At 44.7% G+C, this 254,014-nt stretch overlaps 1 protein-coding gene across 7 annotated transcripts; it reads right to left on the bottom strand.

Moving 5' to 3' along the window:
• Positions 1 to 41,371: 41,371 nt before the first annotated feature.
• On the bottom strand, positions 41,372 to 214,765 carry CCDC60 (coiled-coil domain containing 60). 7 transcript variants are annotated; one of them, XR_003515217.1, is made up of 16 exons: positions 214,212 to 214,764; positions 135,832 to 135,911; positions 95,416 to 95,586; positions 86,122 to 86,229; positions 78,344 to 78,451; positions 69,408 to 69,498; positions 64,610 to 64,844; positions 58,512 to 58,596; positions 55,359 to 55,430; positions 52,630 to 52,692; positions 51,483 to 51,605; positions 50,211 to 50,342; positions 48,065 to 48,254; positions 44,579 to 44,763; positions 42,349 to 42,424; positions 41,372 to 41,784 (listed from the first exon to the last, which is right to left on the bottom strand). XR_003515217.1 is itself a non-coding variant. In XM_027566740.1 (14 exons), the coding sequence occupies exons 1-14, from the start codon at positions 214,293 to 214,295 to the stop codon at positions 44,662 to 44,664; spliced, it is 1,644 nt and encodes a 547-aa protein (XP_027422541.1). In that variant the 5' UTR covers positions 214,296 to 214,764; the 3' UTR covers positions 44,376 to 44,661. The 7 variants fall into 7 exon arrangements, 5 of the variants coding, with proteins under 5 accessions (XP_027422541.1, XP_027422542.1, XP_027422544.1 ...); XR_003515216.1 differs by having other exon boundaries at positions 41,372 to 42,424; XM_027566740.1 differs by lacking the exons at positions 41,372 to 41,784; positions 42,349 to 42,424 and having other exon boundaries at positions 44,376 to 44,763.
• Between the last annotated feature and the right edge of the window lie 39,249 nt (positions 214,766 to 254,014).

Genomic DNA, 254,014 nt, shown 5'->3' with positions numbered 1-254,014 from the left:
ACCAGATGTAGTGGGGAAATAATCACATCTGAGTTGAATGACCTCAGAAAAATTCCCTCACCTTGCTGACGGCCAATGTTTTCGTCCAAAAGAAATAACAACAACTGTGGAATAATGAGAGTCCCTGCCTCATCACAGATATTGTTAAATACTATGAGACTGCATGTTAAGTCAGGAGATTCTAAGTGTTCAATAAATTTTACCTATTATTAGGATGATATTTTCCCCAAATATAGTTATTATAGGGCTTCTCAGGTGGCGCTAGTGGTAAAGAACCCACCTGCCAATGCAGGAGACACAGGTTCAATCCCTGGGTTGGGAAGACCCCCTGGAGGAGGAAATGGCAACCCACTCCAGTATTCTTGCCTGGAGAATCCCATGGACAGAGGAGCCTGGTGGGCTACAGTTCATGGGGTCTCAAAGAGTCGGACACAACTGAAGCTACTTAGCACAGACACGTATAGTATCTCAAACCCAGTATCTCTTGCTGTAAACAATTCATGAAAAATTCAGCTAGTATGAGTTGGCAGGACCACAAAGAAATGCAAATAATTTTAGTGTGCAAGTCTCAAAAGCAGTTGCTCACACCATCACATGGAGAAATGAGATGCGATGAGGAAGCGGTATGCATTCACCAACTCAGAACATAAACTGATTGATGGTCTGGGATGTTCTCACTCATTGCATAGCCCTCTCTGATTTGAATATCTACCTCCCTCACTGGATGGCAAACTCCCTGAGAGAGGGAACTGCCTTGCTCATCATTGTGTCAACACTTGGCACATATCTATATTTTGTAATAAACATGTGCTTAGCATAGCTTTCTGGGTGAACATATGAAGATGACACATCACTTATATGGGGAATCTTAAAAAAAATGATACAAATGAACTTATTTACAAAACAGAAATAGATTCACAGACATAGAAAACAAACTTATATGGTTCCCAAAGGGGATAGCAGGAGATCCCATTGTGGGGGAAGAGATAAATTAGGAGTTTGATATTAACATATACAAACTACTATATATAAAACAGATAATTGTAACAAAAGCCTACTGTATAAGCACAGGGAACTATATTCAGTATCATGTTAACTTATACTGGATACTGAAAAGGAGTATCTATATCTATCTGATGCACTTTGCTGTACACCCAAAACAACGCTGTAAGTTAACTATACTGCAATTAAAAAAAATGATTTAAAAAAAAAAGGGAAAATACCACAGTATCTTTCCCACCATGCCTTCTCCCCCATTTTGGATGGTTAATCAAGTAGGAATAAGCCAGAGAATTAGATTCACCTACTGAGTTCTCAACCAAACCTTTGCCTGGAATGCTTTTCCCTGAGACTGTCACATGGCTGCTCCTCCTTATTTCTTATCTGTCAACTGAAATGCCACCTCCTCAGATAGACAGAGAGTTTCTCTTTACATTCATCTAGTGTAGGTCCCCATAATTATTATATATTAGCTTTTTTGGGGGGGTGACATTTATCACCACTGTAATTTATTTGTGTACTTGTTTGCCGTCTACTCTTTCTTGAGACTATAAGCTCTGTAACCTGTGCAGGGCTGTATCTCCAGAACTTAGAATTGTCCTGGCACATACTAGGGATGCAAGAAATAGTTCTTGAATGAATGGATCAGAATTACCTATGAGTGTTGAAAAATGATTTCCAGACCTTGATCAAGATCTACTTGAATTAGAATTTCCCAGAGTGGTACCCCAGAAACCTATATTTAGAATGCATGGGAAATCTGTATTTTTAGAACATTCCCAAGTAATTTTGATGGAACTGAACATTTTCTCAAATCCCAATACCATCTCGAGCTCTCAGGATGTAGGCCTGGATATTTCTTTTTTAGGTCCCCTCTGGTGCCTCAAATTCAGCATATCAAAGATTAAAGTGTTCTCCCTAAGAACCTACTTCTCAAGGCTTGGTCCGTGGCTAATGGGTCCAGCCCATTTCTCTAACCTCCTCTCTAGTCAATCTTCTCCTCTATGCCCAGTTACATAAGACTCCCCCCCCACCTTCTCAAGGAGTACATCTAGCCTTTTTCTAACCCAAGGTCTTGGACTTGTTCCTTCTTCCAGGAATGCGTCCCTTCCTCCCTTTCATCTGTTGGCTCCTTTTCATTTTAAGGACCCATCAATTCATGTATTATCTTCTGAGAGAGTCCTTCCCTGACCATCATATCTAAATCATGTTCCCACATCTTAAATGTCCATCAACAGATGAATGGATAAAAAAGATGCAGTACATATATACAATGGAATATTACTCAGCCATGAAAATGAATGAGATTGGATCATTTATAGTGATGTGGATGGACCTAGAGTCTGTCATACAGAGTGAAGTAAGTCAGAAAAACAAATATTATATATTAATGCATATATGTGGAATATAGAAAATGGTACAGATGAACCTATTTACAAGGCAGGAACAGAGATGCAGGCACACAGAATGGACACGTGAACACAGGGAGGGTAGGCAGGAGGGTAGGACAGACTGGGAGAGCAGCACCGACACATATACACGACCATGTGCAGAACGGCTAGCTAGTGGGAAGCTGCTGTAGCAGTGAGCTCAGTTAGGTGCTCTGTGATGACCCAGAGGGGTGGAATGGGGGCAGGTAGGAGGGAGGCTCAAGAAGGAGGGGACATATGTATACACATAGCTGATCCACTTTGTTGAACAGCAGAAACTAACACAACATCGTAAAGCAATTATACTTCGTTAATAAAACAGCAACAATAACAAAAAAATAAAGCAGACTTCCATAGTCTTATTCACCATCCTAGTACCCTCTTTATTTCCTTCATCACAGTTATCACAACCAGAGACTGTCTAATTTGTCTGCTATTTATTGTCTGTTTCCCCCAGTAGAAGGCAAACTCACAAGAGCAGAGTTTTTCATTTGGTTCACCGTGGTGTCTCCTAGGCCTTGTTCCTGGCCTTAAGTAGGTGCTAAACAGATACTTACTCAACAAATTGTGCATGCAGTCACCCACATTAGGAACTTGAAGGCGTTAATTCTTTTCTTTCCTTCAGCCTCTACACGAACAATTCCTCATACCCTACTGACTCCATCTCAAACACAACTCTTCACCCCATCCTCTTTTCCCATCCCATGGCCAGTGTTCCAGTTACAGCTCTTATCAACAATGAAAAAGCTCCAGTGGGGGCTGTATGAGCTATATTTGTGATGTGAGGCTGGTGAATTTAGTGGGTGTGACTAAGCCCCTGCTGCAGTTCATGGGGTTGCAAAGAGTAGGACACGACTTAGTGACTGAATAATAAAACCCAAGGATCGGGCACCACATGGAATTTTGCTGCGTAAAGGTCATGAACTGCACCATCCACTCCAACCCACTTGTGTCATCCCGGAAAATACACACAAAAAGATAATTGGTTGATAATGGGTTGAATCGCCCATCTCCTCTGTCAGGAAAACAACTGCTCAACACTGGTCCAACACTCTGGAATTACCAAACATTTCCTACTGTGTGCGTTCAATGCATTCCCTAGATGCATCATCTCACTTAATCCCTGCTGCTGCTAAGTCCCTTCAGTCGTGTCCGACCCTGTGCCACCCCATAGATGGCAGCCCACCAGGCTCCCCATTTACAAAGTAGGTGGAGAGGTTTCTTTTTCTTAAAGCTGAGGAAACCTAAGATCAGATGGGTAAAGGGTCTTGTGGAAGGCATTATAGCTTAGTGGAGGTACCAGGATTTGAACCATGACTAGGATACTTGTTCAGCAAGCTTGTCCAGGTCAGAGAGGTAGTTGGACATCTCTAAAGTTTGCTAGAGTTATGATATACTGTTCAGGGAAGATGGATTAATAGCTTGTTGACTGGTCTAAATTGTAGCAGTGAAACTGCAATCACTTGAAATATTCACAATTAGATTGAAAAGAAAGTGCCCATACCAGAAAGTGTAATGTATATGGCCTTGATTCTTGAGGGATGCATTAGACCACTCGGTAGGGGTTTCTAGCTCATATTTCCTGAGCTTCACTAATTTTCTCTTGAGAGGTCAATTTATTGCTCTTGAACCTTACTGGCTGGCTGACTGCTTAATAATGTAGCAATACCTTCCCTCTTTTAAAAGGAGAGAAAAAAGTGACTTCCTAATGACCAGTCTAGAAGATGCAAAGAACTCACTCTAGCCTTCTGGACCCCAATATAGCAACTCACCCTTTTTGACTTCAGAAAAAAATTTTATTTTCCAAATGTAAAAATAATATATATTCTTTCTAGAAAAGTTGGGAAATGAATAGAAGCATAAATAAGAGAAATATCACCTGTATCCTACCATCCAATGTTAACCACCATGAAAATAAGGGATTATTTCCTTCTAATTCTCTTTCTACATGCATGTATGTTATATCACTCTTAACATTCTTTGCTGGTATTTTCATAGTCTGCATCATTTTCTATTAGATGGATTACTACTTAGGTAACCATTCCCTGATAATCAGGTATTTACGTTACTTTTAGTGGGTTTCTGTTACTAAAGAAAACATGGAAAATGCTGTCATGGACATCTTCTGTACCCAGTGACGAGCATTTGTGATCATTTCTTTATGACTCATGACCTTATAGGGTAGATGCCTGTCTTTGAAAGGCAAAGAAAACTCCGACTTGCTGGCTCAGAAATTACAGTATAAGATATGTACCAAAGGTAAAATTAAAGTTTAGCCCAAGGAAACAATCAGAGATTAAATGGACTACAGAAATGAGAGGATTCAAATGAGATGAAATGAGATGTATTCAAAGAACAACTTCTCAATGCTAGATAGATCCCTAGAACTACAATACTCAATGGGGCTGACACTGAATGTATGCTTTCTGATCTTAGTTATGTCTGCTGCTGCTGCTGCTGCTAAGTCGCTTCAGTCGTGTCCGACTCTGTGTGACCCCGTAGATGGCAGCCCACCAGGCTCCCCCGTCCCTGGGATTCTCCAGGCAAGAACACTGGAGTGGGTTGCCATTTCCTTCTCCAATGCATGAAAGTGAAAAGTGAAAGGGAAGTCGCTCAGTCGTGTCCGACTCTTAGCGACCCCATGGACTGCAGCCTACCAGGCTCCTCCATCCATGGAATTTTCCAGGCAAGAGTACTGGAGTGGGGTGCCATTGCCTTCTCCGTAGTTATGTCTAGGATTCCATAATATTATAGAAGGAGGGAAGAAAGGTGAAAGGAAGAGAGAGAGAGAGATAAAGGGAGGGAGGTGAGAGGGGGAGAAACAGGAGAAGGGGAGAGGGGGCGAAACAGGAGAGGGAGAGAGGAGGAGAGAGGGAGAGAGTAAGGGGGCAGGGAGAGAAAGAAAGAGAGAGACGTTGATTGAGAATCTGCTGATCTGTGAAAATGCAAGGGAAAGGTTCCAGATCTTAGGAATGGTAAGAAGTCCAGTGTGTTTGCTGCCAAATTTTGCATTAGTCTCAACTACCCGGCTTTAGCCATAAAGTAACTGCTGTGGTCTCAGGAGTTGGCTACAAAAGAACTCTGTCTTTTTGGCTAATATGATAAGAAAATCATTTACCTTTCAAATTTCCAACAGTTCTGATCCTCTTACAAGGGGGCAAAAAAGAGCAAAATGTGGGAGAGGGAGTATGAGGGGGAGAGAGATTATGGACTGTTAATTTGTAAAGCCACATGAGGATGGAGGGGGATAAAACACCAACTCTCTGACTTAAAATGCAATCCTTTTCCCATTCATCCTCCATTGTACCAGAGAAGAACTGTATCTATCCCATCATTTTCCTTGATGATTGGATGACATATATATACTAATAATATATAAGAATGCTCTGTTTTGGATTATACTCTGCAATTCATGGATGAACCTGCTATAAAAAATAATCAGAAACTTCAATTAAATAGTTTCTGAAAATAAGGCTCCCTGGTGGCTTAGATGGTAAAGCATCTGCCTGCAGCAGGAGACCTGGGTTTGATCCCTGGGTTGGGAAGATCCCCTGGAGAAGGGAATGGCTCTACCCACTCCAGTATTCTTGCCTGGAGAATCCCATGGACAGAGGAGCCTGGTGGGCTACAGTCTATGGGGTCACGAAGAGTTGGACACGACTGAGCGACAAAAACTTTCACTTTACTTTTTAATTAAACAGAGGTGGGAGACCAGAAGCGGTAGCTCTCATGCCCTGTGAAGATAATAGAGCCCAACAGGAAGAAGAAAGATCCCTCTTCTTTCCTGGCAAGGACTCAGCCAATGACAAGTCATGGACTTTTTGTTTACTAGAGCCTTCCCACTGCCTCTTACCCTCTATTTTATATTGAAGTATAGTTGATTACAATCAATGTTATTTTAGTTTCCGGTGTGCAACATAGAGATACAGAATGTTTACAGATAATACTCCATTTAGAGTTATTATAAATACTGGCTATATTCCTGTTTGGTACAATATATCCTTGTGGTGGTTTAGTCACTAAGTCGTGTCTGACTCTTGTGACCCCATGGACTGTATGTAGCCTGCCAAGCTCCTCTGTCCGTGGGATTCTCCAGGCAAGACTACTGGAGTGGGTTGCCATTTCCTTCTCCAGGGGATCTTCCTGACCCAGAAATCGAACCCAGGTCTCCTGCACTGCAGGCAGATTCTTTACCAACTGAGCTACGAGGGAAGCCCACAATATATCCTTGTAGCATATTTATTTTATGGATAGTGCTTTGTACCTCTTCATTCCCTACCTCCATTTTGCCGCTCTTCCCATTGGTAACCACTAGCTTCTCTATGGAGAAGGCAATGGCACCCCACTCCAGTACTCTTGCCTGGAAAATCCCAGGGATGGAGGAGCCTGGTAGGCTGCAGTCCATGGGGTCGCTAAGAGTCGGACACGACTGAGCAACTTCACTTTCACTTTTCACTTCCATGCACTGGAGAAGGAAATGGCAACCCACTCCAGTGTTCTTGCCTGGAGAATCCCAGGGATGGGGGAGTCTGGTGGGCTGCCGTCTATGGGGTCGTACAGAGTTGGACACGACTGAAGCGACTTAGCAGCAGCAGCTTTTCTGTATCTCTGAGGGGAGTGGGGTACTTTATACTTTCGATGGGGTGGCTGGAGAAGAGATGCTGGATGCATTCTGTTAAACCCTAGAGACCCTCCTCACATTCTCCCACCCTATTTTCTGACCTGGTAGATTATCTGGAGTGTTTTATATCCAGCCCGAGGACATATGGTTCACTGTTTATTTTGTTAATAAAGTTTTATTGAAACACAACCACACCCATTCATTTATTTACAGGCCATGACTTTTCTCATGCTACCATGTCAGAATTGAGTAGTTGTGACAGACTGTATGGCCCCTAAAGCTGAAAATATTACCATCTAGCTCCCTACAGGGAAAGTCTGCCAATTTCTATTTCCTTTCAATAGGTTTCCTTGTCCTCTGGTTTCTGATGGGTCTGGACAACAAGGAATCCTGGCAGGAGAAAAGAAGGAGGGAGGAGAGTGATTTTAGGATGCTCTCCTCCAGGGATCCCTACCTGCTTGAGCTTTGGTTGCCTTGAGCTGATGAATCATTGGATTTAAAGTCTCAAGTCCTCTGGGGGCAGCCCTCTCGATGGAACTCTCCTTCTGGATTTCAGGTAGCCCCTGACTTCTTCCCTTCAGACTTAAGAGAGGTACCAAGCCCTCTTTTGCTCCTGGGGTACTGTACTATGGTTCCCCACATCTTTGTAAACAGTCCTTCCTCTAATGTTCTAATGTGAATGTGTCAACTGAAGAGTGCTAGGGCCACAACAAGAGATGGCAAGAGTGAATGTCAACATTCTAGGAATCAGTGAACTAAAATGGACTGGAATGAGTGAATTTAACTCAGATGACCATTATATCTACTACTGCAGGCAGGAATCCCTCAGAAGAAATGGAGTAGCCATCAGGGTCAACAAGAGAGTCCGAAATGCAGTACTTGGAAGCAATCTTAAAAATGACAGAATGATCTCTGTTCGTTTCCAAGGCAAACCATTCAATACCACAGTAATCCAAGTTTATGCCCCAACCAGTACGCTGAAGAAGCTGAAGTTGAATGGTTCTAAAAAGACCTACAAGACCTTTTAGAACTAACACCCAAAAAAGATGTCCTTTTCATTATAGGGGATTGGAATGCAAAAGTAGGAAATCAAGAAACACCTGGAGTAACAGGCAAATTTGGCCTTGGAATATGGAATGAAGCAGGGCAAAGACTAATAGAGTTTTGCCAAGAAAATGCACTGATCATAGCAAACACCCTCTTCCAACAACACAAGAGAAGACTCTACACATGGACATCACCAGATGGTCAACACCGAAATCAGATTGATTATATTCTTTGCAGCCAAAGATGGAGAAGCTCTATACAGTCAACAAAAATAAGACCAGGAGCTGACTGTGGCTCAAATCATGAACTCCTTATTGCCAAATTCAGACTTAAATTGAAGAAAGTAGGGAAAACCACTAGACCATTCAGGTATGACCTAAATCAAATCCCTTACGATTATACAGTGGAAGTGAGAAATAGATTTAAGGGACTAGATCTGACAGACAGAGTGCCTGATGAACTATGGACTGAGGTTTGTGACATTATACAGGAGACAGGGATCAAGACCATCCCCATGGAAAAGAAATGCAAAAAAGCAAAATGGCTGTCTGGGGAGGCCTTACAAAGAGCTGTGGAAAGAAGAGAAGCGAAAAGCAAAGGAGAAAAGGAAAGATATAAGCATCTGAATGCTGAGTTCCAAAGAATAGCAAGAAGAGATAAGAAAGCCTTCCTCAGCGATCAATGCAAAGAAATAGAGGAAAACAACAGAATGGGAAAGACTAGAGATCTCTTTAGGAAAATGAGAGATACCAAGGGAACATTTCATGCAAAGATGGGCTTGATAAAGGACAGAAATGGTATGGACCTAACAGAAGCAGAAGATATTAAGACGAGGTGGCAAGAATACACAGAAGAACTGTACAAAAAAGATCTTCATGTTCCAGATAATCACGATGGTGTGATCACTGACCTAGAGCCAGACATCCTGGAATGTGAAGTCAAGTGGGCCTTAGAAAGCATCACTACAAACAAAGCTAGTGGAGGTGATGGAATTCCAGTTGAGCTCTTTCAAATCCTGAAAGATGATGCTGTGAAAGTCCTGCACTCAATATGCCAGCACATTTGGAAAACTCAGCAGTGGCCACAGGACTGGAAAAGGTCAGTTTTCGTTCCAATCCCAAAGAAAGGCAATGCCAAAGAATGCTCAAACTACCGCACAATTGTACTCATCTCACACGCTAGTAAAGTAATGCTCAAAATTCTCCAAGCCAGGCTTCAGCAATACGTGAACCGTGAACTTCCAGATGTTCAAGCTGGTTTTAGAAAAGGCAGAGGAACCAGAAATCAAATTGCCAACATCCGCTGGATCATGGAAAAAGCAAGAGAGTTCCAGAAAAACATCTATTGCTGCTTTATTGACTATGCCAAAGCCTTTGACTGTGTGGATCACAATAAACAGTGAGAAATTCTGAAAGAGATGGGAATACCAGACCACCTGACCTGCCTCTTGAGAAATCTGTATGCAGGTCAGGAAGCAACAGTTAGAAATGGACATAGAACAACAGACTGGTTCCAGATAGGAAAAGGAGTACGTCAAGGCTGTATATTGTCACCCTGCTTATTTAACTTCTATGCAGAGTACATCATGAGAAACACTAGACTGGAAGAAGCACAAGCTGGAATCAAGATTGCCGGGAGAAATATCAATAACCTCAGGTATGCAGATGACACCACCCTTATGGCAGAAAGTGAAGAGGAACTAAAAAGCCTCTTGATGAAAGTGAAAGAGGAGAGTGAAAAAGTTGGCTTAAAGCTCAACATTCAGAAAACGAAGATCATGGCATCCGGTCCCACCACTTCATGGGAAATAGATGGGGAAACAGTGGAAACAGTGTCAGACTTTATTTTTTGGGGCTCCAAAATCACTGCAGATGGTGACTGCAGCCATGAAATTAAAAGACGCTTACTCCTTGGAAGGAAAGTTACGAGCAACCTAGATCGCATATTCAAAAGCAGACACATTACTTTGCCAACAAAGGTTCATCTAGTCAAGGCTATGGTTTTTCCAGTGGTCATGTATGGATGTGAGAGTTGGACTGTGAAGAAGGCTGAGCACCGAAGAATTGATGCTTTTGAACTGTGGTGTTGGAGAAGACTCTTGAGAGTCCCTTGGACTGCAAGGAGATCCAACCAGTCCATTCTGAAGGAGATCGGTCCTGGGTGTTCTTTGGAAGGAATGATGCTGAAGCTGAAACTCCAGTGCTTTGGCCACCTCATGCGAAGAGTTGACTCATTGCAAAAGACTCTGATGCTGGGAGGGATTGGGTGCAAGAGGAGAAGGGGATGACAGAGGATGAGATGGCTGGATTGCATTACTGACTCGATGGACGTGAGTCTGAGTGAACTCCGGGAGTTGGTGATGGACAGGGAGGCCTGGCGTGCTGCGGTTCATGGGGTCACAAAGAGTCAGACACGACTGAGCGACTGAACTGAATTGAGGGCCACAACTGACTTAGAAGGTCTCCTTGGGGAGGTGACATTTGAAGGAAGAGCTGAAAGCTAAGGAGAAGACAGACATTTGAAGAGCTGAGGGAACAACAATCTAGGCAACGGGAATAGCACCTGCAAAGGCCCTGAGGTGGAAAAGAACTCTGGGCACTCAGTAAACTGAAAGAAGGCCAGTGAGGTTAGGAGAGGTAAGCAGGGCCAGACCATGGAGGACTTTTCCAGCACTGGTAAGGAGAATATATTTTATTCTAAGAACAACAGGAAGCTACTGAAGGCAGATTTTGATGTGAGCTGATTAATTTGTGTATGTGTGTGCTATCAGTTACATTAATGAGTTGCTAGATAAAGAGAGTGATTAAAATTGACTTTGGGAAATATAAATATAAAATCGACTTTGGGAAGAGGAAGATGCAGTTCATGAGCTGAGTTAGACAATTGACTTTGGGAAATACAAATATAAAATCGACTTTGGGAAAAGGAAGATGCGGTTCATGAGCTGAGTTAGACAACCAGGTTTTGAGACAGGCAGAAACTAGGGCAGATCTGGGGACCTCACCATTGGAGTTAGTTTTTTCTCATCTGGCTCCCAACAACTAGTCTGTGTCTATGTATCAAACTCCAAACTCTTGGGAGAGATGATATGGTTTACCTCAGGTCTAGGATTCCCAATTGGTGGCCAATATAGTGAAGTGAAGAAGTTATCTATTTCTTGATTCATTCACAAATATTGTGCCAAATGGATGTCTTGTACTGTCATCTGTGCTGGGTGTGCATAAAATGATGAGCTAAACAAAACTGTCTATGCCCTCATGGAAATTTTATTCTAAGGGGCAGAGAGTCCCCTCTCTTAAAAAAGTGAACAAGCTATTTCAAAATGCTCCTTGATGGCAGGGCCTTTATTTGGTCACAGTTATATGTCCAGCAAATAAACAGAGCCAACACAAAAAAGGTATTTTATATATGAGTGGACTGACAGAGAATAGCAAAGGACTTACTTAGTAGAATGTCAAGGAGGCCTCACTCAGAAGTTAACATTTAAATGGAGATCTGTAGCGTGAGAAGCAGCAGCCGTGCAAGGAGCAGAGTATGATCCCACTATACAGGAGGAATACCAGAAGCATAGGTCTGAAACGAGAAAGTGCTTGGGGACACATACATATACACCTTAGACAGAGGAGGAATTGAACTGGACACTCTATCTCCAAAGGGATGCAATTCAACAAGTATCTTGGGAAATGACTGTGACGACCTCTACTTCAGGGCTTCCAGTGGACTGACTGCAAAGTATTTCACTTGCCTTGTGAATGACCAAATCTCAGTAATCCTAAAAATGAGCTATTCCCAACTGATTTTAAGAGCTTCAAATTTGAAGATGGAAGCAACTTTTTTCTTCTCAGACTCATTCTGGTGGTTTCTGAAATACTTTGAAGCAAAAGCACCCAAACTTGGGGTCATACGAGTTCCAGCAACTCTTGTGGGCTGGATCCCTGCTACCCTGCAACTACAGTGGAGAGCATGCGTTTTCATCTTTTTCAGATGTTTTTGTTCTTTGGTTCTCTGAAGTACCTCTTACTTGCCTCTTGTCTTTTTGCCTCTGAGCTTCTGTACCACGATGCCAGACGCTGGTTGAAATGAAGCCAGTTACCCTAAAGCACCAACTTCCCCATCAGAGGGTATATATCTGCCCTCTGCCCTTCTAAAGAGCAAGGTCCAAAACAACCCGTCAAAAAATGGAAGACGATCTAAATGGACATTTCGCCAAAGAAGACATCCCGAGAGCCAAAAAACACATTAGTCAACATCACTAATTAACAGAGAAATGCAAATCAAAACTGCAGTGAAAGGAAGTTCCTTGGTGGTCCAGTGGTTGGACTCCTCCGGCCCAGGTTCAATCCCTGAACAAAAAGAACAAAAAGCACACTACAGTGAGGCACTACCTCACACCAACCAGCACAGCCATTATCAAAAAGTCTACAAACAATAAATGCTGGAGCGGGCATGGAGAAAAGGAAACCCTCCTACACTGTTGGTGGAAATGTAAATTGGTACAACCACTAGGAAACAGTATGGAGGTTCCTTAAAAAATGAAAAATAGAACTACTATATGATTCAGCAATCCCACTCCTGGGTACATATCCAGAGAAAACTGTAATTCCAAAAGATACATGCAATGTATCCAATGCTCATCACAGCACTATTTACAACAGCCAAGACATGGAAGCAACCTAGATGTCTGCCTGAAACAGACATCTGAGCTGTGGTACTTATATACAATGGAATATACTCAGCCATAAAAAGAATGAAATAATGCCATTTGCAGCAACATGGATGAATCTAGAGATTATCATACTAAGTAGAGTAAATCGGACAGAGAAAGACAATTATATATCACTTGTATGTGGAATCTAAAAAAACTGATACAAATGAACTTATTTACAGAACAGAAACAGACTCACAGACTTTGAAAACAAACTTATGGTTACCAGAGGAGAAATGTAGGAGGGGGATAAATTAGCAATACGGGATTAACACATACACACTATCATATATAAAATAGATAATCAGCAAGGACCTTCTGTGAAGCACAGGGAATTCTACTCAATATTCTGTAATAACCTATGGAGAAGAAGCTGAGAAAGAACAGATATATGTATATGTATAATTGAATTACTTAGTTGTACACCTGAAACAATGTTGCAAATTAATACTTTGCTCCAATATAAAAGTTAAATTTTAAAAATGTATTATAAAAGAAATAAGGGCTCAAATACCTCCTAATTGCTCTCTGCCAATACGTGTACGTTATCAACGCGTATAACATCCACATTTTGTTCTTTATCATAAAGAGAAATTAATTATTTGAGGCTTTGTCTGAAAGTTAAGTTGAAATCATCAGCTGATAGTTTCCAAAGTGTTATGTAAATACCAGTCACTGCAGAATCAAGTTGTGTGACTGGATTTGTAGAGGACTTAATCCCATATTACCATCTACCTGTTAACAATGTGATTTTTTTTTTTAAACAGAAGCCCTTAATTTTTATATTCTCAGAACTAAGAGTTTCCCACTTTTGGCAGGAAATTCTGGATTTTACTAAATAATTTCATCTCCATTTGGAAGTTACAAATATATTCTCTGACAATTTCTTATACTAGATTTCTGGCTCCACATCTGACATTTGGGTCCTCAAAGAATTTGGAGCTTATCTTTGTAAAAGTGTGAGTAGGGATCCTCCTTCATTTTGGTCCAAATAATGAGCTGCTGCTGCTGCTAAGTCGCTTCAGTCGTGTCCGACTCTGTGCGACCCCGTAGACGGCAGCCCACCAGGCTCCCCCGTCCCTGGGATTCTCCAGGCAAGAACACTGGAGTGGGTTGCCATTTTCTTCTCCAATGCATGAAAGTGAAAAGTGAAAGTGAAGTTGCTCAGTCATATCTGACTCTTAGTGACCCCATGGACTGCAGCCTACCAGGCTCCTCCGTCCATAGTATTTTACAGGCAAGAACACAGGAGTGGGGTGCCATTGCCCTCTCCAATGCATGAAAGTGAAAAGTGGAAGTGAAGTCGCTCAGTCGTGTCCGACTCTAGCGACCCCATGGACTGCAGCCCACCAGGCTCCTCCGTCCATGGGATTCTCCAGGCAAGAGTACCTAGTTTCCCCAAATCATTTATGATTGAGGGTTTGTTTGATAGCCAGTTTCTATACTAGCACTTCAGGTTTTTAATGCTATGAGTTTGTATGATGTGATAAAATATGGTAAACCCTCCTAATTTTTATTTGCGAAATTGTCTTGGAAAATTCATAATCACTTTTAATAAGCCTCCTGAAACACATACATATATATTATATGGACAGGAACAAAAAATGATAACATTTCCAAGTCTTCCCTAATTTATCTAGGATCTTTTTGGGTATCTTTGTAATATTTTATAATTTTTTTAATAAAGGTCTTCTATTTCTAGGCACAGTACATTTTTTGTTGCTATCTGAATAGGATATATTTTTTTCTACTGCATTTTCTCACTGGTAGCTCTTGGGATGTTGAAATTTTACTGCTATTTGTATGTTGTTATTTTACACAATAATCTTGCTAAACTTTCTTACTGGCTCTAATACTTTATCTATCTTGTATTTTCTCTATAGTTCATCACATTGCTTGTAGACTTTTCCTCTCTTTTTCTTAAACATCAATTATTCTTCTGCCAGGGCTGGTTTCAAGCCTCTAAGTCTAGCTAGACTTTAACAACATTGCTTTAATTTTTTTTAAAACAGGTTAATACCTTTAACATATAACAAGCTCATACAAATTCATCAGACCCCAATACATAAGAGCAGCAGACATGACAACCCACAAAAGAAATACAATTGCTTAACGTGAAAAGATGTTCTAGTTTGCCAGAAATTGTTTTCTTTTAATGGTGTCTACTTCCAGTTAAGACAAGCAGGAGTGGCTATAAATGAATGACAGTGACATAGCACTGCCTTTAAAAATATATCTTAAAAATAGAAAAATACGTTAAAGTAAAAATTTAAAGAAATTTAAAGTGCAAAGATGACAGAGACAGCAAACACAGTGAGGCAATCTTTGGATAACTTAAGCCGAGAAAAACTGCCTAAATTAGAATGCATCTATTCTGAAAAGAGTCTTAGGGATAAGAATCCCATTCTTTTGGTTCAATCTTTCCCCTCATTTATAAAATGTGTAAAATGAAACTGAGAGAGGGTAAATGACTTCCCTAAGGGCATGCAGTCCCCATGATCACAGCCCAAGTTCCATGACTCTCTTGTCAATATTTTTATCTTTTACTTCTATTGTTTATCATCTTGAAACACTTTTTACTCTCAATCCCACCCCACTATTTCCAATTTCCTATCCTAATTAAGAGTTTCTCAAGGGCAGCACTATTGACATTTTGAGTCAGATAATTCTTTAGTTGTGGGGACTGTCCTGTGCCATAGAGAATGTTGAGAAGCATTCCTGGCTTCTACCCACTAGAATCCAATAGCATCCTCACTTCCAATGGCAACAACCAGAAATATCTTCAGTGCTTCCTGGAGGCAAAAATTCCTCCAACTGGGTTATCACTGCTCTGAAGCAGTGCTTTTTTATTTCTATAAAATATTAGGTCCATCTGGTGCTTCTGGTTTGTAGATCACACACTGAATAACACTGCTCTGAACTAAACAGTCTAACCATTGTTTCCTTCCATTTTTGGAGAATTGTGCTTATCAGAGATGAAATGCAAATTGACACTCCATTCAGGACATTTGCTATGAATGAAATTAGATGTCCTATGTGGAAGATGCAGACTCTAGTATTAAAATTTCAGAAGCAAATTTTTCCTCAGGTGGGTAGAGACCACACATAACTTTACCTCCTACACTTGGCAAATTAGAAATCAACTGGAGAAACTAAGAGGAAATTATTATCAAAAATAATCATTTCACTATTTATCTTGGGAAAAAAAAATGTACTGTGCCTCACCTACATGTTCAGCAAGCATTGTTTGACAAAAGTTTGTAGAATGAGTACAAGTGAAGTGAATAATTCCTTAATGTGTTGTTGCAATTGCAAAGGCTGGGATGAGCTCAGACTCTTTCTAGGCAGTGGAATAACCATTTTTAATTGCTTAAGAGAGCTTCCTGGGAAAGCTGCACTTTAGCAAGGGTTTGGAGGCTGTGTATAAGCAGGAAGGGTTGTAATGCTGCCCTAAATGTCTTCAATTATACATAAAGGAGTGGGTTTTCTATCACAATCCAGCAAAAAAGCTTTTCTTGGGCTCTTGGGGAATTTTTGTGCATTAAGGATTAAAACTTCCCTGGATCTTTTGGGCCAATGAAGGTACAAACTGCTCTTGGTAAGGGAAAATTTTCTCTACGGTTCTTTTGAGTAAGAGTCAGAGTGGGTTTTAAAAATTCAGAACCACAGTCAGTAGAGCCCATATTTGACCTCATCTTTCTTCTTTCTGTCTCTATCAGATGCTTCCTCCCCTGTTCCTCTTTCCATTTTTCTCTTTCTGTGCCTTTGATCTTTCTGCAAAGTGCATATGAAGCACACAGAGTTTTGAATATAACAAGGCACACACACACACAAAACAGTTTTATGATTTGTACTCTTAGGTGCTCTGCTTGTGCTTTTTCTTTTTTTTTTTTTCCCTTACAAAAACCAGACAAAGCAGCACGGTTCCAGGAAATGGATGCAAAATTATCAGCTATAAGAATTTTCAACCATACAGTATTGGTTGACATCGGATGACTTTCTTCAGGTGACCAAAGTTTGGGAAGAGCAGAGTTCAGGCAAAGAAGAAAGAAGGTTCCCCAATACTAGGACTAGCAAAATAATGTGTGATGAATTCTCCACTTTCTGAAAGTAACCTGGCACAGACTGCTTACATCAGGAAAGTCAGGCTGGATAAACCTAACCTCTTCCTGGCTGCTCACCAGAATTACCTGAGGGAGATTTCCCAAAGAGGCAAATGATTTTTCAGCCTTGGGGTTCAAATCTTAGCACCTCTATTAAAAAAAAAAATCCTCCCTTGAGATGCAGATGAAGTCAACCTGGCTCTGGTCCCAAAAGGCATTTGGAACCAATAAATTGGCAGAACTGAAAGGTTCCTTAGAAGAGCCTGAGGACTCCCTGAGAGCCTCCCTGAATTTAGGTACCTTTTAGGCCAAGGGTCATGCACATCAGATGGTGGATAATGGTTGTAGCCAATAGAGTGTAGCCAAAAGTGGCATGGCACATGCCTGGATGAGTCAAATCCCTGTTTCCCACTTCCTTCTTGAGTGATCTTGGATGAGTCATCTAGTCTTTCTGAACCTGTTTTCTTGCCTGTAAAATGGTACCATCCCTAACAAGGTTGCTGTAGGGATTAAAGGAGGAAATGCATGTAAAGTGCCTAGCAGAGTACCTGACACATGATAAGTGTTAAGTACTGGAATTCAAAAAAGACAAAGTTATTTTTATTGAGAGGACTTGAGGTGGCACAAGATAACCTAAAACCATTGGGATGCTTCAAGTTAGAGGATGCAGCTTAAGAGTAGCCATGATCTAAGTCTAAACTCATGAAAGGGATAATGGAGAAGTTACTTGTTTACAAGAACAAATATCCTTTCACTCTTGTTCTTACCTCAGGGCTTTTGCATATTCTGTTCTCTTCAGCTGGATCGTATTTCTGATCCTCACATGGTTTTCGAGTACATTTTTTCAATTATTTTTGCTATTATTTACTTAGCATCTATCTTCCCCACTAATACATAAGCTTCATGGTAGCAGAAACCTTTCACTGCTGTACATGAGGTCTAGAACAGTGCCTAGCACATAGTAAACAGTCAGTACATACTCATCAGATGAAAGAATACTGAATGAATAAACCATGGTCAAAATAACAAATGAATAAAATATGAAGTGATAAATGGGTATAAAAGCCACGATTTTTTTTTATATAAAGGAACAAGGGTATCTAGAGACAAGCAATCTTAAGACTTGAAGGGACCAGTGAGATGATTAACTTCAAAGCATGCATATTTACAGGTGGTGAGTAGGAGCAGGTTTAGTATTTTACTATCCAAGTTCTTTACCATAGTTTTCTCAGTTACCAAAACTTGGGCATGTGGTCCCATGATTGCAAGGATATATGTGAAGACAACTGAATTGTGTATTTGAAATTAGGATACTGGCCATAATGGTTGTATTGACATGGAAATTATCCTTCAATAAAAAATAAATAAAGTAAAAAAAAAATAAATGGCTATGGGTCAGCTTATTCTACCATATATCTTGATAATGAAAGTCTTTATTAGGGTGGTTTTTCTGTGCATCTAAATGTCTTCTACAGCATTTGGGGAATACTGTAAGTCACTTCAGTTGTGTCCGACTCTGTGCGACCCCACAGATGGCAGCCCACTAGGCTCCCCCATCCCTGGGATTCTCAAGGCAAGAACACTGGAGTCGGTTGCTGTTTCCTTCTCCAATGCATGAAAGTGAAAAGTGAAAGTGAAGTTGCTCAGTCGTGTCCGACTCTTAGCGACCCCATGGACTGCAGCCTACCAGGTGCCTCCGTCCATGGGATTTTCCAGGCAAGAGTACTGGAGTGGGGTGCCATTGCCTTCTCCGATTTGGGGAATAGTAAGGGTTAATTTTCAAAAGGTGACTTACCTTGACCCCTGGAAGCCTCCTTGGCATTTAAAATTAGCCTCAATGTTTAGTGCTGCAAAGTTGAAGACATCAAGGCAGTAGCCCTAATGAGTAGATTGTATCAACAGTTAGCTTGGCTCTCTGGTGTCCCACTGGGGACGGCTGCACCCTCTACTTTGTCTCACTGGTTGAACAGGAGAGGTCCAGGACAGTCATAAATGCCCACATGCTCTCAGTTCAGACATCTCGGCTTGAAACCTTCTCTCACAGAAGAGACAGAGGCGTCTATCATTCACTCACTCATTCATTTACTTAGCAGAGTCTCAAATGGCTACTGTTATGGGCTGCTTTGTGCTCTGCCCCCAACAAATTCATATGTCGAAGTCCTAACCCCCAGGACTACAGAATGGGATGGTATTTAGAGACAGGGTCTTCAAAGAGATGATTAAGGTCATTAGGGTGGGCCCTAACCCAGAATGACTGGTGTCCTAATGAAAGAAGGAAATCTGGACACAGACACACAGAGAGAAGATCAGGTAGAAACACAAGGAGAAGATGGTCATCTACATGTCAATGAGAGAAACCTCAGAAGAAACCAACCCCACCAACAAAGGAATTTCAGCCTCCGGAATTATGAGAAGACAGATTCCTGTGTTTAAACCTCTCAGTCTATGGTACTTTATTACAGCAGCCTGAGTCAATACATTTACCCTATGCCAGGCACTGGGGACATGGAGGTAGTAATAGATAAAACCTAATCCAGACCAATGGAGAGCTCATCGGTTTGTGTTCCTGTGAGTTCAACTGGAGTCACTGAAACAGGAAGAGCCAACTGGCCCTTGCCTCTACCCACGTACCCAGAACTTCCAGATTATGGCAAGGGATCCTCCATTTCTGTGTGGTAGACTCTGGTGGTGTGTCACATAAGCTTGCAGGCAGGTCTGCCAGCTTCAGTCACTATGTCAAGTCTCCTGTGCTTGAACCCATCAGCTCTGGTACTCTGCTGTGCAGCCATCTGGGTGTACCCCATTGCTGCTGGTCCTATCCTGAAACCCTGATTTCCATGCCAAAGGTACAAGTTCCTAATCCTGCCCACAGCTTGAAGTGCTACCATGGTAACCTCTGATCAGTGAAGAAGTGGGGAGGATGCCTTCTATCTCCTGACTGTGAATCTAAATCTCATAGCATCCTTTGTGAAAATGGGATATGCAGTGAATGGGGTGAGAAGGGGTCAATATTCTTTCTCCATGTAAATATCTGATTAACATAGCACCGTTAATAATTTGTCATGAGTCAAATATCTAAATACATGTGGGTCTGTTCCACTGGTTGGCCTACTAATTTCTCCTTGCAGAAGTACCGGATTGTTGAAATTTCTTTAACTACATGAGTCTTGTCTGAAGAATCTACTTTGTGTTTCTTTTAGTGAATGTATTCCTCCAGCTTTTGCTAATATGTATATATTTAACTTTCATTGTTTCAACATAATTTATGTTGTTCAGTTCAGTCGCTCAGTCGTGTCCGACTCTTTGAGACCCCAAAATAATCTCAAAGTTATGGGAAAGTTGGAAGAACAGCAAAAACGTCTGTTCTCTCCTTTACTCAAGATTCTCAACATTTTAACATTTCACTCCATTACTTCATTATTCTCTTTTTCTTTCTATAATGTCTCTGTGTGTGTGCAAACTCATTATCATTAGTTTTTATGAATCACCTGAACATAAGCCACAGATGTGTTGCTTTATCCCCTCTAAACTCTCCTGTATTTCTCCAAACAAGAACAGTCTCCTATGTAATCACCATACAACCCTTCAAGTAAGGACATCAACCCTGGTGCAACACTGCCATCTCACCTACAGATCCTGTCCCAATAGGTGGTCCTGACTGCATCTAGAACAGGCACTGAATTTTGTTATCAAGTCTCCTTCAATCTGGAATAGTTCTTCAGCTGTCTCTTATATCCTTGACCATTTTCTGATTTAAAATTTTTTGCTGAGTTTGTCTTATGGACCGGAATATAATCTACCTTGGTCAATATTCCATGAGCACTAGGAAAAAAAATGTGTTTATTTTACTGTTGCTGGAATCTTTTATATATGTCAATTAAATACTGTTGCATGAGTGGTCCAGATTTTCTGTATCCTTGCTGATTTTCTTTTAGTAATTCTATTGCTGAGAAGAGGATGTTGAAGTCCTAACATCAACGGTGGTTTTTTTTTATTTCTCCTCTCATCTATCGTGAGGTTCTACTGTTTGATGTGCACATAATTAAAACTGTTAGGTCTTCCTGATGAATTCTTTTCTCATTATGTAATGTCTTTGTTTCTAGTAATTTTCTTTGCTCTGAGGCCTTTTTCTGATATTACAGTCATTTCTCCCTTTAAAAAATTAATGTTTGTATAGTATATATTTTTTATCCTTTTAATTTAACCTATGACACTGCACTTGAAGTGAGTTTCTTGAAGGCAGGATATAGTTGATCTTGCTTTGTTGGTTGCTTTGCCAAGCTGCCAGTTTCTGCCTTTTAATTGGTATATTCAGATCATTTAACATTTAAGACAATAAGTCTTCCATTGACTATGTGGTTTCTGTTTGCTTCCCTGTTGCTCATTTCTTGCTTTCCTATATGTTATTTGAATACTTTTAAAGATTCCACTTAGTGCTTTTAGAAGTATCTCTTCATACAGCTTTTGTAGTGACTGCTCCGGAAAACTCCATTTATCTATCTACACACATATAAGTTATATGTGTTTATAATAAATTTTAGTATATAAAGGATGTGTAACATTCAGTTTACAAATAATTAAAAACACAATATTCTTTATTGTAAACTCCAAATACCCAATTAATTCTCACAGAATCCTTTTGTTGATTTTCATCAAACTCTTGTACTCTTAGTCTATGATTTCACTGATGAAGGAGTGTAGCTTTGACAATAATGTTAGCTGACATTTTTGCTTAGGTTAATGAGAGAGGCAAAAACGAAAGGATCAAGACTTGTGCAAATTTCACTTTTTGTCAATGATATGAGCAACTTTTTGAATTGGAGAACAGTTTCAAATATGGGAAGAATATTTCCTCTTTTTGTTATTCATAATGTGATGACTACTTTTAATTTGTATTATTGCTTTTTTCCCAGCTCTGTTGAGATATTGTTGACATGCTATGTTGTATCAGTTTAAGGTGTACAATGTGAGGATTTAATATAAATATATATTGAGAAGTGGTTGTCACGATAAGGTTATTAACACATCCTTCATCTCATAGAATAGCATTTTTTTGTTGTTATGGTGAGAACATTTAAGATCTATTTTCTCAGCAACTTTCAGGTGTTCAACACTGCTAACTACTGTCACCATGCTGTACATTAGATCCCCAGAACTTATACCTGGAAGTCTGTATTCTTTGACCGATATCTCATTTCCCCCAGGCCCAGATCCTGCAATTATCAATATACTCTCTACTTCTGTGAATTCGGTTCTTTGAGATTCCAAATATAAGTGAGATTATACACAACTTGTCTTGCTTATTTCACATAGGATAATGTACTCTAGCTTCATTCATACTGTCAAAAAATTCAAGTGGCAGGACTGCCATTTTTATGGCTGAATTATATTCATACACACATTTATCTATACACACATACACACACATATATATGAAAAATGTGGGGGCTAGAGGCAGTCAAAGTTTGCATATAATTTTAGAGTAGGTCTTCCGTATCTGCAGTTCATCTGTGGATTCAACAAGCAGCAGATTGTGCTGTACTGTAGTATGTATTGAAAAAAAATCTGTCTGTAAATGAACCCATACAGTTCAAAACCATGCTGTTCAAGGGTCAATGGAATATACATATATATATATATATATATATATACACTCATTTGTAAAGCCTTGGAAAGTGCTCACATTTCCATGACAATATTTTAAGCCTATTTTTATATCCCACAAATCAAGTATTACTATTATGTTCATTTTTATAGATAATATTTGTTTATATTTACCTATTTACCAATGTCTTTGGTATTATACCTTCCTATATTTCAGATTTTCCTTATGGGATTACTTTTCTTCTTTATGAAATATATCTTTCAGGATCTTTATTAGTGGGATCTATTGGGAATAATGGCGTAGGAAATGGCAACTTACTCCAGTACTCTTGCCTGGAGAACTCCATGGAAAGAGCTCGGTGGGCTGTAGTCCATAGGGTCACAAAGGGCTGGACACGACTGAGCACTGGGAATAAACTATTCCAGTTTTCGATTTTTGGAAAATGTCTGTATGTAGTCCACATTCTTGGAAGACAGCTTTTTCAGAGAGCACAATACTAGTTTGACAGTTATTTCTGCTTTGTATTTTAAGGCTGTTATTTCACTCACAGCTGGCTTTCATTGTTACTGGTAAGATGCGTGCTGTCTGTTTACTTGCCTTTTCTTTACAAATGACCTTCTTTCCTTCTGGCTGCTTTTAAGGTTTTTGTTTTGCTATTTGTAATTGTACCATGATGCATAACATATAGTAAGTAAGACCTTTATCTGCTCTGGTTGGGATTTGCTGGGCTTCTTAATCTCCAGATCCACATTTTTTATTCATTTTGAAAAACCACAACCATCCTATCTTCAAATGTCATGTTTTCTATTCTATTCTTTACATAAATTTTGATTAGATATTTGTTCAGCCCTCTTATCTATCTTCTGTGTCACTTGATATTTATTTCGTAAATTTTATCTGTCTCCATGTGGCTTTCTGGGTAATTTCTTCAGAATTTTTTAGTTAGATCAATTTTCTACTTAGCTATGTTTAAATTGCCTTTTAGCCCATCCTCTGGGTTTTAAATTACCAGATTAAATAAAAAATTTCTAATAGTTCCATTTCCTTACTGTTCAGAATTTCCTGATTATATAAGCAGGTTAGTATTTTTTTGTCCACTTTTTCCCCCCTTACATTTTGTTAATAAATTTTATTTTTTTTTTAATTAACACACAGAAAAACTGGCTCTGGGGACTGTTCAGCTCTAGGAATTTTAACATATGCATAGATCTGTGTAATGACCATGACCACGAGTCTTATCACTCTGAAAAAATCCCTTGTGCTATCCATTTGTAGTCACATTCTTCCCCACTCTTTCCACTTACTCCCACACTCCCTGGAGTCCAAGATGAGCCTGAGAGGATTTCTTGGCTCATGTGACCGAAAACATCCCCAAACAGGTGCTATTTCTTTTGACAGTGTCATCCTAATGGGTGTGAGGTGGTAACTCATTGTGTGGTCAATGTTTTTATCATGTGTCTGGCACTTTGCCTGGAGAATGAAATGGCAACCCACTCCAGTATTCTTGCTTGGAGAATCCCATGGACTGGAGGCTGTCAGGCTCCTCTGTCCATGGGGTCGCAAGAGTTGGACACAACTTAGCAACTAAACCACCACCGGGCACTTTGCTAGTATAGCACAGGGAACAGGTTTGGGGCTTGTGGGTATAAAACACATACAAGTGACTAACTACAGTTGTGCAAATTGCTCCAAAGAAGTTGAAGGGCCAGGCTGGAGTGCCTGACTAATTCCTGGAAAAGGAACATCTCTTAAAGACATGGTAGCTACCTCCCATGCATTCTCTTTGGAAGTGGAACCTGTCATGCTGCTCCATTAACAGGCTTCTGGGGAGGTAGCCTTTTGGCTGCTCAGTTTTTAGAGGCCCACAGATTTTTTTTCTGAGCACACATCAGCTTTTGGGACTGGGTTTTGCCAAACATCTTCAAAGGCCCCCAGAGAGCTCTTAATCTGGCAAACAGTTTTCCAGCAATAAACAGGGCAGTGTTTCCTGCCTAGATACCTATTATACTTGTATCTCCCCACCCAGAAAGAGTCACTTTTAGCCAGATGTTCCCTGGTTGGGGCAAGATGCTCTGCTGACCCAAGGCCACCTGGTTTTCTGTGATTCCCACTTGTCAACTTGTGACCAAAACCTGGACGACCATTGAGGGGAAGGCAGTAGTAACTAGGGCCAGGAGACATGGAGGATGACTGCTGTGTTTAGGTGCCTTTTAAAGATATTCTTTAATAAAGTGCAAGGATTGAACTTTATGATCCCTTATTTGGCATTTGGTGAGTTTTGAGAGGAGGTGATTAGGTCAGCTGTTTCAACACTTTCTCTAAAAAGAGATAGATAAAATGGATGATGTTCATAGGCTGACATCACCCATAGCCACGCTCAATTCTTGGAAAAGTAGCTGCAATACCACTCTCTCCTTTACCACTCAGAAAGTCCACTGGAAAGTTTAATTACTGGGTTTGCCAAAAAGTTTGTTCTGGTTTTCCTGTAATAGCTTACAGGGGAAAAAAAAAAAACCCAAATGAACTTTTAGGCCAACCCAATATAAGTGTAATACTATTATAGTGAAACAGATTTAACATAGCACCTGATACTTAGCAAATTCTCAAAACTAATTCTCTCTAAAATAACTTAAAGTAATATTTTAAATTATTATTATTTATATTTAAGATTAACTGACAATTTACAATAGCCAAGGGCTTCCCTGGTGACTCATATGGTAAAGAGTCCAGCTGCAATGCAGAAGACCCAAGTTTGATCCCTGGGTCAGGAAGATCCCCCTGGAGAAGAAAATGGTTACCCACTCCAGTATTCTTGCCTGGTGAATCCCATGGACAGAGGAACCCTGGAATCCATGGGGTCACAAAGTGTCAGACATGAATGAGCAACTAACACACACAGGATAGTCACACTACATTCCAGAAGCCAAATCCAGTCTGGCACTTGCTTTTAGATAACCTGTGAGCTAAGAATAATTTCTGAAATTAGTTAAAAAAAAATTCTGTGATACATGAAAACTGTATGCAATTCAAATTTCGGTGTCCGTAAATAAAGCTTTACTGGGATTCAACAATGCCTAGTTTTGCTTATGCACTGGCTGTGGCTGCTTTCACACTACAGCGGCAGAGTACTTGTGACATACCATAGGACCCAAAACCTAAAATATGTACCATCTGGTCATTTATAGAAAAAGTTTGTTGACACTTTCTCAGATTCTTATCTCTATTGGAATCAACTTCATATTTGTATCCAGTTGTTGTATCTGCACTTTGCACCATTTAGCCAATAAAGGATGGAAAGTATCCAAGAAAAAGGCTCAAATACCACAAACTAGAGTGAGCTACCTAGGGTTCCTTCTCGCATCGGGTACATGACTACTGGAAAAATCACAGCTTTAACTATCTGGACCTTTGTTGGCAAAGTGATGTCTCTCCTTTTTAATACACTGTCTAGGTTTGTCATACTTTGCTTCCAAGGAGCAAGTGTCTTAATTTCATGGCTGCATTCACTGTCCGCAGTGATCTTGGAGCCCAAGAAAATAAAATCTGTCACTGTTTCCATTTTTTCCCTTTCTATTTGCCAGGAAATAATGGGACCGGATGCCCCTGCTTAATTCTCTAAACAATTAGATCAAATCTGTAAGAGGTGGCCTGCCTCTGGGCAGTGGTAGCTGCTACAACCCTTCAAAAGGAGGCTGAACAGTTAACCGATTGCTGTTTGACTTGACACCAGGTTCAGACTCTGGCAAGTTCTAAGGGAAGAGAACGGGTTTCCTACAGAAGGTCGATTTGAGCTCAGGTTATACTTTCAGACAACGCAGCGGTTACCATAAAAATCTAAATACGCTAAATCCTGCCCCCCACCACAGAAATGGGGCCCCTGGAGCATGATTATATAGAAACCACAGATATGATCTATTCCTGTCGCTGCGACACAGGCAAGGGAATGTCAAGGGGGAATGGTTCACAGACAGAAGTGGTTTTATGGGAAAAGGAAAAAGGCTGCTGGAATACACAGTGACCTCCTAAACCCAAGTCATGGAGGCATAAACCTATCTCCAGGGACTTCTGCCCCAGAAGCCAGGCTGAGAGCCTGAACCCAAGACTTAGGGCTCGGAACAGGGAAGATATTAAAAGTTTTCACACATTCCTGGTATGCATATACCATTCTACATGCGCACAGGGCTTTGGGGAAGAAAGAGATACACTTACTGCAGAGAATAAACAGGCAATTGTGGCTTCAGCATACGGAAACTCTTAGAAGCTACGCAGATTCCAAAAGAAGTGGCAATGATTCACCATCGGGGTCACCAAGAGCGGGTGCAGAGGTGATAAAGGGAAACAAGATGGTTGCAACTGCCAAAACAGCAGGCCTAGAACCGGTAACTTGGCAACTAACTCTCATACCTTAAAGTCCAGATCCATCCAATTATTCTCCAATCTATACAAAGGAAGAATGAGAAAAAGTCCTAGAATGCGGCTTCAACAGAGGTCTGGGAGGCCTTGGGTGGCTAGTTAATGAAAATGAGCAGTACTTCTTTCCCCCAACTGCAGCTTGTCAAGCCATCAGGGAGGCTCATCTTGGAACTCAGTAGGGAAGCAAAGCCCTTTAAAACTGGTTATTTGAGATCAGGGTAACTTCTGGAATGAAACATACAATCAGTCTGGAGAGCTGAGACCAGCTCCATCTGCACACAAACAACCCAACACCAGACCCCATATAAGGAGGCCCCCAGATAAGGCCCATTCAGACCAGAGAAACATGTTCTGGGAAAGACTGGCGGATTTCACTGTCATGCCCAGAATACCTGGCAATTTCAGGCACCTCTTGGTGCTGGCAGACACATTATCTGGGTGGGACAGGAAAGTGTATCCTGCTAGAAGTGAAACAGCAGCTCAAGTAGCTACAGGCACTACTAAAAGAAATAATCCCACCCCTGCCACCCTGGTCTGGGTTCCAGGATCCTTGGAAAGTGATAGTGGTCCAGCATTTGTGTCTCAAGTGACTAAGTGAATGAGTACCCTGGTCATAAAGTGGACCTTGCACTCAGCTTGGAGACTCCAATCTTTCGTGAAAGTTGAGGGAGCCAATCAGACCTGAAAATGAACCTCAGGTGGGCTGTGCCAGGAGACTCGGAAAAATTAGATGCAGCTGCTTCCAACTGCCCGGCTCGCAAGCAGCTAGCCCCAAACAGTCAGGTAAAGTTCAGTGTGTTAGAGCTCACAGATAGAAAACCCATTCCTCAAGCTTGAGACAAGGGACACCTGAGCCCCCCGAAATGGAACAACTCAAACGTGCCCTCCAGGCCAGACAAACTCCAAAAGCTCTCATGGAATGTGGTGACCAGGTGCTTACCTGTATTGGGACCTGGGTGTACCTAAAACCCTGGAAACCCAGCTCACCCCCAAGTGGACTGACCCCACTTTACATCCCACCCATTTGCACTGAAGTTGCAGGGGTCACTCTGGGGGTGCAACACATTCAAGGGAAAAGGCCCCGAAGCCCCAACCTCTAGCCAGGCAACCTGGGATCACAGCCCCCTCAACTACTTATGCAAACCTCTGACTTTAAGCTTCTTCTCCAAGAAAACAAAACACAACCAAAGCTTGACCAGGAAGAGTCCACCGCGGCAGCAAGCCTCCACACCACAGCAGGCTTGCCTGCAGGCTGAAGACCGAGAGAGCTTCACTTTTAGGAAAAACCTGCGACCATGTGCTGCTGCTAATCTCTGGGCCACGCACTCTCAATTGTCAGGCTTCCTTTGTCTCTCAGTAGACAAACTGAGGCCGCTCCGGGGATAAACAGTCAGGGCCGAGGCCTACTGACCACCCTACAGGCCTGAAGGCAGCTAGGGCAATTCTAGGGGCATTCAAGGGGAGCTCTGCACCTCCACAGAAGATGCCCTAAGCCCCGAGGGCCTCCTGACAGTGAGGAGCAGGACAACGAAAGACAAGCGGAGCCCTTTGTCACCCGCAAAGCCCGTGAACAATTCCAAGGAAATAAGTCTAACCTTTTTTCCTTAGGATTTGGTCTGGTTTCACTTCCTCCACGGAGGGAGCTGCAGGCGCCTGACAGACGCCTTACTCCAGGCACTTCAGGCCAGACCTCCTACTGCAAAATGGTGGGGCGACTTGCAGAGATGTTGCCCACAAGGCACTGCGGGGGGGGGGGGGAAGGGCGGGGGGAGCTGTGAACAGCGCATGTGCCTGACCTGTGAGAGCCCCGCCCCTTCTGTTGACCTGGGCCCTATAAAGTGGCTCCCAACCACAACCTGTCCTGAGTGCCTATCCTCTGGAGCTGGGGTTTACATGTCTCCATTCTGTGGACTAAAAAAGATGAACAACGTTAAAGTTGTGAGTTAAATCTATTTGGGGCAAAATGAGGATTGCAGCCAAGGAGACAGCACTTCAGATAGCTTTGAGAAACTGCTCCCAACAGTGGGAGAAGGTCAATATGTATGGTTTTGGCGAAAGGGGAGCTTGGTGCAATCAAGCACTTGTCTTACAAAAGGTTTTCTACTAATCACGAGGAGCTGATGTCACCATGAGATTGATTGCTTTTCTAGATATGAGGAGATGCAAGGATTGGGATCAATTCCTAAAAATATCTAACTATCTAAAGACATGTTCCACTAGTTTCCTGGAGCATTAAGTATCTCATTCTCCACCCTGAACTCCCTCAGGGTGTATTGCAGGTCAACAGCTGCAGCAGCACAGGATTCAACTCCTACAGAGTCAAATGGCAAATGAATTGGTAGTTGACAATTCTTTGATCAAACAATTAAAGCTTTCGTTTGTTTCTGAACCAAACTGGGCCTGCTTCTGTTGGCTGGAACAATACCGGGCAATCAATACCTGACTTGAAAAGGACAGAACGAGCCATCTACTTGCCTTCATTCTTCCTTTTCCGTGCCCACAGCCTGGGTTCCTTCCCCGACTCCAGCTCGCTCTGCTGTATAATAATGATCTCCATTGCCCTCAGGATTGGGGGCAAAGGAGGTGAGGGAATGAGGACAGGACAGACATGGGTACAGTTTGGTGACTTCCTCTTCCTGGAAATATTCTGAGTGCCTGCCTTAGTGATGGCAGGTTATTCTGAGCTCCTGAGTCTATGGGGGGGTGTAATGATGTTATTAATATCCTCTGTGCTAAGTGGGCACAGATGGACAAAGCAGGTACCTAGGAAGCTGGAGGAAGGCAAGGGAGGCACTGGTGGATTCACAGGCTGAGCAAAGCACTCTGATGTTGTGCTACTGGTGTCTGGAGTTAGCCTCTGACTGTGAGGTCCTTCTGGGGACCATGGCCATGATCAAAGAACCAGTGGAGTTGGCAGTGGGTGGTGGTGATGGGTATTGCTGGTGGCGAGAATGGTACCTTTTAATGTCTCACTTTGCCATTTTTTCTTATGGTGAAAGTCATAAAACCACTGCATATTTTAAAAAAAATAAGGAAAAAAAAGGTTGGATCTCATCATCAAGCAATTTCACTGAACAGTATCTATAGAGATTCACCTATGATTTTTTCTAGATTCTAGGAATAAAGGGAAAGAAAGAAGGACTCTTTCTTTCCTGGAATTTAAAAACAGATGAACAAGTGGATAAGGCATTTTCAGAAAGTATTAAGCGCAATGAAGAAAATTAAATAGAGCACAGAGAGTAACTTCTTGGGAGTTTAGAAGAATGACCATTAATCACATTTTCATGTGCGTGCTTTTTCAGGGTCTCTTTCCCCTCAGTATCTGCCCTCCTGAGCTATGCTTTTTCAGGGTCTCTTTCCCCTCAGTATCTGCCCTCCTGAGCTAACTATATATCATCTATCTGAGAATGGGATCATGATGTACATTCTGTATTGTAACCTTATTTTTTTTCACTTGATATATTGTGAATATCTTTTGGTTTCATTACTTATTCATTTGCATCTTTTTTTATGGATGTGGAGCAATTATTCAGACAGGCTGTACCACACTTACATGACCCTTATGACTGTACTCGGGTTGCTTCCAGTGTGCTGAAGGGATGATATCTCTGGGGTCTGTCCTTTACCTTCCATCATCACTGTTGCCTCCCTGGCTCAGGCTCACACTGACCCTCACTTGGACCATTGAAATAGCCTTCTAACTGGTGCTCTGTCTCCATTGTACACTCTTCTGAGCAGACTTTATATATCTGATAATGACACTTTTCTGCCTCCAAACTATCATTGGCTCCCTTTGTGTACACAATAAAGCCTCAACACCATAACTCTATCGCTCTTGGGTTGTGCACCAATAAAACCGGATGGCTTGAATAAAACACGTGAAAAGATGCATATGCATAACATTCTTAGGTATTAGGGAAATGCAAACCAAACCACAATGAGGTACTACTTCATACTTACTAGGATGGATATAAATACATATTCCAATATATGGGGTGATGTATTGAAACATTACAAGTATTGATAAGGATGCAGAGAAACTTGAACCCTTGTAACATTGTTGGTGGAAATATAAAGTCTTTGTGGGACACATTTTTGCCATTCCTCAGACAGCTAAATATAGAATTGCTGTGGTTCCTAGGAATTCCTCTTTTAGGTACATACCCAAAGGAACTTAAAACAGAGACTAGAACAGATACTTGTATGTTGGTGTTCACTGTAACACTATTCACACTAGATAAAAGGTGGAAACCCCTTCACGGATCACAGCCTTGTCATGGCAAACAGGCTTGTGTAACTCAATGAAGTTATGAGCCATGCCCTACAGGGCCACCCAGGATGAATGGGTCATAGTGGAGAGTTCTGACAAAACATGGACCACTGGAGGAAGGAATGGCAAACTACTCCAGTATTCTTGCTGTGAGAATCCAATGAATAGTATGAAAAGGCAAAAAGATATGACACTGGAAGATGAGCCCCCCAGGTTAGAAGGTATACAATATGCTAATAGGGAAGAGCAGAGGGCAATTACTAATAGCTCCAGAAAGAATAAAGTGGTTGGGTCAAAGCGGAAACGACACTCAGTTATGGATGTGTCTGGTGGTGAAAGTAAAGTCTGATGCTGTAAAAACAATATTACATAAGAACTTGGAATGTTAGGTCCATGAATCAAAGGAAAGTGGACATGGTCAAACAGGAGATGGAAATAGTGAACATCTTAGGAATCAATGAACTAAAATGGATAGGAATGGATGAATTTAATTCAGATGACCATTATATCAACTACTGTGGGCAATATTCCCTTAAAAGAAATGGAGTAGCCCTCAAAGTCAACAAAAGAATCTGAAATGCAGTACCTGGGTACAATCTCAAAAATGACAGAATGATCTCAGTTGGTTTCCAAGGCAAACCATTCAACAACAGAGTAATCCAGATCTATGCCCCAACCACTGATGTCAAAGAAGCTGAAATTGAATGGTTCTATGAAGACCTACAAGAACTAGAACTAGAAATAACACACACACGCACAAAAGATGTCCTTTTCATCATAGGGGATTGGAATGCAAAACTAGGAAATCAAGAGATACCTGGAGTAACAGGCAAGTTTGGCCTTGGAGTACAGAATGAAGTAGAGCAAAGGCTAACAGAATTTTGTCAAGAGAACATGCTAGTTATAGTAAACACAACTTTTCAACAACCCAAGAGACGACTCTACACATGGACATCACCAGATGGTCAATATCAAAATCAGATTGATTATATTCTTTGCAGCCAAAGATGGAGAAGCTCTATATAGTCAGCAAAAACAAGACCTGGAGGTGACTACGGCTCAGATCATCAGCTCCTTACTGCACAATTCAGGCTCAAATTGAAGAAAGTAGGGAAAAACACTAGGCCATTAAGGTATGACCTAAATCAAATCCCTTATGATTATACAATGGAAGTGATGAATAGATTCAAGAGGTTAGATCTGGTAAACAGAATGCTTTAAGAACTACGGATAGAAATTTGTTAACACTGCACGGGAAGCAGTGACCAAAATCATCCCCAAGAAAAGAAATGCAAGAATGCAAAGTGATTGTCTGAGGAGGCTTTACAAATAGCTGAGGAAAGAAGAGAAGCAAAAAGCAAGAAAGAAAGGGAAAGATATGCCCAACTGAATGCAGAGTTCCAGAGAATAGCAGAGAGATAAGAAGACCTTCTTAAGTGAACAATGCAAAGAAGTTGAGGAAAAAACAGAATGGGAAAGACAATGAGAAAGAATAGAGACCTCTTCAAGAAAACTGGACATATCAACGGAACATTTCATGCAAGGATGGGCAGGATAAAGGACAGCAATAGTAAGGACCTAAGAGAAGCAGAAGATATTAAGGAGAGGTAGCAAGAATACACAGAAGAACTATGCAAAAGAGTAGCCTTGGATAACCACAATGGTGTGGTCACTCACCTAGAGTCAGACATCCTGGAGTGTGAAGTCAAATGGGCCTTAGGAAGCATTACAACAAACAAAACTAGTAGAGATGATGGAATTCCAGTTGAGCTATTTCAAATCCTAAAAGTTGATGCTGTTAAAGTACTGCACTCAATATGCCAGCAAATTTGGAAAACTCAAAAGTGTCCTCAGAATGAAAAAGTCACTTTTCATTCCAAACCCAAAGAAGGACAATGCCAAAGAATGTTCAAACTACCACACAATTGTACTCATCTCACATGCTAGCAAAGTAATGCTCAAAATTCTCCAAGCGAGGCTTCAACCGTACGTGAGCTGAGAGCTTCCAGATGTACAAACTGGGTTTAGAAAAGGCGGAGGAATAAGATATCAAATTGCCAAAATTCATTGGATCATAGAAAAAACAGAATTCTAGAAAAACATCTGCTTCATTGACTACGCTAAAGTCTTTGACTGTGTGGATCACAACAAATGTGGAATTCTTAAAGAGATGGGAATACCAGACCACCTTGCCTGTCTCCTGAGAAACTTGTATTCTCAATCAAGTCAGGAAGTAACAGAACATTACACAGAACAAGGGACTGGTTCAAAATTGGGAAAGGAGTATGAGAAGGGTGTATATTGTCACCCTGCTTATTTAACTTATATGCACAGTACATCATGTGAGATGCTGGGCTGGATGAATTACAAGCTGGAATCAAGATTCCCAGGAGAAATATCAACAAGCTCAGATATGCAGATGACACCACTCTAATGGCAGAAAGTGAAGAGGAACTAAAGAGCCTCTTGATGAGGGTGAAAGAGGAGAGTGAAAAAACTGGCTTAAAATTTAACATTCAAAAAACAAAGATCATGGTATGTGGTCCCATCACTTCATGGCAAATAGATGGGAAAAAAGTGGAAGCACTGACAGATTTTATTTTCTTGGGCTCCAAACTCACTGGGGATGGTGACTGCAGCCATGAAATTAAAAGATGCTTGCTCCTTGGAAGGAAAGCTACGACAAACCTAGATAGCATATTAAAAAGCAGAGACATCACTTTGCCAACAAAGGTCTGTATAGTCAAAGCTATGGTTTTTCCAGTAGTCATGTATGGATGTGAGAGCTGGACCATAAAGAAGGCTGAACACCAAAGAACTGATGCCTTCAAGTTGTGGTGCTGGAGAATACTCTTGAGAGTCTCTTGAACTGCAAGGAGATCATACCAGTCAATTCTAAAGGAAATCAACCCTGAACATTCTTCAGAAGGACTGATACTGAAGCTGGAGCTCCAATACTTCGGCCACCTGATGAGCCAATTCACTGGAAAAGACCCTGATGCTCGGAAAGATTGACGGCAAAAGGAAAAGAGGGCAACAGAGGATGATATGGTTAGATAGTATCACCGACTCAATGGACATGAATTTGAGCAAACTCCAGGAGACAGTGAAGGACAGGGAAGCCTGGTGTACTGCAGTGCACGGATCACAAAGAGCTGGACATGACTTAGTAACTGAACAACAACAAAAAAGGTGGGGAAAAACCCAAGTGTCCCTAACAGATAAACAAAAAGTGATATATACACACAATGCAATATTATTCAGCCATACTTAAGAATATAGTTCAGGTTCATGCTACCACATGGATTAACCAAAAAAAAATTGAGTATATAAATCAGACACAAAAGGATAGATGTTATATCATTTCACTTATGTGAAATATATAAAATAAGCAATCCATAGAAACGGAAGGTAGACTAGAAGTGACCATGTTCCAGAGATTGGAGAGTTGTTGTTTAATGGGTACAGAGTTTTCGTTGGGAGGATGAGAAGGTTTTCATAGTGGTTATGGCTGCACAGCAGTGTGAATGCGATTAATGTGAATGAATTATGTGCCTAATAAGGGGAAGGTGGCCAATTTCATGCCATGTATACTTGGCCACACAGACAAGCACACAGCACTGGGTGGCTTGTCCACCCCCGCCTCCGTGCTTTTAGTCACAAAGTTGGTTCTTCTTGGTGCACATTTTGTTTTTCCTAACATTTCTGCCTGTTGAAATCCCATTTCATTTTCAAGTCCTACCTTAAATGCTACCTCCTTCCTTGATGACGTTCCTAACTTATTGCCCCTCCAATCAAATCAATGTGATGTTTAATTTGTTTGGGCTTTGGGAATTCTCTATACATTTCTTTTGGGCTGTTTTCTTAGGTCCCTGTTAGACTATAATATGGGGCTTCTACCGATTGCTTATTTTATATATTTCATATAAGTGAAATGATATAACATTTATCCTTTTGTGTCTGATCTATAATGTTTTTGTGGTTAATCCATGTGGTAGCATGAGCTAGAACTATATTTGTATGTATGGCTAAATAATATTCCATTGTATGTATATATCACATTTTGTTGATTTATCTATTAGCGACACTTGGATTTTTCCCATCTTTTCTGTTGGTCACAGGGACCCCCTGTTCATCTTTGCGTAATTCACTGAACAAATATGTATTGAGCCCATGCTGTGTACCAGCTTGGCACATAATGCCAATATATGGTAAAAGTTAAAATAATGTTAGACTGAGTTGAAATGTCGTAAGTAGGCTGAACCCCAAATCCTCAGAGGAATTTCATAGTGGTGTAACTTTAAGGAGGAGCCACTTTCCTCCATACTTAAAAGACTTGTGGCTTTCATTTCTGGAGGTAGTCAGCTATAGGCTTCCCTGGGGACTCAGATGGTAAAGAATCCACCTGCAATGTGGGAGACTTGGGTTTGATCCCTGGGTCAGGAAGATCCCCTGGAGAAGGGCATGGCAACCCACTCCAGTATTATTGCCTGGAGAATCCCATGGACCAGGGAGTCTGGCAGGCTATAGTCCATGGGGTCGCTAAGAGTCAGACATGACTGAGCACGCACACATGTGGAAAACCCATTATGCCTTGCTGTTACCTCCATCATTCATCAGTCAGCTGTGACAGGCTGTTTTTCCTTTCTTCCGGGAAAATATATTACCCATCTTTGGGGAAATTGTTTTCCTTTTCCCTTCCTCCAACTCCAACCCATGTACTTGAGTGAGCTGCCATGTTCTTACGTGATTTCACTCTCTTGGTCACTATTAATTGGTCCAAGGTGGACACTTAACCCAAGCTGGGCCAATTAGAGCTTTTCCCTGGAATTAAAAAAACCAGAACAGAGGAGGAGAGCCTGGGGGAGACCAGAAGCCATACTGCCATCTGTGTAAGAGGAAGGCTTGTAGCAGGACAGTGTATGGCTGGTGCACAGACAGAAAGGGCCCTGGTACCAGCTGCATTCAAAGATCCAGGCGTGTTTTTGTCCATCCTCTAGCTCGCTGTTTCAATCCTTCATTGTATTCCAACAAATTTCTAAATTAGTCTAAACTGGAATTCTGTCCCTTGGAACCTATTTGCTGCAAACTCTCTGAGCCTTGGTTTTCTCATTAAAAGGGATGATAATCCCTTTTTCATAGAATTGTTATGAATATTTTAAAAAGATATTGCATATAAAGTGTTCAAGACAGCACCTGGCATATAATAAGTGACCAATAATTGTTAACAATGATTATCATTTAAATCAGTACCCATGGTGCCTGTAGACAATGTGAGTGCTCCCTCTGAGCCTATTGAATCAGAAAAGAGTTTCGATTCTTCTTTCAGCTCTGTCCATGAGAGAAGGGTCATTCTTTGTGACTTAAGTGCCTTCGGTCCTCATTTGGCCCAGCCACGCCCCCTTCTCTGATGACAATCTGAGTTCTGAAGGGCTCTCACCATTTTCAGCCAGTTCTGGCGGAAGTGTCTCCCACCATGGGGGCCTGAGACAGATGGGTTTATCCCACACTCCAAACGGAGCCTCACCTCATTCCATTTCCATTTGGCTCCAGCTGGTAGACACCTACTGCACCGCTCCAAGGCTTAATTGCATTCTGCTTGTATGTTGCCAGACACTAAAACCTTGTTGTTGGAAGTTAAGTGTTTTGGGAAATGGGCTGTATTATTTTGCCAACCGAGGCTCTGGAAAGTTGGAACTGCTGAATGAGCCGCCAGACCTGACCTTGGTCTCCGACTGGTGCACCTGTACTCGCCACGGAGGACATGTTGAATCGCTTGCTGTGAGCTCTGTGAATCGACCTGGAAGATGCCCTGCTCCTGCAGGGACATTTAGTGGCACATAGTAGGCTCTCAATTGTTCTCATAATATAAATATATTGTGAATTACTCGGGCCGTTAAAAGTAAAACAATGGCAAGCAACTAAATCATGGTTGGTGCCAGACAGGGTTTTAAGCCCTCTATGTGTACTAACTCGGTGGTTCACAAACTCTGCTGCACACTAGAATCACCTGGGTAATTTCTAAAGGTCCTAATGCTCAGACCACACCCTGTACCAATGACATCAGAATTGGTGGGCAGCAAGAGTTTTAAGAACTCCCTGGGTGATTCGAATGTGAAGTCAAAGACAAGATTCAGTGAAGGTCCTCATATAATCCTCCCAGCCAGTCTATGACGTGGGTACTGTTACCCACACTGTACTATTGAGGCAACTGGCGCACAACAGACGGGTTAAGTGACTTTCCCAAGGTCACACAGCTGGTAAGTGTCAGAGTCAGGTTTGGGAGCAGGTTACCAGGTCCCAGAGCCCAGGCTTTTAATTCTAGAGTAAAGCACTGCAACTCCATCACTACGCTTCATCCTGCAACAGAAGCCTGAGTTTCTCCTTTCACACTCTCTCCCCACCCCACAGCTTGGGGATGCCTCATCCTCTCCCGGTTTCTCCTCATTGGTCTTCTCACCTTCAGTCTCATGGAGAAGGCAATGGCATCCCACTCCAGTACTCTTGCCTGGAAAATACCATGGGCAGAAGAGCCTGGTAGGCTGCAGTCCATGGGGTCGCTAAGAGTCAGACACGATTGAGCGACTTCACTTTCACTTTTCACTTTCATGCATTGGAGAAGGAAATGGCAACCCACTCCAGTGTTCTTGCCTGGAGAATCCCAGGGACGGGGGAGCCTGGTGGGCTGCCGTCTATGGGGTCGCACAGAGTCAGACACGACTGAAGTGACTTAGCAGCAACTTAGCAGCAGCATGGGTCACATTAAAAAGGTAAGACAAGTGAAATTAATACAACATTTTATTTAACCCAATATACCCCAGATATTATCATTCTGACATACAATCAATGTTAAAAAAATGTTAATGAGATATCCCACATTTTTCATACTAAGTGTTCAAAGTCCCGTGTATATTTTCAGTTATATCACAGCTCAGTTTGCACCTGTCACATATCATGTGCTCAGTAGCTACAAGCAAGTAATGGCTACCATATTGGACAAAGTGGCTAAGAGTGTAGACCTTAGAAATTCTCATCACAAGAAAAAAAAATAATTGTGTGAGTTGATGATGGATAATATCTAGCCTTGGCAATCCTTTCACAATTTGCATATATATGTCATTATGCTGTATACCTAAAACCAATACAATGTTATATGTTAACTGTAATTAAAAAAAACAATTAAAAATAGAAAAAAAAGAACTATCATAGTTTATTGGAAGACTGAGGGTGAGAAGACAATGATGCCATGATTAACCATTTTATATTGTGGAATTCTCTCCTCTCCTCTTGGGTTTCCTGGCTTAACTGATACCAGATGCATGGGACCATTCTCAGTATAGTGTGAGTGAAGGTTCCGGAGTCCAGCCACATCTAAATTACTAGTTTAGTTAAGATAACTGTAAATTCCAATATCATCTTTTCCCTAATGGATCCTTGTTGACAGGGCCACCCCTTCTACCTCCTCACCTCCCACTTTGGAGACCATGGAGCTGGGATGTCACCTATCCAGCACATTCTATCACATACAGGAAGGTTGGCTCTGATAATGACCCCCACCTTAGATGTATTTTATACTCTTTTAAAGCAAAATGGACATTTTCAAAGCTGCTGCAAAGCTGAGTGATAAAACATCTGTGTTCCTAGCCTTTCCTCTGTCTCTTGATTGATGCTGTGGCTTTAACTCCGATTTTTCTCTTTGCTTTACCTGCACAATGTATCTGAAGACAGTCTCTCCCACTACTGTGCCACTAGCCCTGTGAAAGGAAGGACCCTTCCTACGGGCTGTCTGGAATTTAGCCACACTTACACATGGATCCCTCTTCTCTAATTAGGAATCCTTTTGTTGCAAGTGAAGGAGACCAACCCAAATCTGGCTTATTAAGCAGGCTTTGTCCACATAACTAAACAGTTCAAAGGTCCGACTTGATCCAGGTACCCTCACGGTGTAACCGAGATTTGAGACCTCTCTTACTCCATTTCTCAACTTCATTTTCCTCTCCTGGTTGGCAGTGTCTGTGTGGTGGCTCTTGGAAGCTGTAGACTTATTTTATCCTTATTGTCATTAATTCCAGCAGAAAGCTCTTTGCTCTCACCAGTTCCAACACAAGATCAGAGGTTGACTTTTATTGGATTACCTTACATGTCCATCCCTCTGTTCTACTCTGGTCCATGCTCCAAATATGACCTGTGGTCTATTTTTATATGACCTGCAATCTCAGGTTTCTACATTTTTAAATGGCCATGTATATAAAAAGAATATGCAGCACATATTTGCTATATCTGCTCCTGTTCCTTTACAGAAAAAGCCTTTCCAGGGCACATGAGGTTTTAAATACTCTCAAGATAACCATGCAGGTGGCTCAGTCAGAGCTGTGGGACAGGGCACTGCTTGACATGGGCTTGGCATATAGTAGGTACTCAATTATGGTTCTGATGAAATGCTTATGGCAAAAATACTTCTCCCCAAGGTTCTTCTTTGAGCTTGGGAGCTGGGGGGTGATGTATTGCCTCCTTCTAGTCCCTAGTCTACTTTAGTTGTAAAAGATCTTCCTTTGAGTAAATACTCCTTGCCTAAGCTGCTAATTTCCCACAGTTTATTGTGATCCACACAGTCAAAGGCTTTGGCATAGTCAATAAAGCAGAAATAGATGTTTTTCTGGAACTCTCTTGCTTTTTCCATGATCCAGCGGATGTTGGCAATTTGATCTCTGGTTCCTCTGCCTTTTCTAAAACCAGCTTGAACATCAGGAAGTTCATGGTTCACATATTGCTGAAGCCTGGCTTGGAGAATTTTGAGCATTACTTTACTAGCGTGTGAGATGAGTGCAATTGTGCGGTAGTTTGAGCATTCTTTGGCATTGCCTTTCTTTGGGACTGGAATGAAAACTGACCTTTTCCAGTCTTGTGGCCACTGCTGAGTTTTCCAAATTTGCTGGCATATTGAGTGCAGGACTTTCACAGCATCATCTTTCAGGATTTGAAGGAGCTCAACTGGAATTCCATCACCTCCACTAGCTTTATTCATAGTGATGCTTTCTAAGGCCCACTTGACTTCACATTCCAGGATGTCTGGCTCTAGGTGAGTGATCACACCATTGTGATGATCTTGGTCGTGAAGATCTTTTTTGTACAGTTCTTCTGTGTATTCTTGCCACCTCTGCTTAATATCTTCTGCTTCTGTTAGGTCCATACCATTTCTGTCCTTTATCGAGCCCATCTTTGCATGAAATGTTCCCTTGTTATCTCTAATTTTCTTGAAGAGAAACCTATATGCAGGTCAGGAACCAACAGTTAGAACTGGACATGGAACAACAGACTGGTTCCAAATAGGAAAAGGAGTACGTCAAGGCTGTATATTGTCACCCTGCTTATTTAACTTATATGCAGAATACATCATGAGAAATGCTGGGCTGGAAGAAGCACAAGCTGGAATCAAGATTGCCGGGAGGAATATCAATAACCTCAGATATGCAGATGACACCACCCTTATGGCAGAAGGTGAAGAAGAACTAAAGAGCCTCTTGATGAAAGTGAAAGAGGAGAGTGAAAAAGTTGGCTTACAGCTCAACATTCAGAAAACGAAGATCATGGCATCTGGTCCCATCACTTCATGGGAAATAGATGGGGAAACAATGGAAACAGTGTCAGACTTTATTTTTTTGGGCTCCAAAATCACTGCAGATGGTGACTGCAGCCACGAAATTAAAAGACGCTTTCTCCTTGGAGGGAAAGTTATGACCAACCTAGATAGCATTTTGAAAAGCAGAGACATTACTTTGCCAACAAAAGTCCGTCTAGTCAAGGCTATGGTTTTTCCAGTGGTCATGTATGGATGTGAGAGTTGTACTGTGAAGAAAGCTGAGCACCAAAGAATTGATGCTTTTGAACTGTGGTGATGGAGAAGACTCTTGAGAGTCCCTTGGACTGCAAGGAGATCCAATCAGTCCATTCTAAAGGAGATCGGTCCTGGGTGTTCTTCAGAAGGAATGATGCTAAAGCTGAAACTCCAGTACTTTGGCCACCTCATGCGAAGAATTGACTCATTGGAAAAGACCCTGATGCTGGGAGGGACTGGGGGCAGGAGGAGAAGGGGACGACAGGATGAGATGGCTGGATGGCATCACCGACTTGATGGACGTGAGTTTAAGTGAACTCTGGGAGTTGGTGATGGACAGGGAGGCCTGGCGTTCTGCAATTCATGGGGTCGCAAAGAGTTGTGCATAACTGAGCGACTGAACTGAAGTGAAGCTGTTAATGCCTGCCCAGTTCCTTTTTGGCAGGTTTTAAATACTTTCCTGGAGAGCAAAATGGAAGGATAATACTAATACACAACACTAGATGGAGCTACAGCTCTGAGAAATAGGCTGGGGAAGTGATGAGTAGAAGGGTGGAGTGTGGTGGAGTAAGTCTCAACTGTGTCTCCCCTGCCTAAGATAGACAGACAGACACGTTCTAGACTTGGCTCTGCCACTTACCGGCTATGTGACTGTTGGCAAATGACCTCAAGTGCCAGCATCCTTACTTGTGAAATGGGGATTATAACAATGATCACATTGGTATGGTATGCTGTGACCGTCAAGTAGGATGCAAACTGTGGAACACAGAGTAAAAGTAAGTTAACGGGATGCTAGGAAGTTCCATCACTAGAGCTACTCCTGGGGGCATGGTTCCAAAAGCAAAGTAACTTTAGTGACCTTCTGGTCTCATATGATCAGGGCTGGGCGGCAGGGTCAGAGGGCAGCAGCAAAAGGGAGGGAATGCAGAGTTAGCGGAACATGGGCACAAAACACCTTTTGGAGACTCCGTTTCACCATCTGGAAGGCAGGGTAGCCCTGCCTTGCAGGATGATGATGAAGAAATGAGATAACACACAGCAAGCATTTTGCACAGTGTCTGGAAGGAAGCGGTCCCTCTGTCAGTGCTAGGTTGTGAATGGCTGCTTGAAGCTTTTTGCAAACCCAGTCCTCAAGACCCTCTCTCCACTCTCCTCTTCTGCCCTCTCCTCCCACTTCCTGCTTTAACTGTCATGACCCATAGGATGCTGAGGTCCTATGTCTGTCTCCACTGCCACCCACTCTCCTGAGTTTTAAATCCCCCCCACTTGACTGCCCCACAAGCACCTCCCGCTCAGTATGCACAAAATAGAACTCCTTACCTTCTCATTCTGAATGTTCTTTTCTTCCTTTCCTTCTGCTACATTAAAGGTACCAACTTCCACCCAGTGGTCTGAGCTGGAAAATCGGACATGATTCCCGATGTTTGTGTCTTCTGTCCACTTGTAATACACCAAACCGACTTCTGCTGATTCCACCTTTAAATATCCTTTTAATGGATCTCCCTGGCCCCAGTGTCATGTGCTCCCTATAATCACTGCTACGGCAGCCGTATCTTAGCACCCTGTTCCCTGCCTTGCACTCACACAGTGGTTATTTTTTTTTTTTTCCTGAATGGAAGTATGATTATTCCCCTGCTGAAAATCCTTCCCTGGCTCCCCATGGCCAGTAAGTTGGCCTAAACTTCTTAACATGGCCTGAAAGAAAGAAAACAGTCACTCAGCTGTGTCTGACTCTTTGAGACTCTGTGGCTTGTAGCCTGTTTCTGTTCTTGAGATTCTCCAGGCAAGAATACTGGAGTGGGTTGCCATTCCCTTTCCCAGGGGATCTTCCTGACCTGGGGATCGAACCTGGATCTCCTGTGCTGCAGGTAGATTCTTGATTGTCTGAGCCACCAGGGAAAATTAACATGGTCTGCTGCTGCTGCTAAGTCGCTTCAGTCGTGTCCAACTCTGTGCGACCTCAGAGACGGCAGCCCACCAGGCTCCCCCGTCCCTGGGATTCAAAACTCTGGTTTCTACCTCCCTCCCTGGCCTCTGTCTCCTCTCCTTCCCTGTGCTCACTACCAACCTGACCTTACAGTCCAGCCAGACATATGTTATTTCAGATGACATTGAGTTTCTTTTTGCCTCTTGGCCTTTGCCCTCCTTCTTTCTTCTCCACTCTCCCTCAACCCAATCCTGATTTAATACAGAAAAGTTTAGGGGCTTTCCTGGTGGCTCAGATGGTAAAGAATCTGCCTGCAATGCAGGAGACCCAGGTTCAGTCCCTGGGTCAGGAAGATCCCCTAGAGAAGGGAATGGCTACCTACTCCAGTACTTCTTGCCTGGAGAATCCTAAGGACAGAGGAGCCTGGCGGGCTACATTCTACAGGGCCACAAAGAGTTGGACACGACTGAGTGACTGAACACACAGAGTTTAGAATCTCCTAACTGAGCAGCCTCCTTATAGAGTGCATCTCACCTCTACACCCCAGTGGCTTGTCACGACATCACACTAAACAAAGAGTACCACCGTGGATATCATGTAGTCCCTCTGCCCTCTCCATCGCCCTTTGCTGACCTGTGTCTCTAGGTAAATTATCTGAGATCAGGGACTTTGTCTGCTTTGGTCATTGCTCTACCCTTAGAACCTAGAACTTGGTTGGTTGATGCATATTCAGTTCTTGATAAATATTCATTGACTAAAAAGAGTAAATAATGGAATAGGTGAGATGCTGCGTAGACAGAAAAATAGTTCAACTCTCTTCTTTCCACCCCTTCTGGATCATGGGGAGACGCTGGGGTCCAGCCTATATGAGCATTCCAATAATCAAGTCCAGTTGTTTAATTGTTCATTCAGTTTGGCTGTCAGTGAGACAGTTAAAATGACTACAGGTCCTGTAACTTAGTAAGATGTAGGGGGAAAGAAGACCGAGATGGGAAAAGAAGACGAAGATGAGAAAAGAGGTTAAATGGCAATAAACCCACACAATTTTGAGATGACTGGAAATTAAGCTTCCTTGTACAACCAAACCCAACACAAGATATTACAAGGACTCTTAAGGATGAGATTTTCTTGCACATCACTTGCCTTGTTGGGAAGTGCTCCATCCATTCACCCACCAACCCACGCACTCATCTCTATCTAGGACAGTATACATAAAGTTGAAAACTACACTCTAGCTCTAATGGTATGAAATGGGCATAACATCAGCACCTACTTAACTGTAGTTGTGAGATTATTAGGCAAGAACATCACCCAGCACTGGGCCTGGTGCATATTCATAAATGGTAACTGTATGTTACTATTAGGATTTCAATACCACGCCCAGATTCCACACCTCCAACTTTTCCCCAGCCGGACAGCAAACATTCAACTCAATTTTATTATCCAGAATTTGAGGAGAAGGCTAAGAGGGAAGGATCCTGGAGAGGGTGTAGGTAGTCAGGCTGGACCAATGAGCACCAGAGCCTGGGAGCCTGAGGCTGGTGTGTGCGGGAGAAGGGGGCTTCCACCTGGGAGCAGCTCCCCCTAGAATGTTTTCAGAATCTGGTCTCCAGATGATCCTACCAGATGATAATGAGTCTCCATGAGAGCAGGCACACGGTGTAGACAGCCCTCCTCCACTGGGGTCACTGGTCGACCCAGGCCCACTATGTCTGGGCACTCTGGGACCGGATGGGGATGTTGATCCGGCTCTGCAGCCAGCTGATGTAATCCTCTTGAGGCATATGGATGATGTGTTCTCGCACAAACTAAGGGGGCAGACATATGACAGCCTCAGATTTGGTCTGAAAGCTAGACTCCGTGCCCCCTCCCCTCCCCAAGAAGATCCCAGAAGATTTATGATTGAGGCTGGTGGGCCCAGGATACCTCCAACCCCTCAGGCATTCATAATCAAGAAAAGGGCCTCTTTCCAGTTTCCTAGTTCAGCAGGCTAATTTTAAGTCCCTTTTTGTCAGTACTGGCCCAAAGAAATCTAGGAAGAGCAGAAAAATCCAGCTGTCTGCATCTTTTTCTCTTTTCTACTGCAGAATATCTTTTAAAAAAGTCATTTGTCCATAAACATTTTTGGGTTCACAGACTCCCTTGAGAATTGAAGACAGCCACAGGCTTGCTTCCAGGAAAGGGTTAAGACACAAAGCACAGAGTTTCACATAAATTTTAGGTTAAAAGACTCCCCACATACAGGTTAACAGAAGTTCTGTGATGTTCTACTGGGAGAAGAGCATGCTAACTTTTATGAGCTAGGGCTAATAAAACTCAGCCCAGAGAAGGGAGCATCCACATCCATAGTCCCCTCCTTTCACCCACTCAGAAACGGCCTTTTCCATAAGCTGTCACTGAGTCGTGTCCCACTCTTTGCAACCCCATGGACTGCAGCAGGTCAGGCTTCCCTGTCCTTCACCATCTCCTGGAGTTTGCTCAAACTCATGTCCATTGAGTCGGTGATGCCATCCAACAATCTCGTCCTCTGTTGTCGCCTTCTCCTGCCTTCAATCTTTCTCTAAGTGGCAGGTGGAATGCACACCCCACAACTGGAAAGATGCCCTAGAGACTTAGTTTCAGGCTAGCCTGCCAGATTCTCCCATGAAAGAGCTTCACAAGATGTGGGAAGCGGACTCTGGACATTTGAGCTTGTCCACAGGGTATTTCTCCCTCCCCCAACTCCTGACCATGTGCCCACATACACAAGCCAGGTCAGCCTGTGGAAGGGCCAGACCATCATGGAAACACTGAGAGGCCCAAGAAAGCCACCATTCGAGTCACTTCTTTGTCTTGAGACACTGAAAACCCTATTAAAATGTACATTTGCCATCACATAAAATTAAGGAAGTGACTCCACAGACATCTGTTAATACCTTAGTTGGGGGGCCCTTCCTCCGCCCCCCATCTACTTACACTTTTTCCCTAAGGGAATAGGGCACCAGGAATTTCTAGGGGAGGCGGGGAAGGTAGGCTGCTACTGCAGACCCTTGTGAGGCTCCTCAGCACCCTTCAGATAAAGACCCAAATCCTTAACTTGACCTTCGGAGATCTGCACATGCTGACCTTTCTGGTCCCCTGGGAACCGTGCACCTTCCTGCTCTCTTCCTTCCAGAGACATTGACTGCCACTGAATCCCTCTAGCAGCTCAAGTTCTGTCCTCCGGGGCCTGGGCACCTGCTCATTCCCTTTCTCTTCAGCTTGCTGCCTTTTCAGATCTCAGCTTAAAAGTCATCGCCCTCAGGGGGCTCTCATTCAGAGAAGCCTCTTCTACATTTACATTAAGTCAGGGCTCCTCAAACTTTATTGTGTGTATCAGTCACCTGGCATCTCACTGAAACACAGACGCTGAGCTGGTCAGATACAGTTCAGAGCCTGGGATGCTGCGTTTCTAACACGCACCCATGTGAGGTCCACAGGCCACGATTTTAGTTGCAAGATTCAGGGTGCTGCTCACTATGACTGTCAGTTATTGCACTCACATGTCCATTCATTTATGTTTCTCCAAAGACTCCAAGTTTCCCGGGGGGCATCATCTACATACAATATAATGTCCCCTGGAACTGAACAATCAAGGTCACAGGACAATGCCTCTTCTATTGGATGATGAGTTCCATGAAGGCTTTTATGCCTTTTAAGAAACTTCAGCAGTGGCCACAGGACTGGAAAAGGTCAGTTTTCATTCCAATCCCAAAGAAAGGCAATGCCTACCGCACAACTGCACCCATCTCACATGCTAGTAAAGTAATGCTCAAAATTCTCCAAGCCAGGCTTCAGCAATACATGAACTGTGAACTTCCAGATGTTCAAGCTGGTTTTAGAAAAGGCAGAAGAACCAGAGATCAAATTGCCAACATCTGCTGGATCATCGAAAAAGCCAGAGAGTTCCAGAAAAACATCTATTTCCGCTTTACTGACTATGCCAAAGCCTTTGACTGTGTGGATTACGATAAACTGTGGAAAATTCTGAAAGAGATGGGAATACCAGACCACCTGACCTGCCTCTTGAGAAACCTATATGCAGGTCAGGAACCAACAGTTAGAACTGGACATGGAACAACAGACTGGTTCCAAATAGGAAAAGGAGTACGTCAAGGCTGTATATTGTCACCCTGCTTATTTAACTTATATGCAGAGTACATCATGAGAAATGCTGGGCTGGAAGAAGCACAAGCTGGAATCAAGATTGCCAGGAGAAATATCAATAACCTCAGGTATGCAGATGACACCACCCTTATGGAAGAAAGTGAAGAGGAACTCAAAAGCCTCTTGATGAAAGTGAAACAGGAGAGTGAAAAAGTTGGCTTACAGCTCAACATTCAGAAAACGAAGATCATGGCATCTGGTCCCATCACTTCATGGGAAATAGATGGGGAAACAGTGGAAACAGTGTCAGACTTTATTTTTGGGGGCTCCAAAATCACTGCAGGTGGTGACTGCAGCCACGAAATTAAAAGACGCTTACTCCTTGGAGGGAAAGTTATGACCAACCTAGATAGCATATTGAAAAGCAGAGACATTACTTTACCAACAAAGGTCCGTCTAGTCAAGGCTATGGTTTTTCCAGTGGTCATGTATGGATGTGAGAGTTGTACTGTGAAGAAAGCTGAGCACCGAAGAATTGATGCTTTTGAACTGTGTGTTGGAGAAGGCTCTTGAGAGTCCCTTGGACTGCAAGGAGATCCAACCATTCTAAAGGAGATCAGTCCTGGGTGTTCTTTGGAAGGACTGATGCTAAAGCTGAAACTCTAATACTTTGGCCACCTCATGCGAAGAGTTGACTCATTGGAAAAGACCCTGATGCTGGGAGGGATTGGGGGCAGGAGGAGAAGGGGACGACGGAGGATGAGATGGCTGGATGGCATCACCGACTCGATGGACATGAATTTGAGTAAACTCCGGGAGTTGGTGGTGGTAGGGAGGCCTGGCGTGCTGTGATTCATGGGGTCATGAAGAGTTGGACATGACTGAGCGACTGAACTGAACTGAAAAACTTCAACAGTGCCTGGATGTTGAGAGGCCAGAATGAGTGTGTCTGGGGTGTTATGAGGGAAAGGAAGTGCTCGTCACCTCAATGGCCACTGCAATGTCTGGGGAGCACAGTTCCCAGGCTCTCAGCTCCTGGAGCACCTTTAGGAGGACATGGGGTCGGATCCTCAGGTCCAGGTTTTCCCCAAACTTCTGCAGTTTTGCCAGGATCTTCCTTGCAGGGCGGAAATTCTTCAGATCCTCAGGGAGTTTGGACAGCAGGTCAAAGTACCTTCAATTCCAAGGGGAGAGGATCAGTTAGGAAACTGCTGGCAGATGGTCTGGGCACCCAAAGGACCTCATCTCCACTCTCTCTCTCCACCACTCCTGGGATGTCTCCAGGGTAGCAACAGTCTTCATCTGGGGAACTTTCCTCCCTACTCAATGTAAAGTGTCCACAGATCAGGCAAGTCTTTGTTTTTAGGGATAGTAAAAACCAGAGTCATGATTTGTACAGTGGCTCAGCAGTAAGAATCCACCTGTAATGCAGGAGACACAGATTCAGTCCCTGGGATGGGAAGATCCCCTGGAGAAGGGAATGCAACCCACTCCAGTATTCTTGCCTGGGAAATCCCATGGACAGAGGAGCCCAGTAGGTTACAGTCCATGGGGTCAAAAAGAGTCAGATATGTCTTAGAAACTAAACAACAACGGCAACGAAAATTAAGGGCATGTTTTAAAGACAGGCATTGATGATTCTTCTGCCAAGCGGACAATGTTTAAAGTTATAAGGAAGGAAAAATACTGGGGTTCTGAAGCTACTCTTCGAGAGTTAATTGAGCCAAGGAGGACATGGACACACTTGTGGGATACCTTCTAGGATGCAAGAGGTTCTCACACACCAGCTGCTGAGGACATGTGTCTGTGTATGTGTATTTTCCATGTTCCTGAAAATGAACAATCAGGGGCCATGATTTTGGTGTTTCAGTGGGTTTTAAGAACCTACTTTGGCCACTGGATGCAAAGAGCCTTCTCACTGGAAAAGACCCTGATGCTGGGAAAGATTGAGGGCAGGAGGAGAAGGGAGGGACAGAGGATGAGATGGTTGGATGGCATCATTGACTCAACGGACATGAGTTTGAGCAAACTCTGGGAGAAGGTGAAGGACAGGGAAGCCTGGCGTGCCTCAGTCCATGGGGTTGCAAAGGGTTGGACATGACTGACTGAACAAAAAAAATTAATATTATGACAGCATGTGAAGGTAGTTTGGGAATGTGTCCTTGAGACAGTGGGAAAAAGGTAGGTTCTAACCTAGGGGTTCAGGTGTGGGTGAAGGTAGGGGTGTTATCTCGTGGAAAATGGGTTTTTCCCCTGATTATAGAAAAAGTTGAATAAAAACTTGATCATCCATCATATATTGTGGCTGCTCATACTGCTTTATATTTGTGATGTATGTTTATATATTTATTCTGATCTCTTTGTAAGCTCCCATTCTGCATTATTAAAACTGTTGAAGGGATTCTTGGTACATTTTTAGGCTTTCCTATCTTACTCTAAGATCTTGATTTACTCACCCTGACAGGATGGAGGTGTGGGAAATCAGACTCCAATTTTATATTGCAGATAAGTGTAGAGACAGGTCAGACAGGGGTTTAAATCCTAAAGTTTCCTGATTTGTAAAGTGGGGAGTAATATGTACCCTTCAGGATTTTTGTGGGGAATAAAATAGATAATTCATGAAAAGTGCTTAGGAGGGGTGTCTACCATCCAGGAATCACTCAATTTGCAATATTTTGTGTTGTATTTATTATCACCCCTGTGCTGGGGGCACAGTGTTCTTGAGGTATGCCTGTCTGGCTTTGTATCATTAAGAGTTAAGTTATTTGGGGAATATAGTTCTCCCCCTACAGACCTCAGGATCTGTTGGTATTTTCAGATTGATTTGCCTCTTCTGCTTCTCTTATAAGGGCTGGCAAGTGAGTCTATATTTGCAAGCTGAAGCAAACAGAAGGTAAATATGGAGAGTGCAGCTAGGTAGATTATCTGTGGCTCAGGAACTGTGGGGTTTCTTGCCTGATTATACTCTGGATATAGCCTGTTTTGGGAGGGGGGCCCTCCTGGGGCCCCAGGACAGTTTTGGAGTGATGCCTCTCTGCCTTGAGGATAATGGGATTGAATGTAACTTTGTAACACCAGTACGCCTTTACCCTTCCCAGGGACTGCCTTATCTGGCTCTCAGGATCTTTACCAGTGGTCTGCAATTTCTTCTGCATCGGCTTTTACCGTGGAGACTTGGTGTCTCATTTTGGCTATATCCTTTTGGAAATTTGAGACAAGGTTGAAAGAGAGGAACTTCTGGATACCTCTTTCTTCTTGGCGCCTGCATCACAGATGGTATGAGAAAGAGGAAGATGAATCAGATACTTTTTTTCTTTTACCTTCCTAGCTGCCCTCAGAGATCTGAGTTAAACACCTTTTCCTTCTTGAGGTCCTTCTTAACCCTCTCAGCTACCCTGTAAGATACCAGCGGGCTTTGGGCATAAGAAGCCTCAGCTCTCTCCAAGGTCCTGAAATGCTCATTGTCTTACCAAACCCAGTCCACTTTTTAATCAGTCCTCATTCTCTCTCTACTTTTGATTGTCTTTCCCGTTTTCTCATCGATAAGATGGAGGAAAATAATTATTCCTAGATCCCAGGGGTGAGGAGTAAATGATAATGCGTGTATAGTGCTGAGCTTAGTGCTGACTCACAGCAGGTGTTTAACTCATGTTGGTTCCTCTCCTCCTCAGGCCCTTCATCATCTTGTGCATATATCTTCTCTCTCCAAAGAGACTATATTACAAATATAACCATGCCGTCAACCATATACACATTTCGATGGCTTTCCATTTACTCAGAATAAAGTCCTTTGAGTGACTTACCCCCTAAGGCTCTGGATTGTTCAGCCCCTATGACAACTTCCAGCCTTATCTCTACCTTTTCCACCCCTTTTCTCCCAGCATTTTAGGGTTTGGTTCATGAGCTGGGTCAGAAAGATCCCCTGCAGAAGGAAATGGCACTCCACTCCAGTATTCTTGCCTGGAGAATTCCACGGGCAGAGGAAGCAGAAGCTGGTGGGCTATAGTCCAAGGGGCCGCAGAGTCGAACATGACTAAGTGACTGAGCACAAGTGAACAAAGTCTCTGAGATAAATTTCAGCTTGTCAGGGTTCAGCCTTAATGCCACCTCCTTAGAGAGGTCTTGCTGGATTACCAGTCTGCATTAGGTCCTCATGGTTTCACTCCTTCTCCTAGAGCCCTTTTCCCTTACTGTGGAGCAGTGACTATAAATTGTACCTATAAATCTATCAGTTCAGCTGTTTTGTCTCTGCCCATATTTTCCAGGAGACTATAAGCTCCCCGAGGGCAGGGAACATGTCCTTCTCATTCCCTGTTATCGTCCCAACACCAAGCATCTGGTGGTTATATACTAAGTGCCAGATGAATGTCCTTTGAGTGAATGGATACACGTGTGCTCTTACTTCATGAGGATTTCCATCTTATCCTGTAGACAGAAGCCAGCCTCCTGGGCCACGCTGTAAAACTTGGCCCTCATGGTGTTACACACCCCACTCTTGTACTGGATGATGTCACGGTTGGCACGGCTGTGGACACAGATAAGATGGGCTTAGGGGACCAAGCCCAAGGGACAGATGCATCCCTGGGGGCCCAAGGTGCTTTGCAATAATACACAGCCAGGTTCTCCAGCCTCACCTGGGACCTCCCTCAGCATTCCCCTGGATGTAGGCAATAACAGACCTTCCCAACAATGTTGGACTGGTGACTCAGGCATTATTACATGAGCCCATGATGAGACATCTGGTCACTTTAGCTCAGCAAGTGCTAAGGACAGTGAGATGAAAATAGAACCTTGAGCTGGGAGGTGGGAGATTCAGGTTCAAACTGCCTACCACCACATTTTAGCTATGTGGCCTCTGGTGAGACGTTTCATCTGGCCAGGTTTCAGACTGTTTCCTTGTAGAATGGGACAGTACCCCTGCCTCACAGAACTAGTTTTGAGGAATAACCACTAATGAATATAGCACTTTTGAACTGTAGTGCTGGAGAAGACTCTTGAGAGTCCCTTGAACAGCAAGGGGATCAAACAAGTCAATCCTAAGGGAAATCAACCCTGAATATTCTTTGCAAGGACTGATGCTGAAGCTGAAGCTCAAACACTTTGGCCACCTGATGCGAAGAGCTGACTCATTTGAAAAGACCCTGATGCTGGGAAAGATTGAGGGCAGAGGGAGAAGGGGGGCAACAGAGGATGAAATGGTTGGATGGTATCATCGACTCAATGGACATGAGTTTGAGCAAACTCCGGGAGACAGTGAAGGACAGGGAGCCTGGCGTGCTGCAGTTCATGGGGTTGAAAAGAGTCAGACAGGACTGAGTGAACAACAACAAGAGCCAGCATGGAGGAAGGATCTGTTGCCACTGTCTGCATGGGTTGCTCCACATCTTGGCTATAAGCCCCTTGCCCTGGGAGTCCTTTGTCCTTCAGTTGTATCTATGGCTTCAGGGAGTTTGGTTGGCACTGGATTATTTCTACATCCCTGGGAAGATGGGGGCTGCAGTTGCCACAGTCCCTCTTGCCTGGCACCTTCTGTTGCCCACCTGGCATACCTTTTAAGCTTCTTCTGGAGCACCTGGGAGTGGCTGTCTCCACTTGTACTGCTGGATCTGTCACTGAGACACAGAAAAATGGTTTCATGTTGCCTGGAGTCTGATTTCCCCCCAAAGGGTGACTCAGGGTCCCCATGACATCTGCCAGCCTCAGGTGAGTGTGGTGGTTCTAATCAAGGCATTTGATAGAACTGCGTATTTTCCCCACACTTTGGTCTTTGCTCCCACTGGACACTCTGCTTGGAGAGTCTTCCTTGTTTCTTCCCCAGCTGCCCAAATCCTGCCCAATCTCATGGCCGAGAGCAAGTGCTGCTCTGACTCTCATAGTCCAGTGGCGGCCTACTGCCTCGGCATTTTGTGGGGATGACAAGTTTTCAGGAACCCAGCTTCTTCTTTATAAAATCAGTCTCTCCACCTGGAGGACAGGTTCACTGTGGACACTCCCATCCTCCTCTCTGTTTGAGCTTCTTCTGGGGTTGAGTGCAGATCTGGGGAGGGGCAAGTCCTCCTGGTCATGCTGTCTGGGGTGGTCCCAGCCCCAGGCTGCCTCTTCATCCAAGGATTCTCTTATCTGAACTGGACCCTGGTGCTGAACACCCATTTCACTCAATTTGGGAGACAGGCAGAGCTGGGTTCAGAGCCCAGCCCTGGCACTGTCTACTCCTGGGCTGTGGAGAAGCGCCTCTGCTCTGGAGCGTCAGTTTCCTCATCTGTGATCAGGCAACTCCTGGTGCCGTTTGACCCTTTCTAGGTTGGGAGGTGACTGAATTCCTTAAGTGGCTGCTCCCTCCTGTGACTGCCTGGCTGGGGTCCCTAGATGGGGTAAAGCTCTTTGCTCATCCCCGTCCCCCCATACCTTCTGCAAGGTCCTCCTCCAGTGACCTGGGCCTTCAGCACCCGTGTCCAGCATCTTCTCTCATACATCTGCCCCACTTTGTGTCTTCCCAACATTTGAGACACTGACTTGACTGCTTTATCTGTGTGATTCTAGAGAGTGAAACTATTTTCCTTATGCCTGTGATGTGTGGCAAATCCTCCCCTTCCTGCTCTGTGACATGTTGGACTTCTTCAGGGAGGCCAGTCATTTCTCAGACCCCTCCCCACAGGAAAGGGCCCGGCCTTTGCTGCTTTTCCCAGAGGCTCATGGGACTGGACCCAGAGGTCTCAGGTCTGGCAGGTGATGGAGCAAACCCTTATCCCATCTAGCTAGAGACCAGAGCCCTGGTAATAATACCCAGAAGGCACTGCATTTGGATTCCAACCAGCTGCCCCTACCTCTGCTGGTGAATTCTTTGGGGGAGCAAGTGGGCTTTGACCTTCCTCCTATAGATGGCTCTCTTCTAGAGCTGATAGTGTGACTCAGGGGGAGGCAGGAAGTGAAGGAAGTAGTGTTATTAGCTGTGATTAAAACAACAACAACAACAACAAAGGCCCCTTCTGCCTGTCTCAATCAATCCTTTCCTTGACCCTCCTTGAATTTTAGCCCTACTGGTCTTTGCTTAGCGCCTCTAAGCTTCCTCCTGCCGCAGACCCTTTGCACATCTGTTCCCTCTGTTTGGAATGCTATTCCTTCTATTCCCTCCACAGCACGGATCCTAGGTTCTATGGGAAGGCACAGGAATCACCTGGAGAAACTGCTCAGAATGAATGCAGATTTCAGATCCTACTGTTCCCAGCCACAGACTAGCTAATTCTTCTTTTTCCCTCAGGTCCTAGCTTAAATGTCAGACTCAGCCTTGGTTAGAGTCCTGGTGCTCAACATTCACCTAATCCTCCATAATTCTCCTTCAGAATGCTATTTATGGTCATGATTACACAACTATCTCTGTGGGATTATTTGATAAATGCATGACTCTCCCATTAGAACAGTAGCTCTTAACCACTGGCAGGATTCAAGGAGTCCAAGAATGCAGATGGAAAAAAAAAAAAAAAAAAACAACAGGTTGCATCTTTAGCCTTTCACAGAAATGGAAATCACAGGTTTTTATACATCACATTAAAATTATGGGAGATACTTTGAAAAATCATTTACACTTGACACTAATCCAAAATTATAGTAGTTATCAGAGCTGCTGCTATGTCTTATTGTATAAGGCATTGCTGATGAAGCTCACAGATGACTATATATCTCATATTTGGTTACAATATTGTAATCAATATTACTATAGATTTCTTTGTAAACTTCTATAGTTTATAGTCTGCATTTGGAAGCATTTTGCTGAAAGGAATCCATAAGCTTTCTTGGATGGTCAAAGAGTCTATTTCACAGAAGAAGTTATGATACCAGACCAGATAGTGGGCTCTACCCACAGGGCAGACTGCATCTGTCTTGTTTGCTGCTGAATCTCAAAAGAGCCGAGCATAGCTCCTGGGACATAGTGGGGACTGAGAAGTATTCTCTAGATGAACAAGTAAATTGGGGGCAGACCTGCCCTGCCCCATTACAAGTCACCTGAGTAAAGAGGGAAGGGGTAGTTCCAAGACACACCCTCCCCCCTTCATCTCTCCACTACCAGAGAAGACTAACTTTATGGCACACGATTGTTGGGAAGTAACGGCTGAATACTCACCACCAAGCCCTGGGAGTCAAGTAACTTATTTCCAGTGAAGAAGGAAGAAGATCCCTTCCTTGCCCCCCTTCCCACAGTCTGGTGAGGGTGTCTCTGCAATGCCCCCTGGAACTGTGTGTTGCCTCCTGACTTACCTGCTAGGGCCCCACGCCTTCCTACCTTGATTTGCGGGTGGTCTGCATGTCCTTATAGGCAGAATCGCTCTTGTTTTGTCTGAGCACTGACAAGATGCTGCAAAGCAAGATGAGTCACTTAATAAGGCTCTGAACATATGATGCTCTGAGGAAGTAAACATCCATGGGAGAACGGAGGGTGCTCATCTACAGCGGGGATCCTAGGTTCTATAGGAGGGCATATGAGTCACCTGGAGGAACGGCTCAGAATGCAAGTGTAAACTCCTGAGCCACATTCCTAGAGATCTGGAAACATTAGGTCTGGAGTGGGACCCCAAAGCTGCACACACACACACATGCATACAGTCTTCTGACTTGGGTTCGCAGAGAACATACTTTGAAAACCTTAGAATTTCCTGACACACCACGAAACAATGCCTGCTCAAAGTGCTTGTTAAAAAATATGGTTTCCTCTAGGGATTTTGGTTCAGCGTGTCTGGGATGAAGACCATAAATCTGTGGTTTTCACAAGTGCCCCAGCTGATTCTGATCTTTGGGATGTTTGGGAAAGACTGTTAGAGGATTTTTAGAAAAGGTCATCTTCCTAAACAATGTTATGATCTGAATGTTTATGGTACTACTATTGCCCCTCTACCCGCCCGCCATATTCATATGTTGAATCCTAACCTTTCAGAGGATGCTGTTAGGAGGTGGTGGCCTTTGGGAGGTGATTAGATCATGATGGGGGAGCCCTAATGATTGAAACTGATGCTCTTGTAAAACAGACCCTGGAGAACTAGCTTGTTCTTTCTACCACGTGAGGAGGCAGCCGTCTATGAAGAAGAGAGTCCTTGCTGGACACTGAATCTACTGGCATCTGGATCCAGGACCTTCCAGCCTCCAGAACTGTGCAAAATAAATGTTGTTCACAAGCTCCTCAGTTTACGGTATTTTTTGTTATATCAGTCTGAACACACGAAGACATGGGACCAAAGGGCAGTCTGGCCCTTGAGGCTCGGGGCTGGAAAGGCAGGCTTTCAGGGGTTTCTAATAAGCCCAGAACTCTATGTCTGTCTTGATGGGAGCAGATTTGGTGTCTAAAGTGAAACAGGAATCCACATTTTTAAAGTGAATCAGGCAAAAGAAAACCTGCAGCTTTCCCTAACTGTCTCTGTGCAGCTCTGCAGAGAAGCCTCCAATATTTGCTCTTTGTGACAGATTAAGGAGACTTTTCTCCTAGAGGAATGGAAGCAGATGGGAAATTTCAACAGGTTCTTGCACTGTAACCATGGTTATTTTATCATTAAAGTGAATGCAGGGGCCAGGTGAAGAGTTTTGTGAGAACCAGGTTCTCGTGTGGTTTAGTCTTTGAGTGCCTGAAGCGAGTCATCCTTCTCCATCTATGAGATGGGACAAAGGAATTGGGCACTGGTTAATCTATCTGTCTCAGCAAAGTGCTGCAAAGGTTCCCCAGGACACTGCACATGAAATCAAAGCAGCCACCACCTCCACTGTCACCAATCTTTACATGCTTACAATATGCCAGGCACAGGCTAATATGTTAAATGCATCACCTCACTAAATGCTTAATGTGACTTGGTGGCGTAGACATTATTTCCATAATAATGAAAACACTTTACCAGGAAATTATCATTTAATTCTCATTGCAGCCCTTTGGGATAGGTTATTAAGGAGCCTCATTTAACAGAATTGGAATCAGGCTCAGAGAGGTGAAGCAACTTGCTCAACAGCACACAGCCATTAACTCATGGAAATAGAGCTCAACCCTCCTCTGCTTGGTCCCACTGCCAATGCCTGGATGATACACAAGCTCATTCTACAGATGAGAAAACTAAGGTTTAGAGAAAGGCTGAGGGACTTGTTCAAAGGCACTACGTCTTGAGCCCACGTCAGTCTGATTCCAAAGCCAGTGTTCATGACGTGAGTGCTCACACAGGGAAGGAGCTTCTTGAGCTGATGCTTCATCACTGTCGTCTGTCTTTGATGCTGATAAGTCAGGCAAAGAGGCTGGGGCCGTAAGGGCCAACACTGTCGCCGCGTGCCTTCAGAGCCACCCTTCAGGGCCCCGAAGCAAGCTGAAGCAGCAGCAGCCGCCAATTCATCATGAACAAGCAGAGGCGGGTGAGACGCATGTGAGCGTGCTTGGTGAACTGTAATTATGGTAATAACAATAACCAATAAGTCATAGCCGGCATCCTAGTAGGCTGAAGGTGATGATGAACCTCTCTCGTGCCTCATTTATTCTCGGGAAGTAATTTGCTTACTCAGAGGGATCCACGCTTGGGAAGGGAGCTTCAGCTCTAGCCTGCATGGTCTCCAAGGCTTTTAGAGGGTCAGACATCCAGTGCCTGGGGCTTTCCACCGGAAGGAGGACACCTCGGGTTCAAGTCCTGACGCTCTGAGCCAATTACATTGGCTGTCTGTCAGCTCGAAACTTCAAAGGGATTCTTTTTGCTCCATGGTTAGAAATCAGAATCCTAGAGGTGGCTTCCAAGGTCTCAGCAGACGTATACCTCTCCTCACCCCATTCTGGCAGCATTTCGGTCCGTTCTGAGCATGTCTGCACATGCATGCCTGCAATATTCACTCCCCTTGCCCGCTCTCCCTGCTCCTCTAGTAACTTGGGCTAGCTAGCTCTTCTTCATGCTTCATCCAAAATCTCAGCTCAAAGTTTCCTCCTTGGAGGGAGCTTCTCTGATCCCCATCCCAGACGAGATCAGATGCTCCTATTACTTCCTCTTACAGGTCTGAGATTTCTTTCATAACACTTCCTGCAATAATAAGTACAGTTGGTCCATCCATATTCATAAATACTCACTAAAAGAATGAATGAATAACCTTTGGGTTCCTGGGAAGAAGGGCAGCGTAGTAGTTAAAGGAAAAGTTTTTGGAATAAGAAAGTTGAAGATTTGAGTTGTTGCCTTACCATTTGTTATCTGGGTGACTTGAAACAAGTTCCTTACCCTCTCTGAACCTCATTTCCTTATTTGTAAAATACAGACAACAGTACCTACCTTGTGGGGTTGTTGGAAGGACTCAGGGAGGTGATATATGTGAACAAAGTATACGGTTCAGCACTTGTCACAGAGAAAATGTTCAACCACGGGGCACTGCTGGCCTGAACGATATCACTCTGATGCTGACATCCTTTATTTGACCAGGGAGCAAGAGAATATACCTGGGTGCCTGTCTTTGCATCTCATTTTCCATGGTGATTGTTCTCCGGGCATCTTCCCGAACCATCTCTAGGAGCTTCTGCAGATCTGATGGGAACACAAGAAGTCACTGTCTGCAGGGTGCCTGTGAGACAGGACTGTGCAGGTCAGGACCCAGCTCCCAGCCTGATATCACCTTGGCTTTGGAGCACTGGCACCTGATAGCTCAGTTGGTAAAGAATCCACCTGCAATGCAGGAGACTCTGGTTTGATTCCTGGGTTGAGAAGATCCACTGGAGAAGGGATAGGCTACCCACTCCAGTATTCTTGGGCTTCCCTTGTGGCTCAGCTGGTAAAGAATCTGCCTGCAATGGGGGGACTTGGGTTCGATCCTTGGGTTGGGAAGATCCCCTGGAGAATGGAAAGGCTACCCACTCCAGTATTCTGGCCTGGAGAATTCCATGGACTTTATAGTCCATGGGGTCACAAACAGTTGGACACAAATGAGCAACTTTCACTTCACTTCACTTCGGAGCACTGGGGAGCTGGAGAAGGATAAGACCAGGGTCTAGACGTCTGACAGGCTGTAAACATGATTCCTCTGCCTCCTACCAGTGACCAGCCATCTCCTTTAGAATGCCATCTAGATTCCTCCCTGTGGCCTGTGAGGCCTTGTGGGTCTTAGCTGCTCTTTGTTCCTCCTGTCTCATGCCATTCTCCACAACCTCTGCCCCCTGGAACTCTATTGCAGCCTGAGAGCACTGCTTCTACTTCCAAGAAGAAATCAAGAAATCACCTTATGGGGGAAAACCTTCTCTTACTGTATAGGCCTGAGGTTCCAAAATGGTGACCCATAGGCTGATTGGATCAGATTGGACTGGGATGCCCAAACTTGTTAAAACTGGTGGTTTTCCCATAAAAACACCCAGGCCTCCAGCTTCCCTGTAAAGATTCCGAGGTGGGGCTCATCACTGTTGTGTGCTAATAGGGCCTTCAGACTTTCAGGGCTTTCTCCAGCTCACCATCGCTCTCCCTACTCGTCATCACACTGCTGCTGCTGCTGCTAAGTCGCTTCAGTTGTATCCAACTCTGTGTGACCCCAAAGACGGCAGCCCAACGGGCTCCCCGGTTCCTGGGATTCTCCAGGCAAGAACACTGGAGTGGGTTGCCATTTCCTTCTCCAATGCATGAAAGTGAAAAGTGAAAGTGAAGTCGCTCAGTCGTGTCCGACTCTTAGCGACCCCATGGACTACAGCCTACCAGGCTCCTCCATCCATGGGATTTTCCAGGCAAGAGTACTGGAGTGGGGTGCCATTGCCTTCTCCGTGTCATCACACTAGTTGACTTGTATTTCCGTACTTTGTATTGTTGCTTTTTATACAATGTAGAAATATTTCTCTGTGTCTGACTACTGTGTGTTGACTTGAGTTCTCTCAAAAGATAATGTTCAAGTCCTAATCCTCAGTACCTCAGAATATAAATTATTCATGTTTTTATTTGGAAATATGGTGGCTGCAGGTGTAGTAACGATGAGGATACACTGGAATGGCATGTGTGCATGCTAAGTCTCTTCAGTCATGTCCGATTCTTTGCAACCCCATGGGCTGTAGCTAGCCAGGTTCCTGTGTCCATGGGATTCTTCAGGCAAGAATACTGGAGTGGGTTGCCATGCTCTCCTCCAGGGGATCTTCCTGACCCAGAGATCAAACCTGTGTCTCTTACGTCTCCTGCATGGGCAGGAGGGTTCGTCACCACTAGAACCAAATGGGAAGCTCCACGTTGAAGTAGAGTGGGCCCTTAATCCAACAGATTGGTGTCTTTGTAATAAGTGAAGAAGATGGCCATGTGAGGATGGAGGCAGACTGGACTGTGGCTGCATCTACAAGCCAAACTGTCAAGGATGCCAACAACCGCTAAAAGCTAAAAAAGGCAGGGAAGGGTTCTTCCACACAGATTTCAGAAGAAACAAAGCCCTGCTGACACCTTGGAGTCTAACCTCCAGAATTGTGAAACAATAAACTAATGCTGTTTTCACCCAGGACGTGGTCTTTTGTTAAGGCGGCTCCAGGAATCTAGTACATGGACACTCTTAACAGCTGGAAAATAACATATATCTGGAGTAAGCTACATGCTTCAGGGTGAGTAGGAGAGTAGAAGCTCTAAGTGCTTTATACGGATACAGATGGGTAAGGTAAGTAGTTGGCACTGTGCTTGTCATCCAGGCATTGTCAATATTTGCAGAATAAATAAGTAAATGACTAAGGAGAGAAAAAACAGAAAGGGTTTGGAAAGCTCTGAGCTAGATCTGGAATATTGATGAAGGAACACAACGCCAATGGAGACACTTTCCTTCAGTCTGTGTCTGTAGTCGCCTCGGGGCTAAGTCTCAAAAGCCATACCTGGACGGGTGAAGCCAGCGCTTCCCAGGACCGTTCACGTCCAGCCTGGTTTGTGAGCGTTATCACTGGGTGCTGGGAAGAGGGTGTTCTCCTCAGCGACCTCCCCTCAGCCATCTGGGCTGTGATAATCATCAACATTTAGCCATTTTCTACTCCACCTTCCTCATTCTCAAGCAGTTCACCTTCCTAGTATCCTGTGGGCAGGGTTCCATTTGACCTGACTCTGACCTTCCTTTTTGTCTTGTCATGCCCACCTCCCCTCCTGCTATGCATCCCAGCATCCTTGTGGTGTGTCCAGAAGCCTGTTATTGAGGGAGCTCTGGCTTTCTTCCCTTCTCTGCTCCCCCATTTCTGCCCCTACTCGTAAGCAAATCAGTCTAGTGGGTGGATCCCAGAGAATGCCCAAAGCGACCCAGCACACTGGGCAGCTCTCCCAGAGAATCCCCTCTAAGGCTCCATATGCCACTTAAGGCACTGAAGTTTGTTTGTTTTTTTCCTGCTAGCCAGTAATGTCTCTGGGCAGGAATGGTGCCCACCAACATTGAGGTCCATCCATCCCATAGCTGAGGCTGGATGTGTATGAACTGGCACAAAGCCTTGGGGCTGTGAGGCCCGCATTTACCCACAGAGGCTAACTGAAAGGAGAGACTTGTTCACAAAAGGTACAGACGCCATGAGATAGTTTCCCTGAGGAAGACAGCCCTGTGATGGATGCCCACACTTGGAGGAACCTGCCTAGTTCTTAGTCCCCAGGGCTATGGATATACCATTACCCAATGCTCAGAGACGACAGCATCCTCTGGTTCTGGATGACAAGCCACACCCCTAAAGAAAAAATTCTAATTCCCTCCTCCATTGCCCATCCCCAGCCAGTCTAAGAACCTTACTTGAGAGCAACTATACCCTCTCTTTGGGGGAAAAGAGTGGGAGTCCTTTTGTTGTATGGGGTTGGTTCAAGGGGTTGGGGGGACAGTAGAAGCCACAGGACCCTTCTTTTTGAGTTAATAAAGTGAGTTTTTCCTCTAACAATTTCAAGACCAGCAGCTTCAAGACTGCCAAGAGAAACGGCCTGGGTTTTCGTTTCTCTGGAATCCCCTGATCACTGACTTGAGAGGAGACCAGTCCACACAGAGGCCACGGCCCGCTGTCCACAGTGATTTGTGTCTACAAAGACTTCATTATGCAGCCAGCCCTGGAAATTAAACCTTGGTCAGATGGTGTATCTCTCAGAATAGGATTCATGAATTCAGAATCAATTTGAGGAGGTTTTAGAAGGCAATGAAAGTCTGGGAAATTAATCTACTTTTGTGAAGGCTCTGACAAACACAGCAGAGTTTAAGGGATGAATAGAGGAGAAGGGTGAGGAGCTGGAGGGTGAAGAACTCTCTCTCTGGATGTTGGTCTCTGGTAGGAATGCATCTCCCAGCCATTTCTGTGCACCTGCCGTGCGCCAGGCTGAAAGTAAGACATTGTTCCATGCCTGAAGGGAGCTCACACTCCTTTCCCCTCTCTTCCTTAGTAACAGAAATATATGTATGCATATGTACTCTGTGTGTGTTGGGGGGAGGGGGCTGGGCATGGGAGGAAGCATTTATTACCCCAATTTCCCAACATCCTTTGCAACTAAAGGACTAAATGCTGTGACAAAGTCCTGTGGCTAAATTCTGGGCCATGAGATTTTAGGAGAAATGTTGTATGAAGCTTCTGAGAAGACTGCTTAAACTCGGTTGGAAGTGAGCACTTTTCTACTTCACCTACTTCCTTCTGCTTCCGTCCAAGGATGTGACTCTGATGACTGGCATTCCAGCAGCCATTCTGGACCATGAAGTGATCCATGGTGAAGAAGAAAGACAGGAGGAAGTAGGATCCTTCATGATCTTTTGGAACCACCCTATCTCTAATCTGGCCTTCCCTGGTGGCTCAGCTAGTAAAGAATCTGCCTGCAGTACAGGAGTGAAGGTGAAGTCGCTCAGTCGTATCCGACTCTTTGCGACCCCATAGACTGTAGCCTACCAGGCTCCTCTGTCCATGGGATTTTCCAGGCAAGAGTACTGGAGTGGATTGCCATTTCCTTCTCCCCTTCCCAACCCAGGGCTTGAACCTGGGTCTCCTGCATTGTAGACAGACGCTTTACCGTCTGAGCCACCAGGGAAGTCCTGGGTTTAATCCTTGGGCTGAGAAGATCCCCTGGAGAGGGAATGGCTACCCTCTCAGTATTCTGGCCTGGAGAATTCCATGGACTGTACAGTCCATGGGTTGCAGAGAGTTGCACACAACTGAGCAACTTTCACTACCTCTAACCTGCAAAAAAAAAAAAAGTTAATAAATTTTTATCTTTTTTAAACTAGTATTTTTCAGGTCTCCATACCTAGCCAAAAGAAGTTCCTACCTGAAATAAGGAGATGTCGTTGTATTAAATGAAAATTAAGTACCTAATGGGACTTCCCAGGTGGCTCCGTGGTAAAGAATCCACCTGCCAATGCAGAAGACACAGGAGTTGGGGCTTCAATCCCCGGGTTGGGAAGATGCCTTGAAGAAGAGAATGGCTACCCACTCCAGTATTCTTGCCTGGAGAATCCCGTGGGCAGAGGAGCCTGGTGGGCTACAGTCCATGGGGTTGTATAGAGTCAGACACCACTGAGCATGCATGCACTTAATGACTTATACAAGCAAGTAAAAATATGAAGAATTAAGAGGAAAGTCAGGGAAAACTTTGCAGTGAAGAGCATACGCCCCACTTAGGAAGGGCAGCTCCCGTTGAATATTTTCATACAGGTTGCTGGCCAACTGTTGCCACAAACAGTAACGTTTTTTAAAGCCAGGATTTCGATGTCCAAACTCTCAAGCTTAAAAAGTCACTCCTACTTTTTTTTTTTAAAAAAACAAAGACTTCTGTGCTAAATAACACATGGATGGCAGGAACTAGCCTATGTGCCCTAGCTTTCTATCTCTAAACTAAGACAAAAGATAGGAGTAAAGAGGGCAGGGTTCAAAAGAGTTTGGGGACGTGCCACTGGCTGCAGTAGGCAACTGGTTAGACTCGGAGGAGGGAGGCCACTGGGAAAGGGTCAGAGAAGGCTTAGAAAAGGGGTCACAGTGTAATACAACTTCCTTTATCAAATATCCAGAAAAGGCACATTTCCAGAGACAGGAAGTAAGTTTGTGGTGGGAAAGGAGGGCTGTCAATGGACATGAGCTTTCCTTTGGGGTTGATTGACATGTTCTACAATCAGATGGTGGTGATGGTTATACAACTCTATAAATTTACAAAGAATCATTGAACTGTATACTTAAAACAAGTGAATTTTATGGTATGCCAAGTTATATCTCAATAAAGCTGTTTAAAAAAGCAGGTACCGAATTTCAAAAATATAGTATGAAAACATAAAATACTGTATCAATATTTTTTTATAGGATTACATGTTAAAATGACAATATTTTATAAATTGGGCTAAGTAAAATACAGTATTAAAAGTTTTAAAAAGAGCAATTGATGACCATGGGCTGTCTCCCAAGTAGAAATGGTCCAGAGTAATCCAGGTTAGAGTTTATTTCTGATTTCCACTGCGGGAAAGCAAAGGGGTCCTTGGAAATTTACCAGGGCTAGAGGACCTGTGTGTCTTCTTTAACTGAGTGGGGTAAAGGTGAAGCATATGGGGCTCTTGCTGCCTGGCTTCAAGGCAGAGTCAGCGCAGACTGGTCAGATCAAAGGCAGGACTTACTGACGTGGAGAGGCTCTTCTTCAGGCTTGGTCGAAGACGATTCATTGTCCTCGATGTCCTTGCTGCCTGTCGCCTGGGTGATCACACTTGGAGGTTCATCTGAGCCCGGGTTCACGGAGACCATGCTGCTCTGGGGGGATGACCCTCCACTCGTCCGAGACAGACTGAGGGTGGAGCCTCGCCGGCTTGGTTTGCGGGTGGTGGGGCGTGCTACAGGGATTTTGAATTTCTTGGTCTGAAGAAAAGAAATAAGAAAGGGGGATTTTAGAAAGAATGAAGGAAGGAGGGGAGCGGGGAGGGAAGGAAGAAAAATAGCAAAACCTTGGCTCTGAATGTAAATTCTTTTTGACTCTTTCCAAATACCATGAGATATATTTTGGGTCTGGGGAAACCTGCCACACGCTGACGTCATTTATACGTGTGTATTACCAGAAGCAAGTTTGATGCCGCTTCCTCTATTCAGTGAGCGCCATGATTCCCAGTAGTCACCACAGGAAGCTGAACATGTAATCCATTGACGCTGCCATGAACCAGAATACGTTTCGACTTTCCTTGTGTAACCATCAGAGTTGATTTTTAAACTAGGGGAGGGTGGGTCTAATTTCTTTAAGCTGCATCTTGTTTTTCACCGCCCCAATTCTAGGTATCAACTTTGTGTTCACCAGATGACACCTGGGCCTCAGAATACAGATTTATATTCGCTGGGGTTTTCTGAAGAATACGAAATGGAGAAAGCTCTAGCCTTTACACTCAGGAGGTGGAGTTGGGGGAGGCAGATTTGACTGATGAGGAGAAGGGGAGGAGCCATGATGGAGGTGGGCGGGAAGACCGAGATGACAAGTCTTAGGAGGTAAAAGGCGGAAGGTAGAGACAGTCCAGTGAGAGGAATGTGAATTTTTGAAAGGAGTCAGTGTAGGCAGGTTACAGGTATGTGTGCGCGCGCGCACCCTCTTGCATGACTGGCTGTCACTTTAGAATGTACTTTGTGTGGTTATGTCCTCATTAATTCATGATTCAAGTCTTAGGTTTCCTAACCTGTCCCAATTTACTCAGCTACTCCGGGTAAGAGCTCAATGCAGGTCTGGGCTACAGTTTACACTCCATTAAAATAGAAACAATTTCATTTGAGAACATTTGAAATGAAAGCCCTTAGAGGGCAGTCTGAGATCTTTGGCTGAAACTCATAGTGTGAGATGCCCTAGGGAAGAAGATAAGGAGAGGCACACCTGAAGACACACAACCCTCTCCACCCTGTCTGATCAACAGGGTGGAGAGGGTGGCTTTCAGCAGGCCTCATCTCAGGGAGTCCACAGTGTGTTATCAGAAGTTATTTTTTGACTGGCTACTAAGAGAGTCAATTTCTAGGGAGGTTGATAAGAAGTCTGGGGTCCCCAAGGAGGAGACTGGGGTCGGGGACTCTCAAAGCAGAGATAGGGGTCTGGAATTCTCAAGGAGGAGGAAAGGACAAACATCTTTTTTTTTTTTCCTCTACATTCCTTAGTCTTAGTTACATAAAATGTTTTTTTCTTTAAGCCCAGAACTGATGATTACATAACAAACAGCTCAGTTTAAACTCTGTACTAAGGATTATATAACAACAATGTATCCTGCTTGAGGACAGTTTCTCCTTCCTGAAAACCTTCTGGCTAATCCTGTTATCTTAAAATGTAAACTATGGGAGTGGATCTAGTAAGATCTTTACAACCTTGAGACATTCTTTTGATTTATTGTAATAACTAATTAAAAAAAGTATATAACTCCCTTGCTCAGACTAGCAACGGGGGCACTCTCTGTTCCCCTTCTGATGTCTATGTCAGAAGCTTTCTCTGTCCCTTTTTATACTTTAATAAAACTCTGCTATACAAAATCTCTTGAGTGATCAAGCCCGGTCCCTGGTCCCGAAGCTAAATCTTCTTCTTCACTGTTCACAGTAAGCTATCACTACTTCAGGGGCCCTGAGTGTAGGTGGAACCTCCCTGCTCCGGAAGAGGGAAGGGATTTCTCCATTACACAAGGCAAAGAGAAGGTCAAGGAAGAGAGATGGGAGAAGGCTGTGGGTTTTAAGATGTGATGTCTCCCTGTGACCACCACCTCCGCCAACAAATCTTCAGTGAAATGCCACACAAGTGATGGAATGTTTCAGAATTTGATAGCCTGGGGACCTGGAGTTCGAACTGGCTTTAACCAGATCTCCAAGGGAGTATATGAAGTTAGAGAATGACTGAGATAAAGAAAAAACAAATGCCCAAAGCTGACATGCTCTCCCCTTTGATAAATTAGCAGCCTGATGCAGTGTCCCCTTTGTTACGGCACTGCAACTGGACGAGAGCTTGCCAGACCGTCAGAGGGCCCTTCTGCTCCCTGCCCCCACTAGGGAGACAGAATATCAGAGCTCTGGGATAATACCTGTGGAAGTCAGCTCTTCCTGTCTCACCTGGCACAACATGAATTCTTGATTCTGGAAACCAGACCTTTTTACATCAATGTCATTTTTGAAGACTGGACAGATTGTGTCACCAGGGCAGCCTGGAGTCTTGCAATGAGCATTGGACCCAGAGCCCAGGGACTTGCCTGGAGCAGGTTACTCCCCTACCTCCACTCCCTCATCTGTACAACAGAGAGGATGGGCTGGGATGATCACAGAAGAGCTTTCCACACACAGAGTTCTGTGCACATCTTCCTTGCATTAGGATTTCATTCTGTGCTCCTAAAGTTGCCATTAATTAAAATTCAATTAACAGCCACAGCCAGGAAATCCAAAGTGAAGGGCTGACACTTCTGATTAATTGAGAGTGGCAGAAGAATAAAATGTGTGTGGGGGGAGGTGTGATAGGCAGATTCGGCATCCTGCTTGCCCTTTATTGAACTGACTCTCCCTGAATTGACTTAAATCCCCAAATGCTTCTTCTCTGTGTCTGGTATTTCACTCAAGGAGTGGTGTTAATTGGCTGCTGTGTTTCCAACCAGGAGGGACTGCTTTTCGGCAAAACAAGGAAAAGGTTTCCTTATACTTTCTTAGAAGCAGGGGTTTCTAACTGGTGGCCCATGGGGAGACATGTTTAACTGGTCAGAATTCTACAAACTGGGGATATCCTCATATGAAGTACTGAGGTTACTGGTCTCTCTTGAAAATGATAAGCTCTGGATCCCATTTTCACATGGTGAAATGAGTAGAGCTAGGCAGAGGTTGTTTCCTTTAGCTGTGCAGGAGAATTCTTGTTTGCCATAGACCTCCCCACTCCCTACTATACTACCCAGCCTAATCTTTTCATTTATGCAATTTCCCCAGCTTTTGAGGATCACTGCCCTGGCACTGATGAGCTCTACACATAAAGAAGAATATTGATTGCTGTGGAAGTTGACTGGAGCCTCTCTTTCAAAGTCCCTATTCTGCAGGTGGAGAAACTGAGGTCGAGAGAGAGGAAAGGACTTCTTCAACGCCATGCAGGGAACTGGGTCACAGTGGCTAAACTAGGTCTCCTGACTCCTGATTCAGTGCTTCCCCACCCTCAGGACAGACCACACTGCAGCCTAGAGTGTGACCCACAACTTACTCAGGAGGGATTTCAACTCGGAGTTCAAGTACAGTGGTTCACTCACCCCTCCTCCAACTATAGTTGCCAATATTCCTGAAGGACATTTTTTTTTTTAAAGGTTCGTGGCTTCTACCGTCTTTTTCTGTGCATCTCTGGAGACAGATGCCCATGGTATCTCCATAGCAACTTTCAGTGATAAAAACAAAGGCTCTACTTCTCAGATCTAGGAGTGCTCGGATGAAAAAGCAAGAAAATGGTGAAACTTCCTGAGGGGCGATGATAATCACGATGCCAGAGAAAACATGCTTTTGAAGAGCTTGGTGTTTAATAAACAGGGTTTAATAAATAGACCCAGGATTAGTTAACTCTTGGCTCTGCATGGCTTCATGCAAATTACTTAACCTCTCTGAGCCCCAACTTTATGATCTCCTACCTGGAAATAAGAGTAGTGTCTTATGGAGTAATCAGAGGACAGGACGGGCTAATATACCCAAAGAGCTTCTTTAGCACAGAACCTGGCCCACTGTAATTCTGTTTACAGAGTGGCTTCTAAAAACTATATAACCACAATAATGCACAGCATTTTAACATTTTCAAAGTGAGACTGTGTATTGTTTCCTGGGGTACTTTGCTAATGTTGAGAAATGGGCAGAAACCAACATTATTTCCATTCTGTGGGTTGAGGCACAGGTTCAACAACAAAATCTCATTGTGTGTTCTCTCAACTGCCTTAAGCGCTTTACTCCTGCCATTATTATTATTAATGGGCTTGCTTGCTAAGTGGATGAGTTTGGGAGTTAGGAATACTCTTCAGTGAAAAGAACAGAACTCTGGATTTTCTCTTAATAATAGACCCACATTCTAGTTTGTAGAAAGCCCTGTCTGTTCAATCACTCATTTCTTGTTTTCTGAGTTAAAAGAGAGAGAGAAAGACAAATGACTGTTATTGATTAAAAATATAGAGCTAAAGAACAAGGTGACTCCATTTCCTCCTGGTGACATCTTATTAGGCAGCTCCTCCGCTACTCCTCCCCTCCTCTATGAAGTGGTATCTAGCCAAATGGCATTTCTTCTACAATCCCCAGATAACCATTTTAATTAAATTCACAAAAGCCATCCAACAGCATGAGGTTCTGATTTCCCTTCACTCAGAGAACTAACTAGAAAAAAAAAATCCCATCAGAGAAAAGACTGGCAAAAAATGCCTCCCCCACCAAGTTGGAGTTGGTAACCAGACGGGAGAGTGGTGAGCAGACAGTTACCTTCGGCGCTGTGACGAAGTGGTCCCATCTCTGTCCCATGGACTTGTCCTTATTGATTTTTTTTATCGTGCTTTTGCTTCCACCTGGGTCCCTGAGTGAGAAACAGCTTAATGAGTTTTCCGTTTCTAGAGCCTCAGTTTATTACAAGTACTTTTAAGAAAAGCAATAAATTGGTGATGGATGGTGGCACTTCTCTGCTGTGATTTTTCCCCTTCCTGTACTCAGGAACAATGGGAGGGGAGGTTCTCCACGGCCGGGGTCTTGTGAGTGGGAATCGAGGTTAGGAGAGACCACAGCCCGCTGGGTAGGGCCTGAGGGAGGTGCAGCGTATTTGTCCACATTCTGCATCTATCTGCATCTTGAACTCAGGTCCTCTGGCAGACTCCAGAGCAGGTCTGCGGTTCCTCTTGGGGGTGAATCAAAAAGCATGTTTGTTTCTGAATCTCTACCTACTCTACTGCCTAAGGGTCTCACATCAGGGACAATTCTGAGTGACACAGAGAGAATTTCTGGGTGTGCTTGCTGTGGGGAGGGATGCAGGGGGAAGCTTGTGGGATGAGTTGCACAATGAAAATCACAGGTTTGGAGTTTACTAAGTGAAAGTTCTATACAATCCTACATGCAAGACACTTCTGTGCATTCTCACTGAATCACCTCAACACCACCTTGTTATGCAGATATTTATCATCTCATTTTATAGATGAGAAAACAAACTTGGGGTCTTCAGTCACTTGCCCAGATGCGTATTTACAATGGATCTAATGACCATCCCTTGCGTGGGTCCCTCCATGGCCCTGTACCTAATTTTTGTATTTTAACTTTGTATTCTTTTTCTTAAAGTGCCCCTCTCCCCAACTGAATAAATTTCAGGTCCCACGAAACCTGGGTCTTCCTTCGTGGGTTGTAACTTTCTGAGTAGGAGACTGAAGCCCCAGTAGGTCTGGAAAGTGACCTACCTAGAACCCTTTATCTGAAACCCATGGGACCAGATGTGCTGCCAAATTCAGAATTTGGGCATTTTGCAACGGAAATACGCTGTATGTGTACTACACATTGGGGGCAGGAGGAGAAGGGGACGACAGAGGATGAGATAGCTAGATGGCATCACCGACTCGATGGACATGAGTTTGAGTAAACTCTGGGAGTTGGTGATGATAGGGAGGCCTGGCGTGCTGCGATTCATGGGGTCGCAAAGAGTCGGACACGACTGAGCGACTGAACTGAACTGAATACTACATATTAACATAATCTTGCCAGTGGCTTTGAGACACCATCTTTTAATTAAATATGTTAACATTTCTGCAGCAGTATATATGAATATTTACTTTAGGTGGGATAACGACTACAAATAGCTTCAAGTTTTGCCACCAGATCAGTTTGGTTCATGTCAGATTTTGCTGCCAAACTGAGTTATGGAAAAAACTGAGTTTTCAGAGCCTTTTGGATTTTGGACTTGTGGCTACAGGGTGGTGGAGCCCTGCTGACAAGCAAGCTGGAAGACTCAGTAACGACCTCTACCTTTGTAACAACTGATTGACTGATCTCTTGATCTCTCCGTTCATCCATCCATCTGTTTATCTCCTTTTTCCCTGCAGAAAGGATTTTTAGATGTCTGGGAGCCTTTAAATCGTTTGGCTGGCTGTCACTCAGCATAGAGGAGGGGCTAGAAGGAATGAGACAGCCAGGCCAGTTTGATTGTGGGGAGGCACCAACAGGAATCTAGACTCCTCAGGGGCTACTGGTCAGGGGAGAAGCTCAGATAGGAGGCAAAGGTGAACCTCACTTACTGACTGCTTTTTGTGGCGTGGGGGTCTGAGTAGCAGAATCAAAGGCTTTTACCAGCCCCAGTGGAGAGGGGGATGTGTGCTCTCTTTGTTGGCAGAGCCTTGCTGGGCATCTCCCAGCTCACAGCCTCGATGCCCGAGGAATGCTTACAGGGTCAAAGTCGGGCTGCGGAGGGTGGGGTGAGAATGTGCCTTCAAGCTTTTTGTAAGACTTTATGTTTGATTACACAATAAAAAGCCCTCTGAATAATAAACAGAGAAGCTCATTTATCGTTGATTCTGCCTGCCTCTCCCCCGAGTAATCAAATTAAGGAATATTCAAAATCCAGCCAGAGAAAGGAGCGATACTTCAGTCCTATAAACAATATTTAAACTAGCGGCGCTTTTGAAGTCTGATTTAAGGCTCACCAACTGGAAGCTTTAGCGTTTCTGCTTTGGAGCGTTTTCTTTCAAGACCACAGGGCTTTTCTCGCCTTTTCCCTTTGCTAACTCAGCCCCTGCTGTGCCTCCAGCCTTCTTCTTGAAGTTCAAAAGCAGCCCCTCTTTCCCCTTTAAAATTAAATCTGGTACAGGCCAAGCTTTCAAAATCTTAAATATTCAGACCCAATTGGGAAGATGGAGGTTTTTCGTTCACACAGACTTCCAAGACGACCTGAAATCTATTGCAACTTCAGGCAGCAGGTTAAATGAGCTAAAAATGCAGCAGGCTTCCCAGGGATCTTAAAAAGCCCTGAGCATCGCTCTTGCAAAGCCATTGATAAAGAAAGGGCCTGGTTAGACAGGATTGGTCTCTCTGATGTTTCATTTTCAGTAGCAAATAAACTAAACAGGAGGATCAATAGGGAGAGAAAAGGAAATAACCTGAGCATTGTTGTCCACAGTGGGCTGACTGCACACACCTTAAGCAAGGAGGGCAGGCAGGCTGGTGTTCCTTCCCAAGGCCTGGAGGCACAGAGCCCTTCACCTACTGGGGTCCCAGGTTTTCCTGGCTCTCTGAAGTTGGGTATAGCTCTGTGACTTGCTTTGTTTAAAAAAAACAAACAAAAAACCATGAGTGCAAGTGACCTGTAGCTTGTAGGGAGGATGCTTTAAGGGCCAGTGCTCAAGTCAGACTCCCTTTTCTGCTGTGCTGATGGGGAAGCTTCTGCTGAGATGGAATTCCTATCAGCCTGGGCCCCCAGGTGACTGAGGTTAGCAGAGTCCCATGTGGATTACATGTACAGGGTGAGCGAGATGTGAGCTTGGGCTGTACTAAGTGGCTGAAATTGGGGGGTTGATCGTCCCGGCAGCTTAATTTACCTGACCTAATTGATAGCTCTGATTTATTGTCTGTGTGATCTCAGGCCAGTCTCTCTGAGCATCAGAACCAGGAAAAGGGGTATACCCGGGTAGTTAACTGTGAGTTTAAGAATCTGGTGGACCAGCTGTCTGAGTCCTCTGCCTGCCCTGCTGCTTCTGAGATGTGCAATTTTTTTTTATAATATTGACCCTCTCTGAGCCTCAGTGTCCTCAATTGTCAAATGGAGAAATAGTAGCTGAGTCAGAGGATGATTAGAGTGAAGATGCAAAGCAATGGGCTTGTTAGGAGCTTGGCAGGATGCCTTGTATGGAGAACTGAATACAGCAGAACTATGAACTACATGGGCTTTTTTTGACACACATCTCAGTGTGGCATGGAGGAGGTGCTGGTGGTGGGTAGGAGGCACTCAGGCACATCCGTGGGGGAGAAGCCACTGTGATCTTCAGACCACAGTCTCTCCCTGCTAAAGCTTTCCGGGGGATTCTATCAGCTAGAAACCAAGGGAAGAGGTCGTTGAGCACTGTTGCATCTCTTCTAACTCTGGCTGCCACTTAAAGACATCTAACCACAGTGCAATCTGGGTAATTTTCTCAAATGCTTCACTCGCACTTTCTGAATCCGCATTTGCTTCTGAGGGTAGAGGGTCTGCTGGCAGGTTTGGGACATGTTCACGAGTCCACGACTGAGATGGAGGACGGAGGTACCTGCTGACTTTGTAGCAGGGAGAGGCCGGAGGTCAAAGCTCCCGTGTTTTCCCTGGCCAGGGTGCCTGCCCCAGCTCCGGAGTAATAGGCTCTCTGGCCACCCAGCCACATTCTCCCACTCTCGTAGAGATGTCTGCTTGAGTAAAGGAGTGGGAGGATCAGTGCAGGGGAAATCAGAGACTTCACTCAGACATCACCTTCTGTGTGAGTCCTCCCCTGACGACTCAACTTAAGTCACCCCACTCCCCTGTCACTATCACCTCACCCTGTCAATTTCTTCATGACGCCCACTGCTATCTCAAAGCATCTTGATTATTATGTGTTTATTATCTGCTGCTCCGTACCACCTCCCTTGGAATAGAAGCTCCAGAGGGCAGGGACAGTGTTGGTTTTTCCCACGGGTATATCCCCAGAAGTGCCTAAAAAAAGTAGGTTTGAGGAAAATGAGGCTTTCCGGGGTGGGGGTGGTGGGGATGCATGATAAGGGGAAAACAACTTAGTTTAATAATTACTATTATGTGTGTTGTTCAGAACAATGCTGCATTTTTTTTTAAGTGACAATCTGGCAAACATTCAAGATCTTGAGAGAATTGGTTAAGTATGTTGATAAACCCCAAAGTTATTAAAAGAAGATTTGACATGGAGAGATAATCCCCGTGTATTAAGGTAAACAACAAAAATTTAGTTGCAGAACAATAAATGTAGACTAGCTTTTTTTTTAAAAGGAAATTATATATTTACATGTCATATGATCTTAATAAGTTATGGTCCCTTTTTATATCCTGGCAAATAATACTTTGTAATGAGTTATCCTTTTTTATTTTTTTGATATCAGATTATTTCCTAAATTGAATATTTTGGGGCTTTAGCTAGAAACAGAGGAAATAATCATTTAGTGGTTAAGTGCAGATGCTTTGCATCTGGGCTTTGTTGTTGTTCTTTAGTCACTCAGTCATGTCCAACTCTTTGCGACCCCACAGACAGCAGCACACCAGGCTTCCCTGTCCTTCACCACCTCCTGGAGCTTGCTCAAACTTATGTCCATTGAGTTGGTGATGCCATCTAACCATCTTGTCCTCTGTTGTCCCCTTCTCCTCCTGCCTTCAATCTTTCCAAGCATCAGGGTCTTTCCTAATGAGTCAGCTCTTCACATCAGGTGGCCTAAGTATTGGAGCTTCAGCATCAGTCCTCCTAATGTATATTCAGGATTGATTTCCTTTAGGATGGACTGGTTGGATCTCTTTGCAGTCCAAGGGACTCTTAAGAGTCTTCTCCAACACCACAGTTCAAAAGCATCAGTTCTTTGGCACTCAGCTTTCTTTATTGTCCAACTCTCACATCCATACATGATGACTGGAAAAACTATAGCTTTGACTAGAGGGACCTTTGCAGTAGGCAAAGTAAAGTCTCTGCTTTTTAATATGCTGTCTAGGTTTGTTATAGCTTTTCTTCCAAGGAGCAAGTGTCTTTTAATTTCATGGCTGCACTCACCATCTGCAGTGATTTTGGAACTGAAGAAAACAAAGTCTGTCACGGTTTTCATTGTTTCCCCATCTATTTGCCATGAAGTGACGGGACCAGATACCATGATCTTAATTTTTTGAATGTTGAGTTTTAAGCCAGCTTTTTCACTCTCTTCTTTCACCTTTATCAAGAGACTCTTTATTTCCTCTTCACTTTCTGGGCTACCTGGGTTCAAATCCTGACTTTTACTAGCTGTGTAACTTATAGCAAGTTACTTAAATTCTCTTTGCTTCCGTTTCCTTATTTTTAAGTCAGAATGAGGCTCAAATGAGGTCACATCTCCTGACCAGTTCCTGACATAGAAAGCACTCACATGACAGGTAGTTTCCTTATAACACAGTGGCTAGATTTAGGTACCTGTGTCATATTTGAAATGTCTTATATGTAGAAAGGCATCTATCTTTTTCTAAAGGAGGCAGTGGGTTCTTTGGGCCTAGAAGCCCAGCCCTTGAGTGTCTGGACTCTCTTAATGAAAGTCAAAATTATTTGGAGTTTCCAATTAAGAGTGGGTCCAGGGCTTCCCTGGTGGTCCAGTGGTGAAGAATCCGCCTTGCAAGGCAAGGAACATGGGTTCGATCCCTGGTCTGGGAAGATCCCACATGCCATGGAGCAGCTAAGCCGATGAGCCACAACTACTGAGCCCATGCTCTAGAGCCCTTGAGCGGCAACTACTGTAGCCTGTGTACCTAGAGCCTATATTTTACAAGAGAAGCCACTGCAGTGAGAGGCCCATGCACTGCAATGAAGAGTAGCCTCTGCTCACCACAACTGGAGAAAGCCTGCATGCAGCAACGAAGAGCCACTAAAGCCAAAAATGAAATGAGTAAATAAATCTTAAAAAAAAAAAAAAAAAAGAGTGGATCCAGGAATTCCTTGGTGGTATACTGGTCAGGATTCCAGGTTTTCACTGCTATAGCTGCACAATGCAGTCAAAAAAGGAAAAAGAAAAAAAAAAAGAGTGGGTCCAGTGGTGTCTCCGGGACAGCTGAGGCAATAAGACATACTTGACTGCGCTGCCCACGTAGCTCCAGGGCAGAGCACCGATTACCTGACTCTGGAGGCTCAGGGCGATTGGAGCAGCTCCTTCCCTCTGCCTGAAAGGTAAATCGGTAACTTCTCGCTCCCCTCTTTGACCTGGGGTCTGCCCTGTTCTTTCCCACTGAGTGGGACTAAGAAGAGGTGTCACTAAGGCTTGAAGTGCTTGCTTACACCGGGTCTTGTCTGCTTCTCTGTAAAGGTCCACTCGTTTCTAGTCAGTCCTCGAAAGTGAGCCTCTAATAAGAATAAAACCAATATGAGTTCACAACCCTTTATTCAGTTCCAAAATCCAAAGGGTCTTGAAAACAAACAAAACAAAAACTCATAATTTACTTGGCAGCAAAACATGATCTGAACTGATGGAAGACTATTGATGACCTTTGTTTACCTCGAGTATCCATTTAGTGTAAACATTCATTTTTTTTCTGCAGAAATATGTTTGACAATAGGGTGCTGTCCTAGTTCCCTCTGGGAGTAAAATGCTCTATATGGTATATTGTCTCATATTTCCATTCTAAAATGCCAAAAAAGAAAACAAAAAAACAAAAAAACACAATTTTGAAATGCAGCTGGCCCCAAAGGTTTGAATAAAAATCTGTGGGCCTTCATGTATAAAACAAGTCTTACTTTCCCTAAACAGAAGCTTCCATCTCTCAGAGGAGGGTAATTAGCGCATTCATTATTGAAGGCTTTGTTTCTGCTCTGTTTGGACCTGATCATCTTGTCAATTGAAATAAACTCTTGCTAGAAGTAGAATTAATGAGGATACTAGAAAATGATAATGTGTTTCTATTGCCACATGATGAAATCGGGAAGATCTTTTTTTTTTTTCCTTTCTAAATAAAGTGGAGACTCAGACACAACTCAGAAGGACATCCTAAAATCTGTCATCTCTCCACTTTCCCGACCATCCACCCATCTACCCAAATATGGGATCTTCCTGCGATGAACAAAGATCATGTTTGCAGCACTCCTGCTGCCAGTTAGTAAAATTTTGCTGCCTGTAGAAAGCCCACTTTGAGGTACTGAATCACCCCACTTTCTATAAAATCAGGGGGGCAGGGACTAGACCTATAGCCATCATTACTTCTAATAGAAATGAAACCTCTGGGAACTACAGGTCCCAGAGGATGGATGTTTCCTTCTGGAAAATGCATGGTGGTGTCAGGACTCAGGGTTTATGTTTCAAGCACTTCAGTAACAGGAGATGCTTGCTGCTTGATAGTGGAAACTCAGAAAATCTCAGGCAGGAGAATTGAAGACTTGGTATTTTCCTCGTGGGGTCATTCCCTGGATTGCCCATCTTTGCAACCAGATTTGGGTTGAACTCATGTACCTTCTCCACCCCTCCCTCTCCATCTCTTTCTATGTTTTTCCATTTCCCCAGTGAACATAGCTCTCAGCCATTGGTAAAATTCTGCTCAGAGGTGTATTTCTTCCCTTGCCCTAAGTCTCAATGGTATTGACAGTCACATTCCTTACTGCTCTTTAAAATCAGGATTTTGATCTTGAATAGCTATCATTTAATGAGCACTCACTGTGTCCTCAGACATCATGCTGAATGTTCTACATACTTTATCTTGCTTAATCCTTACAAGAACTCTTCTGGTTCTGTTCTTGCAGACAACTTGACTCTCCTAAAGAAACAACACCTTACACGCCTGCTTGTTCCTTGCTCTGCCTTGTATGTGCCACGCAATTCCTGCGACAGTGGCCTCAAGGCTGCTGAGGAGCCCTGCTCTCTGGTGAAGCATCTAACACTTCTCATGGCTTAGATAACAGGTGCTGGAGCATCTGCCTGAGCAAAGCAGCTGCTCCTGGGACCTGAACACAGAATATTCCCTGGGTCCAAGTGGAGAAACAGTTTTCAATATATACTAAAAAAAAGAGAGAGAGAGAAGACAAAACCTTCAGAGAAAGGGGAAAAACATGGAGAATGGGAAGAGTAGATGGGAAGGGGACAGGAGGAAAATAGGAAGAGGATCAGATGCTGAACAGTGCGGGGAGACAGGATCCAGGAAGAGGGCCGGAGAGAACCTAGCTGTGCTGGGTTGGGCTGGGATGGCTGGCCAGCCAGTTTTTGTGGTGTGAATACTCTCGCCCTGGCTGACTGATTTTGAGCTTCCCACATGTCACTGCACGTGGAACTGGGGAGAGATGCTGGGAGGGTGTCCACATGAGGGTTCTCACTGCTGCAGTTTGGACCCAACAGGATAGAACTCCTAAAGCAACCTACTACTGCTGCTGCTGCTAAGTCGCTTCAGTCGTGTCCGACTCTGTGCAACCCCATAGACGGCAGCCCACCAGGCTCTGCCGTCCCTGGGATTTCCAGGCAAGAACAGTAGAGTGGGTTGCCATTTCCTTCTCCAATGCATGAAAGTGAAAAGTGAAAGTGAAGTTGCTCAGTCATGTCCAACTCTTCGCAACCCCATGGACTGCAGCCTACCAGGCTCCTCTGCCCATGGGATTTTCCAGGCAAGAGTACTGGAGTGGGGTACCACCCCCCAAAAAAAACAGGAGAAGGACGGGGGAACCCACAGGAGCTTCTGCCCTGCCAATCACCCAGGTAGAAGGGTTGAGACCTACTTGGGATTCCAGCAGGTGATCACAGGCTTCATGGTATAGTGGCTGTGGTCAATAGTCAGGGCCTCCAGGAGCCAGTGGAGGACGCAGAGCTGGCGGAAGATGGGCTCGCTGCAAAGACAGAGGGCAGGAGCCCAGGGGCATCCTGTTAGAGCAACATTCTTCACAACGGTGGCGACAGAGACAGGACTTGTGCTGGCTCCTGGCTGGAGAGCTGTCGCCAGGCTCTGGGTGTGTGGCACTATCTCCTGTGCACAGCAGTAAAGTTTTGCAATGGGCTCCTGAGTTATGTTTTGTGCCCATTTTTACAGGTGAGGGATCTGAGGCTCAGAGGTGGGGGGCTTGTGCAGGTCACTGGGCCAGGTGGCAGAACCATGATCAGACATGAGATGACCAGTTGCTGGGAGTCGGCATGCACAGCAGGGAGGGACAAAGGAGGGGCCCTAAAGGCAGAGGTCTTGACTCAGGCAAACAAGAGGACTGAAGGAAATGGACATCCAACTATTCATCCGATAAAAATACAATAAATATCCTAGCAGTGTCTGAAACGTCTGGCAACACAGGGAAACTAGTGTATTTATCGTACTTCTTCCCTTTCCCCTACTCCAATTAACAACTGGACTCACTGCTTTAAATTTATAAATCCTTTGCCCCCAGATGTAGCTGGATGTTGAGGAAAACCACACTGAATACATTATTTGGAAGTGTAACCAAGACACTGTTTAAGAATAGGTCTACCCCATATTTTGTGACTGGGGGCAATTTGTATCACGATGAGCTGGACACTGAGAAGGACACTTGACATACAGGGTTTGTTGTTGCTGTTCAGCTGCTCAGTCGTGTCCGACTCTGCGACCCCATGGACTGCAGCACGCCAGGCTTCCCCGTCCTTCACTATCTCCCAGAGTTTGCTCAAATTCATGACCATTGGGTCGGTGATGCTACCTAACCATCTAACATGGTATTTAATTCTCCCTAAACCCTGCTGGGTATAAATCATATACGAATATTAGAGAAGAGGAAACGGAGGCTTAGTGAGGGGCAGTCAGTGTGCTCTGGGTCACACAGCTTGCTGCTGACAGAGATGGGATGAATATCCTATTTAACGCCACCAACAGCCCTATAAAAGGGCGCCTCTACACCATCCTTTCTGAAGACAAGGGACTTGGAGAAGCAAAGTGAGCCACCCGAGGTCACACTAGGATTGGTGAGGGTTTGAACCTACATCTGTTTAATCCCAGAGACTGTTCTTTTGTGGACCTGAGCTTGGTTTAAGGTGCTGGTTTGGGCCCAGTGCAGTGGCCACCCTGAGCAAGGTTGGCACAGGGTTAATTCACTGCCTGCATTCTTCCTGGAAACGAGGGGGAATCCTAACTAGCCGCCCCTCCTTGCCTGGTTCCTCCTCTTACACTAATGCGCCAGATGCCTCCATTAGAACCTGTGTAAGTGCTCTTCTCTGAAACTGCTCCTGGCTTGATCGATGCTCCCCAGGGTTCCTGCCTCGTGCTCAGAGGGGCATGCAAGCATCCACCCTCCAGCTTCCAGGAAGGCCTGGCTCCCGAGGTGGAACCTCAGCCCTGGGGCTCAAGTGTGAGCTGGCCCAGGGGTATCCCAGAAAGTCACTCAGCTTGCAGGGGAGCTGCTTCCAGGCACCCCACTCACAGCCCCCATGTTCTGGGGTGGACGTGTCCACAGGTATTAGGAAAACTAGAGTCAGCAGCGCTCTCTCTCTCTCTTTTTCTGCTAAGCCCCTTCCTTCCTTTGTTTCCCTTCTGCTTTAAAGAAACTGCAAGTCCACAGTCCTCCTCCCCTTTCTCTTCCTCCCTATACCATCTTGATCCCCAGGGTAAGTGCATGTTGGCAGCTCTGGGTGCCAACAGTAGCAGTGGCTGTGCCATGTGCCTGACCCTGTGCAGACACCCCCTTTTTGTTGCAGCACAGGGGGATAAGGAGCAGGTGAGCCTCCGATTCATTTCTGCGAAGGACAGGAACAGGCACAAAGCTGGCCCTTTCCTTCCCTTGCTTAAAATCTTCAAACTCCCTAAACCATCTAAATGCATGATGTCCCCCTCCATTCACAAGCTGAAGTCCTAATCTCTAGCATCTTAGACTGTGACTGTACCTTTAAAGAGGTGATGAAGTTAAAATGAGGCTATTAAGGTGGGTCCTAATCCAATCTGACTGGTGTCCTTATGAGAAGAGGAGCTGTGACACACAAATACTAGAGCGCATGCTCACAGAGGAAAGACTATGTGAGGCCAAGGAGAAAGGACTCAGGAGAAACCAATATGTGGGCACCTTGGTCTTGAGCTTCCAGCCTCCAGAACTGTGAAAGAATACATTTCTGTTTGGGAATGTTTGGGCCACCTGGTCTGTGGTGTTTTGTTATGATGGCCCTGGCAAACCAACACCCCTTCACATGGGAGAGACTGTCCCCCTGCTCAGCCTCGAGTCTCCCTGCCCACACTGTGCTGCCATCTGCAGCCTGGTGCAGTTCTGCTCAGTAGCACAAGCTTGCCGTACTCTCTCTGCACTGTGTTGAAACCCTAGCTGTGCCATCTACTAGCTTTGTGGTCTTGGCCAAAGTACTTAATTTTCCTGAGTCTCAGTTTTCTCATCTGTATGATGGTGGTAATCATTCCAGTGAAGGTGAGGTGAGGCGTTCAGCACTGTTCTGTGCTCCTGATACACACTCCCTTTCCTCCTCCTCTGCCTCTCAGTGACTGGGTCTCAGCTCAGATGTCACCTCCAGCAGGAAGCCTTCCTTGATTTCTCTAGCCTCCTCTCTCTGAGGAGGTTCTGAAGCCTCCCTACCCTTCCAATGTGTCCCTTTGTCCGTACACATTGTGTCCCTGCTGCCTCATAACTGCCTGTTACTTGTCTCCCCAGCCCACAACCAGTGAGCTTCAGAGTACTGTCTACCACAGGCACAGAGTAGGCTCAATACTTTTCTGTTACTAAATGGGATACGGTGGGAATAAACTGGTTTGGATCTGACATTTTCTGGAGCTGAAAATCTGGGCACAATTCTTATGTGTACAACCACAGAGGTAGCAAAGGAGAGTGGCAACAACCGAAAAATGACAGTAATAGTAAACATGTCCCAAAGAGCACTTACTCTGTGCCAGACACTGTTTTAACTGCTCTACATCCACTAATTAAAGTCATTCTTGTAACAACACTTTGAGGAAGGTACTATCAGTATCCCCATTTTTCAGAAGAAGAAACTGAGGTCATGGAAATTACCCAAGGTCAAAAAGGCAGCAAATGGCAAAGCTGGAACCTGAGCCCCGATAGCTTAGTTACTGAATCTGTGTTCTAACCATCAACACAAATTTGATGTCTCTTGTTACAGGACAGAGCCCTCCCTCCCTTTTCAGCAGAACAGGATTTCACCCAAAGGGTCTGGACCTTTTTTTCCATTTATAAAAAGTGCCTTAAAAAATGCGTGCACAAATGTTTACAGCAGTTTTGTTCATAACTGCTCAAAATTGGAAGTAACCTTTAGAGACATATGGATAAATAAACTGTGGTACAACCAGACAATGGACTGTTATTCAGTGTTAAAAAGAAATGGGCTATTAAGCCATGAAAAGCCAAGGAGAAATCTCAAAAGCGTATCACTAAGTGAAAGAAGCCAATCTGAAAAGGCTACACACTGCATGCTTCCAACAACATGACGTTCTGGAGAGCACAAAACTACGGGCAAAGTAAGAGGTCAGTGGTTGCCAGGGGCTGGGGGTGGGAGAGGGAAGGACAGGCAGAGTAAACAGAGGATTTTTAGGGCAGCGAAAATACTCTGAATAATACATGAATGGATGGATACATGTCGTTATACATTTGTCTAAAGCCACAGAATATATACCACCAAGAGCAAACCCTAATGTAAACCAGGGGCTGTGGGTGATTGTGAGGCGTCACTGTCGGTTCATCAGTTCTATCAAACAGCCCACTCTGGCGGGAGATGGACACACTGGGGAGGCCGGGCAGAGGGAGCAGGTAAGTGGGAAATCTCTACTTTCCACTCAATTTTACTCTAAACTGGAAACTGCTCTAAAAAAAATCAGGTCTTACTGAAAAAATGTAGTGTCTCAAACCCAATGATCTCTCATCTCACATGCAGCAAAACAAAGAGACAGAAAGAAAGAGTCCCCAGAAACATGCTCGATAGAAACTGTTCCTTTTTTATAGTGATTGCCTGTCAGGTCAAAGCACAATATCTTGAATGTTATCAAATTTAAAAAGAAAGCATTTATTTTCTTAAACGTGGGGCATAATAGATGGAAACGCTAACCAGGGTGCACAAAGCCTGCTTCTAAAATCCTAGTGGTCAGAACTCTGGGAGAGCTCCCAGGGGTCCGTGTACCTGAATAAGCAGCCCACTCTATTGAAACGGCCACACCAACCAGAATACAGTGGGCATCTACGTCCCTGAGAAGAAAGCTATGTTTTGTCCTTTTACTAAGAGAAATCAGAAAATGCATATAAGGCACCCCATGCTGACTGTCAAGGGCAAACCAGGAGAGTGGCTGCAGGCACAGTTGCTTAGGAAGGGTTGTAAGGACAGTCCAGTCAGCTCTGAGAGGAAAGGACGGGCTCTCCTCTTTCCTGCAGACAGCATCTCATCTCTCTCTCCCTCTCTCTTTTTTTTTTTTTTTAAGATAAAGTATCCAGTCTTCCTTGGCATCATTGAACTGATCCCCATATAGTCATTTTAGAATTTTCAGCCGGTTCTGGGATCACTCCTATTGGGATTGAAATCCACCTCGGCTGCTGTGAAGACTTGGAATTTGAGAACTGACCCAGCAGGCTCTGCCCAATGCTTTGTGGTACAATGATGATAAAATTGCCTGGATTCTCCACCCCTCTCTGCATCCATGTACTTTACAGTGTGATCTGGTATCTCTCACATCAGGAGGTAGAATCTTCATTTTCCTCGATCCCTTGTATCTGGGTGTGCCTGATGTCTTGTTTGGCCAGTCGGACACAGTGGAAAGGTCCTTGGGTCCATTCTGAGCCTAAGCCTTAACAGGCTTTGAGTGCTCAGGCTCTCGTCCTTGGAGCCCTTCCTGAGAGCCATGGAACAAGTCCAGCTAGCATGCTGCATGATGACAGTGATGGTCCCTCCTGTCACCCTAGCCACCAATCAACCGACAGACCTGGGTGTGAGGCTGCCCTGGATGGGCCTGCTGCCAGTTTCCCACACACATGCAAGCCCAGCCTGGACCAGCGGAACTGATCCGGACAAGCAGACCCACTCAGCTGACCTGCAGACTTTGAACAATAAACAGTTGCTCTTTCAAGCTACTCTACTTTGAGATGCTCTGTCATACAGCAACATATTACTGTTATAGTCTTCAAATGCAGCCAGAGCCTTTTAATAGCCAAGGAAGAGAAGGCCTGCAGCCTTCAGTCTACTGCAGGAGTGTGTGCCTATGTTTGCAAATAAAACTTTATTGGAACACAGCCACATCATTCCTTCACTGTAACTTTCACGCTGCAACGACAAAGTACAGCCGACCCTCTGCATCTGTGGATACAGAGGGTTGACTATACTACTCCCATTTATATTCATAAAAGACATGAGCATCACAGATTTTGGTATCTGCAGAAGGTCCTGGAACCAATCCCCCACAGATACCTGTCTGCAGGTGCCAGAGAAATCATCTGGTCTGCAAAGCCTGAAATATTTACTGCCTGTCCCTTTTCCCTCTAGGAAAGAGGTTGCTGATCCCTGTTCTAGGCCATAACAAATAACAGCCACCACTGTGATCACCACCACTACCATCCTCATCGTCCCACAAACTTGACACAAAGGTCTGATTTTAAAGTCAGGAGAATTTTGTGAGAATGTTGTGAGAATTTTGGCAGGTTCTGCCTTCTCTCTGGGCTTCAGTTTCCCCATCTAACACTGAAGGAAGATGAGCAAAAAAGTCCAGTCACTTCTGCAACTGATGTAAACCTCTATTTGCTCAGATCAAAGGAAATGGATTTTGGGACCCAGGAATATGTGTTTTTCCAGGCATTTCCTTACCTTGCCATTCCCCTCACCCAAGTCCTGATCCCCAAATGATTCAGATCCAAGTAAAAGCCTAAGAACCATTGATTTACACCATTTGGGTTCAGAAGCCTTGTCCATGGAGAGACATATGGAAGTATAAGTGTTTCCAAGGGTCATTATGAGAAACTGCAAAACTTACTTTTGTAAAGAGATGTTTTAAGAACATCCAATTGAGGCAGCCAGTTGGAATGTCCCTAAATGAATAAGTCTGTGATGAAACCAGTCATAATATCCATCAGAGGGAGATAGGAGAAAAGTGGGGAGTGGGGCTCATGAAAAGTGGAAATACTAGTAAGGGAGAGGAATGTGTCCAAATACATGGTGTTGATGGTGATAACGATGGTGATGAAGAGGATGGTGATACGGTCAATGGTGCTGGTGATGATGATGGTGATGATGTTGTCAGCAGTGTTGGTAATGGTGGCATTATCCACCCACAAATACGTGCTCTTGTTAATGACTTGCCACATTGTCTAGGATTTCAGTCCATTACTTTACTCTATAAGTACATGACACCTGGTAGTCCAAATACATCATGAGCTCCTCAGAGGTAAAACCTTGGGATATACCCTCTGTGTAGTGTGTGGTGGTGAGAGATGGTGGTGAGAGATCAGGCTCTGAAGTTAGACACACTTGGCTTAACACCCCAGTGCAGTGACATGCTGAACTCTGTGACCTTGAGCAGGCTACTATACCTCTCTGAGCTTCTGTTCTCTCATCTGCAGAGACAGGCTAATAAGATACCTGTACAAAAGCGCTGCTGAGAGGCCTGAGTGGAACAGGGCCCACCAGAGCGGTCGGCAGAGTCATTTTTACTGTGCATGCCTTTGGGACCTAACAAGTATTTGACAAATGAGCAGAAAGAGAAGTCTAGAATCCACTGCCCCATGCCCATTGCCCTAAAGCTGTGGTTCTTACAGGAGGGGCTGGGGGTGCCTGTGTGTGATTGTGCCCCCAGGGGGATTTGGCAATGCCTGGGGACATTCTGGTTGTCAGAGCTGGGGAGGGGGTTGGCTACTAGCATCTGGTGGGTGGGGGCCATGGACGCTGCCCAGTATCCTACATCCTACAGCGCACAGGACAGTCTTTCTCAACAAAGAATTATTTGTCCTTGAATGTCAATAGTGCTGAGCTTGAGCAGTCTTGCCTTAAACTCTGTCCCTGAAATCTCCCAGTTGAAAAGGGCTAACTAGTGAGAAAGGAAAAGCTGGGCTGAGAATTCTCTGGAATAAATAGGAGGGAGTGCGATGTCAAGGTTTTGGAAAGCCTGAGTATTCCCTGGAGGGTTGCTGAGCCCCTGTTACACTATGCAATGATGAGTTTGTACTTGGGGTTGGCTCAGATGGCAGTGGGGACTTTTCTGGGAAATAACTACCTGAGTCTTGGGGAAAACGTGTCCCTAGAGGCTCAGGTGAGACATCCGCCAGGCGTGTGTTGCAGATAGATTTTATCAGGCTTTGCAAACTATTTGACATTAGAGCGTCTGGCTTGGTAAGGAAGGAATGACTCGGTCCCAGCTGGATTGCCATTTAGCTCTGAGACACCATGTCTGCTTTCTGTTATTTTTATACGCCACATAGTGTTGCTGGCCCCAGGCTCCCTGTCCCTTTCAAGAGGACAAAGGAATAGCTCCCAATGACCGTTAGCTGGTTGAGTCATTTGACCTTGGCTGCGAATGATAAAACAGTGAAGCAAACAAGCCCGAAGTGGGACTACTTACATGTGGGCCTCGGGCAGCGAGGGCGAAATGATGCAGCTGTGCATGGGGGTGAATGGTCGCAGGATGACTTCAGCCACTGCCTTCTTCGTCTTCTCATCCCCGTATGTGCTGAAGCAGAAGCAGAAGCAGAGCGAACGACAAGGAGCAGTTTTAATTGCCCACATCTTTCGCGAGGGGTTATTTGGCAAATATCACTAGGCACCGACTATGGACCAGCCAGTAATTTCAGCTGGAAAGGTGAAGGTCCCAGATGCAGCCAGTAATCAGAGCATGTAAGACCCCCTTCTCTCATGGAGCATCTATTCTTGTGAACGAGCAGAGAGAACACATAAGATTAGTCAGGCAGCTGTGTGGTACACTGATATACTAGATGAGGGGTTGGATATGTTTTCCTATCCCACTAGACAAACAGTTATGCTATTGTAGGGCATTCAGTCCACATGTTGACTACTTACTAGCATGAAAGCCATTGATGATGTAAACAGTAAGTTAATGGCAGGGTTTAAATAAAACTTTATTTACCAAACCAGCTTGAGGGCTCAGGGGCTGGAGTTTGCTGACCTGTTCCCCACCCCCTCACTCCCACTAGTAAGTGATACGTGCTATGGGGAGAATAAAAGAGCAGGGAGTTCAGTAGGGCTGGGAGAGCTAGGGGCTGCAATCTTAAACCGAATGATTGGGGCAGGCATGACTGAGAAGGTGACATTTGATAAGAATTTGCAGTGGAAGAGAGTGAGCCATTCATCCATCTGGGGGCAGAGCCTTCTGGACAGAGGCAGTGACAGGTGCAAATGTCTTGAGGCAGGAGTATGTTTTAGACACAGCAAGGAGGCACGTGTGGCTGGAGTGGAGTGAGCAACAGAAAGAGGAGAGAGGCAGGGATGCAGAGAAAACAGGGGCTTTGCAGACCAGTGTGAGGACCCTGACCTTTTCTGTGAATGACAGTAAAGGATTCTGAACTGAAACAAGACATGATGTGACCTCTTACAAAGGAGCCCTCTGGCTGCTGTTTTGAGAATGGCCGATGGCAGGGGAAGAGGGCCAGGAGACAGATGAGAAGTGCTGCGATACTTTCAGCTGGAGACAGCATGGTGGCTTGTGCCGGGGTCTGAGCAATGGGGATGGTGAGAAGTGGAAACGACAGGATGGACACAGGGAAGGAGCTGCCTGCAGTCAGTGGTTCTTGGTTGCGGTCCTCTCCTTAAAGGGACTTCTCCCAACCCTCCAGACTGCTGACTCACCAGCTGGATGAATCCGCCGTGAGATGCGGGGATCTCGAACTTCAGAAGTGGGCACAAGTATGCCCCCAAAGATCAGCCATGACCAGGCACACCTCTTTCAAAGCCCATTCCCTGCCCTACAGGGAACACAGGGGCTTCCTCTGAAGCCAAAACCATCACAGGAAAGGAGGGAACATGATGCTTACAGAGACGTGAATCAGCCCAGACACTTGTCTGAAAAAGACTGCTTCAAAAAGTGAAAAATATCAAGCTACATTTAATAACATAGGTAAGTTTTTTGTTTTTTCAGCACCATATGGAGCAAGTCATTTCAGTCAGAGAAAACAGTCTTTTTTTACCCTTAATTTTGGCATGCCTGAGTCATAGGGCAAATATTTTTTGCCCATGACCAAACCAAGCCCACAGACACACCTTAATAAGCCTACTGTGTACATAATGGAATCAGTTATCTATATTGTAAAACTGGGAGATGTCACACAAAGATGGAGACTGTAAAGTTCTTGCCACTCTGGGTAAGAGGTGGGTGGGGTCCAAGATCAAGACCATTGCCCATCTGCGCAGGAGGTGGGTGCCCCTTGGGTTGCTCGAGACTTAAGAGCCCCTGGCATCTCACTCCCAGCCTGCCCTGCATATTCAGGCTACTTGCGTGTTCGTTTAAAGCCTTGTAGTTTCTCAGCCTGAGCACTTAAACATTGACTGAATCATTGACAGGTTCCCTGATTCATTCATGTCTATCCACAGTGATCAACATCTCTGTGCTGGGGGCTGTGGGTGCAGTGATGCAGGAGACAGAAGCAGCCCTGCCCTCTGGAGCTTAGAGCCTCGTGGGGGAGATGGGCTTCACACAAACACGGTTGAGACAAGACTCAGTGGGAGCGTGAATGGTGCTCGGACAGCCCCAAACAGAATTTGGCTGGGATTGAGTCTGGGAATACTATCCGGAGGGAGCTGTATCAATTTAGAAATATATGCCCCAAGTCTCTTTCAGTGGGAGGGTGGCTTTATAATATACAGTCCCATTTCTCTGAAATCTTGCCTCTGTGAATGGCTGGGCCGATAGGACATGTCAGAAGCAGCATGATGCCCATTTCTGGGCCCGGGCTCCAGGAACTGGCAGCTTTTCTGTTCTATGTCTTGGGAGGCTCACTCTTAATTCCTAGCCACCAGCATGCTGGCGGGGTGCCGGGGGTTGAGGGGAGGCGGGAAGGCTGTGAAGAGCCTCCTGGTAGCAGAGAACCAAGGCTGCTGGGCTCAGTCCTGGCCAAGCTCAGAGTGACAGGAGCCCCAAGGTGCCACTCATATGGATGAGCCCTCTTGGAAACAGACACTCACTCTGAGCCACCCCAGCTGGTTCTGTAGATGATCCTTCGCCCTGAACCCCACTCAAATGGCAGATGTGTGAGTGAAATAGATGTTTGCTGTCTGGAGTTAATGGGTTTTGGAGTGGTTGCTCACAGCAACAGTAACTGGAACAAAAGTAAATATTGAGCTGAGATCTGCAGGTTGAATGGGAATTAAGTAGGCAGAGGGCGGGGCGAGAGGCCCTGTGGAAGAGGGAAGGTGGGGAAAAGTGTGGCTGGAGGGGAAGCCAAGGGCCAGGCTGTCCAGAGCCTCGCAACCCCAGCTCAGACTTTTCCAGTCCTCATCTTATAAAGAGTGGTGGCCGTTGAGGATTTTAAACTGGCAGCAGTTTACGTTTGGAAAGAAAACTCTGGCTTAGCATGGGGAAAGGAGACGGAGGGAGGCAGAAGAGGTGAAGTGGGGGCACCCACTAGGAATTTACCTTCCTCCTGGGACTTTGAGGACAATCCTGGGGTCATAGAGTTAACTAAAGAGTCGGACCAGAATAAGGGGACTTTCCCAGTATGCAGGGGGCAGGAGTTCAGTCCCTTAGCAGGGAACTAAGATCTCGCAAGCCGCAAGGCACACCAAAAAAATAAATAGGAACAGAATCTAGGTCCTCACATTTCCGTTTCCATAGGCTCTTAATTCAGCCCTAGAGATGAGGAAACCACAAGCCAATACATTGGTGCTTGCAGTCTTACTGGCTCCACGGAGTCCCCTAGTAGTTTGGAATATGTGGAAATTAACCTAGCTTTTACACTCCTTAATTTCTTGTTTTATGTTTCCTCTCAACTGCAATAATAAGACAAATTCTACTCGTTGTTTTTTTCACCTTTTTCAGCTGAATTTGCAGCTGTGAAATGAGGTCACTGAACACAGTGACAAAGACTGCGTGCAGGCAGGAATCTTTGGGGACACGCTTGATTTTCTTTCTTCCCTACACAGTTTGTCAGACTTAAAACTTTGGTCTGAAAGAACTTACCCTATGGTCTTAGATCTGGGTGGGGGGTGATGGGGAGAGGGGGGGATAATTCCTTTTAATCCCTTTTACTTTTATAATACACAGGATCAAATACTGTGTTAAAAAAGCAGTTCTAAATGAACACTTGTATTTTTGATAATTCTGTGATTGGAAGTATATTTACAGAACATAGCTCTTAGATGTGAGATACTTTCTAGCCTGCCTGGAAATTGAGATTTTTAGCCATAGATCTGAGGGTTGTAGGTAATTGAGGCCCAGAGAGATCAAATTCATTTCACTGTGTAATAACAGCTAGCAATTACTAGGCATGGCTCATATGCCAGGCTCTATGTTAAGCATTATTTTATTTAATCCTCACAACAAATTTGAGAGCTTGGTGAGGTTAATAAGGGTATAGAGAGAGGAGGCTCAGAGTGGCACAGTGACTTGCCCAAAGTTAAACAGCTGTTATGTGCAAAGTTGGGACTTGAACCTCAGTCCTGTGCTCTTACCCACTACTTCATGCTGGTATGGATCATCTCCCAGTGCTATTTTATAACACCTGCCTCCCCACCTGCATCTGATGGCTATGTGCAATAATAGCCTCCAGTTTTACTTTAATAACCAGTACTGCACAGCTTATAGAATCCACTGGGTAAGACACAACCAGACCAATGTCTATGAGAAGCATGATCTCATGCATATTTAAACTTATTAAACTTTAAATAAACCACGTCATGCACACTGAAACATGGATTGGAGAGGGAAGGATTGTGTTCTGCAACCATGGATTAATGACCATGTGCAAACGTTATAACTGAACTATTGAAATGGTCATAGAAGGGTCCTTAACAGAGGCCACCTTCCCCAGCGCCTGTCCGCGTGCCTGTTAATCTGAGAAAAAACCTCTCCCAAAAAAGAGCCACGAGTTCATGCCTTCTCTTTATTCTAGAGAAAGGCTGCCAGCTGGCTAGTGTCACTGGAAATACCAGGCTCAAAGAGTGTCACTGGGCTCTTAGGTGACACTATGGGCAAGATTTGCTCCGAGCTCTTGGGACCTTTACAGAAAGGGTGAGACTCCCTCAGTTCATTGAGTGGCTTTGTCTATCCTGTGTCCCTTCAAGGTCCTATGAGGACACTTCATTAGGGTCCACTGAGTGGCTGGATGGTGGTGGCTCAGGCCATGGATTTCTTGCTTTTCTTTTTTCACTCTGAAAATCACATTTCTGATTTTTGGCAAAAGATAAACACCATCACAGCTTCCTCCTCCAGCCCTGGCCTTTCTAAGCAGGCATGTTGGCTGCAGGATTTCTGGTGGACTGAAACAGCAGGGTATAACCACACTTCTTTTGTGTAAGCCAACAAACTCCCACTGAGTACTGAAGGTCCTGCTCAAAAGCCACATTTTGGGGAATTCTTTCCAGATTTCCTTTCTACCTCCAAAACTGAAGGGGCTGGACACTGTGAAATAATAGAAATATCTGTATGTATATCTATATATCAGTCTCTGCCCCCAGTTCCTGGCACAGAGCTCCTAAAACTCTTGGAATTTCCTAAGTGATACAAGAGCACCGGGAACAGCTCTTGTTCTAATATTTGGTGTTATACCCTGGATCGTGACACAGAGTTCCCAAATCTCTTGGGATTTCCTGGGTGACCAGGGTGTCTTTTTATTCAAATGTGGCAACTCGGAGTGGGCTCCTGGATAGCTTCAGGATAGGGACTGGTTACCAGAAAGACTGAGCCATTAGAAGCTGGGAATTCTCTGGGAAGGGGAGAGGGGCTAGACGTTGAATTAACGACAGTTCATGCCTATGTGATGAAGCCTCCATAAAAATCCCAGAAGTAAGGGGTTTGGAGAGCTTCTGGGTTGGTAACCACATCCAACCAACAGGAGGATGGCAAACCCTCCAACTCCATGGGGACAGAAGCTCCTGTGCTTGGGACCCTCCCAGATCTTACCCGATGTACTTTATCTGGGTGCTCATCTGTACTCTTTATTATATAATAAATGGGCCTGGCATGCTGCAGTTCATGGGGTTGCATAGAGTCGGACAAGACTGAGCGACTGAACTGAACTGAACTGAAATAGGAAAATGTAAGTCGGTGTATCCCTGAGTTCTGTGAGCCACTCTAGAAAATGATCAGACTCAAAGAGGAGGTCATGAGAACCCTGATTTATAGCTGGCTGGTCAGGTGATAACCTGGGGCTAGTGACTGGTATCTGATGTGGGGGGTCACCTTGTGGGAGTGAACCCTTAACCTGTGGGCTCTGATGTGGGAAGCATCAGAACTGAACAGGATGGTGGGATACCCCACTGGTGTCACAGACATTTGCTTGGTGTGGGGGAAAAGCCCACACATCTGTGTCAGAAGTGTGAGTGTGATCACGGCATGAGAGCCAAGGAGAAGCACATGGGAGGAGTGTTCTCCTCTCCCCCAGGCATACTTCAGGGAGCCTTGGGTGCACCCTGTGGTGCTGTGCTGCAGCATCATGTGTGGTGGGGGCTGTTCCTCCACCCTTTTCACATCTTTGTGCCATCAGAAGTCCTGCATACAGTAGGTCTTCAATACCTAAACGGTTGGCTGTACAATGAGACTGGGACAGGGTCGAGACTGTCCCCCTTTCTCACCCCTACACTTACTGGGGAGCCAAGATAAAGGTCTAAGACTACAATGCACTAAGGGGCCATGAATATTTTACTGAAGATCTTGTGGGGAAACCAAGAAATAGATTTACATTTCTCATGCATGCGTGCTTAAGTCATTTCAGTCGTGTCCAGCTCTTTGTGATCCTATGGGCTGTGGCCCACTGGGCTCCTCTATCTATGGGATTCTCCAGGCAAGAATATTGGAGTGAGTTGTCATGCTCTCCTCCAGGGTATCTTCCTGACCCAGGGATTGAACCCATATCTCCTCAATCTCCTGCATTGCAGGTGGATTCTTTACCACTGAGCCACCAGGGAAGGCCTTACATGTCATACTCTGAGGCAAAACCTTATAAAAACCCTCATTAGATATCTCTGTTCTCACCCAGTGATGGCTGCCCTTTCACTCTTCTCTCTTCCGAAGGGTCCCTTCTCCTCACACCCTTGGCCTGTCTGCTGAATGTCCCCATTCTATCTATCCGGGAAGCCTTTGTGCTCTTCCTCAGTATCTGTGTGTTCACCTGAATACCCTTTGCTCGCCAAAGGCAGCTTCTCCTTGGGATGCTCACTCCCTGGAAGGTATGGGGGCGGGGGCTGTAAGTCACAGATATTTTCTCTCCTCTTAAATAAATGCACAAATGGTGGGCTAGTTTATTTAGACCAACCCTTTGCTTATGAATAACCAAAACTGTGTGACAAAATATTCTTTTTAATACAGTGTCAAAGAGCTGACAGCAAAGTGGGAATCTCTTAGCCAAAACTGGAGTGAGACTGGAGACCACTAGAAAGGTGAGGCAGCCTGAGTGCTGCTTTGGTCCTAAGGATGTTTGTCAAGCTATGAAAGGTTAACTTTCCTTCTGACAGTTTCACAAGGCAAGGGGGATGGAAAACAAAAGTCTGTACAAATGAGGAATCAAAGAGGAGAGAGACCTTCCTTACAATAAGTGTGGTTCCCAAGGGCCACACTTTCAGGGGGAAGATGACTGGAACTATACCAGCCCCTCGTGGTCCACACTCAGGGTTCCCAACAGTCACAGGGAACCTCGAGCTTTAAGAGGATTGGCAACCACTAGTGTCCGGCCTGACCCCCACCCCGGCTCCAGGGCCTCCCAGACGAGAACTCCCTTTATTCCCCCTTCAGTTGAAATTTACATAACATAAAATGGACTGTTTCAAAGGTTGCAATTCAATGGCATTTGAGCCAGTGGTTGTACAACCATCACCTGAATCTAGTGCAAAAATACTTTCATCAGCCCCAAAGGAGACACTGCACCCAGTAAGCAGCCACTCTCTATCTGCCCCACTTCCTCAACCCTTGGTAACCACCAGTCTGCTTTCTGTTTGGGATGAACCTCAAAACTTTATGGTAAGTGAAAGAAGCCAGACACAGAAAGGTCCCGTACTGTGCGATTCCACTGACAGGACTATTGCTTTTAAGACGCACACATTCATATTTCTTTATGTTAATAAGAGGGCTCTCCAGTGGAGTGGTAAAGAATCCACGTGCCAATGCAGGAGACACAAGAGATGAGGGTTCGATCTTTGGGTCGGAAAGATTGTGAAGAACAGAATTTGGGAAGTGGTACAGAAGAAAGGGACTCTCTGCTGGGGATCCCATTTCCTTCTTAGGCACCAGCATGGCAACTTGGGTTCCTAAAGCCAACTCTGGCACAGTAACTCTCAACCTTGGCTCCACATGGGAATTCTTGAGCGAAGCTTTGAAAAAGGCTATGTCCACACCCCCAGAAAGTCTGATGGAATGGGTCTGAGAAGCACCCAGGTGACTGATGTGGAGCCAGGGCTGAGCCCATTGCTTTAACAGGACAGTGGGTACAGTGGCAGGCCATTTCTATCACATATATTGGGTTGATCAAAAGTTCATTCAGGTTTTTCCCATAACACCTTATGGAAAACTGGGGCCAACCCAACACTTCTTCTCTTCCTGCTGTAGCATTTCCTTCCCATCCCTGATTTATGCCTTGCTCGCTCTGCCCAAGCGAAGTATCCCTGGAGCTTGTTTCTGCAGAATGGCAAAATCCATGAATGTTGGTGTTACTCAGTTTGGGACTTAGGGGATGCTTTCCATAATTCAATAATGGGAATTATGAGAGCATCTCTAAGCCTCATTCCTAATCTCTAAAAGTGAAAAGAAAGTGAAGTTGCTCAGTTGTGTCTGACATTTTGAGATCCCATGGACTGTAACCTACCAGGCTCCTCTGTCCATGGGATTTCCCAGGCAAGAGTAATGGAGTAGGTTGCCATTTCCTAATCTCTAAAATGGGAGATCTATCTCATAGGAACATTTTGAAAATTTGACAGAAAGATGTGCACAAAGCACATGGTAGACAGACACCCATTATAAATTGTGATTATTAGCATGATTGTTATTGTTACATGATTGGGTATTTCATAATGTTCCAGTCTGTTGATGGTCCTCTCCAAACCAGAGCAGAGATGTTTACAAAAAGAGGGAGGCTACTGTATTCAACAAACCACAACAAACTTTTTTTTTTTTTGGTTCACTTGCTTTGGGTGGACACTAGGATCTCAGGTTTCAGGAGAAGGTCTAGAACAGGGATATTGATCTGTAATGAAACAAAGTAGCATACAAACACAGTATGGGAACTCAAGAGAGTCCAGAATGGATTTTGGAGGTGGTGGGGCTGAAATCTGGGAAGCTGCAGGAGAGGGTGGCATTTAAGCTGAGCTTGTAAGGATAAGGGATAAGTAGGACTTTAGTTGGGAGAGGATGTAGTAGGGAACAGCATTTAAGGCCCAGGGAACAGCACAAGAAAACACCTAGAGGTAGGGATAAACCTTGGAAGAAAAGGGAAAGAAGCACATCTGGGGACCTGCAAGATTTCTTGGTTAGCTCTTGGCTCTGGATACTAGAACGGACATGTGTAGTAGAAGATCACTGAATATCTGAAGGTGAGGCTGGCGAAGTAGGTTGAGTCAGATTGAAAGAAGTCATCAGACACCAGCCTAAGAAGGGGCTTCCCATGCGAGACAGCTGCCACCCCTCAACCCAACCAGCCAGTGTTCCTTCTCAATGGTCCTTTCCAAGTCCACGGGGCTGCAGCAACAGAGGTCTACTTACGGCAGAACCAAATCCCCATACTGGATATCTGACAGCCTTTTGGCTGGTTGGAATTTATTTCTTTCTTCCTCTTTTAGTTTCTCCAGTTGTTGCTGCCTCTTTTTCAAGGCACTCTCCTCCTTCAGGATGGTGAAGTATCCACGGCCAATCTTCACCCACTGAATTAAGGTGCTGAAGAAAAGAAAGAGGGAGGAAGATGGGCTGGCTATCAAGGCAATGTCTTACTATCTTGGGACTGACAGTTAACTGAAGGACACTCTCAGGCCCAGTAGCAGGAGACTTCCTGTCTTTAGAATTCCAAAGTCACAGAGTTACTTACCCTAAGCTTGAATTCTACCAAAGACCACCTCCTACCAAAGACCTTGAACAAATTATCTAACCTCTCCAGGTTTTGGTTCCACCACTCAACAAATACTTATTGAGTGCCTGCTATGTGCTAGGCACTCTGCTAGGTACTATGAAATGAGAATAACAATTCACCCCCTTGAGGACCGATTTAATTGGCAGTATTTTTATTTGTTTTGTTTGTCATGGTTTGTCTTAGATTCCTCGACATGTGGTATTTGAGTTCCATACACGTATGTCACTGGAAGGTCACTGGCAATCTTTTCCTAAGTGTAGACCCTGCTTCTCAACTCGTACACTTTTCTGAATTTCTACGCTACATGCCACATTCTTAATCTCTAAAATGGGGTTAATCATAGCATCTATCTCATAGGAACAATTTGAAATTTTCACAAAAATTTGGCAGGCGAGGATCAGGTGTCATCTGTCCAGCCACGTTCTTGTCACAGCAAAATAATCTCTCAGGTTCCTCATGCATAAAACTGCGCAAAACCAAATGACTGTGAAGCCAGATTATACATAACTGGCCCTGAATTGTCCATTTGGGCTTTTAAGTTTAGGGATGCAAGCAGTTGATGTGAGGTGGAATTCACATTTGAAACAAAAATGCTCCTCTGTTTCACTTTCAAGCTTCTGAACCCACTCATCAAAGAGCACCCTGAGATTGCCAGATAAGTTGATAGGAAAACCCTATCAACCCTTCAATTCCACAAAAGAGGATTTTCTTGATGTGGCACAAACAAAGCAAATGCAGAGCTAATCTGGGAGCTGGGGCTGGCATGACAGCAAACGCTGTTTCATGATTATGTTACTTCATGGAGCCTCTTTGCTCAGAATTTGGTTCAGAGGTCAAGACTGTCACCATACACCCAGCACAAAGGTATGAAATGACACAACTCACATTGTGAGGCTTTCTGGGCAGAGCAGGGGTGGCTTAGGGTTTTGTGGGAGTAGGGCTGGGGTGACGTGTCCTTTGTGTGGGGACTGAACGTCTCTCCAGCAACAAACAAGGAGCACCTTGGGTTTCTTATTATAATGCTTACCCTCGATGTGGGGCAGAGAGAAGGGGGGTTGGGCAGCTCAAAAGCATCAACGGTCACACAATGAAGTCAGAAGAATGGAAAAGATGGTGGAGAGTAAGATGAGGAGATCACCTGCCTCCCCACAAACTCATCAGAATATGGAACAACTCCTACAGAACCACTTCTAAATGACAGCTGAAGACCCCAGACCTCCAAAAAGGCAAGCCAATCTCCTTAGAACGAGAAAGCAAAGCAATATTGTAAAGCGATTATCCTTCAACTGGAAATAAATTTTAAAACAGTGAAGTCAGACCCATCATAGCACTAATTCACACCCAGTTTCAAATGTGTGTGTTTGCCTAAACAGTTGCATCATTATTAACTATTCAACAAAGATGTACTGAATACCCACTGTGCACCAGGAGCTACTCTAGATGCTGAGATTCAGCAGCAAACAAAACGGCTCACAGCATCCTGGTCCTCACAAAGCTCCTATTCCAGGGGGTGGAGACAGACACGAAACAAAGCAGTGAACTGCAGGTGACACGCTAAGTACTGGGAGGCCTGAAGCAGGGACAAGGGAGAGTGAGAGACAGGGCTGGTGGAAGGGTTAGTGCCATTTCCACCGCATGGTCAGTGAAGGCCTGGACGCTTCTGCAGGCCAAGGAATGCCAAAGATGGCCAGCAAGCCACCAGAAGCTAGGAGAGCGGCATGGAACAGAGTTTCTCTCTCAGGAGTCAGAAGACACCCACCCTGCTGATCCCTTGATCTTGCATTTCTAGCCTCCAGAACTGAGACGACACATTTCTGTTGTTTAAGCCACCAAGTTTATAGTCCTTTCTTACGGTAGCCCTAGCAAACGAAGTACAGTATGATCACATATTTAAACCTACACGTGGAACAGCCTAACTCTTTGTTTTCTTTGACTGCGAAGGTTTAACAAAATTCTTATAAATTTTATAAGTGACAGGCTGATGGTCCACACCACAGCAAACAAAAGGGGCTTGAGTATCATGTGCCAAGCCCTGAGCCGACACTGTTTTGCCTCAGAGTCTGTGCTAGGCGGTTACAACGTGTCAAGTTCTGTTCAAGCACTGGCATTACAGTGAAGGACGCATCTTCAAAGAATTCACAGACTCCACCTCTACATCTAAGTTACCTAATTTCTACTAAAGTAGAGATTAAGAGTTTGGCAAGAAATTTATTTGACTTGTTTATGCCCTTATTCCAAAAAGGATTAGGGGCAGACAATTTAAAAAGTGAGAAGGGCAGGAGACGTGATGAATAAGAAAACAAGATCAGGTAAGACAAGTATCAAATCTCATGACACACGAGCTAGCACACAGATTTGGCCCTGAGCATCCTAGAAGCCAATGCAAAGAGGGAAACACAATCCCTCATGTGATTCCCAATGACCATGAGACATTGAAAAGCTGTTTGGGTAATGGCTAGCCATTCCAGGTGGAAGAGGAAGAGATTTCTTTCAAGGATCTGAATAAGGAGGACACTGTGAAAAGCCAAGTCTGCAATACACCTCTGGATGTGGGTATTGAAGAATGCCTGTCTTACTGGTGAACTCCCAGAAGAGACTAGGGGAGTTGGTGGTGGCCAGTTTGATGAATCTAGCAAGTTTTCTGGTAGAATTGCAGCTTCTGTCAAGCAAGGCAGCCAGACTCCCAGCTGTTAGATCCTCTGGAAAGAACTGGTTGAGAGATGAATAGAGGTGGCCGGGGGTAGTGTGTGTGTGTGTGTGTGTGTGTGTGTGTGTGTGTCTGTGGTGATGGTGGGGGGGAAGTATCTGGGCCCTCAGGTCAGACCCACCAGCCTATTCTGGGAACTTCAGGACTGTGGGCTGTTCATTCCACGTGCTGTGAAGTGCACCCCTGCTGCTGTGGAAGCCCATTTAAAACTGCTTAATATTTTATCAAATTCTTGTTTAATTCCCTTGCATGTTCCCTCTATTTTCTTCATCATTATTGCTGATTACTAGGCTATTTGCGGGAAGGGAGGTATTTGCAGGGAAGAGCAGTTTCCGCCTTTAAGTCCGCTCACCCAGTGCCTCCTGCTCACTGCTTCCCACAATGTAAAACTCCCCCGGCTAACATTGCAAGAGGAGTGATGGGGAGGCAAATAATTAACTGCATCAGGCAGGCAGAGGAAGAAGCAGATTATAGAATGGAAAGTTTCCTCCATCCAAAGCCACTTCCTCTTCACTGATGCAGTGGAGAAGGTTTTTACATTTAAGGGACATACGTTCTCTGTACGGGAGTCTGTGTGAGCTGATGAATGAAAAACATGCAGTGTGACAATAGGAATAGTCTCCTGGGGCTCAGTTGAGTCAGACTGAAGGGGCGGGTTTCCCTCCAAACACCTTCTGACCTGAGAGCCAGTGGATGTGGTGCTGAGGCTTGGAGGGGCAGCCTCTGGATGGGGTGGGTCTCTGCTACCTGCTTAGGCAGATTTTAAAGTTCTCTGAACCACAGTCTCTCCACCTCCAAATGAGGAAAAAAGTCATTCCTGCCTCCAAGGGCTGCTGGGAGGGTTAAATGAGACAGCGGATGTAAAGAGCTTAGTGTAGTGTCTCGTACCTAGGACTCAATGATGGGGTACTATGATTACTACTGTCAGCTCATTGAGCAGTCCTGAGAGGGTGATGTGATCTGCTGTTAAGAAAATAGAAGGAAGAGTTAAGTGAACAATGAGGGTCATAGTGGCTGGAAAGTAGCAAGCAATGGTTGGGAACCCCCAGGGCTGATTCTGGGATTTCTCTCTCCACCTGCATATGCTGCAAACACCAGACTATTCAGTAGAGAGCTTTAAAGCTTCAAGTTTATGTATCTCTGGGCTGTTCTTACTGCACAGGGTTCACCTGTAGGCCCTCAGAAGAGAAACTGGTGGCGTACATGTTCCTTCTTTAGGCCATGTTTAATCCAATCCAAGTCACCACCTGCAGCAGATGAGGTCATTGTTCACCAGATACTCCCTCCGTACCCCCTTCCCCGCTTCCCTACATTCAAGGGTGGAATGTACACCCAGCATCCTGATTTTGAGCTTCACCATGTGACTTCTGTGGCCAATGGGATGTTACAGGTATGACTTGAACAGAAGCTTGAAATAAGCTTGCTCAGTTGGGTCCATGACAAGAACAAAACCCACTATTTCGTTGACCCCAGAAGAATAAAAAAGTTATGGAACAGATCTGAACCAGCTGATCTCAGCCTAAGTCAACCAAATTAGTTATCCCACAGATGAATAAGCAAGGAAGAAATACTTACTGAAAATCACTGAGTTTCAGGGTAGCTTGTTACACAGCATTGTGGTGAAAATAGCTGACAGATACATCATTTGTTATAAGACATGACGTCATTTTATGAACCAAAAGAAGGAAAAACCCATGAAAAGTCAATTAGGACATGACTGTATGTTGTATGTCCAGTACAGAGATGTTAAAATGTGAAAAATGTGCCTATTAGATATGACAAAATATGGCACTGAGAAAGTAATGTCTCAGACCTGAGAAGAGATGATGTGGCACAGAACTTAGGGCATAAGGTAATCAACAGCCCCCTCAGAGAAGTATCTATTGATAGCATATCTGATAAGCTGTGCAATTTTCTGGTATTTTCTATGAGATCAACAGTCCTTTCTGGTTGTTAGATTTACCCACACACCTGGCCCGTCAGCCTTGTAACATGACTGGTAATCTTTACCAAGCCATTCCACCCTTGAGTGATGCTATCTAGCTTCTTGCTACTCAAAGTATGGTCCCTGGACCAGCAGCATCAGCAACACCCAGGAGCTTGTTAGAAAGGTAGAATCTTGGGTGTCCCCTCAGACCTCTTGAATGAGGGTCTGCATTTTCACAAGACCCCTAGATGACTCATATACATATAGAAGTCTGAGGCACACTGGTTTAGCTGTCCTATTCCTTTTATTAAAAAAACAACAAAACTCTTGCAGAAAGAAATCTTCAAACTGGCTTTATTAGAAGCCTGATTCCCTTGGTACAAGTTTGAAATAAAACTTTGACCCACACTAGCAGTCGATTCATCTCAGCAAGTTCTTCGAGCATAGCTGTGGCAGCCATTTCTCACTCTCTGAGGGCACTCTGCTCTTCTGAGTCTCCCATTACCTGAATCAGCCTCCATCCCCAGAGCCTTGAAGAAACTGATGGTCATTTAAAACAGACAGCCTCTGTTCTTTTCACACGGGCCTGGCAGGAAGCTGTGGAGTACTGGAGTTAGGAGACAGGGAGAGAAACTCACGTTCAACCTTTCTATTATGGGGGGCATGGGATTAACCACTGCAAATTGCTTTGTTAAAAATTAACAGTCCAGATGTACTTAAAAAAAACAACAACAACACAACTTTTAATGGTATTATGGCTCTGCATCCAGCTGGTTTTCACTCACATTTTCTGTCTCTGCCTGCAAGAAATATGGGACTATAAAGCCAGGAGAGCTTCGACGGGGAAGGCGGAATGACATTAAGATGAACAAACACTCTTGGCAATCTGATTTCAGGAATGTCCTGCTCTCCCAGAAGGGAATTGCCTACGTGGGAAATTTTCACTTAACAAATTTTACTGTTTTCAAATAATAGCAAATAAATCAGTTTCTTCCCAGCTTGTGGAGTCTGAACGCTTAGAGAGCCCACTTTATCTGGCTGGCTCACGTCTTGCTTTGTCAGCCCACCCAGACAGATCGATTTCAGAGGAGGACAGGGCAAACATGATGGAATGGAGGTATCTGAAACACGGTCCTTAAATTCTTGAATTTTGAGGCAACCCCTGCAGACGAATTAATAACGCAGCCCCAGTTCAAATGTGGCCGAGCAAATATTTTGCATTTAAATTCCCGCATTAGAATGCCCTGTTTATACAATAACTTAATAAATCTAGCCTGGCTGCCAAATTGACAAGAAGGTGAGAATCATTCATTAAAATGCAAATGCAATTGAGATGAAATTTGGAATACATTTATTACAGTAATTGAACTTCAGTCAACTGTAGTCACAACACAGATTTTGAACTACCTTTCAGACAAAAGGACATGTTGTATTATCAACACCCACCCCCCTCAAGTTAATATCTTTGTCAGCATGCAAATTAGAGCCAATTCCTGAGCGCCTGTGATTTGCAATGGAGGATTTCACTCTTCTTTACAGGACAAGATTGCCAGAAAAAAGGTCAACTGCATACACAAAAGATTGCTCTGGTAGCATATTGTGTATACGGCAAATTGATTGCAAACATATTCTGAGTGCTTACTGCAACCACGCTCTTACTAAATCACATCTGAACATCTCTTTACCGGCCCTGGGTCATTTGCTAATTGCAATGCCTAACAATGGGAGATTTGCCAAGTTAGGATTTCATCTCTGAGATCAGAAGTTTCAGATGGATTTCTCTCCTTTCTGAATGACTCAGCCCAAAAAGGACAGCTGGTTCAAGGGTTCCTTTTAATCAGATGGCAGAAAGATGCTACTGAGGCTGTGATAAAGACACAGAATAACTGACTCACAATTAGAGAAGTGGCTTTATCTGCTTCAGGTTTTGTTCTCTCTGGCTCCTTTGTGAAATTTACGTGGCATTTCTGAAGTTGGGGCGAATAGCGCAAATGCACCTAGCAGATGTTTGAGCTGGAAGAAGACACAGCCTAGAGTTTTTCTTTGGACACAGATAAGTATGCTATTCAGGAGTCCTCACAGTGGCAAAATACAATTCATTTCACCTGTGAAATGGAGTGACTGCTTTTGTCTGCTTCACCCCCTTCATCATTAACTGATCGCAAAGTGATATCAAGTACTTTCTAAATGTCACTAGACTGACTTCCTGTTGCTACCACCCTAGCCAGAAACCATCATTCATTGCCTCTATTCCTCTGAGTAGCTTCCTATCTCATCTTTCTCCTCCTCAATCCATTGTCCACCTTGCTGTCACAGGGCTCTTCTGAAAGGCAGATTCATTCCCATCAGAGTGTTCCAAACCCTTCAATGGCTTCCCACTGCTCTCAGGATGAAGCCCAGACTCTTCCCCATGGCAATCAGGTCCTCTAAGATCTGGGTTTTATCTCTGACCACTCACCCAGTCATTCATTTGTATCTCTCCATCCCTCAGAATTCTATGATTTTGCCCCTTCCTGCAGCATGTCCTCCCTTTCTTCACTTGCTGATTCTAAGGTCTGGGAGAAACTGTCAGCTGTTGACCATTCAATACTGCTGCTTCCTCCCTGCTCCAAGTCCAGGCCAGGTCAAGTGCCTCCTCTGCGCCCCCACAGCTCCCCATGCCTATGTGCTCCCCACTGTTGCACTTGCCATGCTATATGTTCGATTACCTATTCCTTGTCTGCTTTTCCTATTAGACTACAGACTCCTTGAGGACAGTGCCTGACAAAGAGTAGGTGTCAGCGTTTGCTGGTTTTCTTTGCCTACCTCTTGTCCTTTCTCCCAAAGGCCCGAAGTGCCAATATCCATTTCCTGAGCTTCCTTGGAAACAGACCAAGTTATCCTGAACATCAAATACCTAGACAAAAAGTCATCAAAACAACAACAAACAAAACTACCTCTTCCAGCTCTCCTGGAGATAGGACAAGCCAATGACGTACAAGAGGAGATCACTGGGAGGAACTTCTAGGAAAACCTGACAAAGGAAGTAAACACAGCAGGGTGGCATTTGTCCTTTGGTCCCTTTTTCCTCTCTTCCTTCCTGCTGCCTGGAACTTAGCTACAATGGTTGCAGTGCCAGTAGCCATTGTGTGAGCATGAGGAAACCCTGCAGACAGAAGCAAACACTAAGGATAGGGGATTAAAAGACAGAAGGAATCTGGGTACTGGACGACCAGTACATCTTCCACAAAGTAAACCTCTCGGGACTTCCCTGGGGGTCCAGTGGCTAAGATTCTGCCCTCCCAATGCAAGGGGCCCAGGTTCTATTCCTGATCAGGGAATTAGCTCCCACATTAGCACGTGAACTAAGAGTTCACGTGCCACAAGTATAGGTGCCAGGACTGAAAGATCCTGCGTGCTGTAACAAAGACCGAAGATCCCTCACGCCACAATTAAGACCCGGCACAGACAAATAAATAAAACAAAATAAAACCAAACCAAAACAAAAAACCTCTTTTATGTGAGGGAGGTAAGATTTTGTCTTACTTAAGTCATGGTAATTTCAGGGCTCTGTTTGCTCTGCAGTTGAATACAGTCTGAAAATGACTATCTGTCTCTGTTTCTCTTTTTCTTTGACTAAACTGTCATGACTATCACATTTAAAATGCTGTCATCTTGGCTAAGTCACCGGCAATAGACTAGAGAGCAATATTAGGACGGATTAGTCTGGATCATGGGAAAGAGGCAAAGAAACTTAGAAGCATGAAACCGCCAAGAGAGGTAGGTCTGAGATTGTCTCCACGGAGTGTGTCTGAACAGCTGGGAAATATGCAACAGCATATTTCCTGGAAGGAAAGAGGGCTGGGGGCCACAGTGAGTGGCTGCAGTTGGAGAGAAGCAGGTACTGCCTGGGGCGCTGGGAGGCAGTGCACAAGGATGGCTTGAGGGGCACTGAGCTGAGCTCTCATGGGCAATTCTCTCCTTGCACCCACACAGCATCCCTAGGAAGGAAGTACTCTTGTCTCCATCTTGCTCATGAGGAAACCGTGGCTCAGAGAGGTTAAGTAGTAGTCTGACCAGAGATTAGTTACTGGTAGAGGTGGAATTTAAACCCAGGTAGCCTGATTTCAAAGTGTTGCAAGAGGAAAATGCACTGGTTTTTAGAAAAAGTCTCTCTGGATTTAATTGGTCATCGCTTCCTTTTCACTCAATGTCTGTGACTCTGGGTGAGTCAGTTTTTCCTCTGTCTGATTCACTCTGCTCACCTCTAACATGGGGATAAATGGATACCCTCTTAGGACATTGCTGAAATGAGAGGCACTTAGCATATTGCCTGGCACACAGAAGACCTTCAATGAATGTACATGTGTGCTAAGTCACTTCAATCGTGTCCAACTCTTTGCAACCCTTTGGACTGTAGCTGCCAGACTCCTCTGTCCGTGGGATTCTCCAGGCAAGAACACGGGAGTCGGCTTCCATGCCTTCCTCCAGGGGATCTTCCCCACTCAGGGATCAAACCTTCATCTCTTGTGGCTCCTGCATTGCAGGCAGATTCTTTACCGCTGTGCCACGGAGGAAGCCCCTCAATAAACGGTAACAACCATCATTTTCATCATCATCATTATCATTATCTCCATGAAGCTATAAATAACTGCTGTTATAACTCTTTTGCTTTTGCACACAGCCAGGTTGGCGGTTTGGCTCCAAGTTCCCATGGGCTTCTGGCAAGTGGCACTTGCTTCAAGTGTCAAGCTTAGGGGTTTCTCTTCTCCAAGAGTGGAAGTGAGAACAGTCTAATTAGACCGCAATTATTAATATTTTGAGATTTGGTCAACTGCATCATGCAGTAACTTATAAAGGTCTGTGAATCTCCCTTAGGTGGTAGTGGTAGGATCAATGCTCGGTTATCATGTTAAGTGATGAAATTTATTAAGTTAAAGGGCCAGAAAGTTAACCTCTGCTCTACTGAATAAGAAATGACATGCAAAGACCTAATTGCTTCAAGTATTTTTTTTTTTTTTCTGGGTTCTTTCTTTATGTAATCTCCGTCTCAGACTTTCACTAAAGAAAATGAAGAAAGCAGGAAAGGAGGACAAGGAGGTAAACAAGGAGGAGCAAGAGACGGAAAGAAGAATATAAGGAACCCACATCCAGCCTCGTGGATGCTTTAGAGGGAAATGATGCTGAAGGCAGTGGATTATAATCAGGCTGAAATGCTTCTCTAGTGGCTCAGATGGTAAAGAATCTGCCTACAATGCTGGAGACCTGGGTTCAATCCTTGGGTCAGGAAGATCCCCTGGAGAAGGGAATGGCAACATACTCCTGTATTCTTGCCTGGAGAATCCCATGGACAGAGGAGCCTGGTGGGTTACAGTCCATGGGGTCGCAAAGAGTTGGACAAGACTGAGTGACTAACACTTTTGACACTTTCAGGAAGCCAGGTTCTAATTCTGCTGACAACTGGCTGTGTGATTTAGGCAGAATAATTAACCACTCTGTCCAATTACTATAATTTAGGGATAACCATCACCACCATTGCCTCTATCACCACCACCATCACCACTAGAACATGAATAATTACCACATGCCAATAATTACGAAAAATGCTTTACAATTACTAATCTAGCTATTATCAACCCCACTTCACAGTTAGGAACTGAAGTACAGAGAGGTTCCCTGACTTATGCAAGGTCACCCAGGTGGGGTGCAGTGCAGTCTGTACTAGTATCCAGGCCTGAGCCTGTCTTCCTCATCTGTTTTTAAAGATAATAGTATTTTTATCTGACCTGTGAAAGATGAAAAGTGAGGAAGTAGATGTGAAAGCATTAAAAAAAAGTCAGAGTACAATTTGTACAACAAAGTACAGTTGTAAATTAGATACTCAAAACTGCCTTATAAAGAGGAGGATTGGTCCTCACCATCCCATCACATTATGGCTAATTGCCAAGGCCACAGTCAAAAAAATCAAGTCTTCTCATGGATACAGGGTACACACACAGGTGAGCTGGTGATGAGTAAATTAAGATGCAAAAAAAAAGCTGTATCTCTGTGAATCTTCCTCTTCTCAAACCTCTGCACCTTTCTCAGGAACTTAAAAAAGCACCTTAGACACCAGTCAAGGAACTGAAAAAGGCATGACATGTTTAGCTGGCGGTTTGGAGTCCAAAGTCTTGGCCATGTAACGACCACAGCATTTCTGCCTCTTAGCCCTGCACCCCTGATGTTCTGGTCCTCCACCAGGTGCCAGACTCAGGTTCCTCAATGCAAAGATGCATGTCCTGAGAAGAGAGCACCCCCTCCGCTGTCCTCACAGCTCCCCTCCATCTGGGCTGGCTCCACCCTGCTTGTTTCAGGGCTGGACCCCCTCCTTGGGGCTAAGTAACAAAAGGTTTCCACTCTGACTGCCATGCCCTCAAATCATTATCTTTTCCTGCCATTCCCTCTTCACTGGCCTCCTTACCTTGGACCACTTTCCCCCCCACCCCCACCACCACCCAATGCTTTCCAGTGTTGCACATTGTCTCTGGGCTTCCCAGTCCAGCATCCAGGGCTCTGCGTGAGCTGGATTTGTCTCACCCTCTGAGCCTCTTTCCCTGATAGCTCAGCTGGTAAATAATCCACCTACAATGCAGGAGATCCCGGTTTGATTGCTGCCTCGGGAAGATCCACTGGAGATGGGATAGGCTACCCACTCCTGTGTTCTTGGGCTTCCCTTGTGGCTCAGCTGGTAAAGAATCCACCCAAAATACAGGAGACCAGGCTTTGATTCCTGGGTTGGGAAGATCCCCTAGAAAAAGGAATGGCTATCCACTCTAGTATTCTGGCCTGGAGAATTCCGTGGACTGTATAGTTCACGGGGTCACCAATAGTCAGACATGACTAAGCGGCTTTCACTGAGCCCCTTCCTTGCCGCCTGATGCTCTAGCAACGTCATCATGCAACCTTTGTCCCTCTGCTTGCAATGCCCTTTCTTCTTCCTCACCTGGCTAACTTCTACTCAACCTTTAGAACTTACTCAGGTATAAACCCCACCCTGTGCCTAAGTTGCTTCCACTTTTCCCAGGCATCTCTGGTGGGTGCAGCCCTCAACAGCCTGTTGACTTGTTTCTGGTTGTATACACCCTCCTCCCACCCCCACCACCAGATGGAGTGCCCGTAAGGTAGGGACAATTTCCAAGTCTTTTCTATGTCCCTAGAACCAGCACATGGGGAGTCCTCAGAAAAATGCTTGTTGCCTAAATAGCTAAGAGCTTGAAATTGTTGCATCTCAAATCTGAATTAAACACATACCTCCTTTTGGGTAAAATGGCGCCACCCTATCAGATGTGGGGCGTTCGCATTTCTCTCTGGATGGAGCAGGTGTGCAGAGCTGTCTGTGCAGAAGCTGATTCATCCAAATAGGATAGAGATAAATGGATGCCTTTGAGTTTTTTTTTTTTTCCAACTGGGAACTATAATATAGCAAGTGGTGTTCTGGAAGAAGTGATCAAATGAAATATCCATCTGTGTGCCTCTCAGGAAAGTTACTTCTTTAACTTGCAAAGTGGTCCCTGACCTACCTTGTGCCCAATGACTACAAGAGGTGCTGAATCCCCCCCAAGGGAACACAGATCCAGCCCTTAATACCAGGTTACACAGTAGGCACGCATTGTGCCTTGGTCAATGGCACAAGTTATGGACTTTGAAAGCTTTTGTGAGCTCACAGTTCACACACATGCACGCATGCACACACACCCTAGTTCACCCACCATCCTCTCCCCAAATCCATTTCAGACCTTATAAACACCTTGAAATGCAAACACAGTGACAGCAACCTAATGGCCATTTTGTCCGAGGATGCTGAACAGGGCTGCCGTCCCTCTGACTCCTTTATGGTTAAAAGCTGCCTTGCCCCAGGGCTACTCTTCAGTGAATGTGAGTCAGTATTTGTATGAGAGATGTATGCAGCGCTTCTGGAAGAAGAATAAAAACCTGCCAAGGGTCGTCAAACTGTTCCACATGCATCCCAATTCAGGGCGATTTCTGGAAGGGAGCAGCAGCCCCCACGGGTCCGGTCTCCAGTCAGCTGCCATCAGGAGTCCTGAACCTCACAGGGAAGGGAAGACGGGCAAGCAGGCCCCGTGAAGGGCGCAGTGTGCTCTTCATGATGCCTCACTTCCCTGACCCCCATTTTGTCTATTTACCCCAACATATTTAGAAGCAGATTAGAGCTTGGAGGGGGTGTGGAAGAAGCTAACTATCCTTGAGTCCAGAAACTCTGGGGAGGACTTAGGCTGGGAAAATTATCCTCACGATAGCCATTACCTACAGAGCACTTTCTGAGTGTCAGGCAGGGCCCCAAGGCCTCACATGTTTTATCTCATTTAATCCCTACAAGAGCCCCTGCAAGGCAGGTACTATAGTTTCAAAGTTGGAGAAACTGAGGTTTACAGAACTGAAGCTGCCTGCCTAAAGTCACACACAATGAGAAGGTAACAAGCCAGGCTTTTCACTCTGGTCTGTCTGAATCCAGGAGCCACTGTCTTTTTTTTTTTGTATAGTTAATCTACAATTTTATATCAGTCTCAGGTGTCAACACAGTGACTCAAAAGTTTTATAGCTTATACCCCATTTAAAATTATTATATGGAGAAGGAAAGGGCAACCCACCCCAGTATTCTTGCCTGGGAAATCCCATGGACAGAGGAGCCTGGCAGGCTACGGACACGACTCAGTGAATAAACAGTAACAAAATCTAAAATATGTTGACAAGTTATGAAAATGGCTAAATATAGGTCTAGATTATTGGAATAACATCTAATGTTCTTTTCCAGTATATTATGATGGCTAAATCTCTACTTTGTTACCATCTCCATTAAGTTGCTGCTCACCAATGTCTGAATGTAGTGAAATCCCTGAACTCCCTGAGCGTAAGTTTTCTTCCTATAGAATAAATATAGTAGTAGTTTCTACCTTCAAGATTTCTGCAGAATGAAGATGTTACTGAGCTTCTTAGCAGTGATTCTTACATCATAAAGGTTTGTCCAAGTTACATATTCAACTCTTACGCACATGCATGCTAAGTTGCTTCGGTCATGTGTGACTCTTTGCGACCCTGTGGACTGTAGCCTTTCAGGCTCCTCTGTCCATGGGATTCTCCAGGCAAGAATACTGGACTGGGTTGCCATGCCCTCCTTCAGCGATCTTCCAGACCTAGGGATTGAACCTGTGTCTCTTCTGTCTCCCCCATCGGCAAGCAGGTTTTTTACCACTAGCACCAGCTGGGAAACTCATCCAATTTTTAGAAGGCTCTTAATAAAAGTAAAACTTTTAAGTAAATATCTCTCAGAGGGAACTGACGATAAGTGGACAATACTGAATTTCAGGTGAAATGGCAAATGCAACCAGTGCTTCAGGTTCTCATGCAGCCTCCCCCAAGGAAAAAATGTGAGTCATTGGAAACTAACGCATTCTAACTAACAGAAATCAGAGATTATGATTAGACGCATTCTCCATGTTTTGGGCAACAGAAATCAGAGATTATGATTAGAAGCCTGGAGAGTTTCTCTCTTCATCACCATTACATCTTGCTTTCCTTTTCTTGGTGAAGGTTAAGGTCCATGGTTTAGATGCTCAAGCACTTGGTTGTAGCCAACTCCTTAGTCTTCATCTTTACAGGTATCTCCAGGGCAGCGACAGCTTTTGGGTAGAAACATTTTCTCAGCAGTTTTGGTTGCCTATTTGCTTACTGTGGCCACAGAGTGACACTGTACTGTATTCACATAAGACGCAACTGCTGGAGGAAACTAGGCGAGCCTCCGAATGCCTCTACTGTCTTTATACCTTCCTGTGCCTCCATGATTAGTTAAAAGTGAAAAGTTACAGGGAAAAATGAAATTACAAAATATTGGCTATATATTTCCCTATGCTGTACAATATATCTTTGCAGCTTATTTATTTTATATATAGTAGTTTTCCTAACCACTGCCCTCTTGTGCCATCTGTCAGCACGCAGAAATTTATCCCACCTGAGGGAAAAAAGCATAGCATTTGGAGGTGGTTCAGCAGTCAGTTTTTGGTTCTGAGTTAAGTATTTTTTGTTGTTGTTGCTTTTTAAAGAATGCAAGCCCCACCCTGCAGCATCCATTATTACCTATTGTGCTTAATGACTAAATGGGACGGAAGAATTATTCTTCATGGACCAGCCAGTGTGGACAGAAAATATGCATCAGCAGGAAGGCAGGTTTTTTTTAGAGTGCACTGACTATCTCCAAAGAACCCCTGGCTTATAATTTAGAAACAGACAATGAAATAAGGCACAAGACCACTGGCCTGTGAGCTTCTGATCCATGTTCTTCTGTTTGATTGATGGTGGGGATTACTTGCTAAAGACCAAGAACCACTCAGGAATTCACAATGGCTTTTTCCACTGACTTCAGTACAAGAGGAAATTGCAGGGGTCTGAGGTGCGGGGGTGGGCCTCCCTGGTGGCTCAGATAGTAAAGAATCTCCCTGCAGTGCAGGAGCAGGAGACTCAGGTTCGATCCGTGGGTCAGGAAGATACCCTGGAGAAGGGAATGGCTACCTGCTCCAGTATTCTTGCCTGGAGAATTCCATGGTCAGAGGACCTTGGCAGGCTACAGACCATGGGGTTGCAAAGAGTTGGACATGACTGAGAGACTAACACACACACACACACACACACATGAGGTGCGGAGCAGTTGGTGGCAGGGAATGTGTGGTGAAATATTCTCTTCTGAATTCACAACTTGGGTCTTCCCTGTCACCATCAGAAGCAGCTTCTGATGGCTTCCTAGACAGGAGGTGTTTGGCCATCACAGCTTGTCCTTTTCATGGGACATTCAGAAGGATCCCAGGAGATGCAAAATTTCTGCTCAGGACCATGGCCAGCTCCCCCACCCAAATTCAGCCAGGGTCTGGTGAGCTGCACAGGTTTGAAAGCTGTTCTGTTGACTATCTGATTGAGTCCCAGGATTAAGCTCTCATCTTCCTCTCACGTTTGAGGTGACCTTACATCAGTCCCTAGCCCAGTGCCTGAGACAGAGCAGAAACTTAGCAAACAGTGTCTACAGTCACCCAACTTTCCAGCTCCTGTCCTGACTGCAATCCTGTGTACATTTTCTCTGCCAGGGAACCCTCCCTCAACTCTGCATCCTTTTTACCTGGTCATCTCTTATTCATTTTTCTAGATCAAACACTTCCAAAGGGTGTAAACTCAAAGAACCACAGAGGTATTGCAGGGAAAAGGCAAATGAGTCCAAACACACTTTTAAAGGCTCGTATCTAGTCTATAAATCACCGCAGGCACTCATACCAAGAATTTGGCCTGTGATCCCTTCACGAACACCACCCTGCTCCCAGTCCCCAGGCCCTGAGAGCTCTTTTAGCTCTTATTTTTATCTTTGTGTAACCACCCTAAAAGGCTGCTTAATTGTACAACCTCGGGCCATTATTAACATTGTAGCCTACAAACTGAGTTGGGGTGTTGGGGTGCCATTCACGGTGAAACACACATTGTGGATGGTAGTCCCTTGTAAGTGTGCAAAGGGGCAGCCCTGTTCTGAACACATACCGCTCCCTCCCCACCCCAGTCCTCGCGTGGGTAATAGACCTTCAGAGAAAGTTCACTGGATCTAAAGGTTGCTTTTCAGCCAATGTGTATTTGGGGCTGTTTCAGGGCAGGGATGGAGATTCAGATTCCTGCCTTAACTAGTCATTTGGATCTGGTTTTATTTAACGGATTACTAAGAGATTCAAACCAGTCAATCCTAAAGGAAATCAGTCCTGAATATTCACTGGAAGGACTGATGCTGAAGCTGAAGCTGCGATACTTTGGCCACCTGACACGAAGAGCCGGCTCATTGGAAAAGACCCTGATGCTGGGACGGATGAAGGGAAAGAGGAGAAGAGGGCAAGAGAGGATGAGATAGTTGGATGGCATCACTGACTCAATGGACATGAGTTTGAGAAAACTCTGGGAGACAGTGAAGGACAGGGAAGTTTATGGGGTCACAAAGAGTTGGACATGACCTAGCGACTGAACAACAACAGGTTACTCTATAAGCTCTTCTGATTTAAAGACTATCTTGCAAAGAGATATTTTAATTTCTTTAACTCTGCACCCACATTCTGCCAAGAAACTCTTGTCTGGTGTTAATCTGACTTAGAACGACTCCTAAAGCTAAACACACACATATGCTGAAGGGCCAGGCTGTGTGTTTTCTGTAAATGGTGCCTATGAGCCTGCCAGAGCAGCATCAAAACACATGCAATTTCCTGACCCCCCAAACTCATCTGCCTCAGATGTAACCTTTGCTGAAACATCATTCTCAGGCTGTTTGACTGCCCTGCTTTTTGTTTTTTCTGAAGCTCAGAGAAGAAAAGTGCTTCTGCAAGCATTCTTGCTGACTTTGTTCTCATTTTCATGGAAAATTTGGGGAAGATAAAGTCCAGGCAAGTAAGTTTATAAGGAAGCCTTCTAACCCCAGGGGGGATGGCAAGGTTTGGCTCTGGGGGGTTTGATTTCGGAAAAATGTCTCACTCCGTACCACCATCCGTTTCTCAGAATGACTTAAGTAACATACCTGGGTTCCTCAATAGAAAAAAACAACAACGCAAAACTGTGCTCTCTCTACAAGTTTTTTGACAAGAAAAAGCCCAGAAAAGCTCTATGGTTAGACACTAGGGCAGGGCAGCTTCCCTCGGACTGAGTGGGGAAAGGGCATCCTGGAACCCCTAAAGATAAACTCTCATAGGCAAGTAGCCTGATTGTCTGGAGAAGGCTTCTAATCAGACCCGATGGGATTTGAGAGCTATGATGGTGTGCATCAGTGAGATGTCAGGAAGAACGGCCAGTATGGTCTGTAAGATCATGGAGGACCTGTTCTCGATAGCGACACCTTGTGGCTGTGAGCAGCAATGGTTGTGGAAGACAGCATCAACTTTCACCCTCCACCTCGGGTTTGGAAGGTAAGCAAGAAAGTTATTTATTAGACAATTCAAGGTGCGGGTGGCCGGAGGCGGGGGGGTGGGTGGGGGGGTGGTGTGGGGTTCGGGTAGGGGGGTGAAGCTCCCAGAGGCAGACACTAGAAAAATTCATGTGATGGCTCATATGGCTAACTGGAAAAATAAAGGAAGTGTGACTTAAATTTGTAACCTGTTTAAGTTATAAAAGAGATGGTCCTTATGAAATATCTGCTCATATTCTAAATGCTTTCTTTGTACTAATTTTATCTTAAAAACAATGTCTGGAAAGTATCTAGCTCTTTGTCTCTCAAGGCACAGAACAAACTATGGCGCTCTAAGCTTCTTCATTGTATGCTCTCCAGCATCTGACTTTCCTTACAGTCAGAGAGGAAAGAGAAAATGCTGGGTCCCCACACAGATGATAAGAAAATATCTGCTGAAGAGTGGACAGAATCCCAGTGGCATGGTCAAGCAGTCAGCGTGATGTATAAACACCAGCCATCAGGAGTACTGACTGACTGTGTTAGTTATATGTTTAACACATGCAATCCAAGTGCCACATACATGCATCTTAACACATTTAACTATCACAACCAGGTTTTATTATTATTCTCATTTTACAGATGAGGGCAATGAGATTCGGAAAGATTAGGTAGCTTATCCATATTCAAACAGTTTGTTAGTGGTGGAGCCAGGATTCAAGCTGGGTCCAAAAGCCATGATATATTCTGCACTTCCCTGGTGGCTCAGACAGTAAAGAGTGCGCCTGAAATGCAGGCAACCCAGGTTCGATCCGTGGGTGGGGAAGATCCCCTGGAGAAGGAAATGGCAACCCACTCCAGTATTCTACTGCCTGTCAATACATTACATCAAAGGTGGGGTATGTGGCTGGGAAACTGGTTTCAAAAAATTCTTTTCTGAAATGCACTTTTGGAACAGAGCCCTGAGGAAATTAATACCTGTTGAAATATATTTACAAGCACTAATTTTGGAATAACAGGGTTTGAACTGCCTATTTTATTATAATTATTGCTTCATACTCCTGTGGGTCATGGTTTGGACAAATGAGTGTCACTTTTCTCACAGTGGGCTGCAAGATGCTCAGAGACAAGGTCGGTGAACTTGTGAGGTTTCTGACTTTTTAATATAATTTTATTTTACTTTCAAGTGAAATCATGACTACAAAATGTCAATTGATATTACAGAGAAGATCCAGACAAAGATGTGGTCAAAAGCTATAGGTAGTGTGTTCAGGACAAATCGAAGTTTTCCTTTGCACTGAAAAAGGTGAATGGATTACAGTCTTGGGCAACGGGCTCATGTGAGTGAAAACCATCAGAATGACCACTTATGAAGGGGCTTATTGAAGGGAGTGCTGAGTAGGGCAAGAATTTTATGTGAAGAACTCTGAGGAAGAGAAATGGTCTCACAGATGCATGTTGGGTTTGCCTAGTGCTCAGCTGGACAGTAAATTTAGTGGGCAGTTATTTCATGACTACTTTATGTTTTAATTTTCTTTTCCATAAACTGCTCATTTGCTTGCAATGACTATGCTAAGGTGAAAAGGGCAAAAATCAAGTCTGCTTTATCGTCAATCTCTCACACCCCATTTTCCTTTTTTCTGGATGTTTTGCTCTCAATTCTTATGAGAAAAGCGCAATTCTTCCAAGCATTTATGAACTAGCTACTTTCCAGCAACTAAAACCCAGTGTGAATCTAGAGGACTTTAGTTAGGGGTCAAGAATCTAAAAGCTGCATGTCCTAGGAATTCATCTTAAGGAACTCAAGTATATAGTGATGTAACTCTGAAGATGTCCATCTAAGCATTGTTTATATAAGAGGAAAATAAATCAAAGGAGAACCACCAACAAGTCCAATGACAGGAATGGTTAGCCACATTCTTAGAGTATAGATAAATTATTAGCTACATTCTTAGAGTGGAATATTATACAACCATCCAGATGGTTGTACTTGAGTGAATATCTGATAGGAAAGAGATTGTTATTTGTTTTAGATGTGGAATATTATACAACCATCCAGATGGTTGTACTTGAGTGAATATTTGATAGGAAAGAGATTGTTATTTTAGATGTGATAATACTACTGTGGCTACGGTTTTAAAGAGAGTCCTTCCCTAGATAGCTGTTTAAATTTTTATAGATAAAATTATAAATGCTTCAAAGTAACAGGGGAGGATGATGTGTAAATGAAATAAGACTGACTGCAAGTTGACAATCATTGATCTGAGTAATGCATGCACAGAAGTTCATTATAATATTTTTTGTTCAAATCTGTATGGTTCAAATACAGATATTTTAATATTTTCATACTAAAAAGTTTAAAAAATGAAATTGTGGATGTGCAATTATTGACATGGAGGATGTTCACAATCTATTGCTAAATAAAAAAATCAGTTTACCAAGTGGAATATGCTGAATGGTTCTATTATTCTTGGTAAAAAAAAAAAAATACACATGTACATATAAAAATATTGATAAAAGTTGACATACCAAAATACAAATAGAGATGATTTCTAGGTGATGTAATTGAGTGTGGTTCTGTGAGTCATTTATACTATTAATACTTCTCCATATTTTCCAGTTTTTCTAAATCATCTTGTTTGTGTATTTTTAAAAGTTTTTAAAATATAGGGCTCAGGAAACTGTTTAGCAGTATCAACCACAGCTGAGCCTGTGTAAGCTCTGGGAACCAAGTCCACCCTTAGGTACGTTCCCAGCAGAAACGCATACAGATGTTCAGCAAAAAACATGCATAAGAACGTCCGTAGCAGCTCTCTTCATAACAGCCCCAGAGTGGAAACAACCCAAATGCTCATCAGTGTCAGAACGGTACGCTGTGCTCCCTTCACACGATGGAAACTGCCCAGAAACTGCTGCTGCTGCTAAGTTGGTTCAGTCGTGTCCAACTCTGTGCGATCCCATAGACGGCAGTCCACCAGGCTCCCCTGTCCCTGGGATTCTCCAAGCAAGAACACTGGAGTGGGTTGCCATACAAACCCCGACTCTGTAAGGCAATGTGAATAAGTCTCAGAAATAATGTTGAGTGGAAAAAAATATGGTAATAGTGCCAACTGTACAATTTCACTTACACAGTGTTCAAGACAGGAGACACTAATGTAAGTCTAAGCAGTCAGGAGAGTGATTTTCTTTGGGGTAGGGCAGTGACTGCAAGGGGGATGAGAAGGTTTTCTTGTGGGGGTGGGGGGTGGGGGTGGGGACCGGTAATGCTCTTTTTCTTGATGTGGGTGTGGGTCCCATGGATGTGTTCATTTTGTGAAATTATATTGAGCTGAAGCCTTAATGATTTGTGTGCTTTCCTGTATTATGTTATATTTCAATAAAAAGTTCAAAAAAATTACAGGGCTTAATGGAGGCAGCATTTACGCTAAGTGGTGGATTAGAGCTTTATTGTACAGCCTGTGGTTACATCCATTAGAATAATGGCTTGTTGAACAATCCCAATAGGAAGAGATTTCAAATTAATATGGAAATCCAGCACTAACAGCTGCATTTGCACAGCCTCCACTTACAAACTATCTGTCCTGATGTCTCCCTCCTCTCCGCATCAGGTTTGCTCCTATGGTCCCTTAAACATGGACCTTTGAGCTTCAGTACCTGGGATCGGGTATGACAGGCTGGATCTTATGTTAGAGCTCTGCCTGTAGCCACGTGCCTGGGAGCAGGGAGAAATCCATGAGACCACGGTCATACTGACAACAGCTACAGTCACACAGGGAGCATGAAGGATGGAACACAGGCAGCCACCGTTTATCAAGCACTTACTATGTGTCAGGGACTGCTCTAAGTGCTTTACCTGTATTAACTCATTTAGTCCTCACAAGATCCCTGAGAGAGGAAGAAAGTACTTTTGCAATCTCTGCTCTGGGGAATAGAGACACTAGGAAGACTGCTGATCACTGCGTGGCTTGTAAGCCACAGAACTGGGATTTGAACCCAAGCAGTCTGGCTCAGAGCCTGCACGGCCTCACACGACAGCCCCTCTGTGCCTGCTACTCTGAGCTGGGTTCCCTCGTGGCTCAGCCTGGCCACCTGATCTTTTCAGGGGTGTATCTTAGTCACCTTCCATCTCCCCACCTTCCCTCAGCCTGATGCCTTAAAAGAAAAAAAAAGAAAAAAAAAGGAGGAATTCTGAAACATGCATTCAACAAAAATACTTCTAATCACCAAGTACATTTCAGACACTGTGCTGGACACTGACAATAAATTAGTGAGCAGAAAGAGATACGGCCCCTGTTGTCAGGGGAAATGGCCATTATTTCTAGTGGGAAATGGCCATTATTCAAATAACTAAACAAAACTGTGAAATTACACACATTAAGCAAAAGTGGGATGTGGAACAAAGTCCCCAGAGTGGATGTGAGTGCCAGCCCTGAGACTAACACACCCTGTGACCTAGGACAAGGCAGTTCTCTCTGGCCTGTGGGTTCCTCATCTGGCACAAGAAGGCCTTAGACTAGATGATCAATTCCCAAACTGACTTCCAGTGACCACCCCTTCTGTGTGATGTTAATTTAGGATGGTTGTGCCTGAGGATAAAACATTCCATTGTCAGTTTGGTTGTTTTTTCAGAACCTCTCTCTCCTTGTTATTCAAGCTTTTATTTCTGGACACATATGCTAGGAGTTACCGGGGTGTGCCACCCAGAATCCTCCTTCTAGATGGAGGCCCCCATTTCTCTAGGTGCTGGGGCTCATAGCTGAGTTCTTTCCCAGGAATTGCCCTCAAATAAGAGGAGCTGCTTCCATAAATGGTATACCCCTCCTTGGAGGAAACCTGCATTCAGTGACTGGTTCCTGTAAGAGTACAAAGGTCTGGTCCTCTTGCCTCAAAAGTTGGGATATCTCAGAACGACCCTCCCAAAAGTTGGGATATCTCAGAACGACCCTCCCAAAAGTTGGGATATCTCAGAACGACCCTCCCAGCTTCAGAGCTCCTTGTGGGCTGATCTGAAGCTGGTGCTGTGACTGCTTCTTGGCTCAGCTTCTTCTCTGCCCATCCTGCTGCCCTTACTTGCTTCAGGTGTTGCTCCCAAGAGCACCTCTCAATGGAGAACCTGCATGCAAATCTCCATCTCAGAGTCTGTCCCTGGGAAACCGACCTACAGAAGTTAGGTGCAGGAGTGGCCCTCAGAAGCAGACTCTAAAATGAGATTTTGGGTCAGTCTCCCAAGGCAAAAGAAATACAAGCAAAAACAAACAAATGGGATCCAATCAAACTTATAAGCTTCTGCACATCCAAGAAAACCATCAACAAAAGGACAATTTAAAAAATGGGAGAAAATACCTGCAGACAGTGCCACTGACAAGAGGTTTATCTCCAAAATATACCAACAGCTTATACAACTCAACATCTAAATGGCAAATAACCCAATCAAAGATGGGAAGAAGCCCCAAATAGACATGTCTCCAAAAGACGTCCAGATGGTTAACAGGCACACAAGAAAACACTCAACATCATTAATTATTAATATTCAGTTCAGTCGCTCAGTCATGTCCGACTCTGCGACCCCATGAATCGCAGCCTGCCAGGCCTCCCTGTCTATCACCAACTCCCAGAGTTCACTGAGACTCATGTCCATTGAGTTGGTGCTGCCATCCAGCCATCTCATCCTCTGTTGTCCCCTTCTCCTCCTGCCCCCAATCCCTCCCAGCATCAGAGTCTTTTCCAATGAGTCAACTCTTCGCATGAGGTGGCCAAAGTACTGGAGTTTCAGCTTTGGCATCATTTCTTCCGAAGAAATCCCAGGGCTGATCTCCTTCAGAATGGACTGGCTGGATCTCCTTGCAGTCCGAGGGACTCTCAAGAGTCTTCTCCAACACCACAGTTCAAAAATTATTAATATTAAAGAAATGCAAATCAAAACCAGAATGAGGTATTGCCTCACACTGGCCAGAATGGCCATCATCAAAAGTCTATAAATAATAAATGCTGGAGATGGTGTGTTGAAAAGGAAACTCTCCTCCACTGTGGTGGGAATGTAAATTGGTGCAGCCACTATGGAGAACAGTATTGTTTAGTTGCTAAGTTGTGTCCAACTCTTATGCGACTCCATGGACTGTGGCCCGCCAGGCTCCTCTACTGGAGTGGATTGCCATTTCCTTCTCCAGGGGATCTTCCTGACCCAGGGATCAAACCCAGGTCTCCTGCATTGCAGGCGAATTCTTTATCACTGAGCCACCTGGGAAGCCCAGAGAACTGAGAACTTTCAGATGTTCAAGCTGGATTTAGAAAAAGCAGAGGAACCGGAGATCAAATTGCCAACATCTGTTGGATCATCGAAAAAGCAAGAGAATTCCAGAAAAACATCTTCCTCTGCCTCATTGACTACACTAAAGCCTTTGACAGTGTGGATCACAACCAACTGTGGAAAATTCTTAAAGAGATGGGAATACCAGACCACCTTACCTGCCTCCTGAGAGACCTGTATGCAGGTCAAGAAGCAACAGTTAGAACTGGACATGGAACAATGGACTGATTCCAAATTGGGAAAGGATTATGTCAAGGCTGTATATTGTTACCATGCTTGGCCCCAGGTAGCCACTGAGACCCCTTCATGGATCACAGCCTTGTCATGGCAAAGGGGATTGCATCACCCAATGAAGCTATGACCCATGGCACACAGGGCCATCCAAGATGGATGGGTCATAGTGAAGAATTCTGACAAAATGTGGTCCACTGGAGAAGGAAATGGCAAACCACTCTAATATTCTTGCCTGGAGAACCCCATGGAGAGTATGAAAAGGCAAAAAGATAAAAGACACTGGAAGATGAGCCCCTCAGGTCAGAAGGTGTCCAATATGCTACTGGGTAAGAGCATCCGGTCCCATCACTTCATGGGAAATAGATGGGGAAACAGTGGAAACAGTATCAGACTTTATCTTTTTGGGCTCCAGAATCACTGCAGATGGTGACTGCAGCCATGGAATTAAAAGATGCTTACTCCTTGGAAGGAAAGTTATGACCAACCTAGATAGCATATTCAAAAGCAGAGACATTACTTTGCCAACAAAGGTCTGTCTAGTCAAGGCTATGGTTTTTCCTGTGGTCATGTATGGATGTGAGAGTTGGACTGTGAAGAAAGCTGAGTGCCAAAGAATTGATGCTTTTGAACTGTGGTGTTGGAGAAGACTCTTGAGAGTCCCTTGGACTGCAAGGAGATCCAACCAGACCATTCTGAAGGAGATCAGCCCTGGTATTTCTTTGGAAGGAATGATGCTAAAGCTGAAACTCCAGTACTTTGGCCACCTCATGCAAAGAGTTGACTCACTGGAAAAGACTCTGATACTGGGAGGGATTGGGGGCAGGAGGAGAAGGGGACGACAGAGGATGAGATGGCTGGATGGCATCACTGACTCGATGGACGTGAGTCTCAGTTGAACTCTGGGAGTTGGTGATGGACAGGGAGGCCTGGCGTGCTGCGATTCATGGGGTGGCAAAGTGTCAGACACGACTGAGTGACTGAACTGAACTGAAGAGCAGAGGGCAATTACAAATAGCTCCAGAAAGAATGAATTGGCTGGACCAAAGTGGAAACTGTATGGAAGGCTGAGCTCAGAAGAATGACGCTTTCAAATTGTCGTGCTGGAGAAGACTCTTGAGAGTCCCTTGGACTGCAAAGAGATCAAACCAGTCAATCTTAAAGGAAATCAACCTTGAGTATTCACTGGAAGGACAGATACTGAAGCTGAAGCTCCAGGCCACCTGATGCCAAGAGCCAACTAATTGGAAAAGACCCTGATGCTGGGAAAGATTGAGGGTAGGAGGAGAAGGGGTCAACAGCAGATGAGATGGTTGGATGGCATCACTGACTCAATGGACATGAATTTGAGCAAACTCTGGGATATAGTGGAGGACAGAGGAGCCTGATGTGCTAAAATCCACGGGGTCACAAAGCTTCGGACATGACTGAGTGGCTAAACAACAACAAAGCCACTGGGGCACTCGTGCATTCCCCTGACTGATTCTGGCCACTCATGAACAAGAGCAGCAGCCATGGTTTGAGAAGGGCACAATGAGCAGGGCAATTGCCCAGACCAGCCAAAGTGCTGGGCAAAGGTGAGGAGGCTCTAGATAAGGTGATGAGAGAGGTGATGAGTATCACTGGTGGCCCAAAGACCCAGTCGTAGTGGTGAAGGACATAGTGTCACCCACTAACCTTTGACTTCAAGTCTGGGGGAGCTAAATATAGTGTGAGATCTTTATTTTAGATCACAGACCATCTCTTTTTCTTTCTTTTGAACACAAAGCCACACATACACATTTAATCAACGGGATAAATTCACCTTTTAGGTCCTATTTACTTAAAAGTTTTATAGGGTAGCACAAGGCTGAGTTAAATCTTTTTTTTTTTTTGCCCCCAAGAGAGAAGCACATATTGAAGCCTACAATGGCGGGGAGCATGTGTTTGCATGGTCTAGGACCACTGAGGTCTAGAAAATGGGAGAAGCCTGAGGTCTTCTAGCTCATGACAGGTGGGAGGAACTGGGAGCCCCTGGGCCTCACCAAAATGTCCCTGAAAGAAGGCACTGATTCCACACTACAGATGAAACACTGAGGTTTGGAGAAGTAAAATGACCAGGCTGAAGCCACTCGGCTGATGAGGGGCAGGGCAGGATTTCTTTGTCTCCAAAGTGTTGCTGTTCTTGAATAACTCTGCTGCTGCTGCTGCTAAGTCACTTCAGTCGTGTCTGACTCTGTGCGACCCCATAGATGGCAGCCCACCAGGCTCCCCCGTCCCTGGGATAACTCTAGAGCATTTATAACCCTAGAATAACATCAGAGCAGATGCTCTAACGACAGCCAGCTCAAAGATGACGACTGCCTTTCCTCGAGCTGTTCCTACGTTCCTCACCTGTATCTGCCTCTACAAATCTCAACAACCGTGTGCAGCAGACGTCTTACCCCTGCATCCCATCCCACAGATAAGAAACCAGTTCCACAGAACTGAACTGATTCGTGCATGGCCACCCAGGTAATAACTGGTGGAATCAGGATTTGAATCCACAGCTGACTCCAAAGCCAGCGCACTTTCAACTGTACTGTCTGAACCACCCGGCTTCCCTGACCCTGACCCTCAAGCCTGGCTATCAGCCTGAGAACACTGCCTGTCATCTGGGAAAGGATTTCACAAAACAGAGATTTTTGTAACAAAGGTTCAAGGGTTCAAGATATTTTGATGCTTAAATTTGAAAACATGTAAGTTCTTTTTTAAGGCGGGATCCTCTGAGGCAGCCTTAGCCATAAGGAAAGAAATTAAACAAAGATATCCACCCTCAGTGGAGAGTGGTGCAAGAAAAGCAGAGAAGAAAACTTGCCCTGGAACTGTAGTTAACTAGAGATGTCAAAGACACACCAAGACGCCAGTGGAAATGGGCAGGGCCTCTGGGTCACATTCAAGATGATAAAAATGCAATTAACTTGAGCCTGGTTCCTCCAGCCCGCAGCAGTGACCTACCCTTTGGGTATGCGGCTGTGTTGATCAGTTCTGGGTGTGCGGCTATGTTGATCAGTTCTGGGCTAAGGACACAGGGCCAAGTACTTTCCTTTATGGAACATGCTGGGGACTCATTAATGCCCGCCCGCTGGCTGCAGGGTATGTGTGTGTGTGTGTGTGTATGATGTAATGTAGGGGGGACTGAGGTCTTCTCTGAATGATTCATAAGGTACAATTCAGAAGCCTTAACTTTGTCTGCATTCCAAGGTATCGACCAGCATATAAATCCATGATCTTGAACAATTCTAGGGCTTTGAGGCAAGTCTCAAGTCTGAGGAGAAGGCAGTGGGAAGAATCAGGCTTGAATTTCTAAGTGAAGATGTTCTGGGCTACAGGCTGTATATTTGGAGATCCTGGGTTTTGACTGATGGGATGCAAAAGCTATTGAGAACCGTCAGTGAATGTCAGAGGTCAACTACAATTTTTCAACATATTTAAATTCACGGATTAAATCAGCCTCATTTATGAAGGGATTTGAGTAAGGTTTGCTCTCCTGCTGGTCTCTTACTCTCCATCCCTCAATTTGGATTAATTGTCGTTACAGATACCAACGTTTCTTTCTGAGTCTTCTAATTTAGAGATGATGAATAAATTACAATCTGTGTAAGAACTCTAATCAACGGCGGTGGCTATCTGCAGTTCTGGTCTGAGAGGACTTTCGAGACCAAGTCTGGGCTCAGGTGGAAAGAGTACTGGGATCCATTAATGATGTCTATCTTGGGCACAAGGGAAAGAAGTGGTGGTGGGGGAGTATCTGTGCCGCCCATCTAGATTTAACTTTTAGTTAAATTATTAGTTTCATCTCTTTTTGTTTCAGAAAGAAAAAGTTTAGATACAAACCATAACTCAAAGTGAATGTCCCTTATTAAACACCATTAACTCATAAGGCAGCCCAGAAACAGGGTGGGATGATAAAAGCGTCACATTCCCTCTGGGTTTATCTGTCTTTATAGACTACAGGGTCCTTGGTTGCCAAGCTGTTCCACTCAAGAGGGGTTTATGTGAGAGTATACATGGGGTGATAATGGGTTTGAAAAATCTTGTGGGAATCCAAGATTGGGAACTCATAGACAGGCACTGGAGATTTTCTCCAGAAAGAGAGTTTCAGGGTCTTTGGAGCAGGATCTGAAAGTCTTCAGGTTGAGCCTGGACGTGACCCTCTTCTCCTCCGCTGCTGTCTTCTCCTCTCACTTCCTGCTCGGATCCTCCACTCTTCCACTCTTCGCAGCAAGTCTTTGCCCGCCACGGCCTGGCTCCCCATAGCTCTCCATGGCCTCTGTGGCCTCCCTTCCTTCTAACCTTGTAGCGTCTTCCCCGACTGTCACCTGCTTGACTCTTGATGTGGTTTCCACTTTACACTCCCAAGAGGGAGACTCTGATTTGTACAAATTAATTTGGGGAAACTAGCTCATGAGTCAAAGGCCAGCTCAGAATTGGCTACCTGACTGTGGTTGACTGAAAAAATGACCTGGAATCTCTGCCCTTGTGCAAGGAAACTTGACAGTTCTTCCCATCAAGAAGTAGAATCTATTCCTGCACCTTTAATCTGAGCTGGATATGTGACCTGCTTTGGCCACAAAGTGATGTTTTGCCTAGCTTAAAGCTTCAGAGGCCTCACACACTTTCATTCTCCATCAGAATCCTATTCTCACGCAGCTGACCCGCTTGAGAATGGGACACTGTGCTATTAGGGCCAAGGTCATCCTAGACCCACCTACGGTGGTTGTCCTCCAAGCCTAGGAGCGAGCCCAGCCAAGATCAGCAAAGTCATCTACACAACCCTCAGCTGATGATAGATGCTCAAGAGAGCCCAGCAGAGACCAGAGAATCTCCCAATTGAATTACAGACTCACAGTCATTAATAAATGTGATTATTTTAAAGTCATTGGTTTTTGAGGTGATTTGTTATGTGGTGATAGCTAACTGTCACAATGACTGCAAGGAAATCTCTGAGCTTCTCTGAGTCTTAGTTTTCTCATCTGAGAAATGGAGCAAAAGGAACTTTCCTGCTTGCCTCAGGGAAGATTTTTAAGACATGATGCAAACATAAACTTTAGCAAATATTTATTGAAGGACTTCTCTATGCTAAGAACTGAGCTAGACCCTCGGGATTTGCAGGACAGACTGATTATGTTGCAGGACAACATTAATAGCTTCTCTTCCCAATCACAGGCCATTCCCTAAAAAGGCAAAGTGAACACTCCAGTTTGAAGGCACTGGAAGAGAGAGACTGGCCCGATGGAAACAGCAATTGACTTGCCATCTCATCAACTGATTTATCCCACAGATTTGTAGATAAGCTGTCTCCTTCACTCACTTCCCCTAAATTAACATACGGGTCTTCCCCTTTATTTTTAACTGCTAAGTTCCAGGGATGGACAACAGAATTAATATCCCATCAGCAAACACTCAGGGACCATGACTGTGGACATGATATATTCTAGCTTAGGACACATCTTACATCCCAGTGAGGGAGGAAGAGATTGCACCTCCTTCATTTCCCACATCTGATCCAGTCCTGTGCCTCTAAAATAGAAAAAATAAAATCCCAGATCTACCCACTTCCCTCCAAGGCACTGCTATTTGCCTGATCCAAGCCATCGACATCTCTTACCATAGCCTTCCCACTGACCTCTACGCAGCTGATGAAGTGTTCTTTTTAAAAATCAGATGATATCCTTCTCTTGTTTAGAAGCCTCCAGAGCGTTCTCATTGGACTTAGACTAAAACCCAAGCTTTTCCCCATGGCCTGTGTGGCGGAAGGCCCTGTAGGCTCCAGCTTGTGCCTGTGTCCCTCACCTGCTCCAGTCACGCTGGTTTTCTTTCTGCTTCTCCAGTACTGTTGGTTTCTTCTGGCTTTGGCACCCATCCACCTATTGACCCATAAAATACTCCATTCAGGTGGCACCGTTCAGATGTCAGCCCATGGCCCCCTTTACAAAACTGTTTCCTCTGCCCCCTCTCACTAAAGCTGCACTGTTCCCCATCAGCACCGCTGCTGTATACAGGCAGACACCGGGGATACTGTGAATTGGGTTGCAGGCCATTGTAATAGAGTGAATACTGCAATAAAGCAAGTCACAGATTTTTTTTTTTTTTTTGGTTTCCCAGTGCATATAAAAGCTACGTTTATACTGTATTGGTAAAGAATCTGCCTGCTAATGCAGGAAACGTAAGAGATGTGGGTTGGGAAGATCCCCCGGAGGAGGAAATGGCTACCCACTCCAGTATTCTTGCCTGGAGAATCCCCATGGACAGAGGAGCCTCGCGGGCTACAGTCCCTAGGATCGCAGAGTTGGACACGACTGAAGCAACTTGGCATGTACACTGTACTGTAGTCTAAGCATGCAATAGCATTATATCTTAAAAAATGTACATAGCTTAATTAAAGAGTACTTCAGTGCTGGAGAAGACTATCATCTGAAACTTCAGTGAATTCTAATGTTTTTTCAACAGTCACATCATAGATCACTGATCACAGATCACCATCACACATATAGTAAGAATGGGAAAGTCTGAAATATTGGGAGTACTGCCAAAATGTGACACAGAGACACAGAGTGAGCAAATACTACTGGAAAAATGGTGCCTATAACAGACTTGTGGGGTTGCCACGAACTTTGAATTTGTAAAAAATGCAGTAGCTGTGAAGCGTGGTACAATGAGTTATGCCTGTACATCACCTTCTTTTACACTCTTCACAGGATATGGTCAATGTCCCCACCTCAGTCCTGTACATTTACTTGCTAACTTGTTTGTCTTTTTGCTCAACACACATCATTGTTTGTTATTCATTGAGGACAGGAATTTTGTCTATTTCACCGCCCTGTCTCCAGTATATACAATGATGCCTGGTGTATATCTGGTGATTCCTGTCACTCAATACATATTTGCTGAAGAAAATGAATGAAAACTAAGGAGGGACCAAGAGAAATGTTTAACTTCATACAAAAGAAAAAGCTTCTTCCTGTGCCCAAATCCCACCTCTCATTTCTCACTACCCTGCTTCGGCTGTCTCCCAAAATGCAGCTGGAAAGCAAAGCCTCAGACCTTGGAAACACCTGCATAGTTTGTACTCTGCTGGGATCTGCTCGGGGAGAGGGCTAACTCATCTCTGCTTATTTGCAATTGCTGGTACCTAACTAAACTTTGTGTGGGTAAATCATAGCTTCAGTTTTGACACGTCTGTTGTTTTAGTTGCAGAGATGTCTGTTTCCCTTAAAACATGTGCAATAAAAAGCATCAGCAGCTTTGGAGGAAGACATGCCATTGCCTTCAAGAGTCGACCTAGAACTGGGCACACACAGAAGCCCTGGGTGTCAGCTTCCGCTAAAATTCAGCAAGTGAGCGTACGGTGGCTGCTTAGTGCCACCGAACATCTGGTGGAACAGGCGAGGAGGAAAGCAGTTAGATTTTTATTCTTTTTAGTATCATGTTAAATTGGCCATGAAACCAGGGATGGTGCATTTGAATTATAAGACGGCTGAAGTATTAAATAAAAATCGAGGAGACAGTGAAGGTGTTTGGCACAAGGTGGGTTGGATTCTAACAGGAGGTGAAACAGATATTAAAAACAGTAAGTAGAAGACAATATCTTCTCTGCTAATAATTCACCTCATTTAATACTGTGTGATGAGGCCAAGGGGTATGCATCTCTTAGAGGGGTGATTTCCCCTGGAAAATAAGGTGTTTGCTTCTGAAGGGGGATCTCTGGCTCCTTAAATGTCAGTGGGATCCAGGAGCATGGCCAGGTGGAAGGTTTTACTGTCGTTTCTTGTTTTCTTGCTTTGTGGCTTTTCTGTCTGGCTCTTTTCACACTGTCCTTCACATACAGCACTTGGCTAAGGATGTTAAAGCCTGTCTGATGAGGTTGTTAAATTCTAGCCATGGTAGATGTGTCTGGCAGAAAGGACAGACTCAGCCTGCCAAACCAAGGACGGCAGAAAAGCCACTGTCTTTATCACCCTTCCTTCACCCCTCTGCTCTACAGGCTTAGAGGAAAGCTCTACCTTGGTTATCTAGAGGCATGTCCACAGAGGGTGCTGGTGTGTGTGTAACAACCACCTCTCTGGAGGGACAATGAGCCTGACTTGCAGTTTTTGATGATTTCTGTACACAAGTATTCCCACTGTGGCTGATGCTGAGCTACTGATATGAAGTCAGTGAATGCGGAGCTCCCATTACACAGTAATGTTTACCACACAGATACTATAAACAGAAGTAATCTCAAGAGCACAGCCAGCAGTAAAAATATATGAAATCATTAAGGAGTGGTGAGTTATGAGTAGTTATCACATTTGTTTTAATATCATATACTGGGTTGGCCAACAAAGTTCATTTGGGGTTTTCCTGTTATATCTTGTGGACCAACCCAGATGAACTTATTGGCCAACCCAATATTTAAGTTTATATGATTTATAAACTTACAACCCAACATGTAAGTTTATATAATTTAATTCTTAACAGTAGCTGTGCTTAAGAACTGGCTTGCAGATTTCCTGGAAATTTAGCAAATCAGTTCTGGTTACAGGCTGACTCACTACTGCTTGTTGCCCTCCTTGGACGGGTCGAGTCCTGGTATCTGGAACTTTCGTGGATCAAGGCACAGTTATCAGCCTTTAGTCTACAGTACACATTACTGTGGAACTTTCATTTCCAGGCTCCAGAGACTCTGGTGTGTCTTTGCATGTTGAGTTAGAATCATCTACCTCAAGGCTGCTAACATTCAGCTGGTGAGAACTGACATGGTCATAATGCTTTTGTATGGCCAGTGTCTATTCTGACCAATTACTGCCATGACATACATGATGGTCCTGTATTTTGAACCTCACCTCTGATCCAATTTCCCCGCTGTACCATTTCCTCTGAAGCCTGGAACATTTCCTCTGAAACCTGGAACATCCTCCAGGCATGACTGCAATTCAGTTCAGTTCAGTTCAGTCGCTCAGTCGTGTCCAACTCTTTGCGACCCCATGAATCGCAGCACGCCAGGCCTCCCTGTCCATCACCAACTCCCGGAGTTCACCCAGACTCACATCCATCGAGTCAGTGATGTCATCAAGCCATCTCATCCTCTGTTGTCCCCTTCTCCTCCTGCCCCCAATCCCTCCCAGCATCAGGGTCTTTTCCGATGAGTCAGCTCTTTGCATGAGGTGGCCAAAGTACTGGACTTTCAGCTTCAGCATCACTCCCTCCAAAGAAATCCCAGGGCTGATCTCCCTCAGAATGGACTGGTTGGATCTCCTTGCAGTCCAAGGGACTCTCAAGAGTCTTCTCCAACATCACAGTTCAAAAGCATCAATTCTTCGACACTCAGCCTTCTTCACAGTCCAACTCTCACATCCATACATGACCACAGGAAAAACCATAGCCTCGACTAGATGAACCTTCATTGGCAAAGTAATGTCTCTGCTTTTGAATACGCTATCTAGGTTGGCCATAATTTTCCTTCCAAGGAGTAAGCGTCTTTTAATTTCATGGCTGCAGTCAGCATCTGCAGTGATTTTGGAGCCCAGAAAAATAAAGTCTGACACTGTTTCCACTGTTTCCCCATCTATTTCCCATTAAGTGATGGAACCGGATGCCACGATCTTCGTTTTCTGAATGTTGAGCTGTAAGCCAACTTTTTCACTCTCCACTTTCACTTTCATCAAGAGGCTTTTGAGTTCCTCTTCACTTTCTGCCATTAGGATGGTGTCATCTGCATATCTGAGGTTATTGATATTTCTCCCGGCAATCTTGATTCCAGCTTGTGTTTCTTCCAGTCCAGCGTTTCTCATGATATACTCTGCATATAAGTTAAATGACCAGGGTGACAATATACAACCTTGACGTACTCCTTTTCCTATTTGGAACCAATCTGTTGTTCCATGTCCAGTTCTAACTGTTGCTTCCTGACCTGCATATAGATTTCTCAAGAGGCAGGTCAGGTGGTCTGGTATTCCCATCTCTTTCAGAATTGTCCAAAGTTTATTGTGATTCACACAGTCAAAGGCTTTGGCATAGTCAATAAAGCAGAAATAGATGTTTTTCTGGAACTCTTTTGCTTTTTCCATGATCCAGCGGATGTTGGCAATTTGATCTCTGGTTCCTCTGCCTTTTCTAAAACCAGCTTGAACATCAGGAAGTTCACGGTTCGTGTATTGCTAAAGCCTGGCTTGGAGAATTTTGAACATTACTTTACTAGCATGTGAGATGAGTGCAATGTGTGGTAGTTTGAGCACTCTTTGGCATTGCCTTTCTTTGGGATTGGAATGAAAACTGACCTTTTCCAGTCCTGTGGCCACTGCTGAGTTTTCCAAATGTGCTGGCATATTGAGTGCAGCACTTTCACAGCATCATCTTTCAGGATTTGAAAGAGCTCAACTGGAATTCCATCACCTCCACTAGCTTTGTTTGTAGTGATGCTTTCTAAGGCCCACCTGACTTCACATTCCAGTATGTCTGGCTCTAGGTGAGTGATCACACCATCGTGATTATCTGGGACATGAAGATCTTTTTTGTACAGTTCTTCTGTGTATTCTTGTCACCTCTTCTTAATATCTTCTGCTTCTGTTAGGTCCATACCATTTCTGTCCTTTATCGAGCCCATCTTTGCATGAAATATTCCCTTGGTATCTCTCATTTTCTTAAAGAGATCTCTAGTCTTTCCCATTCTGTTGTTTTCCTCTATTTCTTTGCATTGATTGCTGAGGAAGGCTTTCTTATCTCTTCTTGCTATTCTTTGGAACTCTGCATTCAGATGCTTGTATCTTTCCTTTTCTCCTTTGCTTTTCGCTTCTCTTCTTTTCACAGCTACTTGTAAGACCTCCCCAGACAGCCATTTTGCTTTTTTGCATTTCTTTTCCATGGGGATGGCCTTGATCCCTGTCTCCTGTACAATGTCATGAACCTCCATCCATAGTTCATCAGGCACTCTATCTATCATATCTAGGCCCTTAAATCTATTTCTCACTTCCATTGTATAATCATAAGGGATTTGATTTAGGTCATACCTGAATGGTCTAGTGGTTTTCCCTACTTTCTTCAATTTCAGTCTGAATTTGGCAATAAGGAGTTCATGATCTGAGCCACAGTCAGCTCCTGGTCTTGTTTTTGCTGACTGTATAGAGCTTCTCCATCTTTGGCTGCAAAGAATATAATCAATCTGATTTCGGTGTTGACCATCTGGTGATGTCCATGTGTAGAGTCTTCTCTTGTGTTGTTGGAAGAGGGTGTTTGCTATGACCAGTGCATTTTCTTGGCAAAACTCTATTAGTCTTTGCCCTGCTTCATTCCGTATTCCAAGGCCAAATTTGCCTGTTACTCCAGGTGTTTCTTGACTTCCTACTTTTGCATTCCAGTCCCCTATAATGAAAAGGACATCATTTTTGGGTGTTAGTTCTAAAAGGTCTTGTAGGTCTTCATAGAACCGTTCAACTTCAGCTTCTTCAGCGTTACTGGTTGGGGCATAGACTTGGATTACTGTGATATTGTGATATTGAATGGTTTGCCTTGGAAATGAAGAGAGATCATTCTGTCGTTTTTGAGACTGCATCCAAGTACTGCATTTCGGACTCTTTTGTTGACCATGATGGCTACTCCATTTCTTCTGAGGGATTCCTGCCTGCAGTAGTAGATATAATGGTCATCTGAGTTAAATTCACCCATTCCAGTCCAGAGCAGAGGACAAATCCCCGCTGGGAGGCGTGCCCTCAATTGTGCACAACCCTCTTTCTTTGCCACCTGCCTGGATGTCCCCACACAGGTAACTCCTGGCCTCTTATCTCTACCTCTCATGGGTTCCCAAAGCATTAACCTCTAAAGCCTTCTATGCTCACTCACTCAGATGTGTCCGACTCTCTGTGACCCTCTGGATGGCAGCCTGTGGGATATGTCCCAGAAAGAATACTGGAATGGGTTGCCATTTCCTCCTCCAGGGGATCTTCCTGACCCAGGGATTAAACCCTCATCTCCCACGTCTCCTGCAGGGCAGGCAGATTTTTTCTCGCTGAGCCATGGGGGAAGTCAAAGCCATATAACCTGGATCCACACACTGTACAGGGCCATGCGTCTACAACTAACAGAGGGGTCCCTGTGGATCTCACCCCTTGATTCTGAGGGCCAAGTACACAGGCCATCTCTGAGCTTGGCTCTGCCATCATCCCCCTTGCGCTGGGACATTCTCTCAAGGGTAATTACAACAGTGACAATTACATGAGTCTGATGGGGCTGTCAGAACAGAACACATGGTCTAAACAACAGATGTTTATTTCCTCTTAGTTCTGGAGGCCACAAGTCCATGATCAAGGTGCATCTCCTACAGTTCAGAAGACGTCTACTAGCTAAGCCCTTGCCTGGCCTTTTCTCTATGAGTGCATTTTCCTGGCATCCTCTCCTCCTCTTATGAGTATACCAATCCGACCGGACTAGGGCCCCACCTTTCTGACCTCATTTAACTTTAATTACATTTTCAATATAATGGGAAAGACTAGAGATCTCTTCAAGAAAATTAGAGATACCAAGGGAATATTTCATGCTAAGATGGGTACAATAAAAGACAGAAATAGTATGGACCTAACAGAAGCAGAAGATATTAAGAAGAGGTGACAAGAATACACAGAAGAACCATACAAAAAAGAGCTTCATGACCCAGATAACCATGATGGTGTGATCACTCACCTAAAGCCAGACATCCTGGGATGCAAAGTCAAGTGAGCCTTAGGAAGCATCACTACGAACAAAGCTAGTGGAGGTGATGGAATTCCAGTTGAGCTATTTCAAATCATAAAAGACGATGCTGTTAAAGTGCTGCACTCAATATGCCAGCAACTTTGGAAAACTCAGCAGTGGCCACAGGACCGGAAAAGGTCAGTTTTCATTCTATTTCCAAAGAAAGGCAATGCCAAAGAATGCTCAAACTACCACACAATTGCACTCATCTCACATGCTAGTAAAGTAATGCTCAAAATTCTCCAAGCCAGGCTTCAGCAATACATGAACTGTGAACTTCCTGATGTTCAAGCTGTATTTAGAAAAGGCAAAGGAACTGGTCTGAGCAAGAATGGGGGGCAGGTCACTCTGATGCAGGTACTCCCTGCAAAGTCCAGCCAAGAAATGGGCCTGTCCCCAGTCCTCCCAGGGCTGCCCTCCTGCCAATCTCCAGCTTATGGTTAAGGCTGAGGGGCACTGAGACTGGGCAAAGACCCCAAAGCCTATCAGCTCATCCTTATCAGCTTGTCTGCGGGTCGTTTGGTGTAGGTCTCGCTCACTGGCTTCATTTAAGACCAAATTGCCAACATCCACTGGATCATCAAAAAAGCAAGAGAGTTCCAGAAAAATTTCTACTTCTGCTTTATTGACTACGCCAAAGCCTTTGACTGTGTGGATCACAATAAACTGTGGAAAATTCTTTAAGACATGGGAATATCAGACCACTTTACCTGTCTCCTGAGAAACCTGTATGTAGGTCAGGAAGCAACAGTTAGAACTGGACATGGAACAACAGACTGGTTCCAAATCGGGAAAGGAGTATGTCAAGGCTGTATATTGTCACCCTGCTTATTTAACTTATATGCAGAGTACATCATGTGAAATGCTTGGCTGGATGAAGCACAAGCTGAAATCAAGATTGCCAGAAGAAATATCAATAACCTCAGATATGCAGATGACATCACCCTTACGGCAGAAAGTGAAGAACTAAAGAGCCTCTTGATGAAAGTGAAAGAGGAGAGTGAAAAAGTTGGTTTAAAACTCAACATTCAGAAACTAAGATCATGGCATTCGGTCCCATCACTTCACGGCAAATAGATGGGGAAACAGTGACAGACTATTTTGGGGGGCTCCAAAATCACTGTAGTTGGTGACTGAAGCCACGAAATTAAAAGATGCTTGGTCCTTGGAAGAAAAGCTATGACCAATCTAGACAGCATATTAAAAAAGAGAGACATTACTTTGCCAACAAATGTCCATCTAGTCAAAGCTATGGTTTTTCCAGTAGTCATGTATGTGAGAAGATGTGAGAGCTGGACTATAAAGAAAGCTGAGCACCAAAGAATTGATGCTTTTGAACTGTGGTGTTGGAGAAGACTCTTGAGAGTCCCTTGAACTGCAAGGAGATCCAGCCAGTCCATCCTAAAGGAAATCAGTACTGAATATTCATTGGAAGGATTGTTGCTAAAGCTGAACGCCAATACTTTGGCCACCTGATGAGAGGAACTGACTCACTGGAAAAGACCTTGATGCTGGGAAAGACTGAAGGCAGGAAGAGAAGGGGACGACAGAGGATCAGAGGGTTGGATGGCATCACTGACTTGATGGACACAAGTTTGAGCAAGCTTCGGGAGTTGGTGATGGACAGGGAAGCCTGGTGTGCTGCAGTCCATGGGGTCAAAGAGTCAGACATGACTGAGAGACTGAACTGACCTTTTCAATGGCCCTCTCTCCAAATGCAATTATGTAGAGGGTTGGGGTTTCAACACACAGATTCTGAGCGGACACAATTCAGTCCATAATTAACTAATGATCACTTGAAATGTGGTGGGTCTAAATTAATATATGTTCTAAGTGTAACTGTACATTGTGGATTTCATCATTCACCCATTTTCATCACATGTTTAAAGGAGAATATAAATTTGTCATTAATACCTTTTAAAAAATACCTTTTTATATTGATTACATGTTGAATGATAATATTTTGGATATATTTAGCTAAATATATTAGAATGACTTTCACCTGTTTTTTCCCCCCACTTTTTAATTTTTTTTCAATGTGGACTACTGACAATTTTTAATTTACGTGAACAGATCACATTATATTTCTGCTGGACAGTGGGTGTCCAGAGACCCTCTCAGAGCCGATACAGCCATACCTCTGGTGGCTGGTGGGGAATTGTTCTCTGGGGCCCTGTCTTGATGCCTCCCTTCATCCCCCTTCATCCCTTCCTTCTCCCCAGTTGCTAAAGTCCATAGCTTCCTGCCTCTTCTTGGGTTGAGTCGTCCCATTCAGTCAAAGCTGTGCTGTTACACAGGGTAAAGACTTGGGTGGGCAGCGAAGGAAGGACTTTCTGACCACAGCAGTGAGGAAGGAAACGTCTCCCTGTGATTCTTACTGGGGTCTGGCTCAGAGTGGGAGACATGTAAGAAAAGCCGACCGCCAGCTGCCCACGCTGCCTGTAGCACCCCCTGCTTAGCATGTCTCTTGTGTTTTCTGTTAAAAGAATCTCCATTTCTCACCCTGCCTTGAGTTGCTCTGCCAAAAGCCCCATGTACAACCCCACCTTGGAATGCTACAGGTCCCAGGAAGGAGTTAAGGGGTGAGGAGAGGGCAATTCCACCTCACCCCACAGCAATGAATAAAATATGGTCCCAGATGTCAGTTTGCTCTTGCTACCGTGCAGGAAGGAATTGGTACGGTGGAAAAGCTACGAGTGACACTGTGACAAGGCTCTGGCATTTCAATATATTTCACCGTGTCTTTCTAACAACCCCAGATTATTATATTCACTCTACAGTTAAGGAAACAGAGACTCAGGGAGGTGAAGTAGCTCCTCCAGTGTCACCAGCTGGCAGGTAGCTGGGCCCATATTTGAGACCAAGTCCATCTGACTCTTGGCTACCATGCTGTGGGGTGTGCCATAAAAAGGGAAGAATTTTCTGGAGCACATGAAGACTCTCTTGGCTTGGATTCAGTCCCAGGAAGGAAAGCAGAGGGAATTCTAGGCACAGGACTGGCCTGAGCAAGAATGGGGAGGTCACTCTGGTGCAGGTCACACTGGTACTCCCTGCAAAGTCCAGCCAAGAAATGGGTCTGTCCCCGGTCCTCCCAGGGCCGCCCTCCTGCCAATCTCTGGCTTATGGCCGAGGGGCACTGAGACTGGGCAAAGTCCCACACGCGTCACCCCGTAGCCTATCGGCTCATCCCTATCAGCTTGTCTGCGGGTCGTTCAGTGCGGGGCTCACTCACCGGCTTCGTTTAAGGTCTTTCTTGAGGTTTATTATTTCCTTCTCCATATACCTGATGCTTCTCATTGGCTTTTCTGGGACCTGAGGAAAGTCAAGAAGTGAGAGGAAAAGCATTAGTACAACTGTTAGCAGCGGAGCTGGGCTGCAGGAAGCCCGTGTGCTCACGTGAGACGTCTGATGGGGTTGGAGGGGCCCTTGGGGGTCACAGCATCCTTGTCTCCACCAGAGAGAGGCCCCAGGGCGTGCTGGAAACAGCAAGAGCTTTGGATATGGACACATCTGAGCTCTGATCCTCATTCTGTCTGGTGACTGCCTGTGTGACCTTGGAAAAATTACTCATCCTCTCTGGGTCCTAGTTCCTCCAGCAGAAGAATGGGGGACTATTTCCTACCTTGTTGTGATGATCAAATTAGTTGCTAAATTTCTGACTCACAGCAAGCTTTGGAAAAACAGAAGCTTCTATTATGAGCATTATACTCAGACAAAAAGTTGAATATTGATAATCATTGTTGAAGGTGGCAGAGGTAGTGGATTTAGACAGCTGAATTTTGTCAATATAAAGATGCAAATGTACCCTTCCCACTGCTCCCCTAGCAGGATTTTATGAGTGACTTATCCAAGTGATTGTTTATGGGTTTTTCTTTCCCTTTTTGCTATTCATTTGCCTTTCTTAGCCACTGGGGAAACCTCACAAGATAAATTTATTACTCAAAGGTGGATACTGGGTCAATATAAAGAAGAGAGTTCAATTAACTATATTTTAATATAAAAGTCACTTTTCTCAGTCACCAATTTGGTGAACAATAACAAGACTATTAACTTGATTATCTTGTCTTAAAATTAATTCCTGTAATATTAGGTTTTTTTAATTAAAGGAAATGCCAAGAAATTATGAGAAAATGGATGCTTTCAGAAGAAACTGGGGGGGGGCGAATACATTGTAATGTCTTTTCTGAAGGGCAATTCATCAGTGCATACTAAATGCTGTAAAAGCGGGCATGCCCTTGGGTCTAACGATTCTTCTGCTGTCAGGCATCCTGTGGGACTATCTTTGCACGGGCACAGAGTTTCGTCCACAAAACTGCTAGGATGCTGCCTGTGACAGCAAACTCGTGGAAATCACTTCACAACAGAAGACAGGTTCAGCAATCATGGTGCCTTGTAAGGACAGATTGCTATGCAGCAGTTAAATGTAATGGCAGTATAACAATGTAAAGTGTAGAGATGCTCTGAGGAGTTCTCTGAGAAAGACTCATTACACAGTAATAGGTATTGCATGATTCTTTGTTTTTGGAAAAATGATCTGTTTGAATGTACACATATCAAAAGATATTAAAAAAAAAAACCTCCCTTGTCATGTGGTAATTCTCTCTGGGGTGGGATTATGGCAGATTTTATTACTTTCTCTTAGCTTATGTGATTTTCCCATTGCTCTTCAGTAAATGTTAATCAGTTATATAATAAACAAAGAGAAAAGATTTAAAGAAAAAATAAATGGCAAGTGAAATTTGACCATGGCGGATGGCTGGAACTGTACTGAGAGTGGCTTCTGAAGGCACAGCGAGGACGGGTCAGCTCCTCACTAACAGAAATCACAGTAATGTGGACACGTGGGAGGAGGCATGGTGCCTTCTCAGCAGCCACCATCACCCACTTGCTCCAAAAATAAAATTGGGCTGTGGTGCCTGCTGCTCTGGGCCTTTTGAGTGGAATGAAGAAGGCAGGGAATGGAGCCATATCAAAACTGAATGAATCTGGATGGACCCAGAGATTGTCATACTGAGAGGAGTAAGTCAGAGAAAGACAGATATTGTACGCTATTGATTACATGTGGAATCTAAAAAAATGATACAAATGAAGTTATTCACAAAACAGACACAGCATCACAGATTTAGCAAACGAATTTATGTTTATCCTAGGATAGAGGAGGTTAGGATTGGAGGTTAGATTTGGAGGTTAGGATTGACATATACACACAGCTATGTATAAAATAGATAACTAATAAGGACCTACTGTGAAGCACAGGAAACTCTACTCAATACCCTGTTATGACCTATATGGAAAAGAATCTAGAAAAGAGTAGATACAGGTATATTGTGTGACTGATTCACTTTGCTGTACAGCAGAAACTAATACAACACGGTAAAACAATTATACTCCAAAAAATATTTTTTAAAAATTGCATGACATTTCTGGTGGGGTGGAGGAGATGGAGAGTGGGGTCTGGAGTAGAGAGAAGGGACTGTCACTGGCCTGCCTGATTCTGAACCACTTTTTTCCTGGGTCACCCAGTATGTGTCCTGCGCCAGGCAGCTCAGATTAGAGGTGGAGAATCTACTGCAAGTCCCCAGGTACTCCTTGTTCACTAAATACAGCATGTGTGCGTGCATGCATGCGTGCTCAGTAGTGTCTGACTCCTTGCGACCCCATGGACTGTAGCCTGCCAGACTCCTCTGTTCATCCAATTTTCCAGGCAAGAATACTGGAGTGGGTTGCCATTTCCTTCTCCAGGGAATCTTCTGACCCAGGGATGGAACCTGGGTCTCTTGCATTGGCAGAACGACTCTTCACCATCTGAGCCACCAGGGAAGCCCATGAAGTAAATATAACATATTGCTAAAAGAGACTGAACCCATGTCTCTTGTGTCTCCTGCACTGGCAGGAAGATTCTTTACCACTGGCACCACCTGGGAAGCCCAAATTAAGCACAGAGGATACAAAAATGTATCTGAGACAGCCTTGAATAAGTTCTAGACATGAAACCGGAGAAGGCAATGGCAACCCACTCCAGTACTCTTTTCTGGAAAATCCCATGGACGGAGGAGCCTGGTGGACTGCAGTCCAGGGGGTCGCTAAGAGTCGGACACGACTGAGCGACTTCCCTTTCACTTGTCACTTTCATGCACTGGAGAAGGAAACAGCAACCCACTCCAGTGTTCTTGCCTGGAGAATCCCAGGGATGAGGGAGCCTGGTGGGCTGCCGTCTATGGGGTCGCACAGTCGGACACGACTGAAGCGACTTAGCAGCAGCAGCAGCAGACATGAAACAATGAAGTCATTTATAAACTTTCTCTCTCTAGCTATCATTACCAATAACTTATAGGTAATATATCAAGCTTACCCCAATACACAACGATGTTTCTATCCCTTGGCTGAAAATTGATGGCAAATCTATCAGTTTACATCTTGAGGGATGGTGAAGTAGACTTGAGGGTGGAAAGGTAGACTTCCAAGGAGGCCTGTAAGAATTTCCAGGAGTTCTTCTTAAAACTTCTAAATAATGGACAATGGCTTTTCTCACACTCCTGGTATCCCTTCTCTCCTCTTGATATGGGTTTGCCTGCTAAGACTTCCTGCCCCTCTCCCATGGAGCACTTGTGCCTCGGAAAAAACTCATGGTATCAGCAACAGGGGTGGTCCTAACTGGAGCCAGACAGCACAGAGCCCACCTCACATCGCAGTGACTGGCTGAGGGATGGTCATGTGACCCAGTTTGGACTAATGAGTTACAAGTTTCAAAGAAACATGATTCTTAAGTCTATTTCCTCAGAGACTGTGGACAGAGAAGCAGATACCTGTGGGGGTTGTTGGCAGCCATTTTGTGCCCATGAGGGAGCTACCCTCCAGCTGAAGAAGATGTGGGGAAGAGCAGACAGGAGAGTCAAAGAAAAACCCGTTCTATGGTACCTTGTTGAATTGATCAACCTTCACCAGAACCTGACCTTTTCATGAACATTTCCTTTACTATTTCAGCCAGTTGACTTGGCTTTTTTTTCCCTCACAACCACAGTATTTCTGAAACAGCTTCCTCCCTTAAATGTGTCAGGGCAGCAACAGATCAATAATTATTTCAACCACTTCTCTTTCTCCTCTAGAAAATTAAGATCAGATGATTCCTATCCTGGTGCATTTTTTTCAGTGAAAGCAATGACATTGGCCCTATTTTGAGATCAAACATTTGAAATCAGGGTTGCCTTTTTCTAATCCCCCTCCCCTTTTTTAAGCACCCAATTCCTTCTTTCAGAACCAAAGCAATGTTCATCACAGATGTTATGATTAGAACACATTTATGAACAAAGACAAAATGAACACATTGAGATTTCCTTGCCATAATTTGAAAACCTATGACTGAAATGCTTCCTGGCATCAGCTGTGTACCCTTTAGTCTCCTAAACATCCCAGGTTTCACCCACTTCATGAAGGAACTATGATAACTGTCCAAATTTCAAGTATTTTCCCTGAAATCTCACCTAATGACAGTTGCCTGGGCACCAGGAATTCACACTACTGTAAAAGACTGAGTTTATATAGATTGGGATTGGTGCTGAACAATTTACAGACGCAAAACCAAACTATGTCCTTGGCTTGACACAAGGCTTTAGCGGGAGAAGATTCGCTCCACAAGTGCTGAAATTATTGCAGTATTTCAGTGGATTCTTAGAGACCATTATTATTGTGGTAACTGTTTAATTACAAGTGAAATAAGCCACTGACAATAACGGGCATTGAGTGAGGGAGTGTTGGCTGTCAGGATATTTATAAACACACTTCGATGTGAGCACAATGAGAAGTTCACAAAGCGTCCAAGAACTGCCATCTCTACAACCTTTCTAGAGGGCAATTTCACCATATGTAATGACAAGTCTTAAAAATACATGTTCTTTTGCTAAAGCAAATCTGCTTCTAGCCAAGAAAATTATGCAGCAAGGATAAAAAAAAGATTTATCCATGAGGATGTCTACCACAGCAGTGTCAGTAATAGTGAAAAACATCTACATGTCCAGCAACAGGCACTGGGCGAATAAACTGTGGTCAAGCCAGACAATGGTGTATGATGATCTGAATTTGGTGCTACTGTTTAATGTTGCTGAGATGCATACTCAACTGATGTGGAAGGGAGTATAATTTCAAGGGAAAAATGAATGTTACAGATACAAAGCGTTTAAGAGCTTAGATCATAGAGAGTTTTAAGGTTTACATTCATAAAAATCTATAGAAATTCCTAAAAATATATATAAACTGATATAAACTATGATTTAAAACATTGATACATGGCAAAGTATAAGCAGGTAGTAAGTGTTAGTCGCTCAGTCGTGTCCGACTCTTTGTGACCCCGTGGGCTGTAGCCTGCCAGGCTCCTCCGTCCATAGGAATTCTCCAGGTAAGAATACTAGAGTGGGTTGCCATTCCTTTCTCCAGGGGATCTTCCAACCCAGGGATGGAACCTGGGTCTCTTGCATTAGCAGAATGACTCTTCACCATCTGAGCCACCAGTGAAGTCCATGGAAGTAAATACAACCTATTGTTAAAAGGGATGTTATCTTTGACTGCTTGAACTGTAGATAAATAATAATTTTTATTTTGGCTACATTTTTTCCCTGATTCTAAAATAGTTTACTTATATCAACTATCTAATAATAAAATAATAGCATTGTTCTTATTTGTAAAGCAATTCTGACTATCAGAATAAGCAAAATGTAAGTTTTTAATGTTGTTTTAAATGAGTAATCTAAGAGCCTGGAATGATGTAATTTAAAAGTCTATTTTGGGCACAAATGAACTTATCTACAAAACAGAAATCGAGTTACAGCTGTATTAACAGAAAACAAACTTACGGTTACTGGTGGGGGGAACAAACTAGAAGATTGAGATTGACACATACACACTGCTATATATAAAACAGACAATTAATAAGGGCCTATTGTACAGCACAGGGAACTCTACTCAATGCTCTGTAATGACCACTATGGAAAGGAAGCTAAAAAAATAGTGTGTGTCTATGTATGTATGTGTGTATGTATGTGTGTGTGTGTGTGTGTATATATGTGTGTATATATATGTGTATATATATATATATATATAAATACATATAACTGATTCACTTTGCTGTAGAGCAGAAACTAACACGACACTGTAAATGAACTGTGTTCAGTGTGTTCATTTACTCAGTCGTGTCTGACTCTGTGAGACCCCAGGGACTGTAGCCCGCCAGGCTCCTCTGGCCATGGGATTTTCCTGGCAAGAATACTGGAGTGGGTTGCCATTCTTTCCTCCATGGGATCTTCCTGACCCAGGGATCAAATCTGTGTCTCCTGTATCTCCCACAGTGCAGGCAGGTTGTTCACTGCTGAGCCACCAGGGAAGCCCCTATGTAAATAAACTGTACTCTAGTAAATAAATAAATAAAGTATGTTTTAACACACAGTATCAGGCAGGGGTACAGGCAGGAAATCATGCTAGACAGTTCATGCTAGATAGTTCAAGACTGTAATTTAGGGGAGCAGTTACAAAGGTGTCAGAAGAGCTGAAAACCCAAATTAGGGAAGATAAGTCATGCTGCTGCTGCTGCTGCTAAGTCACTTCAGTCGTGTCCGACTCTGTGCGACCCCATAGACGGAAGCCCACCAGGCTCCCCCGTCCCTGGGATTCTCCAGGCAAGAACACTGGAGTGGGTTGCCATTTCCTTCTCCAATGCATGAAAGTGAAAAGTGAAAGTGAAGTCGCTCAGTCATGTCCGACTCCTAGCGACCCCATGGACTACAGCCTACCAGGCTCCTCCATCCATGGGATTTTCCAGGCAAGAGTACTGGAGTGGGGTGCCATTGCCTTCTCCGAAGTCATGCTAGAGATTAGCAAAATGAAACTTCTACCACTTCCGGTGCTAGAAGGACTAAGGGAAAAGGTAGCCTTCAGAAGCTCTAGAATTGGGCCACTTGGCAGAAGCTGGACTTGTGGAAGAGAAGTATTTTCAGCTGAAGGTGCCACCGGAAGCTGAGTGAGAGATGGGGAGAAACACAGTAGCTTGCCTCCTTCTCTCTCTCCCTCTTTTTCTCCCTCCCTCCAATTTCCTGCTCCACCTCCTACTGGCTAAACCTACAGGGAAGCCAGTTGGCAAGCGTGCCTGGGAAATGTAGTTTGCAAGGATCAGTCTTCCACGGGGAGTAGGAAATGAAAATGACTCCTTCCACCCCCTCACCAATGGTTATGCTACAGCTTATACAAATGCCTTGGCTCCAGGTGCTGATCAATTATTTTGAGACTACAAAGCTGGTTTTCCCTTTAATCGAGGACCCATTTGCAGATGATAACTTTGTACATCCCTTATCTTTTGATTCTAAGCCTGACACACCCAGAATTTCCTGTGGCTAAGATGCATATCCAGAATTAGGATCATTCTAGCCCTCTCAAGATCATTATCAAAACCCACCTTTCAAGAAAATGCAGAACTCTCCAACTTTTCCCAGTTTCTTTCTCCAGGAAGTACTGTATATTCCAGATCTCGGAGACCAGCTCTGTTTGCATCAAAACTCCTGTGTTCTGTGTACCACACCCTTTAGATCCTTCCTGCTGAAAAACAAGCTTATGCTAAGTATTTCCTCCCTACAGACATTGACTGAGGTGTCTCCTTACTGAGGTAACACATTTGCAATACAACTCTACGTTTTAGATCATCATCTGGTTAAGAAATGAACTAACAGATACCAGGAAAAGATTTTAAAAAAGGAGAAAATAAAAGCCAAGTACAATCCGATCACCTTTGTTTAATTTCTGTGACTATCCCTAGCTGACTTTCATAAAAGCTATCCTGGGAGACTTGATTTTGTCTTTGCTTCCCTCGGGTGTGCCCCTGGTCTTAAGATCCTTCAGTTCTTCCATTGCTCTGCAGAGTGTGGGTGGCGCCTCCATTCTCTGCTGCCTGGAAAACCGAGGCGAATCTCTGCCCTGTCCCCTTCTGTATCACGTGTCCTGCCTCTCATCTACATATGGGTCTCTGAGGGCAGGGCTGTGAGAAACGCAATGTGACGTCCTATAATGCATCAGGTTGAAAGATGATGCATTTGCATAGACCCATAGTGGAGCCTGAGGTAGGGATGGTTTTGGGGCAGGTACATTCACATTCAGGGGCTTATTACCCTGTGGCTCAGTGGTAATGAATCTGTCTGCAATGCAGGAGATGCAGGAGACATGGGTTTGATCCCTGGGTTAGAAAGATACCCTGGAGGAGGAAATGGCAACCCACTCTAGTATTCTTGCCTGGAGAATCCCATGGACAGAGAAACCTAGTGGGCTATGGTCCATAGGGTTGCAGAGTTTGGACATGGCTAAAGTGACTTAGGGCATGCACACACACTTACTTACATTTAATACTCATGTGCTGGGACTGTTTTAAACAGTAGCATTTGGAAACGATTTCGCTTAACCTGATAGCTGACAGGTGGAGGTGGAAGGAATGCATGGAAAGATCTTTGTTGTCCAAAAGGCCCAGGTTGGGGTCCTAATTCTGTCACTTCACTGTCGGGTAACCGGGCAAGTCACACACCTGCCCTGAGTCTATTCCTCATCTGTGAAGAGGACCTAATGCTGTTTACCAATGACATTATCATTCACCTATGTGCCATACACAAGCCTAAGTGTGTTCTTCTTTGAAATACATGATTCCACTTAGTCCTCGCCTCATTATTATTCTTCCCGTTTTACAGACGAGCAAATTGAGGCTTCGAAAGCAGAAATCAACATGCTATTAAATGGCAAAGTCAGGCACTGAGATCAGTTCAAGTGACATCAAAGCACGTGCCTTGTTTTAGGTTTCTGTTCTTGTCTCTCTCTGTTACTGTATAAGTCTCAGCATTATAATTCAACATCTGTACATACTATGAAGTGATACTACAAGTCTAAAACCATCCATCACCAAATAGGTGGCCTCCACCTGCTGTGTCACTCACCTCCCCAACCACCTTTCCTTCTGGTAACCACTAATCTGTTCTCTTAATCTATATACTTGTTTTTGTTTCATTTATGGATTTTTGATTCCACATATGAGTGAAATCATACAGTATTTGTCTTTCTCTGTCTTATTTATTTCACTTAGCATAGTACCTTTAAGGCTCATCCATGTTGTGACAAATGGCTGGATTTCATTCTTTTTATGGCTGAGAAGTATTACACATGCACACACACACACACACACACACACACACACACACTCCACATCTTTTTTATTTATTCATCCATTGATGGCCACTTGGATTGTTTTCATATCTTGGCTATTGAAGTGGAACATTTAGGTCTCATATGGCAGTTCTGTTCTTAATTTTTTGAGGAATCTCCATACTGTTTTCCTGAGTGGCTGCACCAATTTGCAGTCCCATCAACAGTGTACGAGGTCTCCCTTCCCTCCACATTCTCCCATTCTTGTCTTTTAGATAGTGACCAGTCTAACAGGTGTGAAGTGATATCTCACTGTGGCTTTGATTTGCATTTCCCTGACCAGACGGTCAACACCGAAATCAGACTGATTATATTCTTTGCAGCCAAAGATGCAGAAGCTCTATACAGTCAGCAAAAACAAGACCAGGAGCTGACTGGGGCTCAGATCATGAACTCCTTATTGCCAAATTCAGACTTAAATTGAAGAAAGTAGGGAAAAACCACTAGATCACTCAGGTATGACCTAAATCAAATACCTTATGATTATACAATGGAAGTGAGAAATAGATTTAAGGGCCTAGATCTGATAGATAGAGTGCCTGATGAACTACGGAATGAGGTTCTGACACTGTACAGCAGACAGGGATCAAGACCATCCCATGGAAAAGAAATGCAAAAAAGCAAAATGGCTGTCTGGGGAGGCCTTACAAATAGCTGTGAAAAGAAGAGAAGTGAAAAGCAAAGGAGAAAAGGAACAATATAAGCATCTGAATGCAGAGTTCCACAATAAGAGATAAGAAAGCCTTCTTCAGCGATCATTGCAAAGAAATAGAGGAAAATAACAGAATGGGAAAGACTAGAGATCTCTTCAAGAAAATTAGAGATACCAAGGGAACGTTTCATGCAAAGATGGGCTCGATAAAGGACAGAAATGGTATGGACCTAACAGAAGCAGAAGATATTAAGAAGAGATGGCAAGAATACACAGAACCATACAAAAAAGATCTTCACGACCCAGATAATCACGATGGTGTGATCACTCACCTAGAGCCAGACATCCTGGAATGTGAAGTCAGGTGGGCCTTAGAAAGCATCACTACAAACAAAGCTAGTGGAGGTGATGGAATTCCAGTTGAGCTCTTTCAAATCCTGAAAGATGATGCTGTGAAAGTGCTGCACTCAACATGCCAGCAAATTTGGAAAACTCAGCAGTGGCCACAGGACTGGAAAAGGTCAGTTTTCATTCCAATCCCAAAGAAAGGCCATGCCAAAGAATGCTCAAACTATTGCACAATTGCACTCATCTCACATGCTAGTAAAGTAATGCTCAAAATTCTCCAAGCCAGGCTTCAGCAATATGTGAACCGTGAACTTCCTGATGTTCAAGCTGGTTTTAGAAAAGGCAGAGGAATCAGAGATCAAATTGCCAACATCCGCTGGATCATTGAAAAAGCAAGAGAGTTCCAGAAAAAACATCTGTTTCTGCTTTATTGACTATGCCAATGCCTTTGACTGTGTGGATCACAATAAACTGTGAGAAATTCTGAAAGAGATGGGAATACCAGACCACCTGATCTGCCTCTTGAGAAATCTGTATGCAGGTCAGGAAGCAATAGTTAGAACTGGACATGGAACAACAGACTGGTTCCAAATAGGAAAAGGATTACGTCAAGGCTGTATATTGTCACCCTGCTTATTTAACTTATATGCAGAGTACATCATGAGAAACGCTGGGCTGGAAGAAGCACAAGCTGGAATCAAGATTGCCGGGAGAAATATCAATAACCTCAGATATGCAGATGACACCACCCTTATGGCAGAAAGTGAAGAGGAACTAAAAAGCCTCTTGATGAAAGTGAAAGTGAAGAGTGAAAAAGTTGGCTTAAAGCTCAACATTCAGAAAACGAAGATCATGGCATCCGGTCCCATCACTTCATGGGAAATAGATGGGGAAACAGTGTCAGACTTTATTTCTTTGGGCTCCAGAATCACTGCAGATGGTGACTGCAGCCATGAAATTAAAAGACGCTTACTCCTTGGAAGGAAACTTATGACCAACCTAGATAGCATATTCAAAAGCAGAGACATTACTTTGCCAACAAAGGTTCATCTAGTCAAGGCTATGGTTTTTCCTGTGGTCATGTATGGACGTGAGAGTTGGACTGTGAAGAAGGCTGAGCGCCGAAGAATTGATGCTTTTGAACTGTGGTGTTGGAGAAGACTCTTGAGAGTCCCTTGGACTGCAAGGAGATCCAACCAGTTCATTCTGAAGGAGATCAGCCCTGGGATTTCTTTGGAAGGAATGATGCTAAAGCTGAAACTCCAGTACTTTGGCTACCTCATGCAAAGAGTTGATCATTGGAAAAGACTGATGCTGGGAGGGATTGGGGGCAGAAGGATAAGGGGACGACAGAGGATGAGATGGCTGGATGGCATCACTGACTCGATGGATGTGAGTCTGGGTGAACTCCGGGAGTTGGTGATGGACAGGGAGGCCTGGCGTACTGCGATTCATGGGGTTGCAAAGAGTCAGACACGACTGAGCGACCAAACTGAACTGAACTGATGATTATAGAGATGCCGAATGTCTTTTCATGTATCTGTTGACCATCGGGATACATCTTCCTTAAAAAATGTCTGTTCAGATCCTCTGTCTAGTTTTTAATCGGGTTTTGTTGTTGCTGTTTGTTGTTGAAAAGCATGTGTTCTTAACCACTACTTTACCCTGCTCCCAATTTTGCATGGCAGGGGCTAGACAAGGGATAGCAATGACAGCTATTAATTTATGGATGCTGCCTCCAAAGCTGGCCCATTGAGCTTTGTTAGATTTTGTTGTAAGAATTTTTATATGGCAGAAGATCAGAATGATTGGTTGAAGGTCAAGGCCAGAGAGGCAATCTTTGAAATGTCTGTTGTTCTCTTGTCTTTTATGAAAGAATGTTCTAAACCCATCTTCGTTAGTTCTTAAAATATGATCCACTTCCTTGAATCAGATTAAGATGGAAATGAATTCCTGCTAAATGTACTTGGGTTGATACAGACGTCAGGGGAACAGCTGGGGATGCTCTGTCAAGTGTGAGGGGGGCGGGGGAAAGGGAGACGGTTGGAAAAGAGAACACTGAGGAACAGGCAAGATGTTTAGCAAACTGCAGACTCATTACGGACAAGGTATAAACAACAAAGCAAGCAGAGAGTGGGCAGGGTCCATGGGAAGAGTGTACACGTGAGCCCAGAGAACTCAGCTTGCAGACTGATATTTAAGCCTTTGGTGGTTTTATCATGGTGATCAATGCTTTCCTTTGGGGAGAGTAAACTTCTTTGTAATAAGGCATAAGGCAGGTACCCACTTACAATGTATGGATAACCCTGAACTAGTGACCTCATCCAGATGCAGACCTTGCAACTGAAATATGAAATGAGCTCCTGAATTCTTTAGAGACTCTCTTCACTAAAGGCAGGGTGCCTCCTTTAGACAGCATTTGTTATTTTTGAGGTATCACTGACATATAACATTGTTTCAGGTGTACAACATAATGATTTGCTATTTGTATAGTACACCACAAAAAATCTACCACAAGATAAATCCACCACAATAAATCGAGTTGACATCTGTCACCTTACATGGTTACAGAAAATTTTTTTTTGTGATGAGGACTTTTAAGATGGACTCCCTTCACAACCTTCAAATATGTTGCTGCTGCTGCTAAGTCGCTTCAGTCGTGTCCAACTCTGTGTGACCCCATAGACGGCAGCCCATCAGGGCCCGCTGTCCCTGGGATTCTCCAGGAAATAACACTGGAGTGGGTTGCCATTTCCTCCTCCAATGCATGAAAGTGAAAAGTGAAAGTGAAGTCGCTCAGTCATGTCCGACTCCTAGCGACCCCACGGACTGCAGCCTACTAGGCTCCTCCGTCCATGGGATTTCCCAGGCAAGAGTACTGGAGTGGGGTGCCATTGCCTTCTCCCTTCAAATATGTAATACAGTATTATTAACTATAGTCACCTTGCTGTATAGTCATTCTGCAGAGTAAATGACCTGAACTCCTTAAGAATATTAACATCTACATCAGCTGGGCCCTCTGGGAAGTGGGCACTGAGACAGGAGCACAAGAGTCTTACTGAGGGTGAGAAAGAGAAAAGGAGTGAGCAGGATTGAGAGTCTCAGACCACAATGGGGACCCACTGGAGTCTCAGCCGGTCCAGCGTGAGCTCCAGGGCAAAACTGGCCCGTGGCAGGAGTCCAAGTGTAGGGCAGAAACGACTCACTGACTGGGGACTGCTGGATTGACCTGGTCTTGGTGTGAAAGCTGTGGTGGATCCTGAAAATGCCACCCATTGTAGAGAAAGAGAAACAGAAGCAGAGAGGCAATCAGGCACACTCACATAGCTTGCCAGCTGGCAGAGCCACGATCAGACGCCTGGTGCTATGGTTCATTGTGTGTGTCAACTTGACAGGGCCATGGACTGCTCAGACATTTGGACAAATGTTATTCTGGGTTTTTCTGTGAGGATGCTGTTGGATGAGTTTAAGATTTAACCTGACAGACAGAGTAGAGCAGACTGCCTTCCCTAATGAGGGTGAGCCTCATCTAATCATTTGAAGGACTGCACAGAATAAAAGATAGACCATCCCCAATAAGAGGAAATTCCTTTAGCCTAACTGCCTTCCAGCTGGGACATCAGTTTTTTTCTGCCTTTGGACTCAAACTGAAATGTCAGCCCTCCCTGGGTCTTAAGTCTGGAAGCTTTTGAACTAGAACTTAACACCATCAGCTCTCTTGGTTCTTAGGCCTTTGGCGCTCTGCCAACAGCTCTCCTGGGTCTCAAGTTTGCCAAATGCAGGTCTTGGGACTTATCAGCCCCCACAAGTCCATGAACTAATTCCTTATAATAAATCTCTGTAGAAAGACAGAAGGCAGAAGGAGAAGAGGACAACAAAGGATGAGATGGCTAGACAGCATCACCATTTCAGTGGACATGAACTTTAGCAAACAGCGGGAGATGGTGAGGGACAGGGAAGCCTGGCGTGCTGCAGTCCATGTGGTCTCAAAGAGTCAGTCATGACTTGGCAACTGAACACCAACAACAAATCCTTATGTATACCTAAACGTATCCCGTTAGTTCTCTTTCTCTGAAGAACTCTAATACATCCAGTCTCCTTGAGAAGGAAGACGAGTGTGAAGATGGATTCTGGAGAAGCACACAGAGGGGATGAATGTTCCAGTTAATGAAGGCAGAGTCATGTGTTACAGAGGGTGAGGAGGGAGCCTTGGGGTGGGGTTGGGCACAACTGACATTCAGAAAAAAGCACGAAAGTATAAAGAACTGTTTCACTGGCTTTTCTTCCATGGGGTGCAATACAGCCTTCCCCTTCCTCTCTTTTGTCAATCAGCCAGCAGGATCCACATTATGCACGAGCCCTCTGGGAATGCAAACTGTGCCTTGAGGGACCTGGCAGGGTGCTGAGCTAGGTGGTCCCAAGACAGCTCTGGGGGGAGCAGAGAGGTGGAGGGGTGACAGACACAGAGGGAGAATAACAGCATGTGAATTAGGAGCCCCAGGTCCTGGCCCCTCAGCTGTGTGACTCCAGGCAAGTCACTCCCTCCAGTTACCAGGGCTCTCAGCTGGCAGGCACCTGCCGGGTCTTTATTCAAAAGACAGGAGAGGTCTAAAGGACACACTTGGTACGTAGGTCTTTGGAACTAAACATGCCAAGGAAATACTACTATCATCGCCACGACATCATGAGGATCTGGCATTTTTACAAAATTAAGTTATAAATGAAAAAAATGTAATTTGAGTGAGATTATGAAAATATTCCCATTTACTCATTAAGGGCAGAGTAAGGCTATCAACTTCAATGCAGTTGGCAATGGTAGCAATGCAGGGATATAACAGTAGGTGGCGCTAGATGCCATAGCTTGCAATCAAGTCCTGGTTCCTTCTAATCTGTCTTTGCCTCCCTGCTCTTGCTTGATAGAAATGGAAATTGGAGGGCACCGTCAGTGAGCCCCCATCAGCCCTGGGATTGAGCTGGCCTGCTAGCAGCAAATGTGCTATCCACCCAGTAAAAAAAAAAAAAAAAAAAAAATTCTTTAAAAAGTAAATACATTAATCTCATAAGCTCTTTTGAAAGACTAAATAGGAGGGGCCAGCAGGCTAGCTGCTGAGCATTAGTAGCCAATGGGAATGTATATGACACTCTGCCACTCAACCTCCTGAAGGAGATTCAGGGAAGGGGCCCCAGGATGTAACAGCCACCTTGCCAAAGGTGCTTCTGTTTAATAATGATAACAGTGCCTAAATTTCAGCACCTCCCAAATGTCTGGAAAGATACTAGGCTAGAGATGGCAAATGGGCTCCAAGCTGAATGCTAGCTTCAATCTACCCATTAGAAGCAGTGGCTCCCTGTAGCTGGATCTCTTCAGAAAGGAGTTCTGTGGTTGATCAGCAATGTCCGCCATGGTCCCAGGAAGGAAAATCAGCGTCATGACGCGTGACTACCATTCCTTTACCAGGCGCTTTACATATGTTTTCGCATTAAATCTTCACAACCACTCCAAAAGTTAAGGGCTGTAACTATTATTATTCCCATGTTATGGGTGAGGAAACTGAAACCAGATTAATTAAATAACCTGTATGAGGTCACCCAGCTGGTAGGAGTGAAACCAAGCAAGAGCCTGTGGGGCTCCTGGGCACAAAATCTTTTTGTGTCCCTGGTTTCTTGATTACGGGAAATAGGTTTCATTTGCCTCCAGACCTTCCTGAGTGACAGTGGCCAGTTCAAACAGTGGCTAATGGGGAGGAGAGAGAGAAACAATCAGGAAACAACAGTGTGGCCTTGGGGCAGGGTCCTGGTCCCCCCTCAAGGCATACATGTAACAAGAGCTTTGAACTGTTTTGTAGATACGGAAACCCCACCAGGTGGAAGAAGTTAACTGCATACTGCCCACAAGTATGCAGACCCCAGACCTGTTGGAACCAAAAGGTTGATGATGCTGACTCCTAGAAACCTCATTACCAACCAATCAGAAGAATGTCCACAGATGGATCACACTGTCCTCTTTGAACCATTACCATAAAACTACTCACTACGCTCTCTGGGTTGGGACACAGAGTTTTGAGGGCATTAGCCTGCTGTGGCCCCCTCTGCCTGGCAAAGCAATAAAGCTACTCTTTTCTACTTCACCCTAAACTGTTTCTGAGACTCAACTCAGTACAGGGGTACAAAGACTGGATTTTGGCTATAGGAGTGAGAATCTGCCAATCTAGTTGATCACGGGGCTCTCTGTATTGCTGATCATACCACAACTTACTCCCTTTCTAGAAAACGAAACAAATTCCTTGGGAATTCATTTTGGAGAAAAGAAACAAGTAGTGACCCAAGAAAATCTCCCTTATGTTGTCAATAGCCAGGTGGGCATATGGGTTGGGTGAGGGGAGGGGATTAAGACCCCATGTAGCTTCAGTTCTTTTTCTTAACTTGGAAGATGACATCAACATTTTTTGCAAAATCTGGGCAAACTCCCTGAAGGTCCAAGGAAACTCAGCCTTCCATTGGTTAATATCTGCTCACCTTCCATTTAAGAAGCAGAAGCAGAGTATCTAAGCCAGCGTTGAAAGAGAAAACAGCCAAGATGCAGAGCTTGGTTGGGGCCTCTCCCCTTGGGATGAGGCTTTGTGTGACTCCAGGGCTGCTATGGTATGAATCCTGTAGTGCTGTCCACAGGGTGCCATTCAATTCCAAGGTACATGAACCACATTAAGGAGGCTGGGTGAGGGGCAAGAGTAGCCTAGCTATTTCTTAAATACCTACTGGGAGTTAGAAACCAGCTGGGGACATGACTCAGAATGAGACACCATCTCTGCCCTCAAGGAGTTCATGGTCTAGTGGGGAGACTTGTATTAAACAGGCAATTCAACTACAATGTGACAAATGAAGGTGCCAAACACAGCTTGGGGCTGGTGAGGGAGATTGCTACCCCAGTTTCAGACTGAACTGAACACAGAAAGTGGAAGAAACAGCTTCTCAAACAGAAGGAACCATGAGAAACTGAAATGAAGAGTGTGATGCTGATGCAGGCTCTCTTGACATCCCTAAGCTGGAGGAAAGATGCCTAAAGCTTTAATGCTGCTGAGGAACCATGAGAAGCTACTTCAGCAAGATAAGCTCAGAGATGAGGGTCCTCACTAAGAGCTGAAAATGAAGCCTTGAGTTTTACTTCATTTCACTTCTTTTTTTTCGTTTTTTTTTGAATATGTAATATTTTACAATGATTTTAAAACATACAAGAGGGTATGTAGTTAAAAAGTATTATTTCCACCTTGTCCTCCAGACATTCATTTCCCTCTCTGGAGATGGCTAGTGTTATCACGTTCTTCTGTATCCTTCCAGACAGATTTTATATTTCAGTAAGCAAACACACACACGCACACACCTGGATGGGACCCTCATGTCAAGGGCAGTCAGAATATTCCCCTCCATGGCCCCCAAAAGCCCCCCAGGTATGCTGGGCTGGGCCACAGGCATCGTCAAGACGGGTCTGGCACCTCTCACGATGAGCAGATGTTTGTCCCCAGCTGTCCCCTGAGTGCCATTTCGCAGCAGTGTGTCCTGGACAAGTGCATCCGATGCTGCACAGGTTCCCTGGTGGGGGCTTTACAACCGTGAAACAGAACTGCAGCTGCGACGCCTCTCACCACCTCTCAGTCCTCGGCGTGCAGAATGCTCTAGAGCTGTGGCTTCAGCCTGAGGATCAGTGGAGGGGGCAGACGGGCTGAGATTCTGTCTCTGCTCACAAAGACAGCCAAGCGGCTCCTAGTTAAGATATTAGCTATATATTCAGCTTACCTCTGTGTTAGGTTTCATATTGGTATTTTGACCATAAAGTTAAAAACCACTGATTTAAGCGGTTATTATGCTTACACTGTAAATTGTATGTTTCCTCTCTCCTCCTTTAAATTCCAGCCTTGCAGTTTGTGCAGGGAGTGTGTGTGACCTTGTCATGTGGCATCTTTGGTCTCTGGCACCATGACAAGGACAGAGAGGTTTCTTGGTTGAGTGAGCGGGTGAATGGGTGAACACGCAACTGTAACGTTTGTTGAGTTTCAACTTTTAGACTCAGCTCACAGACAAAGCCTGGAAAACGGAATTACCAGTCCTGAAGAGAATGTAGGTATTATCAATATCGACAATGGAAGAGCAGTAGTAAGACAGGAGAAGTCCCAGCGAGGAGTTCGTCTTTTCTTCTTCCATTCTTCAGGGTGAATAGAGCTATGTTACGAGTGTAACAGTTGCTTTTAAAGGTAATGTTTTAAAGAACAGTTTTAAGTTCACAGCAAAACTGAGCAAAAGGTGTAGAGAGCTCCCTTACCAACCCCCACCTCTCACCACCACCTCCCCACACCAGGCCCACACGTCCACATTCTCCACCATTAACAACATCCCCGCCAGAGCGGCGCACACCTTACAAGAGAGGAATCTACAGTGATACGTCATCACCCACAGCCCATCTTCACACTGGGATTCGCTCCTGCTGTGTAGTCCATGGGCTTGCACAGATGTCTAGTCATGTGTCTATCGTGATAGCGTCATATGGAATAGATTCATTGACCTGATAACATACTTTTAAAAGATATAAAATTAACCAGTACCAGAACTATTAAAATAGCACTGTCCTCCAGGGGATGGGATTCGGAAGTGGGCAGTGGGTGCACAGGGCTACCAAGAATCTAGATCCTCATCTTTCATAGAAAATCATCACAGCCTTAAACGTATTAACCAAGATATAGAGATAAAACTTAAATACCTTGGAGGCGTGGATCACTAGAAGTAAGTGTTAGACGAGGCTGCTTGGGGAATGGCATCAAGAGTGAGATGTGGGCCAGGAAGATGGGTTCCTCTTCGGTAAAAGCCTTTCCGTGCTATTTTTTCTTTTTAACTTGTGTATATTAGCTTAAAAAAGTTACATAAGGGGACTTCCCTGGTGGTCCAGTGCGCTCCCAATGCAAGGGACTCAGGTTCAATCCCTGGTCAGGGAACTAAGATCCCACATGCCATGCAGCACGGCCTAAAAAAAAAATCAAGAATTTCAAAAAATCTAACTTAAAAGAATGTGGGAGCCCTAGTTGGAATTAAAATACAGAGCCCCGCTTTGTTCTCATGAAAATCAACACAACAAGCCCGTCATATCCGTTCTCGTTTCGGAGTCAAGACAAAATTAATTTGGAAAAGAAAATACAGACAGGGAGCAGAGCTAGCAACCTCAGGAAATTCAGGGAAATGTAATTGAGTAAGAATTATCTCCTTAATTACTTCTGACCAAATCAATAACAACGCTAGATGAGAAACCACGGTGGCCACCAATGAGTATCAAGTTACTGAGAGACTAATTGGGGTTCAGGCTTGTTTAAAAAAGCAAAACATCCTCCTTCTCAGAGTTAGCAAACATGGGCCGGGGGTGGGGATGAGCAGAGAAGGGCGAAGGCCGTGGCTGGCAGCCTGGGGTGGAGAAAATCAGAAGCTGAACCTGCGTGTGCTCTTCAAATGTGAAAGCCTGAACAAAGAGCGCTTCTCCAAAAAGGCGACAGCATGGGTGCCCTTGATGGTGTCAAATGTTCCTTTTCACACTTTCCTGGGCCTAAACAGAGGACAGGCGGGTTGCAGGGCAAATGAGAGGGAAGCGAACAAAACACCACAGAGATGGGTGAGAGATTATTTTTGTTTTCACAAGATCCTATGCAGGACCTACAAATAAAACCACCTCAGATGTGCCTTTCGGGGAGAAGGAGTGAGGAGCCCAAGGCTCCTGCCAGGTTTTTCTGGGACGTAGTGTGTGGGCTGGGGTAAGAACCTAGCCAGAGCCGAGATTCAGGGGTGCCCATTTGCCTAACCTTGTGCAGACTTACACTGTTCCCACCAGCGCTGGGGTCTCCTGACAGTTGTCTAGGGCTCCCTAATTCCCTTGCACACTCTGGCACTCCAGTCTTTGGAATTATCAATGAATTGTCCCCATTGTGTAGGACATATTGGATATTCTTTCATTCAAAAAAGGCTTACTGAGCTCCTCTGAGGGTGCCAGCCCAGGACTAGGATAGACGTACCCTTTCGGAGTCCCAAAGGGGCAGGTAGGCAACTAAGCGAACTGTAACGCTGTGCTATGCAGGCTGTGGCCAGACTGGGCCTGGGGGCTTCAGGCATGTCTGACTCATCAAGGACAGAGGGGTAGCCAGGGCATGGAGGTGACCTCTTAGTCTAAGCAGGTCTTGAAGACTGCTGCTGCGGCTGCTAAGTCACTTCAGTCGCGTCCAACTCTGTGCGACCCCATAGACGGCAGCCCACCAGGCTCCCCTGTCCCTGGGGTTCTCCAGGCAAGAACACTGGAGTGGGTTGCCGTTTCCTTCTCCAATGCATGAAAGTGAAAAGTGAAAGGGAAGTCGCTCAGTTGTGTCTGACTCTTCGCGACCCCACGGACTGCAGCCTACCAGGCTCCTCCGTCCATGGGATTTTCCAGGCAAGAGTACTGGAGTGGGGTGCCATTGCCTTCTCCAAGGTCTTGAAGACTAGGAGGCTGTAAAAGAGGAAGGAGGAGGATGGAGTTCCAGGCAGATGTAGCAGCACATGAAAAAACCTAGAGGTGACCGAGAACTTGATACAGAAGATGGTTCAGTCCAAGTGGAGCGCGGAAGTGGGGTAGGGGGTGCAGAGTAGTGAGGAAGGAAAGGCAGGTGTAACAAGCAGAATTTACCTGCAGACTCTTGCTTACCTGAGGCAATTTTCTCTTTTGCTTAGGACACTTTGAATTGGGTTTTCCTCTCATTTGCAATGAAAAGGGTCTTGACCATGATTTTTGTTAGCACATGGTAAGTATTTTGTCTAGATGACCCCAAATAACGCCCAAGGAGAGCTGTATATACTATTTCCCTGTGGCTAAATCACATCCCACGGGAGGTCATTAATTTCAGGATCATCAGAGAGTATCAGAGCTGAGACCACCCAGCACAATCTTTTCACCACATGACAGATAAACTTAGAGTGGCTGACAGGGACAAACTGAGAGAGAAGCGTCGAAACATATACATTACCACGTGTAAAACAGACAGCTAGGGGGAAGCTGCCATATAACACAGGGAGCTCAGCTTGGTGCTCTGTGACGGCCTAGAGGGGTGGGATTGGGGGTGGAGTGCAAGGGAGGTTCAAGAGGGAGGGGATATATGTATCCTTATGTCTGATTACGTTGTTGAACGGGAGAAACACAGCACTGTAAAGCAATTATCCTCCAATTAAAAATACATTTTTAAAGAAATGGCTGACATTTATCGAGTGCTTACTAAGTACCAGGTACTGTTGCAAACATTTTTGTGCATTAATTCATTTCACCCTTGAGACACAATTTGTGGGATAGGGCTGTCCATCACCTCCCTTATACAGATGTGGACAATGGAGTTACAGAGAGGTCAAGGGCGCTTCCAGAGTTGCCTGACAAGCAGGGGGCAGAGGTGGGGTTCAGATCCAACACGTAGTTTAGTTCCAAAGTCTGTACTCTCCCTGCTCCACTAACAGATGAGCAACCCAAGATTTAGAAAGGCTGAGCATTTTCTGTAGGTCACACAGCAAAGTAGAAGACGACTCAGGACAAGTGTACACAAGTTCTCACTTCTCAACGTGACAGACAAGAGTCTTGGGCAAATACGATACGTCTGAGCTTTGGGTTCCTCATGCACAGAGCCTACCTCATAGGGTGGAGGCAGAGGTTCAGTGCTAATGTGTGTCACGTCCTCAGGACGGGGCCGGGTTTATGGGGTCTTCTCAGTAAATGCTAGTTGTTCATGTAACTGTTATAATTAATAAGCTGTGCTGTTAATGAAGGTGCAAAATGCAGGTGATCTGCCACAGGACCACGGGCAAGTTGCTGAATTACAGTGGCCGCTGGTCCCCTCAGTAAAATAAGGTTATTATCCGCCCTTTGCTCATGACACCAGAGCATTACAAGCATTAATTAGAAGTTTAATAATGTGCTGTGCTCTTTGATGCTCTATAAACATAGACATGTGACGGCTGGATATGTATATAATCCCCATTACTGCAGATCTTGAATTGCTTTACTGATGTTAAACAAACGAACAAAAAAAATCCAAGTTTCCAAAGGCGTACAAATCTGAGTTAAATAAAAGAAGACTGGGTTTTTATGATATGCTGACAGGTTACAAACCCAACAGGACTGGGCATCTGGCCTCAGTGGACTGGCTGCTATGCCAAAGTCTTGGGGATGTAGCATAGATGCGGATATTGCGGGGCTCTCTCTTCCTCTGGATTTGAGTTCCTTCAGGGCTAAGATGGAAACTTGTCATCCAGGATTACAAGCATTGAGCACAGAGTTTGATGTGCACCAAGCACACGATAATCACTAGGTGAAGGGAAGGCTGACTTGATGGCTGGGTGGAAGCTGGATGGACAGATGGGTGAATGGAATCCTGAACCTCTTGGTGATGGCAGATTCAGTGGGTCTGGCCCCAGATACTTGGGCCAGATGGGGAGTCACATCAGGTACTGGAGAGAAAGTATAAGAAAGTGTACACCAGAAAGTATAACAAATTGGCATCACACAGACCTGGGTCCCTGGCTGAGTGACCTTGGGCTTGGACCGAGCCCACCTCTCTTCATCTGAGAGTGACAATAATATGACCTAATATCTGTTAGGATGCTCTGAGCTCAAAGCAACAGGAAACTCCATCCTCCCTTGCATAAGTAATAAGGAAATTTCCTACTTCACGTAAGAGGGACTCCAGAGTAGGATCCAGGGCTGGCCTTGAAGTTCTGTTGTTTCACTGAGCTTCCCATAGAGTCAACTGTCCATAGAATCAGCTTCATCCTTAGACATCCTCCTCATGTGCCTGTAAAATGACTGCTGGTAGCCAGCAGGGTCTTCTTTCCCAGAAGCCCCTGGCAAATCTACTTTCATGTCTCACTGGCCCAAATGGGCTCAGGCTGGCCCATCATTCGGACCCATCATTGGCTAGGTAAAATTGCCGTGACTAGACCTGTGCTGCTCAAGCGGTGGCCCATGGACCAACACCATTAGCATCACTTGGGAGTGTATCACACTTGCAAATTCATGGGCCGCATACAAGTGAATCAGGACCTGGGGGTGGGGTGGGGCCCAGGAATCCCCATCAGGCACTCCTGGGGATTCTTACACCTAAGTTAGAGAACCACTGGGTTAGACCACTCAGCCGGGATGGTCACTGGTGAGTCAACTACAAAATGTAGATGATAATGAACAACCTTAGGGTTGTCATGAAAATATAAATGATACATATGGAAAGGACCAGTATACAGTAGGCACATAATAACTTTGGGTTTCCTTTTCTTTCTCTACTGATGTATAAATGCTACTTTTCCCTTTAATTCTTCCTTTCCCTCCACCTCAAGGTACCAAACATTCTTGTGCTGCTCTGACCTATGGAAACCAACTCATAGACTATTTCATACCAAAGTGGGAATGGTATAACATATAAGTGTACCTAGCAGTATTTTCCCCTGAAAATTGAGGCCAGGGAGCAGGCAAATCCACTGGGATGCTTGGTCAGTGGTATAATTTGAGGTATGTACCAGATTTAGAGTGTTGGGGAATGTTTTAGGGTGAGACCAAGCTGCTCCATCCTCAGATTCCACCCTCAACCCAGGTAACCTCCTCCTCTGGCCACAACACAAGGGTGACCAGTTGGTGAGTCAGGATGCCCAGAGGCAGCCAGCCTGGGTGAAGGCAGATGAGCTCAGGAAGCTGTGGGGAAAAAAGGGAGGGCTGAGGTAGGTCAGGCTGACGGCATCAACCTCCACCCTGTCTTTGGTCCTGTGTCTTTAGAGTCTTGTTTATGTCTTTAGGGAGGAACACAGCCTCTCTTAAGGCTTTGATCTCTGGGTCTGCCAGTTCCAGATTCCCTTGGAAGAATAATAATAATGATTAAGTGGAAAAAACCCTACAAGAATTTTTTTTAAAAGATAGGGAGGAGCAAAAATCCACCCAAGAAGATACCAGATGAGATCTGGGCATGGCAGGCTCTCTTGGCAGAGTTTCCTGATTCAACAGCTGGCTCTGTGTGTCAGGCTCAAAGGAAAAAAAGAAATTGGGCACTTCTTCCAAGGAACTTTATTCTGAATAAGCTGGAACCAAAAAGGTCCCTTAATCCCGAGAGAGGAAAAGGCTTCCTTTGAACAGATGGGAGGGCAAAAGAAATGTTGGCAGGGAGAAGGGCATTAATTAAGTTGGAGCCCCGGCCCGTCACTTGACAGACGGATGCACTTCTGGGTCTTGTGTGCATCTCGTCTAAGTCCCCTGCAGGCTGGAGGGATGACCCCAGTTTGTCATCCAGGCCAGAGCTGGTTCTTTATCCCATGCTAGGCACATGGAGACTTTCTCTGGGAGTGGGATAAATCAGGCCTACTTGAATTGATGAAATTTCCATACCCCATTCCAGCAATCCCATATATATAGGATATATATATATAATCCTAAATACTTTTTAATGGAGGAATTTTAAAATGATCATTTTTAAGACTTTTTTTTTAATGTGGACCATTTTTAAAGTCTTTATTGAATTTGCTACAATATTCCTTCTGTGTTATGTTTTGGCTTTTTGGCCACGATGCATGATCTTAGGTCCCTGACCAGGGACTGAACCTACACCTCCTGCATTGCAAGGCGAAGTCTTCACCACCAGACCACCAGGCAAGTCTCTAAAATTCTTACTATTATTTGCTTAGAAACTGCCTTTGGCATCACATGGCCCTGGATTCCAATTCATTGCTCTGTGGCCCTGGGCAAGTTATAACCTCTTGGAGAATCAGTGTCGTCACGTGTCAAAGGAGGACATCCATAATACGGCTTTTCTTTTTAGGGATGTTGTGAGAATCACAGCTAACTAATTCAAGGCATTTCACATAGCACCTGGCATTTAACTCGTGCTCCATAAATGCTGGCTATTAAGACGATTATGAGCTCTGCCAATAAGCTTCTCAGCTCAAAGCCCCGTCTAAATGCGACCTTACTAGGAAGAGGGAGTGTGCATTAAAACAATCTTAAGAATAGAGATGGATCCTTGAGACAAACTGTCTGGCTTTAAGATGCTGGTTTCACCAGGTAACGGCATCTGTGACCACGCCTCTCAGTAAACAGAGGAAAAGCGGATGATTTGGCCTTTAAGGTCCCTTCCATGGGGCTTGCTGTGTCATTACATGTCCCTTCCCCTTGGTCACAGACCCACGTGAGCAAGTCCCCTGGGTGGCGGTGGGTCCTTCTGCTGCTGCCACATCCAGGTCCCATGCTCTCTTTGCAGGACTGGCTTCCCAGCTAGTCCTGCAGGCTCCCACTGACATTCCTGCCTCTTTATGGTCTACATACAGTGGGTTTAACAGCATCATCCCCCAAATTTACACCCATCTGAAACTTCACAACGAGACCTTATTCAGAAAGAGGGTCTTTGTAGATGCAATTAGTGAAGATAAAGTCTTACTGGATGAGGGCTTCCCAGGTGGCACTAGTGGTAAAGACCCTGCCTGCCAATGCAGGTTAGATATAAGAGATGCAGGTTCGATCCCTGGGTAGGGAAGATCCCCTGGAGGAGGGCAAAGCAACCTACTCTGGTATTCTTGCCTGGAGAATCCCATGGACAGAGGAGCCTGGCAGGCTACAGTTCACTGGGTTGCAAAGAGTTGGACACGACTAAAGTTACTTAGTGTGTGTGCACATATACACACAGGCATGCATACTAGATGTGTGTGGGCCCTATATCCAATGACTGGTGTCCTTCTAAGAAGAGGAGAGGACAGCAGAGGAGACCATATGGAGACGGAGGTGGGGGTGGAGGGAACCATCTACAAGCCGGGGGACACAGGACTGCCAGAGGTCAGCAGGAGCTGGTAGTGAGGAGCCAGGAGTGAGCCTCCACAAGGAACCAAGCCTGCCCAATGGGCCTAGATTTTGAGCTTCTGAATTCCTGAACTGTGAGAGAATCAACTTCTATCATTTGAAGTCACCCGGTTTGCGATAATTTGTTACAGTGGCTCTGGGAAAGTGACCCACCATCTTTCCATAAAACAAACGTCTCTACCACTCTCCTCAGTGGCCTCGAAGCAGAGTCCCAATTCTTTGGGGTTACTCCATCGAGTCTCTCATGGCTGCATCTGCTGGTACACACACCCCGTACTCCCGTCTAAACACCTCAGAAACGTGCATACTCCTGGGACATGTCATGTTTCCTGCAGGAGAGGCCCTTCCTCTCCTCTCCCACTTGGAACACTCCTGCTCATCCTTCCAGGCCCAATTTAAATATCACCACCACCGTGAAGCCTTCCCCAGCACACCCTCTTCTTCTATTCTCCTTCCACTGGCCAAGCTAGTTGTATTTCTCTTTGTTCCCACAGCATAAAGCCTCCCACCCTTGCACACTGAGTTCACACACTAATGCCCTTAGTTTGATGCAGCCACGCTTATACTAGTTGTGAACTCAGACATCAGATGGTCTTATTTTTGTAAGGGATTGATACATGTTTGTTGATTGACTAAATGACTCTTTGGAATGGATAATGAAAGATGGAGGGAACTGATACCATTGAATAGGAGATGCGACAGCGAGAGGTAGCAGAATATATGCAAAGATGACCAGGACATGAAGGGTCAAGATGATAACTTTTCCTAATCAGCCTTGGGGAGGCCAGTTGCCCACGTTGCCACATGTGCCATGACGTGGTCACCCACGAGAAGTACTGTTTTCTGTAGAGCAGAAGCCTTCCCATTCTGGGTGCCTTTGGCAAGTGCCTTTGTCAGGGGCGGGGACTGTCTGGAGGCAAGCAGCAAGGAGTGTGGACCTCACGTGGACTACAATACGGTGGGTGGATGCTAAGTGCATGGCCCTCTCATCATGAGTCATCCCTGCTTCACGACAGACAGGCTGAACCAGAGGAGATGCACCTATGAAGCCAAAGGGGACACTTAAGAAGCGGAGGGACAAGCGGCAGGAGTGTGGACATCAGCAAGAGGCTGACACAGGCTTCAAATCCTCAGTCTTCTACTGCTGGGTGGAGTGAGCCTGGACAAGTCTTTTACCCTCTCTGTTCTCACCTCTGACGCAGTGAAGAAGCTCACAGTGAGGCCTGCCTTGCAGTCTGGCTGTGGCCATGAGACACTGCACATGAAGCGCTTGGCCTGTGGCACTGTTGCTGAATGCTCTCTTTTTTTTTGGTCTGGAAGGAGTATTATTAATTTAACAAATATTTTCTGAGGCCCTATAAAGGGTCTGTCATCCTTCTAGGATCTTGGTGGCTAAAAAATGTTTCAACTCAAGATATTCAGGGCTGTTAAACACTGGTTTTTGAGACCAAAGAAGGTGTGCGAACACTCTCTTCCTGAAGGTACTTGTTGATGTCTGACGGCTTCATTGTAGCCTGACTGGACCAGAAAGGCCATCTGCCCCTCTGCCATCCTGTCTGCACCTCTGAGGGGAGTTCTGTGAAATGAGCCCTTATTTCCTTGCTGGGTCCCTTTGCTGAAGATGCCACACAGGAGCAGGGAGCTACTGGACTCAGGTTTCTCTCCCCACTGAAATCTGCCCAGGTGGGAACCCAGGCACCACTTTGAAGGCTCTTTTCTAAACCACTGGGAGAATATTCCATTTGCAAAACTTTCCTTATGACTTGCCTCTCTGAAGGCGAGTTGATTTACCATGTTTGCGTTTGTTCAAGGTACATTTCCAAAGTTGCTTACTGCAGCTACGTTTTAAAAATATAAACATTCTTGCGATTTCAATGCATGTACAAATCTCCAGGATGTACATTTTTGAGACCGTGGTGTAGGTGGAGACTCAGACAAAATAAATACTATTTGGGAGTAGGGGAAGCAGAGCAAGGAATCATTTGGCGGAGACAGAGAATGACTGCAGGAACTATAAAATGAGAAATGTGCTGTGGAATCTTCGACACTATTGTGGAATGCATTTCTCCCTCCTCTGTGTCAAGGGAAAACATAAACCATATTTCCTGCACTATGAGCCTAATCTTTGAAATGGCCCAAATCTCATTTCAGCGAATACACGTGATTGAGTTTGCCTAACTAGAGGTTTAATGACCCGTAAAATGTATCATTGGCACCTGGCAACCCTCAAAACTCTTTAACACAGCACCTGCATCTCACACCATGAGGTCTGGGGTTGTGGGGTGTTCGGCTTGGTTTTCTTTAGGAGACAAAGTCAAGTATCTGGGAGAGAGAAATTCTGCACAAACATGCAGTCTATGTGTTGTAACTGAGCATCATCAAAGAGCACGGGTGGCTGTGGCTGTGGCATTCTCTTGTTGACTGACTGACTGATTCACCCATTCATCCAAAAAATATTTACCGAGCACCATTATGTCCCAGGCCGTGTGCTACAGAGCTTGGTTTTAGGCATGACGAGGATAATATCAGTCGTACTTTACTGAGTGCTTGCTATGTGCCCTGTGTTGAGCTGAACTTGGCCTGGATTTCCCTATTCAGTTCTACCACCATCCCATAAGGTAAGTAGAACCACTATGATCACCATTCTGCCAAGACCAATCAGCCTCGATTCCCAAATTCCCTGATTGGCCCAGCTGGGGTCATGTGTCCACCCCTGCTCACAGCTGGACAAAGAGGGTGGAGCTGTGTCACGGCAAGCTGGATGCAGTCCAGCAGAAGGTAGTTGTCAGAGAAGTGAGGTCTCTGGGAGCAGCTACCTTCCTCCATGTATACTCGTCTGCAGACACTGGATGTGGCGAGAAGCCTTCGAAGGGCTGGGAGGAGACTTAGGTCCTGGGACCACTCTTAAGAGGCCCCACTGTACCTTCTGCCACTGAACTACAGGACATCTCTATTCTAGGATAAATTCCCCGTTTTGATTAAGTTTCTCTGGAAGCGTTTGTGTCATGGATGACCAAGAGGGCTTGGGTTAGCTGTCCCTGAAGTCACAGATTTCTCAGTATTTCCAGGGCGCTGTCCTGAGCTTTGGCCTCTGCCTTTTGCAATGCTGTGCCCTGCAGGGGGAAGAAGTAGGAGACCACACAGGTTTTGAGCCACCCACTGGCACACTGTTGTGCGACCCCACTGTCAAAGGCTTCCAGGGGTGGCAACCCCAGGCTGAGCAATTTCCCAGGGTTCAGGAGGAAGAAAAAGACACCAGACCTTCACTTATCCTACTTCAGAGAAGCCCCTTAAACCTACCTGTCAACATTCTCTTAGCTTTCTCCAGGGGTATCAACCACAGCAATGACAGAAACAAAGATGACGGCTCTCGCGTGCTGACTTGTGCTGCGCGCGGAGCCCGCACCACGTGCTTTACACTCAACTCTCCAACAGGACATTCACAACAGCCTTTTGGGTCAGGATTATTATTGCTGTCATTGTACAGAGGCAGGAACCAGGGCTCCGAAGGCTTAAGTAACTTGCCCAAAGTCACACAGCTATGAAGTCTGGGGATTTGATATTCCAATCTCAGATCAGTCTGAGACTAGATCCCAAGCTCCAGCACTTTCATCCAAGCCTGAAGCACTGATCTGTTGTCTGGCATTCCAACAATTTGATGGTTACTATCCAAGAACTCAGGTTTATAGCTCAGGGTATCTATAAATCCTGAAAGTACCTCGACAGAACACACATTGGAACAGCTGCTGTGGAAAACATACGATGGCTCCCGAAAAAAAATTAAATCCAGAATTACCACATGATCCTGCAATTCCGCTTCTGGGTAGAGACTCAAAAGAAGCTTATATACCCATGAAGTTATAGTCTTGTTAGGAGACAAAGATATTACACAAACATTGATTTAGTTACTATGGTAAGTAAGTACCACAATGGAAAAGCCTAGTAAGCACAGCAAACAGTGTTACTGAGGGGCATTTGGAGGGAGAATTAGGGAAGGTTCCTTGGGGGACGTGGTGTTTAAACTGAGATCCAAGCAGTGATAAAAGTGTCTTTAGTGAGGGAGTGTTCTGGTAGCAGAAGCAGCTTGTGCAGGTGTTTGGAGGAGGATGTTGGGCGTGTTTAAGACACTATAGCCTTGTCCCTTGAATAGAGACTGGCGTTATTGTAGCAGTGTGTGTAACAGTGAGACATCAAGAGCCCCCTTCCCTTAGAGCAGAGATGTTTGATGACCCGTTTACCTTACACTTATGAAAATAAGTATAGTCACAGACTAAACAGGCATTTCTCTATGGAGAGTCTAATTCAGGCAAGTGGCCACTTACCAAGCGGGGATTGGGATATTCTCCTTGGTACAGAGGAGAGAAAAGCATCTTCACGTGGGAGCAACACCACTGTCCCAAACAAGTGGTAAGCTCACTGTATGTGTGTGCCTGCGTGTGTGTGTGTGTGTGTGTGTGTGTGTGAGAGAGAGAGAGAGAGAGAGAGCGAGAGAGAGAGAGCGAGAGAGAGCGAGAGAGAGAACGAGAGAGAGCGAGCGAGCGAGCGAGAGGTTTATGGAAATGATGAGAGGTGGAAGACTCCACTCCCCCAAGATGCACTGGCCCTGGATCTCAGACCCACTCTTGTCTGTAATGCCCTTCCTTTTTCCATTCTAATCTACCTGTTTTCCAAGTCTGCCTAGGTCACTGCCACTTTATGAGCACAAGTCACATATTTGGGAGGAGACCCCAGAAAGCACAGTGAGGGATGAGCCCAGAAGACAGCCTGTAATGAGAAAGCAGGTTACCACTGTGGCCACCCAGGGCTCATCCCGCTGGGACCAGTGGGGGACAGGACAGAGTAGGGCTCAGCAAACTTGTCTGGAAAGGACCACACAGTAGCTACTTTAGGTTTTGCAGGGTATGCCGGAGAAGGCAATGGCACCCCACTCCAGTACTCTTGCCTGGAAAAATCCCATGGACGGAGGAGCCTGGTGGGCTGCAGTCCATGGGGTCGCAAAGAGTCGGACATGACTGAGCGACTTCACTTTCACTTTTCACTTTCATGCATTGGAGAAGGAAATGGCAACCCACTCCAGTGTTCTTGCCTGGAGAATCCCAGGGACCAGGGAGCCTGGTAGGCTGCCCTCTATGGGGTCACAGAGAGTCAGACACGATTGAAGCGACTTAGTAGCAGCAGCAGCAGCAGCAGCAGCAACATGATGTAGGAGAGCAGTCACAGGCAATATGCATCCTATGTCAACTAGTGGGTGTCACTGTTTTCCAATGAAACTATGTTCATAACAGCAGGCGATGGGCTGGATTCAGCTGCAGAGATGTTGTCTGTCAATTCCTGACACAGAATGGGCCTCAGAGTTGTATCTGAGGGCAGTGCAACCGGGGACATATCCACAGACATTGGTCTGCCACTAGAGGGGCTGCTCTGAAGGGCTTTACCTTCCTGCCCCTTCTGGACTGCCCCAGACCCAAGACAGAGAGCCAGAGATGCTGCTGTAGGAAGTCGTGGATGTGTGTGAGCCTGGGAAGAGTCAAGGGGAGATGGAGAACACTAATGCGTCTGCTACCCTCCACACCAGCCATCTGAGGCCTTCTGACCATAAGTAAAACAAGGGTCAGAGAGGTAAAGTGACGGGCCTCAGATCACATAGCTCAGAAGCAGTCATGGTCAAAACAGAGCTGATCCCTATGCTATCTGTGAACTGTGAGACTCTGAAGGTGGATTTTTTTTTTTAATGTGGTGTTTAAAAATCACATTTTAACATCTGTCAAGGCACTTCTGTTCTGAAGCACAGAGTTTGGAAAGCATGTCATCATAACCTTTTCCTTGAAATGGGATTTCTTCCTTTGTTTTGTGAACTGTTATAGAAACCCTTGAGAATCCAAGGAAGAACAGAGATAGATGATCTAAGTGTTCTTCATCCTCAACAACCTTTTAAAATTGCTTGATTGTGTGTGTTCAGAATGTATATGTCATACTGCTGCAAATCAAGAAAAACATAGCACACTATCCGGTAGAAAATAAGTGATTTAAAAAGGTAATCCTCAGAAAAGAAAATACAAATGGATCACAAGTATACAGACATCTGACCAGCAATTCGGAATACGGTAAATGCAGGAAGACCATGATGAGATACTCTCTTTGACCATCATACTGGCAAAAGTTTAAACATCTTATTTAGAGTAGGTAAATATGTGGGGAAATTGTACTCAGTACCACTGGCAGGCTGTTAGCTGGAACATGTTTTCTGGAGAGTGAAAGTGAAAGTGAAAGCTGCTCAGTTGTGTCCAACTCTTTGCGACCCCATGGACTGTAGTCCATGGAATTCTCCAGGCCAGAATACTGGAGTGAGTAGCCTTTCCCTTCTCCAGGGGATATTCCCAACCCAGGAATTGAACCCAGGTCTCCCACATTGCAGGTGGATTCTTTACCAGCTAAGCCACAAGGGAAGTAAGTGGGTAGCCTATCCCTTCACCAATGGATCTTCCTGACCAAGGAATTGAACCGGGATCTCCTGCATTGCAGGTGGATTCTTTACCAACTGAGCTATCAAGCAATTGATTAATAAAATCCATTTTCTCTCCCTTCTTCTTCCAAGCCCCTGAGGATAAGTCATAATGGTCCAGGCCAGTCATGGTGGCTCCATTTCACTCACCAGTAACTGGTGTATGTGGGACCAGAGGGAGCTGAAGATATGGCTGCATGTGTCACTGAGGCCATCTCCAGCCATCCTGTGACTATGAGGGAGGCATTCCCAACTCACTAAGGGTGGCAGAGAAAGTACTTGGGTCCATGATGATGGCTTCATACCCCTGAATTTACCATCTTTGGAACTGACCCTCATCTGACTTCTCGTTAACATGAGAAAATAAAGCCCTTGTTGTTTGGCCATTTGAGTCTTCTTTTCCTTGAAGCCCAAAGTATCTTAATTGATATAACTGCCTCTTCCATATAGAAATAGTGGCTCATATGTCCAGATAGTCAATGCACCAGCATTTTATTGTTAGCACCACGTACCATGATGACATATTAGGAGTAACCAGAGTGTGTATCGGCAGGGACCTAGGGAAATAAATTATGGGTCGGTAACACTACCAAATTCCAGGCAGCCAATAAAAACAATAAGGTTAGTCTTTATGCTCTGGATCCACCATGCAAAGATCTCCAAGATACATTCTTAAGTTTTAAAAAGTTCTGAAACTATACATATGGGAGAACCCCATTTATGACACGCAAAATAATCCTCAAAACAAAATCTGTGTAAAGATTCATAAATATTTACAGTCATATCTATAGAGAAAGTGGATGGAGGTAGCCACACCACATACATAAAAATATTGATCTCCAGCTGGAGACAGACAGAAGGTGATACTTAAAGGAGACTTTTACTTTTTTAATGCTTTTCTGGCAATACTAGTGAATTTTATTTATGATCTCTGCCATTAAAAATAACGTGCAGAAAACATCCCACATGCTCATTATAGAAAAATGTGGCAGAATATGTTTTGTTCAGACCATGCAAGCCAGAAGTCTTTTTTTTTTTTTTCTTCTTAAACCATGATTTCAGGCTTCCTGGGAACAAAGAGGAGCTTCTCCTTGGGCCCTCAAATGTTTTCCTTGTATGCAGCACAATTACTTGGGCAGAGTTCAGTGTTTTTAATCAAAAGCTGCTTGTCCAGTGAGTAATGCCAGTATAAACAAAGCTCTGTGGGACTGGGTTTGGGAGGTGGAAGGACTGCATCATTTGTACGTAGGCTTTTTTTTTTTTTGGTCTTGCTGTGTGGTATGTGAGATCTTAGTTCCCTGACCAGGGATGGAACGCGGGGTCCCTGGAGTGGAAGCATGGAGTCTTAACCACTGGACAACCAGGGACGCCCCCAGGGCTGCGTCATTTGTGTTGGGGTGTGTGTGTGTGTGTGTGTGTGTGTGTAAGAGACACAGAAAGAGACAGAGGAGGAGGAGAGGGAGAGAAAGGGCAGTGGGTGGGCTGCTGTCCACACGATTCTGGAGAATTCTTTACACAAAGATCCAGCCTGTGTCACCCTGCAGCAGCCCTTCTCCTGCAGCCACTTAGCACCATGTGAATCTGACTTTCCACAGGGGAGAGGATTCCTGGGATGCTCAGATGGTCATGACAGTGTTGTGGGCCTGGGCTGTGTCATGACTGCCTTTCGTTGTGGCCTATGTGGGTTGGGCCCCGTTTTCTGGGTTGGATACCATTTGCCTCAAGGTTGCTGTCGTCCTGCTATGAAGGTATTGTCTCCTCTGACAGTGTCATTCCCACACAATGCTGCAGGGAGAATCCTGCATGGTCTCCAGGGCTGGAATGCCGCCACCCGGTCATCACGCCCAACAGCCCTCGAATGGCTGTTCCGGAGGATGCGTGCCTCTGCTGCCACTGCACCAAGTCTCCCTAGACTGACCCGCCCTGTTGTTCCTGTGACTGCCTCACGCTTTCCAGGCTAAGTAGCACCCCTAGTGCTAACTTAGGAGATGAGGTCTGGCCGACAGGTGTAAAAGGAAAGAATGGTGGAGGAAACATTTGATTTTCTGGAAATCAAAAAGGATGCTTCGCTAAGTGTTTCACTTATTTCCTACCCCACCCCATTCCCAGCGAGAGAGAACAGCAAAACTTTTCAGACAGAGTTTTAACTGTTGTCTCTGAAATAAAGGGTTGGCAGTGGGGGTGATGTGGGGTTCTGCTCAGCAGGAAAGGATGAGGAGGGACAGTCCTGGTGGCCAGTTTCCAACAACTGTGCTATAACTGAATAAAGAAGATACCAGTGAGCCTTTGACAAAGCACCAGGAAAAACCAAGAGCCGGTCCCCACTTTGGGGCTCCAGAATTCATACATTCATGTTCACCTCAAACTATCACAACACTGTTAATCAGCTATACTCCAAAACAAAATAAAAAGTTAAAACAAGTTCCCATAAAAAAGAAATAAAACTCACATATACTACCAAAAAAAAAGCATCCATTCATTCAGTATTAATAGTTGCTCCGCACAAGGCCACCTGGCAACAAACAAGCAAATCCTAGCGGGGCTCCCAGGAGGAAAAAGATGGGGTACTCATATTGGAATTTGAAGAATGGTGAATAAAGGGACTGTTTACAAAGGTGCGGGCAGGAGGCAAAGACACCTACCAGGGCAGGAGCAGCAGGGAGCCTCTCCGAGATGTGAGAAGGGGCAGAGCAAGGGAACAGTGACCAGAACCCAAGAGGGAGGCTGTACAATGATTCATGAGCCACCACGTCAGCAGGACAGGAAGGAGACCAAGAATAGTTCTCTGGCCAGTCCCTTCCCCTGCCCTTTGAGCTCCTAATGGTGCCTCCTGTTGGTTGAATCCAACCAGGGCCAACGGTGCATCACCCACCCTGGGGCACATAGTAGGTAGGGAGGAGGTGGGTGGCCAGTGAACCTGGAGAGGCAAGCGGAGTCTTTCCCACACAGTCCCTCCTCTCATGGAGCTTATTATATTCTACCTGGGGAGACAAGTCAATAGGTCTCAAATATAATGTCTCCAGGACCTTCATATGTTCAAGCAGCAGCATCTTTGTGCGAATTAGAGACACCCTCTCTCTGAACAGATGCAGCCCCTTGCCAGGGGATGTGGTAAGTATGTGCAGCGCTGTCTGGGCATCAGCTTTCCTTTTGGGTCCGGGGTTGTGTGGGACTCAGTGAAGAAAACACGGTACCCCTGAATGTCAAGCAGATACGGCTTCATAAATTAATAAAATCAGAGAGTGAAAGAGCATGCGAAGTGAGGGGAGACGGTGGGGACTGTGTCTATGTTTGATGTCTCTTTGTTCCCAGGTCCCTCTGCCTTCCTGTTGGCTTTGCTGCCAGCCAGGGCCACCGCGATGGCCCAGGACAGGCAGCTTTTCTAGAGCGCTGGCTTGTGTCACGCTGGTGACATGATACAAACAGAGCTGATGAGGGGCCCCCAAGGAAGTCCTAACAGGCTGCTTGCCCAGAGTCAGTCCCCTGCACCCCCTGCACAAACTTCAGAAGGCAGGCAGAAGCCAGGGCGAGTCCCCGGCTGGAGTCAGTCACCAGCGGGAGCCGCCTGGAGCTGGCAGGGGATGGCTCGGCTGTCTCCTCCCAGCTCCGGTTCCCTGAACTGTAATGAGCAATTTGTCTTTCAGCCTTGATCTGCTGTCGGCAGGGCTGACACCGACTCTGAGTATTAATTTCTTCTCGAACTGTCTTACACTGCAGCCAACAGAGGGGTGAAAAACAGAGTGGGATTTGCCGGATGTAGAAACTCATCACCAGCTGCTTTTATTAGTGGTAAAGCAGGAGTTGGAGAGGAGGCCTGGGCTGCGGTCCTTTATGTAAGAATCAGATGCTGGACCCCTAGGGAAGCATTGTTCATCCTGCAGCCATGTGTTTGACACTTCTCTCCCATTTCTCTCGCTTGTCTGCACACTGTCTTTGCTTTGCCTCTTTAAAGAGGCCAGACAAAGATATGATGCAAAAACCCATGGACACCCACCCCTCTTCTCATCTGACCATTAACATACTCATGCATCTCACAAACATGCCCTCTTGATAGCGCTTGTCATTTTTAGATTGCATTGGGGGGATCTGTGGTTGGAAGAAGCAGAAACACATTCATCCAACGCCAGTAGGGGGGAAAATGGAATCCAATGAGCGGGAAGGCTCAGCTACTCGCTCTGTCTCTTGAGCTCGTCAAAAAAGACTGGGCCCTCATACATGCTATTTCTCTGCACGTCTGCTGCTTTATTCTTTCTCTCTGCATCCTGGCTCCCTCTGCTCTTTTTACAGAGCCCATAATAGCAGTGCCAAACTGGTGCTTCCAGCCCCAGAGTTTCTCATCTCCTCACTCTGTGGCCACCTGGATCAGTATCCAAAGTCCAAATTCCCACCAAACCTGATTGGTGCAGCTTGTATCAGATGCTGTCCTTTGGTCCAATCATCTGTGCTGTGGAGGGAGGGGCTACATGGTATGTGGAAACAGAGAATGTGGCTGGAGCCAGAATGACTTCTCTAGAACTGCCATAAAGAGATGCTGTGCTGGCAAAAGCAGATTTGGATTTAAACTGTTATTCGTGAAACCACCTCCAGACCTGTGGCCTTCAGCAAGTTACATAATTACATAATTTCTCTAAGCCTCATGTCTTCATCTGGCAAATGAGAGTCATAAGATTTCCCTCGTGGTATTTTTGGGTGGGCTGAATGAGTCAAGGGATGTCTGAAAGTGGTTAACATAGGTCGCACGTGGGAAATGCCTGGTAAGTGTTGCTTGGTGGGACACACTCCGTCCCCTGGGCCCTCCTCCACTTCAGCCGCTACGGTGGGGACAGGTCCCCCGCACAGTGACACTGCCCCACCTCCAGCACCTGCCTGTCCTCATTTCTGCTTTAGGTCCTCTCTCCACAGCCCCAGGAGCCAGCTGAGCCCACCATGCAGATTCACACCAAATTCAGACCAGATTCAACACATTCAGAGTTAACACCTGTGGGACAACCCCCAACCCACGGTGGATGAGGCAAGTGGATGAAGGCTGTGGCCATTCCTCTGCACTGGTTTCCCTGAGGGTTCCCCAATGTGGGCCCCTGCATGGGTCTGTCATCATCTTCTCACCCCCCGACTCCTCAATTCCTTCCTCGAGGAGTCACCTTCCAAATAATCTCCCTGCCCCCAAGTCCTTGTCTTAGGCTCTGCTTTTGCAGAAAACAAAATCAAAGCACATACACAGTGTGCTAGCTGGCTCACCAACCTAGGAGTAGGGTCTAGTGCCATCCCCACCCGGAGCCATGCCCTCAAGAAGAGTTTCGACAACACGGCTAACAGGCTGGCCTGGAGCAGTTCCTCCACGCGCAGACCTCGACTGTCAGAGGAATGGCCCATGGGAGAGGAGAGACAGTTCCTATGGGGCTGGAGCATTTTCACCTGCCTCATGGCCCAGGGGAGAAAGAAAGTTTCCTATTGGAATTGGAGGGGGAGAGGCGAGCCAGTCACAGCTCGGTGGCCCAGCATTTCTGGAGAAGCACAAATATGATCATATTGTTGTTGTTCAGAATGCTTCTAAGGCCTCCCCTTGCTGTCAAGGTCAAGGCCAAAATTTTTGTAACAGAGACCTCGTAGCTTGCCTGAGTGCATCTCTCCATTCCCAGCTCCCACTGCTCCCCCTCACCCTCTCTGCTCATGCATTCATTCACTTGTTCACACTTTACTGAATACACAGGATGGGCCAGTCCTCCCATGCAGGCCCTCCTGGGCCTCTTGGAGTCCCTCCTCCTTTCTCAGGCCTCAGAGCCTTCATAGACTCTATTCGCCCTGCAGAGAACACTTTTCCCTCTACCCCCTCAGTGGTTAGGTGTTTCCGCAGCACTCTGCACCCTCTGTCGCCCTCCTCTGTCACACCCTCCATAGTGGTGAGCACTCGATGGGAGGCACACAGAGGGCAGAGATGGCCCCGTCCTACTTCCCGCTGACCCACGATGACCACTGTGCTGTCTGGCATGCAGTAGGGCAGTGGGCCATGTCTACTCCATGGGTAGATGCTGAAAAGGTGGCTGGAAGATACACAGCTCTGCCTCGTGGTCAAACACAACATTTCTTAATGACTGAATATTGGCAAGAGAAAAATAATTGGGCTAAAGTACCAGAAAACTGGCTGTATGTTTGCTGAGGAGGACGAAGGGTGTGAGTTTGTCTAGATGAGGGTTAAGCAGGGTCTCTGTCTTTCTCTCTCTCACACACACACTCTTGGTCACTAACAAAAGGATGGAAGATCATCCTGCCTGTTCTGTGTCCACTGGCACATTCTTCCGACTGTTTCTCAGACCTTTTCTCAGTGGACATCCCTCCTTGTCACCTGCTTCACTCTCCTACTGCACGTCTGTGGGTTTGAGGGGGGCACTCCTGGTCATGGACTAAGAGTGCGGCTCACAGATCTGCTCAGAGGTCTGGGCTCTGGTGCTCACTGGCTGGGTGACCCTGAGAGAGTGACTTAACCTCTCTGAGCTGCAGCTAACTGTGTGGAGAATGGGGTGGGAACAGCTGATGCCTGCAGGGCTGCTGTGAGGTGCGGGTGAGAGGATGCATGCAGAGCTCTCAGCCTGGTGCCTGGTTCCCAGTACCGAGCAGGGCCACGGCTGACAGCGGCTCATGTCAGCTACCACCGAGTCGGAATGTCAGGACATCATACAGAGAAGCTGGTTTCTGAAGGGCATAGAGGGGGAGCTGCAGGAGGTAACTCCGGGCACCATATGCATAGAAACCCATCATCCTGCCACTTTCACTGGGTACCTGCAACCTCAGTTCCTCCTGTATAAGCAGAATAGCTTTAACAGGAGAAATGTTGACACATCGAGGGCAGAATTAAACCTTCAGGGACATTACAGCTCACCAAGGCTCAAAAGTCCATGACAATTATTGAAAGTTGAGCCAAAGATAGGGCAAGAGTAGAAACAGGAAATCTTGAGGATAGGGAGAGAGTAGATGGGGTTTGGTCCAATGGGAAAGCAGTATAGAAAATATACTTAATTTTAAAATGGTGCTGGTAGGGAGGAAGACAAAACAAGCCTGTTTTATTTGAATAGGGCATCTCACTGAAGACAGTTAACAGAAGTGATGCCTTGTGAAGTGGTGACCCCCCTGACGGCATGTATTCAAGTAAAGTCTGCCTGATCTAGGGTACATCTGGGTTCCTCATACTTTGGTCATTCGCAAACCACCTTCAGGGTATTTGTCATCTCTCTGCACCACCTGCATTCTTAATTACTGAATAATTAAACGGGCTCATTTAAAAACACAGTAAAAAGAAAACTCGATACCAGCCCTGTAAGTGGGAAGTCGCTACTGCCTGTCACAAACAGAAGGTAACCATAAAAGTAAATATGATGAAACAAGATAACGTTATTCAATCAGAGCTTGCACGGTTGCCTGAGCAAGGCTCTGAGTTTGGGGGGCCTGCCCTCTTCTGGTTAAAAGGGAGAGTTACAAGGGTTAGAGAGGTGTTATAGACTCAACGAGCACTAAACTGAGACTTTCTCTTCTGCATAATACAAAAGGACAGAGGAGAATTGAAAAAAGACGACCTTTCCCACTATGTCATTTCATGTTGTAGTCTGTGCAACACGGAAAATTCATCTCACTGTTAGTGGCACCTGTCTTACCCTCAGGGAAACCTCCAGGAGAAGCATTCCAGCACCAGATTTGAGGCTGGGTAAGAGAAGATCTAAAATCCATTCCAACTGAGATTTTATGAGCTCATCATATCATTATCCTTCCTTGATATGAGTTTCCCGCCCAGTAATGCTGATAAATATTCAACAATCTGTTCTCCAGGGAGAAACAAAACAAAACCTTGATTTGAAGCCTTTGCCCATTCCTATGGTGTAAATACTTCCCCCATGACTGATTTCAAGCTACTTTCAAGATGTCACTGAATGCAGATTTCTGGGAGAAGACGAGAACAACAGGCTCTGGGAGCCTGGATGAGCTGGAGCCAGCACACGACCGTTTCCACCCACCGTGGTTGTCCCCTTAAGGATATAAAATAAACGGCATCCAAAATATTCAGTTCCAACAGAGGACACCTCAGAGATATTGCAGGTTCCGCTCCAGACCACTGCAGTAAAGCAAGTCACATGATTTCTTGGTTTTCCAGTGCATGTGAAAGTTGTGTTTACACTGTAAGTGTGCAACAGCAATGTCTTACAAAAACAATGTACATACCTTAACTAAAAATTACTTTACTGCTAAGAAAAAAATGCTAACCATCATCTAAACCTTCAGTGAGTTGCAGTCTTTTTGCAACAGTAACACCAGAGGTCACTGATCACAGATCACCATAACAAATACAGTAAGGATGAAAGAGTCTGACATACTGCCAAAATGTGACAGAGACACAAAGTGAGCAAATGCTGTTGGAAAATGGTGCCAACAGACTTGTCTTGAAGCAGGGCTGGCTAGAAACATTCAATTTGTAAAAAAACTACAATGCTTGTGAAGTACAATAAAGCAAAGAGCAATAAAATGAGGTGTGCCTGTACTTAGAAATCTAAGTGCTTCTAGACACCTGGCCCTCTCCTAGGACCTGTGTGTATGGGAGGGATGGACTAGACTTCCTGCAGTTCCACTCCACGATCGGATTCCATTTACGACCACTTTAGAAGTACCCTCCTGCCTGCATCCCCAGACATCTCAGTGACCACCAGGGTTGGGCTTGACTTTCAACTTGTCTGCTTTCAGCACATCTATATTTAATTCACATCTGCATTCTACCTGCTGTATATTCTCAACTGTAGCTTTGCTTCATATCCAAGCCAAGTGTTCAGACTTCTGCCTGCTTAACTTTTAAGTCACGGCACGAGGATCATTGCCCCCTTCAGTAGCCTCCCGGGGTCAGTTCACACCTGCCATCACCCTTCAAGGTCTAGCATCTCCCACATGTCAATTACCATCTGCATCTATATGCAGGTGAATTCCTGTGCATTGCTGTGGTGATTAAATCTTCACCTGATCTGTTTGTACATTTCGCAGTAGATACTTTCAAGGAAGAACTGGGTATAAATAACATTTCACTGAGGGTTCACTATGCACCAGGCATTATATGATTATTTGCTGTTGTTCAGTTGTGTCCAACTCTTTGCGACCCTGCAGACTACAGCATGCCAGACTTCCCTGTCCTTCACTATTTCCTGGAGTTTGCTCAAACTCACGTCCATGGAGTCAGTGTCTGTTTTACAGAATTGCAAGATGTTAACCCAGCTTTGGCATGCTATGCCATGCTTTCTCTTTATTCCTGTGCCCCCATGAAGCCCAGAACAGTGCTGTGGGTCCTGGGGGGTCTCCAGGCAACACTCAACAAAGGTGGTGGGACCACCAACAGCTCCAGATGCTAGCCCTGGCTCTTCGTCAGTTCAGCCTGGCCTTCCCAACACTTTCTGAGTACTCAGGCCACAAAGCATTTGAGTGTTCTCCACCTGAAAAACGACGTCCTATATATCACCACTTAAGCTTAATTGTGAGTGGCTTGGAGGAAGCCACACATGGGGTGATTTTACAAAAGGCTATTATGTTGGCATATGGGTTTCACGATCTGTGGCCATCACAGCAACGGCTATTTTTAGCTTCCCAGAAAAGGTTGGGCAGGAGCTATTTTTCTTTTTTTCTTTCCCCCTTCAATGCTGGAATTGGCCACTGTGTGGTATAACCTGGCCAGGCTGAGCTGGGGATTTCCAGAATGAATAGAGAACTGTTAAACAAAACTGGTCATTTAATGACCATGTGCACTGGTCCCAGATCCACCCAGAATGTTCTGGCTGTGAGCTGAGCATCAGTTGGTATTGACATTAATGTACCAACTAATTAGTGGCTCACCACCACGTAGTTGGAAAGAGGATTCCATCAGTGGGCCTGGATCTCCACAAACATCCAGCAGGGCCACTGTCTGCTGTCTTGACAAGCCTGTGTCAAGCTTGACCTGTGCACAGGGCTCTGCCTGTGTTGTTTTCTAGGCTTGTGCCTTGAGAAGTTTGGCAAAAGAAATCAATTTCAGCAATGTACTTGCCATTTGCTGGAGGGAGGTCAAATTTCAGCCATGTCCTGGGAAGGTGAAGTGAGAGTCATTCAGTTGTGTCCAACTCTTTGCGACCCCATGGACTTTACAGTCCATGGAATTCTCCAGGCCAGAATGCTGGAGTGGGTAGCCTTTCCTTTCTCCAGGGGATCTTCCCAACCCAGGGATCAAACTCAGGTCTCCTGTATTGCAGGCGGATTCTTTACCAGCTTAGCCATAAAGGAAGCCCAAGAATACTGGAGTGGGTAGCCTATCCCTTCTCCAGCAGGTCTTCCCAACCCAGGAATCGAAGTGGGGTCTCCTGCACTGCAGGTGGATTCTTAACTGAGCTATCAGGGAAGCCCTCCTGGGAGGAAGGTGTCATATTTGTCAAGAGCACAGACAGACCTAGGTTCAAATCCCATCTCTGACGCTCATTAGGTCTATGGCCACTTAATCTTTTGGAGCTTCAGTCTGTGTCTGTACAATGGGACCAACAGCACTGCCCCCTTTCAGGGCTGTTGCAAAGGTTAATTGAGGTACTTAGCACAGAGCCTGGTATGCAGTAAGTACTTCTTTATGTTCCTTGGCAAAGCAGTTAAGAGCCTGGGTTCACAGAGCAGTGACGTGGTGGAGGAGAAAATGTACAGAGGTAAAATGGAAAGACTTTGAAACCAAACTGCCCTGGGTTTGATTCCAAGTCTCCCCACTGCTAGGTGTGCATAAGAGAGTTGGGGGTAGGGGGCAGGGCTGTGGCAGGAGTCACACTAAATAGCTGACAACGGTTACTTCTACAGTAGGAACTGTTTTGGGATGATGATCAAAGATGACATCAACCTTACTTACAGTACCATAACTGTTTACAAGGTCAATGTGCTTATGTTATTACTCATGTATATAAACACTGAGAATAAAGGGAAACAGAACTGGTTATTGGAGTTGCCCAGATTTTTGTGGGCCATAGAGATGAGGCTTTATGACAATTGGAAATTGTCAAATTGGAAATTGGGAAATCCTTCTTAGTCTACTTCTCCACCTCCTATGACTTGGGTTGGAATATCGAGGGTTGCCAGCCCAGGGCATGGCAAAGTCTCTCTCTAGCCCTAAGTCCTTGCAGCTACAGAACACCCCCCGACCCCTTACTCCGAAATGGGGAAGTAAACCCCACTCCTAGCTACTGGTGCTCCATTGCCTATAACGTGGCCCGCTGTTGGGAATACAGGGTAAACTGCTTAAAGGAATGGAGGGGAGGACTGAGGCTGGACCGAAAAAAGCCAGCATCCTGAGGTGACTTCAGCCTTGCACTTGGGGCAAGCCCCTGAGAGATTCAAGAGCAAAGCACTGGAGCTGTGGACACTCACTGCTGGGACAGCCCCGGGCTGGCCGTTTCTGCCCAACTCCTCCCACAGGCAGGCTGCGCTGAAGCTCTGCGTTGGGCTGGCCAAGATGCTCAGAGCTGCGTGGAAGCCTCACGTGTTCCCTCCTTAATCCATCTTCTTCCCCTTTCTCCCCAGTGTCAGACCTCATCACAGTCTGAGGCTCGCCCTGCTCAATCCTGCTTCCTCTCCTTTTGAATGATCACAGGCATGACCAGCAACAATCCCCTCACCCTTCTAACTCTGTCTTGGTACCTGCTTCCCAAAGGACCCCAGTGGAAATGATCACTTATGTTCTTCCTGCCAGAATGAGCCAATGTCTTCACTGTGGTTAACTGGATCCCTGCACGTGCTCGTGGGAGGCAGCAAGGTGGTAGAGCAAGAGCCTCCGCTGTGTAAGGCAGTTGGGAAAATCCCACCCTTCAGCTAGGAGAGGGGTCCCTCCACTAAGCTTCCCTGTGGCAGCAGCAAGTGGGTTTCTCTGAAGGCGACTTTGCTTTCTTGGTTATTGAGATGCAGACAGGAAACACATTCAAGACATGCATCTGGGCAGCGGGGTGGGGGGTGCGGGCCCTCGTCCAACACAGTCCCATTTCTTCGTATAATGTGACCTTTCCGTCTGATTACCACTCTGCTCTTTTTGCCAAAGGAAAGCCAGGAGAAGAGGTATTTTTAGGAGACAATAGGCAAGTTAATTAGGTGACTCCTGCATTTGTCAGACTTTACATTAAGAGCTCCGAGGGAGGGGGTGGCTGTGGCAGGAAGGAGCCGTGGACTTGACTCATTTTGAAAACTGGCCCGGGGGCTGGTGGGTCTCTCCCCCCACCCCACTGCATTTTGCGTGCAGCGGGAGTACATGAAATTTTAATGACATCCGAGCCACTTCTCTCCACGGCTCCACTGCTGTCCATTTGGCTGAAAACTGTCTTTGCTGTGTGCAGGGACCACTGAGCTCAAGGAAGGACATTGCTCCCTGACCCCACACCCCATCACTTTGACTGGTCTGATCACAATCAAAAGCTTGCCTCTGGGGAGGTAAGGCGGGGCCCCACGGATACACATCATTTGCACCAGCACATTCTGTGAGGGTTCAGTAGCACAGGTGGAGGGACGTGGCCCGGAAGAGGCAGCTGAAGGGTGGTTTCAAGGGAGACGATCAGAAGTCAGGTGGGGACAAAAGAGAGGAGACAGCGATGGTGTGGGGGCTGACCGCGTAGATTTCCTTCCTCGCTCTGTGCTCGGCGAAGTCGCTTGAAACTGGTAGCTTGAAACTGGCCACGGTGGGAGCAGTGTTTACACCACAGAAACTGGTGAACACTACGAACTTGGATGGTTGGTTTGGTTTTGTTTTCCCCGCAGAGCTGTTAGACATTTATCAGCATGTCACCGGGACAAAAACTTTTGTCGGAATGGACCCATTCCTAAGAGGTATTGCCCCCAAACCCCAGATCCCTTCGTGGCATTTCTTCTCACACCCTTTCCTTTGCAATTGTAATGATCCGCATGTTTATTGTTCAGTGTTTCCTTTCCTAGTTCTACCACTTACTACCTCTGCAGTTGGGCAAGTTGGTTAACCTCTGTGTGTCTCAGGTTTCTCATCAATAAAATGGGTATAAGCATAGCACCAAACCTCCTAGGGTAGTTTCTTTACAGCTGCCATGGAGGACTGGCACAATACATTATATTTACTATTTTAATTTATCCAGGCTTGATAATAATCCAGTGGCCAGCATTATTATCCACTCGAGGAGGCCCCTAAGATTTTAACTCTCACCATGGTTTAGTGGCAGAGGCAAGACTAGAACGCGTGGCTTTTGGAATTCCAGAGCCTGCGTGTCCAACCGACACCTTAACCTCCCTCTGAAGCATCTGCCTTCTTCCTCTGGCAAGTCAGCTTCGCACCATGCAGGTTTGGGCCAGCCCTGGAGTTCTGCTGGGAGCAGGAAAAAAAGGATGAAATTCTCTGCATCTCCTTCAAAGAAAACTTTCTCACCTCAAACAGAGAACGAGAGAGGAATAGGTTGAAGTTCATTTGGAATTCTGAGTTCATTATCCATGTACTTAAAGCCTGTCTAGATGACAAATGAAATGTGAAAAATGTAGATAATCACCCACATGTTTGGTCTCTGTGGTGTCAGAACTGCTGTATTTTAGAAACATCTGGATGGCTGGCAAAGGGGCCAACCCAAGCTTTGCTTAATGAGAACAAATAGGAATGAAGGACACCCCCTCCATTTTACAGATCAGGGAACCAAGACTCCTAGAGGGAAGTAACTTGCCTAAGGTTACCTGGATTTTTTGGCGGCAGAACTGGGGTATAAACTCTCAGCCGTGTGGTTTTAAGCCCTACCGCACTGTCTGACTTTGGCAGAAATTGCTCGACATGGTGCCAGGCAGAGTCCCGCCTGAATAGGCATGTCGTAAGTGATTTGGGAGCAAGCTTCTCATGGAAATGACTTGCCTCTGATAAACAGGACTGGTCTGAGGAAAACCTCCATTCATAGTTCAGGGAACTGAGGCTCAGAGAAGTTAAGTAACTTGCTTAGGGTTACACAGCTGCTGGTGGGGTTGACAGGAATCTGAACCCATTAGGTCAACTGGCCACAATCACCTCCTCTTAATAACAAGAACACAATGCTCTTCGGGTATGTGCTACATGCCAGGCAAATCATGACTAAAAAGGAACTAGAGGACTATCCAGAGCACCCCATTTAACACTGGGGAGTTAAAGCTGCTCTGGGGTTGGGTCAAGGTCAGCCATCTCGCCTGCACTTCAGGACAAGACACCACCATCTGCTTTGCCACTTAAACCTGACATTTGCTCTCCTCTGCCTGATTCCATGTTTTCTGAAACTGAGTCACTCACACACAATCATCATAACCTACTGTGGCAACCACATACCACTTCTTTTATTATTAATATTTTTCTTTACATTAATATTAAACAAAAAAACTCAGTCTACTTTTCTTCCTAAGCAATAATACCCATGACACTATGCCTTTGAAGTGCTTGTTCGAGTTTTCCTAACGCACCATCACAATTAACACATAATTATCAAGATTAAAAGTGGCTGTACATATAAAACTCATCCTTTGTACCACTGGTGGCTTGTAGTAGCCTTCAGGCATTATGGCCTGAGTGTGGTGTGAAATCTGTCCCGTCTCCTGACAAGGAGGCCTGCCCAAGCACCATGATGTGTCTGAGAGTGGGGATTCTCCGGTGGACTCTAGAGACTCGGCACATTCAAGAAGCCAGTTAGGACCAACGCCGGGACCCTGGAGGCCGGGCTAAGGGAGGGTGGATGGCTCGCAGTCACCATACTCCTTATGTGTCAGCTCCAGACCTCAAGCCTCGTGAAAGGTTTACATTAAACCCCAACTTGACAGATGAGAACTCAGAGACGCAAAGTGGCACAGCTGACCAGAGGAGGAGCCCAGCTCCGAGCCCAGGTTAGCCTAACTCCAAAACCTAGACTGTGAGATACGACGCCTGGCCGCCACCCTGGTCCCTGTCCTGCTGTCATCTGCCATCTCGGATCGCCGGATTTGGAAGGGTCCCTGGGGGGCATGATCATCACAGGAAATCAGCCTTTTAATAGTGGATGTAGCTTTAAGATGTTGGGGTCTCCCCAGGGATGGAAAGGCAGGGGTAGCTATCCAGCCAGCTTGTGGGGGGCGGAGAAGAGAGAATTCCAAGGCAATATTTTTTTTTTCGGTCTGGAGAAAAGCCTACTCCTGATGAAATGAACAAGCTTGGGGTTAGAAAGCACAGCTGTTGCTTAGAGAAACGGATGAATTCTGGGGTTTGTTCTACAAAATCTACATAGCAGCTTTAGGAGAGTTTCTGAGATTCTCATGGGGGAGAATATGGAGGCTCAGAAAACCAAGTGTCTTGACCAAGACCTGATAGCCTCTAAGTGACAGACCTGGGGTTCTAATCCAGTTCTGACTGTAAAGGTAGCTGTTTGTCCTGACACACAGGTCACTGAGTCATTCATTTATTCATTCATTCACTCACTCACTCACTCATTCCACAGCTACTAGGCCATGGGAATAATAAATAAATATGTTTGAGATTTGGGCTCTGGAGACAAATCCCTGGAATTTTCTGGATTTCAGCCCTACTACCCCCTACCCCCATAGGCATCACCTGGGGGTCTTGCATTTTTTGTTAATTATCTTAAATATCTATTGTGCTGATGTAGACACAATCTCACGATCTTGCTCTCCTACAGAAGGAATCATTTCTGCAGCGCCGGTCGCTTAATGAAGAAATATGAGAATGTTCCAAGGAATGGAATCATGTAGAGAGAGCCAAAGTGCCCAATGGCTGAGGTATGTAGGTTCCAGCTGTCAGGCTGATTAAGAAGCTGCTCACATCTTTTAAACCAAATGGTTGGAGTGCAAGTGTTTTTGATGAATGCCCCCACGTCTAAACCACCACCAATACCCATGTCGTTATTACTGAGCATCTGCATTTCGGCCTCTGAGTCCTAGGCTAGATGTCAGAAACACTGCTGAGATGGGCGAGGAGGAGCGGAATGCTCCACCTGAGTGGCCGCTTCACACAAACTTGAGACCCTCAGGTACAGTTTTAAAGAGCTGTGTTGAAAAGATTCTTCTCTCACGCATCCCATGGTGATGTGTGTTTGGGGTTGCTGCCTTGGGAACAAGGTACAGGGTGTGTGCTTCTCAGTGACGCACTTCTTTTCTCAACCTAACACCGTATCCTGGATCCACTCCCAAGCCTAAGTGAGCAGGGCAGTTCATTATTATGACAACAGAAGCCTTGCACACAGATTCGGAGTGCACTGAGGGTGCACCGGCTGCCTGACATTTGGCAACTGTGCCAAGAAGTTAATGACAATACGTGATTATATATGATATGCTTTCCTTAATTCATTATGGATACTGCGGGCTGGAGAGAAAATGAACTTTAAAGGTGGACTGCATTTCGTGCTGCTTCATCTCAGTGCAGCGATGGGGTGTGGGGCTGAGCCAGTTGCCAGGCGGGTTTCCACAGGTCCCCGCAGGTCTGGGCAGGTCGAGTGGCTCCTGATTCTGACCAGGTCTCAAGGCTGTGTCTGGCTGTATTCCCCCAGTGTCAGATAGCTGTGTGTCCACATCTCCAAGCCTACTTTATTCATTTGTATTTTCTGAATGACCCTTGAAGGCATTTATTTAAATTTGAAATCCCTGCTTTTAGGAAATGAGTTAAGAGACACAGGTCTGGGTAACACAGATACTTACTGCTGCCCTCGGTAGTGCTCTGGCCTCCTATTTCATCACATTCATTCATTCAACAATCATTCACTGGCACCTGCTCTTTGCCAGGCCCTGAGGAGGAGTGCCGGGGAGGCAGTGGACAGTAGGAACTAAGGCTCACTGATTACCACTTGCCAGATGCTGCTTCAGTTCATGACTCATTTATCCTCACAACAACCCCTTGAGTAAGTACACTTACTATCCCCAATCTGTGGATGGGGACACTGAGCCTCAGAGAGGTGAAGTAACTTGCTTGCGGATGCACAGCTGGTAAGTCCATGTTCTTAACTACCACACACCACTGTTTCTCTGGTAAGGCTGATTCCCATGGAGCTTACATTAGCTTTCAGAGATTCATCTGGCTTTAAACTCCCGCTGCCCTCTGAAGCTCACCCGCTCTGCAGATTTGAGAAATGCAATTTCATGCAAGTGTTTTTTAACCCAATAAAACTAGAAAGCGTCTCCCTCTCCCTGAGGAATGCCATTTGTCAGCCCTCTGCTTGCAATTTTCACCCCTTTCTGGGCTTCAAGGGAGACTGTTGGAAGATAAACCTGGGAGCTTTGTGAGCTGTATATCTTTTTGAAATCTACATGACAAGCGTCTCTCTCTCCAAATATGGCGACTTCTCAGGCCTGGACTCAGCGTCCGTTCCTCAGGCAGAGGCGAGGAAGGCCCCATATAAGGTCATGCTTGTGTAGTCTTCATCTCCTTGTACAAACCTGCCTGCCTGGTTTTTATCTCCCATGTCCCTAGTTCTGCAGCCACGAGTTCTATCAGCTGAGACATGCGATGGGATGTTGGTACTTTACCCTCCCAGGGTTCTTCCTCTGTTGTCAAAGAGAACAGGTTTTATTTCTCACCCCCACCCCCATCCCACCCCCTTTATCCTCCTCTAGGGGTATGATTTAGGAAAAGTAAGAAAGAGGAAGAAAAAGGAAAAAAAGAACTGCCAAGTGATCAGGTGAATACCAGCAGAGGAGAAATAATTAGCACCGATTAAACATGGGGTATTATTAAAAAATAAAATGGCAAGCGAGTGGAGGTTAGCCTGAACCGGGAACAGCAACGCAACCCTGGCCACGTTAATTAAGCGCAGGGAGTCTCCATGGAAACCCAAGTTGGGCACACTGATGAACTCATGTTAATTACATGGAAATCTCCGCACTGGAAAACCATGCTCGCAAAAACGCAGGAGGAAACAGGCTCCGTACGCCTTGATGCATTCACGCAAGTCAAGGCTTCTGTCGCCACTGATGACAAATGGAATTTCAAGTGGCTTCTTTCATGTTAGAACACTCTGAGTTTAGAACTGAAGGCATAATTCTTTACTGGTTGGCAAAGCCTGGTGCCCCCTGGTCACCCCAGTCCATCTGCACGCCCCTTGCAGCACCACGCCATCCAGCAACAAAAGGGTTAACAGCTGATCCGGGCCCTTGCCATTACTGCCTGCCCAACATTTTGATAGTGCTTGCTCTCATCTTCAGCTATTACTGGACAGGAAAAGCGAGGCTACTCCCTCGAGGCTGCACAGCTATAAGGTGAGAGATCTGGAGTTGGAATCCAGGCTCTAAAATGCCCTCCTAGGGGGCCTACCTGGTGGTCCAGTGGCTAAGACTCCAGGCTTCCACTGCAGGGGGCATAGGTTTGATCCCTAGTTGGGGAACTAAGATCCCACACACCACACAGCGCAGTCAAAAAAAAAAAAAACTAATAAAACACCCTCTCCTCCTCCCCCTCTTCTCTCCAATTTCCTGTCTTCCCTTCTCTTTTTTTCTTTATAGCTTTATTGGGATATATTTCACATATCACACAATTCACCCATTTAAAGTGTACAATTCAATGATTTTTAGTACATTCACAGATAGGTGAACATCACAGTCAGTGGTAAAACATTTTCACTAGCTCAAAAAGACACTCCGTAGTTATCACTGTGTTACTCTACAGTCTCCTCAGCCCCTGGAAACCGCTAACCAATCTGACTTCTGTCTTTACAGATTTGTCCACAATGAACTTCTCACATGAATGGATCCTGCAGTACGTGGCCTGTTGTGTCTGGCTCCTTTCACTGAGTATCATGTTTCGAAGGTTCATCCGCATCGTCACATGCATCAGCCCTTCATTCCTTTTTATGGTCAAATAAAATTCCACTGTAGGCTTCCCAGGTGATGCAGTGGTAAAGCATCCACCTGCCAAGCAGGAGAAATGGGTTTGATCCTTGGGTTGGGAAGATCCCCTGAAACAGGAAAGGGCAACCCACTCCAGTATTCCCACCTGGGAAATCCCATGGACAGAGGAGCCTGGTGGGCTACAGTCCATGGGGTTGCAAAGAGTCGGACACGACTTAGTGACTAAACAATAAGATTCTACTGTGTGGATGTGCCACTTCGTTCTTATCCATTCCTCAGCTGACAGATTCTTGGGGAGAGCTCACATGTCAATCTCCACATGGTATAAGCTTATTGAAGGTCACAGTTAAGACCCAGGCTGGTTTCCTTGGCTCCTGCACACAATGCTAAAACACAGATCTCGTTCCATGTTACTGAGGAGCGATGTGAAGCTCCTGTAAGTCAGGTGCGCAACCTGGGGGAACTTGGGGGATTATCATGAAGGGAGGGGAAGCTCTGAGTGATCGTGAAGGAACAAGGGGAAGAACGAGACTTGGTGGCTCTTTCCAGGGTGGGGTGTACGGCTCTTGTGCGAAAAGTGAGGGATGGACATACTCCAGAGAGTGGGAATGAGGGCCTAAGTCACCTCCAAGAAGCCTATTACCTCTCTGTGCCTCAGTTTCCTCATCTGTGAAATAGGGAGCTGGTAACCATGCCTGCCCGTTAGGAGTAAACAGAGGCTAAGTAGCTCATCTTCGTAAAAGTGGAACAGTGCCTGGCATACAGCGAGTACAAGCGTTTGCTATTAATTCTCTTACTACCTTGGTGAGGTCTTCTGCGGCTGCTCACCTTGACCCCACAGGTATACCCTGAAGGGCATGTTTGATGGAAGAAACATTCACAGACACACTGGCCCTGCTCAGGACCCGTTTTCCTGGCCATCAAATTAGGAGAATGGGTGCATGTATTCTAGGAACGTTAAGATTCTGACTACTTGGATTTCCTCTGGGATCATCACCCCACTCTCCAGAGCACAGTCTCCTGGTCTGTGTGGGAGTGGGGTCTCTCAGGCCTTCCAGCAGGGGCAGGCTCTCATCCCACACCCCACTGCTGCTCCCTGTCCCCTGCGAGGTGTGGATGCAGGATAGAGCAAAGGGTAAAACCAAGGGCTTCAGTAAAAGGAAGGAGGAGCTCCTGGCTCCACACCGTTGACCCAGGCTTTGAGCCTCTTTACCCTCAGTTTTCTTGTCTCTAAAGTGGGGACAATTGGATCATCTCCCTCCTACGTTTGCTTGAGGATGAAACGGATGAGTCTGTGGACAGCACCTGAGTGCAGGCAGCACACAGGAACAGGTGGGCTTGTGGTGCTTCTCAGCCTATTACTGTTACTGTGAGGCCAGGACCCCAGTGGGAGGCTTGGGTCTCTGGAACATTGCAGTCTCGGCCCCAGCGCTCTTCACTCATTAGGCAGACTGTGGGCCCTGCAATTTGTGAGTTTACTGGAGAGAGACCGTCTCTCATCTCCAGCGGCTGTTAGGCGCCTGCCTGTGTGTTTCCCATCAAAGTGAGCATCCGCCTGTATTCTAATCACATCCCCCAGTTAATACCATATATTTCTATGTAAAAGGGAACAAATTACACGGAGACAACACGGAATATGAAAGCTCCCAGCAACGCTTTCATTGTTCGAGATGCGTGCTCTGCTCCCTGCTTCTGAGAATACGAAGTTAATTGGCAGTTCCATTTATCTCACTTTGCTTAACTGATAGATCCCGCTGCCCTTTAGTTTGTAAACACTTTTTGGTATTTCTCTGATCCCACTTTCTTCTAGCGCCTGCCTCCGACCACAAAACACACACACCCACCCACACACCACCCAAAATCCACATTTGTATAATGTGACATTGTGAGGGAAGAATGGATAGGATTTGATATATTTTATACTTTTGTCTCTATTTTTCTTTTTAAGCAATTAGATAAATACAAGTAAAATCAAACATATGCTAGAGTGTTTCTTTTTCTTAGACATTTCTTCATTTAATAGATGTGTGTATATTTCGTTGTCTAGTGCATGCCAAGGACATGCATGCTGACGCGTCTCTAACCTGTTTCTTTTCTTTCATCTCTGCTGCAATCAGTCTAACCAATGTTGACTTCAGGCTGGGGGGAAGCATGAGCTTTGGAGCCAGACAGAACTGGGTTCAAATCCTGCTTTACCACGATTGGTGTCACCTGGGACAGGTCCTCATCTTTCTGGATATTAGTCTGTTCATTGGTAAAAATGGAGCTTACTGTATGCTCACACTTAAATTAGTACATTAAGTGAAATAGTAAATGAAAATATTTTTTAAATGTTCATTATTCACAACAGTCAAGATATGACAACAGTGTAAATGTTCATTAATGGATGAATGGATACAGAAAATGTGGTAGATATACATAATGAAATATTATTCAACCATGAAAAAGAAAGAAATCTTGCTATCTGTGACAACATGGATGTATCTTGAGGGCATTAAGTTAAGTGAAATAAATCAGACAAAGACTAATATTGTATGGTCTCACTTATATGTGGACTCTTAAAAAACAGCCCCACACCCAACTTACAGAGTCAGAGAACAGATTGGTGGTTACTGGAGGTGGGTGAAATGAAACAAGAAGTACAAACTTCCAGCTATAAAATAACATCATAGGGGTGTAATGTACAGCACAGCAATTATAGTTAATAATACAGTATTGCATATTTGAAAGTTGCTAAGAAAGTAGATTTTAACTTTTCATCACAAGAAAAAAATCCTATAATTATGTATGGTGACGGATGTTAACTAGACTATTTGTGTTGGTTACTTCACACTACATATGAACATCGGACCATTACACTGTATACCTCAAATCAGTATAATATGGCATTGTTAATTACACCTCAGTTGAAATAAATGAAGATTTTTTAAAGATATCTATCATAGTGTCTCTCACTTATGTTCAGTGATGTATTACTTTTCACCTGCCTTCCATCTCCACTGGGTTTTCTGTTATGCCCCAGGGCCTGCCTCAATCTTTCCTCATTTACTCCTGGTCATCCTAGAGTCTTACCTTGAATGCTTTTCAAGGGAGCTTTTCCCGAAGCCCTGGAGTCAACTAGGTGTTCTTGCTGTTTGCTCCTAGGACAGCCTGTGTGTGCCTTTCTGCAATACTCATTATGCTTGAAATTACTTGTCCAACACTCACTTCCTCCTCTGGTCTGAAGTTTACACAAGGGTAGGGGCTGAGCTCTGTGCATCAGTTATAAAACACACCACAAATTACTCATAGCATTTCAGATTTGAAAAAGGAAGAAAACTGGAACCAATCCAAGTATCCACCAACAAACGAATGGATAAATTCTGACATACTCATCTGAGGGAAAAGAATTCAGTGATGAAAGGAGCAAACCACTGGTGTACCCAACAACATGGAGGAGTCTGAAAAACTGAATGAAAGAAACCAGAGACGGAAGAGTATATACTGTATGGTTTAATTTACAGGAAATCTGAAGGCAGGAGAAACTTATCTACAGTGATACAAAGTAGACCAGTGGTTGCCTGGGGCTGAGGCTGGGAGGGAGGCACTGAATTCAAAGGCCAGGAGAGAAGTCTGGGAGACGACTGGACTAGTCTTAGTCTACTGGGGTCTTGATTATGGGGGTATGTACACGTGTCAAATCTCATTCAACTATAGACTTAAAATGTTTGCATTTTGTTGCATGTAAATTATACCCCAAAAGTTGATTAAAAACTAACTAAATTTAAAAAAAGCAAAAACAATTATATAAAGAAGGAAATAATGAATGAGCAAACAAAACAAAAAAAAAAAAGAAGAAGAAGAAAGAAGGGAAGCAGGTTTCCTAGCTTGAATTCTCCACAAGCTGGAGCTAGACTTCTAAGTAGGATGTGGCAGTTAGTGAAAACTCATTGTTCTCATTGGGTTTAGAAAGATAAATTACAAAAATAATATTTCAAAGACACTGAAAAGCTATGGAAATAAAAGTCTAGGTGAAAATTCCAGAGAGAGAAAGGTCCTTCATAGAAATTATGAAAGCCGAAAGACCATGAAGTGACATTTTTAAAGTGCTAAAAACGAAAACAACCTCTAATAAACTTGTTTACAAAATAGAAACAGACTCACCCTGCCCACCCATAGTTCTATACAATAAATAATCCCATCTATACAATAAAAAACATCCTTCAAAAATGACAGCAAAATGCAGACATTATAGACACACAGAAGCTGAGGCAGTTTGCCAGCAGCAGTCATGCATGGTCAGAAACATTAAAGCAAGTCTGCGGCCAGGCTATAGGAATATGATCCCAGATGGAAATAGGGACCCACAGAAAGAATAAAGAGATCTGAAAGAGTAAAGATGCATTCACATTGGTAGAAAATTGACTGCTTAAAGCAAAATTAATAACTGTTTTGTGGCCTTAAAATAAATACAGAAAAAAGCAACAACTAATAAAAAGCATTCATAAGTTTGGTTTTGCTAAATTTAAGAACTTATGCTAGCACAGTTTACAACAGCCAAGATATGGAAGCAACCTAAATGTCCATCAACAGATGAATGGATAAAGAAGGTGTGGTACGTACACGTACACACACACACACACACACACACACACACACACACAATGGAATACTGGGCTGTGCTGAGTCACTCAGTCATGGCCGACTTCTTGCAACCCCATGGACTGTAGCCCTCATCTGTCCATGAGGATTCTCCAGCCATGAAGACTGGCATGGGTTGCCGTGCCCTCCTCCAGGGAATCTTCCCAACCCAGGGATCAAACCCAGGTTTCACACACTGCAGGCAGATTCTTTACCAGCTGAGCTACCAGGGAAGCCCCCATTGGAATACTATTCAGTATGAAAAAGATTGAAATAATGCCATGTGCAGCAACATGGACTAGAGATTATTATACTAAGTGAAAAAAGTCAGAAAGAGAAAGACAAATACCATATGATATCACCTAATATGTGCAATCGAACATATGATACAAATAAACTTATTTACAAAAGAGAAACAGACTCACAGACATAAAAAGCAAACTTACGGTTACAAAGGGGAAAAAGAAAGGAGGGAGGGATAAAATTAGGAATTTGGGATTAGCAGATACAAACTACTTTTTATAAAAGAGATAAACAACAAGGTCTCACTGCATAGCACAGGAAACTATATTCAATATCCTGCAACAAACCTTAATGGAAATGAATATGACGAAGAACTTATATATGTTTATAAAACTGAATCCGTTTACTGTATACCAAAAACTAACACACTGCAAATCAACTATACTTCAACTTAAAAAATAACTGAAAAATAATAGCAACCAAAAAGAACTTCTGCCCATCAAAAAGCACATTAAAGGAGTCAAAAGGGCTTCGCAGATGGTGCAGTGATAAAGAATCTGTCTGCCAATGCAGGAGGTAAGAAACTCGTGTTCAATCTCTAGGTTGGGAAGACCCCCTGGAGCAGGAAATGGCAACACACTCCAGGATTCTTGACTGGAGAATCCCATGGACAGAGGAGCCTGGCAGGCTACAGTCCTTGGAGTCTATAGAGTTGGACATGACTGAGTGACCCTGCACACAAAGGAGTCAAAAGAGCCTGGATGAATACACACATGTGACAAAGGCCTCATATATAGAATATAGAGAGAGTTCTTACAAATCGATAATAAAAAGGCAAATAAATCAATTTAAAAAAAGACAGGAGACTGAAACAGATACTTCACAAAGGAAGAAATCAAATGATCAATCAACATTTGAAAAGATGCCCAAGAGCATTGTTCATCAGAGAACTAGAAATTAAAGCCACAGTGAGTCATCACTGTGCATCCACCAGAACGGCTGCAACTGAAAAGACTAAGTTTTCATGAGGATGTGGAGCAACCGGAACTCCCATCCATGGCCAACAATGTGGAATGCTGGCAGCTTCTGATAAAATGAAACATACTGCTGTTTTATGACCCGGCAACCCCTAAGAGAATTTAGTGTACATGTATATTCACACAAAAGATATAAAAGAATGTGCAAATAGCTTTAATAGACTTTAATAGACTATCATGATAGTCCCAAGCTGAAAACACTGGATGTCCGTAGATTATATATTCAAACAATGAAATACTACCCACTAATAAAAAAGAATAAGGTAAGTTGCACAGGTGTGAAAGTGAAAGTTGCTCAGTCGTGTTCAGCTCTTTGTGACCCCATGGACTATACAGTCCATGGAATTCTCCAGGCCAGAATGCTGGAGAGGGCCTTTCCCTTCTCCAGGGGATCTTCCTGACCCAGGAATCAAACCGGGGTCTCCTGCATTGCAGGCAGAAGCCCTGCACAGGCGTAATGGTGAGCAAAAGAGGTCACAGAACAGTACATACTCAATGACTTTACTATATGAAGTTCAAGAATGGGCAGACTAGTGAAGTGAAGTGAAAGTTGCTCAGTTGTGTCCGACTCTTTGCAACCTCATGGATTATAGAGGCCATGGAATTCTCCAGGCCAGAACACTGGAGTGGGTAACCTCTCCCTTCTCCAGGGGATGAAAAAAGTTATAACGGCGGTTATTTCTGGCCTGAGGGCATGCAGTATTGATTAGGAAGAAACTTCAGAGAATCCTGTTCGATGACGAGGATGTCCTGCATATCGACTAAGGGGTGATAATACAGATTATATCTATATATAAAATTTAATTGAGCTGTAATTTAAGATTAAAACAGTTTGTGTGCACAGTTCTACTGCAACTAAAAAGAAAAAAAACACTAAGAAAAAGACCCCTTTTGCTTTCTCACACTTCCTAGGGTCAACCTCAATGCCTTTATTAAAACAAAGATAAATAGGCAGATAGATAGACAGACACAGATATATAGACATTTAAATAATTATAATTCTGGTTATTGTTCATATATGTTTGCCCAGGACCATCTCGATTTATACATGTTGTGCCAGTGTAAATAATTACAGTACCCCCTTTCACCCTGATAAGTATCCATTGTAGATAATAAATTACATGACCACACTCATTATACTGTACATAAAACAATCGTTTAACCCTTCCCCCAAACTATACATAACAGTCAGGTTTCTGTGTCTATACATATGGATGGACCTTATTTTTTGTGGCTACATAATATTCTATAGGATGCATGTATCAGGTTGGCCAAAAAGTTCATTCAGGTCTTTCTGTAACATCTACGGAAAAACCCAAACAAATTTTTTGGCCAACCCAATACATGACGTTATTTGACTCTGCTGCTGCTGAAGATTTTAGGCTGTCTAGTTTTAAAAATTGCAGGATTAATGCTGTTCCTCAGTGTGTGGTTCAGGTGTGGGTGACTTTAGTTCTCTGGGTTCCAGGGGTGGGCAATACCCAAGTGGATAACTCAGGATGGTTCATTCAAAAAAGAAAAGCTTTTTTCCTGCTATTATGAAACCAGAGGAACTTCAGCCTGGAGCTGCTAATGGCCATTCTGACACTCAGTGGAGACTTCTTGCCTTAGGATGGAACCACCACAGATGAAAACAGGAACAATGAAAACAGGCAGATTCCCAGTGACTTTATCTAAGCTCCTGAATACTGCTATAACTAAAGCCACATCCCCTAGAGTCTTCTATAATGTGACCCACTAATTCCTTTGTCTTTTTCTTTTTCTCTTGTATGAGTTTGTTTCTGTCAATAGAAATGGAAAGATTTCTAACAAATTATAACTGATAAGCATCTGTCTGTCTATCAACCTCCCCTTCATGGATTACAGCTTTGCTGTGGTAAAGGGGCTTGGGTAATTCAATGAAGCTATGAGCCAAGCTGTACAGGGCCACCCAAGACAGACAGGCCTAGTGAAGAGTTCTGACAAAATGCGGTCCACTAGAGGAGGAAATGGGAAACCACTCCAGTATTATTGCCTGGAAAACCCCATGGACAGTATGAAAAGACAAAAAATGTGACACTGGAAGATGAGTCCCCCAGGTCGTAAAATGTCCAATAGGCTACTGGAGAAAAGTGGAGGGCAATTACTAATAGCTCCAGAAAGAATGAAGTGGCTGAGCCAAAGTGGAAATGACGCTCAGCTGTAGATGTGTCTGGTGGTGAAAGCAAAGTCCAATGCTGTAAAGAAATTGCATAGGAACCCAGAATGTTACGTTTAGAAACCAAGGTAAGTTGCATGTGGTCAAGCACAAGGTGGCAAGAGTGAACATTAACATTTTAGGAATCAGTGAACTAAAATGCATGGGAATGGGAAAATTTAATTCAGATAACCATTATATCTACTACTGTGGGCAAGAATCTCTTAGAAGAAATGGAGTAGCCTTCATAGTCAACTAAAGAGTATACAATGCAGTACTTGTGTGCAATCTCAAAAATGACAGAATGATCTCAGTTCGTTTCCAAGGCAAATCATTCAACATCACAGTAATCCAAGTCTATGTCCCAACCATTGATGCTGAAGAATCTGAAGTTGATTCATTCTATGAAAACCTACAAGACCTTCTAGAACTAATACCAAAAAGAAAAAAAAAAAAAAAAAAAAAAGCTATCCTTTTCATCATAGGGGACTGGAATGCAAAAGTAGGAAGTCAAGAGATACATGGAGAAATAGGCAAGTTGGTCTTGGAGTACAAAATGAAGCAGGGCAAAGGCTAACAGAGTTCTGTCAAGAGAACACATTGGTCATAGCAAACACCTTCTCCCAACAACACAAGAGATGACTCTCCACATGGACATCACCAGATGGTCAATACCGAAATCAGATTGATTATGTTCTTTGCAGCTAGAGATGGAGAAGTTCTATACAATCAGCAAAAACAAGATCTGGAGCTGACTGTGGCTCACATCATCAGCTCCTTATTGCAAAATTCAGGCATAAATTGAATAAAGTAGGGAAAACCGCTAGGCAATTCAGGTATGACCAAAATCAAATCCTTTATGATTATACAGTGGAGGTGATAAATAGATTCAAGGGATTAGATCTAGAAGATGGAGTGCCTAAATAACTATGGAAAGAGGTTGGTAACACTGAACAGGAGACAGTGACCAAAACCACTCCAAAGAAAAAGAAACGCAAGAAGGCAAAGTGGTGATCTGAGGAGGTTTTACAAATAGCTGAGGAAAGAAGCATATTAAAAAGACAGCATATTAAAAAGCAGAGACATTACTTTGCCAAAAAAGGTCCATCTAGTCAAAGCTATGGTTTTTCCAGTAGTCATGTATGGATATGAGTTCAGTTCAGTTGCTCAGTCATGTCTGACTCTTTATGACCCCAAAAACTGCAGTTCACCAGGCCTCCCTGTCCATCGCCAACTCCCAAAATTTACTCAAACACATGTCCATTGAGTCTGTGATGCCATCCAACCATCTCATCCTCTGTTGTTACCCTCTCCTCCTGCCTTCAATCTTTCCCAGAATCAGGGCCTTTACCAATGAGTCAGTTCTTCACATCAGGTAGCCAAAGTATTGGAGTTTCAGCTTCAGCATCAGTCCTTCCAATGAATATTTAGGACTGATTTCCTTTAGGATGGACTGGTTGGATCTCCTTGCAGTCCAAGGGACTCTCAAGAGTCTTCTCCAACACCACGGTTCAACAGCATCAATTCTTCAGCACTCAGCTTTCTTTATAGTCCAACTCTCACATCCATACATGACTACTGGAAAAACCATAGCTTTGACTAGATGGACCTTTGTTGGCAAAGTAATGTCTCTGCTTTTTAATATGCTGTCTAGGTTGGTCATAACTTTCCTTCCAAGGAGTAAGCATCTTTTAATTTCATGGCTTCAGTCACCATCTGCAGTGATTTTGGAGCCCCCCAAAATAAAATCTGTCACTATTTCCATAGTCTCCCCATCTATCTGCCATGAAGTGATGGGACCTGATGCCATGATCTTAGTTTTCTGAATGTTGAGCTTTAATCCAACTTTTTCACTCTCCTCTTTCACTTTCATCAAGAGGCTCTTTAGTTCTTCTTCGCTTTCTGCCATAAGTGTGGTGCTATCTGCATATCTGAGGATGGATGTGAGAGTTGGACTGTAAAGAAAGCTGAGCGCCTAAACTGATGCTTTTGAACTGTGGTGTTGGAGAAGACTCTTGAGACTCCCTTGGACTTCAAGGTGATCCAACCAGTCAATCCTAAAGGAAATCAGTTCTGAATATTCATTGGAAGGATTGATGTTTAAGCTGGAACTCCAATACTTTGGCTACCTGATGCGAAGAACTGACTCATTGGAAAAGACCCTGATGCTGGGAAAGACTGAAGGCAGGAGGAGAGGACGACAGAAGATGAAATGGTTGGGTGGCATCACTGACTCGATGGACATGAGTTTGAGCAAGCTTCAGGAGTTGGTGAAGGACAGGGAAGCCTGGCATGCTGCAATCTATGGGGTTGCAAAGAGTCAGACATGACTGAGCGACTGAACTGAACTGAGCAAAGAAGAGAAGTAAAAGGCAAGGGAGAAAGGGAAAAATATACTCAACTGAATGCAGAGTTTCAGAGAATAGCAGGGGGAGATATGAAGGTCTTCTTAAATGAACAATGCAAAGAAGTAGAAGAAAATAATAGAATGGGAAAGACTAGAGATGTCTTCAAGAAAACTGTATCTATCAAGGGAACATTTCATGCAGGATGGGCACAATAAAGGACAGAAACAGTATGGACCTAACAGAAGCAGAAGAGATTTTAAAAAGGTGACAAGAATACACAGAACTGTACAAAAATGGTCTTAATGACTCAGATAACCACGATGGTGTGGTCATTCATGTACAGCCAGACATCCTGGAGTGTGAGGTCAAGTGGGCCTTAGGAAGCATAAAGTTAGTGGAGGTGATGGAATTCCAGCTGAGCTATTTCAAATCCTAAAAGATGATGCTATTAAAGTGACGCACTCACTATGCCAGCAAATTTGGAAAACTCAGCAGTGGCCACAGGACTGGAAATCAATTTTCATTCCAATCCCAAAGAAGGGCAATGCCAAAGAATGTTCAAACTACCATTAAGATTGCACTCATTTCACATGTTCCCAAAGTTATGTTCAAAATTCTTCAAGCTAGGCCTCAGCAATATGTGAACAGAGAAATTCCAGATGTAAAAGCTGAGTTTGGAAAAGGCAGAGGAACCAGATATCAAATTGTCAACATTCACTGGATCATGGAGAAAGCAAGGGAATTCCAGAAAAACATCTACTTCTGCTTCATTGACTCCACTAAAGCTTTTGAGTGTGTGGATCATGACAAACTGTGGAAAATTCTCAAAGAGATGGGAATACCAGACCACCTTACCTGTCTCCTGAGAAACAAACTTGTATGTGGGTCAAGAAGCAACAGTTAGAACAGAACATGGAGCAACTGACTGGTTCAAAATTGGGAAAGGAGTATGACAAGGCTGTATATCATCACCCGCTTATTTAACTTCTATGCAGAGTACATCATGCGAAATGCTGGGCTGGAAGGCTTACAAGCTGGGTTCAAGATTGCCAGGGAGAAATATCAACAACCTCAGATATGCAGATGATATCACTCTAATAGTACCACCTCATGAAGAGGAACTAGAGCCTTTTGATGAGGTGAAAGAAGAGAGTGAAAGAAGAGAGTGAAAAAGCTAGCTTCAAACTCAACATTCACAAAACTAAGATCACAGCATCTGGTCCCATCAAGTCACAGCAAATAGAAGGGGTAAAAAGTGGAAACAGTGATAGGTTTTATTTTTGTGGGCTTCAAAATCACTGTAGACAGTGACTTCAGCCATGAAATTAAAAGATGCTTGCTCCCTGGAAAGAACGTTATGACAAACCTAGACAGCATATTAAAAAGTAGAGACATCACTTTGCTGACAAAGGTTCATGTAGTCAAAGCTATGATTTTTCCAGTAGCCATGCACAGATGTGAGAGTTGGACTGTAAAGAAGGATGAATGCCTAAGAATTGATGCTGTTGAACTGTGGTGCTGGAGAAGACTCTTGAAAGTCCCTTGGACAGCAAGGAGATCAAACCAGTCAATTCTAAAGGAAATTAACCCTGAATATTCATTGGAAGGACTAATGCTGAAGCTCCAATACTTTGGCCACTTGATGCAAAGAGCAGACTCATGGAATAAGACCCTGATGCTGAAAAAACTGAAGGCAAAAGGAGGAGGAGGCAGAGGATGAGATGGTTAGATAGCATCACCAGCTCAATGGACAGTAATTTGAATAAACTCCAAGAGACAGTAGAGGACAGAGGAGCCTGGTGTGCTATAGTCCATGGGGTCACAAGAGTTGGATACAACTTAGTGATTCATCAACAACAACATCTACCCACCTACTTTTCTATCTTCAAGAATGTGTGTGTGTGTGTGTATATTCAAGAACATTTGTTCCCGAAAAGACGTACAAAAAACATTCATAACAGCATTTTTGTAATAATTCCATCCCCTTCTCCCTCTGAAACTACAGCACCCAAAAGTCCTTCAGTGGGTAAATGGAAAATAAATTGTAGTATATTCACACATAAGAACACGATACAGCCGCAGTGAGAATGAGCAAATGACAATTACACATGAAAACATAAATGAATCTCATAATAGACAAATGAAGCCAGATCCCAAAATGTATGTACTGTATGATTCCATTTACATATACTGAAAAACAGGCGAAACATACTGATGGGGACAGACATCAGGAAGAGGATTACCACTGCGGGGGTCTGATAATGCTTTACATCTTGATTCTGGTGAAGAAGAATGGATCTTTTCACCATGTAAAAACTCAGCAAAGTGTACACATATCTATATACATTTCTATGTATACTTCAAGAAAAAAATTTTAAAGCATTTGAGTGAGAATAAAATGATTTAGAAAAAAAAATCTAATAGTGTAAAAGGTTTCAGAACACACAGGTGAATGTGAGAAATTGCAAAATTGGTCCTGATGCAAGGTATTTCAGTGGTGAGAGGCCAGTTTTCAGGCCTCTGCTATAAACCCAAAGTGTATTTCTCATTTGCATTTCCCAAAATTTAACCTCCGTACAGATACAGGAGTCTACTGAAAAACAGACAAGGAACCAACAAAGGAGGAAACCCTGAAGGAAACTTTGGGGAAAGGTGACCAAAATGCATGTATCTGAAAGTTGGTATTGTATTGGGAAGGAAGAGAATTCTCATCACATTCCTCACTAGACTTTAAACAGAAATGCTCTAAAGATTTGGTGAAAGAGTGGTATGCCCTCATGGCCAAGGTCTCTAGAAAGAAACGTGGTGCTAGAAGGGTGGGCAAGGCTAGAAAACGAAATTTTGAATGAAATGAAGGAAATGGATATGAATTAACAACTATGAATGAAATAAAAATGAATATGCATAGTTCAAATAATAAAGCAATGGGTGCAGTACCTAAGGAAAGCTAGACTTCCACAGAGCTTCAGTGTGCTCAAGTGTTCAAAAGGATTTCACCAAAGATGGCAAGGAGACCATATCCCCAGAAGTAGACTTCTAGAATTAACAGAAAACCTATAGGCAAGGAGTGGAAATTTAAAAAAATACCACAAGCAACAATTTTTTTTTGGCTATTTTGGCCATGTCACATGGCTTGTAGGATCTTAGTTCCCTGACCAGGGATCAAACCCATGCTCTCAGCAGTGAAACTGTGGAGTCCTAACCACTGGACTGCCAGGGAATTCCAGCAACACATTTTAAATAGGATTTGTGTTGTTCAGAGCAAGTAGATGTACAAGGAGATAACAGGTCCTCTCTTTGCAGAAGATGCTGGATGAATTCAGTCAACACACATTTATCACTTGTCTTCCATGAGGCTGGCACATAATAGGTGTGCCTCAAACAGTGGCTGTATATACTGAACACAAAGATTAATGATGGTCCCTTGTCCGTGGCCCTCTGTTAGTGGTGGTGCAGACCTGTGAGCAGGTGCGTGATGAGGGCTATGACCGTGGCACCCCGCACAACTGAGGAGAAAAGAGACAAGGGAGGGCGTCAGAGGAAGCTTGCTGAGTGGAAGAACTGCCTGATAGCAACTGGGAAGAGAGTGTAGAGGATCAGACCATGCCTAAGTTTGGCACCTACGTCTGGCCAGCCCTCTCTCAGAGGGAGACTCCTGGGGACTATCTTTATCCCCACTGCACTTGAGAAAACTGAGGCTTGGAATGGAAGGTGGTGATGTGCCTCAGGTCACACAGCTGGGCAGCAGCAGAACAAGGGCTCATCCGACAGAACACGTTACCATCTTGTTCTTTGGCTGGGGGCAGAAAGCTGCCGAAATGCCCTTCAAGGTTTCTCAAAGACTCTGATTCTGGGTGACGAGTCCCCGTCTTCTGGGAAATGCGTTGGTCTGGGTTATACTGCCTCCTGAACACAAGAGAGGAATGCTTTGGCTTTGGTTCCAGTGCTCTGACGTCTACCTCTCCTTGAATACAAAGCCCAAGTCTGAGTGCCTCGTGACCCTGGCAGAATCGGAGGCAGCCCCCGCTGGTACGTTCACGTTCTGCACACAGCTGTGCCATTTCTGCCTTGAACCCGCTGAGCCTTTGTGGCATCTACTCTTTTTTTTTTTTTTTTTAATTCATTTGGGGCCAATAATATGCTTTGTTGAGAACCAGGCTTTGTAAAATGAAGAAATTAGCTGCAATAACATTGTGTGGTCTATATTAATGAGTTGTAACTCGATATCAAGTTCATTATCAAAACAAACCCTTCATTTGCCTGAAGGCTTATGGCTCTGTGTCTGGCTGAAAAAGCAAGCCTCCCTTTGTGAAGGCAGGAAAAACAAACCTTCAGAAAGTGGCCATTTGTGCTGAAAATGCCCCCGACACACCCTTCACGGAAACTGCATGAATTGTGGTCCTGTCATTTACGGCTGGAGACACCCTTGTGCTCTTTTGCTTTGGGCTTAAAACATTACCTGGACTGCTCCGCTCTGCTATCAATCTTACCTAACGATCTATTTACCTAAAGTACACAATCACAGACCAGCCTCCCATTACAGTCTAGGGCAGATGAAAGAACATTAATGAAACCAAGAGCCTGCAGGACTGGATGGCTTGGCAGTTGGTCTGAACCGCTCCCTGCCCTCGGTGTCCAAGTGGCCAGGCTGTCCTGGGTTTTTTTTTTTTTTTTTCCTTTTTCTCTTTTTCAACAGATGAAATTGCTATAATAATTAAAGGAGCTAAAAGGAAGCACAGGAGGAGCTAGCAAATACTGTTAAGTTTCAGGATGCAAAGGGGAGAGGGGTGGGGAGAGAGAGCAGAGAAGAAGCGGGGAGGAGGGTGGAGGGAGGACGAAGCGAGAGACGACAGACCCTTTACACACAGCCTCCAAATCTGTGGTGAAGCAAAAACTGCTCTCTGTGGACTGTGACATTTTTTGATTCTCCCTGAATCAGGGCTGCGTGCTTAGAGGGCGTCTGACTTCTGACCAACCTCCTCACCCACTTCATTAAGGGCCCTACCACGGGCTAAATTCAGGTCCTTTAGGTGCCAGAAGGGGCTCTCTTCCTTCACAGGCAGGCGAGGTCTAGTTTCAAGTCAATTTGCAGTAGGACCAGGTTCTAACAATAAAAAGGAAGAAAAGGGGCCCCTTTGTTTTGCGAGGAACTGAGAGATGGCTGCATTTGAAGTGACTTATGTGGACATCGTGACATCCCCCCGCCCGCCCCGCCCCAGGATGCTCCCATAATGTCTGATGAGCTCAGAAGGGCTTCTGCAATGGGGAGGGTGCGGGCTGGGGGAGCACAGTTCGGACCTAAATTTGGGGGCTTGAAAGTGAAGCCAAGTCTCCATCTCAGCAAATAAAAGAGTAGCAGCTCTGGGCCCCATGCAGAGAGGGGAAAACAAAATGGGACTTTGGAGCCAGACTGGTCTGGTTTTGAGCCTCAGTTTTGTCAGCTATAAAATGAAGGGGACAACACCTTCATCATGGGGTTGTCATAAAGTCTCAAGTAAGACAAATTTACAAATATAAATCACCTGGTACATTCTGAATCCTCAGTAAATGGTAGGATAACAAGTAAAATAGGTTGCAGGACAGTACAAAGCGTCCTTGTATGGATCCAAGATGCCAGACACCAGACTCCAAAAGAAGGTCAGAAAGACCACCTGGAAGGCATTTTCGAGGTAGCGGTAGGAGCACATAGGACTCTCCATTTGTATCCCCACGCTGAGAATATAAAAACAGAGAGTGGAAAGGGAAAGAGACTTGTGCAGTGACTTGACAGCAGCTGCTGGGATGCTTTGAATCGTGAACCCAAAGGGAGGAGGCAGCTGCATCCTTCAGCTCAAATCAAATGAGAGACCAGATGCTGTGATTATCAAGAGCATAAAATGTGACCCCTGCAGGTGGGGGCTGGCGAGCTGGTCTCTGATAACCTCGGGGAAAACCCAGAGGACAGAAGCAGGCTGGGTCGTGCTTCTGGGGCAGGGCGGCAAGATGGAGGGTAGCTCTCTTAGCCTCTGTTTCCTCACCTGCAAAGTGTGGTAAATATTGCCTACCTCTCAGTGTTGTAGAGTGAATGGAATTGGTCAGTTCATCAGAGAGGAGAAGCAGATAGCCTACGGTCACAGTGCAGGTGAGCAACAGTGCAAGCAGGACTGGAAAGACCCTGGAATGATCTGTGGCCCAGGTGCTAAGTCAATCAACCCTGACAAGGGTTTGTCTGGCCAGACTAGGAAGCTCAAGAATTAATCCTTTTACTGAGACAATTTAAATCCCAAGCCCTGGAGCTGCACAAAAAAGGGAACAGGCAGGGTTATTTGTTGGTTTGAGGCAGGGAGGGAAAAGGTGAGAAGACTGGTCAGGGTTAAAGAATCATCAGGCTGCCCATGCCAGCTCCCCTGGACCCGTGGAATGCTCCTCCACATCCACCATGTTAATTTCCTACCAGAATGCCAGATTCATGTTCTCAGATTCCCTGGTATCCGTCTGCTTCCTGAGTTTTGAGAGAACTTTTTAAGAAGGTCTAAAAATACCAGAGAAGCAGTCTGATTAGTAGAGGATGGGATCAGCCAATAAGCAAGAGCAACACAGGGGACAACCATGTGCTAACTGCCGCTTGGGCATTTGCTTCAAGGGCCCTTGGAAACAATACATTTCAGTCATGTTACCCTTTTGGCTGCCATTTCCTGAATGTATAAAAAATGATCGGCACGAGAGTCATCATCTCTGGAAATGTCAGTATTTAAATGTTTTAATGCTTGATATTTTGGGGAGCCAATGGCTTCAACCCCTAAGTGGAAACATGAAGAGAGAGCATTCAGTGAGCACCTATTATCTGCCAGGGGCTTTCCTTAGTATTATCTCATTGATCCTCCCAACAACCCTCCAAACCCAGAGTTGTTATTATTTCTGTATGTGAGACAAAGTTACTGAGACACGGAGAGCAACTTGCCCCCAGTCATACACATAGCAAATGTTAGAATGTCATCTCTCTTTATGGGGCACCCAGTATGTGCTGGGGATGTACTGGTGCGTAAAACACATACAGCCTTTTTCTAAGTGAAATTTACAGTTACCCTGGGGGATGTGATGCCTCGCTTGCCATGCAGAGCTATCCTTGGTCCTGAGAATACAGACTATTCTCATACTGAACTTAAATCCTGCACTAGGCACTGTGCTAGGCTCTGGGCATAGACTTGTGAGCAAGGCAGGGTCCTTTCCCTTCAATGAGCTCGAAATCTACTGGTGGGACCAGACAAATTAACAGGCAATTATGATGTGGGGTTATTTTTTCCTTTTGGTAGAAAATAAATAATTCAGCAGGTCAGAGCTTGGATTTAGACTAAATCCATTTAACTAGATATTTATCCAAATTATTCAAATCAATTAAACTGTTTACAATGATCAACATCTCAGCCACACACACCCCAGAACCTCATTCCTCATTAGCTGGGCCTGTCTTCCTTGCCGTTTTATCTAGCAGGTCTTGACAGTGTACTGACCCAGCATCAAAATATGCCTTTCTTGGAAATGCGACTCTAATTAGAAATGGCTGATAAACCTTCATTGAAATGAGCATTCTTTAGAAAGATGCATCTAAGCCACAAACAGGAGTTCCCCCCACCCTTGCTCCTCCTTGTCCCCAGCTGTGCTTCTCTTCCAGAAAAGCTCACTGGCATATTTTAGCAAGAGCTCAAGAAAATGCAAATATCCTTGTCTGTGGTCACGGCGCACAGTCACATTCTTGTTTACATCACCTACAGCTAAAATTGGCACTTTCCTTTTTCTGCTGGAGACTTCCTGAATATACTCTTTAAAAATTCGACTGACAGATGCTCCTTTTAGAGAGATACTCGTCTACTGCTCCTTCTTACTGCAGGCAGCCAGGCTGATCTTAAGAGCATAGAATTTCTCTAGTTAGTTGGTCCTGGATTCAAATCCTATCACCTACGTGTCTGGGTATCTCTGGGCAAGTCACAAAATCTCTCCAAGCCTCAGTTTTCTTATCTCTACAAACAGGGGTAATGATAGCATTTGCCCCACGGGACTGAAGAGCTAACTTAAATAAAATATGCAGAACACAGTAGTGGCATAATAGATGCTCAATAAGTGGCAGCCATTATTTGCTCTCTGGAGTCACACAGCAAGGAGGATACCCCCAGACTGTGAGGTTGGGGTTCTTGGTTCTGCATATGAATATGAAGAAACTACAGAGGTGAAGTGATTTGCCCAAGGTCATACAGCTATGTAGCAAGAGAGCTCATACTCCAAACTGATCTCCTAATTCCCAGCAAGGGCCACATCCATTCCACTGCTGTTTGGAACCCTGGAAACATCTTGCCGTGGAAAACTACAGTTTCTTGTGGGGAGGAGGGGAAGGGGAGAAAGTTCTACAAGGAGGAAGAAGATGGAAGGTACAGCACCTTTGAAACCCAGTGTGACTTCCAAGTAGACCAAGTAATGAAAGATGGAGCTGGAAAAGCCAGCGGGGACTAGATCATGCACAGCCTTTTAAACCTTATTAAAGATAATCATCTTCATTTTGACGGCCATTAATTGTTCTAACCAGGGAAATGACAATATCACACTTGTAATGAAAGAGAATGGGTTGGAAGAAGGTCAGATTGAAGGTAAAGGGGGCAGTTGGGAGGCTGGTGGAATAGTCCAGGCTAGAGATGGAGATGAAGGCATCCTGGATCAGGTAGTGACCTTGGGGAAGGAGGCAGTGTCCACAGAGTGCCTGCTCTGAGGCAGCTGATTGAACATGAGAGATGACAAAGAGAGAGAAAGCAAAGATGAAGCTCGGGTTTCTGCCTGAACACCTGGGTACACAACGGCATCATTTATTAAAATGGGGAACGTTTCACCATTCAGCCAGGGAAAGGTACTCAGGACTTGGGTGGTCCTGCACTGCCGTGGTTCTCAACCCAAGATGACTCTGGTCCCAGAGGACATTTGCTAATATCAACGCATTTGTGGTTGTCACAATTGGCATCTAGTGGCTAGAGACCAGGGGTGCTGCTCAACATCCTACAACGCACAGGGCAGCCCATCAGCCCCAAATGGCAACAGAGTCAAGGTTGAGAAACCCTGTTCTGCTGAAATTCATAGACTTAAAGGAAGTAAAACATTAGAACTTTTCAGTTATTGAAAGATTTAATGGGAACTCATGGAGCTAAATCCTCCCTAATTTGAAAACCCCCCAGGATAGAAACTTGGGTAACTTCGTGTGTGGAAGAGAAGAGCATGGAAAGACTTACCTGCTGGAGCTCTGTGGAACAGCCTTTTGTCCAACAGGGCATCAAGAAAGAACCTGTTCCTTGGGGGAGAACAGCAACAAACTCCACCTCACCCTGATGCATTAGAAAATAAGAAAATCCAGCCACGATTCGGTGTCTTGTATCACCCCAAGTCCACATCCAGCCAACAGCAGGTCAGATGGCTTCACTGCACCTTTCTTCCCATGATAGAACTTGCTTTTATCTCCAACTCTAATATATTTTTCACCTTTCTTTTTGACTTATTTGCCATTTTGATTCATGGTTATTTATGCATTTTCTCTCCAACAGAATTGTGGATTTCTTGAGAGAAGCCCCCAAGTCTGATTCATATTAATGCATCCAAAACACCTGTCCTATGCATTTAATTGACATCTCAGAGGGTCATACTGACCCTGCACCTGGCTACTCTGCTGCTAATTCGCGTCAGTCGTGTCCGACTCTGTGCGACCCCATAGACGGCAGCCCACCAGGCTCCGCTGTCCCTGGGAGTCTCCAGGCAAGAACACTGGAGTGGGTTGCCATTTCCTTCTCCAATGCATGAAAGTGAAAAGTGAAAGTGAAGTCGCTCAGTCGTGTCCGACTCTTAGCGACCCCATGGACTGCAGCCCACCAGGCTCCTCTGTCCATGGGATTTCCCAGGCAAGAGTACTGGAGTGGGGTGCCACTGCCTTCTCCGCTGTACCAGGCTACAATGGGGCATTACTTTCCATTCTTTCTGCCACTGAGCTGCAGCCAGCCATGGACCCCTTGAAGCCCCTGACAACACTGAACCCATTCCAGAAATCATGCCAAGTGTATAATCTTCCCACTTAGTGAAATCCAGAAATCCCAAAGCGCTTCCACACTTGCAGGCAGAGGCAGATCTCCAAACAGAGTTAACTTTTGAGTTATTAAATACAACTTCCGACTGCATAAATTCCAACTTAGACAGAAATACATCAGATCAAAATTGAGCCTGCAAGAAATTTTTTCAGCAGAGTTTGAAAACAGGAATTCAGAAGGGAAAATGCCACCATCTCATGATAGAAGGTATCCCATTACTGGTGATTATGATTTTGAATTTAACTGTCAGAAAGATCTCTGAGAAAAATATGTTGATTTGTTCAGTCCAAGAAAGGTTTAATTGGCTTCTGTCAGATTTTATGTAAGTGCTACTTGCCACTGAACCCCACGTGGATTCTGCAGCTTTTGAACTGAACAGATGACGGCTGAGTCTTCAGAGGCTGCAGGAATGCTGACAAGGGGTCAAGGACGGGTCTCTTTCTATGGTTGTGCAAAGGCTTGTCCAGAGATTGATTCTTTAAGCGCCTCCCCCCCACCCACTCTCCAAATGATGAAAACAGAAGGGAGTCAAAGGAATAAAGACAGTCCACTATCTTGGATCTCTTTTCATCTGACTCCCTGTATTTTTCAGTTTCTGGAAGGTGGTTCCATGTGATTGTCTTTTTCACTTCTAGGTATCCTCAACACCTAGAATTACACTTAGCACACATCTGGAGCTCAGTAAATACTAGTGAATGAATGTTTCGCTTGGTGACTTCCCCCTTATCCTGACCCCCTCAGCCCTTCAGTGGATTCTGCGCTGTTTTTTAAAGTACCACTCTGGACAAAGGCCCTTGACATCCCTAAACAGTTGTGGTACAGGCTAAGAGCTGTCTCTCTCTCTTTTTTTCAGGTTACTGTATTGCTTGGGACCCCCAATATCTGAGTTTTTGTGAAGTCATTTGTGCTAGTTATTGCTGATCAGTCAACCTGACCCCCATCTCCAATACTTTCACCTCTCTCTTGCTCCTGCTTTTCCACACTCAGGATAGACACACACTTTCCCAGCCATTCTTTTTTTTTTTTTTTCCACCCTCAGCCATTCTTGCAATTAATAAAAGACAGGTGGCAGTACCCTAGCAGATGAGACATAAGAGGAAACACGCTGGGAATTTTCCTGGAAAGTCTTTGTTTGCCTCATTAGAAAGACAAAAATAGTTCTTACCCTCCATTTTATTCTCTTTCTACTGGAATATGAATGTAATGGGTGGAGATGAGGTAGCCATTCTATGACCATGAAGGAAAAGGACCTGCAAGTCTTAACATTAATAAGTTCCTCCTTGAACCAATGCCAGTGGGCATATACCTCCAGACTTCTCACATAAGAAAAATAAATTCACATTTGTTTAGGTCACTGCTTTTGAGTTTTTTCTCTTACTTGCAGCCAAGAATGATCCTAATTGATACATAAGGTTTTCTTTTTTTTTAAACCGTTTCTGTCTCTCCATAGGATTCAAACATGAGTAATGAGACTGGGCTGAAAGTTAAAACCAAGGGATTTAAATCACACTTAAGGGCACTGGCACTCCCTTTCCTACAACTAGGATTTTTTAACTGGGTCATGCATTTCTGCCATCAGGATGAACTCTCTCCTGCAAGGCATCTCATCCTTCACAAAATTATGCTGATGTTGTTGCTGTTCAGTCACTAAGTTGCGTCCAACTCTTTGTGACCCCATGGACTGCAGCATATCAGGCTTCCCCATCCTCCGCTATCTCCCAGAGCTTGCTCAAGTTCATGTCCATTGAGTCGGTGATGCTATCTAACCATTTCACCCTCTGCTGCCCTCTTCTCTCCTTGCCTTCAATCCTTCCCAGCATCGGGGTCTTTTCCAATGAGTTGGCTCCTCACATCAGATGGCCAAAAGTGTTGAAGCTTTAGCATTAGTCCTTTCAATGAATATTCAGAGCTGATTTCCTTTAGGACTGGCTTGATGTCCATAAAAATATACTCTCACACAAGTTCTTAAAAATATCCCTAGGCCTGCTTCTTCCCTTCTACCCTTAAACTGGGACTTGGCATCACTAATGATGGATCCCAGTCTGCGACTTTACAGTTAATGCTCAGCTTCCTTCAGGCTTCACATCTGGTCTATCTTCAAAACAGTGATGGAGGCACACGTGTCCAGTCAGAGAAGACAAAGGAGCATGAGTCATAATAACAACTGTCATCACCTACTAAGGAGTTCACTGTGTACTGAGTGCCATGCTCAGTATTTCAGACGCATTATTTTATTTAATCCTTTCAAAAGATCTACATGGTAGACCCTATTATTATTCAGGCCATTTCACAGAACCTCACATTAGGGTCAAAGAGTGCATTCGAGACCACCTTGTCTGATTTCAAAGGCAGAGAACTTACCCTGTCACTAAGCTTGCATCATATCAATTAGACTCTGATGGGTTTCTTCTACTGCTCCTCTCCCATCCCCACCCTCACCTCTCCATGCTCAGCAGCTGCTTCTTCACAGATGAGACAAAGAACTCACTTCATTTTGTCCAGCATAAAGAAAGTGCCTATCGTTCTTCCCATGTCAGAAGGTAATGAACACATGCCTTCCTGGCACCCTGATTTATCACGGAGGGAGCCGACTGTCACGTGGGTCTGCGATTAGACACAGCCATATTTGCTGAGGCAAACATCACCAGTCCAGAGCTTCAGGGCAGAAAGAAAACAAAACAAAGCAACAACTCGAATTCTGCAACTGTCTCCATGCAGTAACAATGGAGCCAGAAGAATCCCTTGGGGAGAAAAAAGGACTCGTTGCTATCTTCCTGGCCTAAAAGTCATGAGTGGTGATAAAAATGAAGGTGCAGCTGGCTGGGATTTTTTAGAACTGAATCTCAAGTGGTCTTCAGATCTCTCATTTATTTTATTTTTCAGGGTAATCACTGATTCAGGGCAGGGGGCGTAGTCTCCGTGATTAGAGACTAGAGAAATTACCCAGTGCTGAGCCCACTTCGAACAAAGACCAGTGACTCACCACGTTACCACTTCAGGCCACAATTTCTCTTAACTGAACAAAGAGGAAAATCGCTTCATGTTTGCAGTGGAAATGTATTATGTTGGAGTCAAGGTTTCTCTTGTTGGAGGAAACCCGTGCTTGTTTGATTCCAGATAGCCCAACTGGATGGTGGGCTGAACTTCTGAGAGCTGCCCTGGGCAACTCCATTCTCACCATTGGGGTGGATGGTAGTGGGTGTGGGACGGTGATGCTCAGGCCAAGGTCTCCTTAGATGGGACTGTATATAGCTTGCCTCCATCTCCCTGAATCTGCCAACTTACCTCTCAGCAGAGAACTAGACCCTGGGGCTCTTCAAGCCTCAGTCTATTCAGGTGCAAAGTGGGGGTGGGGGTGGGGGGGTTGTAATAACTACATCTCTATCACAGAGTCAATTAAAAGATTAAGCAACAGTGTCATAATGGCTAACATTTCCTAGTATTTACTCTGCGCCAGACCCTGTTTTAAGAGCTTTACCCATATTAATTCATCTAATCCCCACAAAACCCTATGAGACTGGAACATTTTTAGCTGGATTTCCTCTATTCTAAGATGTGCATTTTCTTTCCTCATTTCAGCATCTCTGAAACTGGGGTACTTCTTATAATTGAAAGTAGGGCATAATTTAGTCAGTAGTTTTGTTTCTTGTTGGCACACGCAGAAAATGGTGATGCCTCTTGAAATGGAAGATGCCTTAGATCAAATACAAGGTGCCCACTTCACAGAGGAGGAAACTGAGGCACAGAGAGGCACTGATTTGTTCAAGGACCCACAACATAATTGAGTGTCAGAGTTGGGGTCCGAACCCATATTGTTTGCTGAAGAATCTGCTCTTTTAATCACAAAGCTAGGATTCACTGAAGCACCCAGTCTAACTCCTGCCTGTTTCAGTGTCTGCCCAAACTAAGGATGCTTCTTGTCCCTCTGCCACCCAGAGACAGAACTTCTATAAAGGATTCCATGCCTTTATATAGTTTTTGCCAAATGCCATCCCTACATTTCCATTCTAGAACATGGAGAAGGTGTCTGAAGTGCCCTCCTCTGTTTCAGTCTCTTCCAAAGAAGAAAATGTGGACCCATGGTAATCTACATATGCTCTGCTCCCTCCCTCCGCCATGGCTAATCCCATTAAACTTCTCTTTTGCTTCCTTGAGAAACAAAAGGACAAGGGACAAGGAACTTCTTAAACAGATTAGGGCGTCTGATTTAGGGCAGGCTAGACGGTTTCCTCAATAAGACATTCAAGCAGAGGATTTGCACACATTATTTACACTCCCTCCCTCCGCCGAAAAATCTACATGAAGATGCTGTGCAGAGAAAGGTTCCATTGTAACACTGGTTATGATAAAGCAACTTTCAACCCCATGAGAAGAAAAACAGCCAGAGGGCTTCAGGACACTTTTGGGAGTTGCCGCCAGGTGTCACCCATTACACCAGCACAGGGCAGGAAGTGGCATTCCCATTAAGCCCAGCTGATCTCACCTTCCTCCCCTGAGAAGCCAGATTCTTCCTCAAATCACGCCTCACTGGACACCTGGCTGCCTGGCATTTGTTGTGGTTTAGTGGTCTAGTCACTAGGTCGTGTCTGACTCTTTGCCGCCCCATGGACTGTAGCCTGCCATGCTCCTCTGTCCATGGGATTTTCCAGGCAAGAATACTGGAATGGGTTGCCATTTCCTTCTCTAGGGGATTCTCCTTACGCAGGGATTGAACCTGTGTCTCCTATATTGGCAGGGTGATTCTTTACCACTGAGCCACCAGGGAAGCAATCAATGCTTTACAGTAGCTCTAAAAAGTTGAAATTTCTAAAGGCATGATATTTCAAATGTCAGCCAGGGACACCCTAGGGTCTTCATTATTTCCTAGGCAGTGGGGTGTGGGCAGCAGGATTTCCGTGGTTTTGTGCCTGAGGTCTTGTTTATCCAACAGATGCCTGGAAGCCTGCTTCCCTGCTCTTGACCTTCCAGAGTCCTATCTACGCTCCTCTCAAGACAGAGACGGTCTTTTCAACCTCTGGGTCCTCCTCTACTTTCCCCAATGTCTCTAACCCAAGATGGAAAACCTGGTTACATGACCTCTCTCTCTCTTTTCTCTCTCTCACACACACACGAGCCTGAATTACCTGTCCCCTGCATTCCCACTACACCCAATGATACATCCCTCCCATGCCATTTATCACATTGCATCACAGTGAACTGTTTATCTCTTTTACTTCCTGCCCCAACATACACACTACAGATTGTGAATATTTTTTAGGCAAGTTTTAAATTTTACAAGAGCAGGTATTTAGCACACAAGAGAAATTCAACATGTTCACTAAATGAATGAAACAACCATGTAACAAAAATCTAGGAAGTGCTAACGACCTAAGATGCTGTTCTTCAACTTTGGACATATCAGAGCATGCTCACAGCAATCCCAAGAGGAGGTCCTATGATATCCCCATCTTACAGACAAGCAACACTGGAGCAGAGAAGTTCTGTAACTTGCTCAAGGTCACAGGGCTGCAAAGAGGCAGATCCAGGGTTCAAGCCAGGCTATTTGGGTCCACTGGCCATGTGCTCACACTCACTACTGATTCTTGAAATATCTACTTCCTTCCCTTCTCTCATTGCTATGCTGGGAAGTTCATTCCCAGAGGGGGTTGCTCTGCATAAAACCCATTTCCGTGTAGCATTCTGAAACCAGAGGAGACACTGGTAAAGACTGCATATTTCAGAGGGAACTCAGTAAGAGGGCTGAACAGTGAAGGCTGCACAGAGCTGTGTCAATCCTTGGAAAGTAGGAGCTCAGGAACGCTTTGGATCACTACATAAGCACAGGTGAGTTTTAAACTCTCTTCTGTGCCTTGACTTTTTTCAAAGCCCTCCTTCCTGGGACAGGACCTTGAGCCACAAGATATACCAGTGCGGGTGGCCCACAGAAGGCCAGTAATAGGCTCTGCTCCCCTCCCACTGTTCACCTACCTTGGCCAACGTAGGGGTAAACATGGGGGTTTGCAGATACAATAACAAAGACACGTTTAACACAGACAGACATAACTGGCCCGCCCAGTTCTGATCATCAAAAACCAGAAACAATTTGATGCCCAGCACTAAACACATACTCATTTTTGATTTGTCTTTCAAACCAACAACAGTATTTCTTGTCCCATACATTCATGATCAAAAGTGTCAGCATCACCCTAAACAATTTCCATATCTTACTGAGTCCTCACACTGTTTCTGCCTACTTGATGTTCCTGTTCACATTTCATAGACAGAAGCAAATAAAGCCTCAGAGATGCTAAGCAACTCATCTCAATAGCTGGTGAGACGCCAAGTCAGGCTTCAAACCCCAAAGACTCTGTAGCCTCTCTACGGAGAGAGAGGATGTGCACGTACCCCAAGCACTGCGGATCTCTGAAAATAATTTCTGCGATGGCAAACCTACAATTCATCTTAATTTTTTCCTGATGTTCTACAGTGTCACTGCCGATTTATTCCATCATTTTGGAATTACTAGCTAATACGATGGCCCAGCTCCCCGTTCTGGCTGGCATTTTCATTCTTCACGAGTAACCAACCACTGATAGCAATAGGGATGTGTCACAATTTAATTACACCCTGACTCTTCTTTCTCCTGATGTCCCTGATTGGTCTGGAGGCTAATTTCTATTTTTCGTCTTGAAAACACGACTGCTTTCACAAAGAGACAAGAGACTCACCTGTGTTAGGAGAGCTGAGGCAAAAAAGGGAAAGAGGGCCCCAGAGGCAGGGGCACTCTGCATCTTCTTGGTGATTTTGGTCATCTTGGAAATCCTTCAGGCTAAACTGTGTCCAGCAGGGAAGGTTTTGTTTTGTTTTCTCCCCCAGAATCTTCTACATCAGCAGTCACTGGTGTCAAGGGCTTTCCAGCAATTTCTCCCTGACTCACAGGTCCTAATGAGACTCCAGACAGGTTTCTGACTGGGGAGGAATTAACTGGAAAAGTAAGTCTTGTTGGGTTTCCTACCAACAAGATAAGGAAGCCGCCGCGGGGTGAAATCAGGCAAGCCCCGGACTTACTTTTTAGAAAGTCACAAACTTTTATGTTTTTCCACGTTTGGGACGGGGACAGCTTTGTCTTCTAGAAACAAAAATAAAATATGAAACTAAAAAAATAAAACTCCGCTGAAAAAGTCTGAGGGGGGCCCATGGAGGGGCCCCCGGAAATCCATCCTAGGATTGCAGCGCCCAGCCGAGAGGGAGGGAAAGCCACCGCCGCTAACCGGCAGTCCCGGGCCCACGCGGTCGCCTGGCAACGGCGCGCCCAGAGGAGGGCTTCCTATTGGTTGGGATCAATAGGAGCAGGGTCGCGAACTCTCCCGGGCCGCTGGGCCCCTGGCTGGAAGCTGGCGGCTAGCCAGGGAGCCACGTTCTCCAAACTTTGGTTTTTCCTTTCAGGCCTGAAGACCTTGACCCTTTCTCTTCATCTAACTACAAGCGTCTCTTTCCTTCCAAACTCTGCCCTGTCCTGCCATAATTCTCTAGTGCCTTGGGTTGGGTAGATCCATGTGGGCCTTGAACCCGTCAATTATTTTACTGTGAGATTTCTCTGTTTTATTCACCCAACAACCATTCCTACTCATCCTTCAAATCCCTCACAGACACAACACATATTCACACATAAATGTATACGTGTATATGTTATGTGTGCATGACATTCAGTTCAGTTCAGTTGCTCGGTCATGTCTGACTCTTTGCGACCCCAGACCTCCCTGTCCATCACCAACTCCCAGAGCTTGCTCACACTCACAGTCCATTGAGTCGGGATAACATCCAACTATCTTACCCTCTGTCATCCCCTTCTCCTCTTGACTTCAATCTTTCTCATAATCAGGGTCTTTTCCAATGAGTCGGTTCTTCACATCAGGTGGTCAAAGTATTGGAGTTTCAGCTTCAGCATCAGGCCTTCCAACAAATATTCAGGACTGATTTCCTTTAGGGTGGACTGGTTCGATCTCCTTGCAGTCCAAGGGACTCTCAAGAGTCTTCTCCAACACCACAGTTCAAAAGCATCAATTCTTCAGCACTCAGCTTTCTTCATAGTCCAACTCTCACATCCATACATGACCACAGGAAAAACCATAGCCTTGACTAGATGGACCTTTGTTGGCAAAGTAATGTCTCTGCTTTTGAATATGCTGTCTAGGTTGGTCATAGCTTTTCTTCCAAGAAGTAAGCTCTTTTAATTTCATGGCTGCAGTAACCATCTGCAGTGATTTTGGAGCCCCCAAAATAAAGTCTGTCACTGTTTCCATTGTTTCCCCGTCTAGTTGCCATGAAGTGAATGAAATTAAGTGCTTGGAATGTGCTAGATGTTGCACTGTCTTCTTATATATATTAACTCAGTCCTCACAGCACATCTTTAAGGAAGGTATTTCCTTACCCTGTTTTACAGACTAGAAAACTGAAGTTCAGAGAGATTGAATGATATGCTTAAGGACCCACAGAAAGTGTGTGAATTAGAATTCAAAGCCAGACCTGTTTGACTCTAAAATCCAACCTCTTAGCCACATGAGCCTGGATAAGACACCTGACTTGGATGAGGCTTAGCTTCCATCGCTTTCACATGGGGAAAGTAGCTGTGCTACAGGTATCAAGGTTAAAACAGATCATTATGTAAAGGCTGAGCACATGAGGAGGCCTAGTTAAGTGGCAACTAGTATTATGTCCTGACACCCCATTCCCAGGAAGAATTAGTCATTTTTGCAGTACAGTGTTCATTTCACAGCAGATATTAATACTAATATTTATTGATCACAGGCTCTGTGCCAGGAGTTCCACTGAGCACTTTACATACATTAATTCATTTAATCCTTCCAGTAGCCCTATAGGATAGGTTCCAGCCTGCAGATTGATTGTACGTATTCTGATTTATGTGCTTTATCCTTGGCATTATTTCACACTGGATCAATCTGACTCTTTTTATCTCTAACCCCTGAGCGGCTAAGGATTATGACATCATCACAGCCACACAATGACCTCACCTTCTCTTTAGAAGGCATGGCTGCAAGATGACTCTACATAAAATTAAAAACACCCAGCCACATAGTTCCAGATGCTGATGCTTGGAAGTAATTATTTTCCTGCCATCATCTAAAGACTGAGTCTGACCTTCCTTTTTATAGGAAGTTTTGGTCCTCCTGCCTTCTTTGCAGACAGCATTAAGCCATCAGCAAACACTTTCAGAAGGATGAGGATAAACTGAATTGTGTTCAGAATATGGGGTGGGGAATGAGAAAAATAAGATAGAATGAGAAATATGTTCAGCCTTGAGCAGAACAAAGGGCTGTCTTCATATGGCTTTGAGGGACAGGCTTGGCAAAGAAGAATTCAACTAGTTTTGTATGAGCCCAAAGAATAGGAAGGTTTAGGCTCAATATGAGGAAATACACAGCAAAATGTTGTTTTAAAAGGTATGAGTTCTGCTACCATATGAGCCAGCAATCCCACTCCTTGGAATACACCTGGAGAAAACCATAATTCACAGAGATACATGCACCCCAATGTTCATTGCAACACTATTTACAATAGCCAGGACATGGAAGCAATCTAAATGTCCATCAACAGGGGAATCGATAAAGAAGATGCGAGATATATACAATGGAATAGTACTCAGCCATAAAAGGGAGCAAAATAGTGTCATTTGCAGAGACATAGGTAGACCTAGAGATGATCATACAGAGTGAAGTAAGTCAGAAAAAGAAAAATATTGTATAACATCACTTGTATGTGGAATCTAGAAAAATGGTACAGATGAACTTAACTGCAAAGCAGAGACAAAGATGTGGAGAACAAACTTACAGATATCAAGGTGGGGAGTAGAGGTGGGATGAATTGAGAGATTGGGATTGACATGAATACACTACTTTGTATAAAATAAATAACTAATGAGAACCTACTGTATAGCACAGGGAACTCTACTCAGTGCTCTGTGGTGACCTAGATGGAAGAAGATCTAAAAAAGAAGGGATATACATATACATATAATTGATTCACTTTGCTGTACAGCAGAAACTAACACAACATTGTAAAGCAACTATACTCCAATAAAAATTTAAAAAATCAAAGGCATGAGTTCTGGGGTCAGACTGACTTAGTCACTAAGCACCCTCAGTGACCATCTCACAGGACAATGATGAAGCAAAATGAGTAAATCAGGTGAAGCCCAGTGCCTAGCAAAAAGGAAGTGCTCAATAAATGTTAGCTCATTTCTTTTTTTATTAACGACCACCTGTCAGAGCCATATTAGAACTGGAAGTAGAAAGGGTCTTGGAATAGAAAAGACCTGTGTTCAAACCCTGGCTCTGTCATTTACTGGTAATGAGATCCTGGTCAAGTTACTTCGCCTCTGCAAGCCTCAGTTTCATCATGTATCATATATAAATAGTAATGGTAATGCCCACCTTGTACAGTTGGAAGGACTAAGTGAAACGATGACTGTACAGAGTCTAGTACCCAGCAAGGGCTCAGTGCATGCTAGTCCCCTTTTCTATTCATGAAGGGGTATGTTCCCCTGAGAGAGAATGAGCTCCCCAGCACTAGAGGCATTCAAACCAATAAGGTCACATTCTAAAGTCCTGGGGTTAAGACTTCAACATAGGAATCTGGGGGGGAAGACACACATCAAACTATAACAGTGAGCTGCCTCAGACTAAAAGCTCACAGAGGGTTGGATAGATGTTGTTGTATTTCCCTCAAAAGAGTAAAATCTCCTTATCTTCTCCTATGAATTTTCTGTGGCACCTTTGGGTGCCTCGGCTCACAGTTTTGGAACCTCAGGGCAGGCCTGTTTACTGTCTTTGAGCTGAGTAGCCTGTTTATGCAAGAAGTTAACACCCATGTGAGTAGACATGAAAATAGCATCTAATAGGAGTTCATGGATAATCCCTCGCCTCCGGGCCCCTCAGGCAGGACATCTCTGGAGCATGTTCTGCGGTCCCCCAGGGGTCCCCTTCAGGACTGCCCTGGGGCAACCCCGTTGCCTGCAGCACTTGCCTGCTCACCGAGGACCCAGCATTGGCTTCTACCCTTTCCTATTTCATTTTCCCACTCCCCTTCTAGGACTGCCTGGACAGCCTCCCAATTATTTCCAAACTCTTGTTCCACGTCTGTTTCTGCAGAACCCAAGCTATGTCAGTGTTGACTGAGATAACCAGGAACTCAGACTTAATCAGGTCTGGAAATCTTCCCTCTTTCTCAAGATCTGGACTTGTGAACTTCTTGGGTCATCTTGCCCCATCGTCAGCTTCTTCACCTCTGCCCTCATGGATACATCTCTAGGCATTGCTGGGTATTCTCTGCATCCCTTAAACACTGAGAGGCCAACATGTTTTCAGATATGCAAATACATCCCCCAACAATGAAATATTTGACAATTCAGATATGAAGTGATTGTTTAATTCTTAATTCCTGCTTGATTTATACATAATGGAAACTGAAAGGCGTGAAGCGACAGGTATTCTATCCTCCCAATTTGCCCCAAAGAAAAGCATTTGAAGGGATTAAAAATAGATGTATCAAGTAGAAGAAAAATTTGAGAATGTGTCTGATGCCAGCTGGGGTAGCCCAAGTGAAATCTCCAAATCTGCTAAACACTTGCATTTCAGTCAGTACTACATATGTCTAGCATTAAAAACCTATTGGAAAAGTCATCATTTTCTGAATATCTTTAATATACTTGTCTGTGTTGTATCTAGCACCCAGGGAACTCCTTCTGGGTGTTTTTACTGAAATGTCAGCACTGGATTTACAAATTATAGGGCCCAGGGCAAAAGTAAAGCTTGGGGCTCCTGTGACACCTGGTAACTGGCAAAATCTATTGATGACTTGCTGCCAGGATGAAATATCACTGGATTATATGTATTAGCACTAACTCTACTGATTCCTGTATTTCATTAGATTAAAGAAGGATGACTACCTGCGGCATGGCCCCTTGGGGGCTCTTTGGCCCAGTCTGGCCCAACTCCATTCTCTAAATTACACCCCAGGGGGAGGGCAGTGAATTTGAATCTTTGTAAACAAAGAGGAGAAAATGTAAAGTTAACCTCTCTCCCCTCCCCTTTCTCTTTATTCTGATTCTCCAGGCCCAGCAGCAGGGGATGTGGTATGGGCTACAGGAATATTCTTCGTGAATTTCCCCCACTGGGGAGCTAGGATATGGTGGAAGCTACTTCCACAGATAAAGCTTTCCATTCCTTCACACTTCAAGGTGCCATGTGTGAGGCTGCAGGACAGATTGGAATAAGGGGATTGTGAATCCCATCTTGCCAAGATAGAAACTGAAGTTCCTGGGATCTAGCACTTTGTTAGTGGTGTAGGTGGCCTGAGAGTCCAGGTTTCATGATTCTGAATTTAGCGGCTTCTTTCAGCACTCTGCCGCACTGGCTACAGGCTTCAAGGCGTGTGTGTGTGTCCTTGTGTGTAGGCTCACGTAGCAAAATAACCTAGGGTTACCTCTGCAAGGTCTGCCAAAACAAGGGATTTCAGAGCCACCAGGGGCTGGGGGGCATGGGGGTGATTGACTTCCCTAGGCTACTGGGAGATTTCCTTTAACATCCACGTACATCTCCATGGGGAGGATGGATAAGTTAGGAATTTCGGAGTAGAATATACCCACTACTGTATGAAAAATAGGCAATAAAGATCTACGGGAAGCACAGGAAACTGTACTCAATATTTTGTAATAACCTATATGGGAAAAAGAATCTGAAAATACCTATATCTATGGGCTTCCCTGGTGGCTCAGTCAGTAAAGAATCTGCCTGCAATGCAGGAGACTGGGATTTGAGCCCTGGGTCGGGAAGATCCCTTGGAGAAGAAAATGGAACCCACTCCAGTATTCTTGCCTAGGAAATCCCATGGATAGAGGAGCCTGGCGAGCTTTAGTCCATGGGGTTGCAAAAGTCGGACGTGATTTAGTGATTAACCACCACCATATATATATGTATATATATGAATATGGTGCGTGTTAAGTTGCTTCAGTCATGTCTGACTCTTCACGATCCTATGGACTAGGGCCTACCAGGCTCCTCTGTCCATGGGATTCTCCTGGCAAGAATACTGAAGTAGGTTGCCATGCCCCACCCAGGGGATCTTCCCGACTCAGGGACTGAACTAACATCTCATATATGTATACATATACCATATATATACATACATATATATGAATCACATATATATATATCTGAATGTGTATATGTGTGTGTGTGTGTGTGTGTGTGTGTGTGTGTGTGTGTATATGAATCACTTTGCTATACACCTGAAACTAACTCAACATTGCAAATCAACTATACTTCAATTAAAAAAAAAGACACATATACAAAAAAGACACCTTCATCAACACCCTCCCACTCCCATCCCTGGTAGGAGAACATTCTCCTGCCACATATTCCCATGATTTCCAAGTAGCTCACAATTTCCTGTTCAGTACACTCTAGCCTGCTTCCTACCTGTATGAGTAGAATTCCATGTCCCCTACCCCTGTAAGATACATTCAAGTTCTAAACCCTGGGGTGCCTGTGAATGCGACCTTATTTGGAATAAGATTATTTGCAGTTATAATCATGTTCTGATGAGGTCATACTGGATTAGGGTAGGCCCTAAACTCATGACCAGTATTTTTATAAAAAGAATAATGTTTGGACATAGAGACAGAGGACACGCAAGGAGAACTATAGTAGGGAATAACAAATGTGACTCCATATTAGATCTGTTTCTTTTACTTTAACCTTTGTATTCTGTTGTTTTTGCTACAAGTTAATCACTAAAGGGATGTTGCCTTAAGGTAACATAATGGTCCGTCTCAGAGAACCTGCCCCCTACTTTCAACGACTTACCACTTTGTACTTTACCTCCTCACCTCCCCTCTCTTTGTTCTATCAAAGAAACTAGCATCCAGAGCCCAGTAAGGTAATTCTCTAGGACATTAGTCTGCCATCTTCTCGGACTCGTGGCTTTCCAAATAAAGTTGCTATTCCTTGCCCCAACACTTCATCTTCTGATTCACTGGCCTATCATGTGGCAAGCAGAACCAGCTTGGACTCAGTAACAGAAGGGCAGGTGAGAACAGAGGCAGAGGATGGAGTGATGTGTCTACAAGCCGAGGAAGGCTGTGGATTGCCGGCTGTAAGCTGCCTTTTCCTAAACACACGCTGCTATTTTCCCTGATCTCCTGCCTGTGTCTCCCATTGGAGCAACCCACCTAGAAGCCAGAGGGCATGAGAGCCTGTTGGTGCCACAGAGGCGGATCCGGAGCAGCAAGTAGAAGACGATTAGCATAAAGCACACCTTACTTTACACTGGATAGCCTTTTTCACTGTTGGCATTTTTGCCTAACCCATGTGTAAGCATTACTTTACAAAGGCACAAATAAAAGTAAATGTCAGTTCCCTTCCCCATTGTACACACAGAAGCAAAGAGAAAAGTACAGTCCTCCGAAAAAAGAGAGAACAAATGGCTTCCTATTCCAGGTGCAGACCTTGGGCACAAGTTTCTTCCCTAGAGGGCGCAGTGTGCTAGGCAAGGCTGCTAGATTGATCATTACGAAGATGAAGTTGAAATGTCCGTATTTTTGTTTATCTGACCCAAAAGCATCTCTTCCCCCTTGCTGCATTCCCCTGCACACCCTGCTTTTCTGAAAAGTGACAGCTAAGAATTTAGTTTACTATGCTGTTTCCTCTATCTCTTTCCCTCCTCCTTTTCCTACCTCTCTCCCTATGTTTTCCCTCTAATTTCTTTTCATAACTTATAATTTTGAACTCACAATTTAACTACCCATTCAGAGGCAATTTTCCTGCTTTTACCTTCTTCTAGGCATCATTGTTTAGACAGTCTGGATGGGGTGGCCCAATTTTCAACTTCCTGACATCTACCTTCAAGAGACTTTCTCTGCCTTCTCTCTCTGGCTTTGTCCTCTGCCGCTGACTGCGTCCTGTTCAAGGACAGCCTCAGAAGTACACAACTATTTCTTGTCTGGCAGTCGCCCGACTTCTGGCACTTTGGTAGAAACTGTCTTTCTTTCTCTTAGCTTCAGTGACACTTCTTTCTCAATAAAATATGCTCTTTCAAACCGGTGTTGAGGAATATGACATTTGGAATACATAATAGCTGTATTCTAACATATACCTTCATCAGACAGTAGCTAAAAGAAGAAAAGGAACTCATTGAAGTGGAAAATCCATTCAAAGCATTTGCATATCTGCCACCCCCTAGCCACCCCCACACTGTCCTATCCCTAAATATGTTTTCCAAGTTTCTGATTTTTGTTTGCAAACTTCTTTCTTCCACTGAACAATCATGAAATCAAAATGAACTTTTTTCTTCTTACTTTCATAGCAACATTTGTTGGTTGTAGGAAAATTACAAAGAATTAACCAAAAATAAAAGTGCAGTTATTACCTGGGTATATTTCTTCCAGATATTCTTTTCAGAAAGTTTTTAAAAGTATACTTATGTTTCAAAATAAAAATAGGCTTTAAGAAATTTTTGACTGTAGAAGTAACATATGTATCTTTAAAATTAGATTTTAGAAAGCATACACACCTTATATATAGATTCTTTTTTTTTTAGAATCCACATATGACATCACATGGTATTTATCTTTCTCTGACTTATTTCACTAAGTATAATATTCTGTAGGATCTATGCATTAAAAAAGAAAAAAACTGAGAATGAATTTTGTTTCATAAGATAAAAATATGTGGGGAAAAACTACCACCCCCCTATCCAGGGATTATTATTTAGTCTTTTGGTATATACAATTCCATATTTTTCCAGATACATCTATATCCTATCTATGTCTATATCTTATCTCTTATTTTGACAAAAATTAGACTGTATTAAATATACTAATTTTTTAAAACCTACTGAAGTCTTTCCCTATCAGTGAATACTGAGTTACACCATTATCTTTCATACATTTGGTACCACAATGAGAAATACATTTCAGATGTGTGCATATAGTACATATATATTTATAATTGAGATAAAACTTTCATGAACCACTATTCACCACTATTATGTATGGTGTTTTCTGTTATTTTCTGTTTTATTCTCTTTCATTTAAAAAAATACATGTTATGACCCAGTAATTGATTTTGAGACCACTAATGGGCTGTGCCCTGGAGGAGGCCATGGCAACCACCTCTAGTATTCTTGCCTGAAGAATCCCCATGGACAGAGGTGCCTGGCGGGCTGCAGCCCTTGGGGTCACAAAGAGTTGGACATGACTGAGCGACTAAGCACAGCACGACACAGCAATGGGTTGTGACTTGCATTTTGAAAAATATTCTCCTAGGTCACAATTTCAATAGCTCTATTGTATTTTGAACTCCAGAGTTTTTAAGTTGCATGGAGTTATAGAGGAGGTTTTGTCCAGTCTCTTATTTTTATTCTCAGAGGAGTGAAAATTTTATTTTCTTGATAGCTGGTACAAGAATTCCCCTCAGGGAGGAAATTATCTTTGTTTACGGAAATATCTTTATAACTGCTTGGAGTGGGGAGGCTGCTGTAGAAGGAGTGGCTGAACCACTTTATGCCAGGAATAAACAAATCTGGGATGGAGAACACTGAGCCACACGGTAGAGGCGGGTAGAACCTGAGTGAACAAAACAAAGGGCTTCCAGAAACAAGAATATCAAAAATTGAATTTCTGTTATTTGCATTGCTGTGCTGTACACTCATCTACTCTCTCAGGTGTTCAGTAAAGCTTAATATTACTCAGATTTCTTTCCAACAGGTGATGGAAATACGACTCAAATTGGATTAAGAAAAAATAAGCTAGGAGTGTTTATTCACTTACGAAATTGAATACACCAGACATGACTGGATTCAGGGTCTTGAATAATGTCACTGACATTTGGTATCTTTTTTATATCTTTCCTTTTTTCTTGGTTCATTCTAAGGTATTGATTCCCAATGTGCGCTGTGCTGTGCTAAGTCACTTGAGTTATGTCCGACTCTTTGAGACCCCATGGATTGTAGCCCACCAGGCTCCTCTGTTCATGGAATTCTTCAGGCAAGAATACTGGAGTGGATTGTCATTCCCTTCTCCAGGGTATCTTCCCAACACAGGGATCAAACTGGGGTCACCTGCATTGCAGGCAGATTCTTGCTGAGCTACCAGGGAAGCCTTAATGCCCAATAGTTTTCTCAAAAAAGACCTCAGGCTAATTCTTATTTGATGGACTGGGATCATATGGCCATCTTTGAACCAATCATTGTGGCCAGGGGGATGGAAAGCTCTGATTGGCCAGGGCTGGATCATGTGCTTATGCTTGAATCCAGAGATAGTGTCACGTTCACATCCTCTTGGCTTGAGGTGGCTGAGGAGTGGTTTGCAGAAAACTGGGTTCACAATGGGAGAACCAATGGTGGGAGGCAAACACAACATCCATGCCTGTTGACACAACACCTCGTGGGAGGCGTGAACTTAGTAGAGAGTGAGTGGGGCTCTGAATGGCTTTGTTTGCCCCAGTGTAGAAATGGACTCCTTGAGAGGCACATCCAAATGATCCCTAAATAGAACTAAGAACAAAAGGAAAGTATTTCTGGGATTTCACAGAAATCTTGGAGAGAGGGTGACATTTTCCTATAATTTTACGAAGGATATCCATATCAACCTTGTCTAGCTCTTGAAGGAAAGAAGATCCCTGAGGACATCTGAGTTGCATAAATGGGGAAACCAAGGCCCAAAGAAGTTTCCAGATCTGTCCAGATCTATTTGCTAGAACCTAGATTGAGCACAGTCTCTTGCCATGGCTTAGCAATGTTCCCTCCACATGACTCAAGTAGACGTCTCTCTATTGTGCTGCTTACATTAAAGCTAGACATATCTCAAAGACTTATTTCCCTGGACTCTCCTACTCTTATAAGCCCCTTGCTTGTCCTTGGGGCTGCCTGGGGCCTCTGCATAGACCTATAAGGAGGAGCTTGTGTAGGAACAGACAGTCAGGCTCCAACTCTTTAGGAGACTGGGAACCCAGGCGTCTGAAAGGGAGGCATAAGATGCAGGGTCCAACAAGAAAAACAAATCAACAGGGCAGGGTCAGTGGAATAAACAGGAGTGACCAAGAAAGGACAAATAGCTAAAGAAAGTGGATCGATATTTATAATGTACCTCCTATTACCAAGTATTTTGCATATATTATTTTACTCACTCTTCACAAAAATTTTAATTTCAGGGAATGAAAGGGAAGAGGAGGAAAAGAAGTGTCCATCATCAGGAGCCATGTTTTAAAGGGCTTTGAATTTGGCTACATGAATGACTGAATGAATGAATGGAGTTTATACCTGTATTACTTTGTTGCTGTAACAAAGAACCATGAACTGAGGCCCTTCAGCAGCAGAAATTTCTTATTTTACAGTTCTGGAGGCTAGAAGTCCTAGATCAAGGGCTCAGCAGGGTCCATTCCTTCTGAAGGCTGTAAGAATTTGTCCCATGCCTCTCTCTCCTAGCATCTGGTGGTTTTCAGGCCAACCTTAATATTCCCTGACTTATAAATGTATAACCCCAACCTCTGTCTTTAGCTTCTAGTGGCATTCTCTCCATGTGTGTGTTTGTGTCTGTGCCCCAAATTCACCTTGTTATACGGACACAGTTATATTGGATTAGGGCCCACCCTACCCCAGTATGACCTCATCTTTAATTACATCTGCTCTGACCCTGTTTTCAAGTAGGGTCACATTCTGAGATACTGGAGGTTAAGACTTCAACATCTGAATTGGGGGAGGGGGACATAGTTCAACCCATAACAGCCGCTAAGTGGAACCCTGAGAAAAGCTGGGTTCAGCAAATTTAAACAGATTAATTTAGGGCCTCTGTGGCGCTTTTACAACCTTACTGAAAAACCTCTTACACTCCTCCCACTGAGAGCTGCGGCCTCTGTCCATCCCCTGAGACAAATCGAGGATGGTGGGAATGAAGCTCTGTCACATCCAAGGTGGACCATAAAAGGCCACACCGCTTCCATCTCTTTCACTGGAATGCTGGACTGCATCGAAGAAGTGTGGCTACCCTGGGGCCAGCCCTCTGAGAGGCACATAGATCCTCTCTGGCTGCGTTCCCAGCAGAGCCCAGCCTTCTAGTTATCTTGCCGAGGTGCCAGACAGGTTAAGTGAAAAAGCTCTCTGGCAGCTATACCCTCCAGCTGCAGCTGGGAGAGGCGTCTGAGTTACAGTCCCAGCCATTGTGGAGGAAGGGCAGGTAGTCCTGGCTGTGCCCTGCCTGATCCCAAGCCACAGAATTAGTGAGCATAAAAAAAATGGTTCTTGTTTTAAGCCACTAAGTTTAGGGTTTATATTAATCAGCATCCTCAAGATAAACAAAACCAATATCAATGTCTCTCTCTCAAGTCCAAAGGCAGCAGTAGGCAGAATTCCCTCTTCCTTACAGTACATCTGGGGCTTCCCTGGTGGCTCAGATGGTAAAGAGTCTGCCTGCAATGTAGGACACCCAGGTTCAATCCCCCGGGTCAGGAAGATCCCATGGAGAAGAGAATGGCTACCTACTCCAGTATTCTTGCCTGGAGAATCCCATGGACTGAGGAGCTGTGGGTAACAGTCCATGAGGTCACAAAGAGTTGGACATGACTGAGCAACTAACACTTTCCCTGACCTCCCTAGAGGACATCACGCTTTTTCTTTCCAGGCCTTCAACTGATTAGGTGGGGCCCACCCACATTATGTAAACACAACTGAGTGACTTCACTCACTCACTCACTCACCCACATTATAGAGGGAAACCTGCTTCACTGAAAGTCTACTGATATAAATGTTAATCTCATCTGAAAAAAAAAAAAAATACCTTCACAACATCACCTGGACTAGTAGGCTAGACTGTGGTCTAGCTAAGTTGGTACATAAATTCACTATCATTGGCTGGTTTGTTACAAGCAATAGCTACCCATAATAGCCCCTCACAGCCTCTCAGCCTGCTGCTCATTGTGTGACTTTCCAAGTGAGTGATAATACGTTACGTTTTCCAATTTTACTTGGGCAAATTTCCTGCCCTCCCTCTCTCTCCCTTCCTCTTTTAAACAGAGATCTTTGAGTATGTTGTTCTGCAGATCATGTCCTTAAGAAGCTTGAGTGTAGCAGTTAAGAGTCCCTGATTTGGAGTCTGAGCGGATTAGATTCAATTCTTGGCTATACTAGTTCTGAGCTGTGTGACCTTGAGAAATCTATTAAACCTCTCCGAGTTTCAATATCCTCATCTACAAAGTAAGAGAGGCATACTGACCTTGCTGCCATTGTAAGGAATAAATTGAATGAGCCTTGGAAAGGGCTCAGTTCAGCACCAAGGGCACATAGTTTTTAAAATTCATTCATTCATTCACCAATAGGTCCAGGATTTTACCAGTCTGTGGTGCCGTGCTTCCTTTTAAAAGGCCTTAATTATGAGGCTCAAGCTAACCCTCTCAATTTCGAGGAACTTCTCTCCCTCCCCCTTTCCCTTTCTTCCTTTCTTTCTGGGTGTGTGTTTTTTCCCCTTCTTCTTTTTATTTTCCCTTGTAAAGTCAGATTTCCTCCACTGGGGACCACATGCATGTTTCACAAATTCATCTTGCTTGTCACTGCAGCCAGCCACGGTTCTCTGGATCACTGCTTCACGTTTCCCATGAGGCACTGCTCCTTCCACTTCAGCTCCCCTCCTTCTGCCTCCAGCTGCCACTCTGCCCTGCACACTTTCCCTCAAACACAGCACAGACCTTGCCACCCACGGTGGCATGAGCAAAGAACAGGTTGCAACTTTTATGCTGACTTGCCTGAATGTTCCAGGGCAGTGGGAGGGGAGCGGAAGTGAAGTGTTGGCTTCTAACTGTTATTGGAGAGACGTGGTCGGAGATCATGGACACAAGTCTCCAGACATTTACAGACACCCCCGCCTCCCTTCATTGTGTCAGTACCCGTGGTGCTCAGGACACTGCCTTGCCTTGGTGTTCGCACCTACTGCCCAGCCCAAGACCTGCTTTTCCACATCCCCATTGTCTGACCTCATTCCTGGATGGTGGGCAGTGGGAATTTCCACTGCCTTCAGGAGAAATCCAGCCCCATCATCAGGGAGATGATGTTGCTCTGTGGTCCTCTATATTAGTCAGAGTCCTCCAGAGAAACAGAACCTATAGGATATGTACAGTTGACCCTTGAAGAACAAGGGTTTAAAAATTGCTGCTGCTGCTGCTGCTGCTGCTAAGTCGCTTCAATCGTGTCCGACTCTGTGACCCCATAGATGGCAGCCCACCAGGCTCCCCCATCCCTGGGATTCTCCAGGCAAGAACACTGGAGTGGGTTGCCATTTCCTTCTCCAATGCATGAAAGTGAAAAGTGAAAGTGAAGTCGCTCAGTTGTCTCCGACTCTTCACAACCCCATGGACTGTGGCCTACCAGGCTCCTCCATCCCTGGGATTTTCCAGGGTCCGTTTATATGCAATTTTTTTTTTTTTTTTTCAGTAAATACATACAGGTGGTGCTAGTGGTAAAGAACCTGCCTGCCAGGTTCAGGAAGATCCCCTGGAGGAGGGCATGGCAACCCACTTCAGTATTCTTGCCTGGAGAATTCCATGGACAGAGGCAGCCTGACGGGCTGCAGTCCATGGGGTTACAAAGAGTTGGACACGACTGAAGTGACTTAGCACGCATGCACTATATAATCAGGATTGGTTGAATCTGCAGATGAGGGACTGTAAAAAAGCTGACAATGGGACTTGAGGATCTACAGATTCTTGTGTCTGTGGAGGTCACAGAACCAATCCCCCGTGGATGCTAAGGATGGCTGCATGTGTGTATATATGTATATATGTGCTGCTGCTGCTAAGTTGCCTCAGTCGTGTCCGACTGTGCGACCCCATAGACGGCAGCCCACCAGGCTCCACTGTCCCTGGGATTCTCCAGGCAAGAACACTGGAGTGGGTTGGCATTTCCTTCTCCAACGCATGAAAGTGAAAAGTGAAAGGGAAGTCGCTCAGTCGTGTCCGACTCTTCATGACCCCATGGACTGTAGCCTAGCAGGCTCCTCCGTCCATGGGATTTCCCAGGCAAGAGTACTGGAGTGGGTTGCCATATATATGTGCAGAGATTTATTATAGAGAATTGCCTCACACGACATGGAAGCTGAGTAGAACACACCCAGAAGAGCCATGATATAATTGCCATCCCAGCCCGAAGGCCTCAGATCCAGGTGAGCCAATGAGGCTCCAGTCTGAGCCTGAAGGCAGAAGGCTGATGTCCCAACTCCGAGAGTCAGGGAGAGACAGAATAGTCAGGAGAGACGGGCAGAGAGAATCCTTTCTACTTAGTCTTTTCTACTCTTGAAGTCTCTAACAGATTATAGGCTGAGGCCCACCCATACTGGGGAGGCGGTACCTCTTGACTCACTGATTCCAATGCTAAGCTCATCCAGAAACACCCTCACAGACACACCCAGAAATAATGTTTCCCTGAGCATCTGGGCCCCTCCCCATGGCCCAGCCAAGTTGACACATACAATTCACCATCACGCTTCATACGCCTGGACCAAGTTGCCCACCGTCAGCGCATTCCAGTTTTGCAGGGCATCCAGGGTTTGCAGGCCAGTCCTTTGCCCCACCTCCTCTCCATGCACGGGCAAGTGAGGTCTGAGCGTCTTCCATCCTCAGTGCTCATCTTCACACACAGTACCTCATCACCTACAAACAGCCGCTCAAACAAGAAACTCACAAACATTCCCAAGAACTTGCACTAACTTAAAGGCTTACAATGTCTAAATCCACAGAAAGAAGGGACAAGTTGCTGGGGAGAAAGCAGATTTGTTTAACTCTCATGCAAAGAGAAGGGACTTCCCAAATGGTGCTAGTGGGAAAGAACCCGCCTGCCAATGCAGGAGACATAAGAGATGTGGGTTCGATCCCTGGGTCAGGAAGATCCCCTGGAGGAGGACATGGCAACCCACTCCAGTATTCTTGCCTGGAGAATCCCATGGACAGAGGAGCCTGGTGGGCTGCAGTCCAGTGGGTCGCAAGGAGTTGGACATGACTGAAGCAACTTAGCATGCAAGCATGCACGGAAAGAGAAGAGGCCTTGGAATTAGTTGAACCTGGATTCAAATCCAAGTCTTGCCCCAACCTGCGCACTTTTTGCTTCTACGAGATGAAGCTTCCGCTTTAGAGAGTGGCTGTGAAGATGAAATGACAAATACCTGAAAAGGTGCCTGATGCATAGCGTATCCTCAGCAAATGATGGCTGCTGCCTTGGCCGTTTGTTGTTATGATTGTACTAGTACCTTTACTATTAAGATGGTTATTTGAAACTGAGATGTTGATGCCCTAAGATCAACAGGGGTGACAATATTCTTGACTGGAAGTCAGTGGAGGAGGGGTCACTTATCCCTGTGGTAAAGTCTGGAGTTGAATTGGAAATATTCTGAAGTCTGTCCTAGTAGCCTTTCATTTTAAGGAAAGAAGCCTGGACTTTGGGTTCCAGTTGGTGATACAAGTTTGAATCATAGCTTTGACTTATTAGCCATGTGACCTTGACCAGTTGATTAATCCCCCCAAAGCCTCCGACTTCATATCTGTAAAGTGGGGATGATGATATGGGTTGAGGACTGAAATGGCAACAATATAAGGGGCTTGTTACACTGTTCTGTTCAGGTCAGTTCAGTTCAGTCGCTCAGTCGTGTCCAACTCTTTGCAACCCCATGAATCGCAGCACACCAGGCCTCCCTGTCCATCACCAACTCCCGGAGTTCACCCAGACTCAAGTCCATCGAGTCAGTGATGCCATCCAGCCATCTCATCCTCTGTCGTTCCCTTCTCCTCCTGCCCCCAATCCCTCCCAGCATCAGAGACTTTTCCAATGAGTCAACTCTTTGCATGAGGTGGCCAAAGTACTGGAGTTTCAGCTTTAGCATCATTCCTTCCAAAGAAATCCCAGGGCTGATCTCCTTCAGAATGGACTGGTTGGATCTCCTTGCAGTCCAAGGGACTCTCAAGAGTCTTCTCCAACACCACAGTTCAAAAGCATCAATTCTTCGGCACTCAGCCTTCTTCACAGTCCAACTCTCACATCCATACATGACCACAGGAAAAACCATAGCCTTGACTAGATGGACCTTTGTTGGCAAAGTAATGTCTCTGCTTTTGAATATGCGGTCTAGGTTGGTCATAACTTCCCTTGTTACACTGTAGGTGCTCATCATTTGGAAACTTCTAATATTGTCATTGTACCTTTTTTCCTAGACACAATTCAACAACCTATAACAGATACTAAAGTGACCACTTTTAAGTTGCCCCAGGAAGACTGTGGTGTGCTCTGTAACCCCTAATCCCAGAGGAATACTCAGATGGATATTCATTGTTTTTATCAGCCCTGCATCTATCTCCCTTCTTCTGGGAACAGCATCCCAAATCTTTTTGGGGGGAGAGGGGGAGGGGGACTCACCACTCTGACACCCTCAGTCCATATGGTTCAGATAGGATTGGCCTCATATTCCAGATACAAGATTGGGCATGTGACCCTGATCTAGCCAATGGGTATATTTTGTCCTCCAGGGGGCACAGTGATTGGTTCAGGTGATCCAGTGAAACTCTATTCTAGGAGCTGATTGGTTGGAAGCTTGGAGTAACAGGGACCATCTTTCCTATGAGAGAGTTGCCAACAAAGAGAAGGACAGGCGGGAGATACAGAGATTGAGCCTAATGACATGCTTGCTCAGTCGCTTCAGTCATGTCTGACTCTTCACAACCCTACGGACTGTAGCCCACCAGGCTCCCCTTCCATGACTGGAGAGGGTTGCCATGCCCTCCTCCAGGGGATATTCCCGACTCAGGGACTGAACCCGTGTCTCCTGCATCTCCTGCGCTGCAGGCGGATTCTTTACCCACTGAGCCACCAGGGATGCCCGATGACATGCTTAAAGCCCCTGAATTGAGCTGAGCTCGAAAATTTCTTCAATAGTGGATGCTTCCATTACAGGAGCCTACAGATTCCCTTTTGGGCTTAATGACATTTTGATGTGAGGTTAAATGATTTGTAACCAAACACATACTAACCAATGTAATTTTGCCCCCTCCCTGCCCCTGTTAATATACCTCAGTCACTCCTGGTGGCCTACAGTAGGAACATTTCACCAGGAAAAGAGAATTTCTATCAGGCTTCCTGCATTGTCTCATAAGAGCCTGGTTTACAGCCCCAACAGAGATGCTCATAATTGGCCAGTGAGAGCAAGGAGCCAGGGTGGTGAATGTGTGCCAACAAATAATTCAAGCCGGCAGAACTCTTGGGGTTTTATAATTATGTGGAAAGACCTGAGATTTCTGTAAGGCAGGGGTCAGCAAATTAAAATTCTCCCAGGGGCTCAGGGCTTCTGAATGCTGGTTTCTGATAATCTTGTTTATGTCCTGGGGTAAATAAATCCGTCTTTTGTTCTGTGTTATTCAACTCTCAGCACTGTTTGTAATTAAAGGGGTGGAGGGTGGAGAAATGAATGAGTTCTTTAATTGGCTCTGTTCTGGGTGACATAGAGTAAGACAAAAAGGCCCTCATGGGCGGGAGGGGGAGTTGGGGGTGGCCTGCTCTGCCCTGGGAAACGGTGATAAAACCCGGGGCAGCTGGTGATCAAGTGGCAAAGGGGCGGAAATCTATCGTCATTAGTGTGATCAATGAGCACAGGCTGCGCCTCTGCTGGCCTGCGCCAGGGCCCTCCTGAGACACAGAGAGAACCTGAGCAAATGTGGCTGGTTTCAGAAGTCACCCCACCCCCACTCCTCTAGTCAAGGATACCCTGGCGGCGGTATTGCTTATCCCACACTCCATCTCCTACAACCATGATTCTAGGGGAGAGAGGACGACAAATAAAGCAGATAGAATCTTACTAGATGGTCAGATAAAGATAAACACCATTTACAACATAATTATGATAGAAAGAGGACACAAGTAATAACAGATGGGTCGGTTCCATAGATTGAGCGCTGTCTACGAGCTGGATGCTGGGTTGAGAGCAGTACATACATGGCTTCTTTTAATGCTCTCAAGAACTCCACATTATTGGCACCACTGTCTGCATTTTTTGGAGGAAGAAATGGAGGTAGAAAGAGAGATGAAGTGACTTGCCAGAGGTCCCTCATCGGTGAGTGATAAAGCTGGCATCCATCTCCGAGTCAATCAGACAACAAAGCAATGCTTGTGCTGACTGCATGGTGCCTCTCCAGCGCATTTCTGGAACTCTGCTTTGCCCCTCTAGAGCTTTTCAAATTTTTAAAACCAAGTCTTCGACTTCCCTGGTGGTCCAGTGGTTAAGAATTCACCTGCCAAGGCAGGGGACATGGGTTTGATCCCTGGTCTGGCAAGACTGCACATGCGGCAGAGGCGACTAAGCCAGTGCACCACGGCTGCTGAACCTGAGTGCCTAGAGCCTGTGCTCCCCAACAAGAGACGCCACTGCAACGAGAAGCCCGCGCGCTGCGATGAAGAGAGTCCCCACTGTCCGCAACTAGGGAAAGAATGCAGCAATGAAGACCCAGTGCAGCCAAAATAAATAAGTAAATAATTAAATTAAAAAAAAAAAACCAACTAAAAAGTTAAATAAAATCAAGTCCTGTACTCTAAGTCTCAGAGTTTCATCTGTGAGATGGGGATTAACAATTTTATGTAGCAGAGTGTGTGGATGCAAATAACAAAAACAGACATCGGGTAGTTTAAGCAAAAAGGCAATGTCCAGGAAGGATACTGGGGAGCTCTTGGAATTCTGGTCTCTTGTGGTTCTGTGGAGTGAGAGGGGCCCCATGCCCACCAAGAATCTCCCAGTGGGTGATTTTCCCCCAACAGAAAGGGTGTTCAGATGCTGAGTAGCTAAAATACCCTTCACCCTGACTTTCTCATAGGACTGTGTGGTGATGGATGGCTCATGTACCAGGCATGACATGTAGTAAATGCCCACTGAATGGTAATTATTATTATTATTAATAATAACCAGAAAGAGGCAGCTCAGCCTGTCTCCACACTTGCCATATAAATCCTGGGCCTCTTTTCCTGCTGGATGATTTAGATTTCCTTTATGAACAGAGACATAAACCAAGCTAACATATCCTCGAGACAGAAGGATGCTGGCATGTCTTCAGATTGGTCACTAAAGCGTGTCCTAAATTGGGAAAAAATCAAAACAGATTGCATCTAATTTCTCACTGTTCCAAGCAAGAAATTACCTCTTTAAGGGAAACGCCATGACTTTCAAAGCTGTTTGCAAATACAGTGTTTGTGAAGTGTCTTGTCTTGGGTTTGGCTTGGATTTCTTGGTTAGATTGTCTGCTCCCATGGGGTTAGCTGGGTTTTCAGAGAGAAGAGGCACAAAGAGTCAACTTTTCTCACTTCTTCCTTGTGCTGTTAGGAGACTGGTGAGCACTACTCTTCTCACAATTGGCTGCATAGGTTCTTATGGTGAAAGCATGGGCTTTGGAGCCAGACAAACCTGGATTCAAATCCTGGCTATACTATACCCTGCAGTTTTATTTTCTTGGACTTCAAAATCACTGTGGATGGTGACAGTAGCCATGAAATTAAAACACCCTTGCTCCTTGGATGTTTTGAAAGCTATGACAAATGTAGACAGCATATTAAAAAGCAGAGACATCACTTTGACAACAAAGGTACCTATACTCAAAGCTATGGTTTTTCCAGTAGTCATGCACAGATGTGAGAATTCGGGGCATAAAGAAGGCTGAGCACAGAAGAATTGATGTTCTAAAACTGTGGTGCTGGAGAAGACTCTTGAGAGTCCCTTGGACAGCAAAGAGATCAAACTAGTCAGTCTTAAAGGAAATCAACCCTAAATATTCATTGGAAGGTCTGGTGCTGAAGCTGAAGCTCCAATACTTTGGCCACCTGATGTGAAGAATTGACTCACTGGAAAAGACCCTGATGCTGGGAAAGATTGAAAGCAGGAGGAGAAGGGGACGACAGAGAATGAAACGGTTGGATGGCATCACCACCTCAATAGACATGAGTTTGAGCAAACTCTGGGAGATAGGGAAAGACAGGGAAGCCTGGTGTGCTGCAGTCGGTGGGGCTGCAGAGTCAAACACTAATGAGTAACTGAACAACAAAATATCCTGCAGTGTAAACTTGGGGAAGTCACTTTATCTATATGGATCTCTGCTTCCTCATCATATAAATGAGATCCTTATTATTTACTTCCTAGAGTTTGCAGTGGCCAGCAGTAACTGTTTGTCTTGCTCAGTGCTGATGCTGGCTTGTTTGAAAGCTTTGTATAAATCAGGAAAAGGCACTCCTTCTTCTAGCAGATGTTTCTGGGGCCAGAGTGCGTGGCTTACTGAGCAGAGCACAGGGCAGGCTTCTATTTCCTTTTTAGCCCCTCGACTGGTGCCCTTGTGCAGCGTGTGACCTGCACAACTATTCACAGCAGCCTTGTTATATCAGCCTATTTGATTTGACTTTTTAACCTTTCTTCTCTTCCATCCCAAAGGATGGGAACATAACCCAATTCTGGTCAAAGCCTCCGGCAATAGCGATTGGTTCACAGATCGGTCATGTGACTCAAACAGTCCAAAAAGCACTTTTCCCTGGGATTGACATACCCATGTTGGAAGGAAGTAACACTTTATATTCACTGAGGAAATGGCAACCACGTTCCTCTTCACATGGAACAGGCCTACTTACAGTAGGGGGAAATGTGATGAACAGGCAAAGACAAAAAGAGATCAGTAAAAATGAGAGCTATAGAGGGGAAGTTTCTGAAGCCAGTTGTGGACGATGGTTCCTGTGATTCTAAGCACGCATTCAGTTCTCTTAGTCCCATGAATTCAAATAATTCCCTTTGCATGACTCCCTTTATGCTTAAACTAGTGTGAGTTGGTTATCTGACACTTGCAACTAAAACTGTCCTGATATTTGGGTAGTTTCTGTAAGATGTATTGTGTAGGAAAACCCCTAGCTCAGGGTATCATTCCGTAAACAATAACTTATTACTGCCATACTGTACCACATGGAATTCCCACCAGTTTGCTTCTTTGGAGTCAAAGAGAAAGTGCTTTTTTACATTTGTGGTGTCAGATGTGCCATCAGCCCTTGATTTCATGCCCAAGGCAGACATCCATAACTCATTAACAAAAGATATTAATTAATAAGGCCATGTGTTTTCTCAGTATTGTTCTTTGTTTTATTTTTGTTTAGCCTGGGAATGGTCTGAGTCCTTCCTAAAAGGTGCTACAGGCAGCTGCTGTTCATCATTTGGAAATGAAAGAGGAGATGAAACCAAACATTTTGATTTTAAGCCATTTGTGACAAAATCCATTGCAATTCATTTTTTTAAGCCTCTAACTCGTGGCAGCATGCCGACAGAGGTGAGAAAATGTTGCTTTAAATTAATGCCAGAAAATAAGGGACTGAGAACAGCACTGCAGGAGCCTAAATGGCTAATGAAGTTTGGCAGCAGGTTTTTGTGAGCATGTGTAGGGCAGCTAGGTCAACAGGCAAGCGAATTCCCAAAGACAGAAGCAAAGATTAGCTCAGCTTCACCACCACATCTGGGGCAAAGCTCACTTCCTCCTCATCTTATGGGGATGAGGGTGGGTGGGAGGGTGATCTTGGTGAATTTTCCAGCCAGAGGAAGGCTCTGTGGTGGAATACAAAAAGAAAGTAAATATAAACAAAACAAGACACTCCAGATTTTTCTGCCCAGCTTGAAGAAGTCCAACATGTCACTGACTGCTGAATCTAAGGTAGCATAAGGAAAAAAAAGTGAAAGTGAAAGGCGCTCAGTCATGTCTGACTCTTTGCGACCCCATGGACTATACAGTTCTTGGAATTCTCCAGACCAGAATACTGGAGTGGGTAGCCTTTCCCTTCTCCAGGGCATCTTCCCAACCCAGGGATTGAACCCAGGTCTCCTGCATTGCAAGTGGATTCTTTACCAGCTAAGCCAAAGGGAAATCCAAAAATACTGGAATGGGTAGCCTATCCCTTTTCCAAGGGATCTTCCTGACCCAGGGGTCAAACTTGGGTTTGCTGCATTGCAGGCAGATTCTTTACCAACTGAGTTATGAGGGAAGCCATGGGAGCAAAAGGGGTCAAGTTCAATGCAGTTGTTGTTCAGCCGCTAAGTTGTGTTCCACTCTTTGCGACCCCATGGATTGCAGCAGGCCAGGCTTCCCTGTCTTTCACTATCTCCCAGAGTTTGCTCAAATTCATGTCCATTGAGTTGGTGATGCTATCTAATCATCTCAAGTTCAATACTAGAAAATATAAGCAGATAAACTATTTCACATGCACATTTATGTTCTCTAATGTGTTTTCACTGTGGTGAGATGTAGAATTTTAGGCACCTGGTAAAGATGTATTTTTCATCATATAGATTCCTAGGGAAGCACCTGCTTGTGTAGAATAGCCACAGAAAAATTACCCCCAAAGTCCTCTGTAACTGCTTTCAATTACTGATCACTTACTATATGCTCAGTTACTTTTTAACACATATTATCTTTCATCTTTACAATGAACTCTACAAAATAACAATTTTACCTCCATTTTGCAGAGGAAGAAACTGAGACAGGTTACTGAGTAGATGAGCCCAGATTTAAAGGCAAGTTTTGTCACACTATTTCTGCCCTCATGTGCTTATATTTTTCTTTATAACAAATTACAAAAGTAATTTGAAAAGTAAAAATGCAAATATAGGGTGAAAAAGTCTTCCTAATTAACTAGTCCTTCTCATCCAATTTCCTAGAGGTAACAAATAGTACAAATGGGACATGACATCTTTCAAGATCTTAGATAATGCCACACATAATATGTGTGCTTTCTAGGAAAGTCAGAAAATGGAGATAAGTGAAAAGAAAGATAAAAGTGTCACAATTCAGAGATATCTGGGGAGAATGTGCTGATCTATTTCCTTCCTGTGCTATGTGTGAGTTAGTGTGTGTTTGTGTATGTGTATATGTGAATGTGTGTGCTTTTAGAAGAAACATTTATTGACTTCATGTCATGTGACCAGCCCTGTGGGAAAAAAAGAGGAATGAGACCCAGCCCCAGCCTCTAGGTCTGATGGTCCAGCAATAGTGAGGAATTGCAGGCTTTGCTTCACCTTTCCAGGGACTTCTGGTCTTTGTCTTTCCCATGAAGCAGTAAGGATGGTATGAGAGCCCCTCAGAGGAAAGGAGCATGGACAGCGAGCACATCTCCTGAGTATGAAGTCCCATGTGATTCCATGTGTGCTCATTCTACAGATGAGGGGACTGAGGCTCCGAGAGGCTGAGAGCTGCTGACCTGAGATCACACAGTTCTTAGGTGGCAGGGCTACTGTGCTACTCTTCCTACTGTGTAGTCCTCACCTGCCAGGAGTGAGTCACCCTTTGTCCACAGGGAAGTGGGGTGAGCTCAGGACTGCAGGGTTCTGGGAGGGATGGTGTAACATGCAGGATTCAGAATACAGACTCTAGAGTTGGGTGCATCTGAGTTTGAATCTGAGTTCTGCTACTTCTGTGAATGAAAATTGTTGCCTGCCATATCAGCAAACAAAGGATGCTGTGGCCATCAAGCCATCAGTCATTACCAAACACGCTGCCCTTTGCCAGACCCTCAGCCACTGCAGCCATCCCCGAGATGGTGCACCCTGAGGGGACTCAGGATGGAAGAGAACAGGACACTGGCCCTAGATAGCTGAGGTGCAAATCAAAGGAATGATTTCAGTGAGCCCAGACTCCTGCATCTTCCCATCCACAGAAAAGCACTAGATTCATGAACTTGAGATGTCTGGCTTTCTTTAATTAACAGTAATCTTTTGATGTTCCAACTACCTGTTTTGTTTTTTTTTTTTGCAAAAACTCCTTTATATCTTGGCTCCTCCCTTACCTCTTCAGAGCAGTCCATTTGAGTGATCTGAGAGGCTGCCTCCTGGGCTTGAGTCCTCAGAAAGTCGGCCAAATAAAACATAATTCTCAACTTTTAGGCCGCCTTTTTTTCCCCTCAGTCAACACTTCCAAGCTGTGCAACACTTCCAATACTTCCTCTCTGAGCCTCAGTGAGCTCATCTGTTAAATGGGGACCATTATCCTACTTGGTTTATAGGGTCATTGTGAGGATTAAAAGGGCTGGTGCACTGAAGCAAGCTCATAACCAGCTCAGCACAAAGCGAAGTGCTTACTAAGTGTTACTGTCATTTCTCTGCTTTTGGGAAGCCTATGATTCAGGGAGACAAGGTTAGGGGACCCCCCTCCTCCTGTGTCTGTGAGTCTATTTTATTTCTGATTGCCCTTGGGTACGGTTTGCCGTCACCATTATTCCAAGCACTCTGGGAGACAAAGGCTGGTTCTGGCTTCTGGGGACCTCTACTCTTCATCTGAAATCGTTTCTCTTCTCTGCCTACCTGATCTAACCTGCCTAGTGCCTGACACTCAGTAAATAATTGCTGAAGATTGAATCATCTGGGGAATATTGAGAACTGTACTTCTCTGAGCTCGACAATCGTCTCTCTGTATAATGAGGATAGGAACACCCACCTCATCAGGTTACTGTGAGGATTAAGTGGATACCATATATAAGGTGCTATGCACAGCGTTACTCACTCTTACCTCTCCTTTTTCTTTTTTTGGGGACTTTTCCACGTGTGGTCACTTAGTTGAGTTGGGTGAGGGAAAGGCATTTTCTGTTCCGATGTTTCTCCCCACTCCCTGATGCTCAAGGGAAAGGATTTGGATGCCTCTCCCTGGCAGGCAGCCTCCTCACCTTCCCTATCTTGTCCTGCTTCCTTTTAGCTCCATTCCTAACCACTCTCGCCCAGAGACCCTTGACCTGGCTCCTCTATTCCCCTAAAGAACTGTGGCTCCCTTTCATGCTCCTGTACTTACAGAGTTCTGAGATGGTTAAGTGGCAAAAATGAAATAGGATCTGGAAGTCACACCAGATTAGGTTTTCGATCAGAATTCACAGAAAGTGTAGTTGATCAGTTTTGCTCAACAGAGCAGATTTGATCCAATCCAGCCTGGACCTGATGCTGGCCAACAACGATGACGGACTAGTGCCCGATTTCCTCCACTGGCGCTGCAGACCTGAGTGGAATGCCAACACCAATGGCCTGAGATCTCTGGTCACTCATCCGTCCTCAGAGCAATCCTTCGAGAGAGGAGGTTGTCACTGGCTCCATTTTACAGATGGAACAACTGAGGCTCAGAGAGATGACTCAATAGAAAACTGACTTGGAGGAAACTGGCTTGAAACAAAAGATGTAACTATTCTCTTGGGCATTTTGGAAGTGCGTGAATGTGTTGGGTTTGCCCTGTTAGGAACTGGGGTGCTACATTCAATTTTAGCTTTAAAGATGAAGCATCATGCAGGATTACTTTCCCTCAGGACCAAATGAGAACAGAATTAGAGCATGCAGACATTGCGGAAGGGAGCTTCTTATCTGATAATGAAAAAGTATATTTAGCTCTGACAACCTCTACAGTCTGTGTAACTAAGGATTTGTACCCAAAATGGAAAGTGTCGTCAGTAGATAACTGATCCGGCCACTTTCCCACTAAATTCTATAAGAGAACCAGAACTGTCTGAACATAAGTGTGATGAAATGAGAAGATGTCAATGGCAAATGACAGAGATAATGATGATGTAGTTCTATTTTGCTGGGGGCCAGTCACTGTAATCAGCATGTTAAATATAGTTATGCTTACCTCAAACTGGGAGGCAGGTATTTTTATCTCCAGGTTTCACTGAGGAAACTAACTTCAGAGAGGTGAAGTGACCTGCCTGAGGGCACACAGCGAGTAAGTGGCAGAGCTAGAATTCAAACCCTGATCTGTGTGAATTTAAAACCCACTCTCCTTTAATCATATTAGCCCAGGCCCTGGGCTAGGTCCTAGAGATTCAGAGATGAACTGAGATAGCCACGCCCTCACGGAGCTCCACGTCTTACAGAAGACAGGAACCAGCTCGGTTAGAGCTCTCCTCTGAATCTCGAAGCATGCCTACGTACAAGAGCACATCACAGCTTTCCAGTGAGGAAAGAAGGCCTGAAGGCCCCAGTTGTGTGTTGAAACCCCTTCGTCTTAGTTCCGATTTTGTTGTCAGCACCTGCCTGAGATCTGAGCTGGGGGCCAGGTCAGCTGGCTGTGCTCTGATGCTGGTGTGGGCAGCATGGAGTCTTGGCTCCCACCCCTACTGCTTATCCCCAATCTATCCTGAGGTTTAGCTTCAGAAAGAATAACTAGCAAGTCTCCTTCTCTAACTGCTGTCTGATAGGAAAAAACAAGATGCTCTTGCGTGAGCTGGCATCATGAACAAGGCAAATGTAATCTTTCTGGGGCTGTTGACTCACAGCAGTCATCCATGGGGCAGAGGGCCCCCCACAGTCTGCTTGGTGACACAGACGCTGCTGTCCATCATTCATTCCTCCCATGGGGCCAAGAGCAGGTCCAGCCCAGGGCTCATCAGTGAATACAAACACCCTGGGATTCACTCTAACCATCTGAAGATTCTGGTTGAACCTTCATCTGTACAACCAGCTGCCATTTATTCATGACCTTCTACATATAACACCTATGGGAGGTTTTCTCTTCATAACCTGTTTATTGAAAAAGCAGGGCTTGTGGGGTATGATCCCAATTCTTGAGCAATTCCAGGACTGGTCTTCCTTGTCTCTGAATGAAGGTCAGACAGGCCCTAGAGCTCATCTGCTTATTTGCAGGTAAGAAAAACATGACGTCTTGATCCCCCAAACCATTTCAGTTCAGTGACAGATACGTCCAGTCCAGTGCAAGGGTCAGACCTCTGGACTGCACTACCTCAGGTTCGCTGCCAGCAGAAGCAAAGCAGCTGGGGAAAGGACCAGAGTAGCTTCTAGCAAGTAGTAGCTCTAAGCAAGTGGGAACCCTGCCCTCCAACTCCTTCCCCAGCCAGGCACTCTGCCCACCTCCCAAGGTTGGCAAGGGCACAGAGGGGAGGTGATGGGGAGGAAAAGGTCTCACTTGACGGGGACTGCTGTGAGCTGATTTCTACTGGCTTCCACTCCCTCCTCGGCTGTTAGCATGAACTTTGGACCTGTCTCCATTGCCTCCCAACAGAACAAAACCTTTATAGGAAGAAGGAAAAAAATACCTCCTCTGCCTTCAGACAGCCTTCTGGGTGCTCAGCTTACTGTCTTTTGCAAGTTAGAAAAACACTTCCCTGGTGGTCCAGTGGCTAAGGCTGTCTTCTCAATGCAGGAGCCCTGGTTCGATCCCTGGTCAGGGAACTAGATTGCACATGCTGCAACTTAGCATCCGCATGCTGCAGCTAGATCACACATACTACAATGAAGATCAAAGATCCCACATGCTGCAACTTAGAATTCCCATGCTGCAACTAGAGATCCTGCATGCTGCAACAAAGACAGGAGATCCCACATGCTGAAACTAAGACCCAGTGCAGCCAGATAAATAAATATTTGTTTTTTTAAAAAGCCTTCTCCTTCACATTTTTGCAAGCTCATAGTGGTGTGCCCACCCTGAGAGCAGAGTGTGGCTCCGCATTCTGCAAAATGCACTCTCTTGAAACTTTGTCCCATGCAGTGAATGTCTGCCTGTCTGTGGGGACCCTGTGTGCACAATCTCTCACCTGTGCTTCTCCGGCACCAGACTTGCCTGTCTAATTGTGCAGTGATGATGTTCCTTCTGGCTTTGACTCAGTGTGGTTCACCTCCACAGACTGGGTCTCATCATCCCTCCAAGAAGCCTTCTTAGGCAAAGTGTCTTTCATATATCTCTAGGTCAGCATGTTCTCTCTCTCTCTCCCCCCAACCTTCTTCTCCTCCACCAAGGAAAACACTTGGCTTTTGTGGGGGTGCAGCTGCTTTTCAGATTGCAACCCTCTTCAGTCAGCCTTCCACTCCTTACATTTCTCAGGCACAAGTCAGACTCTAGTCCACAGGAATTCCATTCTCCATGGGACACAGATCATGCTCACAAGTGTTCTCCTCAAAGCTCTTCCACTAGGCTTTAGATCAGGGAACATGGTCCTCTCACCCCCATGGAGTGGGGAGAATAAAATGTCATAGCCCTCCATCATTTCACTGTAAAGAAATCCTCCTCTCTTATTCCTACTCTCTTCATATGTTACCTTGAACCCTCTTAGACCCTCAAGTTAGGTGAGAGGCTAAGTGTCAATGAAACACTTTTATCTCCTTTGCCCATCTTGTCGGGGATCTTATCCCTCTCTTCGGAACACAGGAAGACCTGGTATTTACTATTTCATTCCTCGCTTGCTTAGGGGACCCAGTCCACATTCGGACAACATGTCAGTCAGCAGTAGAAACTGTCAAGTTCCCATCAGAACTTATTGTGTCAGAGTGGAAAGGCCAATTTCCATCTGACAGTATTGGCATCATTGTGCCCAGGGACTTTCTTGGAGGCGAGGAAGATCAGTCTGCCCCACTCCCAAGGCAGACCAGAAGTACCAGGGAATGAAAAGTCCCTAGGAGCAGCCCTCAGCCAATGACCAATGAGAATCTATGTGCAAAATTCCCAGATCCGGGACTTCCCTGGTAGTCCAGTGCCTAAGACTCTGTGCTCCCCATTCAGGGAATCTGTGTCTCCTCCCTGATTAGGGAACTAGATCCCACAGGCTACAATTAAAGATCCTGAGTGCTGCAACTAACAACTGGTACAGCTGAATAAGTAATAAATAAATAAAAATAAGTATAAAAAATTCCTCACTCCCAAGTTGGATTAACTCAGAGGCATGTGATGAGTTCCCCATCAGATGATTTTTGATGTCCAGAGTGGTCACTGGCTTGAAAGCCAAACCCTCAATGTCTTTCTTGCCTCATTTCCTACTCCCTTTCCATCATCTCCTAAATAAAACTATTACTTGCACTCAAATCCTTATCTTAACATCCCTTTCTGGTGCAACTCAAACTATGACACATGTAATACATCCAATCCTTAGAACAACCCTGATCTTCCACATTTTTCAAGAGAGATGTCTTCCTGTCTGCACTGATGAGGCAAAGAGCCTAGGGGTGAAGTTGTTTAACCAATCAATCATGGTAAGACTGGGATTCAATCTAAGATTCATATTTCTCCAAAGACCTGCTTTTTCTCCCATATGACTCTGCATCCCAGCAGCTGTCACCCTTTCCCAACAGTCCATAAACAGAAATCCTTTCAGTGGCCACTCGTATCTAGCCTCAGAGTGTGTTCAATCTTGCTGTCTCCTAATGTTTTCAACCTTATTTTGAAGTCGTTTTCCCATTCTTCAGTCCCTACTTCATCCTGCTCTTAATCCTCTCAACTTCTAGCCTTAACTTATCCTCTAGACTCAGCACTGGGCACTACCTTCCTAGCCCTTGACTCTGGCCCATTGTCAAGCCCCATTGCTTAGAGAAAGGCTCTTCCCAGTCAGGCTGAGCCCCAGGACTTCTCGCTGTGGCACTATCCATCACGGATGCTATTCTGCTTGCTTCATATTATGGCTGTCCCTGTAAATCTCTTTCCTCTACGTCCTAACAGTCCATATCCTTAGCTAGAGCAAAGCGATTGGATATCTATTACTCAAATGTGAAAGCACACCCACAAAATCACGCCCACTAGCTGAGCAAACCTGAGAGCTTATCAGGGGAACTTGGGCACCACTGCCGGGAACCGGTGAAGTGGGAAGATTTTAATTGTTCGCAGGCTCGTGGCATCCACCTAATTTCCTCTAATGAGCACACACAAAGCAATGAGGAGTCGTGCAGGATTGGATGGCAATTCAGTGCCTCGTAATGTGGATGAATGGCAGTGCCCGTTCCACAGCAGTGCCTGTGCTGATGTCTGGGAGACGGTCTCCATGGATGCTAATTCAATTATGCTGAAACATAGAAGGAAATCAGCAGCCAAACCGCCGCCACGCTGCCAAGCTGTACCTTACCCAGGGCCCCGGCGCTGTTTCCTGCTGATTCAGCAGCAGATGGCCTTTCTGGTCTGAGAATGACCAGGGGCTGTGTTCTACTCGGAATAGCTCCTTGGTTCTTCAAACAAACTTCTCATCCTAGACCTCCAAGTAGAGAAAATATTTTTGTGTCAATCTTTTCCCTGCATCCTTTCTCTCCAGAAATGCCTCTTGTTATTCATTGAACAACCACCAAAACATATGACGAGTTTGATATTAAATATGTTATTCAAACAATCAATCTTGAGGGAATACTAACTACAAGTTAGGCACTCTCCTAACCGCTGAAAACACAGCAGGGAAGGAAAGGGGCAAAGATCTACATCCTCAGGAATTTATAACCTTGCCCCTGGAGAAATATGAGCACTGACTACATAGTATCAGATGAAATTAAGGAAGTCTCCTTAACTCTGTAATGGTAAATATGATATGGGGCGATTCATGTTGAATTGCGGCAGATGAAATAACATGATGCATAAGATGGGCTTTTTAGCAGTTGGCAGCTTGTGGGGAAAGAGCTGGGGCATAAGTGAAACCAGAATGGCCAGGTTTATTTTGTTTTTATTGATATTATTGAAGTTGGGAAAAGGAAACAGGATTTTTTGGACGAAGTATTCCAATGGGAAGTGAGTCTCAGTCCCTCTTGGAAAGGGGAGAAGCAATTATTTTTATAAATGGCTGAAAATTTCTAGAATAAAATGTTTGAATAAGATGATAAAGCGTCTCCTCAGACAACCACAGATGACCGGCAGGGTGTACGGCACAAGAAGTCTTCCCAGGTGGCGCTAGTGGTAAAGAACCCGCCTGCCAATGAGGGGACGTAAAAGATGTGGGTTCGATCCCTGGGTCGGGAAGATCCCCTGGAGGAGGGCATGGCAACCCGCTCCAGTAGACTTGCCTGGAGAATCCCATGGACAGAGGAGCCTGGCGGGCTGCAGTCCTTAGGGTCGTATAGATCAGACACGACTGAAGTGACTGAATACGTGCACTCATGGCACAAGACGCTCGTAGGAACTGTTCATATCATAGACGTTGTCGGTGTGGGTCTTGATTATAACTGATCTTTGGCCAATGGTATGCTGCTCTAATAAAATCAGTATATGTGGTAGACAAACCTCTATGATGACCACGGCCCCACTGCCCCTATCACCCATTCCAGCAGTTATCGCCTCCTCCTGGTATTTATACCCTTTGTGATTCCCTACCCTTAAGGCTGGACCTAGTGACTTGCTTCTCATTAATAGACTCCAGTAAAAAGATGGAATGTGGCTTTGGAGATGTGATTATAAAAGACTGTCTTCAATCGGGCTGATGTTCTCTTCCTTGCTTGTCTTTTTTGCTTGTGCTGAATCTTTACACATCTGCTCCGCTGGCGGGAAACATGTGCATCCTTGGCGCCTGCTTCCACTGCAACCTTCTTCCCTCGTCCTGTGATAGGCTGCAGCCACAAAATGATAATCCATACACTTGCCAGGCCTGAGTCAGATGCCCAACCACCAGGAGTCCAGGCAAGGCATAACAAGCTGTTAACAGTTGACTCCCCGAATTTTCTCTCACAACTTTGCGGCCAGGAGTAATTGCTTCCTCCCATCCCAAGAGAGACTGAGACTCACTTCACTTTGGAATACTTCCTCCAAAAAATCTTCTGCCCATTTTCCAACTTCAACTTTTTTATACTCTGGAGGTGGGTGTTGGATCAATGTTTACAAAACTGTGTTTGCCTGGAAACTTTGTAAGGCTGGCATCTCGCTTTGAAATGTCAGCTGTTTGAATATCACATCTTACTTTTTTTTTTTTTAAACATTTAAAATTTTATTTTATTTTTAAACTTTACATAATTGTATTAGTTTTGCCAAATATCAAAATGAATCCACCACAGGTATACATGTGTTCCCCATCCTGAACCCTCCTCCCTCCTCCCTCCCCATACCATCCCTCTGGGTCGTCCCAGTGCACTAGCCCTAAGCATCCAGTATCGTGCATCGAACCTGGACTGGCAACTCGTTTCATACATGATATTTTACATGTTTCAATGCCATTCTCCCAAATCTTCCCACCCTCTCCCTCTCCCACAGAGTCCATAAGACTGTTCTATACATCAGTGTCTCTTTTGCTGTCTCATACACAGGGTTATTGTTACCATCTTTCTAAATTCCATATATATACGTTAGTATACTGTATTGGTGTTTTTCTTTCTGGCTTACTTCACTCTGTATAATAGGCTCCAGTTTCATCCACCTTATTAGAACTGATTCAAATGTATTCTTTTTAATGGCTGAGTAATACTCCATTGTGTATATGTACCACAGCTTTCTTATCCATTCATCTGTTGATGGACATCTAGGTTGCTTCCATGTCCTGGCTATTATAAACAGTGCTGCGATGAACATTGGGGTACACGTGTCTCTTTCCCTTCTGGTTTCCTCAGTGTGTATGCCCAGCAGTGGGATTGCTGGATCATAAGGCAGTTCTATTTCCAGTTTTTTAAGGAATCTCCACACTATTCTCCATAGTGGCTGTACTAGTTTGCATTCCCACCAACAGTGTAAGAGGGTTCCCTTTTCTCCACACCCTCTCCAGCATTTATTATTTGTAGACTTTTGGATTGCAGCCATTCTGACTGGTGTGAGATGGTACCTCATAGTGGTTTTGATTTGCATTTCTCTGATAATGAGTGATGTTGAGCATCTTTTCATGTGTTTGTTAGCCATCCGTATGTCTTCTTTGGAGAAATGTCTATTTAGTTCTTTGGCCCATTTTTTGATTGGGTCATTTATTTTTCTGGAGTTGAGCTGTAGGAGTTGCTTGTATATTTTTGAGATTAGTTGTTTGTCAGTTGCTTCATTTGCTATTATTTTCTCCCATTCTGAAGGCTGTCTTTTCACCTTGCTAATAGTTTCCTTTGATGTGCAGAAGCTTTTAAGGTTAATTAGGTCCCATTTGTTTATTTTTGCTTATATTTCCAATATTCTGGGAGGTGGGTCATAGAGGATCCTGCTGTGATGTATGTCAGAGAGTGTTTTGCCTATGTTCTCCTTCACATCTTACTTTTGGTTCATGGGGGCTTCAGCTGAAACCAAGACCCAAAGCATTCCACTTTAACATCCTCATTTTAAAAAATAAATAATTTTAAAATCTATTTAATATTGGTTGAGCAAGGTCTTCATTGCTGTCTGTGGGCTTTCTCTAGTTGCAGCACGTGGGGGCTCCTCATGGCAGTGGCTTCTTCAGCTGCGAAGCACAGGTGCTCAGGCTTCAGTAGTTGCTAAAGCCTGTGGGCCTAGTTACTCATGGGCTTAACTGCTTCAGAGCATGTAGAATCTTCCCAAAGCAGGGATTGAACTCATGTCCCTTGCATTGGCAGGCAGATTCTTAACCACTGGACCGCTATGGAAGTCCTAACAACCTCTTGAATATATAAAACAGGTTGCAGAGTTTCTGTTTAGTAATGGTTGTTGTTATTCTTATACTGTTGTGGACTCAGTCAAAGGTCTTCCTGTATCCACACTCTTTGCCATGTGACTTTAGAGCCCCTCTCATCAGAGGATGGAGTCTATTTCCCAAACCTTGAATTTCCACTAACCTTGTAATTGCTTTTACCAATGAAAGTGAAAGTGAAGTTGCTCAGTCATGTCTGACTCTTTGCGACCCCGTGGACTGTAGCCTACCAGGCTCCTCCATTCATGGGATTCTTCGGGCAATAATACTGGAGTGGGTTGCCATTTCCTTCTCCAAGGGATCTTCCCGACCCAGGGATCAAACTCGGGTCTCCTGCATTGCAGGCAGACGCTTTACCCTCTGAGCCACCAGGGAAGGCTTTTACCAATAGGCTGCAGCATAAGTAGCAGTATACATTTCCTGAGCCTTTTCAAGTGATCCTTCAGGAATCTGGCTTTTCTTTTGGAACCCTTCTGCTGCTCTGGGAGCAAATCTGTGGCCTGGGTGAGAGATCACATGGAGAAGAGCTGAGTCAGGCCAGCTGTCCTGAGACATGTGAGACTACCCAACCGAGATCAGCAAAGCCATCAAACTGTCCATAGAGATGTGTGTGAACCTCACTGGGCTCTGCTCCAATGATCAGAAATGCCCAGCTGATCCACTGACTTGTGGTTAAAAATAATTGCTATTATATGCTACTGACACTTTCTGATTGTTTGTTATGCAGTGTTATGCTGGCAGCAGGTAACTGATACAACTGCACTGGGATAACTAACGAGGGAGTTGTTTTTGAGCAGAGGTCCCTCTCCAGTACCAGGTGGCAAAGCTGACGGCCAGCTTGGCCTTGTCATCCATACACATCTCTCCTGGAGGAAGACTGTTTTCCTTCCTCACACATTCTCAGATTCAGCCCAGAGAGATTCCTCCTGGGCTTGTCAAAACTTTCCAGAATACAGTATCGCAAACAGGACTTCCTTTGGCAGCTTGTTAGGATAATTGAAATGTGGGTGGAAGCTCATTAAGCTCCCCTTCGTCAACATTCTTCCCTGCAGGCCTGGGAGAAGCTGTGAGTTCTGTCACATCCTATTAGCACCGTGTCTGGGTGGCTTCCACACCTTTCCAGGCAAATCAAACACACGGGGTCTGCATTTAAGGGAAAATACATTTATCCCCACAGAGAAGGGTATGTTTATGGAAATTTAAAGACATGCATGCATCTGGCTTGGGTGGATGATGAAAAAGAGAACAAGAAGACTAAAAATGCTTTGAAAGTATAAGGAATCAGGCAGGTTGCTATTGCACATATTTTAAAAAATTAGCATTTGAAGTCACTGGGTATTAATGGGTGCCCTTCTATTTTTGTCTCATGCTGTCCCCCTACAAAAACCTATTTTATGGAAAGTATTCTGCCACAATAGTAATGGTAATCATGATGTTAGTTTTCATTGAGCATGTTTTATTTGTCAGCCTTTGTGCTAAGAGTTTTATATAAATCATCTCATTTAAGCCCAAAGAGGAGAGTCCTTGAATTCTGAAGTGGAGCCCATTTTGTTTTCTGGTATATATCCAGCCCATAGCACAGTTGGCATTAGATGCTCAATAAACATTTAATGAACAAATGACCAAATGACAGTCTTGTGCAGGAGAGGTAATTATTCCTATCATTGAAATAAAGAAATGGGGCGGGGCCTCCCTGGTCATCCAGTGGTTAAGAATCCACCTTGCAGTGCAGGGGATGCAAGTTCAATCCCTGGTTGGGGAACTGAGATCCCACATGCCTTGGAGCAACTAAACCCAAGTGCCACAACTAGAGAGTCTGTGTGCAGCTACGAAAGATTCAGCGCCTCATTAAGACCTGACGCAGCCAAATAAATAAATATTAAAAAAAAAAAAAGACAAAGAAATGGGAGATGGACAACTGACCCAAGTTCCTATAGCTAGTAACCGGTGGGAAGGGCTTACATCAGGAAATTCACATTCAGGGTTGCTGTTGTGACAATGACATAAAGCAGAGAAGATGAACACATAGGAGCATCACAGGCACCCAAATGAAGGCACCCCAGCACCGAAACAACCTGGGCTCAAATCCTCACTGCATCCCAACATTGCTGTCGCATTTGTTTAAAGCCACATAAAATACAGGATGTCATATCCCCTGCCGTAATGCTCTCGCAGTGCTGGGCTAGGACTCCCAGGAAAGAAAGTGTGGGCACAGAACTAAACAAACTCATCATTAAATGCTTTATATCAACAAACACCATATGCTGGTACAAATCAATCCGCAACAATTAGTTTCAAAAAAATTTAACAACATGAACCTGCCTCATACGATTGTTTTTAAGACATGATTAAGATAATGCTCAATGATGCCTAGCACTTGGTAAGTGCTTAATAATAAGAGCTCATAATTAGTTAAGCTTGCTGAGCACATCCTGTGCACCAGGGCTCTGCCTGGACCATCTTACTTAACGTTTTCATCAAGTCTGTAAAGTGGACACTGTTCGGTGTCCCATTTTATAGTCGAAGAAACTGAGGGGCAGTGAAGTTCAGCAACCTGTCCGAGGTCAAACATCTAGTAGAAAGGCTAGCTTCTCTTTGCACTGGACACGCTGTCTGGAGGAGGGGTGTGAGGGAGAACAAGGACCACTTTGACTGAGCTGGAACTAAAACCCAGGCTAAGCGTGGGTGGTTCCTGGCTTAAGGAGTTTCTGGCATTCCCCGGCATTTGTAAGCAGCTATTCTATGGCCCCTTTACAAGGTCTGAACCCTCTTGAAAGGCTTGCTTTGACATCTTCAGTACAGAGGAAATGGCACTTCTCCAACATCATCTTTAAAGGGGCACTGTGTTCTAGCAACTGCAAGAAGAAAATCCTCCATGGAAGATTACTTAAAATACTTGTGCTCTGATCAATTTAATCTGAGGTTGGCTATGTTTAATCACACTAGTCAACCCTGTTCTCTTGGTTGTAGCTGGCTGGAAGTCCTTCTTGAGGAGGATTTCAGCAAAGATCAATGTACTTGATTGGCAATGTCTGCCAGGGGCAAGGGAAGTGGACACAGGAGTGTGTGCCATGAGTTACCAAGGCCACATTATCCACATGCACTGAAATGGTAGTCTAGGAGGACGATGATACTGCCCTTTGTCAAAGGTTTTGGGGTGTTTCTCATAGGTGCCTCCACATACCATGCACAATTACACGTTTGCACAAAGAGACGTTACTCTGTCATTTGAAAGGTCATTCCGTGAGTCTTACTCATATTCAGATTGTCACTGAAACTCCACTATGTGACCAAGATTTTCTCTGGATATTTTCTTTTTATTCTTCTATTGGGTAGGAATGAACAAAGGTTCAGAGAGGTGAACTAACTTGACCAAGGCTGCGCAGCCCCTAGTGCAGTGTCTGACACCTAGTAGGCAACTGATACATTGATCAGCTATTAAGTAGCAAAGCCATTCAGGCTGTAGGTTTTAGGCTTTGAGACTAGAGCTTATTCCTTGTCACGGTAGATGGGGATCTGGAGCCACTAGATGCTGGGGATGAAGAATGTCACCTCCACGTCAATAAACAAAGGATGTTGGCGACCATTAAGCCAGAAGCCACTGCCACCACTCAAATTGTGCACGCTGAAGCAATCCAGGATGGAAAACAAAACAAAACAAAACCCAGGATACTGCCTTGAGAGCTAAGGTGCATATCAATGAAATAATTTCAGTGAGCCCAGACTCCTGCATCTTCCCATCTACAGAAAAGCACTAGATTCATTAACTTGAGATGTCTGGTTTTCTTTAATTAACAGTAATTTTTGATGTTCCAACTGCCTAGATTTCATTGCAAAAATTCCTATATATCCTGGATCCCTCTTTGTCTCTTTGTAGCAGTCCCTCTGAGCCATGTGAGAGGTTATCTCCTGGGCTTAAGTCCTCAGAAAATCCCACTGAATAAAACATAATTCTCAACTTTTAGATTGTGCTTTTTTTTTTTTTTTTTTGAAGTAGACAATGCCTTGGTGAATACAGAAACAAGCAGCTCAAGAAACCTGCAGTCTTCTTCCCTTTCTCCTCAGACTCCAACCCTCAGAGAGAATTCCAAATCTTCTGGTACGAGAAAGAAAGGGTCACTGCGTTTTATCCAGCTACGAAACACTAAATGGTAAATTGCCTTTACATTTTAAATTGCTAGAACCATCAGATTCAGTCTGCATACAAGTGCATCTTTTGGGGGTAAATAGCCATTTTTATGCTGCTAATCTAGGAAAAGGAAAGACAGCTCAGAGAGCAGACTGATGAAGGGTGGGGTGGCAGGCCTGAGGTTGATATGGTCTAGAGAAAAGCACAGGGTCTCTCTAGGCCTGTTTTCTCTGTAAGAAATTATATGCGATCTGTGTCCTGGTAACCACAGCAGGGGAGAGTTAAGAAAACCTAATAAGGAGTCTCCTGGTAAACAAAGTTCTGTGCAAAAACAAAATAATGAGAATGCTGCATGAGAAATACCCTTTGTGTTGGCAATAAGTCCCATCTGTTTGCTCAGGCCTCAAAGCTCTTGCAAATATCGCTTCCCATGTGATCATTGCAGTAGGCTTGGATGTTGGTGAGGTGGTGGAATGGGAGCCCAGGAAAGTTTAGCTGAAAGCTGAGTGGCCTCTGCATTTCTAGCTAGGGCCCGGCTGCAACAATGCACCACTGCACCACTGTGCCAAGAAGGGAGAGGGCAGGACTCCTGAGTCAGGGTTTGCTCAATGAATGCAAGTGACTGAGGAAGATGATGGTTGAAAAAAACCCTATAAACCTGTCCAGGGACAATTTTTCTGAGTGTGACAAAAGCCTGAAAAATATAAATTACAGGACTTCCCTGGTCTTCCAGTGGTTAGGAATCCACCTTGCAATGCAGAGGACTCTGGCTCAATCCCTGGTTGGGGAACTAAGTTTCCACATGCCACGGAGCAGTTAAGCCCATGTGCCACAACTGGAGAGCCCACAGGCCGCAGTGAAAGATGCCACATGATGCAATGAAAATTCCGGGGGCCACAACTAAGACCCGACGCAGCCAAATAAATGTTTTTTTAAAAAATTCCTTCTGCCCCCCATTCATCCCCCTTCTTTAGAATTTATCCCAAGGAAATAGATAAGATATGAGGATGGGATATCCAGACATTCATATCA

The sequence above is a fragment of the Bos indicus x Bos taurus genome, chromosome 17 (assembly GCF_003369695.1).
Source record: "Bos indicus x Bos taurus breed Angus x Brahman F1 hybrid chromosome 17, Bos_hybrid_MaternalHap_v2.0, whole genome shotgun sequence".
NCBI classification, from domain to species: Eukaryota; Metazoa; Chordata; class Mammalia; order Artiodactyla; family Bovidae; genus Bos; species Bos indicus x Bos taurus.
This window is presented reverse-complemented; position numbering and strand designations above follow the sequence as displayed.

Excerpts from the sequence above, each read along its gene's own strand:
- CCDC60 (XM_027566740.1), bottom strand. The coding sequence starts at position 214,295 with ATGACCAAAATCACCAAGAAGATGCAGAGTGCCCCTGCCTCTGGGGCC. Across the intron at positions 95,587-135,831 it reads AAAGACCTTAAACGAAGCCG|CACCTTAATTCAGTGGGTGA; the intron begins GTGAGTGAGCCC and ends TCTTTTCTTCAG. Across the intron at positions 86,230-95,415 it reads TATGGGGATTTGGTTCTGCC|CACATACGGGGATGAGAAGA; the intron begins GTAAGTAGACCT and ends CTTCTGCTTCAG.